Source organism: Hylobates moloch, unplaced genomic scaffold (assembly GCF_009828535.3).
Source record: "Hylobates moloch isolate HMO894 unplaced genomic scaffold, HMol_V3 SCAFFOLD_4, whole genome shotgun sequence".
Taxonomy (NCBI): Eukaryota; Metazoa; Chordata; class Mammalia; order Primates; family Hylobatidae; genus Hylobates; species Hylobates moloch.
In genome coordinates this window covers 101,384,265-101,672,622 of record NW_026652279.1, presented here as the reverse complement: position 1 = coordinate 101,672,622, position 288,358 = coordinate 101,384,265, and the positions used below count along the sequence as shown (strand labels likewise).

The window sequence follows — 288,358 nt, the reverse complement described above, 5'->3', positions numbered from 1 at the left end:
ACATCCCACCCTCCTTGACACTGATTGGTCAAGATGGCAGGACTGGCCCAATCAATGCATGGGCTTAGAGAATCTGGCTTAATTAGATGCTAGAGGAAGTTTGACGAGAGCTTCTGGGCAAGACATTTCCCTTCTCTTAAGAGTAAGTGTGGGAAGCGACAGCTATTTTCTCTTCCTGTGGACATTGCGGTATGTGGATGTGAAGTCAGAAACTACTGTAGCCACCCCCACACAGGGGGAAGCTGCATGGGATGAAGCTGACACACAAATATGACAGCAGCCAGGGCAACTGTAGAAATGGAGTTGGAACCACGGGATTAAACTGACTCTGAAGTCCACCTTTTGGTATTTGCAGTTACATATTCAGTAAATTTCCTATTGTTTAAGCAGCCTGTGCAGTGGTCTGTGACTTGTAGTAGGACTCTCCCTAGTGGAAACAAACATCAACACAAACCGAATTCCAGAAACTTCCCTGCATAATCTACAGCTCCTGATAGCAGGGGAGCAAGTGAAACTTCTTGGAATTATTTGTGTGCAAATGTGTGTATTTATTTAGAGCAGGGGCTAATATCTGATACCCCTAAAATTAGGATGGATGCGTTGGTTATGTACCAAACTGGGCGGCCCAAGGTGAGTAAAACAGAGCATCTGTTCACTTGCTGCAGGATGGAGACACAGATTCCGTTTGATATTTAATGAGAAACATTCTAAAAATGGAGAAATCCTAGCACCCTACAGACTGAGTTTTCCATTAGAAATGGAGGAAATAGTAACATTGAGATACATCTTTGGGAACCTTTCTGTCAAAAGAACTTTCTCGGGCCCCCTTGGTTCAGGGGATGTGGCCAATTTTGTTCTGCTGCTGATGACAAAGATGATGGGACAAAGCCACCATCTACCTGACAGTAGGCCAGTAGGCCTCCCAACTCCAGGGACACAGGCTCCATCCTTTCCTCCCTGCCAGCTGCTTCAAAACCTCGCATGTGCAAGGAGCGGAGCTGGGGCTCAGCACAGACTCACCTCTGTGACTTGCCATGCAGTCTGGCCCTGACCTTGTGAGAATGGTCTTCTCTCCCCGGGATTCATTTGGCTTAACAAAAGCTGGACCCATTGCAGCTCCCTTTATTTCTTGCTGGGTCCCTTTTTGCCTGTCCTAAGAGAATTGTTTTCTTTATTTCCTATGATCTGCAAGGCCTTAGCTTTAACCTCATTTTCTCACTGATCAGAGACCTCTCTTATTACATTTCGTAGGAGCATTTAAACCATCCAATGCTAATTAATGCCAGTCTGCACCTCTCACCTCTCCATCTGTGATCTTTTTTAATACCACTTTTAATTCAGAGGAAGGCTCTCATCTTTGCCAATATTGCCTCTTTCTAAATATCAATTTAATTGAATCTCTAGCCTGTGACATCTTCCTTTCCCAGCAGTTTGTCTAGGAAAGGCAGTATACCATAAAGGTTATGAATCTGGTACTCTTGGCCACAACCCTTGCCTTTGAATACTGGCTGTGCCACTTACTAGGAAGGGGATCTTGGGGATGTAAACCTAGTTAGTTTCCTTATCTAACCTATAGAGATAATATTTCTGACACCATGAGAATCAAAGTAATTGACACATGTAAAGTATTTAAAACAGTAAGTGCATTAAATATTAAAACATAATCTGTCACATAATCGGCACTCAATAAATGTGGTTTCTATGAAGCCTATCTCATAAAGAGCTTAATACGTTGCTTCTCATATCATAAAATCTCAATTACTATTAGCTGCTATTTTACTGTTATTACTGTGCCATTCCTCTTGACTACTTTTATCAAAGGTTAATGGGGGAGTTGGAAACAGAATAGAACAGATCAGTAACCACACAGATCTGGGTTCAAACATTATCTCTGTGACTTACAGGTGTGTGACTTTTGTGGCATCATTTACATACTCTCACTCACAATTCTCTCACACAGAGAATGAGATTAAGAACATCTAACTGGAAGATTTTGGTGAAATACTCATGGTAAAACACATGGCAGTTGGTAGGTGTTCAAAATGATTATCATCATTATGACCTTCCTGGCGAGCACTTCTGATAAAACAACTCAGTGGAGGAGTATGCTATGTTATTGACTAATACATAGTTTGAACTGTCAACTGATTTTATTTATCTGAGGCAATGCTATCAACAGATCGATGGAGGCAACTGCATAAATATCCATTTTTGTAGAATTTCTCTTGTAATAAAGGTATATCTTTTTATTTTTACTTCGTATCCAAAATTTCAACATTGGAAACCCGTTTGTAAAAAGAAAAAGACACACATATGTAGATGTAAGTATGTCTAACAATCAGCTGAAGATGTACAATGCCAAATACAAATGGTAATGACAGGATGAACACAGGGTCGATCAGCCACAAATTGACTCAATTTACTGATTAGTCACATATTTCCACTTGGAGCTACTGTTCAGTTATATAGGTATTATGGACAAGTCCCCATCACCCTCACCACCACACACACACAAACATACATAATGTGTTGAGTGTAGTCTGATTCTTCAGTTTGTGCATTCAAATTGTCTCCATTTGGCAGATGTGTCTTGAGCACCAACTGTGCTCACTAGCTGCAGAATGGCACCTCTTACAGATCACCTCTATGAAAGGATGGGGTGATTTATTGCACTTGCCCCCCCCCCCTTTTTTTTGAGATGGAGTCTTGTTCTGTTGCCAGGCTGGAGTGCAGTGGCACGATCTCAGCTTACTGCAACCTCTGCCTCCCGGGTTCAAGAGATTCTCCTGCCTCAGCCTCCCGAGTAGCTGGGACTACAGGCATGCACCACCACACCCTGCTAATTTTTGTATTTTTTGTAGAGATGGGGTTTCACCATGTTGGCCAGGATGGTCTCGATCTCTTGACCTCATGATCTGCCTGCCTTGGCCTCCCAAACTGTTGGGATTACAAGCATGAGCCACCACGCCCGGCCCACTTGCCCCCTCTTTGAACAAGAACCATGTAGTCACTGCAGAGAAATGGGGTGAGCTTAGAGACTTAGTGGACATAAAAGAATTCAAATAACTTTATCTTACATGTCAAAGTACTTTTTATTTTCAGAGCTTGTCTAGTCTTTGCAAAGCTATGCAAATTATAAAGCAATTCATTATGGTTAAGAAAAGAGTTTTTCCCAAAGAGCTGCAAATACCAGCAACACGAAGTAAACAAAGACCCAAAGGTGGAACCAAAAGATAGTTATCTTTAGAGGAGGAATATCCAAGTTGCATTGGACAGAACAAATAATATCCTAGTGTATTAAACCATTTGAGGGGGAGCTTGATAACTTTTTCCTCAAAGTTTTTTTGAGGAGGTCCTCTTAATTTAAAAGACCTTTATCACACAAGACAAGAATGAATGAGATATATTCTGCTTTCCTGGAACATTCTGTAGATTGACAGTGAGGGAGAAGCTGACCCAGTGGTATTTGTGGGCTAGACAAATGTTCCAATTGTTATTTTCCAATGTTTGAATTTTTCTAAACCAAAACCACGTTTTAGCCTAAGCTCTTTCCCCCTGGATTTTGGAGTCATGTGTATTTGCAGGGAAATTGAATCCATATGTGTTTAATCTATTTATACTTAAATCATTAACGTGCTGTTTTGTAAGATTATTTATGTGACCAAGAAACCCTCTGACCATCTTTAGAACTCTGCTTGTCACACCAAAGAAGTCCTCATTCTATAAAGAGGTCACATTTGCCCATAGGCCCTATAATCTGACCTTATTATAAATTCATAAACCAGATCCCTGGGACCATTCTTATTTAAGGGGTTGATACCACATGATTTCCCAATTTCAAAAAAGGAAATAAGCTTATAAATGTGCTACCCCAAAAAAGAAGAAAGAAAGAACAAAGACTCTAAAAACCACTTCTGTTTTTTTTTTTTACTATTTGGATGAGATAACAGCAGATTAAGAATAAAAATGTGCCCTACAGACACAAATTGGAAGGAAAATTGAAAGCATGAGATAGTTCCAAAATAGTGCTTGAGATTATCAGGAATCTGGAAGGATGGGAAGAAAAAAAATCCTACCTGGTGGGCCCCATAACAGACTATACACCTAAAAGACTTGTTCTTACAAGTTTTTTCAGTAATAGTTTTAAAAATCACATGGGTCATGCCTGTAATCCCAGCACTTTGGGAGGCCAAGGGGGGCAGATCACAAGGTCAGGAGATCGAGACCATCCTGGCTAAAACGGTGAAACCCCATCTCTACTAAAAATACAAAAAATTAGCCAGGCGTGGTGGCCGGTGCCTATAGTCCCAGCTACTCGGGAGGCTGAGGCAGGGGAATGGCTTGAACCCAGGAGGTGGAGCTTACAGTGAGCCGCGATCTCGCCACTGCACTCCAGCCTGGGCAACAGAGTGAGACTCCATCTCAAAAAAAAAAAAAAAAATCACAACTGAAGAGGGAGAGAAACCTAGGCAGGTTGTTATGCCACACTGGATGGTGTTTTATGCAGGGCTGTTGCAGGAACAAATAACAATCATTGAGTTAAGGTATCCTGCAAAGACTTGCTAGAGCTTCCCCTTGGAATCTCTAATGGACACAAACAATAGGAATCCATGGCCTTGACCATGGCAAGGCAAAAGAAGGTTTCAGGAGTAAGCTGATATTTTGAATATCCCAGTTCAATAGATTCTTCAAGCAAAACTAAGTCCAATTACAACTCTAACCTACCACAATATAAAAAATAAAGTCAACTCTAATGGTTGCACACTTTATGCCTAGAGAATTTTGTAACAGCTGTTGTAAAAAACACCAAGTTTAATTTTTTAAAAAAGCATAAAGGGAATTTTGTCTTCTAATGAGTGCTGGCAACCCAGCAGGATGTCCTGAGGTCTCTCTGTGAATGCATGCTGTGGATCTGACAAGTCATACGCATAGAGCTGAACTGGGGAAAGCTTGGCCAATGGCCAGATATTGAACAGAACCTAGACGATCTCTAGTTTTTACACAGATGCCTTTTTCTGATTATCAGAAAGACATTTAGTGCTAAACACATGTGAGTGAGAGATAAAAGGTTAATACAGACACACACACACATATACACACAATTGTATTATTTCCTGACCACACCAGAAACTGCATTTCAACTCACTGCAATTCTGCATACTGGCACAACATGCCAGTGTGTGCTGAAGTAGCACCTTAGCTCTCCTGAACGCAGTCAAGAGGCAGAGGGGTAAGCTCTAACATTTAATGGGTAACAACCACAAGCCAGGCTTGGTCTAGCCACTTTACATAAAACTAGCTTTCAAAGTAATCCTGTGTGGGAGGGAAAACTAATACACATTGAATGTCTTCTCCATCAAAAGCTTTATATAGATTAATTAAGTCCTTTAATTCACCCAAAGAGTCTGGACTGATGTTTTGAAACTTGCCTTTTTCACATTCTGAAGTATTACAAAGATTTTCCAATCAAGATGTGAAATATTCGACACCTTTTCAATGGTTACGTGGTATTGACTGAATGAATGTACTATAACTTAATAGTCTCTTATTACTGAACATTTATGAAATTTCTACTGTTTTTCTATTACAGATAATGCAACAATAAACTTCCTTTTAAATAAGTTTAGTTCACTTCTGTAACAATTTTATCAAACTTTATTAGTAGAAACAAGTTTCTGGTACATTTTCTGAAATTTTGATTCATATATCATATTCTTTCCTGGTACATAGAATTAATTTATTTCCCCTGCCCTGAGTGTGTAAATTTTCTTATAAGACTATGATCTCCTTTGGATTTGTGATTATACCCACCTCCTTATTACTACACATGACTACCTATTATTACCCCATTGTTATTCATTATGACATAAATTTTGTTAATTTGTGTCCTTTGTCTTTTTTTATTATAATTGCCAGTTTTGTCTAATTCATTAGTTCTTTTTATTTGTTGGCATTTTAATCACAAATATTCAACTCTTAGATTTATCAACATTTGCTTGTTTTTACTTTTATCTCTAAAATTCTTTTTTTCTGTAATTAAAAAAAATCCAAATAAGTAAAATCCTTTTTTTTAAAAAAAAAAAATTCTCATTTAATGATGGAAACATTTGAGGTTATGATTGTGTCCTTGAGCACTGTTTTGACCTCATCCTATAGGTTTTGATATGTAATGTTTTCATTTTCAAACAGCCTATAACTGTAGTTTGATTACCTATTTGAGTTTATAAGTTAGAAGAGTAGGCCGGGCGCGGTGGCTCACGCTTGTAATCCCAGCACTTTGGGAGGCCGAGGCGGGTGGATCACAAGGTCAGGAGATCGAGACCACGGTGAAACCCCGTCTCTACTAAAAATACAAAAAATTAGCCGGGCGTGGTGGCGGGCGCCTGTAGTCCCAGCTACTCGGAGAGGCTGAGGCAGGAGAATGGCGTGAACCCGGGAGGCGGAGCTTGCAGTGAGCCGAGATTGCGCCACTGCACTCCAGCCTGGGCGACAGAGCGAGACTCCGTCTCAAAAAAAAAAAAAAAAAAAAAAAAAGAAGAGTAATTTTAATGTCCAAGTAGACAGAGGGTTTTGTTTTGTTTTGAACATAAATTACTAATTTCTTGTATGGCTTCATGATGGTCTGAGAACTGGACCTATCTGGTGATGTCATCCAAAACCCAGGCCTCTTTTCTTTCTATTTCTCCATCCTTAGTGTATCTTTCGCTTTCATACATTCACGTCATGGCCAAAAGATGGCTGCTGCAGCCTACGTCAGTGTTTAAGGCAGAGATAGGAAAGAGGATCTGTGCCAGCCAGGGTGTCCCCTTTCATCAGGAAAGCAAATGCTCCCCCAGAAACCTCTTTGGCATACTTTAACTCGGGTATTATTAGAGAAAACCAGATCCACAGTCATCTCAAACTCCAAGGGAGGCTTGGAGAGGGAGACAAGGATTATAATGATTGGCTTAGACTAATCATGATTGATTTGTTGTCTAGGGCTGGGCACATGAATACCCTGAACAAAATCAAGACTCTATTATTAGGAAAAAAGAGGCAAATAAATTTTGCTGGGAAACAACTGATAATAACAAAGTAAGAATAATCCAGCATTTTAGAGCATTATCATCATTATTAATTGTTTAACATTATTTAGCTTCTTTCTAAATAATAGTTTGACATTTGCATAAGTTTTATATTTACCAACTATTATTTAGACTTAAATTTATGCAAAGTTTAATGTTTATCCTCAGATCTTTTAGATCACAATTTTCTTGTTCTTGAATTCTTTGCAATGATTCATTGATTCATCTCTCATGAGTTCAACCACATTATCAATTTTTTCAGGAAGAACACATGATTCTTGCATATGCAAGATTCTTGCAATTGAGCTGTGTATAAAATTATGATGTGTCAAGTTTTGTTCTGTTAAACTTTGAAGACATTATGTTTTTTCTCTCTGTTGTAAAAAAGAAATTTGATGTGCTTAATTATTAATTATTAGTAGATAAATTGTGCAAGTGTGACTGGTAGGATTTTTTTTTTTTTCTGCCTGGGATGATGCTTTATTTTTGCAATGTAATCTGAAAATGTCTCCAGGATAAGTCTATTGTGAATTACTTTACGTTGATCATACGCAGTAACAGATTAAGTCCATCCAATTTGAAGACCCAGGTCTTACTTCAAATTAAAAAAAAAATTCTATTATACTTTTGATCATTAGAATTGTTTCTTGTTTCCCTCAAAAATATAATGAAATGTTAGAATGCTATTATATGCCTTTTACTTTTATTTTATTTTATATTTTGAGATGGAGTTTTGCTCTTGTTGCCCAGGCTGGAGTGCAGCAGTTGTGTGATCTCAGCTCATTGAAACCACTGCCTCCTGGGTTCAAGCAATTCTCCTGCCTCAGCCTCCCAAGTAGCTGGGATTACAGGCATGTACCACCACACTCAGCTAATTTTTGTATTTTTAGTAGAGACAGGGTTTCACCATGTTGGCCAGGCTGGTCTCAAACTCGTGACCTCAGGTGATCCACCCTGCTTGGCCTCCCAAAGTGCTGGGATTACAGGTGTGAGCTACAGCGCTTGGCCACATTTACTTTATTTTTATATTATTTCTTATCTTTTTAAATTTTCATAGAAACTTTAGGAGAATTTCTCAAGTTTATTCTCTATGTTATCGATTATATTTTCTATGTTACTGTTTTTTTTTTTTTAACCATTTCCAGTGAAGATTTAATTCCATCGTTGCATTTTAGTTTGGTATGTGTCAGGCACTGTTGTAGTTACTTTAATTATCACAATAATTCATGGAAGTAGGTGCCAGTTTAATATCAATTTAATGGATGAGAAAACCACGGCTTGGCAAGGTTGTGTGACTTGCCCGAGGTTGCACGGCCAGTAAGACACAGAGCCAGGTTTTGAAGGATTGGATCCAGAGTCCTCATTATAAACTACACTTTCCATTTCTCTCTCAATCTCTGTCTCCTAGTTCATGTATACGTTACTCCTCCACATCTAGCAGCACAACCAGACCTAAGTTTTGGACCGGTGTTTGGGGTTCCTTTGCATAACAAGATTGAGTACATCATAGATCCAGTCCTGGAGCTTGCAGGCAGTTGACTCGGGTTCTGGCTGTGCAGTGATTTTTGTTTGCTCCCTCTTTGCACTCCATGTAAACAGATTTATTGAAGCCAAAGCTTCAGTAGTAGTTGTAACTTTTTCCATTTCCATCCAGAGTTTAGGGGTGGGGTGCCCTACCTCAACTTCATTTTTAGGTAAAGGGCCCAGCTCTGGGTTGCTGACATCTACGGCGTACTCTATATTTCCCATATCCTAAAGGAATCAGTCTTCCAGATACCTGAATGTATCCTAGTATCAGCACCTAGGAGACCTATGGCATCAGCCTATACCTACTTTCTAATTTCTGCTGCACTTCTGGTCCACAAATATGTGCATCTTTTTATGTGACAACAACTGTGTCTTTTTAAAAAATATTGTTTTCTCATTCCTACTATGTTTTTTTTAATTGTACTTTAAGTTCTAGGGTACATGTGCACAACATGCAGGTTTGATACATAGGTATACATGTGCTGTGTTGGTTTGTTGCACCCACCAACTCATCATTTACATTAGGTATTTCTCCTAATGCTATCCCTCCCCCAGTCCCCCACCCCCTGATAGGACCCAGTGTGTGATGTTCCCCACCTTGTGTCCAAGTGATCTCATTGTTCACTTCCCACCTATGAGTGAGAACATGTGGTGTTTGGTTTTCTGTTCCTGTATAGTTTGCTTAGGATGATGGTTTCCAGCTTCATCCATGTCCCTACAAAGGACATGAACTCATCCTTTTTTATGGCTGCATAGTATTCCATGGTGCATATGTGCCACATTTTCTTAATCCAGTCTACCATTGGTGGACATTTGGGTTGGTTCCAGGTCTTTGCTATTGTGAATAGTGCCTCAATAAACATATGTGTGCATGTATCTTTATAGTAGCATGATTTATAATCCTTTGGATATATACCCAGCAATGGGATTGCTGGGTCAAATGGTAATTCTAATTCTAGATCCTTGAGGAATCGCCACACTGTCTTCCACAATGGTTGAACTAATTTACTCTCCCACCAACCGAGTAAAAGCGTTCCTATTTCTCCACATCCTCTCCAGCACCTGTCGTTTCCTGACTTTTTAATGATCACCATTCTAACTGGTATGAGATAGAATCTCATTGTAGTTTTGATTTGCATTTCTCTGATGACCAGTGATGATGAGCATTTTTTCATGTGTCTGTTGGCTGCATAAATTTCTTCTTTTGAGAAGTGTCTGTTCATATCCTTTGCCCCCTTTTTGATGGGGTTGTTTTTTTTTCTTGTAAATTTGTTATTATAACAATGTATGTGAAACTTGAAATCATTATACCAACTTTACCAAAGTCTTGTAAATCATCTTGAGATGTTTCAAGAGACTCTGTCTCCATCGTATTATTCTATGACATTTTTTATACTCCGTGTATTGTTGCTATTTTTCCTATTTACTTATTTTTTAAAAATAATTTCAACTTTCGTTTTAGATTCGGGGGTACATGTGCAAGCGTGTTACATGAGTGTATTGTATGATGCTGAGGTTTGGGGTACTGATCTCAATAATCAATTACCCCAGGTTTGGGGATTCATCTCATCACCCAAGTAGTGAGCATAGTACCCCATGGGTAGTTTTTCAACTCTTTCCCCTCTCCCTCCTTCCTTCCTTTTGAAGTCCCCAGTGTCTATTGTTGCCATCTGGAAAATCAACATGAAGAAACTATTTACTTAACTTTGAACAAAAAGAGATTGATCAAGACTTCCTGTTTGCTAGCAGACAAAGTCTGTGACTTGCCTTTGGCCTTGTCTCCTGTTCATTTAGATGTGGTTACAAAATCCCTTTTGACTGACAATTGAGGGGAAAATGAGGTGCATAATTTTCGGCCTAATTCCCAGTGGGTGGCCTATATACATGTACTTAGACATTCTCTTACACTCAGTGCTGGTTCTTTGTCCTGAAAAATTAACCATGGCATGCCCTTCCCAAATCCACTCTCACCTCCAACCCTTTATTGCTGGGATTTAAGCTCCCAGAATGCAACATGCCGCTGCTAGGCCTCCCTTCCTTCTTCTCTTCTCACTTCCTTCCATACATGCTTCCTACTATGTGTTTTCTTAGAGGTTCGAATATCCAAATAAATGAAAAAGGGAAATTACCGACGGGGGAACGGGTTATATGGAGAGATGTCTTGTGAACCACAAAGAAGTCTCTAAACAACCGCAGGGTGGCCACATTGGTTTTTGCTTGGAATAGACTTTGTATCTCTGAACTAAGGTACAGCATTGAGAAGGGTACCACAAATCTCTCTACCTCATCTAAAACAATCTGTTAAATTCTATTTCACTGAGAAAAGGACATGCAGGTCAACAATTATGAGTTTATTTCCACCCCATATACTCTATAATTGATGGAATTTCTTCCAAGTTTCTGGCAATATGTTGGCTGTCACTTTTCATTTTGTTCAAATGTGCATTCCTTTTGCTGTCTTTATGGTTATTTGAATAGGAAGATAATAGATGGTTGCATCAGAATCTGTTCGCCAAATGACTTTAAACCAGAAATCTACTGCTGATTTTATCTTTAAATACAATTTTGTCTGCAACTATTACCAACTAGTAATATCCCATTTCACCATGTTGACAAGAAAAATTTTGATTATTTCTGTTACAGTAGACATTCTAAAACTATCCAATTATGCAAAGGCTACCTGTTGAAACTCCTTATTTGCTTGGCATTATGAAACTCTGCTTAGTTATTTTTGGAAATCAGTCTGGTCCAACTTAAACTGTGAGACTCAGAAACATCTTTGCAATCAGAAGTCTTAGTTCATATCCCTTGTTCAGAACTGCTATTTATGGCTTCTTCATGTATATTTAGAAAAAAGTTATCTTTTCATCAAGGAACTTTACTTCTCTCTGCTAAACAATTGCTATATTAGCCTGATTTTTGTTGAACAAGCCACTTTACCATCATTTTCCAGAGTTTGTCAAAATATAGAAATGTATAATACTTACGATGAAAATGGTTTCTCTTAGAGTTGTGTGCTACACACCTACACAACCATAAATGACAACCCTGCTCTTGCGTTCTTGAGAAAACTACTTTTAGAGATCATAAGAAGACTTATGGTCAAAGAGAGTATATTAAACACAATTCACTCTCCTGAAACCTGATTGAAATGAAGGCAAAACTTTTAAGGCATTTGTCTACAAGGACAAAGAGCAGGAGAGGAAGATATGGCAATATAACAGTGGAACCTGGAAAGCAAAAGGATGAATGGTCAATGACATAGCATAAATCAAAAATTCCAGTACTACACTGCCAGTGGAAAATGCTGAGGATAACATGATTTGCACTGTGGAACTCCCCTAAACTTTAGAGATTGGCAACGTTGGGTAACTATAAATTTGGAAATGACAGGGGAGCTGAAAACAGGATGGTTATTTGAGAGTCTGTGTAAGAAACATTTAGGCTCTCAGATTCCACCCTGAGTTTCCACTCAGTGAAGCATGACCTCAGCATCTCCCCACCTTGGTGGAAGGATGGAGGCTTATGCTTAGGACTGGGTGGAAAAGTGGGTCTCTGAGATAGGGGAACCAGGCACAGTTAAGGATGGGAATGCCAATTGAAAACAGATGGTTGAAGTCAAAGTCTGTCTAGCTATTGAATGTTGGGACCATAAATCACTATTATCACTCAGATCCCAGAACACAGACAGCCAGGCCAGTACCCTACAGGGGACAAGAAGTTCTTCATTTGAAATCTGAGCATCCCAAGAAAAAAAATCCATAGATATTGACATTGTGAGTTCCCAGATCACCCTCTTGTGTGTCTCAAAGGTGAAAAGTTCCAGCCCTGTACAGAACTGCCTTTCAACTTTTGAGGGCCTCTTTCTTAAATACAAGCAGACAGTCAAGGATCATCCAGTCTCTGATGAAACATGAAAAATAGAGACTAACACTCAGAAACAGCAAAATTCAATGTGGAGAAACAGAAGCTATGCAGTGAATTAAAGAAGAAAACTATCAATATCCTCTGAGAGATTAGAGAGATATTTGCTCCTCAAAACACACTAAAAGGATACTTTTCTTTAAAAATAAACATTCTAGGAAAAAAGTCCTATAGATTAAAAATATTGTAGGAGAAATTTAAAACTGGATAGAGACGTTGGACTGCAAAGCTGAGAAAATCTGAAAAAGAGACGGATAAAAGAAAACCGAACTAGAAAAGAAATTTAGAGGATCAGTCTATGATGACCAATATTTAAAAGGCAGAAGTTCTAGAACAAAGAATAGAGAAACTAAGGAAAAGCATGGGGGTGAATAGTGATAAGGACACAGAAGACAAAGGAAATAAAAACCAAGGCAATTATTCATTCCAAGGAGAAAAAACATTGTGCCAAAAAAGTTATATTTTTACATGACTCAGTTTTAAACAGCATTTACATGGTAATGGTTATGTAATCACTGATTGTATAGGACATGCATAGGGGTTGGTAGCTAGCCAGGGTAGAAGGTAGTAAATCCTTACTTAATGAGGGGGAGGGGGTCAAAAAGTGCCCAAATAGAAAAATCAAAAAGTATGTTATCTAGAGAAATGAAGATAAATACCATAAAAAATGAAAATGGTAACCTCTCAGAAATGAGAACAGTGGAGGGTGTAGAGGATGCACTAGTTTTTTGTTTGTTTGTTTTGTTTTGTCAACCAGCCTTGAAAAACTATTTGATGATTTGAATTATGTAAAAGCATCATCTTAATTTTTAACAAAAACATTTTTTAAAATCTATGTAAATAGAATCATGAAAGGAAAATCATGGATAGAAATCTAAGAGGGAGATAAATTAGAAGATATGAAGGAAAGAAAGATGATTGCATAAAGGAAAACATAAACAACTCTTATCCTACACCCTAAAATTATGCTAAATTTGGAGAAGCAGTGTAAATGGAGCACATTGAAAACCAAAATGCAGGAAGATGCTGCCAAATGCCATCTGGATGTCTAGTCCTGTTAAGGGTGAAGCCTCCAATAATGCATGATGTTAACTATTTTTAATGAGCTGGGGAAGGAGGAAGGGCAAACATCATTTAGAGATAGGCTGCACTCAAAGATTAAAGAAAGTTCTCATGCCCCCAGCTGCATCTGCCTAAGTTAATGCTGGCTTTCCCACTTTCTTTTTTCCACCATCCCCACCACCAGTGTGATTCTACTGGCTCTGCTCCCATTCTGGAGCTGATGGTACCTGCTATCACCTATCATCTGACGATAAATTATATAACTATTCTGACAGAGTGTGGGAGAATCTCTTTTTTTCTTAGTTTCGATATGGTCAAGGTTAGTGTTTCAAGAGTCTATATTGAGAAAGCAAATTAAAAATAACAAAACAAATTTGCAAAAGTATAAAGACATCTTTTTTTCCCCAAGACCCAAGACCCAGGCACCTTTTTCAACTATGTGGTCACAGACTGACATTTATTATTTTTTATTTTTTTGAATAACGTGTGTGTGTGTGTGTGTGTGTGTGTGTGTGTGTGTGTGTGTGTGTGTGTGTGTGTTTGACGGAGTCTTGCTCTGTCGCCCAGGCTGGATGAAGTGCAGTGGCGCGATCTCCATTCACTGCAAGCTCCGCCTCCCGGGTTCACACCATTCTCCCGCATTCACTCCATTCTCTGGCCTCAGCCTTCCAAATAGCTGGGACAACAGGCCCCTGCCACCACGCCGGGCTAATTTTGTTTTTGTGTTTTTAGTAGAGACAGGGTTTCACCATGTTAGCAAGGATGGTCTCTATCTCCTGACCTCGTGATCCACCCGCTTCAGCCTCCCAAAGTGCTGGGATTACAGGTGTGAGCCACTGCACACGGCCCCTACAGATTGACATTTATAAAGCACAATCTTCAATTCTCTTCTCTAGCTTTGACCCTATCTTGGAATATTTGCCCAGATCACACATTTACTGAGATGAAGAGAAAGACTATTGTGGAATTATACACTAGAAAGGGAGTTACTAGAAACCAAATTAAAATGAAAAAGAGAAGCACAATACAAAAATAAATAATTTTTAAAAACAGATTTGAATTGTTCAAGGCAAACTATATTAATTACTTTGAAAAGATCTGATTTCTTTTATCTTAAAGGACAAGAAGGGTATTTATTCTATCCAACTTGTTCTTCAATTCCAGTAGAAGATTAGTTCATGTAAAAAAATCAGACATTTAGTAAGTCACCTCTTGTTGGCAAAAGAAGTGGTCACAGTCAGGAAATGTATACCTTCTCACAGCAACTTTATGGGCAGAAAGACCACCTTATTAAATACTCTCTTTCCAATGATGCATTCTGGATTCTTTTCCCATAACAGAGTCTGTTGAGTCCCACAACAGTAGATGTGACTGAAACCTTCATTATACCAAGAAAAAGAATTGAGTAATTTTCACTTGACTATGTAAATGTAATAAATTATGTGTGCTATTTATAAAGATACAAGACCTGCCGTTTCAATTACCTGACAGAACACAGACTTTTAAAGATAAGTTCAAGACAAGATGGAATTGTGCTGAACGTAATAAGAAACAATGTGAGTTTATAACAGTAAAACTTATTAAATGTGAATTTCTGATAAAATTCAGGAGAAAAAATCAGCATTTTATTTACCTTTATTTGGATTATTTATACCTATTCTTTCTATCAGCATGGAAACATTTTATGTTAATTATATTTGTCTAAAAATCAGGGACATCATCAAGACAGATGACTATAGGTGTCCAATGCTTGCCTCCTCCAAGAAGAACAAAACAGAAAGTAAACAACTGCACTTTGAGTAGAGTTTCTAAGGGAGAACACTGGAATTCAGCAGGAATTGACAAAACTCTCTGAAGAATGTCAACTTGGGGTGAGAAAAAGCAAAGGACCTGGAAGGGATTGGCCTGGAGTCAGACGTGACTCCCCATTGTGGGGAAAAGATTCCCAGGATATCCCCAGAAGTGTCCATTACTACCATGGATGACTGCAATCCTAGCTACAGGAGAGTGTCATAGCTCTCACAAGCTCTGAGCCTATAAGGAGCTGCCTGGAGTCACACGGCTGCATTAATTCAGAGAAGAAACTAATGCTACATCATCCCCCAACTCCCTGGGACCCAAGCTGCTAGAGCACGGTATCACTTTGAGAACAAAGTCACTGCTACAGTGCATCCTTCCCTGGGACCCAAGAGTCTCTGCATCTCCATGTCCCTGGAACCCTTCCCTCTTCCCATCACACTCATACAATAGGCAGCAATGCCACAACCACAACTGGACCCAGTTGTACAGCTGTAACCCCAGCACCTGAGCCCACACAGTGCTCTATACCTCAAGGAACAAGCAGTACAGCACAGCAGGGAGGCCTCCCCAAGAGCAGGGGAGCCAGCAGGCACACTCCCAGGACCTGAGAACAAACTGACCAGGTGTCTCAACAGGCAGAGCTGCTGCATGTCATGCATGCCTCCCAGGGTCAGAGAACTAGCCTACCCAGCACCTACTGCTGGCAGTGCCACTCTCACAACCAGCAGAACTGCCATGCCTGGCATGCACCCCTCCAAGGACTGATAACTGCCCTACCTGGTTGCCTCTATCCCCACTAAAGCTGCACCACTGCCTCCACAAACACCCAAAGTCTAGACCACTAAGGGACTCACAGACATTGCTGAGATTAATTATAGCTGAAGAAACCACATAAAGATTATACAACTGCACTCACCTGGAACCAAAGCCAAAGCATCCTGCTTCACTGATTTCATAGGACATATCAAGAGGAAGAAGTCTTTTCTGACAAATACTACTACATAAAATTGGAAGGGGTGACTATTCTACCAGATGTGCAGATATCAATGTAGGGACACACAAAAACCATGAAAATGTAAAGAAACGTGAAACCTCCAAAAAAAAAAAAACACAAAATAATTCTCCAGTAACAGACTCCAAAGAAAAGGAAATCTATGAAATGCTTGAAAAGGAATTCAAAATAATGATCTTAAGAAAACTCAGCAAGATTCAAGAGAATACAGATAGACAATTTAATGAAATTAGATAAATCATTCATGACACATTATAGTAAAACTATCAAAAGTCAGACAGATAATTCTCAAAACAGCAAAAGAGAAGGATCAAGTTACATATAAAAGAGAATCCCTGATAGACTAACAGCCGATTTCTGAGTAGAAACCTTACAGACAAGAAGAGAATGGGATAATATACTCAAAGTGCTGAAAGAGAAAACTGCCAGTCAAGAATTCTCTACCCAGCAAAATCATCCTTCAGAAATGAAGTAGAAATAGTCCTTCCCAGACAAGCAGAAACTAAGGAAATTGGCCCGGTGTGGTGGCTCACGCTTGTAATCCCAGCACTTTGGGAGGCCGAGGCGGGCAGATCACGAGGTCAGGAGATCCAGACCACGGTGAAACCCCGTCTCTATTAAAAATACAAAAAAATTAGCCGGGTGTGGTGGCGGGCGCCTGTAGTCCCAGCTACTCGGGAGGTTGAGGCAGGAGAATGGTGTGAACCTGGGAAGCGGAGCTTGCAGTGAGCCAAGATTGCACCACTGCACTCCAGCCTGGGCCACAGAGTGAGACTCCGTCTCAAAAAAAAAAAAAAAAAAAAAGAAACTAAGGAATTTTATTACCACTAGGCCAGCCTTAGAAGAAATGCTTAAGGGAGTCCTATATCTGGAAGCAAAAGGACAGTAACTACCGTCATGAAAACATGTGAAAGAGTAAAACTTCCTGGTAGAGCATATATACAAATGAGAAAGAGAAAGGAATCAAACATTATCACTTCAGAAAATCATCAAACTGCAAACATAAACACCAAGAGAGGAAGAATGGAACAAAGAATATACAAATATACAAGAGAAAACAATTAACAAAGTGATTGAGTCTTCACCTATCAATAATAACCTTGAGTGTAAGTGGATTACATTATCCAATTAAAAGATACAGGCTGGCTGAATGAATAAAAATATAAGACTCAACTATATGTGGGCCTACAAGGAACTCACTTCACCTGTAAAGATATACACAGACTGAAAGTGGATGAGAAAGCATATTCCATGGAAACAGAAATGAAAATCAAGTAACTATGTTTATATCAGATAAAACAGTCTTTAAATCAAAGCTGTAAAAAAAAAAAAAGACGCATTAGGTCACAATATAATGATAAAGGGATCAACTTAGCAAGAGAATATAACAATTCTAAATATATATGTGCCCAACACTGGCGCACCCAGATATATACAGCAAGTATTATTAGATCTAAAAGGAGGGAGATAGACCCTAATACAGTAATAGCTGGGAATTTCAACACCCCACCTTCAGTATTAGACAGATCATCTAGACAGAAAAATCAACAAAAAAATTGGATTTAAACTGCACAGTGGACCAAATGGACCTAACAGACATTTATAGAACATTTTATCCAACAACCACAAAAAACACATTCTTCTCATCAGCACATGGAAAATTCTCCAAAATAGACCACATGTTAGCCACAAAACAAGTCTCAACCAATTTTTAAAAATCAACAGAATATCAAGTATCTTTCCTGACCACAATGGAATATAACTAGAAATCAATAGTAAGATGAACTTTGGAAACTGTGCAAATACACAGAAATTAAATAACATGCTGCTGAATGACCAATGGGTCAATGAAAAAATTAAGGAAACTTAAAAATGTCTTGAAACAAATGAAAATAGAAACACAACATCCAAAATCCATGTGATACAGCAAAAGCAATACTAAGAACAAAGTTTATAGCAGTTACCATCTACATTGAAAAGTGGAAAGACTTCAAATAAAAACTTAATGATGCACCTCAGAAAACTAAAAAAATAAGAACCAAACCCAAAATTAGTAGAAGAAAAGAAATAGTAGGCCAGATACAATGGTTCATGCCTGTAATCCCAGTTATTTTGGTGGCTGGGACAAGAGGATCGCTTGAGGCCAGGAGTTCAAGACCAGTCTGGGCAACACAGCAAGACCCCATATCTACAAAAAATAAAAAGAATTAGCCTGGCATGGTGGTGCACACCTGTACTCAGGAGGCTGAGGCAGGAGGATGGCTTGAATTGAGGCATTCCAGGTTACAGTGAGTTATGATCACACCACTGCACTCCAGACTGGGTGACAGAATGAGAATAAGTAAATAACAGAGAAATAATAGTGATCAGAACAGAAATAAATAAAATAGAGACTTTAAAAATACAAAAGATCAACAAAATCAAAAGCTAGTTTTTTGAAAAGATAACTAAAATCAACAAATTATTAGCTATAATAATTATGAAAAAGAGAGAAGACTCAAATAAAATCAGAAACAACTAAAGAGACATTACAACTGAGACCATAGAAATATAAAACACCACTGGTATGAACAACTATATGCCAACAAATTGGAGAAACTGAAGAAAACTGATAAATTTCTGGACCCATAAAATCTACCAAGATTGAACCATGAAAAAACAGAAAACCTGAACAGACCAATAAAAGGTACTGAAATGAATCAGCAATAAAAATTCTCCCAAAAAAGAAAAGCTCAGGCCTGGAAGGCTTTACAGCTGAATTCTACCAAACTTTTGAGGAAGAACTAACACCAGTCCTCTCAAACTATTCAAGAAAAAAAAAAATTGAAGGGAAGAGAATTCTTCCACATCAATCCTACCGATACTAAAACCAGATGAGGACACAATAACAACAGAAAAACATTAGGCCAATATTCCCGAAGTAGAGTAATTCAAAAATCCTCAACAAAATACTAGCAAACCAAATCCAACAGCATAGCAAAAAGATTATATGCCATGATCAAGTGGGATTTATCCTAGGGATTCAAATATGACTCAATATATGCAAATCAATAATTGTGATACATCACATCAACAGAATAAAGAACAAAAGTCATATGATTAGCTCAATAGACACAAATAAAATTCAATATCCCTTTATGATAAAAATTCTCAACAAATTAGGTATAGAAAGAAAATTCCTCAAAATAATAAAGCCCATATATGACAAACCACAACTGGCATCTTAGTGAACAGGGGAAAAAATAAAGCTTTTGGTTTTTCCTCTAAGAACTGAAACAAGACAAGGATTCCCACTTTTATTCAACATAGTGGTGGCAATCCTATCCAGAGCAATTAGGAGAGAGAAAGAAACAAAGAGCATCCAAATTGGAAAAGAAGAAGTCAAGTTGTCCCTGTTTGCAGATGACGTGATCTCATATATGGAAAAACTTAGACTCTACGAAAGACTCTTAGAACTGATAAATGAATTTAATAAAGTTGCAGAATACAAAATCAATATACAAAAATCAGTAGTGTTTCTATATACCAATAATGAAGTAACTAAAAAAAAATACTAAGAAAACAATGCTATTCACAATAGCTACCAATGGAAAAAAATATCTAGGAATAAATTTAGTCAAAGAAGTTAAAAATCTCTACAATGAAAACTATGAAACACTGATGAAAGAAATTGAAGGGAACACACAAAAATGGAAATATATCCCAAGCTGATGAATTGGAAGAATTAGTACTGTGAAAATGTCCATACTATTTAAAGTGATCTACAAATTCAATGTAATTGCTGTCAAAATAATGACATTTTTTACAGAAATTGAAAAAAAATCCTAAAATTCATATAGAACCACTAAAGATCTGGAATCACCAAATAAATACTGAGCAAAAAGAACAAAGCAAAAAGTCATCACACTACCTGACTTCAAATATACTACAGAGCTATAGCAACCAAAACAGCATGGCACTGGCATAAAAACAGACACATAGACCAATGGAAAAGAATAGAGAATCCAGAAATAAATCTATGCATTTATAACAAACTGATTTTTTTACAAAGGCACAATGAATACATAATGGGGAAAGTATAGCTTCTTTAATAAATGATGCTGGGAAGATTGGATATCCATATGCAGAAGAATGAAATGAATACCTGTCTCTCATCATATACAAAAATCAACTCAAAATGGATTAAATGTTTAAATGTAAGACCTGAAGCTATGAAACTACTAGAAGAAAATATAGGGAAAGTGCTTCAAGACATTGGTCTGGGTAAAGATTTTTTGGATAAGACCTCAAAAGCACAGAAAGCAAAAGCAAAAAGAAACAACAGCAATTTTATCAAACTAAAAGTCTTCTGCACAGCAAAGAAAGCAATCAACAGAGCAAAGGGACAACCTGCAGAATGGGGGAAAGCATTTGCATACTATTCATCCAACAAGGAATTAATGTCCAAAATATACAAGCTCGAACAGCAGCAGCAGCAACAACAACAACATTTTCCATTTAAAAATGGGCAAATGATCTGAATAGATATTTCTCAATAGAAGACACACAAATGGTTAAGGAGCATATGGAAAAAAAAGCTCAATACTACTAATCATCAGGGAAACGTAAATCAAAATCACAATGAGATATCATCTCACCCCAGTTAGAATGGGTATTATCAAAAAGACAGAAAATAACAAATGTTGGTGAGGATTTAGAGAAAAGGGAACTTTTATACACTGCTAGTGGAAATGTATTTTATACACTGCTAGTGGAAATTACTACAGGTATTATGGAAAGCAGTCTCAAAAAATTAAAACTAGAACTTCCATATGATCCAGGAATCCCATTATTGAAATATATCCAAAGGGCAGGAAACCACTATGTTAAAGAGATATTTGCGCTCTTACATTTATTGCAGCACTAGTCACAATAGCTAAGATATGGAATCAACTCATATGTCCATCAGCAGATGAGTGGATAAAGCAAATGTGATATATACATGAGGGAATACTACTCAGCAATAATAGAGAATGAAATTCTGCCATTTGTGGCAACATGGATGAGCCTGAAGGACATTATGTTAAATGAAATAAACCATGCACATAATTATGAATACCACATGGTTTCACTCATATGGGGAAGCTAAAAATTTTGGTCTCATAGAAGTAGAGAGTAGAATAGCGGTTACCAGAGGTGATGACAGTAGGAGGGCGAGGGAGATGGCCAGAGGATGGTTAATGTTTTATAGCACTTTAGGATGTCTATAATTAATTTATTGTATATTTTTAAATACCTAGAAGAGATGATTTTGAATATTCTCAACACAAAAAATGATAAAGGTTTGAGGTGATGGATATGATAATTATTCTGATTTGATTATTATACAGTCGTATATGCATATCAAAATATCACAATGTATTCCATAAATGCATACAATTACTATGTGTCAATTAAAGATAATAAATAATAAAAATGATGAGATACAAACAACTGTAAATAATGGACTGGCACTCACATTTTATTCCCCTTGTCTAATAATATATTGTGTATCAGATTTTGCTAAGGGAGGATCCAAGGTGCACAGTTAAGCAGGCATACTATAGTACAACAGATTTCCAGACTTTTTTTTAGAATCAGTTTAAAAATAGGAACCTTCATCTCAGAAAAATGCAGAGGAGGTTATGCTTAAATTTCAGGGGTTTATGTTTTCCCATGTGTCTATTTTTGCTTTTGTTACCTGTGCTTTCAGTGTCATAACCATAAAATCACTGCCAGGACCAATGTCATGGAGATTTTTCCCTATGCTTTCTTCTGGGAGTTTCATAGCTTTAGGTCTCACATTAAATGTAATCCATTTTGAGTTGATTTTTGCTTATGGTGTAAGATAAGGGTCCATTATGATTCTTTTGTATGAGGATATCTGGCTTTTCTAATACCATTTGTTGAAGAGACTATCCTTTCTCCATTGCGTATTTTTGACACCCTCGTCAAAGATCAGTTGTTCATATATACGTGGGTTGATTTCTGGGCTCTTTCCTCTGTTGCGTTGGTGTATATGTCTGTCTTTATGCCCATACCACAATATTTTCATTGCCATCATTTGGAATATATTTTGAAATTGGAAAGTGTGATGCTTCCAGCTTTGTTCTTCTTTCAAAGATTGATTTGGTTATTTGGGGTCCTTTGTGACTCCATATAAAATTTGGGATTTTTTTTTTATTTCTGTGAAAAAAAAGTCATAGAGAGTTTGATAGGAATCCACTAATCTGTAGATCACTTTGGGTAGTATAGACATTTTAACAACATTATATCTTCCAATCCATGGCCATAGATGTCTTTCCATTTATTTGTGGCTAATTTCTTTCATCAGTGTTTTGTAATCTTCAGTGTACAATCATGATTCTACTTATGTGAAGTATCTAAAATAGTCAAACTCACAATCAGGGAGTAGAATGGGTGGTTGCGAGGGGGTAGAAGGTAAGAGAAATAGGAAGCTGCTAATCCATGGACACAAAATCTCAATTATGCAAGATGAATAAGTTCTAGAGATCTTCTGGACAACAGTGTTCCTTTGGATAATAATAAGACATTATTGTACACTTAAAAATTTGTTAAGAGGGTGATTGTATGTTAGGTGTTCTTACCACAATAAAATGAAAGTTTAAAAAATTCTTCAGGGGTTTATGGACTTCCCAAGAGCCATTCATGACCCTGTAATCATCAGATACACATTTTTTTATTTTCATAATAAAGAGTGGACAACTTTGAATTGTTGCTAACGTAGTTCTCAAGCCCATACATGACTTGAAGAAATTTTTAGTGGCTGGCTACTATCTGCTCCTGGGTATGCTCTGGTTAAGGAGGAGCATGACATTTGCAATGGGGCCTCAAGGTTTCCTTGTAGCAGCCATTGCTCAATACCGAGATCTGACTCATTTACTCAGAAAACCCCTACGCCTCAAAGGGTTGGTTCAGAAGATTGTAAAATCAGGACAATGGGCAAAGAAAAATTATTCCAAAAAAAATAGGGAGGATGTCCATTTAATAGAAGAGTGTGGCTGTCACCTAATTTACAGTTTACAGCTGTTTGTGACCACAAACAGGATGTCAGGTTGTGTCCCTCTCAGAGGGTGTATAAATCAAGGGAAGTGTGCTATTGTTCCACTAAACAACACCAGAGAGGCCAGCTTCCAACACAATTCGCTGGACTAGATGACTACTATCCATGAGGCCTAGAACTTGCAAGATGATGTTCACCAAGGCCCAGAGGATTTGAATTCTTTATCCAATGACCAACATCAGGCAGTAATGGATGGTGGTCCCGGATGAGTTGTGACAGTTGACCATTTTTCCCAACCTTCTCACTCTTTGATATATCCCTTGGCTTAGTTCTATGTGCAATATAATTTGACCTGAGCATTTCCCATGCTTTTAGAATTCAAATTAGTTGGCTCCTCTTAATGTTATCGTTATTTGATTGGGATTCCTGCAGCTCCATTCTCTGGTATGTGATGGTCTTGAATCCAATTTTATAAGCACTTTCAATCTAGGACGTAAGATGACAGTCCCAGATAGCTGATGTTTATTAAGGAAGCCAGGATGCCTCAGTGTCATTACTTTTGTGCTGATTTGGAATAGTATATTTTAAAAGGCAAAAAGCCCTTTTCTAAACGAAGGACATCGTCTGATAATAAGTTTAAGAAATGAGTAATTAGCATTAAATGTTTTGTTCATCATAACACAAGAGAATAATCCCAGAAAAGGGCAGGCATTATCAGCTTTACACTTGTGCAGAAATTTGGTCTTCTGTGTCTTAGAAGAAAATTGTTTCTAAAAATCGTATCAGGCAAATTCAACCTTAATTATTAGTTAGCCAGAGGCAATACATTTGAAATGTAAAGTATCTGTCTTCTAATCACTGTCCGGCAAGTTGTTTGTGCTATGACTTTAGGCAAGTCATTTGACCTCTTAATTGTTCGCATTTTCTCATCTGCAAAATGTGTGCATTAGTGTTAGAAATCATGAAAAGAAGAACTTGCAAAGTACAGATGTAAAGTAATGCTGTCTTTATTTTCTAAGATATGATTACTGATCTGAAGTTTGGCACATACTAAGCAACTTCACAAATGCTTATTATATTTATGAGTGAATGAATGGGTGAACAGATTATTCAAATGTGCTTTGCCATATTTTCCATGCAAGCAGCCCTGGAATTTCATATTTTTATATATATAAAACAGTTTAATTTAAACAATTTATATATATATATATATACACACAATTTATACAATATAAACAATTTACTTATGTGTGTATATATACACACATATGTATGTGGGTGTGTGTATATACATGTGTTTATACATATGTGTATATACTTATGTGTGTATATATACATATGTGTATATATACACACATATATATGTGGGTGTGTGTATATACATGTGTTTAGACAATATATATGTTTATACACACACACACCCAGGGGCTTAAACCCCAGCGCACACACACATACAGACACGTGTATCTATACACACACTTACAATACTATGCAATCATCCCAGCCCAATAGCCATTGGATTAATCTTCCCTCTTGACTCCTTCGAATTTCCTTCTACTCTTCTCTTTCATTCCCATTTCTTTCTCCAAGACACCTATTTCTCATTCCATAAAGTAGCCTTGCCTACCAGTCTTCACTAATTTCAGTACAAATCCAAACTACTTCAGGGCTGGTCTAAAATGGCAAGACAGATAGCAATGGATGCTCATGTATGCAAAGGGCACAAAGAAAGAATACCAGATTAAAGCGGTGATTTTCCAACTGTCTACCTGTCTTAATAATACCTCAGTTACCAACAACCGAGTCAGTGAAAAAGAGGGGATAACATACATGTTCAAAACATACAGCATTCATGACCTTGGGGATGCTTCTGGAGGAGACGATCACGTGGACAATATAAAAAAGTTCTCCTGGCTCCAGGGGACCAGTAATTTGCTACATCATAAAGCTCAGCAAATATCCTGTCCATTCACGGTGCAGACTAGTCTACGGCAGTGTGTGGGCTCAGCCTCTGATTTTATGTAGGTTATGTAAGGTTTCCTTGAACCTCAAGTTTCCAAATCAAAATAATAGAATTATTGTTATCTTAAAATAATCAAAAATGTACTCTTTTTTGGACTAACTGGTTAATTCATAACTGCAAGTTCAAATATTCTCCGAGCCTCCTGGATGCAGTTACAGCTTCTAATCATTTTAGCTTAAATTTCAAACTTCTACAAACTTGGAATAAAGGATAAAAATACTAGGACAACAAAGGCCAAACAGAGGTGGCTTTATTGACAATATAATGTAACTAAGTTTTTAAAGCAACCATCAGACAGTTAAGCTTAAAAGCTACAGAGGCCCATCCACTTTGCTCTATGACTCCAATTCAAATTCATGACTCAAATATCTCACAGCTTCATAACCTTATCATTGCAAAAGTTTCAACAGGGTGACTAGATGATGGAGTCAGGAAGCTTGAAGAAAATCTTTTGTATGATGAAACCAAGGCCTTGAGAATTCAATTGACCAAGATCAAGTTGACTTTGCCAATGAGCAACAGCTCCCAGATCTGGAAAGTTAAGTTTTGATTCTTGGTATTCAGCTAATAGGTACATGGTTTGATAGGTCATTTAATTGTTATCACCATTAACCAGATTTGATTAGTTCTTTTAATTCTTTGAATTTAAGACCACAGGAGTCCTCTGAGTCCAGCCAACAAGAGGGCAAGGAAGGGTTGAGAAGGCGCATTCATTCCTTCATCTCTAAAGGGACTTCATTCCCACCATCATTTCATTTGCAAAAGCAAACCACATGTCTCCATATAGATGCCAGAGGCTGGGAAATCTAGTCTCTAATGAACAATCACTGCCACCCAGTGACAACTCTATACCATGGAAGGGGAGCATTAATTTTTGAAGAGCATCTAGCCATCTCTGTGGCATTCCACTCTGTCTTTCACATTACCCTGATTCTTTCATAGTTTGTGTCATGATCTAAGGATAGGGATAGCTCAAGATCAGGTTGAGGTACAGTCATTCCCAGATCCAGGTCGGATTAAAAAACATCAGCAAGATTTTTTTCTCTCTCTCCATTTCCTGGCTTGTTTTTTTCTTTGTTGGCTTCCTTCTCAGGCAGCTCTCCCCATATGCTGGCCATGATGGCCAAAAGCAGTTTACATTGCATCATCTTTACAGCAAGTAATCTCAGAAGAAAAAGAAAATAATAAAAGCACCTCTCTCTCATGATACCCATAGGAATCTCTGAAAATAAATCTGATTGATCTTACTTGAAACATGTGCTCGCCATTGAACAAATTATGTCCAGGAGCAAGGGTGCTCTGTTCAGCCTCCCCTGTGGCTGAAGAGGTAGAGTCATGGGATTGATTGCTCAACAGGTCTTTTGGGAGGAGAAGTTTCTGAAGGGAAAGATGCTGGACATAAAATAAAGGACCAAGTAATGGTAGTGAGTAAGAACGGGAAGTAAAAGGGCTGCAACTTGTGAATTTGCTTATTATTATTCTTATCATTGTTAGTTCTCCTCTAGTTTTGAACAGCACATGTCTGCTCATATATTTCTGATTATATGTTTATAAGAAAAGAGAAACTATTGTTCTCATTTTCTCTCATTATACTATAAATCTTTCTAGGTGAAAGACCATGTCACTCCTGTTTAACAACTTTAAACAATAAAGTGTTACATCAAAAATAAATGCTGACAAATGTTCTGATAAGAAGACCAGTTAGAATACATGTAAAACTAGATTACACTGTGTTTCTTTTCACTTTGGAGGATGTTGTTGATTTGGTGGGGGGGGGGCAGCTTTTCACATATCTTCCTATATATGTTCATTCTGTCTACTATGAAGACTGCAAGTTTCTTAAAGATACTAGGAAGGTCAGAACTATGGACTCTTCGCAGGTGCCAGACCTCTGATTCTTTTTTCATATCTGTACCATTTGGATAGTACCTAAAGTGAAACATTGATTGAATAATTAATTAATTTAGTTATTCAAGAAAAATTATCATTACCATTGTTAATATTAAATATAAGCACCTATGATATGCCATAGGCACTGGGTTAATCTTTGCAGATGCAGCCAGGAACAAGGCTTGTCCTGCCTTCCCAGCACTCATAGCTGCTGGGTCAGACCAAATCCCAAACAACAGAGAGTGATGACTCTTAGGAAAGAGGACTCACAGGGGCCTATGCACACATACAACCAGAGACTACACCTGGTATAAGAACACAAGCTCTGCTAGTTTCCTAGGGATGCCATAACAAATTACTACAAGTTTGGTGGCTTAACCAACAGAAATTTATTCTCTCATAGTTCTGGAGGCTTGAAATCAAGGAATTGGTAAGATTATACTGTCTCCAGAGGCTCTGGGGAGAATCTGGATTCCTTATCTCTTCTAGCCTCTGGTGGTTGCTGGTTTCTTTGGCTGTGGCCACATCGCTCCAATCTCTTCCTCTGTCTTCATGTGGCCTTCTCCTCTGTAGGCCTTCCCCTTTATGTACCTCTTATGAGGACATTTGTCATTGGATTTAAGGTCCACTTGGATAATCCAGAATTTCTTCATTCAAGATCCTTAGCTTAATTACATTTGCAGAGATCTTTTTTTCCCAAATAAGGTAACATTTACAAGTTCCAGAGGTAAAGATGTGGACACATCTTTTTTGGGGGTACCAGTCAGCCCACTGTAGAGGGCTGGCCTTCCAGAAGCTAGTCAACATGAAAGTTGAGACCTAAAATATGAGTAAGCGTCTGGGGAATCGAGTTTGGAGGAGTGTTCCAGACGGAGAACAGCATGTTCAAAGCCTAGAGGCAACAGCATGGTGTAATCAAGGAACTGAAAGAAGTTCCTGTCTGGCCTTAGCTCAGAGCTCTAGAGAAATAAAATAGAGACAAGGCTGGAGAGGGGGGCAGGAGCCAAATTGTGTGTAAGCCACATAAAGGAGTTTTGTGTTTATCCTTAGGCAATGGGAAGTCATTGAATTTTGTAAGAAGAGGAGAGATATAATCAAATATGAACTTTTGGAAGCTCTCTGGCTTGCATATGGAAAATGGATTAAGAGAGACCTAAAGTGGAGGCAGAGGCAGGGGACCAGTGAGGAAGTTACCACCTTAGTTCGGGAGAAAGAATGAAAATGGTCAGGGGAAGAATAGCGAGAAATACCAAGATCTAACGTGTATTTAAGGTAAAGCTGGCAGAATATGCTGATCAATCAGATGTGGAGAGGAGAGAAAGATGGGGAAGTATCAGGAATGATACTCAACTTTCTGAGTGTCACGGGTTGACTTGTGTCCCCCCCACAAAATGCATATGTTGAAATCCTAACCCATGGTTCCTCAGAAGCGACCTTATTTAGAGACAGGGTTTTTACAGAGGTAATCAAGTTAAAATGAGATCATTGTGGTGGGCTTTATTGCAATATGACTGTGTCCTTATAGAAAGGGAAAATCTGGAGACAGACGTGCACACAAGGAGAACACCATGTGAAGACGTGGGCAGACATCAGGGTGATGCTCAACATGCCAGGTAGCCCCAAAGATTCTAGCAAACCACCAGAAGCTACGGCAGAGGCACGAAACAGGTCCTCCCTTCCATTCCTCAGAAGGAATCAACCCCACTGAACCCTTCATCTCTGGCTTCTAGTCTCCGGGACTGTGAGACAATACATTTCTATCATTCAAGCCAGTTAGTTTGTGGTACTTAGTTATGGCAGCCCTAGCAAAGTAAGAACCCGGGGACACTGGGTGATGCCATCTGTGGAGTTCGGGAGCACTGGAGAAACAGCCAACTGGGGAGGACTGATGCCGTCACTTACCAACAGAGTAATTTTCCAGCTGCACATTTAAAAATTGTTTTTCTTCATCTGAAATTGAGGTAATATATAACTTAAAGCAAAATCAGTTCCCAAATGATCAAGCAGCTAGATCATTTGAACTAAATCAAGGTTATGTTGTTACTTGAATGCAAATTAGAGGCAAAGTTTTAAAGAGAAAAACCATAATGTTTTCACTACTTTTTACCCCGAAGCAAAGAAGACATTCTTGTCCCCCAGGTCATTATTTGGAGAAGGAGGCTGAAGGAATATTCTGATGTCTGCTCTTCAAGTAGGATACTAATTAGTCTGAATCACTTGAATTTATTTAATCTATGTGGTGTTTCAAATAAGTGAGATATGTGATTGCAATAAAATATCTGTTAATACAAATCAGCATTTTTATTAAATCTGTTTATACCAAGTAAAAGAACATGAGTGCCTAACCCAGTACTTGCCATAGAGTAGAAGAAATTCAATAACTATTTGTTGAATTAGTAAGGCAATTATATAGTCATTAAACATTAACATTGTAAATGTAAGTGAAAGATTATCTTCACTAGTAGTTTTCAGATAATTTTTAGCTTCAGAACTTCTTGTTCAAAGACATCTTGCATGAAGCTCATTACATGAAACTGATTTAACAAAACTATGCTGGTTAAAGCATCGTTGGAGATTCATTGTACTGAAACTCCACAATCTCCCTCCTCATCAATCTTCTATTGAAGTAGAAATTTTAGGGCCCTAATAGAGAACATTTTTGAAAAGTACTGATTAGAGTTCCAGCTATACATGGCAGACTGTCTCTTACTTTCGAAATCCCTTCTGAACCGCACTAACAGGATAACAAAGAACTTTGATTTTTTTAAAGTTATATTTCACAAGGGCCAAGAGAGAGGTAGAGTGCATGAAAGATTTCAGCAATTTTTTGGAACACAGAAAGTCAGTGAAGGAGCAGAAGGGAGGAGACTACCAGCTAAGTACCGGCAAAAGATGCACCAATTTGCCGGCAGAGGCCTGAAAGGCTCAGGACTGGAGGCCCCTGGTGCCACAGAAGGTAGGAGTGAAGTACAGGGCTGGAAATAGCATTAGTCAAAATCAGTGAACAGAGCCATAGAGCCTGGAAAAAATGAGGAAACTGGGTATAAGAGGCTAGGGCAATATCAACCCTTGAAATCTAGTTGCAAAACATTTGTCAAAGCTATGGCCTAAGTCTAGAACATAGAAAATATCCCTGATCTGAAGTAATGCAGGGGGACAATTTATCAAAGCGAAATGTTGAAAGCATGACTCTGGTCATACTGCAATTGATTAGTTACGGTAAGAAATTGATGAGTCTGGAAGAGAAGGAGTTCGTTTTTAAGTATAATGTACAACTTCTGGAATGTGCTATACACCTGCACCCAGGTGACCATAACTTTTCAGGAGACTAGAGGAGTTTACCCAGAAAATGTTAATAAAGCTCTGAGATGGAGACTCAAGGGCTCCACGTACGGCTACAGAAAAAAAAAGAATGAGAAAGAGGTAAATGAAAATCTGTAATCTGAATGGTGAAGCCCCTAATCTTTTTCTTTCCCTTCCCTGGTCTCAGAATATCAGCAGCCAGCCTGAACATTGAAGCCTTCCAGGTAAGAGATTAAAGAATTTGTCTCTTGAGAAACTGCATGACCCCGAACAAAGACCTCCACTGCATGCTGACATTTAGGAGCCCCTCAACTAAAGAGCATGCTCCATATCCACTCACCTTAAGGTGCATTTCATTAAAAATTATGCAAGAAAATAATTATACAAGAAAATTTCTCAAACTTAGAAATTCAAGCCTCTAGTTTGAAAAGCCTCTTCCAATCCTTAGCAAAAAAAAAACTTTTTAATTTTTTTGAATAAAGACCCACATCAGGACTCACCAATTAGAAATTTCAGAGCACTAAAGATAAAGAAAAATATCTAAAAGCTTCTGAAAATGTTTTTTAAACATGTCAAATACAACCAAGGGATATAGAAGCCAATGGAAAATGCCTTCAAAATAAGGTGAAAAAAAAAGATTTTTAGTTTAAATTCTAATACCAAGCCAAATAATAACATAAGTATAAAGGTGGAACACAAATGGTCTCAAAAGACTAAGGAGATCTTTTTAAATTTAATAATGAGATTGGCTTTTAAAACGATAGTGTAGGCATCCTGGCTTCCCCTCCAGCCCTGCTTTTCTCCTCACCTCTGGGCTTGGCCACATCCTTTCTCCTTCCTGGGCTGTGCTGTTTCTTCCCTTTAACACCACAGGCCAAATGGCTGCACAAAACTTGATTGCCCCAGAGGACCTCCACTGGAGGCCAAAAGCCAGCAGGATAATAAAAGTTGGCAAGAAGAAAAGAGGGAGATCTTGAAAAGATACTTTTAATTAGGTGATTCAAAACAGCTAGATCATTTATTGACTCAATTCCAGGGTGTTGTGGTTTCCAGTTATGACTTTCGGATAGGCATGGTTTTACTGTATTTGGTTAAGAAACTTAAAATAATTCAATATCAAACTTCATGAGACAATGATGGTAATTTATAGATTTTAAAAAGAAGGAAAGTAAACGAAAAGCAATGCGTATACAATAGTAAGTCCAGATCTTCCAGAGCAGCTGATGAAAATACCAAGTACCTTGTCATTAGACTATGATTTATGCTTAGGTTGTTTTACACACAGAGACACACACACCCACACATATACACACAGAGTTTTTAGTAAGACTTTCAAAAAAAGGGCATAACTCCTTTGGACAAATGTCTGTTCACAACAAAAGCATAAATTAGGAATCCTATGCAATAATCAGAAGCATTGAGTCTATTTCTCTTCAAATCAAAGTTACCCTCTCCTAGAATATGTAAACCTTGTGCAAAGACAAAATCTTGGTGGAAATGTCAAAATTAAAATTGTATTCCTTCAATGTGAGACTGTGATCCTTGGTAAAATGCAATTGCACCAAGAAATAGGAGTGCATTAAACTGTGAGAGGAGCCATCAAAGGTTTGCTGTGACCAAATTTGAGAACCTTTGAAAAAGCAGGTTTGTATATAGGGGGAAATGTGGGCACAGACCAGGAAATGAGCACAGCAATGAAGCATATCAGAGACAAATGTCTCAAGGTCTCAGGTGTCACAGCTGGCCTCACAGTTATCTGCATGGTGTTTGCTTATTCACTTAAGAGATATTAATTCCACACTTAAAATATGCCAGGTATTGTTTGAGGCTCTTAGGACATCAGTGAATCAAACAGATAAAGACCTCAGCCCTCATAGGGCTTACTTTTTAGCAGGAAGAGACAGAAAATGAACAATAAACAAAACATAAAATTAAATCCTATGGTATTTTAGAAGGTGATAAATTGCTATAGGAAAAAAGGAAGAAGAAAAGCAGAGCACAGTCTGGGGATTAGGGATACCAGGATAGTAGCAGCGGTTTCTGATTTTAAATAAGGTGGGTGGTTGGGATTTTCAAATAGGTAATTCAGCTAAGAGTCTGCTGAGTGTGTAATCAGATGCCAAGTTTAAAAACCATAAAGTGCATCTGTGACAACTGCCAGACACTGAAAATTCACCTAACACATGGGCTAAGAGGTAGTGAAGGCGTTTATTATCCTCTCTAGCTATTTATAGATGTTCAAATAACATCACATTATCTCCTTTATTGTTTCATGAATGCAAGAGTTTCACAATCAAAAGCAAAGGAAAATGTGTCTGTTTGAGCAATGACACACCTTCACCTCCTCTTCATCTGTAGACCTGCATGTGTACAAATCATGCTTAGTTTATTGGGTGTTTCCTTCATCAACATATGAGAATGTTTAAATATTTGAATTAAATATGCTTTTTAAAGATGACGATTATTGTAAGCGTTGAGAGTGTTGTGATCTGCCTCACACTGAAAGAATAAAAGACCAGAGAAAGCATTGTTTCAGTATGTTCTTCCTTTCTTATAGAAGGTAGGCCCTTAATCACCAGGTTCTGCTCTCTGTCATTAGCATTCAGGGAGTTGAAACAGCATTACTTGGTAATTGAAGCTCATTGAAAATTACAAGGGAGAAATAGTCATGAAAATCACACATAAGAGCAAGAATTCAAGTCAAGATTATTTTATCCTGGATTGATCAAACTATGTCTTGAGATTTGCTTTGTGTTGACTTTAACCTTCAAATCACACATTCATTAATCATGTCTGAACAAAACCTATGTGCTAGGACTGGAAAAGAAGAGAAAGAAGTCATCAAAACGTTAATTATCTGCCCAATGTAATTACTGAATAAGTTGAACAACTACTGCTAAAGTAAAACCTTGTTAAGCAAGATTATGTATCCTGAGTACATGCTGCAGATGTTTTAGACACAAATTTTCTGAGTAACAGATGGCATTTTGCTTTAAATATCTTGAGTTTGAGGTAGCTTTGAGACACCTGCAGTAAACATTTCTTATTGGGAGGGAGGATTTGCTATGCAACAGTCAATTCCCATCCCATCGGTGGAAATCCCTTTGAATGTCTGGGTCAGCTAGATCCTCTCTTCGCTGGCTTGTAGGGCACAGGCACATGATCCAGGATCAGCCATTTGGATAGTCCAACTGGAGACTCGGAATCTTGCATGTGATGCTAGGATGGTGGCCAGGGGGCATCCGTTCCTGACACCCAAGACACAGTCGTAGTGCTGGAGGCAGCAGTGGTGGCAGCAGAACCCATGGCTGTGGCAGTAGCGACTGCAGGTGCAGTATGTCCGCAGAGCCTAACTTTCCCTTTAGTGAGAGTTGTCTGTGATTCTAGCTTTGTAAACTCCTGGGGATGTCCTGTTCTTTGTGAGAGCTGAGAACTGAACCTTAAGGATAATTCACTTTTAAGAACTGAATTTAACAAAAGAGCATGCAAACTAAGGCAAACTAGGAAGAGGTTGATAAAATATCAAGAGAAGGAATAGGAATGTAAGGCCATTGAAACCAAGGGATAAGGGAGTGATTCAAAAGAGAATAATTGATTAGCAGGTGATGACATAGACGGTAAACTAAGAATTCAGAAGAGAATTAATTATGTGATTATGCATTCATTTGTAAGTTAAGATATATTTAAGATAGAAGTCCTTAGAGAGGCACTGAAGCCAAAGCCAGCTTGCAAAGTGTGCAGACTGAGTTAGGATATGAGGACAGGGAATGTTAACTTTTGTTTTAGAAAGTTTAGTGTAAGAAGAAAAGAAGAAATGAGATTGTGTGTCAAGCAGTGCAAGAGTGAGGGAGAGACTTTTGTGTAGGATGGCTGATTTCAACACCAAAAAGAAGGAACTAATGAAAAAGGACATGAGAAGTAAGGATAAGGACTGAGACACCTTCTGTTGAATATTTGGGTTCACACCTGCTTTCTCTTCAGTCAGTTGATGGCTGGCTGAATATTGTTCTTGCTTGGTTTCATGTAGTTCTGGTCATAGCCCGTTGTGTGGTTAATCACATTTTCTATATTTGGCTCAATTGCTGTCTTTTTTTATTTTGTACTACTGCACAATAAGAACTAGATGTTATTCATCTAATAGGCACAGACATATTCATCAACAGCAGGCCTGCACTACCCTCAGAAGGCAATTATCTCAATAAGTCAAGGCAGGAACAGTTAGTTGCCTGGTATACCTAAGTGTTCCGTGATGACGTATGGAGTTGGAATGGATTTTGAGGGAGTAGCACTATTGGTTTCAAATTGCATCTGTTATACAGGAGTCTCCCATGGTGAAAACCTAGCAGCCTCACCTGCCGTTCCCAGATAACATCACTGGAGGAACTGTGGTGTCACTGAGTGTCTGGAAGGAAAGATGTTTTTGAGAAACTCACAGATCTCAGAAAAGACATTCTTGCTGCTGCCATCTGCTTGAATGGAGATGAAGCATCCAATTCCAAGTTACTCTATCATAACTGTTGCGGTAGAGGTATTGGGTGGTAGTGGGTACAGGTACTGATAAAACACCTCTCCTATCTACACTCTGGCTGTATCTTGCATAAAACAGACTTTGGAGACTGATGAGGTTGAATTCTCAACCAGTCTCCAGATTATTGGCTCAAAGTATTTGTCTCAAAAAGATTCACCATCTGTTAGCTCTGGGATCTTGGACAAGTTACTTAACCTCTCAGAGGCCCAGTCTCCCCCTCTTTAAAATGATTGTGTAGACTTCTGGGGCTCCTGAGGTGATAAAATAAGATGTGCAAAGCACTGAGCCAAAGGCCTCAATAAATGGTGTGCTTTTGTTCACTCTCTTTGAACTTTGAGATGTATTTTTTTTTCATAATTAACAATTCCAGAACATTTGTGTGCATGATGGGTGACGGGAAACAGCAGCCAAGCTAGTGAACCTTGGGTTGATTCATAACCTTAGCATTCTTATACTAGAACATGATGTGGGCCTGTTAGTATTAAAATGAAAGTTTTTAATATAAAATAAACATTTGCACATTAGCTCTAATATATTGGTTAAAAAATAAATCAAACTAATGTGAGACTCGTAGGCATTCAAACCATGTTAGGTTATGATTGTTTAGGGTGTGTTATATTTGCACACGATGTTTATCTCTTGCTTCTCGTAAGATCTCATAAAGCCTCAATGATCTCCACTATGTATATATGTGTGTACACACACACACACACACACACACACACACGTATATCACCAAGCATAAACTTGTGGGAGCCATGTCGATGCAAAGACTACCTTATATCCTGTAGTGAATCTGTCATGCAAACGTAGTATGCTACTGAAATATGCAGAAAGATATAATATTTACACATTTAGAAGCTTTAGAAACTTTTATGGGCCAATCTTCTTTTATTTCTATGTGGCACATAAAGAACACTTTTAGTATAATAGAAAAAAAATCTTGGACTCATCCTTGACTCCTCTCTTTCTTTCACTCTCAACAACCTGTCTGCCAGGAAACACTGTGGGTTCCTCCTTCAAACTATATTCGGGATTCAATAATAAATATCTTCTTGCTAGGTCACCTCCATTCACTCTTGTCTCTTTACAGCCTGTTCTCCTCACAGCAGCCAGAGTAATAGAGTAAAAACTTAAGTCACTTGTCTGTTCAAAAATCTCAAATGACTTCAACTCTGGGTATACACTCAAAAGATGTGAAAGCAGGGACTCAGGCAGATATTTGTATACTAGTGATCATAGCATCATTATGAGCAATAGCCAGAAGATGGAAATAACCCAAGCATCCATGGATGAATGAATAGATAAATAAACTATATATATATGTATATATATACTCCATTGTGTGTATACATATACATATATATACACACACAATGGAATATTATGCAGCAATAAAAAGTAATCAAATTCTGATATACACTACAACATGGATGAATCTAGAAGACATTATGCTAAGTGAAATAAGCCAATCACAAAAGTAAAAATATTGTGTGATTCCACTTATATCAGGTACCTGAAATAGGCAGACAGATAGAGGCAGAAAGTAGAATAGTAGTTGCCAGAGTCTGGGGGTAGTGGACAATGGGGAGTTATTGTTTACAGGGTACAGAGTTTTAGTTGGAGAAGATAAAAAAGTTCTGGAGATGGATGGTGGTGATGGTTGCCCAACAATGTGAGTTTACTTCATGCCAATGAACTGTACATTTAAAAAGAGTTAAAATGGTCAATTTTATGTCATGTCTATGTTACCACATTGTGATGGTTAACAATGAGTGTCAACTTGATTGGATTGAAGGATGCAAAGTATTATTCCTGGGTATGTCTGTAAGGGTGTTGCCAAAAGGGATTAATATTTGAGTCAGTGGACTGGAAGAGGCAGCCCCACCCTCAATCTGGTGAGCACCACCTAATCAGCTGCCAGAGCATCTAGAATAAAGCAGGCAGAAGAAGGTGGAAAGAGCACACTTTCTGAGTCTTCTGGCCTTCCTCTTTCTTCCATGTTGCCCTCGAACATCAGACTCCAAGTTCTTCAGCTTTTGGACTCTTGGACTTACACCAGTGGTTTGCCAGGGACTCTTGGGCCTTCGGCCACAGACTGAAGGCTGCCATGTCAGCTTCCCTACTTTTGAGGTTTGGGGACTTGGACTGGCTTCCTTGCTCCTGAGCTTACAGATGCCCTATTGTGGGACTTTACCTTGTTATCGTGTGAGTCAATTTTCCTTAATAAACTCCCCTTCATATATACAAATATCCTATTAGTTCTGTCCCTTTGGAGAACCCTGACTAATACACATACACACACACACAAATACCGACAAAACTGGAATGGCCAACCATTTCAGATTAAAAGCTCAAATTCTGATATTGACCTAAAGATCCCATGCAATTGGATTCCATATTATCCTCTGCTCTAAGTTCTTTTGCCTTCACCCTTGTTCACTCCACTCCAGCCCATGGCAACTTCTTTGTAATCCTCAAACACCCAGAGCATGGAGCCTCTACAGGTGCTGTTGTTCACTCTACCTGAAATGCTGGGGTACGAGACCCCCAGATACTCCAAGGGTTTACATTCCTCCCTGCCCCCACTCTTCATCTCCATGAAATGTGTTAATTCATTGCTTGTAGTAGAATTTTAATAGAGTGAATATTAAATTTAGGCATCAATTTCAAAGCAACAAAAATAGGTGAGAAAATAGAGTTGATTTGTGACTGCTCTGAAATAAATTAAGAAAAAGACAAATGGCAAAGTCAAAACATTGGTCTGTTAATAACAGTCACTACTGAGATGTGTCTTCTCAGGGAGGCTTCCCTGACCACTGTTTCTAATGAAAACACATTCCCCCTTCCCTGTTGTACCTTTCTATGATATAACTTATTAGCATTTGACAGTCTATATAACATATATATGTTTACTTGTTTCCACCACTCCAACATAAGTTCCATGAGGATAGAATTTTACTTCTGTTTTGTTCACTTCTGCTTCCTTGATGCTTAGAATAGTGCCTGACACCTAGTAGTCACTCGATAAATATTTGCTGATAAATATCTAATATGTATGAACTAATAACACAAGCTAAAAGGCAAGAAAATATATTCAAAACATCATTTTAAAATCCAAAATCTTAGCCTGGGCAACATAGTGAAATCTCGTTTCTACAAGAAATACAAAAATTAGCTGGGTATGATGGTGCACACTTGTAGTTCCAGCTACTCGGGAGGCTGAGGTGGGAGCATGGCTTGAGCCTAGGAGGTGGAGGTTGCAGTGAGCTGAGATTACACCACTGCACTCCAGCCTGGGTGACAAAGTCAGACTCTGTCTCAAATAAATAAATAAATAAAATCCAAACTCTTTATATTAATTAATTAAATATTTCTCAGAAAATCTAATGAGATGAATCATTGATTAGGAATCCAATCACGTAAGATTTAGGTTTTTAGTTTTTCCTGAATGATACTAGGTTCTTATATTTTTGATATCTAATATTTCATGGTTTTTTATTTCCAAAATACCTCGCAATCATTCACATACAGATTTAATTCAACAAACATTTACCAAGGGCCTTCTATGTACTGGATAACATTTGTCCAATTTGATTTGGCTTCATTATTGTCACAGCTCTGTAATCATCCAGTAAATGTTTTTGGTTTTTAAAACTATGTACCCTTTCAAATTTTATCAGCTGGGATGATAAATTGGAGATTGAGATTGTTTTTTCCCCCATAACCATGATTCCTTCTCTTTATGCCCCTCGATGCCACCCGAAACTAGTGACATTACCAGATCCGGGGCAATCATAGACTTACAAAATCATAGAGCTGCATGCACCATGAGAATCCATCTCACCCACTGCTTGCTCCAGGCCAGAAGTGATTTTATCCCATTTTACTAAGTAGGGATATATCTTCTTTGGAGGTTATTCTTTCAGAAACACTTACTTCTGCCATAATTATATATAAAAATTAATCGTGTGTTATATGATGATCCTCATTTTATAGATGAAGAAATTAAGGTAGATAACTCAAGTTTCCTACCTTATCAAATCAAGTTTTTGATAGGATTAAAATTCACACAAACCTCAAATGATCAACTTCTGAGTGGCTTTCTGAAGATTATTGATTTTTTTTTTTTTTTTTTTTTTTTTTTTTAGATGGAGTCTCCCTCTGTCTCCCACAGTGGCACGATCTCGGCTAACTGCAACCTCCACCTCCCAGGTTCCAGTGATTCTCCCACCTCAGCCTCCTGAGTAGCTGGGATTACAGGCATGTGCCACCATGTCCAGCTAATTTATTGTATTTTTAGTAGAGATGGGGTTTCACCATGTTGGCCAGTCTGGTCTTGAACTCCTGACCTCAAGTGATCCACCTGCCTCGGCCTCCCAAAGTGCTGGGATTACAGGCATGAGCCACTGCACCCGGCCTTGAAGCTTATTAATTTTTATTAGGACACAATATCTTTTCTTCGACAAGTAACATTTTCCACAAACCAATGTCTTTGGAGTAAAAGTGTACAACTTTTGACTCTGTAAATTACTCCATTTTGAAACTCTCTCAAATCAGGTTTTTAACTTATAAATGGCAACATATAATTTTCAGAGATGTAGTTAAAATTCTATTATATCCAACTCCATGGGATGTGTCAATTAATTACTTGTAGTAGAATTTTGGTAGAGTGAATATTGAATTCAGCCATTAAATTCCAAAGCAGCAAAAATGGGAGAGAAAATAGAGCTGATATGTGGTGCTCTGAAATAAATTGACAGACAGACAAAGGACAAAGTCAAGATGTTGATCTGTTAATAACAGTTACCACTTACTGATGACAAAGATTCTCTCCTTGACCAAAGTTTAGTTAGGTCTCTCCGAGCCCTCTCCGGACTGGACTTCAGCCTCAGCTCTTGTTCTTGCCAAACCTGCAGAGGCCAGTCTTAGCAAGAATCCTGCTAAGTCACTTTAGAGAAAATTTATTACCCTTGATGTCTGATTACCCTTGATACCTGATCAGGTTCCTCCTCCCCTACTTTTGATATATAAGCCCTTGACCTGCCGTCAGCAAGAATCCTGTTAAGTCAGTTTAGCAAGAATCCCTCCTGCCCTTGAAGTCGCCCCTTCATAGTGTTCCATCCACTGAAGCCCTCACTCTGCTCATTGGCTACAAAGCCCCAGCCGTCTCTGCTGTATCTGGAGTTGAGCTCAGTCTCTCTCCTCTGTTGCAATTGTCTTAACACCTATTGCAAGAGTCCTGAACAAAGTCTTCCAGTCTTTCTTACCATTTTAACAAGTGTCAGAATAACTTTTTCTTTACCACTGAGCATCTTTCCATTTATTTATTCTGTCTGTATTCTCTTTCAAGGTCTTGCAATTTATTTATTAACTGATGGGAAATTCACACTTTGGGGTGGTTTGGGTGAATAATAAGGGAATTAAACTGTTTGGATTGATGCATTGTTTTGAAGTTAGTGATGAGAACAAAGAAGAGAAGGAAAAGATGGTAAGTTTCAGTTTATCACCCGGAAAATTGATTAGAAGGTCCTATTCTGCCATCTGGTTCCTAGATATCTCTAAACACATTTTTAATAGTTTTGGTAAATTGAGACAGTGTCTTCAGAGGCTGCTGCTCACGATTTAACAAGATTATAAGTTGAGAGGGACAAATAGTCCTTACTTGGACATTTGAATATTGGAAGTGAGCCAGCTCATTCTCCAGGGAGTATTTTTCTGCAATTCTGTAGCTAGTATAGGAAAGGATCATGTAAAAAGGAGAATAACCTGGGCTAAGAACTAATCTCTCCAAACCCTACTGATGGAATCTTATTTTATTTTATAAGACGGAAATGCTCATTAAGTTTTTGTGTAAGGTTTTTGTGAAGCAATGCAATTCATTTTTGTTATGGTGCATTTTACTTCGTATTTTCATATTTTTGTTTCAATTTCCAATTGAACTGCAAGACCACTTGTACCTATTTTATGATAAATAACTTATGTGGCCTTGCAAACAAATTTTTAAAAACTCATTAACCCACAGAGACACTCATAATCTTATCCCATCAAAAGCAATTTTGTTGGCTTTTTAACCTACAAGGCTGCATTTGTGATTCAAAGCCTTAATAGGCTAGCATCACAACCAGAAAGAATAATCACACCAGTTGTGAATTAAATCTAAGACAGTGATAAGGAGAAAATGGTCACAGTAATCATGTATCAAGAGATTAAAAATAACTCCCCCAAATAGGCTGCTGAAATTCACATCACAGAATATGATGTTGAGCATTTTAAAGCTCTCACTACCTAGTACTCAACAAACAAAGGCAAGGAAACTCGGCTGAATGAGAGGAAAATTCTCTTATCTTGCATGGAATGATAATGAGAAACTGATCTATTATGTTATGCTACCAACTCCAAGGTTGCTGTAAGTCAGTTATTTCATGGGATCTTGCCAATAGTATGTTTATATTTAAGTGCAAATCAAGCTATGTCAAGGTTACAATGTTTAGTTGGAGAGAACATTTCAAACACCAAAGAACTAAATATTTTTAACCACAGGATCAAAAGGAGATGCCTTTTGCTCCTTATTGTGTACAAATCAGGACCTGAAACATTTGGGGCAGGAGAACCTGACAGGGAGAAAAATTCCTTTTAAAGGACAATACTGTTCTCCAGGCCAAGTGTAAAGTTAGAGCATTTCAGAATAGGAAAGAACCCCAGGAGTCATCAGATTCAGGCCTCTCGTGTTCCAAAAGAGGAAACAGCAGCGAAGGAGAATAAGTTGGACTGGAATCCAGGTCTCCTGGCTTACTACTGTTTCTTTCTCCCAGAAAGATGCCTTCCTTTGTGTCGGAGGGGGCAGGATTCCCTTCCTCAGGTGGAACACAACGCTAGCCCAATGCCATACCATGTACAAGTCGTGTGCAAATGGTGTAGACCACCTCCGTCTATGTGGGGTGTCATCCTTGTGTGGCGCTACAAATTCCACAGCCCACTAAGGAATGGCAGCTGAATAAAGCCTACTTCTTTATTTCCATCTCTTTATTCTGTCTGTATTCTCTTTCAGTGGAATAAAGGCTTTGTAGGCTTTGTTTCTACATCAATTCATTAATAACTCAAGTACTTACTGTTTCCATATTTAATTGTTTCTCTTTTTAGTGCCATTCCAACTAAAGATTTGAATTCAAAAATTAGTACGTACAGGCCAGATACAGTGGCTCCTGCCTGTAATCCAAGCACTTTTGGAGGCTGAGGTGGGCAGATCACTAAGGCCCAGAAGTTCAAGATCAGCCTGGGCAACATGGTGAGACCCCGTCTCTATACAGGGGGAAAAAAAAGTATATAGAGAGCCCTTCATATTTAAGCAATAACCCTTTGCTTTTACTGTATTAGCTCTTTTCATTCTACTGAAGTTTCCAGAAGGATTGGAAAGTGTCTTCTTACACCAATATTTTCATAACTATGCAATGTATGGGACTCTTCCCTAAGGCTCTGCCTATAGTTAGTCAAGTTTTATAAAGAAAGTCACAAAAGCATGGAACCAGTTATTTAGATTTAAGATAACTAAAATCTGTATTTCAAATATTACTTGAAACTTTCTTCAACAACACTGCCATTTTCTGTCACCATTTCTCAATACCCAAAGCATTAATTTTTCTCCTCCAATCTAGGCTCAGAAGTAAGCTTCTAGGCAGGTAAACACAACACTTTTTATAAGTGAATTTTAAAATCCTGTAAATATTGACTGATGAAATTCATCCCAGTTCCCCCATTCACTCAGTGTCAAAGGAGATATAAAAAAGAGCTTTCTTCTTCCCATCCCTCTTTGTCTTTCTTTCCTTTCTTTCCTTGAAAAATAAGTCTCAGTCACCTGCTATCAAGTAGGCAGTCGATTAGTGGCTGTGGAACCAAAATAATTCATGGTTTCTGTCCTCAAGAGGGGAAAAACATGTTAATAGATAAACTCTTTTTTTAAAGTATTCTTTTAACATTTTTGTTGCTGCGGTGAGGACGGGAACAATTCGCATACCAAAAAAGACATTTGAGTCAAATGATCCCCATGGAAATACCCTAAGATCCTTAAGTGTTGATATTTTAATCTACGATTTTCCAAATGTAAGAATTTTCTCAAGCCATATGATCAATTTTTTTCCTGGAGTTTGAATGTCAGTCCCCATGCATTCTGGAGTCAGGCCATGAATACTGATAGACAAGAATTTCAGGAAACCTAACCAGTGAATGGGTTTTTGTAACAATCCAAAAAGCTGATAATACCAAAGGCTCCATCCTGGATTTAATTAAACTCCAAGTGTAGAGAATTTAAAGCCACAAATAAAGAAGAAAAAACATAAGAAAAATTACCTAAGAAATCCTCTGAAAGAAACCATTGCTTAGCTGTAAACTGACTACCTGTCACTCTGCCAAAGCACTGCACTAATTAAATATCCTGCATGAGAAATATCCTAGGGAAAACCAAGCCTAATTCAATTGATCATCTTACTCAATGTATTAGTTTCCTAATGTTGCTGTAAGAAATTACCACAAACTTAGCAGCTTAAAACAACACAAAGGTATTCTCTCTCAGTTCAGAAGGTCAGAAGCCTAAAATCAGATTCACTGGGGTGAAGTCAAGTTGTTCTCAGAGCTAGTTCCTTCTGGAGGATCTGGGAGAGAGTCTATTCCTTTAGCTTTTCTAGCTTCTGGAGGCAGTGTACTTTCCCTGGCTCCTGATCTGTTCCCCAGATCACTCTAAGTTCTGTGATTGCCACATCTGCTACTTCCTCCTTTGACCTTCTTGCCCCACTCTTACAAGGACCACTGTGATTACACTGGGCCCCCTGAACCTTTCCATCTCAAAAGCCTTAATTACATCTGCAAAGTCTCTTTTGCCTTATAGGATCGTATGCACAGGTTTTGAGGCTTACAATGTAGATATTTTTGTGGGGCCATTATTCAACCTATCACAGTCAGCCGGAAGTCAACTGGACTGACGGAAAACTTCTAATTCACTCACCAATGTGGGTTAGAAACAAGGCTGAAATGTAGATGTTTAGATGACCTATTGCTCATCCTTCTGAACTATTTCTTTTCACGTTCAGTGTGGGAGTTTTTGTTACTGGCTAGACAGAGACACAGATTCTGGTTATTTTTTACCATTGCTTGCTAAGTCATGTTCCCATCTCTGACGTAATTTGCTTTACACTCTAACCCCAACATTGCTTTTGGCACTTGGTCCTGACCAATTCCCTCCCACTCATGGTGTTTGTAATTGACTCCCAGTGATACTGACGTTCAACTTGAGAGATTTCCCCTATTTCCTCCCCTCTCCCGTTTTTAAACTTTCTAGGGTTTTCACAAAATGTTGTGTTTTTGAGCCAAATGCAAATTTAATGGTTGTACATTACTTCTTTGAAAATTTAATGAATCTGTTTAAGAAGATGACATCTAATTTTGATCTCCATCCAATGATTTCTATAAAATAGAGGACCCTCGGTTTATAATCTATACAAATTTCAGTCAATACAATAATTTTTCAACATTTTAAAATATGTTTAGGGGAAGAGAGAATCAAAATCAGACTCTAAGACACCATAAAGTCATACTATTTCACTCCTACTGTCACTTATATAGAGATAGAATTGAACAATGTAGTGTCGTGTGCTATTTATATATATATATATTTTTTGAGATAGAGTCTCTGTCTCCTAGGCTGTAGTCTGCTATTTATATTTGTTAGTCTTCTCTTCTCAGTTAGATTAGTTGTTCTTAATAGAAAAAAAAACCCTTTGCTTCTTTTATACACTCAATGATAAATAGTATTGAGTTGGCCACAAAATTAGCAATCAAATTATTTTTGGCTGATTGAATAGTCTTTTCTTATAAGTCACATATGGCTTTATGATTTTATTCCTTTCTCCATATTTGGAAACATTTTAATTTAAACAAATTATATCTTTGAAAACTTGGGTTGTAAAAAAGAAAAATTATAATATGATGATTTACTTTCAATTAGGATATAAATTCCTATCCATGAGAAATATCCACTGGAAAAAAAAAAATATATATATATATTTATACAGGAATATATTAATTGACAAGGTAGGATATGGTTGTACTCTGATTTATTGCTTTGTTTTTAATGTTCAGCTTTCTAGCAATCTTTTTTAATCTAGCAATTTTTAAAACATCTGTGTGCTGCTTTATAATTCCATTATTCTATACTTTTTAGAGAGAGAAAAACAGAGTGTTCTCTGTCACCCAGGCTGGAGTGCAGTGGCACAATCATAGCTCACTGCAGCCTCAAACTCCTGGGCTCAAGTGATCCTCCCACCTCAGCCCCCCAGAGCATGGGGATTACAGATGTGAGCCACTCACCATATTATTACTTATTCTTAATACTCCACCTTTGATTCTGGTTTATATATCATGATAGTTTCCATATTTACCATTTTTTAAACTTTCGTTATATTTTGTTTTGATTTTTACTTTTTACTAATGTGTAGCACATCTAAGAAAGCATATGGGTCACAGTGTCCAGCCCAACGTATCTTCATAAAGTACCACCCTCTCATAACCCCACAAGGGTGTGGAAACAACATTGCCAGTGTCCCAGAAGTCCCGGTCCCTCCTCCCCAAGCTAACCTTCCCTCAACCTCTAATACCATAGATAAATTTTGCTTGCTTTGGAACTCATTTTATTGTAAAATGTGCTTGTTTACTTGTGTCCAATGGTAAAAAGGTTCAGATTCTGCTCTCCCCGACCCCCTAAAAAAGAAAAGCTTCCGGGGGGGGATCCTGGGGATATATTTTCTTTCTTCTTTTTAATAGAGAAATTTAGTGATGCAGTTAATTATCTCGATAATGTTATTTTCATCATTAAATCCATCTTTCTTCTTACTTACTAATAGACCTCCTGTTTCTTTTCTCTCCATTCCTTTTGCAAAAGCCTTGGAAGTCCCTCTAATCCTTACACCTTCACATTCCTTCCAGGGACTGCTGTCCTTTCTTGTCACTTGTAGCTCTCAGGGATCCTCTGGTCAGAGCACACCTTCTTTCTCATTCTCAGAGGGAGATGCATTTTATATCTTTCAAGGTGAACTCTCCTATTTTCCTTTGTGTGTTCTCAGTACAATTGTACTTTTCTTGTCTTAAAAGAAAAAAAATCCCATATGTATTAATTATAGAGTGTGGTTTAAATTTCTGAAGATTCCTGGGGGCACTTATAAGCATTTAATAATGATCATTTCACTTGTCTGGGTTATTTTATTCTTAAAATTTCAAACGCAGGAATCGTGTGTTATACTGCTTTGGGCTATATGTTCTTCAGTTTTTACCATGCCAAATTCAAATGGCCACTGTGTCTTCTTTTCTGTGACTCTCATCCTCAATGACTTCCCTCTCCTGTGTTCAGAGGCAGATTGAAGCTTTGGCTGGGGCTCTATCCTCTGCTTCTAATATCAATTCTTCTCTCTCTGCTTAATGAACCATTTGGATGATGGATATACTATGTGCTTGTTTTCCAGAAGATGCTTCGAATAATTCTTTCCAAGGAAATATTTTGAGCACTCTAAAGAATTTGAAGAATTGAAAACTCTAAGCACATCTCACATTCTTGATACACTTGAACTGTAGGGACACAGAATATTATAGACGATAAAGCTCTTGACTGGAAGACAGGAAACATGTGTTCTTATCTTAGGCAGCCAGATAACCAGCTATAGGATTTGAGGCAGGCCATCTGTGGGCATTTTTCTTCATCTGCTACAGGGATTGTGCTACAGAGATTTTCCATGGATGTGGAGAGGAAAAGTACCTTGTACCTCTAGGGACGCAGAAGAATCTATAAGAGTGCATATTTTTATGTCCCAAACTGTAAGAAGTGAAATTACTGAAAATTATCTTGGGTTGTAGAGATGCATAGGAGCTTCATTGAAAAGGTGTTGTGTGAGAAAATCAGTTTTAAAATGTTGAAAATACTGAGCAAGAATATCTTTAGGATCTTTGATTTCTGATATTTATGAAGATCTTTAGGTTCCTTTCATTTCTTGAATTTTTGATCGCATCAGTCATTCTCTTTTCCTGTGCCCTGCCCTCCGTGGAGTTTGTTATAAATTATAAATTATACAATTCCCACTGAGGGTTTCTAGGCCTTTTACTCCTCCAGATTTCATAATGAAAATAAATAATTCTTTCTACTCAGTAAGAAATATAATAAAAAACCAAAGGACCAAGTCCTCTGAGCAGGAAGCTTGCCCAGCCCAACTCTCCCGTTTGTGTTCCCTGCCGCTCAGCGCTGCCAGAACTGGGTTGAATTTCAGATCTGAGTCTTTTTGGTCCTGTGTTTCCCACTGTTGATGGGGTTCAAGACACACTACTCCCAAAATATTTTAAGCTGAAAGAATTTTAGAAAACTAAAGAAGCAGGAAGGTCACTCTGATCTTCCCCTCACCTTTCTCACCTGCAGCAGGTCATAAAACCTAAAAAGCGTTTTTTCTGACCTTTCCCTGATGCAGGGCATGAGACCCTCATTCATGAGGTGCCCTCCCTATACCCACAGAAAAGGCATAGCCTTATCTGTGAAGACACAGGGTCACAGAGAAGAATCCAAACAAACGAGTCTTGCCAAGTTCCCCCCAGTTATTAGATCAAAGCATATTCTTCCACAACTGTCTACTCTTCATCAAACTTAGCATAAAAATACACAAGTTTACTATTTCTTTGTGTCTCTATTTCCTTATGAAGGCTCTCGTGCCACATAAAACTTATACTAAATACATTTGTATGCTTTTCTCTCGTTATCAGCCTTTTGTTATAGAGGCCTCAGCCACAAACCTAGCTTTGGTGAGAAAATGGTGCTTTTCTTCTCCTACACTAACTATGCAGATGACAGGAGCACTCTTTCACCTCCTGGGGCCCAATCCCTGAATGAGAAATTTCCATTTTTCTTCCTGTACTCTTAGAATTGGCCTAGAATCAGCTCTGGGGAGAGCTCCCTTATTGCAAGGAGACCAAAAGACTCTGAGGGCACTCAGTCTGCCAAAAAAAGCCTTCCAACTAGAGCTCTGTTTTTCACAAGAGTCGATTTGGGCTGGGGTGAGGGACAGGAGCCCTCAGAGAAAATCCCTCAAGAAAAGCCCCAGCAGAATGGCAGCTCCAGGGACAGGGATTTTAAATCAGGGGAGCCAGCTGCTCCTTCTCCCCATTCCCATCTCAGACCTGCAGAGACACCAAGAGGAAGATGGGTGACAGAAATCCTTAGCAGTTGTTTGGTGATGGTGGCACCTAGGAAACAAATTATGAGATATAGAACCAACAGCATAGGGACGACCAGGGTGAGAGGGATGCAGGAGAAGTAAAGACTCCTGCAAAAACATCTGGAGATGATCATAAACTAAACCTTTTTAAATACTATTTTAGAGTAAATTAAATGACACCATATAATTTATCTGTCTCTGCCACTTGGCCTCAGGAGAAGCTGGTCTTGGAATGAAACTCCAAAGAGTGGATCTCAATGGGCAGCCTCCCAATGATTTTTTCCTCTCCTAGGATGATGTATTGGAAAGAAACACTGTGAGTCTCTGCATCCCAGAATGCAAGGTAGAGCCCCTCTGAAGAGCGACTCTGGTAGCAGTGAAGAGGTGGGGTGAAAGTCGGTTCCAGTGGGTAGAAGACCTTTCCCTGCACCTGAAGACATACATTGTCTTGGGACAAGGGAACAGATCATGACAACCGTAAAGAATTAACTTGAATGAATAGTGAGGCATTGGAGTGCAGTGAGCCCAAAAAAGGTTAAGCTTTCTTATGCACACACACACACACGCACACACACAGGGGGGAAAGATACCTGAGAAATGGACACTGTTTTCCTAATGACTGCCAAAAGTTGACTGTGGACTCCTTCCATCAAATGGCCAGATAAGCAATGAGGCCCTTCCTAGCTAGGACTTGGAAGCATTTTGGTCAAAGGAATGGAAGGGCTGAGCCTGTTTTGCTGACTCCCACAGGAAGTGGTGGGCCGAGAGCACAGCTACAGGCTTTCCTGTGCAGCGTAAATTGGCCCAATGTGCGCAAAACATTCTTATCTGATAAAGAATGGAAGTGCGAGCGTGTGCTAAAATGTTGGAAATAATATGGGGTCTCTGCTTCACTCTTCCTTCATTTTTCTTTCTCTGTTGTCTTCATCTTTGGCAGTCATACTGGACTCTGGGTTCTTTTCTAGCTTCTCATATGGTTTTGATTAGGAAAGACAAATATAACAGAGAACAGAGCTGATCTGAGTTCTTCCCTCTTCTTCTGGATGAATATGCTTAATTGTTAATCTTCTTGTATGTTCACATCAGAAATACACACAAATACACACAGACACACACACACACATATATTCAACTTAAAAGCATCCCTTTTTAGCCTATCCCTTTTTAAAAGATGACAAGGAAAAAAAAAGTATTAATATAAAACCAACTACACTTTGCTAAAAACTATTTCTTTTCTAGGAGGAATAAACTAAACCTGTAATCAGACATTTGATTTCCAGTCCTGGCTCAGCATCTAACTAGCTGTGTGCCTTTAGACAGTTTTCTTGAAGCTTCTGGTGTTAATTTTCTCATCTCTAAAGATGACAGATTTGGATTAGGTAAACTCCCAAGTACCTCCCAGGAGGTGTTATGCTTTATCTTTGTAAGGTATATTGGTACCACATTTATGATAAAAGCTAAAATGGGTCTCTACATGCATAGGAAAATGAAGGCAAAAATAACAAAACAAAACAGGCATTTGTATTTATTTCTCTAAAGAAATTTTTTAAATAGACAAAAAGTAAAGTGTTTTGCAGTTTATTAGCACCATTTTACTAAGCACATAGGCAGAGCAGGAACACAGATTTCAGAGCCATGTACAGTATCTGACACTTAGAATTCATATAGTAAATGTCTGCTGGAGGGTGTACTGCTCTAGCTGCAGACAGGGTAGCACAGCCTAGTGACAAGAGCACAGAATTTGTAATAGTAAGACTCAAGTCTCAGCCCCACTACTTACAGCTCTGTAATTAAGAACTAGCATTTCTGAGCCTCAGTTTCCTCAACTGCACAATGGGATGAATACCTGCACTTCAAATCTTGGGGTAAAATCAAATGACAAAATATGTATGAAAATGTTTCACAAAATGTTGAGTACTTGCAAATGTTCAATTTGTTCTGTCACTGTCCTAAAGATACATGTCTGTTTCCTTAAACTCAGTATTCATTGGGCACCTTTGCACATTGTGATAAGCCAACAATTTTGCCCCAAATTATAGCTGACTCATTCAACTTTAAACTGCAGGAAGTATACCTGGCCACTAAGATGGATGAACGAGAGAAATGAACACACCCATATAATTTTTTAAAATTACCCAGTAAATCCATCTCACCAGATGAGTTGAGAAGTCTTTGCTTTCCAAATTCTACAGCCTCTAGTAGGGTGCTAGAAGCCTTTCCATCCTAAACAAGACCAACTCAAGGCAGAGGCCTGAAGGAGTTTGCCTCTTTTATCATCCTAAAATAGCTTTTGTGTGTGTGGCAAATTTTAAAAACTTTTTATTTGGAAATCATTTGAAACTTACAGACAGCTTGCTTAAAAATAAAACGTATAAACACAGTTGAAATCCTCTACCCAGATTTACCTAACATTTTACCCATCTGCTTTATCATTTGCTGTTCCATCTGTCATCTATCTATCTATCTATCTATCTATCTATCTATCATCTATCTATCATCATTTGTCATCAAATTTCTTTTCTGAGCCATTTGAAGTAAGTTACATATTTCATGGTCTTTTACCCTTAAATACTTCAGGGTTTATTTCCTAAGAATAGGGGCATTTTTATACATTACCAGAATACGGTTACCAACTTCTATAAATTTAGTATTGATACATCTTAAGATATCTTTTCCAGGAACTATGGCTTCCATGAAAGACAGTGGGATAGCTGGGTGTCAGAATTCTGTTTCCGTTCTTGTCCTTGCTCTCCCACTCAAGAGTACTAAACGTTGAACATTCAGGACTTAGAATGTACATCAAGGAAGTTGGCCTCTGTGACCTGTAAAGCGACTTCTGGATTTGAGCATTAATTGCTCTAAGACCAGGCTGCAGTTCTGTCCCTAGGCAAGTTCCCAGTTCCAGGCAACTTGGAGCAATACTTATTGGGTCTGGAGGTTTGGAGAGAGTGGCTAGGAGATTCATATAACCTCATTGTTGGCCCTACGTTGCATCACGTGGGCCCTTCTGCAAAGACATTTATGGGCATAGTGAACTCATCTTGCTCACCGTTATCTGCTAAGACATTCCACTCCAGAGCTCAGTGTGCTGTTATCATCAAAAACACTGTAGTCCTGGCCAGGCAAGGTGGCTCCCACCTGTATTCCCAGCACTTTGGGAGGCTGAGGCTGGTGGATCACCTGACGTTGGGAGTTTGAGACCAGACTGACCAAGATGGAGAAACCCCATCTCTACTAAATATACAAAAAATTAGCTGGGTGTGGTGGTGCATGCCTGTAATCCCAGCTACTCGGGAGGCTGAGGCAGGAGAATCACTTGAACCTGGGAGGCAGAGGTTGCAGTGAGCCAAGATCGTGCCATTGCACTCCAGCCTGGGCAACAAGAGTGAAACTCTGTCTCAAACAAAATAAAACAACAACAACAAAAAAAACACTGTGGTCCCAAAATATAAGACATTTTTTTCTAATATCAGTGTGCATACATGCAATCTAGTGGAGAAGGGGGAAGAACATTTGGTAGTAACTAGCAAAAGATCTCAAGTTATGTATCTTCTGTTTCACTCCAATTGAGTGTCTCTTACTTTTATTTTACCATTTATTGAAAATAAGCAAATTGCTGGTAAAGTATCCTAAACTCGCAATGGAAAAAATGACTGTTTACAGAGTCACCTGCCAATCTACATTACACAACGTGAAAGTTGGTTTACTATTGGAAAGTGTAGGGGAAGTGTCTTTACCTAAAGGATGTGGAGTCACAACTGTTCTATCTTCTGATGTCTCGAATGTACCAATGCACATCGTCCCCGGCCAGCCTGGCAGTCAGACCTCTCAAAGAGAATGCAGGGAGTGTGAGTGCCCCTGACATGGGGGAGGTGCCCTGTCCGCAATCTGGTAAATAAAAGGTTGTGAATGAGGGCAACTGCTTTGGCTTATAAAAATAAAAAAATTAAAAGGACAGACGAATTGAGCAAGGAACAAAAACTCCAGCTTACAATGAAAACATCTTTTGAAATTTGTGATATTCATTTTTATAATTTGGGATCAGTTTTTCCCCATTGTTCTCTATTGCTTACCCCAAAAATGACTGTCAATATGATTATTCATCTCCCATAAGTCTGTGTGTCACCAGTACAGTAAGGGATGTCTCTGCTATTTTTAGACACAAAGATTATCCAAGCAAAAGGGCACATTCCACTTCCATTCTGCTGAGGGCAGGCTACACCCTGGCACAGTTTTACTCCTAACCACACAAAGGCTTGTTTTGAGAGGGGAGTGAGCAGTGGGTTGAGGAAGGTTTCAGAGAATAAGAAGAAAAATATTTCTAGATTTAAACTTGAACAAAGTTAATGCTGATAGCAGAGTTAAATGACCTGCAAAATTCAAAAGTGCAGACAGGGCATTGCAATCCACACCCAGCGTTCCCTGCAGGCAAAGACTATGTCTCCCATGACCCCCCAAGGGTGAGATTGATTTGGAGAAACCCCAGAGGGCAGAATTGATCTTTGAGGATTAGCCAGTCTTTTGTTTAAGGGTTTAGTCAATATTTTAGTAGGGAAGTGGATGGTATCACAGGCTCTGATTAGCCTGAGTGGCATGTTTCCTCCCTGAGTTGCTCCTGATCAGGGATACCTGACCTCCAGGTAGACCATACCTGCTAACTTGCTGTCCCCACTCCTGTCCCCACTCCCCAGGTTTTCTTAAAAACCAAAACTACCTCCACCTGGAAAGGCAGGGCTATAAACAGGCCATCAATGCCTTTGCCTGAGACCTACCTGTACCCTCTACCTTCAGAGATGAAAGGCTGAAATGCCACCCACACCCAGTGACATGAAATTCACAAGTCTGTCATTTTGGCTGCAAGGTAGGGCAACTTCTGGCAAATTTAATAAGCAGATTCTCTCAGTGATAGGAAATTATTGCATAATGCAACTCTATTTCCCGTGGTTAAAGCATTTTGATAGCAGTAGTCACCTGACCCGGTGTGAAGTACAAATAGAAGTTTTGTTTCCTTTTTTCAATCTTTTCTCTTTTAAACTTCCATTTTTTAGGGGGGATGGGAGGTTAGGCTTTATCTGTAATAGGCCCGGTTCATATAAAACAATTTGGGTTTGAATTGTGAAGCTGGTATCATATTAAATCTGATTTACAGAGTGGCCAGCACTTGCTTAACATTAAGTGCTCCTCCTGTCATTGGCAGGTCTATGATCCCTATGCATGTGGCTAGTGATGGAGAGAGGCTGTTGCAAAGCTATGAAAGAGCAGAGGGTGGCCAGGCATGGTGGCTCACGCCTGTAATCCCAGCACTTTGGGAGGCTGAGGTAGGTGGATCATGAGGTTAGGAGTTCAAGACCATCCTGGCCAACATGGTGAAACCCTGTCTCTACTAGAAACACAAAAAGTTAGCCAGGCATGGTGGCACACGCCTGTAGTCCCAGCTACTCGGGAGGCTGAGGCAGGAGAATTGCTTGAACCTGGGAGGCAGAGGCTGCAGTGAGCTGAGATCATGCCACTGCACTCCAGTCCAGCCTGGGCAACAGGGTGACTCTCTCAAACGAAAGAAGAAAGAAAGAGAGAAAGAGAGAGAGCGAGAGCGAGCAGAGGGCAATAAATGGAACCTAAACTGAAGTGTGGAGTTACTTATTGTAGATAATACAGGCTAAAAGCCAGTTCACATGCCAGTTACTTCTCAGAAATCACAAGTCTCTACAGCTGATAGAAACCCAGACTTTTAGACTGAACTAACGTCCCTTCACCTCAGGCTGCATCACAAGAATTGAATCCTCATCTGCTCTTCCACTTCCTAGCCGGAAAAGATCACCTATAAAGTGGGAACACCTGGCCCAACAGGTAAACCACCTCCCCAGCTGCTGTGCTAAGGCACAGTAATAGATTTGAGAGTGGTTTTAAAAGTTTAACACGTACAAATTCAGAAGTCTGCAGAAGCACATTTTTGAGTTTCACTACAAAAAGGGTATAACCTCAAAAGATCTCTTTTATTCTAATAGTCCAAGTAAACAAATGCCACAGGCATTTATGTGACTTAGCAGGTCTGCATTTCATCAGTTTGTCAGGAAGCTAAACAATGTACCTATTAAAAACCCATAAAAAAATTGGACACTGTAATTCTGATTTTTATTTATAACTTAATTCCAGTGAGCTGGCACCAACATTTTAGAGAGGTTTTTTTTTCAAAACAGAGTACGACTGTGAGTCAAAACCAAATTGATTCCAGCTTTCTCAGTTTATTCATTTCCTTTTGATTTTCTGCATCTTTTAGTGGCCCTGCTGTTGCTGCTTCATTATTATGCTGCTGATTCCCTACACACCCTTTTTTCCCCGAAGAGATTGTAAGAAGTGAAGAGACAACATCCAGCAGTTCAAAGTCAGTGCTGGAGTGAGATGGACAGGACCCACATTTCAGCAAAAGAAGTTAATATATAAACAAAATAATAGTACTCTATTACCAGTGGGGAGGGGAGGGGGCTAAAGATACCAAAGACTGTTTTATGAAACCAGTCAGCTTTTATAAAATTTCTCAAATTTATGAAAATCGACTTTCTCAAGTTAGGGACCTTCCTTTTGACTCTCCTTGGATGCTGGAGCAAAAGACACTACATAGGATAAACAGCCTAGGCTTTGTAATCTCAAACCTGAAATATATGTACTGACTTTACTCCTTACTTATATGTATGATTTTGATAAATTACTTCAATACTCTGAACATCAGTTTCTTTATATGTAAGAGGAAGACATTAGTATAATATATGTTTTAGGGTATTGCCCCAAAACGTATAATAGAATTCAAAAGATTCTACATTAAACACCTATTGTAGTGCTTGGCACATAGGACAGTCCAAATAAAGATAAGTCACAATTGTTACTTTGTCAGATGCTTTTTTTTGCATCAGTTGAGATGATTATGTTTTGGGTTTGTTTCCCTTCGTTCTGTTAATGTGGTATATTTCTTTGATTTTCATTTATCAAACCATCTCTGCATTCTGAGAGTAAATCCCACTTGGTCATGATATATAAACCTTTTAATAACCAAATTTGGGTGCCAGTACTTTGTGGAGAATTTTTGTATCAATATTCATAAGGGATATTTATCTGTAGTGGTTTTTTGTTTGTTGTAGTATCTGCTGGTTTTGCTGTCAGGATAATGCTGGCTTCATAAAATGAGTTGGGAAATGTTCCTTCCTCTGCAATTTTTTGGAAACATTGAGGATTGTTGTTAATACCTTAAATGTTTGTAATTTACCAGTGAAGCCATCTGGCTCAGGACTTTTCTTTATTGGAAGATTTTTGATTACTCATTTAATCTACTTAATAGCTATAGGTCTATTCATATTTTCTAGTTCTTCATAATTTTAATTTTCGTAGCTATGTATTTCTAGAAATTTGTGTATTTTATTTAGGTTAGACAATTTTTTGGCTTACTAATGTTCATAGCATTGTCTTAATTTTTTATTTCTACAACATCAATAGTAATATCTCACTTTGCTTTCTGACTTTTGAGTCACTTTTTTTTATTAGTTTATTAGTCAGTCTGGTTACAGGTTTGTCAATTTTGTTAATCTTTTCAAAGAACCAACTTTTAGTTTCACTGGTTTTTCTCTGTTATTTTTCTATTCCCTATTTTGTTTATCTCTCCGCTAATCTATTATTTCCTTCATTCCTCAAACTTTAGGTTTAGTTTGTTTTTCTTTTTCTAGTTCCATAAGAGGAACTTCAGGTTATTTTTTTTTTAGATCTTTCTTCTTTTTTTAATATAAGAATTTATAGTTAGAAATTTCCCTCTTAACACTGCTTTTGCTGCATCCCATTTCTCGAGTTAATTTCTAATTTCCCTTGTAATTTCTTCTTTGATCCATTGATTGTTTAAGAGTATGTTATTTAATTTCCAAATATTTGTGTATTTTTCAGGTATTCTGTTATTGAGTACTAGCTTTATTCTATTGTAATCAGAAAAGTACTTTATATAATTTCAATGTTTGAAATTTATGAAGATTTGTTTTGTGGCATACTATATTGTCTATTCTGGATAATGTTCCATGTGTAGTTGAGAAAAATGTATTCTGCTGTTGTTAGATGGAGTGTTATCTACATGTCTGTCAGGTGTATTTAGTCCATAATGTTCTTCAAGTCCACCATTTCCTTATTGATCTTCTCTCTTGTTGTTCTATCCATTATTGAAATTGGAGCATTGAAATCTCAGTGTTGTCTTAGAGCTATCTATTTAATCCCTCTAATTTTATCAATGTTTGCCTGAAATATTTTGGATCATTCATGTTTGGTGCATACACATTTATAATTTTTACATCTTAGTCATAAATTGACCCTTTAATCAACACATAGTATCCTTCTTTGTCTTTATAATAGCTTTTTACTTAAAGTCTATGTTGTCTGATATTATTACCTCAGTTCTCTTTTGGTTGGTTACTTTTAGCTGGAATATCTTTTCATATCCTTTTACTTTTGATCTAATTCTATCTTTATATCTGAATTGAATCTCTTGTCAATGGCATATAGTTCTATTATTTTAAAATTCATTCTGCCAATCTATGCCTTTTTATTGGAGGGTTTAATCCATTAATATCTAACATAATTACTGATAAGAATGGACTTGCTTTTGCATTTTATTGTGTTTTCTACGTCTTGAAGCTTTTTTGTTCCTTATTTCCTCTATTACTGTGTCTACTGTGTTGATTTTTTGTAGTGACACCCTTCTCATTTATTTTTGTGTATACTTACATATATTTTCCTTGTTGTTACTATTTAAATTACATATAACATCCTAAAGTTATAACCATATAATTTAAATGGATATGAACCTAACCTCAATCATATTTAAAAACTACTCACATGAAGCTCCACCCCCACCTCATGTTATTAATGTTACAATATTAATCTTTATACATTGTATATCCACTAAGAGATTTATGATTACATATTATGCATTCATCTTACAAATCATGTAAAAACTAAAGAATGGAGTTAAAACCAAAATGACAACACTAGTGGCGTTTATATTTGCTCACATATTTACCTTTAACAGAGATCTTTATATCTTCATCTGACATTGAGTCACTGTCTAGCATCATTTCCGTTTCATTTGAACAACTCCCTTTAGCATTTCTTATAAGACAAGTCTAGTGGTAGTGAGCTCCCTCAGTTTTTATTTGTCCAGGAATGTCTTAATTTCTCCCTCATTTTTAAAGGACCATTTTGCTGGGTTGAGAATTCTCAGTTGACAGTTTTGTGTGTGTTTTGGGCTGGGGGTGTCATTCAGTATATTAAATGTATCATCTCACAGCCCTGTGACCTCCATGGCTTCTGTTGAGAAATTGGGAAATAATCTTATTAAGGGTCCCCTACATGTGATAAGTTGCTTCTCTCGTAATGATTTTAAGATTGTCTAAAGCTTTGCCTTTCAACAGTTTGACTATAATGTGTCTTTTGGTTTATCCTACTTGGAATTCATTGATCTTGGATTTTTAGGTTCACATATTTTATAAAATTAGGGACGTTTTGGTCATTATTTTAACAAATAAAGTCTTTGCCATTTTCTTTCTCTTTCTGTGATGTCCATAATGCACATATTGGTCTTCTTGATGGCATCCCATAAGTCCTTTAGTCTCTGTTCACTTTTCTTCCTTTTTCTTTCTGCTCTTCAGAGTCAATAATTTCAAATAACCTATCTTCAAATTCTCTGATTCTTTTTTGGGCTAGCTCAGATTTGCTTTCGAGCCCCACTAGTGAATTTTTCATTTCAGTTATTGTATTTTTTAGCTCCAGAATTTCTGTTTGGTTCTCTTTTATAATTCTAATCTCTTTTTTTGATATTCTCATTTTTTATACATCATTTTCAAGATTTTCTCTACTTCTTTTTTCATGTTTTCCCTTGGCATTTTGAGCATATATAAGAGAATTGTTTTAAAATAAGTCCAATGTCTGAGCTTTCTCAGGGATAGTTTTTGTCATTTCATTTTATCCATTTAAATGAGTCATATTTTTCTGTATGGATTTTTTTATATACTTAGTGACTTTTTGTTGTTGAATATTGGGCATTTGATAATAATAATGTTGTAATTCTGGAAATCAGATTATCCCCCTCCACAGAGTTTGCTGAAGTTTGATTTTGATTGCTGAAGGCTATAGTAGTCCATTTGTTCTGAGATTTTTTTTTTCAAACATTTTTTGCAAAGGCTATTTCTTGTCATGTGTGCTCACTGAAGCATATGTTCCTCTAGCTTATGTTCAGCTATGTTTTGATAGGTTTCCTTGAGTCCCAGGAGCTAAGATAAAATTTTAAAAGTACCAGAGAGACACGGTGGGGGTGGGGAGGAGAAACCACCTCTCAGCCTTTTCAGACCCAGCTGTATGCTTGGGGAACCCTTTAGCACTCAGGCTTGTTCTGAGCCTAGATATCAGTCTTGGGTGAACATCTCAGGTCTCCTTAGAATTTTTTTAAGCATGTATCTTACCTGGCCATGTGCCTGGCTTCCTAGATTCCCCCATATAAACAGCTGCTTTTGAATGTCCTAATTTCCCAAAGAGTCTCACCCCAGCTTCTCCTTCAAGCCTTATCTGTACTATCATATGTCTTCAGCAAGACTCTCTTGACTCAGCCAATCAGTGGGTTTGTAGCCCCCTTGTACCTTTTCTGAACAGTACTCATTGCTTCTGTTGCATGTTTTCTGAGTTATGTAAGACAGAGAAGAGCAAGTCAGTTTTTCAGGTATCCCCAGGCAGGTTGGAACAGACACACATAATAATCTGCAAAAGAGGTCTACTCTCTCCTTCTGGTTCAAAGAAGGAACTGGGAAATGGGTTGCTGCCGCTCAAGACCAAGACTCTTTCCACCAGGGGAAAGGAGTGGGGCAAAGGGGGGTAAAACACCACACAACTTCACTGACATTTAGAAGATGACCTTTTCTTGATTGGCTGTTTGCTTGGTTGCTGTAAGCCTTTGATTGTTTTCCAAAACTTCTACAAATTTGGTTCACACAGCCTCTGGTTGATTTGGGGTTTGTTTGTTTTAAATACTTTTTTGAGAGAACATGAGTTTGGAGCTTCCTAGTCCATAATTTTGCTAATGTCCCATCATTATTATTTTAAGTGGATTTACCACATACCAAAAACTGTACAGAGCTTAGTATTTCCCTTTTGCCCTGCAGACCCACTCTCACCCTCTATGTCCTACTGTGTCCCCTGTAGCCTGATCTGTACAGGCTGTACCAGTGGGCTCCCTGCTCTAGTGAAAGGAAAGGGCGTCTGTGCATTCCCTTCCTGCAGTGTGCACAGATTGGCTATGTTTACCATCAAATGCCACAGCTTCTCTCTGGTAACATTCTACCTATGGTTACCCTCTCTGAGATCTGGAACTAGCACACTTCCCTTCAGATTCAAGAGCAATAAAGAGCTCACGCATCATTATCAGTTTCTGCCATTTTAGCCCAGGGTCCTTCAACATCCCTTGTACATGCCCTTACATCTTCCCACACTGTTTTAAATTGCTCTTTTATTAACATTCATCCCTGAGTAACGGTTTGAGAATGCCATCTGTTTCCTGCTGGAACTCTGATGGACACACTGCACCATTGGCTGCTATTGCTCTTTCAGAGAAATGCATCTGATTCTGGAGAAATGTGGTTGGATACTAGCAGATTCTGGAGACTACTTTGTGTCAAGAGATAGGAATTCATTTCCCTGAATGAATTTATAGCATTCATCGGGGATGGTAGTCAGCTTGGGGCTCAGAAAATGTCTCTTATTGAACACATAGTCTTGGTCATATCCTGTAATCTAAAACATGAACCAATTTATGGCTTAAATACTACAGGGCAAGGTTGCTCTCCCTTCATGGGTGGGCAGTGCAGAGCAGCAATTTCTCACCACAGTGGCCTGTCCCAGCAGTGACCTGTCCTGCCTTCCCCCAAATTGAGAAAGCTAGTGCGTCCTGTGTCCAGATGAGCTGTCCATAAGGTGAAATCAAACACTAATTGTTCTCTCTTGAATTCATCCTTCTCACTATTGACATCCTTTTTTAAGCACAAATGAAGCCACTCCTTTGCCAGACAGCACCAGTGGCTGACTTTGACAAGACCAGGATGACAAATACTCAACATGTGAGCGGTCACTCCTGCTCTTACCTTCCATGGCATGCTCACCCTCTAAAGCTGCTTTCAGTCTTGGACATCTTCGCATTCCAGCTCTACAGATAGCCACTATTTATAGTGTTCTCCACTCAATATAAATGTCTTTCACCACCTTGTTCTTCAAAATATAATGTGCTTCAAATTCAAAAGCATAGCATTATACAATGTGGTCCCAAATCATCTAGGCAAGCATCTTAGCACTTCTCTCCTATTCTTTTGTGCCATATCTTTAACACTTTGCACTAGTCATAGCACATATTGGGTATTCAAATATATGTTAGACCAACATTTATACAATCTTATGAATTAAAGTTCTCTGTATTACACACATGCACATGAAACATTTAAATCTGGAGCTTACCATAGTTTGAATCAAATATGTTTGATGTATTGCAATAACACCAGATAATATTTGTAAATTAGCTTAGATAATATTTGCAAATTAGCTTAGAGCATTTGTTCATACACTTATTTGTACAATTTAAAGAGTAGAAAAGTTCTATTAGATGAAAGTTGAGAAATATTTTCCTTAGAGTAAAAGCTACCAATTCAGCTTGATGTGCCTTCAACTGGTCTTTTCAAGCAAAGGGCCTGATGACATTGGTTTTCTCACAAGTGAGGGGACATACTTTCACATGTGAGATTTCACTGTAGCTCAACTATCTGGACTGTAGCTTATTGTGTCTGAGACAAGGCCCAAAGCAAATCACAAATTATTGTCATTCTCCCAATTTTACCTCTCCTTGGAAAAACCAATTACATCATTTATCTGCTGACTCTTTTTAGGTGTGAGCTTATTAACACTAATTTACTGAATTTGCATTAGAATTTCAAATTTAGTTGCTTTAACAGAAGAGTAAAACAAAACCGCTATCTTTTAAAACAGCGTTAAAATTTTTAAGTGTGTTTCGAGAAAAGAAATTGAATTCCAAATATAGACAACTCCTACTTATCAATGTCAATAGGGAGCAGGGCAAGTTGATAGTCAGATGAATTTCTGTCCAGCAATATTTACTGAGAGACTGCTGTGTCAGGAGAGGCTGAAGACTGGAGAAGGTTGAAGGTCAAGGGAGGCCACTGCCCATCCTCCCACAGCATGCAGGCTCCTGGGGATAGAAGATGTACACAAATTGTTGTAAATGTCGTAACTCAATTATTGATTTTAAACTGAACTCTTTAGATAATATTTTCAAGCACTGTTTATGGAGCACTTATTGTGTGATGAGCAATCATTATTTTGCATGTCTTATGTCATTTAGTTCTCATGATAATTTTATGAAGTAGTTATTACTTATTCCACTTTAAAGATGGGGAAACTGAAGTTCAGAAAGTATGGATAATGCAAAGTTTAATTCACTAATAAGCCACTGCTCACAAAGAGCCAGAATTTTGGAGTTATATTTTTAGACGGACACACTTCGAAAACATTAAAACTTAAGAGTACAAATCATTCAAACACTTAACTAGTAGTTCCTGGATAACTCAAGATATTCCAAATACACAGTAGTTGGTAGTTGGCAACCTAAAAGCTGGTTTTGTTCTGAGTAATTTATTTACCAAAATCTTTTTTACACAAATAAACTCACTGGAAAATATTTTCAAAATCATTTCTAAAGCCGCAAAAACAAATTTAGACCTAGAAAAAATAGATTGTAGATTTTGATCTCAGCACAGGATTTATCTTTATAAATAACCCAGGGTGGTATGTGGATGTGTGGCTGAAAGTGATAAGATTATAGAATATCAACTAGAAACACAGTCACAATAGTGGAGTCTGGGGGAATTTGGCATAATTGAAACAGCTTTATTATTGTTGTTGTTTTAACATATTTTGAAAGTGGAAACAGTGGGCTAACACAGAAAAATACTTTTGCTATGAGAGACTTTGATTTCTCTGTAACTTCCAAAATAGGAAACAAACTGTGGAATCCAATTACTTCCACTAAGAAATTACAATTGCTAAAATTTGAGGAAACATACTTCTCTTTCAGTGCAGTGTTTCTAGGTGCCATAGAATGTGACCCTGAAAGCAGCTTTCACAATTTGAGGAAATGGATTTAGCTACGGAAGGGTTCCAGGACTTGAGTCTTATATCTACTCTTATTTGCAGAGAGTCCAGAAATGTGTCGACAGACACAGCTGAACAAAATCTGAATGTCCTTCCAAGAGCTCACTGCACAAATGTCCTGCACAAATACAAAAAAGCAGAGGGAACTTCTCTAAGAAGATGGCTCAAGAATCCCACAACCACAATTTCCTCAGTCAGGGAAACTGCTCTTTGGTTGGAAGCAGTGAGCCAGAAGGTATTTCAGAATCTTTGGAAAGAAAGAAAATCGAGGAAGTTGATTTGCGTATATAAAGTCTTGAGTTTTTAGTCCAGGGTTCTAGAACACCCAGGCAGTGTCTGTGCTTGTGCTTTGTGCATTGGGGGAGAAATAAGAGAGTCAGAGATTGCTTTAGTTTGGCAAGTGACATAGCTTGGTGTTTAAGCAAATCCACTTCAGAACTAGGCAATGCAAGTTCAAGTAGTGAAAACTCTTAAACCTAGAAAAAAAGCAATTGTGAATTTTAATCTTGGAACAGGATTTATTTAATAGGATTTACTCAGTTTGTGTGTGTGTGTATGTGTGTGTGTGTGTGTGTGTCCCACAGTACTAAGATAATAGAATACTAACCAGAAACACAAATTCAAAAGTTCAAGTTCTGCCATTTACCAGCTGCATAGCCTTGAAATTTTACTTCATTTTTGTCAGCCTTAGTTTCTTCATCCGTAAATCCAAGATAATGAAAGTACTTACTTCACAGGCTTCTTGTGAGGAGTAAGTGAGGTTAGTGTTTAACACTGTGCCTCACACTTAGTAAGCATTTCATCTGATTAGATATTACCATTATCAGCTGGGCATGGTGGCTCACGCCTGTAATCCCAGCACTTTGAGAGGCCGAGGTGGGTGGATCACCTGAGGTCGGGAGTTCAAAATTAGCCTGGGCAACATGGTGAAACCCTGTCTCTAACTAAAATACAAAAATTAGCCAGGCGTGATAGCTAGCACATGCTTGTAATCCCAGCTGCTCGTGGCTGAGGCAGGAGAATCGCCAAAACCCAGGAGGGTTGTAGTGAGCCAATATCACACCACTGCACTCCAGCCTGGGCAACAGAGTGAGACTCCATCTGAAAAAAAAAAAAGAAAGAAAAAAGAAAAAAAAAGATATTGCCGTTATCAGCACAGAGCTGCTTCGAATATTCATACAAATCAAACCTTTAACCAACCATGACTAGCCCAGTCTTTAAAAAATTAGTCCGTCTTTCCCTCCTTCTCCTCCCTAGCTATTTTCTTTTCTTTTTCTTTTGAGATGGAGTTTTGCTCTTGTCACCCAGGCTGAAATGCAATGGCACGATCTTGGCTCACTGCAACCTCTGCCTCCCGGGTTCAAGTGATTCCCCTGCCTCAGCCTCCCGAGTAGTTGGGATTACAGGCACGTGCCACCAAACCCAGCTAATTTTTGTATTTTTAGTAGAGACGGGGTTTCACCATGTTGGCCAGGCCGGTCTTGAACTCCTGGCCTCAAGCTATCCACCCGCCTTGGCCTCCCAAAATGCTGGCATTATGGGCATGAGCCACCACGCCCGGCCCCTAGCTATTTTCTAACACTGAAGAGCTCACCTGGGAGGTCAATAAAGTCTCAATTCAGAGAACAAAAATAAGCGTGTCCCCTCTACTAGGTTCCTTCTTGTGCATTCTCAGAAGACCCTCTCCTACAATCCCACTAGACTTCAGGGATGACCCAAACCCAGCTTGTCAGTTGGTACTACAGGTTCCAATCCAAGAAAAATATTGTAAAACCTCCTGGGGCAGTTTCCAGAGGGCAGGCAAATCTCTTTGTGTGATTCCCAGCTTTTCTTGTGAGGGTCAGTGAAGACGGCCATCGGGCATGGCAAAGAGGGGAAGGTGGGGAGAAACTTCTCCAAAAGCAGGGTCAGAGACTGGTTCGATGCTGGGCCTGGAACAATGTAATCTGTTCCCGATGTGAGAGAGGCAGGCTGGGTAAGCAAGAGAAAGTGTAAGGTACCATCTGATCTAGACTTCTGAAGGGTTTCATTCCATTCAGATCAACTTGATAAGACACCCTAATCTACACCAGCATTTTTCAAACAGGGTTTTCAAGAGCTTTCTGAGGACTGCAGAAAGCAGAGCTGTGGAACTTGGCAGGAGCTTTAGCACGACTTCCTGCTGGAGCCAGGTCAGCATCTTCAGTGCCGTTCCCCTGGCGCCTCAGCCCTATACACTATCTGACCTTTCTACACTTTCCTTCCTCCATGCCCTTCTGTCATCTTATCTCCACTGCACCTTCTTATTGGAAGAGGATTCTTACCTAGGTTGTTACAGGGGCCTACCCTTTAATCAGGATGTTCACAAGGGGTTTCAAAATCACCCTGATGGAACTGAACTATGCACCATGGCGGTTCCTCCCTCCCTTCTTTCTTCTCTACCTTTCTTTCTTCCTCCCTTCTTTCCTTTCTTCCTTCTTTTCTTCCTTTTTTCTCCCTCCTCCCCTTCCTCTTTCCTTCTTTTCCTCTCTCCCTCCCTCCTCCCCTCCCTCCATCCCTTCCTTCCCTCCTTGTATATTTACTGACTGTCTGCTATATCCCTGGCACTAAGACTCTGTTAATTACATACACTTAGGCCAGGCTCTTGAATTTGCAGACAACAGCAAATCCTGTTATGTTGCCAACACCTTGAAAGAGAAGAACATTTATAGACGTGTTGAATAAATGCACTAGAACTAATGAGAAAGCTTATAAAATTATTTGGACTCATGTAAGTTTAGATTTAAGGTAGCACAAGAGCAAACAGCAGACCACTGGGAGAGGTGAAATGAGATTGATAGGGCAAAATAGATCAGCAAATCAAATCAAATATATTTGTTAAGCACCTTCCATTCATCCTGACCTGTGCCAGTGACTGTGGGAGATGGGAGGAAAGTAGAAAAGATGCTTTGAGAAGGTGTCTTGAGACAGATGTCATTAGGAACCTCTGACCAATAACACTATGCATGGATTCCCCGGGGATTTACAGGCCTGTGGCTATGAAATGGCCACAACCACAGCAGAAGTTTAGCAGTTGCTTAGGAAGACGTAAATTCCCAGCTGTGAGTCACCGTGTGTCAAGGAGGATTTTTCTGACATCAATTTCCAAGCAGCTCACCCAGACTTTCTTACCCAAGAGGGTACCAGACCATGATGCCACCGGAGTTGCATTTTATTTATTTATTTATTTTATTTTCCAAAGGGCCATTTGAACCAAGAGTGACCTGTGGCCCCAGGAAACTCTAAGCAGTGGTTTGGCATCTTGAGAATCTGTCATGCTTTGTGGAAGGGTCTAGTCCTGTCTGGAAAACAAAACTGGTGTATTTAATGTGAAAGTGTAATCCTACTTTCTCTCTCCTAATAAATGCTCAAAACTCAAGTATAAAAGCAATGAATTCCCCTTGGATATCTAAATGTAGCACTTAAAATCAATTTTATTTTATCTGAATTCTGTTAACATTGGATTATAGATGCACGGTTGCAGGCTTTGAGTATTTTCAAGTTCTCAATATTTTAATTTTTTCCATACCCACATTGTTTTAAATGTGAGGCCTAATGTCTTCCAGCCCTAGGCTTGCAAACCCATGTTCATCTCTGTGACTGACCCCATAATATTTACTTATAACATTCATAAAAATACCCTGCATGCCAAAAGCTATTAGCTGCAGGAAGATGATAAAATATAAAAATATTTAATCAGCCAGTGGGAATTCCCTTACATGTTAAATCAAAGGCTCTCTCGGAGGGCCCACGGTGACCTCGGAAGGCCAGAGGGTTCAGCCGCACTGTGCAGCAGCAGGAGGGAATGTCGGCAGAAAACCCACCCTGTTCAGGGCCCCTTCATGTCCTCCAGAAAACACAGCCCTGAGGAGATGCTTGGCTTCACTGCCAAGAGACTCAGGGGTAGGCATGTCCAGGCTCTGTACGGCTTTTCCACTGAGGTTTGTGTAGCTTGTCCCATCTCTCTCAGGGCTGTCTCACCATGAAACATCTGCTCCGCTCCTCTTCCTCCCAATCCCCAGGACTCAGTGTTTCTCAAAAAGGAAAACCACAGAGGCTTTCTAAGGAAGAAGTTCTAGAGAAATCATACAGGGAGTGATGGGGAGGGAAAAATATCCCAGGGAAAGGAGTGCTGGATCCAGCCGTCTTTGCTGCCACATGTGTTGAGCGAGTCATTGCACATCTCTGGAAGTTGGATGGATCTGTGGTTTTCAGCCCTAATGGTTCCAAGAGGTATCCCTAGGTTACAGAGAGGATGACAAGGGGCCACTGGGTTTTTATACTCCTTCCCCCTCGCCCTACTCCTTATGTCAGTCAGCTCTGCAGTAATCAGTTTTTTGTTCTGGATTACACATAATATTTAACTCTCAAAAAGTGTTTTGCTGTTAAAAAGAAAAGTTTAAAAACCACTGGAACAATGAAAAAGTCCTATTTAATGTAAACATAATTTGAGGCTCAATAATATCCCAGACTCCAATTTCCTGCTCATTGGCAGTCCCTACTAAAAGCTAGTTGAAACTAGTTCTTTACATCCCAGTGCCCACTAAGGAGCCACCGGAGCATAAGCTAGGCCTAGCTGAGGGGTGGGGTTGAGTGGCATAGTTCAAGGATGCTACTCTGCTTTTGCAGAAGAGTATAAAATTACAAAGGCTGCAACTTGAGCCAGTTGGGAAAATGCTTTTCACCCCTTTTGCATTACTTTCTACTTGAATGGCACCAAAGCAGTGTGCTTGTGTTCCTACTTTCTGGTAACATTTTTAAAAACTAAATCCGGTCTTTGAATTTTGATATAACCATTTCCTTTCCCAGGACTCAGGAAATTCACCAGCATTGTATTGGGACACATGTGAGTGACAAACACGATGATAACTCAGAACCACTGAGCCTCTCACTGTGGTGCTTTGCTCTTAGGCCAAGTTTGTCCTGAGATGATCCTTCCCAGATGGCTGCTCAGAGCTTTATGCAAACTGACTCTTGAACTGTCCACCAAACGAACTCATCCAAACCCCAGTACTGGATGCCACCAGCTCAGCTACATTAATCATACCTTCCTTTTTTGTGCCAAAGTCCTCATTTTAAGCCAGATGATTTAAAATCATTCCATCACCCCCAAATCATTTTGTCATTCAATTTCCATCTATCATGCTAGATGTCCTAAGTTTTGTCCTTGATTCAATTTTGTGTCAACTCAGTAATACTGAATCAAAATTCTATTACTAATTCAAACCAAAAGTGACAAAAACAGAAAGTTTTACAGAGTAAAGCATAAGAACTTTTCCATTCAGCTGCTTAATATTACCTATACTCCTAACATCGAAAGATAGTTTTCACTAGCATTTTGTTGTATATTCTTTCATATCTTCTTGATATATACACAATATTTTTAATAGCAATAAGATCACCAATATATGCAGTTTTGCACTCTGCTGTTTTGACTTTAAACAAGAGCCTAAATTTATCCAATATTAACTAATATTCTTCTACAATATAATTTTTAAAGAATAAAAATTAATTCTACAATATAATTCACTATAAAATTAAAACTTTCAATGACTATGTAAGATGCATAATTTATTTAACTTAGTTCTGTACTGTTGGAATGCTTGCTTTTTCAATTTTTTAATATTAAAAATCCCGAGATGAATATACTTATACCATCATTGTAATTTTTATAGTTGAAATTCCAGTATCAAAAGGAATGCTTTTAATAAACATGAAGGAATTTTAATAAATATTGACAAGTTTTCCTGTGGAAAGATGAATACTTCTGCCATCACTTTTGGCTTGTTACTTAGCCAACACTAGGTATTACCATTTTTAACCTTTATATAACTGACAGAGGAGAAATGGTATCTTATTATTACTTTTAATTTGAACTTCTTTGCATTATATTAAGAATGAATATTGGCCAGGCATGGTGGCTTACGCCTGTAATTCCAGCACTATGGAAGGCCGAGGTGGGTGGACCACCTGAGGTCAGGAGTTTGAGACCAGCCTGGCCAACCTGGTGAAACCCCGTTTCTACTAAAAATACAAAAATTAGCTGGGCATGGTTGTGGGCACCTGTAATCCCAGCTACTCAGGAGGCTGAGGCAGGAGAATCACTTGAACCTGGGAGGCAGAGGTTGCAGTGAGCCGAGATCACGCCATTGCACTCCAGCCTGGACAACAGAGCAAGACTCTGTCTCAAAAAAAAAAAAAAAAGGAATGAATATGACGTCAAATGTGTATTGGCCATCCATATTTCTTTTTTGAGCAGAGCCTATTCATGTCCTTTACCATTTTCCTTTTGGTATATTCATCTATCATTGATTTCCAAGAGCTCATTATATATTAAAGATCTTAACCTTTTATCTGATATGTATACAACAAATATTTTTTCGAATGTTTTAAACCTAAAAATATTGTTTAGGCTGTTTATGTTCAAAATGATAAAAACAATTGATCTTTTCCTTAGTTGTATTTGATTTTAGTGTCATGGTTAGAAAATGCTTCCTTATTCCTAGGATCATATAAATATTGCTTTTCCCCCCTTTGTTTCCATTCCACATTGAAATTATTAATCAATTTGGAATTGATAACTGTAATAAGGTATGAGATAGGCTTCTGTCCTCTAATCCAAGTATACAGTCTATTGGCAAATCTTTTCGGTTCCTCTTTCGCAGCTCCTGCTGTATCTAGTTTTCTCTGCATAAAGTAACTTTAGTACAGATATTGGTCTGCTCTCTAAAAGTGGGCTCAACGGTGATCTGGCAAAACTGTTCAGAAACTCAGGGCAATTAGAAAAGTTGAGCCTTCTTATGCTCTTGCAATTAAAAAGTAAATAAATTTTTATTTATTTGACCCATTGTAACATAATAATAGTTCATAGTGTCTAAACTAAATTTTGATTCACTAAGTCCAAAATGTTGGTTCACGGTTGGTTATTAGGAGACAGCAATCCTTTGTGAGCGCTAACTTTTTAGGTCTATAAGTCATTTCTTCATAAACTCTGCAGAGCCTCCACTGTCCAGGCACCTCCCTGCTACCTGTGAGCCTCCCTGTGGTTCACACCATGTGGGTACAACTTCCTCCCTAACCAACCATCTCAGTTCCATCGTTCAAACTGCTATGAAATCCTGCTTTTCACCAGAAAGTGTTAAAAGATTGCTTATCTGAAAGCCCGAGGGCATTTCTGACTTCTTCATGAAGTTCTGTATTATTCACCATTGCCACCTCCACCAAATTTCAGTCACCTCCAACATACATGGAACCTAAAGGTTTTATTAGAAAAAAACTTATTTTTTATAAAAGTTTTGGATTAACAGAAAAATTAAGAAGATAGTCCAGAGAACTTCCATTAAAACTTTGTTTTTTAAGTGAGAATTTCCATAACCCTCTATGTGTTTTACTTTACCATTTTACTAAAGTAGACATCAGTATGGTTTTCACTTGCGTAGACATTTCAGGGTGGCCTTCTTTTACAATATTAGCTCCTAGAAAAGTACAAAATTCTCTTTTTACCGTGCCACATTTTTATTAACATACAAAGCTCTTAATGATTTTGATGATGAGGAGGATGAGGATGAGGATGACAGCTACAATATTTGTGGTCCTGAAAATCCTTTTTATGTAATGATACGAAATTGTATTTGCTCCTTATTTTGATGTCTTTTTTTCTATAATTCTATTCTTCCTTTAATATTAAGACACACTTGGCCCATTTATTTTTCTGTAAAATATCGATCTTTTAGATACTGTGTTTAAAAATGATTTCCTGGTGCTGAAACTGCACATATATTATCAATTTCCATAGTGGCATATTTTTCTAAGTAATTCTCTCTTCTTAACATAAGCTGGCATTTCATTTGAAAAACAAATGATTTATGAGTACTCTTTGCATGGAAACATTCATTTACATGTCCACCACGATGCCTACATATGTTCCCAAGTTTGAAAGGAATTCAGAAACAATCAGCATATTTGGGTAGCCTAAATTGTTTATTCAAAGAAGCATAATTTGAAAATTCTGAGAGGCATATTGAATTTAATTTTGCACCAGAATGTCTAACTTCCCTTATTTTGTTAGTTTTTTCCCTAGAATCTTTATTTTCCCTTCCAGGTTACATTTTACTATTTTTTTTAATTTTGTTTTTAGAGACAGGGTTTTACTTTGTCACCCAGGCTGGAGTGCAGTGGTGCTATCACAGCTCACTGCAGCCTTGAACTCCCGGGCTTAAGCAATTCTCCCACCTCATCCTCTGGGACTACAGGTGTATGCCATTTCACCTGGCTAATTTTTTATTTTTATTTTTGTAAAGATGGGGTCTTGCTGTGATGCCCATGTTGGTCTCAAACTCCTAGTTTCAAGGGATCCTTCTGCCTCAGTCTGCCAAAATGCTGGGATTACAGACATGAGCCATCATACCCAGACCCAGGTTACATGTTAAAGAAAAATACATAGAAGCTGTTTCACCACTTCTCTAGCCTCATAGCTTTTTGGATTAGTTAGAAAACGAATGATTTTAATAGTGATGCCAAAATAGCAGAACATGATAAAGAAGTAGCTTTCTTTTACTTTGGTGAATTTTTGTTAGTTATTGTTATTGCAGAAGTATGATTTAAAAAAAAAAAAACTCTACTAGCACTACAGCTGAAGCACTTGAGCAGCATACTTCCTTCCAGAATAAGATGTGACCAAAGGGATCACAGGTCATTCAAGAACCCAGGGAAGCAAGGAAGGAAATAACCTGGGTTGAGGAGCATTTGATTTCTCATTGAGATCAAGAGCTTCTCATCGCCCTCATTCTGCAAGGATGTGAGAACTGGAGGGACACTTCTGACAGGAAATAGTAATTTTGTGCATCCCAAAATGTATTCACTTACTTGGAAATGTGAAGCTACGATGAATCTGTGGCTGGTCATTGAATGAATTGATGTAATGTGGCCAGTTTCCAAAGAACAACAGCACTTGTCATCAAAGCCATATGGCTAGACACTGACTATTATAAGTAAAAGAATCCAGCTTTGCCTGCCAGCCGTAAGTCCCATTAAATTAAAGTTCCATGAGCTCAGGGATCAAGTGCATGTCCATGACTGCTTGTTCACTGCCATGTTATTCATTCATCCAATCAATCAATATTCATTAAGTATCTGCTGTGTGCCAGGGACTGTTCTAGGCACTGGACTGTGATAGTGAACATAATAGAAAAAGCCCTTGCTTCATAAAGCATAGATTCTAGTGACACGATAGACAATATTCCTGGCAGATAAGTGCTCAGTAAAATACAGAATGGTTTCATTGATTAGATAATGAGCCTTACTCAGACAGAAAATATTTACAAGAAAACTAAACAAGATGGAATAAAAGACCAGGAAAGAGCTTTGAGGGTCACAGAGTCACATGACGGGTAAAAGAATACATCTGTAAGGGGCATCCATAAAGACAATTATCTAAAGCTGGTTGCAGTGGCTCATGTCTGTTATCCCAGCACTTTGGGCAGCTGAGGCAGGAAGCTCACTTAAGCCTAGGAGTTCAAGACCAGCTTGGGCAAGATAGTAAGACCCCATGTCTACAAAAAGTTAAAAATTTAAAAAACTAGCCAGGTGTGCTGGCACACCCCTGTAGACGCGGCTACTTGGAAGGCTGAGGTGGAAAGATCATGCTTGAGCCTGGGAGGTCAAAGCTGCAATGAGCTGTGATCACACCACTGCACTCCAGCTGGGTGACAGAGCAAGATTCTGATTCAAAAAAAAAAAAAAAAGACAATTATCTGAGGTAAGTGGAAAGTATATTGTTACTCTAGGAAGCCAGGAACTCTCTCTCACACTCTCTCTCTCTCAGTATATACACATTTTGGTAGGCTGAATAATGCCTCCTTAAAAGATATTTACATCCTAATCCCTAGAACTTGTTAATGTAACCCGGTATGACAAAAGACAAGACTTTGCAGGTATGATTACGGATTTTGAGATGGAGCAATTTGACTCAGTGGACCCTAAATGCAATCACAAGTTTCCTTATAGGAAGGAGGTAGAGGAAGATGATACCACAGAAGAGGAGAAGGCAACGTGACCACAGATGCAGGGATTGATGTGTTTTCCAGAGTAATCAGCAGGAACTTTAAAAATATATAAATCAGATTAAATAACTCCCTGCTTAAACCTTGCAATGGCTTCCCACAGCCCTGTTGTTAAATCATTATTTTCCCATGATCACAGGCCATCATGATCTACCCTGTATACCTTGTTGGTCCTTCCCTCACTATATCCAAGCCCTACTGGCTTTCTTTCTGCCACTCCAACAAGCCCAGCTCATTCTGACTTCAGAACCCCTGCACTGTGCTTTCTCTGCCTGCATCAGCCCTCCCTGGCTTTGCATAGCTGGCTCCTTCTCATCCTTCATATGTGAGCTCCAAAGTCCTCTTAGAAACCCTGATGTGACCACTCTACCTAAAGTAACCCCTCACTCCTTCCACATCATCTTTTGCCATGCCACCTTGTTTATTTCCTTCAGAAGTTACCTTGGTTGTTTGTTTCCTTTTATTGTTTGTAACCCTACCCCACACCCTTCCTGCTAGAATGTACACTCCTTGAAAGCAGAGGCACCTTCTGTCATGTTCAATACTGTTTCCTTCTTAACTAGAACAATGGCTTGCTTGTAGGTGCTCAACAAATATTTATTGAATAAGTGAGCAAATAAATGACTCAAGAACACAAGGTTGCTTTAAAAGAAAAACTTATTCTGATGAAGGCTGAAAGAGATGAAAGATTGATTCACTATATTGGAGTGTCACAGTCAAAAGCTGTCCTTGGTTGGAAGTTGTTTAACATCTCTTTTCCATTCCACAGAGAGCTTTAGTAAGGAAAACACACTGAAATGAGTGCTCAAAATCTGTATCAGTCTCATGTGTGCTCTTAAATTAACAATGACAATGAAAGAAAAAGAATAAGGAGAAGTAGGAGAAAGAGAAGGATAGGAAGGAAGATAAGGAGGAGTAGGAAAAGGAGGAGGAGGAGGGAAAGGAAGAGTAGGAGGGGGGAAGGAAGAGGAAAATTCATATTTTTTTAACATTCTTATTCTATAAAGTTTCTTTGGAAAAATTCCAATCTTGTCTTTCAGCTGAATGGAGAAAGAGGATGTTCAATGCAATGGGCATTCAACTGGGGAAATCTAACAGTCAATTGTTCAGTGGCAGCTGAGATAAAAAGAACAGATGAGCAGAACAAAAAATGAGTAGAGAATCTGTGACCTTGACTATTCCAGTTAAACCTGAATAAGTATATTCAGATTTACCTCCCTGAAAACTTCCACACTATTGTTAGTTTTAATGGTTAAGCTTCAAGTAACAAAAACATCCCAACTCAACTGGATTAAACAATAAGGCAAATTTGTATCCTCAGAACAGGAAGTTTAGCGTAGAGCAGCTCCTGAGTTAGCTATTTCAAAGGCTCCTGATATCACCAGGCACTTGTTCTCTTCCTATCATTCCTCTTGGCTGTCCTCAGCATGGGGCTTGTCCTCAGGCTAGCACACACTGCATTGCTGGCTGGCTGTAATAGCTCCAGGCATCTCATCCAGAGCCCTCAATGTCCATCAAAAGAAAGTTGTCCATCTTTTTCTGTGCATCTCTTTTTGTCAATGAGGAAGCCTTTCTCAGAATCCCTCTATCAGATTTTTCTTCAATTCTTATTAGACAGAAATGACGTCTCCTATAACAAATGATTAGCATAAGTACCGCTTCATTGCTTAAGATTATACAAGATTTACCCTTGAGGCAGGTGATATAGTTTGGGTATTTGATCTCAAATCTCATCTTGAAATTTGATCCCCAGTGTTGAATATGGGGCCTGATGGTAGGTGCTTGGGTCATGGGGGTAGATCCCTCATGAATGGCTTGGTGGCATCCTCATGTTCCCTCTCTTGCCATGTGAAACGTCTACTCCCCTTTGCCTTCCACCATGATGGGAAGCTTCCTGAGTTACTTACCAAAAGGATGATGGCACCATGCTTCTTGTACAGGCTGCAGAACCATGAGCCAAATAAACCTCTTTTCATTATAAATTATGCAACCTCAGGTATTCCTTTATACAACACAAATGGACTAAGATAGTAGGTATGTGATTTCTCTCCTGAAATATGGATATGTGAACAAAATCAGAGTACTTCTTCCAAGAAACAGGTTGGGGAATGAATTTTGAGTTGGAAACTAACAGGGTCTGACACACATCCTTCCTGTGCTCTTTTTCAATTCTTACCTTTCCTCATTTTTGCCTAACACAGATGAAGCTGATATTCCTGCTCCTTGAGTTGGTACTTGATATATGAGTCTAATTCAGAAGAGTAGTAGGGGTTGGACCCATAGATCTTGGAGCTATCTGAATAAAGATGGAATTTAAAGTGAAGAGACTGAATTAGATGACCTGTAAGTGTGAAAGAGAAGAGGTCCAAGCATTGAGCCTTAAGACATTCCAATGTTTAGAGATCAGATGTTTAAATGAAACATCAAAGGAGACTGATAAAGAGAAACTAAAGAGATAGGAAACTAAGAGTGTGGTATCTTAGAAGTCAAATGAAGAAATAGCTTCCAGGAGGCAAGAGCAGTCAATTATGTCAATTATAGTTTAAATAGTATGACTAAATTTTAACTACTGGATTTAGCAATATTGAGGTCATTAAGTGGAGAGGCAAAAACAAAAGCATGACAAGAGTAAGCTTGAGAGAGAATGGACAGAGAGAATTAGGGGACATCAAGTGTAACCAACTGTATTGAAGAGTTTTGCTGTAAATGGTAGGAGAGAAATGGCACAGTATATGGGACAAATAACACCTGATGGGAATCATTCAAAAGGTGGAATTGGGGAGCTGACTCTTCAGGAAAGACAAGAGAGAATTTCTTGGCAATATCTTTAAGTAGAATCCAGGGAATGGAATTCCATTTTCATGTGCAAATACAGGGGTTGGCGTGTTTGAGAAGACAGGATAGTACATCCACATTTAAAAGGAGAGAAAGCAGAATGTATAGTCTCATATGCAGTCAGTCACACATGATAGGAGCACTTATGGAACCCTCCTTCTGATTGCTTCAATTTTCTCAATTAAATAGTAAGCAAGTTATTAAGTGAGAGGAAGGATGGAAGGGATAATGAACATTTGAGGAAAGTAACAAAATACAAAATAATTTTCAAGAAATGTAGAAAGTAGAATGGGCTAAGGAAATGTATAGTATGGTTAACTCATTTACTTGGATGTTGCTATATATAGAATTCCAAGCTACAGATAAAGAGTCTAAAATAAGCTTATCTGGGCTTATAATGTACAATGGTAATTAACCTGAGTTTATGAGTTTCCAGAAAAACAAGTTATACTATATCAGAAGTAGTTGGAAAACCCTCTGTGTAAGAGAGAGAAACTGCTGCAACCTTCATCCAAAGTAGCTTTCCAGCCCCAAAATTTATTTTAGTCTCAGACAATTGAAGATTTATGCTAACCAGATAGGTCATGTTAGCATGATCTCTTCCAAACTCACTTCCCAGGGAGCTCTGGGCATTAACATTGTCAGACACATGTCATACCTCTCTGGTAAAGCGAGAGCTCTGACCACAGCTCTGTATGAATTGGTTACCTGGATACATATCAGAATGATTAAAACCATGGGCTCCAATGCCACCTACACTAGAATCCTGACTCCCCTTCTTTCACTGTGTGGCTTGAGTTAGCCACCTAACTTCACTGTGCCTCTTTCTTCATCTATAAGTAGGGATAAAAATAAGGTCGTTATGAGTGTTGTTGAAGGAAGTAATCAAGTAAAGCATTCAGAACAGTGCCAGCACACAATAAGCGCTCATAAATATTAACTGCTTTTATGATTGTCAGCATTGTTAAACACTAAAAGGTACCTGGAATTGGGAACCTGAGAGAATAAATCAAGGACTGACCCTGCCTAGCTATGAAGATCGTGACTGGGGTGGAGGTCACATGGGCTCTGGTGCTTAAAGTCCAAAAGAAATTATTTTGCGTGGGGCTTTCAACACAAAGCTGTTAATTTAAAAATAACAATAGCACTGGGTTAATTATACATAAGTATACATAATAGTTTCATGTAGCTATATTTACACATGTTGATGTTATTTAATCGTCATGTGAGAGAATTTCAATTCCTGGATAGGAATTGGCATAATCTTGCTACTCCAGATGAGAAGCAACATCTCATCCTGGGGAGCTCTGTGTGCCTTGTTCTTTGGTTTCTCCAAGGTGCTAGCTGGATTGGCTAACTTCCCTTACTTGTCACACTGTCTCCAGAAGCTTGCTGGCTGCAGGGACTGCTAAGACTTCCTCTCCACTTCTCATGTTCAAGGCATTTTGTCTTTATTGATTCTAGTCTGCAACTATTTGTCTTTTATCTTTCTTGTATCTCTCTCTCTCTTTTTGCATTTCTGTAGATGTCCAGTGCATTTTGTCTTTTTCTAAGTGGGAAAGACCTCTCCTCTCTGTCTAGGTTCAGTCAGGAAAACACAATTCTCATTTAATCTCTTGCTCCTAGTTCTGCAACTTTAAGAGTAAAAGGCAATGCGACTGGGGCACCTGGAGCCTCAGTATCTGCTTGCTCTGTATTTAAGGTGCATCAATTTTATCAAATGTATATTTTCTGAACTATTTTATCCTAAAATAAACAGATATATTATGCTAAATGCTCATAATGTTTTTGAGTATGAAACCCAAGATACCAAGAAATTCCACTTCATAAAGTTAACTATGTCAAACAATATTCCAGGTATCTGTTCACTAGCTTCTGCCATTAAGCATACCTAGGTGAAAATCTGGGGGAAGGACTTTGTTATATTTAGTACCTAGAGTACTTCCCTGTCCAAAATTATTAAATGGCTACCATTGCCTTAAGATAAGCCCCAAACCTCTTGACACAGCTCGGAGAGCCCTCCATCATCTGGCCCCGTCTACTTCTCTAATCCCATTTCTTCCCACCTGCCAACCTCCTTTTCACACGCTACTCTCCAGCTCTATTGAATTCCTCCTTCCAAGTGCCCTATAAACTTCCTGTGTCCTGGATCGTGACTCCCTCACATTTCATGTGGTTAATTTCTTCTGGCCTTTAGCTTACTCATCTCCTTCTCAGGAAGTGTGTCTAGTTCCCCTGCCTAGATGTTCTCCGAGCAACTTGCTCCTTCCTCTGCCATATCACCTCCCATACTTTATTTGGTTTCATATACATTTATCTGCCTTCCACTCAACAGTCTTGTCTTCCGCTTGTTCAATACTGTATCTCTAGCTTACCACTATATCCTTAGCTTCTTACACAATTTTTGATACAGAAAACTAAATACCTGTGTATGGGTGAGCTCCTTTTTGCTGGACTCATTTTCCTTCTTGTCATGCTATCTGCTTGCTTTTCTTTCTTATGGAATTTCTCTCAGCATTCACTTCACAAGTCAAATGTTTTTTAGGATCACCTAACTCTAATTACAATTCCATCCATTTCAGTTTTCTAAAGGACTCCTCCTTAATCACTGGTTGTAGGGTCAGGTGATTACCACCTCTATTAATTCTTTGCATTCTGTCACGACTGTCTCAGGAATTCAACTCTCTCTGCAGTCTCTTAGGAGTCTACAGGTCAAAAGGAACCCTCAGGCCTCTTGTATCAACACACTGGGAGAGGTTATTCTCTCTAGAGTTTTTCAGATGGGAAGAGGCCACTTGAAAAGTTCTGCTCATAGGAAATAAGGAGCCCTTTTTCATTTTAATTTTTATGAACTTACCTGTAAGGAATCCTGAGCTAACTTTTCAAAATGTCCTGCCTTCACTTTTCTAAGCTCAGGTTCTGAAGCAAATACTTGCTGATTCAGACCTGCTCGGTTGTTCTCACTCTAAACAAATCCTTTAGGATCCTTATTTTTAAGAGCATAGAAGGTCTACAGTTAGTTTTGATCTCCCTGAGCAGCGTGTTCCTGGGACACACATACTGATGTATGTTAATGGTGGGTCATGGGGAGTAGCAAAGTGTGTATAACAAAGAGGAATTGAACAATGGTAACACTGTAATACAGGTGGTCCATAGACAATTTAGAGTGGTGAAGGAGAGTAGTGAACTTGGATCCAGTCTGGACTGATATTGAATTCAATAAACAAAATCTGGTGAATGCAAACTTAGAAATAGAATATTCTGGGAAGCGATCAGCCTCAAAGTCAAATGAATAACAAGCAGTTTTATTTTTCCAGAATGTAATGACATAGGTTGAAACAAGACCCCAACCAATTACTTAGGTGTAGGAAAATGGCCCATCTTTTTCAGAGTGCAAGATAGTTAGAATTAGATATATCATTAAAGAACTAGCAAGTGAGGCTGGGATTCAGGGAAGACTTCTCATCCCAGTAATATATTGTAATATGAGCCAGGATGTATTATTCAGAGCCTAGTCAGAACCTTCAGGAAATTGGTTCCACTGATATGAAAATGCTGAAAAAGTGAAAAGCAACCAGTAGGTACTGGGGGTGGGGGCGGGGGTTGACAGGGACAGTAACAAGCAATTTCCATCCCTTGATGAAGGAAGGCTGAAGGAGAAGTAGCCAGAACTAGGATCTCCTAGAATGGGCCTCCAGGAGCTATTCCCAGGGTTTCTGGTCACAAGATTGGACAGACATGGTAGAAAATGGTGTGAATGCATTTGGTAAGTATACCCTAGACATAATAGGAATGGTTAAGCACAGATTAAAAGTAAATCTAGGCTTCACTTGCTCTTGAAATGAGGATCCCAAGAGATTTTGTCAGTATTAGAACTAATGTACAGTCCTGAACCAGTGGAAGATGAAGCACCTTCAGAACCTCATCTTAGAAGAGTTGAGGCAGGGAATATCTTGAAAATTTGGCATTGGATGATGAAGAACATTATATGTTCATCTAAGATACATGAGATAACAAAAAGGCAGAACATAGAAAAGGGGCTAGGCAAGGTACCTGGAAAATGCTTTTATGTAGGCATTTAGAGCAATCAGAAAAAGAGAGAAAATATGGTCAGAAAGGTAACAATTGCTTCAAAAAACACAGGTTCTAGGAAGACAAAGGAGAAAAGAATTTAAGCAGTGGGGCAGGGTTAATAAGTTCCCTAGAAAAGTTAGAGGAGAATTGAGAAAATGCCATTGCATTTGGTATCCTTGTTTTGATTGTCAACCTTTGGATAGAAAGTTTGCATGGAGTAATGAGGACAAAATCTATTGCCCTGGTTTGACAAACAATTATGGTGTAGAAAATGTAAGCAGTTTATGTTGACTTCTTTTCTGAGGAACTAACTGTGATAGAAAGGAGAGAAGAGGGTAAGAATTTGAAAATAAGCAGTGTCAATGAAAGCCATGAGAAAGATTGATCACATGTGTAATCTGAGGAAAAGATATATTGGAAATGAAGAATATAAGCATTCAAAAAAAAAAAGGAAGGAATTAAGTATAGGATAGAAAGATGCCAAAAAACAACAATCCGTCAATGGCTCAAACCTAAATTTATTCTCCTAAGAAAACTGTGGAGCTGTGCCTTTGGTGGAGGTAATTAGGGATCCTTATTAAATATCCCAGCAAATCACTCTCTTTTTAACTGGAAAGAGCAGAAAGTTGACCTACCTTCAAGGGAGATCCCCAGGTGTTATCATGGAGGGAAACTGTTTCTCCCCACCTGGCAGAAAAGTTAAAATACATGCAGAGATGTAGAGAGAATAAATGTAATCATCTCATTCTTAAGCAACTTTTGTTAGCTGTTTTCTTCTCAAGTCATTCAAATCTAGCAACTGTCCTGACCAGCCTGGTGAAACTACTCTTGCAAAGTCATCAGTGATTTTCATGTTACTAAAGTCAACAGAGGGTTTTCTGTCTTCAGCTCATCGGAAGCACTGGTTTACCACTCTCTCCTACCTTCCATGACAACACTCTTCTTGTTCTCCTTCTACCTAGAGCTTTCCCTACCCTCCCTTCCCCTTCCCTCCTCTCCACTACCTGGTCTCATTCTTTGTCTTTTTAATAACTCATCACTTTCTACCCAAATCTTAAATGTTGGAATTCCTTGGTACATTGTCCTAGGCTCTATTCTAAGACATGGCTTTAAATACCATTATAAACCAATAAAGGTTATAAATATCTTTAGATGCCATTTATATATAACAACTCCAACCCAGGTTTTTCCTCTGAGTTCCAGCTATAAGACTTACTTAACATCTCCAGCTAGGTGTTCATATTAGCACCCTAATTTCCCATCCCCTCAAAACTGTTTCTCTCCAGCTTTTCCTATCTCAGTAAAGGGCATCATTATTCACCAGGTTGTTTAAGCCAGACACCTAGACGTCATGCTGGATTCTTTCTTAACAACTCCCAGATCCAATTCAACAGCAAATATTCATTTCTCCTCCAAAATGTATACAAATAAAAATATTTGACTTTTATTCTTTTTCTTTCCACTGCCATCACCATCTCACACTGTGACTATTGCAATGATGATCTAACTAGTCTAACTATGTCAGGTGTATTTTGGCTTCAACTTATAGGACACTCAATTCAAAAGGTTTAAATAATGAGGATATGTATTATCTTGCATAACAAAATATTCATAGATTGAGCATTCCCTGGGTTTTCAAATTAGTAGCTCAAATATGCCATTAAAGAGTGAATTTCCTTCTCTTTTACTGCTTTGCTCCTATGGGGCTTAGGGAATCAAGGGGAACCAATGCAAACCTGAAATTCATGCTGCTTGCTGTGTCATAAGAAAGTACCTTGTCTCTGACCTAGGATTCTTATGTCTTCTGTCAGCCTCCAAGAAACTGTGGCAGTCTAACTTGTGAGCTTGCAAGAAGGGCAAGATCTCAGATCCCTTCACAGGTTATGACCCCTAGAGTCCCTGTTACCATGCACTTGTAGTTATACTTCTGTTATTCCTTGTGGAATTATTCTCTGATGCTGGCAACTTGCTTAAACTACCTCTGCAACCATGCCCTGTCCACACCTGCTAAACAGGACTTTCTCCAGGTCCTGAATCTCATGACCAACTTCCAACACCTGACCAAAATTTTCAGGCAGGCAAAATTCCAGACAAGTCCTGCCCAATCTGCTCCACAATATCATTTTATTAACCAAATTACATCATAACTAAGTTATTAACATATTATTAATGAGGATACCCTGGCATCCAAATATAATCATTAAGTGGTCCAATGTCCACATTTGAAACTTCATTGCTGTGGGTGGTCTTGTTAAAGAAAAACAGAAAGCCAGTTACCTTCTCTGACCCACAGTCCTCTGGTTTTGTTAAACATTCATGAATTGTGATTGGACTAGAAGATGAATGTAAAGCCAGGGCCAGCCTCTGAGGCCACACAGAAAGCTTGGAAAACGCAACACAACCGTGTTAATTGAATTAAGAGGTGGGAATGTTGCCATCACCACTTTGCCATACATATTCCAGACACAGCGCAGAGCTTCCCAGATGTCCAGAACAGATGTCACACAAGCAATGGTGTCATAATCATGTGAAATCATTTGTGGGCAAACTGCTTAACAATTAACACTAGGGCAGTGATAGCTTGTGTAGTCATAAGGTTACAGGTCTAAATGAAATTGTCATCTTCTTAGAGTTTGCTTCATATCTAATAGCAATACTCATCAAAGAGATGAGAATATTAAATACAATTAGAAAAATGGCACCTCACACTTACCTTACTTTATAAGTTACAAAGCTCTTTTCACGTTAGCTGTTATACGTTATCCTCACAACAACTCTTTGAGATGAGTACTCTTAACCCCATTTTATAACAGAAAGAAGGAGGAGGCTCAACACTAGAACTTAGCAATTTGACAAAGCTCAGCAAAAACACACTTAATATCTATGCATTTTAAATATGCACATTTTCCATCAAAATAAAAAATGGTAAGCAAATATTCAACTCTAGTTAATGCTATATATGCTGAAGTATTTAGGGGAAGTATACTAATATCTGCAAATTTACTTTGAAATCCATCAAAAATGTAAGTGGATCAGTGGATGGATAGAGTGATGGATACATGAATAGATACGTGATAAAGAAAATGTTAATGATTAAGTTTAAATGGTGGGATTATGGGTATTCACTGTAAAAGTCTTTAAGCTTTGCCATTTGTTTGAACATTTTCATAAAATGTTTTGGAGAAAACTGGAGGCTTAAAGAAATTAAATGACTGTCTTCATGTTACAACCTGAGGCTGGACTGAGACCCAAATCCGGTTCATCTGATCCTAATTGCCATGCCTAACGTGAGCATTTTAGAAAAGTATTATTGTTCAGCGTTTAAGGGAAAGCAGTAGCGCAGGTAAGCACTAAATTCTGGTTAACTAAGAGCTCTGCAAAACCAGGGTGATCTTCCATAAAAGGGATGATATGTAAGTAAGGAGAATGCATTTTTAAATCCCATACTGATTCACCTCAGAGAGTTTTGTCCCCTTGATAGTAGTCCCTTTGGGGTGTTTGACATTTATGGTAATGATGCTGTCTTGCTCAGAGCATTGTTGCCCCTCTTAAGGGAGCACGTTCATAACTTAAAATGCCTCATGTATTGTCAGTGATGACAAACCTTTGTCCAAAGGTTTAAAAAGGTTAAAGGTTTAAAGATTAAAAGATCCAAATGTCAGCAGAAGCCTAGTCAGGTGAATGAAACTCAAGGTTTAAAATGTCATTTCTGTGCAAAGCTAACAAGTAACTACAGGGCATTGGATACTTTTTTGGTTGGTTGGTTAATTTTGTATGTTAAAATGAGGTAACCCTCTAAACTAACAAAACTATTTTTCTGGTATGACACAAAAATTATCTCTGAAACCTACTCTGTGCCAGGGCAGATCAACAGACCTGCAGCTGAGGGTCCTGACTGTTAGAAGGAAAACTAACAAACAGAAAGGACATCCACACCAAAACCCCATCTGTACGTCACCATCTTCAAAGACCAAAGGTAGATAAAACCACAAAGATGGGGAGAAATCAGAGCAGAAAAGCTGAAAATTCTAAAAATCAGAGCACCTCTTCTCCTCCAAAGGAATGCAGCTCCTTGCCAGCAACGGAACAAAGCTGGACGGAGAATGACTTTGACAAGTTGAGAGAAGACAGCGTCACATGATCGGTAATAAAAAACTTCTCTGAGCTAAAGGAGGATGTTCGAATCCATTGCAGGGAAGCTAAAAACCTTGAAAAAAGATTAGACCAATGGATAACTAGAATAAACAGTGTAGAGAAGACCTTAAATGGCCTGATGGAGCTGAAAACCATGGCACGAGAACTACGTGACACATGCACAAGCTTCAGTAGCTGATTCAATTAAGTAGCAGAAAGGGTATCAGTGATTGAAGATCAAATTAATGAAATGAAGCCAGAAGAGAAGTTTAGAGAAAAAAGAGTAAAAAGAAATGAACAAAGCCTCCAAGAAATATGGGATTATGTGAAAAGACCAAATCTACATCTGATTAGCACACCTGAAAGTGATGGGGAGAATGGAACCAAGTTGGAAAACATTCTTCAGAATATTATCCAGGAGAATTTCCCCAACCTAGCAAGGCAGGCCAACATTCAAATTCAGGAAATACAGAGAACACCACAAAGATACTCCTCAAGAAGAGCAACTCCAAGACACATAATTGTCAGATTCACCAAAGTTGAAATGAAGGAAAAAATGTTAAGGGCAGCCAGAGAGAAAGGTCTGGTTACCCACAAAGGGAAGCCCATCAGACTAACAGCGGATCTCTCCGGAGAAACTCTACAAGCCAGAAGAGAGTGGGGGCCAATATTCAACATTCTTAAAGAAAAGAATTTTCAACCCAGAATTTCATATCCAGCCAAACTAAGCTTCATAAGTGAAGGAGAAATAAAATCCTTTACAGACAAACAAATGCTGAGAGATTCTGTCACCACCAGGCCCGCCTTACAACAGCTCCTGAAGGAAGCACTAAACATGGAAAGGAACAACCGGTACCAGCCACTGCAAAAACATGCCAAATTGTAAAGAACATCAATGCTAGGAAGAAACTGCATGAACTAATGAGCAAAATAACCCACTAACATCGTAATGACAGGATCAAATTCATACATAACAATATTAACCTTAAATGTAAATGGGCTAAATGCTCCAATTAAAAGACACAGACTGGCAAATTGAATAAAGAGTCAAGACCCATCAGTGTGCTGTATTCAGGAGACCCATCTCACATGCAGAGACACACATAGGCTCAAAATAAAGGGATGGAGGAAGATCTACCAAGCAAATGGAAAACAAAAAAAGGCAGGCGTTGCAATCCTAGTCTCTGATAAAACAGACTTTAAACAAACAAAAATCAAAAGAGACAAAGAAGGCCATTACATAATGGTAAAGGGATCAATTCAACAAGAAGAGCTAACTATCCTAAATATATATGCACCCAATACAGGAGCACCCAGATTCATAAAGCAAGTCCTTAGAGACCTACAAAGAGACTTAGACTCCCACACAATAATAAGGGGAGATTTTAACACCGCACTGTCAACATTAGACAGATCAATGAGACAGAAAGTTAACAAGGATATCCAGGAATTGAAGTCAGCTCTGCACCAAGCAGACCTAATAGACATCTACAGAACTCTCCACCCCAAATCAACAGAATATAAATTCTTCTCAGGACCACATTGCATTTATTCCAAAATTGACTACATAGTTGGAAGTAAAGCACTCCTCAGCAAATGTAAAAGAACAGAAATCACAACAAACTGTCTCTCAGACCACAGTGCAATCAAACTACAACTCAGGATTAAGAAACTCACTCAAAACCACTCAACTACGTGGAAACTAAACAACCTGCTCATGATTGACCACTGGGTACATAACGAAATGAAGGAAGAAATAAAGATGTTCTTTGAAACCAATGAGAACAAAGACACAACATACTAGAATCTCTGGGACACATTCAAAGCAGTGTGTAGAGGGAAATTTATAGCACTAAATGCCCACAAGAGAAAGCAGGAATGATCTAAAATTGACAACCCAACATCACAATTAAAAGAACTAGAGAAGCAAGAACAAACACATTCAAAAGCTAGCAGAAGGCAAGAAATAACTAAGATCAGAGCAGAACTGAAGGAGATAGACACACAAAAAACCCTTCAAAAAATTAATGAATCCAGGAGCTGGTTTTTTGAAAAGATCAACAAAATTGATAGACCACTAGCAAGACTAATAAAGAAGAAAAGAGAGAAGAATCAAATAGACACAATAAAAAATGATAATGGGGATATCACTACCGATCCCACAGAAATACAAACTATGATCAGAGAATACTATAAACACCTCTATGCAAATAAACTAGAAAATCTAGAAGAAATGGATAAATTCCTCGACACATACACCCTCCCAAGACTAAACCAGGAAGAAGTTGAATTCCTGAATAGACCAATAACAGGCTCTGAAGCTGAGGCAATAATTAATAGCCTACCAACCAAAAAAAGTCCAGGACCAGATGGATTCACAGCCGAATTCTACCAGAGGTACCAAGAGGAGCTGGTAATATTCCTTCTGAAACTATTCCAATCAATAGAAAAAGAGGAAATCCTCCCTAACTCATGTTATGAGGCCAGCATCATTCTGATACCAAAGGCTGGCAGAGACACAACAAAAAAAGAGAATTTTAGACCAATATCCCTGATGAACATCGATGCAAAAATCCTCAATAAAATACTGGCAAACTGAATCCAGCAGCACATCAAAAAGCTTATCCACCATGATCAAGTTGGCTTCATCCCTGGAATGCAAGGCTGGTTCAACATACACAAATCAATAAATGTAATCCATCATATACACAGAACCAAAGACAAAAACCACATGAGTATCTTAATAGATGCAGAAAAGGCCTTCAACAAAATTCAACTGCCCTTCATGCTAAAAACTCTCAATAAATTAGGTATTGATGGGATGTATCTCAAAATAATGAGAGCTATTTATGCCAAACCCACAGCCAATATCATACTGAATGGACAGAAAACTGGAAGCATTCCCTTTGAAAACTGGCACAAGACAAGGATGCCCTCTGTCACCACTCCTATTTAACACAGTGTTGGAAGTTCTGGCCAGGGCAATCAGGCAGGAGAAAGAAATAAAGGGTATTCAATTAGGAAAAGAGAAGTCAAATTGTCCCTGTTTTTAGATGACATGACTGTATATTTAGAAAACCCCATTGTCTCAGCCTAAAATCTCCCTAAGCTCATAAGCAACTTCAGCAAATTCTCAGGATACAAAATCAATGTGCAAAAATCACAAGAATTCCTATACACCAATAACAGACCAAGAGCCAAATTGTGAGTGAACTCCCATTCACAATTGCTTCAAAGAGAATAAAATACCTAGGAATCCAATTTACAAGGGATGTGAAGGACCTCTTCAAGGAGAACTACAAACCACTGCTCAACGAAATAAAAGAGGACACAAACAAATGGAAGAACATTCCATGCTCATGGATAGGAAGAATCAATATCGTGAAAATGGCCATACTGCCTAAGGTAGTTTATAGATTCAATGCCATCCCCATCAAGCTACCAATGACTCTCTTCACAGAATTGGAAAAAACTACTTTAAAGTTCATATGGAAGCAAAAAAGAGCCCACATTGCCAAGACAATCCTAAGCCAGAAGAACAAAGCTGGAGGCATCATGCTACCTGACTTCAAACTATACTACAAGGCTACAGTAACCAAAACAGCGTGGTACCAAAACAGAGATATAGACCAATGGAACAGAACAGAGCCCTCAGAAATAATACCACACATCTACAACAATCTGATCTTTGACAAACCTGACAAAAACAAGCAATGGGGAAAGGATTCCCTATTTAATAAATGGTGCTGGGAAAACTGGCTAGCCATATGTAGAAAGCTGCAACTGGATCCCTTCCTTACACCTTATACAAAAATTAATTCAAGATGGATTAAAGACTTACATGTTAGACCTAAAACCATAAAAACCCTAGAAGAAAACCTAGGCAATACCATTCAGGACATAGGCATGGGCAAGGACTTCATGACGAAAACACCAAAAGCAATGGCAACAAAAGCCAAAATTGACAAATGGGATCTAATTAAACTAAAGAGCTTCTGCACAGCAAAATAAACTACCATCAGAGTGAACAGGCAATCTACAGAATGGGAAAAAATTGTTGCAATCTATCCATCTGACAAAGGGCTAATATCCAGAATCTACAAAGAACTTAAAAAAATTTACAGGAAAAAACAAAACCATCAAAAAGTGGGCAAAGGATATGAACAGATACTTCTCAAAAGAAGACATTTATGCAGCCAACAGACATGAAAAAATGCTCATCATCACTGGCCATCAGAGCAATGCAAATCAAATCCACAATGAGATACCATCTCACACCAGTTAAAATGGCAATCATTAAAAAGTCAGGAAACAACAGGTGCTGGAGAGGATGTAGAGAAATAGGAACACTTTTACACTGTTGGTGGGACTGTAAACTAGTTCAACCATTGTGGAAGACAGTGTGGTGAGTCCTCAAGGATCTAGAACAAGAAATACCATTTGACCCAGCCATCCCGTTACTGAGTATATAACCAAAGGACTATAAATCATGCTGCTATAAAGACACATGCATGCATATGTTTATTGCGGCACTATTCACAATAGCAAAGACTTGGAACCAACCCAAATGTCCATCAATGATCGACTGGATTAAGAAAATGTGGCACATATACACCAGGGAATACTATGCGGCCATAAAAAAGGATGAGTTCCTGTCCTTTGTAGGGACATGGATGAAGATGGAAACCATCATTCTGAGCAAACTATAGCAAGGACAGAAAACCAAACACTGCATGTTCTCACTCATAGGTGGCAATTGAACAATGAGAACACTTAGACACAGGATGGGAAACATCACACACCGGGGCCTGTCGTGGGGTGGGGGGAGTGGGAAGGGATAGCATTAGGACATATACCTAATGTAAATGACGGGTTAATGGGTGCAGCACACCAACATGGCACATGTATACATATGTAACAAACTTGCACGTTGTGCGCCATGTACCCTAGAACTTAAAGTATCATTTAAAAAAAACTGGGAAAAAATATATATATATTTTCTCATTATCCTAGTGTTTTCCAGAATTCACTCTTCTACTTTTACTTTTGTATTTGAGTTAAGACATATGTAATTTCTTATAGTATCAACTTTGCCCAAAAGGAAAACAGAAGGGAAGACTTTATCCTTTTCGAATTTAGTCCTTGTTCTTTCAGTTAATTGATTTGTAAGAAAGTTTTATGATGGGCAATATCTGAAACAGGGCAGTTTCCAGAATTTATGGTGGATCAAGACACAGGTAAGTAAGTAAGTTTAATTGTACCAAGTATATCAATAATGTACCCAAAAGATTATTGTGTGTAAAAGTTAGTCTTATCAGACTTCCTGTTACGCTTTGAGAGAAAAACCAAAAGTAGCAAAGAATACCAAGTGATGTCCCCTATGAACTCATCACTATTCGAGGTCTAGTCCAGAGCCCTGCAACCCAATCAATCAGAACATGAGGAGCAGACGCTTCCCTCCTGGCGGAACTCATGTTAATTGGACCCTCAGTTACTGATGTATAATAACCAGGATGGCAATGTATTTGTTTACAATGAAAGATGTAGAAAACAGCAGACTGAATCCTCTTGCTTGTTCATTTGCTACCCTGTAGACAAATCTACAAGGAAGGCCAAATTATTATCAGAAAGAAGTTTGAGGAGATGAAAGTCAAACAAGGAGAGCAAGTTGGGCAATCTTAACAGCTGCTGTCATCAAGCCAGACTTGGGAACGCCAGTCGAGTCCCCAGGGCTGTGTTGGAAACATTAGCCAGTGTTTATTTAAGTGCCCTTCTTTGCTATGCACTCACAGATCCTCATGAGTACGTCATACTTCCTAATGTATGACGTGAAGGTATTATTTCACTTATTTTATTTTACATTATTTTATTGTTTATTTTACATTACAATAAGTATTTCAATTATTTTATATTAGAAAGTAAAACAAATTTCAGCTCTGAGATACAATTGAAAGCATTGTGAATACCTAACAATTTTTTTTTTTAATATGCCACGACATATATTAGGGCATCCTGCTGCCACAGGATCCCAGTACCATGATGGGGCCAGAAGTCCTCTCACCTACTAGAGCCCACATGAGACAAAATTAGCATTACAACTTTGATAACTGGCTGGCCATCAGGTGTGTGGCATGTCTTTCTGACCCTGCCCTGGCTTCTGGGCATCTATGTCGTCTGATGTACTCATTGTCAGCTTGGACAAAATTTATTATAATCTTTGTTTCCCATGGGCACAAAACGACTTTTTCTTGTCCGGCTTCCCAGTGGCCCTGCTTACTGTGGATATCCATTTGACTTCTGTCCCTTCTCCATTTGTTTGACCAACCGTGTCCTTGAGCTATCTTTTATATTCAGGCTTCATCTTCATATCATCTGCCCTCTGAATGCCAACACCTTTTTTCTGCTTTGTCCATCTGAAGTTGTAGAATTTTACATAAACCTAATGACAGCAATATTTTTTGTTGAGCATCTTTATGTTTTACTGTTACTAAAGTAGTAAAATTTATAGTTGACCATACAATGAAATTTTTAATTAAATTACTAAAAGAATAGTTTTGGCTTGTTTTAAAACCTTAGCAATGTCTACTACAATGTTTTACAGGCTTAACACTTACAGTAAATGATAAACATAATAACAGAATATTTATGAAATATGACCTTTCCTGAAAGTGTATAGTTTTACATTTCTTATTTGTTAAAACCTATAGGATATAGGTTTTAATTACTATATAATTATTATATGGTAATTAATAATTACTACATGGGATATAATTACTAGTGAAACATAAGATAAAAGAGGCTGATAATTACTGTCCAAAGGCATACACATGTAGAACAATATATCTTTAATTACTTTATCAATAATTTTACTATAGAGGCAAAATAAAGGCAGAATCTGTATCATCCCCTCTGAAAAATATTAAATGTTAGCCATGTTCATTTATATGATATACTTAAAATGATTGTTATTAAGTAACCAAATATCCATGAGATTGTTTATATTCTTAATGAACTATATTTTTCAAAATGATATGTGACCATAATAATATTATCATAAAATGACTAAAAATCCCATAATTCTTAAGTGAAACTAAGTATACTCTAATCCATCAATGTTGGTATTTGGAATGGATCATTTGTCTGATACTTGTTGTGATTCAAAGCTAAGTAAGAATGGAGATTCAAGAGGAATTTGGAAAGAAAATCATTAATTTAATTAGAATGTAGTAGCTTCAACAGCTTCTTTCTGACCCACATCCTCATTCTTTGGGTATATGAGTATCTTAAATAATGCTACCTTCAGAGTAACTTTCACCTGACAGGCATCTATCTCTGAAAAGTATCATGTTAAATGGGATCCCTGCTTATATAATTTAAATTTTTTAAAAGCAATCCTATTTCTCTACGCCAGTTTTATGGGATAAGAAGAAGGGGAGAGGGCCAGGCGCAGTGACTCACGCCTGTAATCCCAGCACTTTTGGGAGGCTGAGGCGGGCGGATCACTTGAGGTCAGGAGTTTGAGACCATCCTGGCCAACGTGGTGAAACCCTGTCTCTACTAAAAATACACAAATTAGCTGGGCGTGGTGATGCGAGCCTGTAGTCCCAGCTACTTGGGAGGCTGAGGCAGGAGAATCGCTTGAACCTATGAGGCAGAGGTTGCAGTGAGCCAAGATCACGCCATTGCAGTCCAGCCTGGGCGACAGAGCGAGACTCCATCTGAAAAAAAAAAAAGAAAGAAAGAAAGGGAGAAAAAAAGAACACTTTTATCATTAGTCACATGTTTACTGCCCGTAACCTGTACTAGTTTTTGTTTCTATTTTGTTCTCCCCCCACACTCCCCCCCACCATTTTCCCTACAGATCCACACACCACCCTTTTTTATGTGCAATGAACACCGGAAAGTTGGAGAGGAAGTGAAAGATACCAACAGGCCCCATGTCCCCTGGCTTCTGGTTGGGTTCGGCCAGGGACAGTAAGGTTCTGGTGGTTATTCCCCCAGCTCCCTCCCTACAGGGTCACCACAGGCAGGCTGCCCTTCAATGCTGTGAGGCAGTGCTCTCTGCAGACCCTCTCTGTCTCCAGGATCATAACCGCTCGCCCCCTTCAGGTGTGTGTGGTAAAAGCTCAGGATGGTGCTAGCTCCAGGGTACCATTGGTAGACTACTTCCTGGCACCTTCGTCTGTACTGTGGTCCCAGTATGTCTGCTTAAATTACCCAATAGAAGTGTCCCATCCATTTCTTCCTGGGACCCTGCCACAAAGATTATCTTCATCATCAGACAAACTATCTTCATCGGACCCCTTCCAAAGCAATGAAACGAGGATTCCATTATGAGACTCTGCTGAACCCGTGTGTGCTACAATAGTGAGGTTAACACTTCAGTTTTTAAAGTGTAGGAATTTAGAAAGAAATTCCAATTGCCAAAAGACAATCACTCAACTTCTTCATCCAAACTGTAATTAAACTTTGAAATAATTCTCCTCTTTGACATATATAATCATACCTTTCTAACAGATAAGTCAGATTAAGTGTTTTAGACCTAATATCCTAACTAGAAGTGAAAAAGTTTCTAAATTAAGACATGAAGGCTTTAAAATAGATAAGAACACCCTGAATTGCCTTTCTCTTATCAATGTTTTGCATTATCACTCCTAATAATAATAATAATAAAAATAATAACAGGTAACAATTATTGAATGCTTAGTATGTGTGAGGACTGTTTCAGGTGCTTTTTGCATATTATGTCATTCAATGCCCTCAATAAATCTATGATGTAAGGACTGGTATTACCCTTGTTTTACAAATGCAGAAATAAAGTATGAAAGATTAAATAACTTGCCCAAAGTAGTCTTCTTTATGCTGCTGCCTTCATGGGTTTTAGAATATAATAAACAGTTATTTCTGCCCAGAAAAATCACATGTACAAATACTTATCTTTAATTAAAGACCATTTTTATTACTGCCTCCACATTGCTAACAGATTTCATCCATAGACCTAGATGATATAATCATTGAGTTTTCTATTTTTTCAAATTGAAAATTTGTTCTGAATCATAAATTTGTAATTCTGAGAACTTCAGCAAAGATGTTTATAATCCTGAACATTTATTTCAAGAAATGTCCACATGTATTTGCATGTTGGAGCTGTTGCTGGCAAAATAGGAAAATCATTGTGTTTAATTATCATGTTCTTAAACATCATTTCAAAGTTAAACTAATGAAAAGATTAGTATTATCTTAACTGATGTAAAAAATCATCTTGCTTAAAACTAATTTGGGCTACCAATGTACAAAAAGGCTTGACAGTGGCATCTTGTCAAGTATGTTACAGGACTACCAAAAAGGAATATATTGAGGGTGTGAATCTTTAAAAAACTGAACTGTGAATACATGTCTCTTTAATACATTTCTGTGTTTTAATCTAGTCTGTCATATTGCAGTTAGGGGTCCAAGGAGCATTTCTACTTCTACATAACTGTAGAAACACAATAAACCTGCTTTTCTGGCCCATTTCAGGCAAACTGTGAGCCACATATTGCAACCTGGAAGCCAGATCATGACCAATAGCTCAGCTGCCTGGTGATGAGATTAAAGGTGTACAATCGTATTTTATGTTTCTATGTCGTGTCTGTCACTGAAACAAAATCCTTCTGCCAAAAAGTTCTTGGTACTAAAAGAAAAAGAGTTAACTCTATATTCTGAGTTACAATTAAGTCTCAAATAGTATAAATAATAGTTTTTAAATCTCTGCTATGTCATCAAAATATTAAATAAAGGCAAAAAATCTGTTTTCAATAACAACTTTTTGGTCACAGTGTAAATCTGAAGACACTGTTTTGAACAAATTCATTTATCATGACTGTAGATGCAAAGGAATAACATGCTCAGAAAGAAGAAAGCTAGAGCACCAGAGAGGATCTTAAGGATTATCTACTTTAGAAGGTGAGGTCCATAAAGATGAAACAATTTGATCATTCATTAATGGAGTGATGTTGTTTCTCATATTGATAACTACAATCACTTCTGGTTTTCATTCAGCCTTCAAAATCTTCTGGCTCTTAGGGCATTTCACTAAACTGAGACACTGAAACCCCAGTGCTTAAAAACCCAAACCTACATTAGCATGTATATGTGGCCTTTTCAGTCTCTCTCAATATTTGACCTAATATATATTGGTTACAATTAATATGTAAAGCCTCATTCCCAGTTTTCAACACTCAAGTTCTCCAATTAATAATATGTTCTTTGTTCATCTCTATTTAACAACAATAGTCTCTATTCCATCTTTAGCCTGGAATATAATGAGCTTTTATTCAGAGGTTTCAAGGACGTGAACTTATTTATACTAATAATGCCTCTGTGTGAAGAAAATGTTTCATTGCCTCCATATTTCACCAATGATAGCTGTAGAGCCAGTGCTGCTGACTTCTTCAAGGTCATGCCAAGGATCATCAGCCAAATCTAAGGAGCCAGAATTCTCAGTCCCAGTTCTCAATTAATCTATGATTTGGATAATAATATCAAAACTGTGTTAGTATTAGATGAATCAGAGTTGCTCAACCCATCACCCGTTCTTTACCACTCATTATTGAAAAACTGTGAACTAGCACTTTATGGGTATTTGGTAAATCTGTTGAATGTACAATTAATTAATCTCTTAGTCACTAATCTCATTTCTGTGCTTTTGTTCTGTTCCTTAAATACCTTTCACATTTGTATCCAAAATAGATAGATGAACAGTAGGAGTTTAATCCGTTTTTGCAGTGAAAAAAAATGAATGCTTGATACAACTTAATGAAATGCCACTATAGAAAAAAAGTCTACGAAGCCACAAAGTGAATTCAACAAGTTAGCAGCTACCTCTAAAGTGGGAAGAAAAGAGAAAGGAAGCCTGCAGAGTGGCTTTAATTACATATGTAAGTTTTGTATTCCATTAAAAAAATTGGAGATCAGAAACAGTACAGTAAATCCTCCCAATTTGATTGATGGGCTCTCTTGATATCTGTTGCATTATTTTCTGAGATTTGAAATATTTCACATTTTAAGATTTTAGTAAAGCAATATTTCTAAATGTGAGTAATTGGAGAACAACTTTTAAAGAAAAAAAAATCACAAAGCTTCAAAATATATCTGCATACCCAGTTTGAGAAAAACTGAAATAAAGTGTTTACTGGAGGAAGAAAACGAAAAACAATTTTTTCTTCTCTATGTTTTGCTAATTTTTCCACGTGCTTGGAGTTCAGGAGAACAGAAAGTATGCCCCCATTGAATATCTGTACTTTGAGGGCTTGACTAGTACCTTATTTTCACTTAACTCTGTTCTTTCACTTACTCTTTTCAGGTCTTCTAGTCCTTTTGTGAGCTCATTACTAATCTGAATTTGTTCAACGTCTTTTAAAAATTATAAGTATAAACAAGAATAGGCTGGACACGGTGACTCACACCTGTAATCCCAGCACTTTGGGAGGCGGAGGGGGGCGGATCATGAGGTCAGGAGATCAAGACCATCCTGGCTAACACGGCAAAACGCTGTCTCCACTAAAAATACAAAAAAATAAAAATAAATTAGCCGGGCGTGGTGGCGGGCGCCTGTAGTCCCAGCTACTCGGGAGGCTGAGGCAGGAGAATGGCGTGAACTCGGGAGGCGGAGCTTGCAGTGAGCCGAGACTGCACCACTGCCCTCCAGCCTGGGCGACAGAACGAGACTCCGTCTCAAACAAAACAAAACAAAACAAAACAAAAAAACAAGAATAGGACATACAGGAACAATGAACCTAAGGTTTTATTGGGTTTAACATTTTAGTTGTGGTATTTTGGGATTTCTAACATACAGCCAAAAGGAAAAGAAAGAGAAAAACATACAGTGAGTGAGTTATGGTGAATTATATTGAAGATTGAATATTTCATTTACTTGAATGCTGAAAATGATTTTATAAACAAGTGAACTCAATGTACTCACGATAACCCTCAAACAATACTCTCACTGGTTAGACCTTCAGTTTAGAATAATTCACATAGCTGTAGTTGGCATCGTTCTCAAGATGAGGAAAATAAAGCCTAAAGAGGTTAAGTTCTGTACCTGGGAGGCCAGGAAATGGCATGAATACTACCATTCGTCTTTCTGATCCTGGGGCAGACATCAGTAATCAATCATCAGATTCTTTGACATATGAAATAAACCTAGTTAGTGGCCGGGCGCAGTGGCTCACGCCTTGTAATTCCAGCACTTTGGGAGACTCAGGTGGGCAGATCACTTGAGGTGAGGAGTTCAAGATCAGCCTGGCCAGCATGTTGAAACCCCGTCTCTACTAAAAATACAAAAACTAGCTAGGTGTGGTGGCTGGCGCCTGTAATCCCAGCTACTCAGGAGCTGAGGCAGGAGAATCACTTGAACCTGGGAGGTGGAGGGTGCAGTGAACCGAGATCATGCCACTGCACTCCAGCCTAGGCGACAGAGCGAGACTCCAGCCTGAGTGACAGACTGAGACTCCATCTCAAAAAAAATTTTTTTTAATTTAATTGAATTTAATTTGAAAAATAAATAAATAAACCTAGTTAGTAAGCCAGTTCTAGACCAAGAACACATAATAGTCAGGAGATAACAAGGAAGCCAGATTACCAGCCCATCACCACTTGGACCCAGCCAGATCTATCACTACTGCTTCTTATTTTGACACCCTTTTCCACATGACTTCATTCTCATAAATGCTCTTCTTCAAGAAAAATAAGCCATTTATCCAGTGGATGACTAAAGCCACTCTCCTTTCCTAGTGACACTTTGCGGTTGATGATGACTGAGAATCCTGTCTTCATACTTGATTCTCCCCATGACCTCACATGGCTGATGCAAACGTCTCTGCTTGCTCTCCTGGGGCCTGGTGCTCCAGGCAGGCTCTTGCTTTCTCTGGCTAGCCCCACTGCCTAAAGCCATCTGTCTAAACATGGAGTCCCTCAGCCCACATTCCCTCATTGCTCATGTTCTGCCCCTCTCATCTGTCTGCGGCTTTGGGCTTTGCAAACAACAGGGAAACTCCTCGTGGCTTTACCTGTATTCTAAATAGCATTTAACCACGGAAAACTAGATACAAATGGTGTTTTAATCTTCTTTGGGGAGTCTTCTCTTTCATCACCTGCTCTTAGAGCAACAGGCGAAAAAGACACAGAGAAAGAAATAGGTTATTTTGAAGGGGAGAACTAATGAAATAATAGTGATGGATGTGTAAGTTTGTCTTTTAGCTTAAAAAATGCTTATGGAAAGCACTTGGTATTGCAACATGGTGGATGGGGAGTGGAGATTCATCTTTCTCCGGCCTCCTTGAAGGTTTCTACAGCACAGAGCCAAGAGTTCGTCACCAGTGGGCTAGCTAGGGACACTTTCTGGAATGCTGTAAGCTTTTCTTTACACCTGTCAGCAATAATTTTGAGAAATACATTTTCCCCCATTTTAGTGGACTTAGGCTTAATATACAAAACGGTGGTTTCTAACTAACTCAATTGACTAATTAACCAACTCGAAAGTAGGCACTGAATGGCCAAAAGCCACTGCCATTTCATTCCGTTCCACCTGCCCACATGCTAACACTATATAACCACTGGAAAGTATTAGGAATTTGAGCGAGGAATGCTGGCTGGGGAAAAAGAAGAAAATATCTTCCAGGCAAACTCCTTCAAAGCAAAACCTGATGACTCCTTCTTCTCCCTCTATTCATCAGTTTATTCATTCAATATACATTTATTACACTCCTTACTTAGGGCAGATAGAGACTTAAGCATAAAAGATAAATAACACTAAAAATTAGGTGTAAACATTCTCATTTCCAGAGCACCTAACATATAGCAGGTAAGTTCATGTCCATTCCTTATTCAATCCTGTGATATAGGGAGGTATTATTAATCTATCTTTTTCTAAGCAAGTGATAAAATGGAAATTTGGGGAGGTTATATAGCTTAACCTCAATCTCAAAACTAAACCATGGCCTAGATTGGATTTAAACCCAACCCTGACATTCTACCATATTGCCCCCAACCCTCACAATTAAGTGAAAGAAACAAACATATAAGAATGCACTTCCCAGACCAAAGTCTTGGAGTGTTTCCCCACTGTTTTGTTCATATAGTTTCATAGTTTCAGGTCTTAGATTTAGGTCTTTAATCTATTTTGATTTGATTTACGAGTATGATGAGAGATAGGGGTTTAGTTTCATTCTTCTGCATATGGATATCCAGTTTTCCCAGCACCATTTATTGAAGACTATCTTTTCACTATTGTATGTTCCTGGCAACTTTGTTGAAGATGAGTTAGCTGTAAATACCTGTTTTCATATCTGGATTCTCTATTCTGTTCCATTGGTCTGATGCCTGTTTTTATGCCAGTATGGCTTTATAATGAATTTTGAACTCAGGTAGTGTGATGCTTCCAACTTTGTTCTTTTTGCTCAGGATTGCTTTGGCTATTTATGCAAGTAAATTCCATATAATTTTTTGGATTTTTTTCTATTTCTTTGAGGAAAGTCATTGGTATTTTGATAAGGATTGCATTGAATCTGTAAATTGCTTTGGATAGTATTGTCTTAACAATATTAATTTTTCTAGTCCATGAGCATGGACTATCTTTCCACTTACTGTGTCCTCTTCAATATTCCTCTCAGAAGGATTGTTTTATAGTTTTTCTTTTTTTTTTTTTGTTTTTTGAGACAGAGTCTCGCTGTCGCCTAGGCTGGAGTGCAGTGGCGTGATCTCGGCTCACTGCAGGCTCTGCCCCCTGGGGTTCATGCCATTCTCTTGCCTCAGCCTCCTGAGTAGCTGGGACTACAGGTGCCCGCCACCTCGCCCAGCTAATTTTTTGTATTTTTAGTAGAGATGGGGTTTCACTGTGTTAGCCAGGATGGTCTCGATCTCCTGACCTCGTGATCCGCCCACCTCGGCCACTCAAAGTGCTGGGATTACAGGCGTGAGCCACCGCGCCTGGCCAGTTTTATAGTTTTTCTTGTCTAGGTCTTTCACTTCTCTGATTAGACTGATTCCTACGTGTTTTATATTTTTGTATCTATAATAAGTGGAATTGCTTTATTGGTTTCTTTTTCAGATTGTTTGCTGTTGGTATAAATTCCAGGCAATCAAAGCAAAAATAAACAATTAAGATTACCTCAAGCCAAAAAACTGCTGCATAACAACGGAAACAATCAACAAAGTAAAGAGACAACCCGGAATGGGAGAAAATATTTACAAGCCATCCATTTGACAAGGGATTAATAATGAGAATATATAAGGAGCTCAAGCAACTCAATGGGAAAAAAACAAATAATCTGATTTTAAAATGGGCAAAAGATTTGAACAGACATTTCTCAAAAGAATACATACAAATGGCCAACAGGTATATGAAGAAATGCTCAACATTACTAATCATCAGAGAAATGCACACCAAAACCACAATGAGATATCATCTCACCCTGTTAAAATGGCTTATATCAAAAAGACAGGCAATAACAGATGCTGACAAGGATATGGAGAAAGAGAACCCTCATACACTGTTGGTCGGAATGCAAATTTATACAACCACTATGGAAAACAGTTTGGAGGTTCCTCAGAAAACTAAAAATAAAACTACTATATGATCCAGCAATTCCACTACTGGACATGTATCCAAAAGAAAGGAAATCAATATATCCAAAAGGTATCTACACTCTCATGTTTATTACAGCGCTATTCACAATAGCCAAGATATGGAATCAACCTAAATACCCATCAACAGATGAATAGATTAAGAAATTGAGGTACATGTATACAATGGAATATAATTCAGCCATAAAAATGAATGAAATCCTGTTATTTGCAGCAACATGGATGAAACTGGAGGCCATTATGTTAAGTGAAATAAACCAGGAACAGAAAGACAAATATCACATGTTCTCCCTCATATGTGGGAGCTACAAAAAGTGGATCTCATGAAGGTAGAGAGGAGAATGGTGGTTACCAGAGGCCAGGAAGGGAGGGGGAGGGAAGAAGGAAAGTGAGGGAAAAAGAATATAAATGTATTTGTTGCTATTGGACTGTACATTTAAACATGGTAAAGAGTAAATTTTATATGCGTATTTTACCTCACTAAAATCTATTTTTTAGAGAATGCATTTCCCTTGAAAGGGATTAATGCTGTCGTGCAGATGTGTCCATGATGCTATAGGAGCACATGGTGGAGAGCAACATTCTTTTCAGGGACTTCCAACCCTCACTGTTATGAGGGCTAACATGTGAGAGATCCCAACATGGGAAGAGGGAGTGCAAGCATTACTTTTATTCATTTTAAACTTTCAATCAATTTTATAAATATATTTTTAGGAGAAATGCATATGTGGCACACTTTATAAGTCCTTACATATATAAAATGTCTTGTTGCTAATAGAAGTTAACTGAAACATATGATTTAGGAAGAAAAGAAGCAAATTAATACAATTTCCATAGAGCACACTGCAGATTCGCTTTTGTTGTTGAGTATGAAACCACAATTTGGGAGGCTATGTTCCCTAAAAAACGTACAGATGTGGCTTCATGATCTATTCCTGACCTGTAAAGAATGTATGCATGTAGGCTGTATGCGGTGGCTCACAACTGTAATCCCAGCACTTTGGGAGGCCAAGGTGGGTGGATCGCCAGGTCAGGAGATCGAAACCATTCTGGCTAACATGGTGAAACCCCGTCTCTACTAAAAATACAAAAAATTAGCGGGCGTGATGGCAGGCGCCTGTAGTCCCAGCTACTCGGGGAAGCTGAGGCAGGAGAATGGCATGAACCCGGGAGGCAGAGGTTGCAGTGAGCCGAGATTAGGCCGCTGCACTCCAGCCTGGGAGACAGAGCAAGACTCCATCTCAAAAAAAAGAAAAAAGAAAAAAAAAGAATGTATGCATGTAGATAAAAGTCTTCACTATGTGGCAGGTACCATAAATAACGAATATAACTTGCCCTTGTGATGTTATCAAAATTATAGTTCAAAGAAACAACTGAGAGTAATCTAGACAGATAAAATCCAATATATCTAAAGAAAAAACATCAGATTGGCTTAACTTCCACCTCCACATTAAATAATATCATGGAATAGCATTTTTTAAGCTGTTAAAAAAAGCATTGTTTTCTTATTTTATAAAGGCGCACAATTTCCAAAGCAGCCATATCTGCCCAAGCTATAAGTTTTCAGTTGTGCACAACTTCTGACCAAATACCACCTTGATTCCATGGCTTTTGTGAGAAACATGAAAGGAACGTCAATTTGGGAAACTCACCTCGGCGGGAGAGTAACAGTTACTCAAACAGAAGCCCAGTCTGAGTCATCATCACACTCTCACCTTATGCAGAGGCCCTGGGGGAAGGCAAAAACATTTTCTTTTGAAACTTAAAATATATAGGTGATCAACATTTGGTTATTTTGTCAAGACAAACATAATTTTTAAAGCCTTCAAATTGAATAAAAAACTGATTATAGTGATACATTTTCTTGGTAGTGTTGGCTTTAAAAAAATTGCATCAACACTATAAGGAAAGGAACTCCACAAATAAATTGGTAAAAAAAAAAAAATTACTATTGTAATTGAGTGTTATTGTTATAAAACTCCTAACTCAGTAGAGTCTTCCTGAACACTTTGTTTTCTGTCCAAAATCGGAAGGGAAATAGCCAGTGTGCATGTCACTAGGGACGAGGTTGGACCTGTAGGCTGAGCACAGAACTGAATAAAGCAGTGTATTTCCAGGAGAAGGGGAGCAGGATTAACCCATATCATTGATAAATGAAAGCATCTAGATCCAAAATTTTGTTTTTCCAGGCTGTCATTGCTAGGCAATGATTCCTTGTTTGTTCCCCATTCCACGTTCTCAATTGATACCTTTCATCGGGCAATATTTATTTTCACTTTAGTATTTGAAAAGGGAAGGAGAGAATGCCTGTCCTGTGGGTAACCTGAACAAGGGCAGCACAGCGCAGTCACTGTTAATGGTTAAGCATTCGCCACTGCTGGATGAGTTGCAGAGACGACACTGTCTCAACTGTGTGGCTTACTCAAAGAGCTATGCCACAGCTAATTGGGTTCACAAAATTTTTTAGTCCGTTGATTCAGCTGCAGCGGTTTAGACACAGTCTTTCCTCACAGCAGGGGCCAGGCTGGAGCACTTTCTAAATGGCTGAAATGACCAGCAGTAAAGGCCTATCCTTCAGATCGCTCCTTCGGTGCAGACACAACCTGTGAGCACAGGCTATAATTATGGGTTGAAATGATGCAGTGTTTCTTTTTTTCCAACATGGAAAAACTGAGCAACCTGTGTTTGTTGTTTTGCTATTTTAGGTACAGCAGAATGTTTAACTACTAAGTTAATTCCACAACTTTTTGGACAATTGTATAATAGGAGCATTTATATAAAGACTGTCTTTTTCTTAATAAAAGATTTTCCCCCTGAATGTTGATGAGTAGCTTTCTTACATCTCTCCGGCTAAGTGTCTCATCTCATCTCCATCACCATGTTAGATGTGGTTCTTCCGAACCTTTCTGCTCAAACATCTCCAGAGCCAGGACTCATCTCTGTGGTACCTAACTCAGAACACACCCTAGCTGAGCCATTTACAAGTCCACCTATCATCTTTGGGCTCTCAGACCTCCATTATTGGTTAAGAAACCCATAAGTGTACATCTGACCTGAGATCTTCAGCTAAGTGATCTAAACCACAGATTTTTAGGGAACAAGCTTCCTTAGCTTCCTCCTTTAGCAGCTTACCTATCCCTTCCTTACCCTTCAACATTCAATAAGCAAGCTCAGATTCTTTTGTTTCTCTCACTGGCTGTGCAAATGAGCCTGACTGAAAACATTTGATCTGCTCAGGGTCCTCCTGCCAATTTGGCCGTTCACTCTAGACACCCATCCTCAGCTTAGCCTCAGCATTTCTCACCAATGCAAATCTGTCATTTACCCTCATGTCTGCAATCACGAGTAAGGGTCATGCCTGACGTCTGCCTAGAACCTTTGGAAATGCACCCAATATTAATATTACCCTAGACTATGAGCACATAACTAATCAGGAATAGAATACTAGATGAAATTAAAATTGTAAAGAGGAATTCTAATTGGTGCTTTCTTTTTGCCATTATGATCTAACTATCACAGAAAGAAACTATTGTCCTCCAAAAGCTATGTGGGCTGTTTCTTAGAATGGCAAATTGTATACTTTTAGTGTTTGTTGGTGATACATTCCAGTATCTTTAATTTGAAAAACAGTGGAAGATATGTCACATGACAGTATGTGAGTTACTGCCAAACAAGTGTTATATGGAATGTGCTGCTAAGTCTTCAAAGAAAACAGAAAAGGAACAGATGTTTTGATCTCTTATTGGGTGCCTTGCATGAGGCTGGGAAGAGGTAAGTAGAGGCTTTCAATTGGTTGGGAAGGCTTCATCCCCAACTTTCAAGACTGAAACCTGGGAATGATCCATCCTTGGCCCCTCCCTGTCCCTCACCCTTTATGTCCAATCCAACATCATCACTTCCCTTGATTTTCACTGCCACCATTCTCATCCATCCATCAATTCCCTCTGGACTACTTCCACAGCCCCCTGGTGGTGTCCACACTTCAATTCCTGTCTTCCTTCCATATGCACTCACCACATGCAGCCAGACCAAGTTTTTAAAGCTTGCGTCAAATCACATCACATGCTGTCCCTTCTGCCAGGTGCCCTGTCTCTATTCTCACTTGCAAAGCACACCTGACTTCTTATTTTTCAGGACTTAGCTTAAATCTCACCACCCTCTCTAAGTACATTCTCCCCATTATTCTCTTTGCTTATTCTTTCTTACTTACTTGTTTGCTCCCAGCTTATTTTCTGCCTCCCTCAATAGACTGTAAAGCTCCACAAAGCAGAGAGCGTGGTTGCTTATTCACCAGTGGGTACCCTGAACCTAGCACGTCAATTGGTAAGTACTAGGTACTCAATAAATGTTTGTTGGATGAATGAGGAAAAACAACTTGACTCTCGTGTTAATGTTGAAGAAGCTGGCATTCAGAGGGTAAAGCGTGGTAACTCACATTGCTAAATGAGCAAAGGGAAAGATGAAATAATATAAGAGAAAGACAGAAGTGGGAAAGTGCTGGGTGTATGAGGGTGTTGGGAGCAGAAGAGTCTGGGTGGATGTACAGAGATGTGGGCAAAGAGCAGTGTGAGGTAGTCTGGGAAAAGTGGGCCAGGTTTGATGGGACCTCATGCTGCCCAGGTGCCCACCCTCTGGTCTGGTACTGCATGTCTTACATTGCTGACATCAACTTAGACCTCAGCATGCAAACTAGAGTGAAAAGTCCCAGAGAAAATGCCGTAATCAGTTTTCAAAAGCATGAGTCCCCAGGTGCATAATATTACACATGTTGAGACATTTCACCACCATAGGATGATATTCCATACATTCCAAGGGGGTGTTCCTTACACCCCTCACAGGACTGTTCCATATCAAATAAGGCATTTACAAAGAAAAGCTGAAAGAAACATTGGGAAAGCTCTTCTGAATGTAAGAATGTACCTACGATCAGGAAACAACATGAAAAGAATAGTTCCCGGCAATGGCGGTGATACATAACCCAGCCATCTACTAGAAGTATGACATTGGAGATGAGAACTAGCTAAGGACTTGAGGTGTCACTGAGCACACATTTAATTCTCTACCTCCGTCATTGACATGGAATTAAACACCAGAGAAACAGAATACCCACTCTATTAAAAATTTCCATAATAAATATAGTGTTTATAGGAAATCTGATCTGTGTCACAGGGTCTTCAGTCATTTCAACACATTAATCCTATAGTGAAAAGGCTGGGTGGATGGGGCATGATTCTTGCACTGACTAGTGTTTCAAGTCACAGCCAAGTTTCTACTGATTTGATTAAACCTTATCTCACACCCAAAGGACACAGTGCAGATGTTGTTCAAGAAAGTGAGACTGGGGTGATGGTATTGAGTTGAGCTTCTTATGCCCAAAGAAAGCTCTTGACCTAGGAAAAGAAAAGGTAACAATAAACTGCGGAGGAGCAATCTTGGCCTTTATCCCTTTGATATGAAAGGGCAGGTATGGGAGAATAACGTTGGCTTAGTTCCTAAAATGTTTAGTAAGCTCCTGAGAAGAATGGTATTGGAATTTTACGTACAGTATTGTATGGATTGCTCACCTGCAGGAAACCGTAGGCATATCCAGCAATATCTAAATTCTTTACCTTTTTCAGCTAGCTGATTAATGGTTCACCATTCCACTCTAGTATGTTCTGACATGGGTGTGCCAAGGTGCCGTACACAATAAGGTTTATGCCCCCAAGATCTGGAGGATGTGATCGGAGAGTTATGTAAAGAGACACTAAAAAGCCGACATCCATTAAGGATTGAACTTCAGCGTTTGAGAAGCTGAGTGCTTGTAGTCTTTTAGGACCAGATTAGTGATTTGGTTTAAGTGAGGTTGTTAAGGGAAGGGCTTGGAATAGCATGAGGGCAGAGAATGAGATGTTCCTGGGCTGAATCAGCCCCATCTCTGTTCCTGCAGTTTGGATTCACTAACAGGGACTAGAACCAGGAGCTATCGTACTATTCTCCAGACTATTGCTCTCTACAATGTCCAGTTTCCAAGCCCAGTATCCTCTAAGAGAAACCCATTTTCCTCTGGGGAAAGTGACTCCTCCCTGACTTCCGAGGGCCAGGAAACAGAACTGAGACACTTCTCAGTCATCTGTGACCATTAAGTGAAACAGGATCTCCTCATAGGCTCTTGGTTGCTCACCTCCATCTATGAAACTCCCATTCCCTTAGATATGCACAACAGGCTTAAGGTTAGTTTTCCAAAAGCATGCACTTCTACTGGCTCCCCCAGATGTCTTCATAATTTTCCTCCCTGATAGCCCAATAAACTAGCAACAGCTCCCTTCTCAAGAACTCTAGCTACAACATTTTAAAAGCAAATTTTATTAATATAAAGAACATTAATAAGTATTAGATACCCTGAGGATGGCACATTATGGTAGATAAAGGACCCATTAATCCTCACAATCAGTATTATGTAGTATCACTTAATTGCCTGGGAGAATTCTTCATTCCTCTCTATATATGGCCAGTGATTGCACCTCTATTCCAGAGGCCATAGCTCTAAGAAAATGGTGCCAGTCCTGGGGGTGCCTTCACTACATGATAAGCATCGGACAGGCAGAGGAGAGCATCTTTTCTCTGCTCAATGAGGATTTGGGCAGGGATAGGTTGCCGTAGCAACCTTCCACCCTGGGAAAACGTTAGCAAATGCTACCCAAAATGAATAACAGGATTATAACCTCACCACACAGATTTTTCTGATGAAGTTTCAAATATTGGCTGTCTTACCTTCAACATTAAACCTTTCTGTTGCTAAGAGGAATGGGAAAACAAGCAGCAACCAGGAAAGCAGCGATTGGTGTATGGGCTGGTTCTTAGTGAATACGCAGGCTTTTTGCATAGGAACCTGTTGCATTGTTTCTTTCCATGACATATAATTTTAATTGCCTGTATATCTTAAATTATCCCAGTCAGGTTTTTTTCTTAATTAACTTTGTGGGATGGGACATAGGCTCTGCTTTTTGGGAACAGCTTCCAAATTAAAATTGTCCAATTAATTAAATTGAGCTAGTGTCGGCTCATAGATTGTAAGTTTCTTACCTTTATTCATCCAACACCTATTTATGTCAGAGATGCATAATAGACATATGTTATCTTTTAAGAGACATATGTTTCTACTGCCTCCCAAGTGTCTTCATATAAAACTCCACTCAGGAGAGTTTTTAAGTTACCTTCGCCTTTTGCATCACCATTTAATCTATTCTCCAGTCTCTGTGTCTGGACATTTTGGTTTTCCCATCTATTTGGCAAGTTAAAATGAAAGCTCTCGTCACACCAACTCTCAAAGGTATAATCAAAGCCTTCAAACCATCATGTACCGTGGCAGAAGGGTTATCAATTTTTAAAGTAAATTTCACTTCCAAAGCAGCACATTGAGTATCTTCAATCTATGTGGCCCCTCTTCATGTCCACACCTGTCAACCTTCCCTGCTAGGATCTCCTCCAAACAACAGCCTCCTCTCCTATTAGGGGGAACCTCAAAACAACAATCTTCTCTGTAGGTTAATTCAGACATGAATTGTCAACCCAATGTATTGTTTTAACTCAGTGTCCCAAGTTTCTCCTATAATTACTCAAATTTTCTTAATCAGAATCCCACCTAAAGAGTATATATGGAGGAATTATCTATTCTTTTATGATCAGCTTGGTAAGATGGAGCCATATGCTTCTTGACATTTTATGTAAACAGAAAGTACTACGTGCAAAGCTGTTTGCAGAAAAACGGTGCGTAATAGAATATTGTGGTTTCCAAACCTAACTGATAATAAGTAACTTGGGAAGTTTTTAAAGATGGAGATCCCTGGTCTCTATCTCATACAATTTTAATCAAATAGGTCTAAGATGGAGTCAGGAGTCTGTGTTCTTAGAATCATTCCCCCAAATAATTCTGACTACCAGCTGGAGTTGGGCTCCAACAATGCAACATATTATTACATTTCTATAATAATAACTATGGCTTTCTATTTTGTTTGATTTTTAAACATTCTGTTTTGAGATAACTGTAGATTAACTTGCAGTTTTGAGAAATAATACAAGGAGATCCCATGCACCCTTTACCTGGTTTTCCCTCTGTAATAACATCTATGGCTATACTCCATCTTGCAAAACCATACAGTATCACAATCAGGATATTAACATGGACTCAATGCACCCACCTTATTCAAATTTCTCACATTATGTTTATACTAATTTGTGTTTGTGCAAGTGTGTGTATTTAGTTCTATGCAATTTTATCTACTTGTAGGTTCGTGTATGCACCACCACAATCAAGACACAGAACAGTTTCAACATCACGAGGATTCTTTCTGTCGCCCTTTCATAACCACATCTACCCTCCTTCTCCCCGCACCCTGGCAACTTCTCATCTGTTCCCCATTTCTGGGATTTTTTCATTATAATAATGCTATGTAAGTGGAATCCAGCAGGATCATGATAGCTGAATAATGGCCTGTCCATATCTTAATCCCCAGAACCTGTGAATACATGATTCTATATTGTAAAAGATACTCTGTAGATGTGATTAAGTGAAGGACGTTAAGAGGTGGAGAGTATCCTGGGTTATCTTGGTGGTCCAATATAATCACAAATGTCCTGACAAAAAGGAGGCAGGAAGCTCAGAGATATAATAGTAGGAGATGTGGTGATGAAAGCAGAGGCTGGAGGGATACTAGGAGGGGGCCACAAACCAAGGAATGTAGGCATCCTCTAGAACCTCAGCAGGCAAGGAAATGGATTCTCCCCTAGAGCTTCCATAAAGAACCATCCTTACCAACATCTTGACTTTTCAAGACTTTAGAGACTGATTTTGGATTCCTGATTTTCAGAACTATAAGATAATAAATTTGTATTAGTTCAGCCAATAAGTTTGTGGTAATTTGGTACAGCATCAACAAGAAACAAATTTAGTATGTAGTCTTTTGGAATACTGGGTTTTTTTCTCTCCATTTAATTCTCTTGAGATTCATCCATGTCATGTGAATCAATAGTTCATTTCTTTTTATTGTTGTATAGTATTCCAAGGCATTGATGTACCACACTTTGTTTAAATATTCACCTATCAAAGAACACCTGGGTTGTTTCCATTTTGGGGCTATAATGAATAAAGATGCTATAAACATTCATATATGGGGTTTGGTGTGAGCATAAATTTCCATTTCTCTGGGATAAATATCAAGGACTGAAATTGTTGGATCACATGATAATTGAATGCTTCATTTTATAAGAAACTCCCAAACTGTTTTCCAGGGTGACTGTACATTCCCACTAGCAATGTATAAGTGATCCAATTTCACCTCCTTCATTTTGTATTGTCTCTATTTTTTTAAACATTCTGGTAAGTGTGTAGTAATATCTCATTTGGGTTTTAATTTTCACTTCCCTAGCTAATCATGCTGAGCGTCTTTTTATATTTACCTATAAACCCTCTTTAGTGAAATGTTTGTTTATGTTTTTTGCCTATTCTATAGTTGGGATAGTTTTGTTGTTGTTGTTGTTGTTGTTGTTGTTGTTTGAGACAGAGTCTCACTCTGTCACCCAGGCTAGAGTGCAGTGTCATGATCATAGCTCACTGCGGTCTCCACCGCCTGGGCTCAAGCAATCCTCCCACCTCAGACTCCCAAGTGGCTGGGACGACAGGCATGCGCCAGCACACCTAGCTAATTTTTGTACTTTTTGTAGAGACAGAGTTTCACTATGTTGCCCAGCCTGGTATTGAGCTCCTGGGCCCAAGCTATCTGCCTGCCTTGGCCTCCAAAAGTGCTAGGATTACAGGTGTGAGCCACCATACCCGGCCGTGTTTTTTTCACTTTAGAGTTTGGAGAGTATTCTATCTAGTCTAGATACAAGTCATTTGTCAAATACGCGATTTGCAAATATTTTTTTCCTAGCCTGTAGCTTGTCTTTTTATCCTGTTAATAAGGTATTTTGCAGAGCAAAAGGTTTTTTTTTTATTTTCGTGAAGTCTGATTTATCAGTTTTCCTTTTATGGATCATACTTTTAGCATCAAGTCTAAGAACTCTTTGCCTAATTTTAGATTTTGAAGATTTCTCCGAATTTTTTTTCTAAAAGTTTTGTAATTTTACATTCTATTTTTAAGTCAGTGTTTCACTTGAGTTAATTTTCGTGTAAGGTGTTAGGTTTAGGTTGAGGTCCACTTTTATAACTATAGCTATTCAGTTGCTCCAGCATCATTTGTTGAAAAGCTATCTTTCATCAAATTGCTTTTGCAGGCTGGGTGCAGTGGCTCACTCCTATTATCCCAGCACTTTGGGAGGCCAAGGTGGGCAGATCACTTGAAGTCAGGAGTTCGAGATCAGCCTAGTCAGCACGGCAAAACCCCATCTCCACCAACAATATAAAAATTAACCGGGCATGGTGGCAGGTGCCTGTAGTCCTGGATACTCGGGAGGCTGAGGTAGGAGAATCACTTGAACCTGGGAGGTGGAGGTTGCAGTGAGCCAAGATTGGGCCACTGCCCTCCAGCCTGGGTGACAGAGTGAGAATTCATCTCAAAAAGAAACAAACAAACAAACAAACGAAAAAGTTGCTTTTGCACTTTTCTCAAAAATCAAAGGAGGATATTTGTGTGGATATATTTCCGGGTTCTCTATCTGTGCCATTGATGTGTATGTCCATCCCTATGCCAATATCACACTGTTTTAACTACTACAGCTCCATAGTTAGCCTTAACATTGGGTAGAGTGATTCTTCGTCTTTATTCTTCTTTGTCAGGATTCTTTTAGCTATTTCAGGGTTTGTATCTTTAAATACAACTTTTAGAATAAGGTTGTGTATGCCTACAAAAAAACACTTTGCTAGAATTTTGATAGGAATTGCATTAAACCTAATGATCAATTTAGGGAGAATTAACATCTTTACTATATTAAATTTCCGATCTATGAACAGAATATGTCTCTCCATTTATTTAGATATTCTTAGATTTCATTTGTCAGCATTTTATAACTTTCATCAAACAGATCCTCTACATGTTTTGTTAATTTTTATCATTTCTGGGGGGCTTTTCTACATGATCATGTCATCTGTAAATAAGAGCTTCCCTGATTTTTTTTAACCAATAAGAAAATCCTAAAGTTTTCCTAACTAGAGGAGTCTGGACTACAGAGCACTGCCACATCATAGTTGCAGAAGACGAGGGATTGTTCTATAAAAGCAGAAGGAAAGAATTCAAAAGAAGGGTGCTAATCTCCATTCAAATACACAGAAAAAAATGTCAGCCCCGCAATATTTTTCCTCTGCGTTGCTTTCCTCCATGTTGAGTTTTCTGGTACTTTTCTCTGTGTTGAGCTGGTAACTACGTCACAAGATAAAAGGTAGGTTGATTTTTATTTTCATAATTGAAATTGGCCCCCAAAAGCATGACTTCTGCACTGTCCTCTGTTTTGCAGACAGGGAAGTATGGGCCAACTGTGAAATTCGCTTTGGCTCTGCATGGGATTATGACTTTTCCATTTTAAGGATATCCAGTACCATCAGAGGGGTCCCAGGGTATCAAAAGTGATGCTCCTTTGAGTAGGAGACAGATCTAGTCTCTTGAGCTCTAGAAATGGCAGCAGAGAGCCAAGAAGCAAGTGAGTCCCCAGAGTCAGCTGCCATGTCAAAAACAGAAACACAACTCCTGACATTGGGTCTGCCAATCTAACCACCAGACCGCATTTCCTCCTTTTAATTTTCACTCTGCCCTCCACATAATTACATCAATGCTTCACTGTGTTTATGACACACAGCATGGATTAAAGAGCTGAATGTAAAATTCTGTGCCTGAGAAGGCAATTACTTTGAACAATTGTTTCAGTTGGATAGAAAGGTAACCGTAAGCACGTTGAATCTATGATCCTACATTAATTAGTAAGACTTCAAGCTGTGTCCTGGAACCCAAGGGCAAAGATACCCCAAGTCCCCAGGAGGGCACTGGAGCCAGGATTTGGAAATCTGTAGGATTCCTGTTGGTTCTTCTCCCAAAGCTCTGCTTCAGAACTTCAGATCTCTTTCTCTCTCTCTCTCCCTCTGGTCACAGTCTTATTTCTATAGTTTCTGTGCTTTACAATCAGAATTTTTTTTTTACCTGCTTGCCTCAGGAAGTACAAATTGTGTGATCTGATATAACTAGCACCTAAGAGAAGTGAAAGACTATTGACGATTATCATAAATCACAGATTTTAAACCCCTCTCTTGGGATTGCACGATGTAAAATAAATCCTGTAACAATTTGTGGTCCTTCCTTTCATTATTTATGAAAAAAAAATCTACCTGGTTTATTTTCTAGAAATTTTGTAAATATTAAGTGTGTTAACATATGCAAAAAAATGCTGTGTAAACCCTAGGACACTACAAAAACAGAAGATACTGCAACTATGCTTGTCTTGGGATTCATGTTATTGGAAATAAAAATAATCCTATATAGGACCTTGCATTTATTTTCCCACAAAATAAGACACTTTTGAGGTTATTTGGGGCAAAAAATGTTTTTTATAAGACTCTTTTGAGGTTATAAGACTCCTTTGAGGTTATTTGGGGCAAAAAATATTGTCATTATTTTGTTGGAGGCAAAAATGAGGACCAAATAAAATAACTTACCAAATGTCACATAAACAGTCATGGAATAAGATCTTTTGGCTAGGATGTGATATTAAAGAAACAAGTTTCAAAACCTGAGCCCAGATCGTCATCCTATTTACACCGAAAAAGGAAGGTGTTTCTTAGTATATAAAATTCCCAGGAAATGACTGCCAAGCCAGCACTTCTGGAAGATGGAAACATGAAGTTCAAGACTAGCTCCCTAAATTTCATTGATGACCATGTCCTGTTTTCTCCTCATAAATGGAAAACACCACTATACCTAAAAATTTGAGCCCTCCCTTTACGGATTCCAAGACCACCTACTGCTCTCCAGCCCCCTGGGAACTATGCATAAGATTCTGCAGCTCCTGGGACGCAAGCGAGTACTCCTAAGTCAACAGATTGTCTTTGGTGCATTCTATGTTCCTCCCAATTGGCTCAGATGTTCCTAAGAGACAGAAAACAACAATGCCTAAATTTTATGGAGTGAAGAATTTTATTTCTGAGAGGACAAGAAGCCATTAAGTAAGAACATGTTTTTGCCCTTATTCACGTGAAAAAGATAAGCAGATTCATACAACAATTTTACAAATATTCTCAAGGGGAATCAGAATTCTGCTATTCTAACACACCTAAAAAGTGAGAGTAGCTTCAATTCTATGCTCTGGAAGCACAGCTGAAACTGAAGGATTTTCTGAAGGTTGGCTCCTTCATATTTGTCCTCAGTCATAGTGAGCAGCCCTTGTTTTTTCTTCTCCTTAATAAGTGAAATAGCTCTGAGAAGGTCTGAAACTGGAAAAAGCAAGCCATGTGATGGCAATGTCATCATTAAAAGCATCTGTTGTTATTTGTTTATTAGGTCACATCCTACAATGAAAATGTTCAAAGAATCAGCCTATGTCCATTTATTATCAACACAGGTATCCCAGATTTATTCTGCTGTATTAGTTTAATTGGAACATTATTGAGAAATACAGGTTTCCAATGAAAAAGGAATAAAAGTCTAGATAAATTACGCAAATAACATATGGCCTTTTCCTATGATGATCATAAGCAATTTGTATGTCATTTGTTTTCCAAGGGCAAGGTTTTTTGTGTGTTAAATTGAAATCTAAAGTAAGGTACATTGATTTACAGGAAATTGTACCTTTACCCACAAACTCATCATTTACAAATACTATTTTGGGGGCTAGATTGAAAGCAGGCTTATTTTTTGAGCCAAGAATGTCATCAACTGTGTCCATATCTGTTTAGAAGCAGTTTTTTCCTAATTCAAAGATTGAAGGCTCACAAAAATTTTTTTTTAAATCATTTGAAATAAGCAGCACAAAATTTAGTCTTAGGATTCACTTCCAGGGAAAACTGTATTCACTCATATTTCATAGAAAAAGAGTAGCGCAGGTGTGGGAGGGGCACCTGGGGAATAAAGGTTGTAGCCAATTGAAAGGTTAGTGCCATTTTTCTATGAAATGGCATTGGTTCTTTTTCAAACTAAAAAAGAATGATTGTGTGGCCCCCTCTCCTTTAATATGAGGATTTTTAAAAATCCCCCAGGGTTTTCCATTTGCCACTCTGAGCTTACAGGCAGTCTTTTTATTGCCCAGCATATTTATTTGCAGATCTTAAAATGTCCATATGTCATGGAAGATATGAGGCTTCGGTGACAGGTACTAAGATGTATCCAAAAACCACTTTTCCAGGGCCCAGTGCCTGAGTCCTTTATTTAAGGGTGTGCATCCCGTAAGGAGAATTAAACAGTGAGCACTACCGTAGGTTTAGACAGGGGTCCCTCCTCCTCCACCTACCCGGCTTCCTCCACTTTCTTTCAGTTTCAACTGCGATCACATTGCAATCAAGCCAGAATATTTTCCCATTTCTAATGCTTGTAATCCAAGGTCTTATTGCTAGGAAAATTTTCTTCTTTCTGGAAAAGGGCTCAAAGAAGAAAAATGTGTTGAGAATTCAAAGATGTGGGCGTATTTGCCCATCTGCCCAGGATGTGCCTACCTGCTGTGCCCACATAGGAATGTAGAATTATCAGTGGTGAAATGGCAAAAGTGGCAGGAAGTGGGGGTAAACCTATTTGACTCTCTGCTGTGTCTTACCTCTTGAGTTTCAAATAAAAATGTTCAATAACCAATGTGTGTGTAGTTTAAAGACGCCTGATGCTTTCCTGGAGGCCATACATTATTCAAATGTGACCAAGAAGCACCACAGTTTTGAAATCCCATGGACAATGATTGTGGCAGTAAAGGCATTTTCTGATATATTACCTGGATGCTGGTGACTTAGGTATCATTTGCTTTTGCCTTGACTACCTAATCATTTGCTAAAATGAAAAGAACGAAAGCATCAATCATTGGCCTCAATTCTGAAAGCTTATTTTTCATTCATATTGCCTTGAAAATAAGATTTGATCTTGGTTGGTTTCCAAATCAGTAATTTATTATGTTTTGCTCCCCCGTGCCATCTCTTGGCATTGAGGAATTAAGGTACTATCACAGGCAGAGGAAGGCAGTACTGTTCCCTTTGCTTTGTTTAGAATACAAAGAACACTGCCAGCTCTACCACAGAGAGGCAAGAACAAGGGAGGCATCTGCCACCCACCCACTATGCTTCCTTTCCCAAATACAACCATCGTGACTTTATACCAGTGGTTTCAAGCAACCAAGAGAAAATATCTGCTTTATCCTGCTTTCCACTGCAGACAGTTTGCATGGTTCTGACCTATGACTCATTTTGTTTTACTTGGTCCTCCCCAGAATCTCATCCTATGTATTCGAAGATCAAGCTAGAAACTGCTAATTAAGATTGTGTGTGCAAGAAGCAACCAGATAACCATTTTGGCTTAACTGTCTGTGTGATTTAAACAATCTATTTGCTTAGGAAAGAAAGAGAGGAGTTCTTTTTGTTTGCTTTAGGTTAACTTTCATTTTCTTACTCTAACTGGGTGGGGTTTTTTAAATGCATTTGCATATATTCCATAAATTCCACTTTTTTATTCCTTATTTGCTTCCCCTTTCCTTTTCTGTTTGTGTTGCCTTCTGTTACAAACCTACTGCCACCCTTTAATGTCTCAGTGCGTATCTGATATTGACGTACAGAGATATTTTCAGATGCTTCTCCTTGACCATACCATGCTCCTGAGGCATATCATGCCCCTTGGACTCTTCTTTCAGCTTCCAGTTTTCTTTCTTTCGTTTTCATTTCTTCTTTTGGGGTGGGGTATGTAGGTTTGGGATTTTGCATTCTTTCATTTCAAGCCTAATGTACTTTAATTCTCCACTGAACTGGCCTTAACTCTGGCCCAGAACATCCACACATTGCTCCATTTGCTCCTTCCAAGCCCGCTTTTATACATTATGCCCTGAAGACACCCTAGGAGGTAAATTAGTTTCTATCTCTTTCATTTCACAGATGGGGAATCTGAAAGCAGAAAGAGACTGTAGAGCACCAAACTAGAGGTGAGCTGTGATTCAAACTCCCAGTCCTCACTTCTAGCTGTGTCCCAGCACAGGCAGTCCACTGTTCAGCTGTTCCAAGATCTCCCTTTAGCCTCCACGAATAACAATTGAATAATGCTGCTAATGAGGTCTGACTTGTATTCCTGAAGGGAACATTCTCTTCATATACCAGATTCTTATAATTTCCTCACCTGAAGATTTCCATATTCCAAAGCCCTGGGCACCCGCAGCCTCTCCTTCAATGCACACTGTTATTTGGGGACCCCATTTGGCTGAGATAAACCTGCTATTTAATTGGTCTTAGGTGGTTACTATTTCATAATCCCTAGCCTCCTTCTTTCCATCCCAGATCCCTAAGAGTCAAGAAAGAACATGATCACTTCTGTATGGTATTTCTTTATTTAACCTTCCTGCCAATCAAACACATAGAATCCATTTCAGGTAATGACAGAGAATTTTAACTGTGGCGATTAGCCACAGCTCATCAACAGCACAAGAACCTGCTGAAATTTCTCTCAGAAATCATTGCACTCAACTGCGATGTGCTGATTGAGATAATGAGCTGCAAGATGAAAATTAAGGAGTAAGAGAATGAATATCTTTTTTCTTTTCCTCTCACTAAGAAGAGGAAGAAAAGCAAAAGAAAAAAAGGGAGAGGAAGCTAGGAGCTAAAGTTTATTTTCCAACACATTCCTTACTTAATTTTTCCCACCTAAATCTGATTAAGTCTACCACTTTCCAAGGCTTTTGTAGGTTTCCACCAGTTGTGGCTTTCGGGCTGAAGAATGTCTCTGCAAGAATGTAAGTTGGATTTGTCCTTGGTTATTTGAGTCTTAAAAGCTACAGTGCCAACAGCTTTTCTCTGAATCCCTTTTCCTTTTACCCCTCCTCTTCCAAAGGATGGATTTTAATATTGACTTTTGTTTAGCACCAGTGCCTTGTATTGGGTGTCTGAGTTTGAGTCGTTGGAAGGCAGATCCAAACCACAGTGTGCCTTTGCCATTGTTCCCCCTGGAATTCCAGAGGCATCCAGGCCACTTGGCTCTGCTGCCCTCATCAGGGGCAGCCCCTCTCTCCATACAGGGCATCCAGTGGATAGAAGAAAATTCCCACAGCTCTGCATCCCAGCCCGGCCTTCCCCTCCTCCTCCCAGAGCAGGATGGAGATGGGATGGAGAGATAAAGACTGCCCTGGAGATTTCATTCTCCGAAGTAACAGCCCATTAGGGAGAGCAACGTAAGTGCAAATCTTTATCTTTTTACTTTTCCGGTCACACAATGAACTTCAATTATGAGATTATAAGATTGAAAAGGAGGCTTAGGAAGGCGGTATGTGTGCACAGTTTGTGTGTTGTGCACCGTGTGTGTGTGTTGGTGAGGTGGATGAAATAATTACTGGTATATATCCTAAAAAAGTTCTTTTGCAATTCCAGCTTGCAAACTTACCTACTCTAACAGTTACCAACACTTACCTACTCTTGATTGACCCTGTGGCTTATTCACTGACTTGCCTTTCATCTTCATAGGCAACTTTATGTATAAGTCTATGTTAAACTTTTATGGTGTTTATTGCACAGAAATAACTATATCACTCACCCCCAAAATATAAAATGCATGTATATATGCACACATAAATCTACAGTAAATATACGAGATATATGTATTATCAACAGCTTGACACTAATGAGGTATAAATTGGTTAAATTTCACACGAAAGATATTGCTTCCCAAGTGTCATTTAAAATACACATACATGCTCTCAATGTACATATACTTAGATACATACACACATATATATCTGTGTGTATATATACATATACATTGAGTGAGAGAGAAACAGTAAAAGAAAACATTAACATTTGTGTGTACATTTTCCTTTTTCTCATAGAATGTTCATTTTCTCTTTCTTTACAATGGATCTTCTCTTTCCCAGTGAAAGACCCTGCTAAAGGGACAAGCTGCTTTGTAAGAGAAAAGAACCAGGCTCAGCGCCAGGGGTCCTGAGTTCAAATCTCACCACTCTACCTCCAACAGGACATGAGATCTTAGCGCATTTCTTTAACCCTCTCTGCCTCATTTCTATTAACAAAATAGCCTCTATAAAATTGTGTGGGAAGGAGATCACGGTAGCTAGCTCACAGTATTGTAAGACCTCTTGATTGAAATCCACAACAACATCATTTCTAAGATCTTTAACATTTTTCACATTTTAACGTCTCTGAATTTGCATTTCATCTTACGATGGATGACGCATTATATTTAATTGGCATATTTTCTTTCCTAATGGCACATGAAGCAATGATATTTCTTACAATTCATGATATATACGTTTAATAAGACACTATTTGAGTTAAAAATTGTCTTGCCAGTTTATGGTATTAGTCAAAAGTCATGTTGTCTTGTTACTAAACAATGAACCACGAAATCAATCTCCCTGGCCTGTTCTGAGCAACCAAAGACATTCGCTGAGTTACAAAGTACCCGGCTGGAACGGAAGATGAATTAGGTAAGAAGGAAAAATGTCTGTCTTGAAAAACATTACACATAAGAGCTGCTCACTTGGTTTAATGATCTGGTGTTATTGTCCTGAAATTCTTTATAATTTTTGCACAAGAGGCCTTGAATGTTTATTTTACACTGGTGTAGAAAAATGACGTAGCACATCCTGATGAGAAACTTACTTGGTTAAAAAATTAAAGTCTGTTGACTCTTCTTGCATTCACCTTCTGGCCCCTGGCATGCAAGACTGTGAGTGTCTCAAAAAGAGTCATGAACTTTGTGAGTACTCAGATCAGCATTTTCAAGCACACTTTGTTCCGTTTTCAGCCTTCGTATCCTCAGCCCACATAGGACAGAAGTTACAAACAGACCTTGGAATTCTGAAGGTTAGAAATAGATAACATATTTCAAAACCTTTAGCTTTTAAAATAAAGGCCCTTAAGGAAAGCACATGTACTTTTTTTTTTTTTTTTTTTTTTTACAATTTGAGGGAGAAACCCCTGAAATTTCATTTTACATAACTCGTGTTCTATAAAGCAGATCTCAAAGTTATTTTTAAAAGAATATTACTAAAATAAAGTTACAATAAGCATCTTTTCTGGTTATATTTTCTATCACCACCTTATATCTCCACTTTCTGTTTTGTTGGGGATGAATATGGTACAAGCAATTTTCTCTGCTAAAACCAAAGTATGCAAAGAAATTAAAACCTCTCCTTTGAAATGTATCACCTAGAGTCAGATTCCATCCAGAAATAAATTGTGAACATGATTCCATAAAACACATACTCTAGACTCAGAATTTCTGAGAGACTTAAGTGAAGAAAGTGAGGATGTTGATGGGATAAAATGAATAGGCTCACTTAAAATGACACATTGAGCTCGTGAAATTAAGCAGATTTTGCCCAAGTAGAAGACTAAAAGTTGTCTCTTTTCAAACATGCTTCAAAATCTAACATTTCTAAAGGCTTCACAGTTGTGATTGGCCTGTCTACAAGCTTTAGGAAGTTTTTGCTGCTACCTAAGCAACCAAGATTCAACAAGACAAAGGCAACAGTGTTGAAAGGAAAAATAATAGGTGAAATTTAAAGGGATCACTGCAGAGGACAAAGAACACCCAAACCTAGACACTTGTTTTTCTCCTGGCCTTAGGGAAATATATGCATGGAGGATAACAGCCAAAGAACATTCATTGTTACTATTAACTTTGGGGCCCAAACCGCAATGTAAAACTGGAATGACCTGTCCTTGAAGGCGGCGAGTGCAGGCACCGTGGTGGATGGCAAGGAGGCTGCTGCCGGGGAAGTGCTTGTTTCAGGAATACACAGGCAGCCAACTTCGCAGAGCAGCCTAGGCCCTAAGGTCTTCTTGGAGTTCATCCTGCACCACCTACCCATTGACCACAACCGGCTGCCTGAATGAGCTGCTGTCCCTCTCTGTGGTCTGTGCCCACCACCTCCTCCTGGGCTTCAGTTACAATAAAGGCCTTTCAGACAAAGTGATGGAACTGGCTGGTGGGGTTGAAGTGGAAGGCCTGCCACAGTTTACTACCAGAAGTGATTTAATGAATGAGTGGAGCTAAGGCAGAAGACCAATCACACTGTCGTCATCAGCTACAGGGGCTTAGAAAGGAGGCTGGGATGAATGGGACGCCAACCACAGCAGCTCTCTTAAAAACTCCTGCTACCAGCAACAAAGAAAGAGCAGGTGGAATGAAAAGGAATCTGTCTAGATTGGCTTTTTTTTTTTTAAGTTCTCATTCTTCCAGTAGCTATCACTGTAAAACTCTGCATGAATATTTATGTATTCATAAATCATGCACTCTAAGATGAGTTCATCAACATTGTAAAAGCTCTTCTTTTTTTATTTTAGTTTTTAAATGTCAAACTTTGTGTTTAAAATGCCCTTTTTTGTTGATGTGATAATAGCAAGTAATGAAATTTATTGTTTGGATTTTTTAGCAGTGGAGGGAAAAAAGTGTGGGGGCAAAAACTGAAATGACTTAGGCTGGAGTACTCCTTTTGAAGATTTCTGAAAACAGATTCAATAACATCTATCTAATCCCCCAAAACCTGGGCACAGTCTGTATTATATCAAGGGCTTAAATACAGTGTTTTCGATGAATCATATAAACAGCACAAAAGGTTAAGGATTATGTTGTCTGTTAAAGAGGAATTTAAAATCAGAGTTCTTGGGTTCCCATTTTTGCAATTTCACACTCATTCTTTGGATGCCTCCTCTCTTATTCCTTACTGGGAGTCATCTCATGATGGTGTAGATGTACTTGAATACCTGGAGAGAGGGAACTCTCTCCAAACCCACATTTCTTATGGGGGCTACACTCTATAACTACGTCTAGCTCTAAAATTGTAGATGACTGCTTAAGTAGTCTAAAGTCCAGGGTATATATCTAAGTTCTTGATATGGTTTGGCTGTGTCCCCACCCAAATCTTACCTTGAATTGTAATAATCCCCACATGTCAAGGGTGAGGCCAGGTGAAGATAACTGAATCATGGGGGCAGTTTCCCCACACTGTTCTCATGGTTGTGAATAAGTCTTACGAGATCTGATGGTTTTATAAATGGGAGTTCCCCTGCACAAGCTCTCTTGCCTGCTGCCATGTAAGACATGCCTTTATTCCTCATCTGCCTTCCATCATGATTGCAAGGCCTCCCCAGCCATGTGGAACTGTGAGTCAATTAAACCTCTTTCCTTTATAAATTACCCAATCTCAGGTATGTCTTTATTAGCAGCATGAGAACAGACTGTTCTATAATGCATTCTTCTCCAAAACAAATATGAAGAGGACGTGGCCACCTTCTTCTAAAATGTCTAATATTACTATATCACCAGCCTCCTTTTTCTGAGTTAGAATTTAGTCTAGCATCATAACTTCTCATATTGCTTTCTCTACTTTCTCTTATATCTAGCAAACTCACCAAAATGCAGTATCACATTTTTGACCCTATAGAGGCAATAGCCACTTCCATTCTTTTTACTTTTTAGGTAGGTTCTAGATAATTTGGGGGTCAAAGAGGAAGGAAGGTCAAGAGAAAAATAATGGCACAAGAATACTGCAATAATTTGCAAACAGTTCTTTTAAAATGAATTATCTTTATAATGTGGGCACTATTGTTATATAAAAACAATTCAACAGTTTTAAAATGTGTGATAAATATTAGGGAACATATAATTGTAAAACTTTATCACTTCCCTTATAAAGATAAGAGGAAAAACAGTGGTTGGAAGAAGTAATTTAGAAAAATTTGTCTTAGTGAATAAGCGTATCTAACATTTTCTTTCAGTGGTTCTCTGCCAAAAGTGATCTTGCCCTCCACCCCTACACCAGTGGATATCTGGCCATGTCTGGAGATATTTTTGATTTTCACAACTCCGGGGGGATGGGAGGGCATTTCTACTGACGTCAAGTGGGTAGAGGCCAGGGATGCTAAACACCCTCTAATGCACAGGGCAGGCCCTGCTGCAGAGAATGTTTTGGCCCCAAATATCTATAGTATCATAGCTGAGAAACCCTGCTCTATTTTATTAATGGAAGAACAACAAAAAGAGGGTGGACTGAGTTCTTCAGGAAACACTTTCACAATCCCTAAATGGGTCACCTCAACTCCAGGGCACTCATCTGCTCAGGTGTTAGTGTTATGGAGACAGATACCAAGAGTCCAGTGTTCCTAATCAATCCTCTCTTCATCCATTCTTTATATTTTTAACTCCACCGGCTCCAAATCGCTCAGTCTCCTCTAGCAATTGGACCAACTCTGCCCCCTGCCTATGATTTAAACAGCTGGAAGCTTGACTTTCACATGCAGACATCAGAAGTCTTGAAGCTCGAGAAAGCAAAAAATCTGTGCAGATGCTTAAAAATAGCCTGGCTCAAAGAGCGTCAAGAGGTAGACACTCTAATCATAAACATTAGGGAGCGTGTTCTAAAAATGTTCAGAGTAGAATCTGAAAATCTAGCAGAAAGTCCCTTGTCAGTTTGATTTTACATGAAAATCAGGCTTTGAAGCATTCAAGGTTATACTCCTGATTTGTAGGAACTCTCAGAAAACACTATCTTATGCAGCTTAACTTTCAGCTGCCACCCTCGTGGTGTTTTGCTTCTTATACCGATTTACTATTATCATACTTCTGTTTCTTTTTTTTTCTTCAGTATAATGTGGGGAAATGACTTTTGTGGACATTCCTACTGTGAATATTTGCATTTTTGAACATTATCTGAATGGCATCAGGAATTCACACCATCTGAAATCACAGAGCCTCGCAGGTAGCAATCAGAATAATTTTACACAGATAGAAATTTTATGCTGAGCAGAAAACCACGGCAGTCACACTCTGAAACACAAAAGAGAGCAGCCATAGAAATGCAGTAAAAAGTAAACATTTGCCTAAAACAGTAAAAATAAAAAAGCTTCAGTTTAGAATCATATCATTCTATTGGAGTCATTTGTATTTTTTGCATGCAAATGTATGTTTTAAAATAAATGCATGAATATATGTATACACAGGTATACATATACATCTACACACATGCGTATGTACTTCTCTGGAAAATTTTTATTTATTAGTCGATATTTATCTTCTTATCATCAACAATAACTTTAAAATGTATGTGTAATAGTGGGCATTAGAGAAATAAGTGCCAAATGCCTAGTCTCTGGGGGTGTCAGAACTGAACAATCGACTCCAGATATGTGCTCAGGTCAATCTGAAAAGGAACAAGCCCCTTTTCAGTGTATATTATATTTCCACACTAAAGCCTTGTTCTTTAAGGAATACATTTTTCTGTCATCCCAAAACCAAAAAAAGATAATACAAGTAATTGATTCTTAAATTACTGCTAAGTCTTCCATAATTAACATCAGTACAAAATGAGGGAACTCTGCCCAAAAGAAAGAGAAAATATGTAAGGTAAAAAGAAAAGAAATAGCTGTTAAGGGAGTAATGTCCAACGGGACCTGATATTAAAAAGAAGGCCACAATGTCATAGAGGATAGTTTTTAATATAGAGTTTAAAATATCTGCATTCTACTTCAGCCCCATTTTTTTTGAGGGGGGAAGAGTGGAGTTACTTCTTTAAGCTACAATTTCGTCACCTGTAAAATAGGATAAGCAAATATATGCAAAAGTACAATGAAAATGTCAAAGAGCTGCACACATATAATTTAAGATTTAATAGTACAGTTGCTGAAATGAAATTCTTCCAGCTGTGACACCCTCATGTTTAAAGGACGACAGAACATACCTGTGATGAAGAGTAGCCACTTGACCCCATTATTAAAACTATGGTCAGGTCCCCAAGACTTTGTGGCATGGAATGGTTTCCCCTCCTCTTCCCTCATGATTCTAAATCAATCAATCATCAGCTAAGAAAAAAAAAGTCATCCACGCCAATGAGTTCTACCATCTGAGCAGCTGCTCCAGCTTGTATAAAGTACCATGCATACTGCCATGAACTGTGGAACGGGAACTATTGACATCTCATCTATGGACAAATAAAATGATGAAGATGGCAATTCATAATATTTCTAATACACTAACAATAGCTAATACTTATCGGCTATTTGCCAAGTCAATAAATATTATTTATCAAGAATGAGGCGCTGCGCACGGTGGCTCACGCCTGTAATCCAGCATTTTGGGAGGCCAAGGGGGGTGGATCACCTGAGGTCAGGAGTTTGAGACCAGCCTGACCAACATGGTGAAACCCCGTCTCTACTAAAAATATTAAAATTAGCTGGGCATGGTGGTGGCCTATAATCCCAGCTACTTGGAATGCTGAGCCAGGAGAATCACTTGAACCTGGGAGGTGGAGGTTGCAGTGAGCCGAGATCACGCCATTGCACTCCAGCCTGGGCAACAAGAGTGAAACTCCATCTCAAAAAAAAAAAAAAGAGGCTAAGTTCTTCACGTTGATTTTCGAATTTATAAGAAAACATCTATTCCTTCCTCTTACATATGAAAAACTGACATGACAAAATTAAGTAACTTGCTGAAGGTCATACAGTGCATAAACTCTAGATTATGCAGTGGAATGTTAATATTAGATCTAGATTCAGGGTAAGAAAGTCAAGAGACAGAAGAACAAAAAAGGAGAGACTTTTGCAGTGACTACTACACTTAAGGTGTTAAAGACTTGTCAGTAAGAGATAGAAAGTATTAAGCATTGGTTTTTCTAACACTGTTGTTAGTTCTTTTTAACACCCATGTTTTCTTAGATGAGCCAGATTGCAAAGTCTCTGACATTAGGGAACATGTCTGATACTTTGAATCTACTATGGGACCAGGCACACAAATAAATGTACCTGTCTGTGAATTAAGCAGGCTTTTACAAAGTTAAAATGGGATCTGGTGGTGAATGAGGTGTATTTACAGCTTGAGTCCCACTTACTTTGTGCAGTGGAGGAGTTTTACCCAAGAACATTCAGGGTGTTTTGGCAGCCGCAGGAGAGGTGGGCATGTCTCTTGAGAGAGCAAAATTTAATTTTCTTTTTTTCAAGTGGTTCTACACAGATATTAGAGTCTGGGTGAAAAGTTAGTACAAACAACAACAACAAAGAAACCCTAAGAAAGGAGATGCATCACCCAGGATGCTGCAGGCCTTGATGAGCAGGTTTAAAGCAATGGTGACAATTGGAGCTAAAAATTGACACAGGAATCTGTTGGAAAAGCCCAGGGTTCAAGAGTCACATGATATAAGCTGAGCCTCCCCACAAAGCAGCAGAGGAGAGACCCCTGTGACAAACAGAGGTTCCACAAGATGCCCAGATGTGGGGCTGGAACAGGCAGTTGTGCAGTGTGGCTGCTCAGCAAAGCCCTAGGAGCCACAGAAAGCAAACAGCAAGGGGATGGGAAATGTGCAATTGTTGTATGATGTTTTTGGTGACTTGAGCTAGTGTTTGTCAACGGGAAAGCATCAGCACATCCAAAAGGATAAGTTTCACACGTGTCTGAATGGCTCAAACTCAAATACTCACTCAGATTGGAATCAGATCACCAGGAGGTCACCTGGACCCTTTCTGCCACAAACACAGACTCGTACAAGTAACAGGAATAATTTCTCATTTCTCCCAGTTAAATGATGGTGGAGATAAATTAGGTCAACATTTCTTTCTTACATTTCATAGTTTATAGCTATGTTTTTCAGAGATTCAAAGTGGCATCATATTAATATTAATATCACCTTGATTTTGCTGCTTTATGTTAACCCCTGTGTAGTTGAAGGAACCTCCCCATCTCCTTTAATTATAAATGGGAATCCGTGGGGTTCTCTCATTCTCACTGACATTCCTTTTGGCTCCCCTGTGTGACTCCCCACAGTTACATTTCCTCTCCCATCCAAGCCTCCATTAGGACCATCTATGTCCAGGTGTCAGTTCCCTAAAACTGCATGAAGCTCTCCACCTCCACCTCTGGTACCCACTGTTGTGCAGTTTCCCACTGTGCCTCTAGGGCGACTGCTGTCACCAGTACCACTCATCACTGCCTCAGGCAGGCCCTGCAGGGGCCCTCCAATGCCACTCCACCTGCTGTGTACTGAACCTTTGTGCCCCCCCAAATTCATATATTGAAACCCTAATTCCCAATGTGATATTTTTATATGCAAATATATATATTTGGAGGTGAGACCCTTGGGAATACATTACATTATGAGAGTGGAGCCCTCATGATGGGATTAGTGCCCTTATAAGAGACATAAGAGAGCTTGCTAGTTTGCTTCCTCTCTCTCCCTCTCATTCTCTCTCTCTCTCTCACTGCCTTGTGAGGACATACCAAAGAAGAGAGCCCTCACCAGGAACCAAATTGGCTGGCACCTTGATCTTGGACTTCCCAGACTCCAGAACGGTGAGAAACAAAATCTGCCATTTAAGCTACCCAGTCTATGGTATTTCTGTTATAGTAGCCACAGCTGACTGACACATCATCTTTCCTGCTTCTGTCCTAATGAGTTCAGCTGGCACACTGGAGCCACGTTCTCTGCAGTACTCAAAGGCTGAGGCCACCACATAGCCTTGTGGTGTCATTGCTGAAATGGGGAATGGCCTCTCTCCCGAGTGTGAACACAGAAGTCAGGATACAGGCACTTCCCTCTACCCCTGAATTGTTGTGACATAGTTCTTTCCACTTTCACTCACTGTGCTCAAGTAAATTCACTGCAGGGTGGTGGGCAGGGGGCTTCTCTGGCAGTCCACCAGACTCATCAGACTCCGACTGGTTTAGAATGGCGCCTCATGATGGCATAATGAATTCTGCCTTACAAGCATTACCAGGTTACATCCAGCACTTGAAGATTATTGGAAGGACATGAATACATGCCTCCTGAGGCTTCATAGCTATTGTGAAAACATTCTTTGCCAGTCAAGCTTCATTTCACAAAATCAGCATTTCCATTTCAACAAAAATGGCATGTCCAATCCAATTTTGAGTGCTCTTACTCAACGACTTGACAAGCCCCAAAGTCATTTGCTACTGGGGTTTGGTGTGGGGGAGGGAGGTGGGAAGTGGGAGTAGCACGGGAGACACGCACCTAAGTGTGGTGGAAGGAAAATGCTGTCCACTCGCTCCTGGCACCAGCCAGGACTGGAGAGGCCATGGGTGCTCCCTAGAGGAGGTTGTCGGCAACTTCTCTAGGAACAAGAGACACACATGCCCTTCCTCAGTGGTAGCCTTGGGGCAGCAGAGGCGTGCTGTGTAAGAGAGGAAATCAAAGTGCAGGTGATAGAGGACTCAGAGGGCTTCCAGTTGGGAGCCAGAAACTGCTAACCTTAGAACTTTGTTAGGCTCTGTAACTTGGGCCAGAGGGATATGGTGTGGTAAGAAAAATGTGGGCATTGAGGTGACAGGCGGAGAATTCCCTAACGTCATCGAGAGATAGTAATGCCTCAGATAGTAAATGGACAGTCATTCATAAGGGCCAGAGGCTTATGGTGTGGTAAGAAGGATGTGGGCATTGGGGTGACATGGGGAGAATTCTCTAACGTCACTGAGGGATAGAATTGCCTCAGATCGTAATGGACAGTCATTCAGAAGGGCCAGAGGCATACGGTGTGGTAAGAAGGATGTGGGCATTGAGGTGACATGGGGATAATTCCCTAACCTCACTGAGAGATAGTAATGCCCCAGATAGTAATGGACAGTCATTCAGAAGGATACGGTGTGACAGTGAACAGCCCTGGTGTCGTGCTTACTGCAAGGAAGGCACCCCACCACAGGCTGTGATTCTTCACGTGCCTCTGCCCTTTATGCGCTCAGCCCATTTTAACAGGACCTGTCTTCAAGAACAGCAAATAGCAGGGCAGCTGACATATTGGGTCCACTCTCCTTTCCACTAAGGCTTGAAGAGGGAGAAGGAGGAGGGTGTGAATATCCTGGGATAGAGAGAGTGGTGGAGGCAGCAACAAACAGGTGAATCTGCTGAGAGGGCTGCAAGGAACAGAGAAAAGGCTGAGAATGAGGAGTCGCCTGTTGCTGAGAAAGGCCCTGAGTTTGGAAGTGCATCCACCTGGAGAAAATCCAGCCTGTGTGGACACCATGCCTCTGACTCTGTTTATGTGCTATCTAATACTTTGTGTCATTTCCTATTCTTCCTCTGCCTTACCATGTAGCATTTCAGTATTTATCAAAGGACAAATTAGAAAAAAAATAAAGTGCTGTGAACTTCATATTAACCTATTGGTCTCACGGCTAGCTGCATTGCTGGAAAGGTTTATTCAGCCAGGAAAGCTGAGTATTGGCCAGTTTTGAAAAGTTATTTATAGACTTCCTTTATCGGTGTTTTCTAAAAACTCCATATTTACATGAAAAAAAAAAAAACTACAACAGCTAGTTTTATTTCTTTTCAGACAAACCATCTGTAACCAAGCAGAAGTAGGATTTTATTTATTTATTTTTTGAGACAGAGTCTCGTTCTGTCACCCAGACTGAGTGCAGTGGGGCGATTTTGGCTCACTGCAACCTCTGCCTCCCAGGTTCAAGCAATTCTCCTGCCTCAGCCTCCTGAGTAGCTGGGATTACAGGCATGCATCACCACACCTGGCTAATTTTTTTTTTTTTTTTTTTTTTTGCACTTTTAGCAGAGATGGGGTTTTGTCATATTTGCCAGGCTGGTCTCGAACTCCTGACCTCAAGTAATCCACCCATCTTGGCCTCCCAAAGTGCTGGGATTACAGGCATGAGCCACTGCACCCAGCTAGAAGTAGGATTTTAAATGATAGATTTACCCTGGGGATTTCTCCAGAATGTTTGGACAAAACCCACTGAAGGTGAAGCACATGAGTTAGATATATAAAAACTCTCAGCATCAAGAGAAAGGCTCAGGTTCATATTATCTTGCTTATTTGTGGTACTATATAATTTACTGTACATTTTATAAATATGCTGGCCTTGTGAATTGTCTTCATTTCACTACAGAAGCTGCACTAAGTCATTTGCTATCTTGATGCAGGATTTTCTTTTCTGTTTTCGTATTTATGAATTTGTCCTCTTGGAAAATATCAAGGTCAGTTTCTGCCATTTGTCACAAAATGCGGAAGGTTTAACTGAAGGTGATGTTGATTATGCATGCATCCAAACATAGATATGGGTCTTAAATATTTATTTAAAAACTGAAAACACTTGGGAACACAAAGCCACAAAATAAAACAGAAAACAAAAGAAAAGTGAAATAAAATATGAAATATGTTTTCTTAACCCTCAGTGTTACACCTTAGGAGATGGCAGGATCTAGTCTCTGCAATGACTGGTCTTCAGGTGATAATAACAATCTAAAATGAAAACATGAAGGTGGGCCAGGCACAGTGGCTCACACCTGTATCCTAGCACTTTGGGAGGACAAGGTGGGAGGATCACTTGAGCCCAGGAGTTCGAGACCAGCCTGGGCAACATGGTAAAACCCCATCACTACAAAACACACAAAAATTAGCTGAGCATGGTGGCATGTGCCTGTAGTCTCAGGCACGTGGGAGGCTGAGGCAGGATAACCTGAGCCCAGGTAATCCTGGGATCACAGCACTGCACTTCCAGCCTAGGTGATAAAGACTCTGGAAGGAGGGGAGGGGAGGAGAGGGGAGGAGAGGAGAGGAGAGGAGAGGAGAGGAGAGGAGAGGAGAGGAGAGGAGAGGAGAGGGGAGGAGAAGGAAGGAAAGCAAGAAAGGAAGAAAAGATGAAGGTAACACCTAATAGTTTACAAATTAAGTTTTTAAACAAATTGGAGTTTTTACTAAGTTGATGTTTTCTTCACCTGGGGATGCACTTTTTTTATTTTTAAAGAAAATAAATAGCATTTCCAACCCCAAAACTATTTTGGAATGAAACACAAAATCAGGGAAGATGTATGACCATGGACAATTTATGAAGTCCTTTTTTATACAGTCAGCTTACATAGCTCTGAAATTCTAACAACTTCCTGGGCACAGCAAGGAGCAAAATAGCAAACACAATAGGTAAACATGGAGAGAAAATATCAGTGACTGATTCTCACCAATTGCTTTCCTAACTTTACAAACACAAGTACAGAAAGACAGTCTTCAAATTAGAAATCAGAGTAAACAAATCTTAAAAGATAGGAATCATCTGTAGGGGTGGAAATACACTAACAAAAGCGTGACAGGAAGGTGGAAAACATTCACTTGGGTGCCAGAAGTCAGTGGAGAAATGCCTTAAGTGTTCTGAGGAAAACCGACCTGCAATTTGACTAAGGGCAAAATAAAGACATTGTGGACATGCAGGGACTCAGATGTAGTACTCACACGCCCCTTCTTTTTTTTAAATTTTTTATTTCCGCAGATTTTTGGGGAACAGGTGGTATTTGGTTGCATGAGTAAGTTCTTTAGTGGTGATTTGTGAGATTTTGCTACACCTGAGCAGTATACGGTGAACCCAGTTAATATTCTTCTATCCCTCACCCTATTCCAACCCTTTCCTCCTGAGTCCCCAAAGTCCACTGTGTCATTTTTATGCCTTTGCATCCTCATAACTTAGCTCTCACTTATGAGTGGGAAAATACAATGTCTGGTTTTCCATTGCTGAGTTACTTAGAATAATAGTCTCCAGTCCCATCCAGGTTGCTGTGAATGCCATTAATTCATTCCTTTTTATGGCTGAGTAGTATTCCATCATACACACACACGCGTGCGCACACACACACACTCACACACACACACCACAGTTTCTTTATCCACTCGGTCACTGATGGGCATTTGGGTTAGTTCCACAAATGCACAAAAGTGCAGTGGCATTCTTGCAATTGCAAATTGTGCTGCTATAAACATGTCACACACCCTTTCATAGAGAGTATTATCCACCAAAACCAGGGAATAAATCAAGCAATAAATTAAGGAAGCTGTGGCTCCAACAATGGAGCTGGGTAGGGAGGGTCCTGGATGGCCACTGGGTTGCTGGAGATGAGTGCATCCGGATTAGAGAGAGAGAAGGTGGGCCCCAGGCAGGAGATTTCCAGGAAAAAAAGAAAGTTAGTGAGCCATCTGACTTTTTTATGTGATTTTTTCTGGTATTACTATTTTTTTATTGTGGTTAAGTGTATAGCATAAAATGTACCATTTTAACTATTTTTAAGTGTACAGTTTAGTGGCATTAAGTACTTTCATATTGTTAGGCAACCATTAATGCCATTGTCAGAACTATTCCATCTCCTTTAACAGAAACTTTCTGTCTGTTAAAGACTAACTTTTCATTCCACCTCCTCCCAGCCCAGGGCAACCACTATTCTACTTTCTGTCTTGATAATTTTGAATACTCTAGGTATCAGATATCAGAAGTATAATCATATGATATTTGTCTTTTTATGACTGGCTTATTTCACTTAGCATAATGTCCTTGAAGTTCATCCATGTTTTTTTTTTTAGGCTAATATTTCATTGTATGTAAATACCACATTTTGCTTATCCATTCATCCATTGATGGACATTTGGGTTGTTTCCAGCTTTTAGCTATTGTGAATAATGCTGCAATGAACATCGGTGAAGAAATATCTGTTCCAGTCCCCAGTTTCAATTCTTTTGGGTATACACTAGAAGTAGAATTGCTGGGTCATACGGTAATTCCATGTTTAATTTTTTTGAGAAATCACCATGCTATTATCTACAACAGCTCCACCATTTTACATTCCCACCAGCAATGTACAAGGGTTCCAATTTCTCCACATGCTTGCCAACACTTCTTATTTTCTGTTTTCTTGATAATAACCAACCTAATCGGTGTGAAGTGGTATCTTATTGTACTTTTCATTTGTGTTTCCCTAATGATTCATGATATTGAGCATTTTTTTCATATGCTGATGGGCCATTTGTATATCTTATTTGGAGAGATGTCTATCCAGGTCAGGTCCTATGCCCATTTTTCAATTGGGTTGTTTGTTTTGTTGTTGTTGAGTTGTATGAATTCCTTACATATTCTGGATAATAATCCCTTATCAGATATAAAATTTGCTAATATTTTCTCCCATTCTGTGGGTTACTTTTTCACTCTGTTGATAATGTCCTTTTTTCAGAGACATGTGAACCAGAGCAACTCCATGTTGAATAGGAGCTGGGTAAAATGAGGCTGAGACATACTGGGCTGCATTTCCAGATGGTTAAGGCATTCTAACTAACAGGATGAGATAAAAGGTCAGCACAAGATACAGGTCATAGAGACCTGGCTGATACAATGGGTTGCAGTAAAGAAGCTGGCCAAAACCCACCAAAACAAAGATGGCAATGAGAGTGACCTGTGATTGTCCTCACTATGACACTCCCACCAGAGCCACAGCAGTTTACAAATGCCATGGCAACATCAGGAAGTTACCCTATATGGTCTAGAAAGGGGAGGCATGAATAATCCACCCCCTTGTTTAGCATATAATCAAGAAATAACCATAAAAATGGGCTGCTCTGTCTACGGAGTAGCCATTTTTTAAATTCCTTTACTTTCTTTTTTTTTTTTTTTTTTTTTTGAGACAGAGTCTCGCTCTGTGGCCCAGGCTGGAGTGCAGTGGCGCGATCTCGGCTCACTGCAAGTTCCGCCTCCCGGGTTCACGCCATTCTCCTGCCTCAGCCTCTCCGAGTAGCTGGGACTACAGGCGCCCGCCACCACGCCCGGCTAATTTTTTTGTATTTTTAGTAGAGACAGGGTTTCACCGTGGTCTTGATCTCCTGACCTCGTGATCCGCCCGCCTCGGCCTCCCAAAGTGCTGGGATTATAAGCGTGAGCCACCACGCCCAGCCCTTTACTTTCTTAATAACCTTGTTTTCACTTTACTCTATGGACTTACCCTGAATTCTTTCTTTTGTGAGATCCAAGAACCCTCCCTTGGGCTCTGGATTAGGACCCTTTTCCTGCGACACCAGTCTTTCACCTCTGTGGTTAACTTTATTCCAGCATTTTATTCTTTTGATGCTATAATAAATAGAATTGTTTTTAAATTTCTTATTTGGATTATTCATTGTTAGTGCATAAAAATGCAACTTATTTTTGTGTGTTGATTTTGTATCCTACAACTTTGCTGAATGTATCAGTTATAATCATTGTGTGTGTGTGTGTGTGTGACATGTGAGATCATATCTTCTGTGAACAGAGCTACTTTTACTTCTTCCTTCCAAAGTGAAAATGCATTTTTGATTTCCTTTTGTTGCCTAATTGTTCTGGCTAGGACATTCAGGACTATATTGAAAGTGATGAAAGTGGTGAATGGAGGCATGCTTGCCTTGTTCCTGACCTTGGAGGAAAAGCTTTCAGTCTTTCACAGTTGAGTATGATGTTAGCTGTGAGTTTTTCACATATAGCCTTTATTATGTTGAGGTAGTTTTCTTCTGTTCTTCACTTCTTGAGTGTTTTTATCATGAAAGAATATTGAATTTTGTCACGTGCTTCTTATGCATCGAGAGGATCATATGGTGTTGTTTTTCATTCTATTAATATGATGTGTTACATTGACTGATTTTCATATGCTGAATGAAAGGTCACAATTGATAGACCTTTAGCTAGAATGACTAAGAAAAAAGGAGAGAAGTCTCAAATAACTAAAATCAGAAATGAAAGAGGGGACATTATGACTGATTTTACAAAAATAAAAAAAATTATACGGAAGTAACAATTATATGTCAGCAAATTAGAAAACCTAGTGAAATGAACAAATTCCTAGAAACACAGAACCTACCAAGACTGAATCATAAAGAAATGAAAAATCTGAATAGACCTAAACTAAAAGGTGATTGCATCAGTAATCAAAAACCTCTAAACAATGAAAACTCAGGAGCAGATGGCTTCACTGGCAAATTCTACCAAACATTTAGAGAATAATTTATACCAATCCTTCTCAAACTCTTTCAAAAAATTAAAGAGGAGGGTACACTTCCTAATTCATTCTATGAGTCCAGCATTACCATGAAACCAAAACCAGACAAAGGAAGGAGAACTACAGACCAATATCCCTGATGAATATTCATGCAAAAATTCTCAATAAAATACTAGCAAACTGAATTCAACAGCATATAAAAAGGATTATACACCCTGAACAAGTGGGATTTATTCCTGGAATGCAAGGCTGTGCCAACTAGACTGCACCGCTGAGTGCCCAGATTAAACCCTATTTCTGGGTGTGTCTGTGAGGGTGTTTCTCGGTGAGATTAGCATTTGAATCAGTGGACTCAGTAAAGTAGATGGCCTTCCCAGTGTGGGTGGGCCTCATCCAATCCACTGAAGATCTGAATAGAACAAAAGGGGAAGGAAAGATGAATTTGCACCTTTTTTTTCTTGTCTGCCTGCTTGAGCTGAGACGTTGTTACCAGAAAGGGGTCCCAATCCAGACCCCAAGAGAGGGTTCTTGGATCTCGCACAATAAAGAATTCAGGGCGAGTTCGTAAAGTGAAAGCAAGTTTATTAGGAAAGTAAAGGAATAAAAGAATGGCTACTCCATAGACAGAGCAGCCCCAAGGGCTGCTAGTTGCCTATTTTTATGGTTATTTCTTTGTTATATGCTAAACAAGGAGTGGATTATTTATGCCTCCCCTTTTTAGACCATATAGGGTAACTTCCTGATGCTGCCATGGCATTTGTAAACTGTCATGGCGCTGGTGGGAGTGTAGTAGCCAAGACAACCAGAGGTCACTCCTGTCTCCATCTTGGTTTTGGTGGGTTTTGGCCAGCTTCTTTACTGCAATCTCTTTTATCAGCAAGATCCATCTGACCTGCATCTCATGCTGACCTTTTATCTCATCCTGTGACTAAGAATGCCTTAACTGTCTGAATGCAGTCCAGCAGGTCTCAGCCTCATTTTACCCAGCCCCTGCTCAAGATACAGTTGCTCTTGTTTATACATCTTCTGACTATGTCAGTCTCCTGCCATTGGTTTAGGATTTACACCATCAGCTCCCCTGATTTTTAGGCCTTTAGACTTGGGCTGGAATTACACTACAAGGTTTCCTGAGTTTCCAACTTGCAGACAGCAGGTCTGCAGTTCTCAGCTTTCATAATCATGGGTGCCAACTTCTGATAAGAAATCTCCTTTTATAAATATTTACCCTCTGTCTCTCTCTCTCTGTGTCTGTCTCTATCTGTCTATCTTACCTGTCTATAATTTCCTTTTGGTTCTGTTTCTCTGAAGATTCCCAACTAATGAAATTTTAATCAAATACAAAAACAGTACTCAAGAGCAACCATTTTCTGCCTCAGACTCCCTAGTATTGAAATGCCCCACCACCATCCGATAATTTTTTTCATATTAGAAGGATTCGCTAATCTCCTGACCTCGTGATCCGCCCGCCTCGGCCTCCCAAAGTGCTGGGATTACAGGCGTGAGCCACCGTGCCCAGCCATATTTATCTCTTAAATTCTGTATAAAATAAAAAAATGAGTTATAAACAAAAATTACAATAATACTGTTGTTTTCTATTTATCCATGTATTTACTTTTACTGAAGAAAGTCATATTTTTGTATGGCTTCAAGTTTCTTTCTAGTGTTTTTTCATTTCAACTTAACCCATTTTTGGCATTTCTGGTTGGACAAGTCTATGGTAATGAATGCATTCAGCTTTTGTTTGGGAACATATTAATTCTTCCTTCTTTTTTTTTTTTTCTGAGACAGATTCTCTCTGTGTCACCCAGGCTGGAGTGCAGTGGCATGATCTTGGCTCACTGCAACCTCCTCTCCCTGGGTTCAAGTGATTATCATGCCTCAGCCTCCCAAGTAGCTGGGACTATGGGTGTGGCTGCCATACCTGGCTAATTTTTTTTGTAATTTTAGTAGAGACGGGGTTTCACCATGTGTGCCAGGCTGGTCTCGAACTCCTAACCTCAAGTTATCCACCTGCCTGGGCCTCCCAAAGTGCTGGGATTACAGGTGTGAGCAACCATGCCCGGCCTTCCTTCATTTTTGAAAGACAGTTTTGCCATACATAAAATCCTTGGTTGATTTTTTTTTTTCACTCTAGGAGTTTAAATATATAACGTCATTCCTTCTGGCCTTTAAGGTTTCTGCTGAGAAATCGACTGATAATCTTACTGAGGCTTCCTTGTACATGGTGAACATCACTTTTCTCCTGCTGCTTTCAAACTTCTCTGTTGTTTGCTTTTGACAATTTGATTATAGTGTGTCTCATTGTGGGTCTCTTTGGGTTTATCCTACTTAGTGTTCATTGAGCTTCTTGGATAACATAGCCATGCCTTTTTCCTAATTTGGGACGTTTTCAGCCATTATTTCCTCAAATAGTCTATCTGCCCCTTTCCCTCTCTTTCTTCTCCTTCTGCAATTTTTACAATCCTATGTTGGTCTGTTTGTTGGTGTCTCATAAGTCTCATAGGCCCTGTTCACTTGTCTTCATTGTTTTTGCTCCTCAGACTTGATAATTTCAAAAGATTTGACTTCGTGTTTGCTGATTCCTTCTTCTGCTTGTTTGAGTCAGCTGTTGAACCTCTCTAGTGAGTTTTTCAATTCAGTTCTTACATGCTTTACTTCCAGAATTTCCTTATTGTTGTTACTGTTTATAATTTCTGTCTGTGGAGGTTTTTATTTTGTTCCTACACTGTTTTTCTAATTTCCTTTAGCTCTTTGAGCATACTTAAGAGAGTTGTTTTAAAGTAAGTTTGAGATGTGTGTTACTGAAGGGATTGTTTCTGCGGTTGTATTGTGTCCTTTCGAATGGGTTATGTTTTTCTGTTTCCTTGTATCCCTTGTGATTTAAGTTGGGTATTTAAAAAAACAGCCACCTTCTCCAATCTTGCAAACTGGCATGGAAAGCCTTCAGTAATTTACGAGCCCCTGAGCCTAAAGATCAGACTGGGGTTATGGTTTAAAGTCTTCTCAGGTCTTTTCTGAACATGTGTCCTGACTTGGTCTATGTGTGCGTTTCCCCCACCATCCACCCTAATTATCTCTGGCTGCATTGAAAAGTCTTGATTCCCCAGAGTCTCATCCTAGCTTCCTATGGCCTTAGATGTCCTACTGTAATACTCTGTCCATACTGTCTTGCCCCCAAGTGCCCATGGATCTGCATTCCCTTTGCAGTTTTCATGTGCACACCCACCACTGCCTTCTACAGTTTCTAGCCTGAGATCCAAAATATGCCAGTGTCCCCTGTCTGAGCTCTGAGTCAGGCAAGGCAAGACTAGACCCTCAGGTGATCCACAGAAAGGTCAGAATGTTGCAAACAATTCTACCCTGCTCTTTCCATCCCAAAGGGAAAACCAGGAATTAGGCTACTTCCTCCAGATTTCACCATGCTGGGAAGGTGAGACAAGGTAAGTAAAAATGCTATGAAATTTCCTACCATATTGAAGGTAGATTTTTCTTGGTTGAGCTTTTGTTTGGTTGCTGTAGATCTTTGACTTGTTTTCAGAGTTCCTATAAAGTTATTTTTGTCACCCTAGCTGTTTATTTGGTGTTTCCATGAGGGAACAAGGGCCTGAAGCTTCCTCATCCACTAACCTGCTGATGTCACTCTTAATAAAACATTTTGAAAGAAAATTGGTAATAGGTGAATAGCACATGAGAAGGTACAGTTATGTGTGTGGCTTCATTCCATTTAATTCCTCTGTCAAGAAGGAATCAACTAAAACCCAGAAGACAGTCCAGTTAATTCAACTTGTTTAGTGAGAAAAAAATACTGTATTAGTATGTGTATATCTATTTCATTCAATTCAATCTAATTTAACAAGTTTGTTTTAGCCCCTATAATTAGCAAAGGAAATAAAATATTTGGGTAGTTGTATAAAAAAGCAATGCATAGATAAAAGAAAAATAATAAAGAATAAATTTATGAAAAAAACCAAAAGGAACATTTGGGGAAATTTTATGAAAGGTTAGCTAACCCTCATAACAATAGTTTATTTCATAAGTGTTGAAATGGAATATGAATAAGCAGAAAAAATATAAGTACAATTTAGGAGCTATTGATGAACTCTAAAAGTGTGAAAAGCAAAGGTAATATAAAACATATACTTCCGTTGGTCCCAGTGACTCATGCCTGTAATCCTAGCACTTTGGGAGGCCAAGGCGGGGTGGGGGAATAACTTGACAGCAGTTCAAGACCAGCCTGGGCAACATGATGAAACCCCATCTCCACTAAAAAATTTAAAAATTAGGGCCAGGCGTGGTGGCTCACGCCTGTAATCACAGCAGTTTGAGAGGCTGAGGTGGGTGGATTGCTTGAGGCCAAGAGTTCAAGACCAGCCTGGCCAACATAGTGAAACCCTCTCTCTACTAAAAATACAAAAAATTAGCCCTGCATGGTGGCGGGTGCCTGTAATCCCAGCTACTTGGGAGGCTGAGGCAGGAGAATCACTTGAACCTAGGAAGTGGAGGTTGCAGTGAGCCGAGATCGCACCATTGCACTCCAGCCTGGGAAACGAGCAAAACTCTGTCTCAAAAAAAAAAAAAAATTTAAAAAGTTAGTTGGGTGTGGTGGCACATGCCTGTGTTTCCAGCCTCCAGGGAGGCTGAGGTGGGAGTATTACTTGAGCCTGGGAGGCGGAGGTTGCAGGAAGCCAAGATCACGCCACTGCATTCCAGTCTGGGTGACAGAATGAGACCCTGTCTCAGGAAAAAAACCCAAAAATCCCACAAACAAACAAAAACCTTCCATATTATTTCTTTCTTCTATACTCTTTTCATTACTACTTCTGCTGTTTTCCATGTACCCCCATTTCCAAAAAAAAGATTCCCTAAGTAAAAGTAAAATTACTTGGGATAAGTTATATCCCAAATAAAACATGGCTGTTTACTAAATATAATAAACCACTTAGGAAAACCATTTTGGTAAACCATTGATTTTTGAAATTTAAATATTGGAATCAAGAAGGAAACAAACCTCCAAGAGGCTACATTCAGGTGAGCCTCTCCAGCTTATCTGAGCTCAAACCAAAGTGATAGATTAGCTTAACAACAATCTTTCCAGAAAGTTGTATAGTTTCCCAATTACATTTTATTAGTTTGATTGAAATCTACTCTCTTTTTAACTACTTTTCTTCATTTGTTGAATGTGCATTTGTTATGAACTGAATGTTTATATTCTCCTAAATTCATATGTTGAATTCCCAATGTGATGATATTTGAAGATGGGACCTTTGGGAGACAATTAGGTTTAGATAATATCATGAGGGTGGGGCTTTCGTGATGGAATTAATGCCCTTCTAAGAAGAAATATGAGAGCTTGCTCTCTCTCCAAGGCCACCACCTCACCTGCCATGTAAGGACACCGCAATAAGGTGGCCATTTACAAGCTAGGAACAGAGCCATTCTGGTACCTTGGGCTTAGATTTCTAGCCTCCAGGAATGTGAGAAAGTAAATTTCTGTTGTTTAAGCTGCCTAATCCATGGTATTTTGTTATGGCAGCCTGACCAAATTGAGAAGTATTTACTGAGCACTTTCTATGTGCCCAGTATTGGGGTAAATGCTGAGTGTGAAATAAAAGTAAGACACAGTCATTGATCTTAAGAATCAGAGTCTGTCTTGGGCAACTGACATATAAACCAATAATTTAATACCAAATGATCGGTGCTGCAGTAGGCCAAAACATAGAGCCCTGTGTAAGTACAGAGGAGAAAGCCTTCATATCTGCTATCATCCAGTGGCTCTATTTCATGTTTGAAAATGTCCTTAAGCCTCTTATAATTCAAAAATTCTGAGGTCCTGCCTGCATGATGGTGAGTTTTCATGTTGTGTGTTTGGGACTCATCTCCTATCTTTTAGTGCAAGATGCATCAGTGCATGAGTTGATGTCTCTGTATGTTCTTCCCAGTTTGGCATTTGACCAGACTTTGGGATAGTCACACCTCTCCAGCTTTTTGTTTCTCAGTTTTTCCATCTGTAAATTGAGATGTTAATATTTATCATAAACTTCTGTACATGGATAAATTAAACAATAGGCTAGTGCTCAAAGTGGGAAGGGTAAAAACAAGCAAGAAGATTCGTGTTCCATTAAGGTGATAAAAGTGATGTAGGGCAATAAATAAATAAAATTGATAAGGCTAATTCTCTTAAGCCAGTGTTTGTTAGATTACAATGGGCACACAAAGCACATGCAGCTCTTGTTAAAATGCAGGTTTCGATTCAGAAAATCTAGGATGGTCTCAATATTCTGTGTTTCTAACAGGCTCCCAGGTAGGCCGATGCTTCTGCCAGATGGACTACAGTATGAGCAGCAAGATTTTAATGATTTCAGGCCGTACTGTAAGTGCAGGTATAATTTTCACAATTTCTAAATGTTTATTTACTTACCAGAGCCACTAAGGCATCACTTAAGATGGTGGTTCTCAAACTTTTTGGTTTCAGAACCCCTTTTACGATTTTAAAAACTACTGTGGAGCGCTTATGTCTATCTGTACTTACCACATTTGAAATTAAAATTGAGAAAATTTTAGAACACAAGAGTATATCACCATATATCCTATTATTTCTCAGACTCATCATGTTATTCCATATCCTGTAGCCTCAAGAAAACACTACTCTACACTCATGAGAGACTGAGAATGAAAAAGCAAATGGTGTTTATTACTATTATGAAAATTCTTTTGACCTCCCTGGTCCCTTGAAAGAAATGGCTGATTAAGACATTTTCCTTCCTTCCTTCTTTCCTCCCTTCCTCCCATCCTCCCTTCCTCCCTTCATCCGTCCCTCCCTCCCTCCATTCCCTCCCTTTCTCCCTCCCTCCCTCTCTGCCCCCCTCTCTCTTTGTTTGTTTTTTGTTTCTTTCTACATAAGATCTCACTCTGTCACCTAGGCTGCATTGTAGAGGTGCAATCGCAGCTCACTGTAGCCTAGAACTCCTAAACGCAAGTGATTCTCCTGCCTCAACCTCCTAAGTAGCTGGGACTACAGATGTGTGCCACCATGCCCAGCTACTTTAAAAAAAAAAAACTTTTTTTTTTATAGATAGGATCTCACTATATTGCTCAGGCTGGTCTCAAACTCCTGGCCTCAAGTGATTCACCTGCCTGGGCCTCCCAAAATGCTGGGTTTACAGGTGTGAGCCACTGCACCTGGCCAGGACATTGTTCTTTCAGTATACATAGCTGTACCACAAACACTACTAAATAAATCAGAAAACAATCTATGGTCATTTAATTAACTTAAAGATGCCTTTCTTGAGAACCTAATATATACAAATCAAGGTATCCAAGTTTTCCCATTAAAAATGTATGATTAAAACTGTAGTTCTTATCTCTGGGAACTTTTAAAAAAATATCAATCTGATCTCCATCCAAATCGATTAAATTAATATCCCTGGAAATTAATACTGTTTAAAAAACTAAGAGGTGATTCTAATTTGCAGCCAGAATTAAAAATCACCACTAGGTTAAGGAAGCAGGATATAAAGTACAGAGGCCCAAAGTAGAAGAAAGTGTGCACATGGGATCAACATTTCTTAGGGGGTCAGATGGACCAGGTTGGAGTCTAGGTACTATTGTTATCTAGCTGTGTGATCTTACACAATATGCTTATCATCTCTCACTTTCAATTTCTTTAACTATAACTTGGGATAGTAATGGTTCAAACTTATATAGGGTTGTTCTGAGGATTAAATGAGGAAAAGCATGGAAAGCACATGGTAAATATTCATCAAATATTAGCATTATTAATAGAGACATTAAGCACTGCAAAATCTAACCAGACAAACTATGAATTAAACACGTTATGCTGGGATGGAAGGTAGGTTGCAAACATTTGATATGGACCTGGAAGGAAGATAAAATTAATCTGAAGGCAATCGCCACTCTTACTATCACCCCTGGCACAAATTGGCTTAACACAGCTTGGGGTATGATTGAATAGTGTGTTTTTGTTTTTGCTTCTTTAATCCTTGATGGAGAAAAGGAGCCAAAGTAGTAGATTTAGCAGAAAGGATTTTTGGCTACCGTTGATGGATTCTGAAAGGGTTTATTGATCTCAAACACTAGATCTTTCACGTCCTGAGAAAGGAGCTCCCCTGAAACCATAATAAACCAGCCAGGCTACACTGCATAAACAGTCCCATTTACTGTTAGTATATAAACATTGCTTTGGCATTAATATACAAAATATGAATCAGAGGGTCCTATTCATAAATACAATATTTGGATAAGAAGAAAAGCCACCATAGAGTTAATTTGCCTGTAAAGTCAAAGGGAAAAAAGAGGTGGAAGTAGAAATTCTGCTGTCAGCTTCAAGTAATACTTTGGATACATAGCAATTACCTGGTTAATCTGGTCAGTGTGGAAAAATTCAAGAACTCTTTCAAATTGGCTAGCCACACTGACAAAAGTATTCAAACAAGTGACAAATCTCTACTTTGTATTGGGGAGAGGGGTAATGTTAAAAATATGTAACAAAATGGTACAATATGAAAAAATGGTACAGTATAGGAACTAACAATCAGAGCAGATAATTGCTCAAGCAGACCCAATGTCAACTGTAAATATATGGTTCATCTGTACTTAGGTACCCACTGACTATCAGCTTTAGGGTGGGTGTCATCTCGTCTCTTTTCTCTTAGCATTCTTTCATGAAAATTAACTCTTCAAGATATGTTACCTAAATATTCAATGATCCCAGTTGGTTTTATGTACTCATCATTTTAACCACTTAACAACAACAAACAGTCTTTATTTTTTATTGCAGAGACATCTGAAGAAAAATAAAGAATTTTAATGCTCTGTGTCCTTTCAAAATAGATCATGTAGAATACTGTTAAGATTGTTTTGCTGGGCATGGTGGCTCTCACCTGTAATCCTAACACTTTGGGAGGCTGAGGCAGGTGGATCATGAGGTCAGGCGTTCAAGACCAGCCTGGCCAAGATGGTGAAACCCCGTCTCTACTAAAAATACAAAAAACTAGCTGGGCATGGTGGCAGGCTCCTGTAATCTCAGCTAGTTGGGAGGCTGAGGCAGGAGAATCGCGTGAACTCGGAGGGCGGAGGTTGCAGTGAGCCAAGATTGCACCACTGCACTCCAGCCTGGGCAAAAGAGACTCTGTCTCAAATTGTTTTTTAAAATGTCAGAGTAAAACAACAAGGAAAGGTAATAGAAATGCAAGCGCCATCCATGGCAACACTAGGAAGTATATATATAACAATATATAAGAAGAGCTGGCAAAATCAGTGGAGATCAAGATACCAAGAAAAAGTGCTCAAGCTGCAGATCTCAGAGAAACAACAGAATACAGTTTTCCAAGGTTTGTCCCTTAAAGGGATAAAACCAACAATCTCTTGTTTGAAACAACATACATAAGTACTCTTGATAGCTTCAGGAAGCCTGGAAGGTGTGGTTGAATGAGGAATCACAGAGACAAGCCACCTTTGCAGGAAATGACCCATCAATTAGATTAGAAGGCAAAATACTGAGTTTAGTTAAAGAGATATAATGTTTTAGTAACTCATCACATACACACACAACCCTGAATATTAAGAATAATATTTGCTAGCTTGAAACATGGCACTGATCCCTTTTCCCCACAAACTTCTAACAAATAGCTGGTCCAGAAATAATTTACGTCCTTCAAAGATACTGCAAAGAGGAACAGGGGTGAAACAAAAATTTTAAATACCACAGAAAGCACTTAACGTCAGAAAAAAATAAGTTGCATTTAACAAATGAACATTTTGACCAAGTATATATAACTGTAAATTTTACATCTTTAAGAAGCAACCAGTTCTCTAAATCAAGAGCATAAAGCAGAAATGCAAGAGCTCAGAGAAGTTATAGTAGGACAATAGAAATAGATGAAACATGAATTGATAACATAGGAAAAAGTGAAATGTAAAACTATAATAATTCTACAAACAAAGGTCAAACTGAAGCAAGTGAGAAATACAGTAAGGATTATAGAGAAGAGAAGTGAAAAAAGCAAGTAAAAGTATATGAAAATAGAAAATACTGTACCTATAGTTAACAATACTGTATTGTACACTTAAAAATTTGTTAACAGGGTAGATCTCATATTAAGTGTTCTTACAACAATAAAATAAAGTTTGAAAAGCAAACAAAAATTAAAATAAGGCTTATAAGAGTTATAAGAAAAATATAAATGGCAGAGAGAATAAAAAGGCATAATTGCTATCTGAAGAAGAGGACAATATAATGAAAGTGGCAAATATTTTTTAATATAATTGTTTTTAACTTTCAAGAATTGAGTGAAGATTTGATTCTACAAATAAAGGTGACATGCAATGCTGCAGGAAAAATTGATGCAGAAGAATCATTGTTAAGATGGTCTAGTAAAGTCACTGAACTTCAAAGATAAAACATCAAATCAATTAGAGTGGAGGAAAAATACTCATGCTGTTCTCAGACAACTTTAATGCTATATTCACTACTAAAAATGACAGTCTGTAAAACCTACAAAGTTCTCAATGAAAAAAAGTAGCCTGAGAATTTTATTCTTAGATAGGGTGAACAACTTGTCCTGGTTTACTCGAGACTGTCTCAGTTTTAGCACTGAAAGTTCTACATCCTAGGAGCCCCCTTAATTCCCATGCAAACCTTCATTTCAAGTGTCCATACAATGCTTATTACAATGTCATGTATTAGGCTACAGTGAAGAGCTCAGTGAATTTCTACCTGTATAAATAATACACATAACGTTCTCTGGTTACTTGAAGTAAACCTAGAAATTAATATAAAAGCTAAAAAGTAGAAAAATCTCTACCATTGCCAATTTTCTTCCACCTCTGCCACCTTTGAGACAGCAAGACCAATACCCCCTCTTTATCCTCCTCCTCAGCCTACTCAGTGTGAAGACAATGAAGATGAAAACCTTTATGATGATCCACTTCCACTTAACGAACAGTAAATATATTTTCTCTTCTTATGACTTTCTTAATAACATTTTCTTTTCCCTAGCTTACTTTATTGTAGGAGTACAGTATATAATACATATAACATACAAAATATCTGTTAATGATGTTTATGTTATCATAAGGCCACCAGTCAACAGTAGGCTATTAGTAGTTAAGTCTTGGGGGATTCAAGAGTTATGCACATATGTTCAATTGCACAGGGGTTGACACCTCTAACCCCTGCATTGTTCCGGAATCTACTGTATAATGAAATAGTTGGGGGAAGAAAACTGATTTCTTAAACTACTTTGAAATAAGTCAACACAGTAAGATGGATTGCTGGATGAACAGAGATAAATGCTACAAATGATCATAAAGAAAATGTTATTGGTAGAATCTATGAAATCAATAAATCTATGTGTTCCCTGTATAATTTTTTTCAACTTTGTTGTATGTTTAGAATTTTTCATAGCAAAATATTGACAAAAAAATTATCTCAAGAAATTAGAAAGCAAATGGCAAAAGGAAATTTTGGTAAGTATGAAAACTGAAATTGATAATGTCAAAACAGAAAAATAATAGAGTTAATAATTCCAAAAACTACTTTTAAAAATAATGAAGTGGATAAACAATTACCAAATTTAATAAAATAAATATTGAGCAGAAATATGCAACATTTACAAAGATAATAGGAAATGATCATAGACACACAGACTTTGAGTTATTCACAGAAGAGTACCTCAAGTCTGCAAATAAATTTGGGAACAGAGAGATAATGTATAATTGTTTATGACAATAGAAAATTTCCAAAAAATGACACCCAAACAGATATAAAACCTTATTAGCCATATATTAAAAATTGTGGTTGCCTCATTTTATTCAGCAGTTTTGTATATGTTCTGTAATGAGAATGTTTTCTTCAGATATATAATCTACCATATTGTCATAAATAGAAGTTTGCAAAAATCTCTTGTAAAGTTAAACTACAAATACTCTGCAAACATAGCACACAAAAAAGCAAACCCATAGACCATGGTCATTTATTAATATTGATGCAAAATCTTAAATAAAATACCAGTAGACATGATCTGCTAGAATCAATGCCTAGATCATTCAATATTAGGAAATCTATTACTAAAATACTATGGATCACATATTAATTAGTCAAAAGAGAAGAATTATGCTTCCATTTCCATAGATGCTTAAGAGCTTCAATACAATATAATAATATCCACTCTAGATTTTGAAAATCTTAAATACCAAAAATAGATTCATCTTAACATGAATCACACATATATGTTTATCTATCTAGATATACATATAGAAAGTGGGTGTCTGTCTGTTTGTATGTGTGTATGTAAGTATACCAGCTTCTTGCTAATGAGATTATTATTGAAAACCTTGTTTTTAAAATCTGGAACAAGAAAGCAGGCCTTTGTAAGCAATCTTATACTGTTTCTGAGGCAACAGTCCATGCAATTAGACAATAGAAAAACATTTTCTTAATTTAAGGTGGCAACATTATTTTTTTAGGTGATGTAATTGTTTACCTGAAAAACTCAAGAGAATCAACTTAAAAATATATCACAAATGATATGAGAATTCAGAAAAAAGACTGAGAAAAAATTCATAGCCATTATATATACAAAGAACAAGTTAGATGATATATTAACAAAAAGAATCTAGAAATAAGCCTAATATAAAAACGTTAAAATTATACTTAGGGGCATAAACAAAGACTTCAAAATATAGACATAAAGTCCAATCTTAAACAGGAAGATTCAATATTATAAAGATGTCAGTTCTCCTTAAGTCACTATATTTTAATTTACTGTACTCCCAAAAAGAATACAAACAATATTTTTTAACTACATGAGATGATCCTTAGTTTATGAGAATACAAAATTTATGAAATAGATAAAACAGAAATTTATAAAATAGAAAAGTAATGAGGAAGAACAGTATCTATGAGATATTAAAACATATTGAAAAGTTACATTAATTAGTTTATAAATCTACAGATACTAGACTCATGCTTTGTGAATAGTAGAAAGATCAATGGGAAAAAGACTACAAAAGCCAGAAATAATAATAAGTAGAAAAGCAATAATAGCTTATGTTATTTAGAGCCTCTTGCATACCAGGCTACACAATTTTAAGCCTTACACAATTTTTACCTTGCATTTTGTTATCAACAATCTCGTGGTGTTATTACTATTTTTATCCTCACTTAGTGCATGAGGGAATTGAGAAAAACAAATTACATAATTTGTTCAAGTTTGTACCACTCGCAAATAAAGGAGATAAGCTTTAAACCCAGATAGCTGGACTGCAGAGCCCACACTCTCAAGTATTATGCCTTACTGCCTAAACGCAAGGGAGAATTTAATAAATGAAAAGTGTATTTCAAATAACTTTCAAAGTGTAGGTTAGTGAATATAACCTACCTGGTTAAAAAATAGCAATGGAACCCTACCTCACATTTATTTAAACAAATTAATACCAGGTGGATAATATATTTAATATTTAAATAAACAAAAATTTAAAATAAAGGTCAGGTATGTTATAAATAGTTTGGTGCCGCAAAAGAAATAGCACTCAAATATACAATTTTCTTTTTTTCTTCTCAGCAAGGCAATTTACTTCTGTAGAAGGGTGTGCCCTCACAGATGGAGCAGTGGTGAGTACACACCTGGACAAGGGAGAGGAAGGGGTTCTTATCTCTGACGAACGTGGCCCCTGCTGCTGTGTCACTCATCTATTGGCTAGGGTTAGACCACACAAGCTGAACTAATTCCAACTGGCTAATTTAAAGAGGGTGATGGGGTGAGTGGTTTGGTGGGAAAAATGGCTATGGAATGAGACAGGGTGGAGAATGAGACAGGGTGGAGCAGGTAATGGGAATGAGTCAGGGTGGAGCAGGTGATCAGAATGAGTCTGGGCGGAGCAGGTAATCAAAATGAGTCAGGGTGGAGCAGGTGATTTGAATGTGTCAGGGTGGAGCATGTGATTGCAAAAGGTTGCTTTATGAGGAAGTGAAGTTTAAAAGTAGAAGGCAAAGAATTGAACATACTAATGTATTGATTCTTTGAAGAGAAATTTAGAACTCATATCTAACAGGTATATAATTGCTGCATGATTTTTAACAACAAAATCAAAATATCCATTAATAAGGATTGGATTATAAATTGGAGTAAATTCATACTGTGTATTACTGTTCAGTTATTTTAAAAATCGAGGCAGCATTATTTATACAGCAGGGAAATGTGATGCAAAACTTATCATTGAGCATAAAAAGGAACAGAATATTGTGTGTAGTGTGCTATCATTCGTTTTAGACGTGTGAGTGGTCTGAGTGCAGATGCACAGATGATCTTTAAAGTATGCACGGGAATTGGAAATTAGAAAACAGGGATTGCCTCTGGGGAAGAGAACTTGATGGCTAAGGTCCAGGGTAAGAGGAACTTAATGTTTACTGTGTATCCTTTTGTGCCTTTTGAGATTTTTACAGTGTACATGCTATTACCTATTCATAAATAATAAAATTTAAAACCAACAAGTACAAGTGAGGATATTTTAATCATCCCCTGCATAATGCTATCTCTGCCAGGTGAAGTAAGCAACTTTTGTGAAAACACAAAAAATAGTGAAGTTTAGAAGAAAAGAGTGGTGGACAAAAAAATTAATAATGGATTTTTAGGGCTTACTTTTCTTCATGTCATCTTGTCTTTTAACAATCTATGAACATTAAAGTTACTTAGAAAGTAACACATATTTGAGATAAGAACAACAATAGTGATAAAGCCAACACAATTGGTGTTTACACTTAGACGGACACCATTTTAGTGCTTTGCATACATTTACTTATTTAAGCCACACAGCAACTCTACATGCTGTGTGTGTCATATTATTATCCACATTATTCTGAAGAGTAAATCTGAGTTTCCATTTGGTTCATCCCTCACAGCATTTCCACCAAATGAAGAGTCACAGAATAGACACGGGAAGATGACAAAGCCATCTGGCCACATTTCTATACCTAGTCCCCAAGGCAGAGTTTTCTGAGACATCACCTCCCACAGCTGGAATGGCTCCAGAAGCACAAGGTCCTGCACTGGTTACAAGATGATGATGGGCCTTGGAGTGGATGCCTGTGAGCAAATGTCAACATTCAAAGACAATGTTGCTGATGGTGCAGTTTCCTGCTTTGAATACCTCACATTCCTGCATATTCACAGGGAGGGCTGAAATAAAGATTCATCCAGGACCATACACTGATTACCATGTGGTGGAGGACGTGTGAAGATGGAAAGGGCAATTAAGCACTCTGCTTACCGTTGATTATTTTATAGTGGTAACAGTTGTCACACAGGAAAAGCTCTAAGCATGGCATTTTGAGAAAATTCCATGCCAAAATATAATTGCTCCACACCTCTATCCTAAGTGGCTGAAATTCCATAGGAAGGAAGCACAGTTGCCTTCTGCCTGCCAACTGCAACTTTTTAAAATGAAAATAAAATGAAATATATACAGTTTTCCCTCACTATCCATGGGGGATTTGTTCCAGGATCCCCACAGATACCAAAATCCACAGATGCCCAAGTCACTGATATAAAATGGTGTAGTATTTGTATATAACCTACAAACATCTTCCCAAATACTTTAAATAATCTCTAGATTACTTACAATACCTAATACAATGTGCTTAGTTGTTATGCTGTATTTTAAAAAATGTTTTAATGTTGTATTGTTGTTTTTTTCCCAAATATTTTCAACTAGCTGTTGGTTGAATCTGTGAATGCAGAACCTGCACAAATAGAGAACAGACTGTGTGTGTGTGTTGTATGTGTGTATGTGCATAAATACATATATATAGTTAACACTTAACAAATAAGGTGAATCATATTAAAACAGCAAACACATAGGATTCAGTCATTTATTTGTTCTAAGCCTTACTATGCCTCTTAGTAACTCTATGCAGCCAGGCAAGATTAGTTAATCTGTTTCTCATCTGTAAAATGGTGAAACTAATTCTCATTTCTTAGGGTTGTAGGGTGAGTTAATACACACACACACCACACACACCACACACACACACACACATCACTTGATACAGAATCCAGTTAAATGCTAAAGCATGCAGTTAAATGTTCCACTAACATCAGTTTCCTCCCACACTTTCCTACCAATTAACCCCATCTTCTTGGCAGGCAGTGCAAGAATACTTTGCTGAAACTAAATTTGACCATCTTGCCTGGAACTGGCTTTTTGTGCAGTGACCACCCACACTCTCTTTTTTCACTCCACTCCCCTGACCCTTGACCCAGTCTGTTCATTATAGTTCACAGCATGATGAGCCAATCTCACAATGAAGAGGGACATTTCCTACCTTTGAGAAAAAAAATGGGCAGAGAACCAGCAGACTTGTGGTGCCTTCCATTTCCCATCTGTAAATTTCTCAAAATCCCTTCCAGTAAGCAATCTCTTAGGGCTCATAATGTGATTAATAGTATTAAGTGTCTCAGTTGTCTTGAGCATTTCAGATGCAAATCTTTCTTAATAATGTACAGTTATTGCATTATGGATGGGAGACAGTTTGATCAGGTTCTTTCTCTTCTCATGCATGCTAGAATCTGAGGGGGCTTACACGAATCAATCAGTCAATCAACAAGTAAAAGTTTTGCTTCATTTCAGCAATGAATTAATAGGGTTGCCATGGGTTAAATCCAAGTGTCCCCCCTGGAATCCAGAGACCTCAAATCAGCAAGGCTAGATAGAATTCACATCACAGAGTGGCTCTTCCTGGGAGCCCTATAAAAAATGATTATCAATTTCATATTTGTCTGAAATGCCACCGTTGTAAAGTTGAATCTTAAAAGTGCAAATATAAGTGAGTACCATTTTCTCTCTGCAAAACTTGTTTCAATATCACTTACCCTACTGGGGTTGTCATTTTCTTGAAATGTGATTTCCAAACTGTCCAGTCCTAACAACTGTGCCTCTCCTCTCCACTCCCTGCCCATTGATAACAAACTCTGCAGGATCCCACAATCACCTAGAACCACATGCCCTTGTCTGGGCATCCACTATTCTCCTTCCACTCACTGTCAGCTGGATTAAAACGGGCCGAGCCAGTGTTCAGCCACCTTCTTTATCTGCCTCCCCATTCCTTCCTCTGCCTATTCACGCTGCTGCAGAGGTCTGGACCAGCTTCCTGAAATCTCCTGGAGAGGGAAATTTCTCCCTTTAGCCTGGCCTCCCAAGCCTGGTTGTTTTGGGTAACTGATTTCCTCCTCTCTTCTCACTAGGGTTCATATAGCTTCCTTTGCTAGCCTGCTAACCCTTCTCCACCAGTGAGGAGTTTCTTCTAAGCCCTAGGATTTCAGAGTGCTCCTATGTTTCCTGCTGTTGGAGTGCAGGATTTCCTGAGCCAGGGATGTATACGGTTGAGGCACTGCTGGGCTCTATCCTGACTGCACCTCATAGAGATCATCCTACTCTCTGTACAATACATCACATTTGTATCTCAGGGCATTGAGTTCTGTCCCTACTTTGATATATCATTTCCTTCACTCCCCAAAGCTGAGCAAAGTGGAAAATCTTCCATCCTCCAAGGACACTTAACCCCTACTCTCTCCGTTTTGATTTGGGAGTGGTCCTTCTGCTTCAATTCCTCATCGAAGGATTTAGTTTAAATACAAGATAAATAACTAGAAAAGCAAAATGTTGTATGAGGTGTAGTCTTCCAGCTGAGATCTCTTCTGAGTGCCCTATCAAAAATATTAAATAATTCAAAAATAAAAGGATTAGCAGAAATACCTGTTAGGGTAAATTCTCTGATCCTTTTTGTTTCTGATGGAGGAGGGTAAGTAGACACTCTTAACAATTTAAAGGATCAATTGTGTATATGAGAGAACTCCTGAATAGTAACTAGAAAATGACCATAGACGTAAGTTAATTTTCAATCTGAGAAGGGCTGGTCTGATGGTAGTGGGTTATCATCATTTATTAACATTAGTGTCACTAAAGTTGGTATAAAACCCCCGACTGCTAAATTTGACTGGCTAGAAAAACTAAATAAATCTGAGAAAATAATATTTACCAGCGAAGACCCAAAGTAAAATACTTAATTTCTCACATGGCCAGATAACAAGAAATCCAACCCCTTTAATCCCTGCCTTACTAGCTTCAGTTTTCTGACATCCTCACTATATACCCTGATATAGCCCAGAATGCCAAGGAGTTTACTAGAATTTCAAGGAATTCTCAGGTTTCCAGCTTTATTTCTGGAGCAGGGACTTAGACGCACCTCTTTTGATGACGTTCATTGCTGTTTCAAAGCAAGTATCCTTCTTCCAAAGGTAGAGCTAGCTGAATTCCAGGCATTCGAAAAGGTTCTCTGTTGACTATGCCATAGCCACAAGGCTGAAGCATATTGTGGTTGGTCATGATCAAGGCCAAGGACCTGAGACTGGGCCTTCACTCCAATTCCTGCCTAGTCCCTGGTAGTTCATTGTTAGACTTGCTCTTCCCTAATACATTGCTCATTTAGGAGTTCTCACAACCAAATGACACTGAGTTGAACATGTTAGCCCTCAGACACATTTTTTTCAGGCTACCAGACTGTCCCCAGGATGCATGCTCATCTCAGCACCCATACTCTGGGAGCTCCTGAACCACCAGCCTTCAGAGTGGGAGCCCAGAGGTTCCTCTTTCTGTTCTCTTGAAAAATTTATTTGAAGGATTTCACTGTTCTCCCCTGTTCCTGGGCCTTAGTTAAGGATATTATCTTCATCAAAACAGGTTTCCTTAACTTTGAATCTAAGAGAACAGGAGCTGGAAATCTCCTTGTAGACATCTGGACAATTGCCACATGAATTATTCACTCCTTTACAGTAAACTAAAAGCTCTGGTTATTTACAGTTTCTACAAATTCCAACTCAGCGAACTGTCTACTGTGTTCTAAACTATGAACTCCTGTGAACTTCAGGTCTCTTTGACTTCTATATCCAATGCTTACTGCCCCTGGTGCAGAACAGTGTTCGGCAAATACTAGTTGGATGGATCTGAAGCCCAGAGGCCTCCTGCCTCTTCTAGGTAGTGGTGGTCTCCTCCAAGTCTCTGCTGGAGTTTCCCAACTAATCTGGATTCCACCACTCATTGCTCACAGCTATTCTAGGCCGTGCCATTACCCTCATAGGATGTTCTCCTGACGGGTCCTGCACCTGAGCTATTCTTTGCAGGTGAGGTCAGGTGTGCTGTACTCTGACAAATAGGTATATTCTAAGTGTTCCATGAATAGAAGCTCTTGGCTCATCAATGAAGGTGATGACAGCTTTTCCAGGCACAGCCTTCTCATTACCCCTTCTTAATGTATTAAATGGGCTGTGTGGAGTGGACCGTGTTATGTGACCAGATGGAGCCGGCCCTGTGTCAAACTTTGCAGCAACCAGCTGGCTTCCCTTCTCACCACACTTTCTCTCCCCAGAATTCATGCTGTTTGGGGCCACTTCCAGCCCAGCTTCCACTTCCTGTAGGCTAGAATGAAAAATGATCTCGCTTGCCTTCAGGTTATATGTTTATCAGAAGACCTCCAACAAAAGAGGAATGGAAAATGCCCTCGGTAAACTCTAGTTGGACTTCTATATGAAAATTGTGTTACAGTTGTATTTGGATGACCACTTAGCTTGAGGAGCCGCCTATAGATAAATGATGTTCAGGTGTGCTGAGATAAACTGAGACAGATTCTGGGTCATTTGTTGGTTTGGGGTCAGAGTCCAAATTAGTGACTGTATTTTATAATATTGAATATCTGGTCACTTAAGGTTAGTTTGGATTGGTGTGTAGTCTAACAGGCCTCTGGGAAGTACTGTCCTTTTCAATCTCACAAGCACATTAGTAATACTGCCAACTGTACCATCATTTTAAAACAAAAAAGATACAGTGCTTGACTCTAAGAATTTAACATCAAACAGAAGAGAATAGAACAATTTTAAAATAAGGCATTGTGTTTATTTATGACATTAGGAATGGAAAAAAGAAAAGAAAACAAAACAGAACAAAAATGAACAAACAAATATTAGTCATCTGGTAACTAAAAATTCCAGGCTTTTGTGTTGTTGAGCATCGTAAGTTTCTAAATAATACCATCCTACTTGCCCAATGGCTGCCACACTCTTGTCAATGACAATATTTATTTCCATTTAAAAAGTAAATATTTCCTAACAAAGGGCATAGGATTGAATGATATAGCTTTGTCTCCACCTACAGGAATAAAGAGAATGAATTCTTATTTGTTATTTGAAAATATGTAAGACCTCTAAGATCATCATTAAAAATATGAGGTGAAATCAATACTTGAGCTTTACTAACACATTCTTCTATAATGAAGTAATTGGATCAAAACACGGTCAGTTTAAAAAAGACATAATTAGGCTGGGTGCGGTGGCTCACGCTTGTAATCCCAGCACTTTGGGAGGCTGAGGTAGGCGGATCACGAGGTCAGATGATCGAGACCATGGTGAAACCCCGTCTCTACTAAAAATACAAAAAAAATTAGCCGGCCGTGGTGGCGGGCGCCTGTAGTCCCAGCTACTCAGAGAGGCTGAGGCAGGAGAATGGCGTGAACCTGGGAGGCGGAGCTTGCAGTGAGCCGAGATTGCGCCACTGCACTCCAGCCTGGGCGACAGAGCGAGACTTCATCTCAAAAAAAAAAAAAAAAAAGACATAATTAATGTGAACCATTATGCTTGTTTAACTTTTTGCTGAACTATAATATATGTATAGAAAAGTTCACAGTCATCAATATACACCTTGATGAATGATCACAAAATAAACATACTTGTCTAACCATCATCCAGATCAAGGAACAGGACATTCGCAGCACCCTAGAAGCTCCCTCAAGAATCACACTTACTTTTCAAATCAGGATTCAAAGTCCTAGTTTTTAACCTATCCACCAGTCACATCCCATGGGAAAAAGGCATCTTATGGGCAGGTGAGCCACAGACTCCAGACATGCTATTCCCCCCTGAGCACTGTGGTCTAGGTGCTGCCCCTAAGAAGGCCATTGCTAGCCCCTGTTGTGATGGGGGGAGGCAGCCCCTGACTTCCTACGGCTCCTGTGTTCTACTGTGGCTCCAAACACAATCAGCTTGTGCTCATGTTCAAGGACAGGTGTAGCCCTCATTTTCACTTCATCCTCACTCTGGATGAAAATGAGGAGAGACTGAGGTTTTCTACTCATCAAAACCCATTTCTGGTGCACTTCTTGAAGATCCATGGCACACAGTATTTAGGGAGGACTCCTGTCTGACCTGGACAAGAGTGGGGCCACCCACAGGTTACTACAAGCAGCATGTCCAACATTCTACACCTCCACCAAGGAAGAAATTAAACTCTTTTGCTTATTGCCCAAACTACAACTTCTAACTAAAACAGATCTGCATCTGCTTTAGGTTATCTTAAGCTTCCTGTTGTCCAGTGCCTTGAAATGATTATTTCACAGTTTTTTCAGATTTTTGGTTGTTTCAGACAGAAGGGTACCTCTAGTCCGTTACTTCATATTGGCTGGAAGTAGAAAGCTGAAGAGTTATGCTCTGACAGCCCTCTGGCCTCTTGAAAAGAGCAAGGTTTCTAGAAATACAAAGCATCTGATGATTCCTAGGCTTTTCTGTACAATGGGTAATGTTTTCCCCTTTACCCAATATGTGTGGTTGCTTGTTCTGTGACCAGAGTCTGTAGATATTTTCAGATTTAGATTTTAAATCAATGAACGATATCATCTCCCACTGATTCAGCTGGGAAAGAACAAGTTTACATTGTAAATTAAGAACCCAAGGGAAAAGGGTTTGAGAAGAGAGGAAATTAGAAAGAAAATTATAAAACAACCAAATATAACAGGTTTAATTTTCTTCCCATAAAGTATTAATTAAAATCATTTGTTAGATTATTTCTAATATTTGTTAAAATTATTTGAAAAATATATTTGGATGTTTGTCACTCAAAGAGTTAAGCCAGGCTCCATGGGGAGACTTGGGACTGGTGACCCTGCCAGGTGCTTTTGGTAAAAGGGAGGTAACAATGTGTCTAGTGCATACATATTGTGGGCACACTTCAGCTATTCAAACCCAGACAGAGGAAATGGGGGAATTGGGGTGGGAGAGGGATGGGGCTTAGAAAATGAATAAAAAGAGAAAATGGCCCAAAACTCTTTGCTGTGGCTCTTCATGCAATGAAAGCCTGCATTGTGTCAAGCTGTGAGTCAAAATAAGAAGGGTTATTCAGCTATCACAGCCTGCATCTAAAATATGAAATAGTTCTATCCCAGCCATTTAGTTTCTCACACTAAAAAAAAAAAAAAAAAAAAAAACCTCCGCATTTGCTCCTACTTTTTTCTGCAGCCCACAGTCATTTCATATTTTCAGGGGAAAAACAAATGTTAACTTTTAAAAACCTGTCTTGTCTAACCTGTCAACTGATTTTGCACGTTCCAGTGAATTGGGATGAATGCTTGGCCCTAATTTGATGTTTGCCAAAAAAGAGTCCTCCAGCCCTCTAATAAGCACCCATGTATTATGTGGGTAGCAGCTCTCACCTCCCCTTCTCTTCTCTGAAACAGCTCCCCTCTGCATCCTTGTCCCCACCCCCAGGCCCTTCACCTCCATTTATTTTCCGTGGATGAGAGTCTCACAGTGAATAGGAAACATCTTTAAGAAGGGGAGAGGAGTTGTGAAAGAGATTTAGAGGCCAAATGGGGCTCTTGGAGAAAAAAGAATTCAGAATCGTTGATATAACTCAATGGCATTCACTGTTGCAGAGTAATGAACTTTTTACTTAGTTAGCAACAGTTCATCCAATGTCCTAGACTAATTTGAGGCCATTTTCCAAGAAGAAAAGAAAGCTATGCGGTTCACAGCCATGCATCTGTGCACAGTAACAAGAGCCATTGCCTTTCCTCGTGCAGATTTTTGTGCAAGGAAAAGACTAGCTCTTATCTTTGTTTCTCTGCCCGGTTCCTTGTGCGGCATTTTTTCATATGACTAAACACAAGGGGAAATTAAATGGCTCATATTCCATTCTGAAGGGTAAGTTTTGCCTGAAAAATTATGTGCTATAACTTGAAAATATTCTATGTCCAGATGCCCTCAGACCTCCCTAAATAATAGAGTGTTTATAAAACATCCAAGCATTTATCCTAAAGCCAAGTCTTCTATTAAGTTAGCTGAAAGTGTAATACATTGAGAACCCATGGCGTTTCTTTTCTCGTTTCTTCCATATTAATATGGATATTGGGCCAAAAATAGTATTTTTTACTTCTTGTATTAGTAAATTAATAAATTACTTCACCCCAGACATTGCCTTTGAATAGAAGGGACATTTCTTTCAGGGAAGAGTCAGCTGCCAGGGCATGCATGCCTGAGGGTAACATTTAGACTACTGGTGGTCTTGCCTTCCTTGGTGCCAGCCATCATGTTGCTTTATATATTCAAAAGCAAAGTTCTGAACATTTAAATTTAATTTGGTCGGATATCAGGAGTTGGGATATTCTGATCCTATCAAACATCTTCTTTTCTCTTTTTGAAAGCAAGCTTGTTGGTGTGATGGCTGTACTTGAGAAAAGTAGGCAAAAAAGTAGATTTTGGTTTCTAGTTTGAACTCAACGCATTTGTAAGTCAAAAATTCAAAACTCTCTTCTCAATCAATTTCCTGACACATGTTCTTGGAATGTCACTGTGGACTTTGACTGGAGCAGATAGCAATTATTTTCTTTAAGTCCTGCATGGGTTAAAATTCTATTCATTCTTCATCCATCAGCAAGTTTCTTCCAATTTAAGAAATACTGTGACTTGCCTAGAGTAGGTACCTAATAAATGTTTCTTAATTTTATTTAATCTAGGATAATATCTCTATGGACTATTTGGTAGCCAGATTCTTGAGCATTCTTGTAATGTTTGTTCACGATAGCTCAATTCTCAGAGGTGAAATTGAGGTGAATGATTCTGAAGTGATTTCTGGCCCTGAGTCCCCTTCCTGTGATGTCAGAGACACAGCTTTCTGAGGTGACTTTAGGACAGAACTCTGGAGAGGTCTTTGTTCAATGAAGCCACACTAAGAATCTGAAAGGATCTATTCAAGGGTTCCTGAATTGCTCCTCATGGCTCCAGCTGAGATTTATGCCTCTGATTTCAGCAGGACCCTGGGTGCCATTTGGTCTTTCTCATCTCCATGATGTTGAACCTGAGAAGTCACATAGCCTGGCTGGCACTTTTCCAGACCACTTCCTCTGATGAGAAAAGAAAAACAAGGCTTTGTGACACAGAAGAATGCATGCTGCCTGTCCTGGATCCGCAGCCTACCCAAAACAGTATCCAGGTTCTGCAAAGCCCAATAGGATGATGTGGAGATAACACCGTTGCTTATAGGAATGATCGATTTAAGGGACACATATGACTGATGCCAGCATCTTTTGTTCTTGTCTCTGGATTAGCTCTATCACAGGTCAAACAGACTCAGAATAGAATTAGTAATCAGCATCATTGCTAATACTTACTGAAAGCACTTACCATATACCCTGCACTGTTTTAAGCTCTTTACATTGATTTATTTTATTCTTACAACTCTATAAAGCAGATACTAATGTCATTTCTATTTTACTGGTGAAAAAATTGGAGCATAAAGCTTTTAAATAGATTGCTCAAGGTCACACAGTGTGACAGTTTACAGTAGCATGCAATTTTTTTGACACTCCTCTCTTCAAAAAGTGGAGTATAATTTTCCTTCTCCCTTGATTTGAACCAGACTTAGAGACTCAATTCTAATAAAAAGCATATGGTGGAAGTGAGGGCATGTGCTTCTTAGGCTAGGATGTAAGACACTACCCCTTCTACCTGGCATTCTCATGGATTTCTCACTTTCAAGGAAGCCAGGCATCATGTGATGAAGACTCTCAGGCAGCCTGTCTGGAGGCCCACAAGGGGAGGACCAAAACCAGACCAACGTGTCAGCCATGTGGATGAGCCACCCTGGCAGTGGCTCCCCTCCTGCCCCAGTCAAGCCTTCAGATGACAACAACCATGATAGCCCCTGAGGCAAAACTGCCCAACTATGCCACTTCTGAATCTCTGACCTAGAGAAACTGTGAAATAATATTGTTTTAAATAACTAAGTTTTAATAATTTGTTCTGTATTCATAGATAACTAGTACAGCTTCTAAGTGGCAAAGTCAAGATACCAATCCAGGGGGGTCTGAAGGCAGAGTCTACACTTTACTGCTATATCCTCTCCTGATACTAAGGAGATTATCAATAAGCTCAGATTCTGGCAATACATGTTCAGTAAATGTTTTATCTAAGCTGCAGCAAATTCTGATGTGTTTTTAGACACTTAGAAATCAATAATGCACATGAGCTACATAGTCACTTCTTTCATTGGTTGTTATGAATTAATGCTGGTCAAGGCCTTTTGCCCTACGCTGCCTTTTCTAGGCTCTAGGCAGACACTATCTTTCCACTACACATTACTTCAGAGACGCCTGTTACAAGTATAATTAGTCAGATTATAGCATCCTTTAGGGTCCTTCCTGTCCTGAGAATACACCACAGTCACCTTACCCAAATTGGATATGTATTAAATCTATCAACCTCAACTATTAACTAATTTTTTATAAACTATTCCTTTTAGGCTGGGAGGAAAATAGAAGCAACTCATCTCTTAGGATAACTTCTGCACATAGTTATTTCCTATAATGTGTTGATTAGGACTGCTTAACTCTCAGAAGATTGACTCTTTGCTGCCACCTTGCTGATACTATGAATGTTAATGCCCATGGCACTGGGCTTTGCACAGAGTGGATATTCAGTAAAAGGGTAGTTCTTGTTTCTCTCCCACATATGCAGTTGGGAGCACATTAGTCTTCCCAGAAATTGTTAGACTTCTGTCAGTAAGTAACCATTATTTGACATAACCCCACTGGCTCCAGCAAACGTACATTCCCTACTACCCTTTTTTCAGTATCAAGGAAATGGAAATATCTGCTCAGAGAGTTTGAAGGCACATGATGAGTAATCTCCTAGTCACTTAGAGCCAGACCAGATGGCCTTAAAGATACTCCAACCAAGAAGAGCTAACCTGACTCTGGGATTGCAACACTGGTGATCCCTCACCAGGACAGATGCCAGTCTCTCTGCTGCCCCTCCTGTGTGTTCTTCACACAGCAGCCTTATTTCTGTTCTTAAAATCCAAAGCAAAGTTCAAGTTTTCCACCAGGTAATACAAACCTGGCCGGTTTCTGCTCCTGGCCTACCTCATCTTCCAACAATTCTCATATTTTTCAACCTAATAACATTAAACTTTATGTAGTTTCCCAAGTAGCTACCCTCTCCAGCTCCAGACCCCCTTCTAACCTAATTAACTCTTATTCTTACAGGAATCAGATTATGGGTCAACTCACCTGGGGTATCTCTCTCCCACACCACCTGACCTCTGCCCTCGTTCCTTGCTCTTCACTGCTGGAGTGGACCCCCACCCTCTGTGCTCCAGGATTACTCCGAAAATAGCCCCACACACTGAATATGCTGTGTTGACACTATCTGTTTGAATGCTTATCTCCCCTACTACATTATAAGCCCCTGCCAACAGTGGCAGGGTCATATTTAACTTTGCCTTCTCAGTGTCTGGCAAAAAGAAGGTGCTTAATAAATTAGATAACGTATGCAAAGTAGTTAGCCTAACACTTGATGCAGCAAGTGTTGTTGTTAATTTGGTGATGGAAACAATTGTTACTTCTCACCTATCTACAAGCCAAAAAGCTGTTTTGGTTTCTTCCTGGTAACAACTAAAGAGAGAAAAGCTGAATGAACAAAAAAGAAAGAAATAGAAAAGACACGTAGAAATCAATTAAGAATCTAAAGACACTAAAAAGAAGCAATTAAATAAACAAAATCAAATGAGACTAATGAGAAAACTAAACAAAAGCAAGGGGAATTTGACAAACTTTCCTAGCAGCTAGATAGAACCCACTACGAAAGCAGCTTCGACAGAAGTGGTAAATTCCCTATAACCTGAGTCACTAAAGACCAGACCAGACAAACCGCTTGAAAGAATACAGCAGTAGACACGAGGGTACTGGCTGAATTAGTGGGCATTTTTCATCTTCAATTTCTCTGATTCATTCATAAAATATTTATAACAGGGCTGCAAAACATTTGTTACATATTTTCCCATTTGTTCTCCTTCATTTTCCAAAGGAAAAGTGTACAGTATTAATATTTACCTAGTTAACGTTACCAGGCAAGGGGACTGTGCAAGATCAGAAGGGCTAATATCTAACAATAACAATGGAGAAGACAGAGACAGCCATTTTCCTGGAAACTTTTTTGACAAAACCTGATTATTCTGATTAGGTCTATATTGGAAATAAAAAACTTAGGGCAGATTGCTTCTGGGTGTTTGTTGATTTATTCTTTGGATAAAATTGGTCAGAATAAGCTTCCTTAAAATAACAACCACACATAGCACACAAGCTGTAGTTTCTCTTGGTCCCCTTCTGCCTATTCTTCCTCCCTCCTCTGCCTCTTTTTTTTCACCTCAGAGTTCCTAGAAACAAAGCCAAACACTGGAAGGAAAGTGCTGATACGACTATTCTTTTGTAGTTGTTTTCTTTATCTTTTAAAATATAGTTATGTTTTTCCGGCTTTTTGTTGATCTGAATTTTGCCTCAAACAAAACTTTCGACCGGGTGTGGTGGCTCACACCTATAATCCCAGCACTTTAGGAGACCAAGGCGGGCGGATTACCTGAGGTGGGGAGTTTGAGACCAGCCTGACCAAGATGGAGAAACCCTGTCTCTACTAAAAATATGAAATTAGCCAGGCGTGGTGGCGCATGCCTGTAATCCCAGCTACTTGGGAGGCTGAGGCAGGAGAATCACTTGAACCCGGGAGGCAGAGGTCGCTGTGAGCCGAGGTCGCACCACTGCACTCCAGCCTAGGCAACAAGAGCAAAACTCCGTCTCAAAAAAAAAAAAATTCAGATTTATCTCTGAAAGATTATTTTAGGATATTTCCAGCTTTTACTGTAGCTGGATTCCGGATGCTTTAATTTGTTTTGGTATTGTATTAAAATGTAAAACTACATGAAAAAGAACTACATTATTAGGGCTTTGTGAGCCACTCAAGCAAGGTCACAGGATGTGAGGGGTGAATGGGAGCAGGGAGCCTCCTGTACAACCCCCCTCAGTTTCAGTGATGAGGAAACCAAAACCCAGGATGTATAGTAAGGTCAAAGGCTAGTGAAAGTCAAAGTCAGGACTGGATCCCAGATGTCCTCATTCTTCACCTAGAACTTTTCCCATTATACCAAGTGGGTAGAGTGTGTGGAGAAAACTGAGCTGTTGTATACTTTTTCTTTTTCTCAAATCTAATCCTAGAAGCATAACTATAATGCAAGTAAGAACAGCTAACATCCAGTGAATGCTGATTTTGTGCCCTCCACTGTTCTACACTTTTTACCTGTCTTAACTTATTTGAGTCACAACATCATTACCCTCATCTGACCAATGAAGAAACTGAGACAAAATAGGTTATGTTACTTTCCCAGAGTAACTCACCTTGGGTAACAGATGACAAACGAAATGGAACCTCCAGGCCAGGCCTGGCTCCAGAGCAGACACACCCACCCACGATGCCTGATGGCCTCCCAGCAAAAGCAGAACTTCCTCCAAGGCTGGGAGAGCAATGAGCAATGGAAATGCCCATTCCCCTGCCTCAGTGTTGATATTTCATTGTCATTTTTGTAGCTTTGCATTTTTATAGCCTCTTTTAATGTAACTATTAATAATAAATTTGCAATCTCTCAGAATTTTCTGAATACAATCACACTGATTTTGCAATGGTGTGAAAATATAAACTTTGAAATTTTTTTCCGGCCAGGCATGGTGGCTCACACCTGTAATCCCAGCACTTTGGAAGGCTGAGGTGGGCAGATCATGAGGTCAGGATTTTGAGACCTGCCTGGCCAATATGGTGAAACCCTGTCTCTACTAAAAATACAAAAATTACCTGGGCGTGGTGGCATGCACCTGCAGTCCCGGCTACTCGGGAGGCTGAGGGAGAAGAATTGCTTGAACCCGGGAGGTGGAGGTTGCAGTGAACCGAGATGGCACCACTGCACTCCAGCCTGGGTGACAGAGCGAGACTCGGTCTCAAAAAAAAAAAAAAAGAAAAAAGAAATTTTTTTGCATCTTTGTGAACTTCACAGATGTAAAAATATTTAAAATTCTGCTCCAAACCACTGATAAAATTATAAACAAAAAGACTTACAAAAGAACTAGCATAAAAGTCTATAGAAGTGAAAAGAAATTTTTAAATATCCAACACCACCAAAGAGTTTTTGAGCATCAGTTCTACCAAATACTAAATATAGTTCTCAAATTTGTTTTTCAAAACAACGTTTAATAAATATCTTATATTCTTCTGTAAATACCAGAAACAACTGGCCTAACAATTTGGGGAAAAATGATTTTTCACTGGCAAAAAGAAGCCTTCAAAATGTATATTACCTTCATAAAGTTTTAAAATCATATGCGGTTTGGGAAAGAATAATGTGGAAGACTTTGAAAGTCAAGACTAAGGTTTCCTTTGGCAGCTATGAACTTGGAGCTTATTGATGAGCATCCTATAAATAGCATGCTCTCATTTGCCCCTTAAACTTAGTGAGGGAAGCAGTCAGCCGGTCACTTCCTGCAATTTGACCATCCTGATCTGTGACTGTGGGGCAGTATCAAAGCCTGTACAGTCAGCCCACACCACATACTCCTATGGATTTCTAACCAAACGTCTGCCAACCTTCACATTCCCTTCTATGATTAATTTCTAGGTTTATTTCAGTCAGTATTTAGACATGATTGGGTAAAAAAAAAAAAAAGCAAAAATGTCAATAGGTTTGTAATTTCCATTTCCATCTGGACCAATTAGAGTACACCATGATAGGTTTTACATGTGCTATCCAAAACATTTCTTATTCTAAGGAATGCATTCACTTTTAAGCAATAAGTAGCTGATTATGAGGTGGACAGAACTTAAGTCATAAAAAATAATTAACCTATTTCCTCAAAACTACTAGCTTTAAAAGAATCCTGATTGGAATCAGGCCGGAACAGAGTTTCTACATTCCGGTGATTATTCTCTCTAAATAGAGTAACTCCTAAGTGATAGTGGCCAAGCTCTTTTACTAAATGGGTGCTGCCAATCTAAAATCATTCACTCTTCAGTTGAGGGCTTTTGTTTTCCTCTTGTTCTAACCGAAGCAGAGGTAAAACATAATCAGCTTCTAATAATTGAGAATTATGGTGTCCCTGCCTGTTTGGTTGTTAGTGGAAAAATGTAAAAATGGCATAAATTATCTCTTTGTCAAGAGTCTCAGAAATAGACAATCTCCAGTGCTTAAGATCATGTAAAGATCTTTCCCCTCACACTGCCATGGAAATTGATTTGGAAAGTGCCTATTGTGGCTTCCATTTAGGCCTAAGCCTCTTCCTAAGAAATAAGTGTTTGTAAATATCCCAAATGACCTGCACCCTTGGAAGTCATCTCCTCCCTCTGGCTGCCTTGAAGACAGATGGGCTATTTTTCCCTTCCTGGTATTAGGATGGAGGGAAGGTGGAGAGGTAAGAGGAGCAGGGGGTGGATAGAAATGGCTTTGATCTTGCTGTGCCACTGGGGCAAGTCCTTCCATCTCTAAGGCCCTTCTGATTCTCAACTAATAAACAGACAGACCCAGGTCTACCTTGTCAGTTTGATGTTAGGAGGAGACATAAAATACACAAAGCTCCTGGCCCCAAATTGGTGATCCAAAATAGCAAATGTTCCGAAAGAAGATAGTCCCCAGAGACAGTGGCAGGAGGGCAGGTCTTCACCAGCTAGCAACAGCTTTGCAACTGGAGCCTCTGGCTGGAACATTTGGAGGCTCTGTAAAAGCCTTCAGTTCCTCAATGGGGACAAGAGAGCCCAAGGTAATTGGAAGAAGGATGTCTGTTTCCTAAAGAGACCATAAGGAAAGTCAAGTACTTGGCTACCTGGACCATCCTTAAGAGGTTCTCAGGCCAGCACAGTGAGTCTGAGAAGAGCCCCTAGGCCAGGAAACAGATGATAAGTGATGTGACTCCATGGTGCCAGGCAACTTTAGGAAAGCCTATGTCAGGTGTTTATTGACAGCTCCTCTAATTTTAAAAGACCAATTCAACTGATGTTCAGAGGCTGGTGTCCTATAAAGAACACGAAGATGAGAAAGATCCAGCCCTCAACCCTCAAACAATGGAGAGCTGAAGAAATAGAGACTACAAGCTCCCTGAGGGCAGGAATCATGTCTGTTTGGCTTAAAACAGAATGCTTAGTGCTGAGCCAAATGCCTGGCACATGATAGGACTCAAGAGATGTTTACTGAGTAAAATATGCAAAAAATTATGATGTGAAGCAGGTACAATATATTCTGGAGGCTCAGAGGTAGGAGAGGCATCAGTGAGTCCGGAGAGGAAATCAGGAAAAGTTTGACAAACTACTGTAAGACGTTAAGCAAAATTGGAGCAAGGGAAGACATTTCAGGAAACAAATGTGAGCAGAGGTGAAACAAGATGTGTTCAGAGAACACATATCTTCCGATACATGCTCTGGGTTCTAATCACACCAAGCTTGCTGTGAAGACCAGCACCAGAACTGGACCAGCAGGACAGGGCCTTGCTGGGGAAGACCTGGAAAGGAGGCCAAGGCCTTTGTACTTAATTTGGGAGGCAGTTTTTGAATGAGACAGCGGTAGTTTTATTTCTACTCTGTGCCAGGCTTCGGCCTTCTCACCCCTACCTTGCACCCTTGGAAGGTATGTATCTTGCTCAGTGCTTTTTCCCCCAGCACCAAGTATAGTGCCAGGAACCTGGCAGGCATTAGAAAAAGGTGTTGAATGGATAAATGAAAAAGTGAATCAGGCAGGGGGATGAGATGAGAAGGGTCCGTGGCTATTTTTAATAACCATAAGATCATATGTGCTTTTCAGTTGCTTTTTACGATTAAGCCTTCAAGTTATTACTTTCAGGGATGCTCAAAACAATTTGGTGAGGTGGGTAGACTATATATTTGTATTATCTTCCTCAGGCAAGTAAGAAAAGGCCAGTGGAGTTAAATGTACTTTGCCAAGGCAGCAGCCCAAATGAGAGATGGAACCAAGGCTGTCCTCCTGCACAGGACCGTCCTCCTGTGCCAGTGCACTTCCTTGACTCTGACTCCAGGGTCCAGTCACAAAGCTTACTGTGAAGACCAAGTGGCAGGACTGAGCAGCAGGGCCGGGTCTCCCTGGGGAGCCCTGGGCAGCGGGTGAGCCACCAGTTACCCCTCACTATAACTCCATCCAGGTGTCTCTGGGACACACACCTGGCTATTCTTGTCCAGTGTGGAGATGATGGACAAAGAAGTGCTTGGAAATCTTACAGGATGACTTAAACACAGCAAATGCCTTTCAGTACCTGCAGGAAACAAGCCAGAAAGATGGTTGGATCTGTTACCTGCTGAGTGATACGCAGAGGACAGGCCCTAAGTTGTTGGGAATTGGTGGCCCTGCCCATCAACCTTGTGTGGAATGACCCTAAGCAGTGGCAGGTTTTCTTCCTGCTGATGTGGGAGGGGGTGGCAGTGCTCAGCAGTGCCACACGTGTCTGCATGGACCTGACCTGCAGCTACTTATATGACATGATGAGCAGCTAATGAGGAGCAGCTAATGCTTGAGCCCCAGAGAATGTAGGATTTTCTTTAATGAAAGTGAACTAAAAAGACAATTAATGTTATCAAGTGAGGTCTTGTAGAAACAAGAAGAGAAGGTAATGAGGCGGTGGAAGTTCTTTTGAAAAAACCTCTTGGCAATAAAGAGTGCGGTAACTACACGCTTCAGCTGTTACTAAACTTTTCAGTAATTAAAACTTGATTGGGAGAAATGAAAGCCCGTGATCTTAGGCCTTTTTCATTTCAAACGAGCCTTTCACAATTAATTCTTGCACCATTCCTCTTTAAGCAAATTTGACAGTGAACTTTGTTCAGTATTCTGACTAATGGCTATAGCCACCTCTGGAGACACAAATGGATTTCTTTCTCTTTTTAATCAAATGGATTAAATTAAATAGCATTGAAAGGAAAAATGAATAAACACGATAAACACGTACTATGGAGCATAATACAGGAGGCAGGGTGAGGCAGTGGAAAAAAATATTGGACTCAGTGACAGAAGACCTGGGCTTCAGTCAAGCTTCTGTCACATAAGACAAATCACTTAATTGTCTCTTACTGTTGCTGCTTTATCTGTAAAAATTGAATGAAAAATAACATGTAACTTTGAGGACTTCAGTGAGGAGGCTAATGAGAGGCCATACATGAATGTGCTTTGTGAAAGCCCTGTGGAAATGTTGGCTGCTCTTAGCATCCCTGTTAGCTGTCTCTAAAGACACCTCTGTCAATGTGAGGGAGTCTTTGTGTGGCAAGTGTTGTCTTCTGGAGTGCTGAGGTCAGTGGCATTCCACTGCAGCCCAAAAAGAAAACCCAACTAATATGTGTAAGACAATAGTAGTAGTCGTGGGTGTTAATTAGATAAATTACCAAACTGCCTGCCACTTGTGATATGAACCAGAGAATATTTTTACTTTCCGATATTGATTGCTAATTTTCTTTGCAGGACAGATTTAAATTGTGTGTGGTACTATAAGGTAAAGAGTTCAACAGCATGACTGCTAGATGTTAGCTACTTGTTTTAGTTAGCTCAGGCTGCTTAACAAAATATCTTAGACTGGGTAATTTATAAACAGAAATGTACTGCTCACAGTTCTAGGAGCTGGGAAATCCAAGATCAAAGGCATCAGCAGATTCAGAGTCTGGTGAGGGCTTGTTCTCTGCTTCAAAGACGGGACCTTCCACATGGTGGAAGAGGCAAACAAGCTCTCTCATGCCTATTTTATAAGGGCACAAAACCCTTTCATGAGGGATCCAGCCACATGACCTAATCACCAACCGAAGGCCTTGCTCTCTTAATACCATTACCTTGGGGGTTAGGTTTCAACATATGAATTTCAGGGGGGACAGAAACTTTCAGACTATAGCAGTACTGCATTCAACTATTTCCCGCTACTCTTAACTTCAGTTTTAACATAAAATAATAATTTCCAATAATTGTTGGACACTATTGTGTATCTAGCTCTGTACTAGATTACCTGGCTTTGCACAGATTATTTTAGTTCTCACAATAAACCTATACCTTAATGCAATTTATAATTCCTACTTTGCAGATGAGAAAACAGGCTTAGAGAGGGCAAGTAATCTTTCCAAGGTCCCACAGCCAACAGCTGGAATTCATTTCTAAATGTACTCTTAATATCGCATTGGACACAGAACATGGTGGTAATCTGGAAAATTGCAACTGCCTGGCTGGAGAAAGTATAAGTTGGTTCAACCACTCTGAAAAACAATTTGGCACTCTCATAATTTTGAACATTCTCATATTCTGTAACCTAGAAATTTCACTCCAAGGTAGGGAAATTCTCATGCATAATACTAGTATGTGTACACAGGAATGTTATGGAAGCATTGTTCACAATGCTAAAGAAACAAAAGACTTTAGAAAAGCTCAGACATTCTGTTGACAGGAGGGTGACTAACTTGTCACGGTGGATTATACAGCAATGAAGATAAATGAACTACAACTCCATAGAGGTGCAGAGATGAATCTTAACATTAAGTTAAGTGGGGAAAAAACATTACAGAAGGCTACCTACAGAATAATTTTACCTTAATATGCAAAACTAAAAAATAATGAATAGGGATACATACATATGTGATAAAACCTTAAAAAAATCAAGTGAAAGGTCCGGGAAAAATTCAAGCAAATGCTTCCCTCTGATGGTAGGCGGGGGGTGGGATACATATGCACAGGTAGATGCAAGAGTATTTGAAACATTCCAGTTATTAAGTTGAGTAGAGAAGTCTATAGGTGCCTGCTTTGTGACTAAAATATAATAGTATCATATATTATTTTAAATGAAGCAGATATCACATAATTACAACTTTCTTATTAAAAGTTACCACTGAGCCTTGACTGCAAAGGTAGTATGAAGATGAGTGTATTAGGAGTCTCTGCTTCTCACTCCCACCCCCAGGAACCTAGAGCCTAGATGATTAAAAAGAAAAAACATCAGATTAAGGGCATGGCTATGATTATCCAGGTTTGTTTTTCTGGCCCCTCCAAGCTAGAGGACTACCTGGGGCTCTGAGCCCTGGATAAACAATCCTGCCGGTACAGCAAAGCAGATGAGAAAGATCTAGGCCACCCACACAACAATCAAGAGCTCCACTGGGTGGGCCAGGAAATTGCAATTGTCCCGCCCTGTGGCAGTGCTAAGCCACCTGTGGAGTGGCAGTAGGGGCCAGGAGGAGTGGCAGTGTTGGGGGCTCAGCTGCCCAGCTGGTCCCCAGGGACCAGCAAGTAAGTGCCAGTGAGATATCAACACCAGGGCACTCCAGCTGAGGCAATTTAAAAGAGTGCATAATTGCACATAATAGAGTTAAAATATAATTGCCTCATTAAAATGGGTTACTAAATCTCATTGTGTGTGAGTGTGAAAGAGATAGACAGACATGTGTGTTAAACTGCAAGAAAGAGAAGTTACATAAATGAATGTGAGCGGATAAGATCTGAGAGTGCCTGGCAGTGCCACCTAGATAGAAGAGACCCTGGTTCCTAATGGACAGCGTGTGGAAATCCCCGGCTTATGGCTGCTCTTGTGCAATAACAGCTCAGAGTTGGGACCAACTAAATGTAACCAAGTCTCAACTTTTGCCAGCAGGTCTCCATTTTTAAAATCAAAGCTCCAGTTTAGGAATGCTTTTCTATCCCTTTGCTGTCTCTAGTTCACCTTGGCATGGCTACCAGAGCAAGCTGTAAAATTGGGACTTTTCATGTCTAGTTGCCTTCATGGCAGATTCAGAGCTGGAGTTGAGGCTGTTGGCCTGAGTGACAGGAACATGACTGCAGGGGTGAAATACTTCCAAGCAGCCACACAAGTCTTTATCACCCTGTAAAGGAGCCCATACAAGTAACATCTTCTGCTCCTTCCCTGAAAGTTTGTACACAATCAGGCTTTGGTTAGATTTAGTAAATGCTCCCACCACTAACACACACAAAGAGAACGCCCTTCTTTGCTAACATGTGGTACATAAACTACAATGTTTCCTGCCATTGCCACCTCCACTTCCACTCTGAAAATCATCAATGCCCCCAATAAGAACTCCTGAAGGGGGAAAAATGTCACCTACTCACCTCCTTTAAAATATTTTCAAGAAAAAATCAGTAATTTCTGACAATAACCTAAAACTCTCATTATCCCAAGAGCCTCAAGTGGTCATGCTTCACTTTGTTCTCAATTTCCTAACATGAGTACAATCTGGCAATTAGCACAACTTAGTCCGGAAGGAGCAAAATTAATTTTTGTCTCAAAACCCTCACACATTAAAATGTCAAGACTAATGAGTTATTTTCTGTTGTAGAAAGCAGATAAACGTTAACAATCTGGTGTCAGTAAGTGTCACTAACAAGACCCAAAATATGCAGAGTGCTTACTGTAGGCACTTCTTAGGCAAGGAGATGAAGGAAGCAAATAGAGAAGGAAGGGGGTAGAGTTCCGTACCCCAGCCCTAACCTGTACACAAAACACTGATCATACCCCACCACCCTTTAAAACAAGAAATGTCAAGTCAACATGAGAGGGCTTAACTTCACCCTAACCAGCTTATGTGACTCATCTCTGCTGGTAAGCACCTGCCTTTAAATGCAGATTTTCACTTATATGCACAGATTTGTTTCTATGCATGATTAAATACTCTGTTGATTCTTCAGATAAGTTCAGAAGTGCAAAAAAGTAGGAGGATGAGCTTTTTAATTACAAGCAATTCAGCCTGGCAAATAGAACTCTCAACCTGTCCAAGTCCTGGACTTCCAAACCTTGCCAAGATCCCCATCTGCTTCTTCTGTGGGAGCTTGGGGAGGGGGTGCTGATTCAAGTTCCCACAGAAAGAATTAGAAAATCTTGGACCAAATGCTTAGTTCTAACAAATAAAGAGCCTCAGTTCTGGATAAAAGTCAAATTGTTAAGATATTCCACTGCTCTGGTTTTGGGATGGGGTTAAGAGGGAGTAGTATGGGATGGGGTAGGATGGGGAAATGACAGAACCAGATTTCAGCTCATCTTCATGAAATTTGGAGTTACAAAGGCTACTCTTGTTCCCCCAGGTTTTTTTGGGAATGGGCCAGGGGTGACTGGATGCCCAGAATCCTCTGAGTGGCTCTCCCTACTCCACCTCCATGCCCAGTTTCCTTAGTGCCAGGATACTCCAGAAGCCTCTGAATGGAAGCCCCTCAAATGTTGTGAAACAGAAATTGGCAACCCTTTCCTTTCAAGTTGCCAAGTGGGAGAAGTGTTGGTAGGTGGTGGAGGAACAGGGAAGGTTAATGCAATGTGTTAGCTGGGAGTCATGACTCAACATGTAAGGTGTCCCCAGCTGTGTAGCCACTGCTCAACTGACAGGCAGATGGAGGGCAGATGGGCAAGAAGGGTGGAGACAGAGGCAGTATTGGGGAGAGGGTCCAGAAGCCAGAAGTGGCTGGGTGGCAGCTGCTGAGTCTCAGCCAGGCTGGCACAGTTATCAGGAAGCCTGGAGTGCCACCCTCTGGTAAGTGAGCCAAGGGTTGGTTGCTAAATCCTGTAACAGAACCCTCCCTACAGGCACTTGGCATTTGAGCCTTAATGGTTTTGGCACTTGGCCTAATTGCTCAGAATATGTGCTCGGTTAGAGAGTAATTCCTTCATCACACTCAGTAGTATCTGCACACAGCACAGAAGCTGTGATATTTTTATTCCAGTAATTCCTTTGCCGACCACCAAAATTCTATGAAACCTTAGGCTGTTGGATATAAACCAAACTCAGAGTTTTACATTAAGTTTAGACTCCAGATTATGAATAATTTTTAAAGCAGGATGTCTACCCAGTAAGAAAACTGCTTTATTTTTTTCAAGAAACCACCTAGAAGGAAAGTTGCAACATACAGTTAAAAAAAGGATTCACATTTTATCTTCAAACACCGAGAGCTGGAAATCAATCTGACATACTTGCTTATACTTGTTAATGTGATTGAGTACCATAACACATTTTGGGATTAAGGTCATTTCAGTGAGTGAAATAAGATTATTTCTAGTATATGAGATATCTAGATCTTTCAGAAATTAAAGTCATATGCTAGTATTCAAAAATCAGCCAGAACCAACAGAATCCGACTCACCCAATCCAGGGTTTGGGAGAGAAGGATAAGTGAACAATATGAATAGGGTCTCAATATGCTGTGAGGATTTGCTTAGTTTATCACGGGATCAAAGCAATTGGAACTGCCAGTAATTCATATATCCGTGATTGGCTTAATTGGTAAGTCTACAGTTTATTTTTATAAACTGTGGAATAGGAGACAGAAAGAGAGAGATATCAGAGGGCATGGCAGAAGGAAGTCTCTTAGCGATTCTTTTTTAAGGAACAAATTTGATTGCCTTATTTCCTTGCTAAAAACTTTAATTTGCAAAAATGCAAATAACATACTTCTAAGTAACACATAGTTCAAAGAAGAAATCATAATAGATAGAATTTATATATCTAGAAATAGCATAAAAACATATAAAGCAAAAACTGACAAAACTAAAAATACAGAAAAATCCACAATCATAGTTAAAGTATTTAACAAGTATCTCTCAGTAGCTGATACACTATGCAGATTAAAAGTCAGAAAGGCTACAGATGATTTAAACAAGATTAACAAAATTTATCCTTTTACCATATGCAGAGCACTGCACCCAATACTACAGAAAACATTTCTAAATCTAGAAAGATTTACTAAAACAAATCATATGTTGGACCATAAAGTACGTACGAATAAATATAAAAAGGTTGATACACAGAATATATTTTCTGGTTATAGTGGAATTGAACTTGAAATTAGTAATATAAAAATAACCAGAAAATATTCATATGTTTGAAAATATATTTCTAAGTAATCTATGAGTCAAACAATAAATCACAATGGAAATTAGCAAATACTTCTGAAGTAAAAGGTAACGAAAATATGACATATAAAAGCTTATGGATATAGCTAAACCTGTGCTTAGATGGAAACACAGATGAACACATTAAATACATTTAAATGAATACATTACAACAGAAAAAGGTCTGAAAATCAATAATATAAGCTTCCATTTCAAGAAAAGAAAAAGAGGAGAAAATAAAATACCAAGAAAGTAAAACGAAGGAAAAATATAGATCAAAAATAAATGAAATAGAAAACAAATATACAATAAAAAAAATCAACCAAGTCAAAAATAGGTTCTTTGAAAGGATAAATAAAATCCGTAATTCTTCCAAGACTAACCAAGGAAAAAAAGAAAACACAAATTACCAATATTAGGTCTACAGACCTTAAAAAAGTAAAATGATAGAACATTATGACAAAAACGTTTAGACGAAATGGACATATACCTTGCAAAATAAAATTTACCAAAACTGACACAAGAAGAAATAGAACAACCAAAGTTTTACATCTATTTAGAAAATGGGATTTTTAATTAAAAACCTTCCCACAAAGGCATCTCCAGGTTTAGTTGGCTCTACTTGAAACTCTTCTAAACATTTAAGAAAGAATAACAATCTTACATTCTTCCAGATAACAGAAAGAGAGAATATGTACCAATTTGTTTTATGAGGCCAGTATTATCCCGTTATCAAAACCTGACAAAGACCTTTAAATAAAGGAAAATTACAGGGCAATCTTTCTCATGAACAAAGATGCAAAAATCCTAAATGCAGTGTTATCATATAAAATAAAAAGGTACATAAAAAGGATAGTACATTATGACCACTGGGTTTATTTCAGAAATGCAAGGCTGATGTTTGAAATTCTCCATATTAAGTAAATAAAAGGGGGGAGGCACAGATATCAATTCTCCCCAAATTGATACATAGAGTCAAAGTAATCCCAACCATATTCCCAACAGTTGTTGAAGAAATATAAGTGGATTCTCTATTATTTTTCTGTATTGATCTCTAAATAGATACAGAAAAAAAAACTGATAAAATTCAATACTTGTTATTTAAAACAATCATGACACACCAGGAACAGAAAGGAACTTTCTTAATTTGATAAAGCTTATCTACAAAATACCTAACAAACAATTGAAAGCTTCCTCTCCTTCCCCACATTTTGGAAAACGACAAGGGTGACCACAATTACCATTTCTATTCAACTTTGTAACATTATAAATGGTTAAACATTATGTAGTGCCACACAGCAAGAAACGGATAAAAACGTAGAAAGAAAACTGTCACTAATTATAGATTGTGTGCTTGTCAATTTAGAAAATACAAAATAATACACAAATAACGTTTACAATTAATAAGTAAATTTAGCAAGGTCGCTACTAAATATACAAAAACATACAAAACTAAATCCAGTGAATTTATACAGAAAGGGAAAATAATATGATCAACTTAGGCTTATTTTGGGAATGCAAGAGTGATTTAACGCCAGGAAAATTATAAATATATCACATTAACAAATAAAAGAGAAAAGCCAAATGATCATCTCAATAGATTCTGAAAGTCATTTAATAAAATTCAACATCCATTCATAATTAATAACAGCATGTAAGAATACAAAATAACTTCCTCTCTGATAAAGATTATCTGCTGAAAAATTACAGCAAGTATAATTCTTTATGGTGAGATACTGAAATCTGAATTAAGAAAAGTAACCATTATCATTGCTATTAGTTAACATTCTGCTGGAGGGTCTAGCCAGCATAAAAGAAAAGAAAAATAAAATAAAGGGTACATAGGCTTCAAAGAAAAAAAAAGAAACCCTTATTTTATCTCAAATAGATCTATGTAGAGAAAACTCAAAGAAAAATCACTGAAAATAATATTACGAAGGTGCCTGGATCTATTATAATCAACATATAAAATCAATTCCACTTATTTTTTAATTGTACATATTTATGGGGTACAGTGTGATATTTTGATACATGTATCCATGTGTAATGATCTAACAGGGTAATCAGCATATCCATCACCTCAAATGTTTATCATTTCTGTAAGACACATTCAAAATCTTCTCTTCTAGCTATTTGAAAATATACAATAGATTGTTGTTCATTATAGTCACCCTTCAGTGCTATAGAACACTAGAACTTATTTCTACTATTTAGCTGTACTTTTGTGTCCATTAACCAACCTCTGACTATCCCCACTTCCATCTCCTTACATGTCCTTGCCTCTAGTATCAACTATTCTACTTTCTACTTCTATGAAATCAACGTTTTTATCTTCCACCTGAGTGAGAACATGCAGTATTTATATTTCTATGCCTGGCTTATTTCACTAATTATACAATGTCCTCCAAGCTTATCCATGTTGGCACAAATTAGATAATTTTGTTATTTTTTATGGCTAAATAGTATTCCACTGTGTATATATGCCACATTTTCTTTATCTACTCATCTGTTGAAGGACACAAGTTGATTCCATATCTTGGCTACTGTGAATAGTGCTGCAATAAACATGGGAGTAAAAATAAAATATCTCTTCAACATATCCATAATTTCCTTTAGATATATACCCAGTAGTGAGATTGCTGGATCATATGGTAGTTCTATTTTTAGTTTTTAGAGGAATCTCTACACTGTTTTCCATAGTGGCTGGACTAATTTACAACAGCATATGCATTCCCATTTCTGTGCATTCTTGTCAACATTTGTTATTTTTTCTCTTTTTGATAATAGCCAAAATGAGATAATCTCTCATTGTGGTATTGGTTTGCATTTCCCTGATGATTAGTGGTGTTCAGCATTTTTTTTTTTTTCATATACCTGCTGGATACTTGCGTCTGGTTTTCAGAGATGTTTATTTGGCTCTTTTGCCCATTTTTAAAATTGGATATTTTTGTTGTTGTTGCTCAATTGTTTGAGGTCCTTGTATGTTCTAAATATTAATCCCTTGCCAGATGAATAGTTTGCAAATATCTTCTGAAGGTTGTCTCTTCACTCTATTGATTATTTCTTTTACTGTGCTAAATCTTTTTAGTTTGATATAATCCTATTTGTCCATTTTTGCTTTTGTTGCCTATGCTTTTGAGGTTTTCTCCATAAAATCTTCACCCAGGCCAGGGTACTGAAGTGTTTCCCATATGTTTTCTTCTAGTAGTTTCATACTTTGAGGTCTTACATTTAAGTCTTTTATCCATTAGGCATCTAGTTTCACTTTCTGCATATGAATATCAGTTTGCAACTGCTGTACACAGAAGTCAATTCCATTTCTATATACAGCAACAAATAAGTTTAAGTGTAACTTTAGATATCATTTACATTCTTAACAAGAACTGTAAGTTTCTTAGGAATAAACACCAAAGTTTTCTTAGATCTATATGAAGAAAATTACAGTGTTTTTGAAGGACATTAAAACTACCCTAATAAGGAAATTTTGACATGCTGTGATTTGGATTAATCTTACAAAGATATCAATTCTCCTCAAATTGATACATAGAGTTGAAGTAATCCCAACCATATTCCCAATAGCTGTTGAAGAAATATAAGTGGATTCTCTATTATACTGACAAATTTACATTGCTATTTGTGGAACGGCAGAAAGCCAAGAATGGCTAAGGCACTCTAGATGAAGAAAAGAAAATGAAGCACTGTGCCATATATTGAGACTTTCTATAAAGTTATAATAATGACATTCGTTGTTGGTGCAGGAATGAATAAACCTATAAAAAGAGTGCAGTAAAAATACATAAATTTATTCACATATGGGAATTTGATGTATGACAGAGATGGTACTAGCCTTCCCCTACCATTATCACACACAGAAAGAAGGAAGCAATACTAATTCTGCACCATTCCCCAAAGACCTGAGGTTACAAAGAGCAACACCAGAGCTAATGATTTACTACTTGCAGAGAGTCTTTTGGTAAATCATAGTAGTGTGTTTGCACATTTTTTGGTTAATGCAAATTCTATTACGGTTTGTTATTACATGATTCATTATATTAACCTATTAATACTCAGCTCAGTGGAGAAATTATTTTCTTTTTTGTAAGATTTAGAATAAAGGCAGGGTACATTGAGATGTTCTTTCTGTTTTTGTGGTTTCTTTTCTTTTTTAGCAGCACCTTTTTGGCTTTTTAATGCTTGGCTTGCTTATATCTTTGTCTGTAAAAGAATCTAATAGTTTAAAGCAAGAAAAATTCCTAGTCTGCAATGAAATATGTATGGCAACTATGTGGAATACTAATCAAATCTTTGGTGTCCTTTCTAAGGTAAATTCATTTTTCTACCTCAGTTCAGTCTTCATTATCATTTTACATTCCACTGGAGGCCCAGCTAGCATGACAGTGGCCAGCTCTTGCCTTAATCCTGAAAATTAGACTTATGTAAATGATACCCCCAGAAAGACTCAGGGCAGTCTCAAAACAGGAGACTCAACTTTTGATGCTGGCTTGCATTCTTGCTTCTTGTCATTTTGCTTTTAGTAGGCCAAAGCTAATACTTCTCCAGTGGAATTTCAGATGTTGACATTGATGGAAACAAAGAACATATTTAAGTAAATTAATTTCCTGGTAGTAAAGTTATAAACTTTGAAATCCTAGACTGGCTTAAACTTTCACCGTTAAATTCACAATAATGTAACACTTTGCCAAAAGATGCTACATACCCTCAAAGCAAGCAAGTATAACATATTAATACTTGTGGCCTTATCAACAATTTCCCCAATTCAGCTATATTTGCAATTTACGAAAAAGTTCATATAACATAAAATTTACCATTTTAAAAAGAGCACAATCCAGCGGCTTTTAGTATATTCAATGCTGTGCAATCATCATCACTGTGTAATTCCAGGGTGTTTCTATCACTCCAAAAAGTACCTGTTAGCTGTCTCTTCCTGATAGTTCCTTTCCCTGTCCCCTGGAAACTGCTAATCTACTTATATGTCTCTGTGGATTTGCCTATTCTGGAGATTTCATTAAAATCGAATCAAATGATACATAGCCTTTTGTGCTTGGCTTCTAATTAGAATAATGTTTTCAAGATTCATCCATGTTGTAGCATGTTTCAGTAGTCCATTCCTTTTTATAAATGAATAATATTTCATTGTATGGATATATCACATTTTGTTTATCCATTCATTAGCTGATGGATATTTCAGTTGTTTCTAATTTTCAGTTATTATAAATGCTGCCACGAATATTCATGTAAAAGTCTTGGTAGACATAAATTTTCAATTATCTTGGGTAAAAGCCTAGGCATAGAATTGCTAGGTCATATCATAACTCTTTTGAGAAGTTGTTAAACTGTTTTCCACATCAGCTGTACCACTTTATATCCCCACCAGCAACATATGGGAGTTCCAATTTCTCCACATCATACCAGCTTCTAAAATTACTAACATTATAGCCACCTTAGTATGTGCAAAGTAGAATCTCATTGTGATTCTGACTTGCATTTCCCTAATGACTAATGATGTTGATCATTTTTTCATGTTAGGGTTAGGGTTAACTATCTTTGTATCTTCTTTACCTATTCAAATACTTCGCACACTTTAAAATTTAGTTGTCTTTTGTTTTTCAAGGAAGAACTTGATGCCCCAAAATTATTATTATTATTATTTTGTAGAGATGGGGTCTTGCTATGTTTCTCAGGCTGCTCTTGAATTCCTGGCCTCCAGCAATCTTCTCACCTAGTGCTGGGATCACAGGCATGAGCCACCGCGTCCAGCTCGTCTTATTTTTTATTTTTATTTTTTGAGAAGGCATCTCACTCTGTCGCCAGGCTGAAGTGCAGTGGCACAATCTCGACTCACCAAAACCTCCACCTCCCGGGTTCAAGTGATTCTCCTGCCTCAGCCTCCCGAGTAGCTGGGACTACAAGTGCCCACCACCACACCTGGCTAATTTTTGTATTTTTAGTAGAGACAGGGTTTCACCATGTTGGACAGGATGGTCTCGATCTCTTTTTTTTTTTTTTTTTTTTTTTGCTTTCCAAGATATTTTAATGTATTCTCATTTCCAAATCTATGACTGAATACACTATATAGATATTCCATGCATTTCATTTGTGCTAGCAGGAACAATTGTATGTGCTTTATTTCTAACATATTTTTCTCAAATTTCACTAGTTCAGGGTAACATGCACCCTCATCATCATCTTCATTATCAATATCATATTCACTGCCATATTTACAGTAGCTAAATTTTAAGCATATTCTCATTTTTATGCACAGATTTCCACATTTATATTCTATATTTTACAAATAGAAGCTCAGTTTTAAATGTCCAATGGTTAAATGACTTGCTCAATAAAACACAGCCAATAAGTATAAATGCTGAATAGATTCAGGTCATGCTTATAAGTAATATGTTTTCCCTGTAATACCTATATCTTTTTTTTTTATTATTATACTTTAGGTTTTAGGGTACATGTGCACAATGTGCAGGTTTGTTACATATGTATCCATGTGCCATGTTGATTTCCTGCACCCATTAACTCATCATTTAGCATTAGGTATATCCCCTAATGCTGTCCCTCCCCCCTCCCCCAACCCCACAACAGTCCCCGGAGTGTGATGTTCCCCTTCCTGTGTCCATGAGTTCTCATTGTTCAATTCCCACCTATGAGTGAGAACATGCGGTGTTTGGTTTTTTGTCCTTGCGATAGTTTACTGAGAATGATGTTTTCCGATTTCATCCATGTCCCTACAAAGGACATGAACTCATCATTTTTTATGGCTGCATAGTATTCCATGGTGTATATGTGGTCTCGATCTCTTGACCTCATGATCCGCCTGCCTCAGCCTCCCAATGTGCTGGGATTACAGGCGTGAGCCACTGTGCCAGCCCTTGGTTGTCTTTGTATTGTTGAATTGCAAGAGTTTATTTTGGATACACAGCCGATCCTTGAGCAATACGGGTTTGAACTGTGTGGGTCCACTTATACATGGATGTGAAACCACCAGTGAATTCACCAGGGAAGCAGTTCAGTGGGCTTTGTTCTTGTTGGGAGTTTTTTGATTACTGACTCCATCTTGTTGCCATAGGTCTATTCAGATTTTATATTTATTCTTGAGTTGATTTTGGTACTTTGTGTTTTTCATTTGTCCACTTTCACTTGTTTGCATATAATTATTAATAGAATTCTGTTATCCTTATTTCTGTAAGTTCAGTAATGTCCCGTTTCATACCTTAGTAATTTGAGTCTTCTTTTTTTATTGTTCAGTCAGCTAAAGATTAGTTAATGTTTCTATCCTTTCAAATAATTAACTTTTGGTTTTATTAATCTTCTATATAATTTTTCTAGTCTCTATTTTGTCTCTTATAATCTTTATTATTTCCTTTTCTCTTGCATTAGGTTTAGTTTGCTCTTCTTTTATGTTTCTTAAGGTTATTGATTAATTTATTTCTTTTTCTTTAAGATAGGCTATAAATTTCTCTCAGAACTATTTTTGCTGCATCTCGTAAGATTTGATATGGTGTTTCATTACAAACTTTCATCTCAGAGTATTTTCTAGTTTCCTTTGTGATTTCTTCCTTGGTCCACTGGGTTAAGAGCATCTTGTTTAATTTCCACATTAGTATATTTAAAAAATTTCCTTTTGTTATTAATTTACAACGTCATTGTGGTTGAAAACATACTTAGTATAATTTCAACATTTTAAAATTTATTGAGACGTGTATTGTGGCCTAACATATGGTCTATCTTGGAGAGTGTTCCCTGTGTATTTGAGAGGAATGTGTATTCTGTTGTTGTTGGGTGGATTGTTCCACTGATGTCTATTGGATCTAGCTGATTTAGAATAGTTACTGAGTGTTCGATTTTCTTGTTATTCTTTAAGTCTTTTGTTGATTTTTTTTGTCTAGCGTCCTTTCATTTCAGCTCCAAGTACTCCGCTGAGCAATCACTTAGGGCAGGTTGGCCAACAATGAATTCTCAGTTTTTGTTCATCTGAGAATGTCTTAATTTCTCCTATGTTTTCACAGTTTTGCCAGATACAGATATGTTCCCCCACCACTGCTGCCCCCCGCCCCACCCAGAGCTCTTTGAATATACCAGCTAATGCCTTTTGGTTTCTACAGTTTCTGATGAGAAATTACGTATTAATCTTATGGCGGATCACTTGTACATGATGAATTACCTCTCTCTTGGTGTTTTCAAGATTCCCTCTTAGCATTTGGCTTATAACAGTTTGATTGTGACGTGTCCCAGTGTACATATTTTTAGTTCATCTGACTTGGAGCTCAGTGAACTTCTTGGATGTGTAATGTTTTACACCAAATTTCTAGTATCCTGACAATATTTCTTCAAATATTCTTTCAGACTCTTTCTCTTTTTCTCTGAGACTCCTATTGTCTGTATATTGTTGATGGTGCTCCACAGGCCTCTGAGGCTATTTTCTTTCATTCATTTTTTTTTTCTTCCTTTTCCTCAAACTGGAACATCTCAGTTGACCCAACTTCAAGTTTTCTGAGTTTCTTCTTCTGCCTGCTCAAAATTGCTTTTATCCCCTATAATGTATTGTTTATTTTGTGTACTAATTCTCATGTCCAAATAAGTTTTTCATAATTTTTGTAAAGTATAACTTTAAATTATAACTTTTAAAATTATAAATTTATTAAAAACTTCCTTTTTGTAATTGTATCTCTTTATCATATTCTGTATTTGGTGAGACACTCTTCTCATACTTTAGTTCTTCAGACTTGGCTTCCTTAAATCCTTGAGCATATTTAAAATAGTTAAAATCTTTGTCTAGTAAGTTCAATATCTGGGCTATCTGTTGGAAATCTGATTCTCTTGCCCCACCCCATTTGTTGTTGCTGACTTTTATAGCTGTGATTATATTTTAGTGACTTTCATGAACTCATTCTGTAAAATCTATATTCTTTGTCATGTGTGACCACTTATGTGTCTGATTCATTAGCTTAATTGTCAGCTAATAAAATTAGATGAAGAGTTCCTTGAATGCCTAAAACCAAAAAATTGCTCAGTCTTTGCTGAAGGACTCTGTGCGTCTGTTGGGACATGTCTTGGACACTCAGCTAGGCAGCTTCTAACTTTGCTTCTGCCTTCATTCCCTGCTTGCTCAGGTCCTCAACATCAGGCGGAGGTGAGAGATTAGGGTCTCTCTGTTCGTTCGTGAACATGCACACAGTCCTAAACGTGCACAGAGCCTTCTAGATTCCCAGAAATACGTAAGAGTTTTTCAAAGTCCTTATGAATATCTCATTCCCAATCTTTCTTCCGAAGCTTTCTGGTTAGTTTATTGTTTGCTCCAACTCTTACCCATTGCTTGATGTGGCAATAACAGGTAAATATTTTAAATAAATTCCCCACCCCCACCCCAGTAGAGGGTGAGTTCCATAACAGGCAAGATAAAGGCCGGTTTTTTAAATGGGTTTTCCTGGGAGCTATCAGACAGATGAAATAAGGACAATCTGCAAATAACGTCCATTCTGCTCTTTCCCATACCATGAATATGGCATGTTCTTTTCAAGACTACTGCTGAACTAGGGAGCAAAGTATGGAAATAGCATAAGTTAAAGCACCAAAATGCTTGCTGTTATTACTAACATCTGGCTTTTTTTTAAAAAATTTTTTTAAGTAACTCAGGTTACTGTGATTTTCTGATTTGTTTCTAGAGTCCTGAAAAAGTTGACTTTGATCATTTTTTGAAGGCCAGTTTTATTGCTACCTTTATGAAGGGACAAAATTTTAAAATTCCTTAATCCGCCATTTTTGCTCTTACCACACTATTACATAATTTTACATCTTAACTAAATAGTTAATAGAACCCAATCATTATGATAATCTCAGACTGAACAATGTACAGTTGTGATTTGAAACTTTGTTTTCTGTGCTCTCAACCTCTTATACCAAGGACATCCGGCTGAATTATAAAGGATGATATTAGTTCATTTTTTCTTCTTGCCAACATGCACAAGCACTCTACCAAATTTCATGATGTTTGTTTACAATACATGTAACTATCTCTGTTCAAGAAAGGGAATTCCTCAATGGGAAACACATAATTCGGTTATATTTTTAAACGCTTATCACAAAGCCTACTACCTAGTAGGTACTTAAGAAATGCGTTTAATAACAAGACTAATGAAAAAAATAGCTCTCATATATTGAGTTCTAATTTTAGCCCAGGCCCTATGCCAAGCACATTTCTAAACTATTTTTTAAAATTGTAAAATTTATGAACAAAAGTTTATGTAACATATATGAAAAATTTTAAAGAATATTTAACAGTACTAACAACCTAGCATAAGAACAAAGCATTATCAGTAACTTCAACACATCCTGTGTTTCCCTCTCCATAATCTTAAATTGTACTAATCATTTCCTATATTTTCCTTACACCTTTACCACATGTATATCTATGTATATTTTTTATACTTTATTAAACGTTCTATAAAATGAGTATTATATTATTCTGATTTCTTTCTCAACATTATGTACTTGAAAACCATTCATTTTCTCACTGCTGTACTCCATCATATGGATATATCTAAAGACATTTAAGCTAACATTATTCTGGATAGAATAGGTTGAAGTAACAAATCCCTAAAGGAAGGATTAAAAAAAAAAGTATCCAGGATCAAGCCCTACAGTATGCCAACTTTTAGAAATCATATAGAGGCAAAAGAGCCAGGGAAGAAGGTCAAAAGGGGTTGTGCTAATGAAATGGGAGGAAAATTAGGAGAAGGCGGTGCCATGGAAGACTGGAAAGGATAGAATTTCAAACAGAAATGTGTAGAGTAAAACTGAGAGTTCAACAAACAGAGATACAGAAGAATCTGCTAGATCTGACAACATATAGCACTGATGAAAAGCTTATCAGGTTAGTTTCGTTGTAGTGGTGAGAGACTGAAACTATATTGGGATACTTTAAAGACAGATGAGAAATAAGGAAGTAGACGACAGCATGTCTAAACCAGGAAAGGAAGTAGAGAAATGGTGTTAGGATCTGAGTAGAGAGTTTTTAAAAATATTATGAACATTACAACATTATGTATGACATTGAGAATAATCCTACAGAGAGGCCAGTTGTTGCTGAAGCAAAATAAAGGGATAACCCAGAGAGAGAAGGATCTAATAAGAAGACGAGAGATGCGAGCCAGAGCATAAGGGAGGGAATATCCTGTCATAGAAAGAGAGATAACATCTCAAGTGCAAAACGAGGAAGGAGAGGAGATGGGTGTGATGTTTGAGAATAGGAAAATGAGGAAGATTAATCTAATAGTTTCTATTCTTGGTGAATTATGAAGGATATTAACTGAGAATGTGGGTGAAAAAGTCCTCTGGAAACATGGAAAGTTAAGAGTAGAATTACAAAGCAATATTGAATGTCTGTCTTAGTTCATTTAGACTGCTATACCAAAATACCATAAACTAGGTGGCTTATAAAAACAACAGACATTTATTTCTCCCAGTTCTGGAGGCTGCAAAGCCCAAAATCAAGGCACCAAAAGATGTGTCTAGTAAGGGCCCGCTTCCTCATTGATGGCTGTCTTCTCACTGTAACGTCACATGGTAGAAGGGACAGGGATCTCTTGAGCCTCTTGAGTAAGGGTACTAATTCCATTAATGAGGACTTCATCCTGACAACCTAATCACCTCTCAAAGGACCCACCTCCTAATACCATCCCCTGAGGGGTGAGGATTTCAACATGAATTTGGGGAAACATAAACATTCCAACTACAGCAGTGCCCATTTGAACACTGTAATCATGAATTTCGAGTAAAGTCAATTAGTCCATTTGTGTCATTTTTTCCTCAGGTAATATCCACCTGCTCAAATGAAGGCACAGAGAAAGAAATGGAAAAGTTCAACCCCATAAGGGTTTTGCCATTCAAACACCTTTCCTTTCTGAAAGAAGAGCAGACATGCCTTTTCTAGGTTATACGTATGCCAAATGAAAATAGTTCAAAATGCAAACTATGGAGTAATAGCAAATTTAGGTGTTATATTAATGGATTATTACTTACAATGTTTTATTTTGCCTTAGCACTCAAGATCATATATACCACATTTTGCCTGTGAGTCTTTCACTGATTACCTCAGTTTTTCCCTATGTTGTATTTCCTTTTCCATTAGTGCATTTTCTAAAAACACATCAATAGGATATATATCTACAGGACAGCTGCAATAATTGCTGCTCTAGAAATATTTTAATATTTTATTTGAAAAAACCAGGTAAAAAGCACAATAAATTTTTCCCTATAAAACAAAGGAATTCATTCATAGCAAGGTATCAATCTTCTTTCACTGTAGAAATAAATCATACAAAATTTAAGCTCTTGATTTATACTTTATTTTTTGTCTTTTATATATAACACATACTAATCGAAGGGAAAAAACTAAAAATACAGATTTATACCCAAATGGATAATGATTATATAATCATTCTTACTCCAAAAAGAATTGTATTAGGTATAAACAATTACAAACTTCAGATAAATAGGTCATATTCTATAAATACTAATTGGTTATATACAACACACAATCTTCTACAAATACTAGTTTTATGTTATTACTTTTCAAAATATTTCAAACTAGTTATTTTTTTCCTTGTGCTTCAATTTTCTCATTTGTAATTTAGGGACTTACCTGTTTTTATAGATTTACTAGAAATTAAGTTTTTTTTGCTGACAAGAATGTAAAATCAGGCACACTGGGATTTATTCCTTTAAAAATACAGTCATTTTGAATCTTCCTAATAGGTAATGGTCTAAAATCAGAGTCCAGTTACAACATGGAGATAAGACACACTGCCAATTGGCAACTCCTCCTCTGGCAGTTTTTTTCTCCAATGTTTGAGTAGATCATTGTTTCTTTGGTTTGAACACCAGATAAAATGTGTAGTTGGTTGGATTTAGGACCCATATTGTATGACAAATACCCATCTTTAAACACCAGACTTAGACACAGCTCAGGCTATCTACATGCTTACAGCTCATTGGAAAGGCTGAGCTCCACCTTGAGTTCCATCAAAGGCTCCCACAGAGTGGAATCTACCCTGTTTAAATCACTTTTCTCTTCCCTTTTTTTCTAATTATTGCTGAGTGTATATTTAAAATTGCATAAAAATGTACACAGTCAAATACATATAGTATGCCAAAGTAGAACAGAAAGGAGATTCACTGCCATATACACCAGGAGCACAATTCACTGTTATTTTTCTCTCTTCTAACAACTCTTTAAGGGCAGCTATTTTGGGGACAGAGACATAGGCTAGGTTCAAAAAAACTAAGTATGCCTACTCATATTAATAAGAAAGCAAATGAATCTTTAGGTAAGGAGACATTTATTAGGTCATATCCTTATACTAATTCTTAAATTTTGACAAATTTTTTATATGCTGTTAATTTAGAACTAGTCTTGTAAAAAAAAATTCTTCAAACCTTTCATACTACTTTATGCTTCCTGAATACAGTGAAAACTGCAGAGCTGGAGAGACGGCTAGCAAAAAAATATATCATCTCATTTAGAATAGATACACAGCAATACTAGCTCAGGTCAACATGTTACTTACTTCCCTGTTACTGAGACCAAAAAAAAAAAAAATTATCGGGACTTACAATCTTATGATACAAAGAAAACTGTAACTATCAAATTATAAAGTAAAAATTCAAAGAATAAAAAATAACCTTATGTGTTTTAGGCAGGTCATATTTTGCTAACACAATGAAATAAGATAATCAGGAAAGAAGCGTCTGCACTTGCTGCGGAGATCGGTGAAGAATGTTCTCTGGATCTTTGTATTCATTGATTGGATTCATCACAGCCGCATACACTTCTCGATAGGCTCTGCAAACTAATTCTGTAGATTGTTTTACGATCTGCTCTCTATTGATAAGCAAACAAAATGTAAACACATCATTTGAAAAAAATATATTTACTAAGAATTGTAAGACAGCTTGACACTTCAATCAATACATTTCATTTTCATTATCATCACACATACATTATTTAAGAATCACTATATGGCTACACGGTTAATCCTGATTTTGGGATAAAATATAATTTTGTATTTATTATTTATTAAATCTTTCTCCATTACTATATAGGTTGCAGAGGGCATGGACTTTGTTTTGTTCCTGATATATATTGGACTGCTATATATTTGTGCCTGATATACAGGACTGTTAAATAAGAAACAAAAACTGTGACCCAGTGTCAGTGTATTGACTTTGCAAAAGTGGTAACACATTAAAGATGCTTACAATTGTTCCAACTTATCAACACTTTTATCTCTCAGAAAACTTAAACTGCTCTTTCACCTATAGCTTTTACACTAACAACCACATCTCCTAGCTTTCTCTTCATCTCTCTATATCACCCCAAGCTAAAATGTGACACTTGCTTGCAGCAAATCACAGCTTTCTCACAAATAGACATTTCTACAAAAGCACATAAAGAATGAGTCCTGCAAATGTTTACAAAATTATCCAGCTAGAAAAAACAGTATTGGTTCATTAAATGTGCAACAACTCTCCGCATAGTTCCATGACATTAACTTCCTGTCATCCCCAGCTACTCATACTATTCATGCATCACCATGAGAAGATGGTACTAATGGTACTCATGGTACTAATTTTCTGATTTTTACAAAAACTAAAATAAAAATGTGTGTTTAAAGCTTTGCTTCCAAACCTCCTTTTCTTGTAGTTTCCTACTTCTGTTAATGGCATAACAATGTTGTATCACTTCAGCTCAGGTTCTAAAATGACCTCTTGCCTGGAGTACACACAAACTCCTATCTATTCTTCCCTCTTTCAGTCTCTTCAATATTCAATCCATCCTGGGCACTGTTGTTAGATTAATCTTGCTGAGGCATACTTTCTATCACATCTCTCTCTTACCTGGGGCTTTCAAAGAGCTTCAATGGCCTCTTTTGGTTTCAGAGAAGCCCAAATTCCTTCTACCATTCAAAAATTATCTAACGCTTTCCCTATCACTACTCTAATTCCAGTGCAACCCTTGACTGTCCTCTGGGCTCTGGTTTGCTGATCTCAGTTCCTTTGCTCCTACTTCATTTTCCTAGAATGCCTCTTTCACCACTTTTAAATGCTCTTAATGTTCAGCAAAAATGTTCTCTCTTATCCATGAAGTCTTGTCTGATCTTTAGAGCTAGAAATAATTACTTCCTTTGTGGAATGTCCATGGCACTTTTTCTGTTCCTTTCATTAAGCTTTTACCACTCCTAACTTACAATAAAGCTTCTACATTTTCTTGATGTCCAGATCCCAAAAGCTTTGTATTAGGAAGGGGTTAGTTCTGCATCAAATGGATATGACAGGAATATAACCCAATTTCCAAAATGTACTTTAAAAATTGTTTAGAATTACAGAAATACATGTTGTTCATGTCTTACCTGTCCTACAAAATTTCAACTAACTTGACACTGTTTATGTTCACATGTCCCTTAAAACCCAGTATGTTTTGAATATGATGGATGCTCAATAAATACATGTTCACTGAATGCTTGATGGAGAAAAATAACTTTTTCCTTATTTACAGAGTCCTTTTCTGGGCTCTTGAGCCACCACTGTTTTCCATAAATGCTGAATCAGTGGCTATTTCAGGAAAACTGTTTCTTCACATAGTCAGGAGTACATGATTGTGACTAGCTAGATTAACGTAATAGTTATAGCAGTAATAGTAATATTGTGTTGAGTTGTCACACAGGTCAATGTCATGAAGTCACCATCAACAGAACACATTCTTTTTCTAGGAATTATGTTTTTTTTTAGATAATAATGGATAGAATAATACATTTCTAAGACTATCTGTGGAAATATATGCATCTGTGGTCTAGAAAAGAAAATAGTTGGATGGAATAAGGAAAGAAGTCCACTTAAGATCTTGGAACATCTGTACACTGTTCTAATGGGGTCCAAACTCTTGGTGAGTTGGAGTAACTTGACATTTTCCAAAAATTGCTAAAGCTTGCAAAATGACAGTGAGTAGAAGAAAGACATGCTGAGTAAATTTTCTGAGCAGAGTAGACTGGTGCTTACTGGTTGTACTACCTTTCTGCTGAAAGGAAAGGGATGATGGTAGAAACTGGTTTAGAAAACTGCTTAACTAAATGAGGCTTGGAGATTTTTTTTTTTTTTTTTTTTTTTTTTTTTTGAGACAGTCTCACTTTGTCACCCAGGCTGGAGTGCAGTGGCATGATCTTGGCTCACTGCAACCTCTGCCTCCCCGGTTCAAGTGATTCTCCTGCCTCAGCCTCCCGAGTAGCTGGGATTACAGGCATGCACCACCATGCCTGCCTAATTTTTGTATTTTTAGTAGAGACGGGGTTTCATCATGTTGATCAGGCTGGTCTCAAAATCCTGACCTCAGGTGATCCGCCCACTTTGGACTCCCAAAGTGCTGGGATTACAGGCATGAGCCATTGTGCCCAGCCTGGAGATATCTGTTGATCTATTGATTGGTGATCTTTCCTGTAATTAAATTTGCTTGACAATGAATGTAACGAAATAATGCAAAAATTATTTTTCATTAAAAACTACTAGAAACTAGTATTTTAAAACTTTGTTAGATATACATTTGATATCCACTTTTGCAACAAGTCAGATACTGGATTTTAGAAATAGTGTTCTTAGTTCTTTTCTAAGCGCAATAACATAGATTTCTGAGAAGTGTGTAAAGCATTCATTACTCATGCCTCATACTCAAGTCTATACTCAATCTCAATACAGCATATATTTGATCGTATATAAGGAGTACGCAAAAATAAGGCTATTCCTTCTCATAAAAAGTATAAAATAAGAATAATGTACAATTATAAATATTGAATATGATTTTTAAAAGTTCAGAGTAACTTGTAAATGTAGTATTGTTGAAACTTCTGAAGTAGTGAAATTTAAATTTCATTTTCAAGTAACAGTCATAAAAAATTTAAAATTTGCTGAAATTTAGTTGTAACTTGACACGTTTCTAAGCTATATAAATTAGCTCACAAATGTCTGTAACAATACAGCTGAAAATCCATTGTAAGTTTGCAGTAGATAAAATAAAGCAGTACCACATAAACACAGATAATTAAATAAAATCAAGCCAGTTAAAACTAAACAAGTGTTCAAAATTCATTTTAAATTTTGGTGTTAGATGGTATAATATGTCTTCAATCTGCTCCTCAGCTTAAAAAGCCACCGAGATATGGAAGGGGGTTAAAAAAAGAATATGCATAAGGTGGAGAGGATGAAGAAAGCAAAGCCGGTGGATAAAAAGAAATCTTCATGTATTACATGAAGGAAGGAGGAAGGAAAAAAAGCAAAGAACAAGGAACTGCTCCTCCTGGCCTGCTAACTGCCTGCTAAAGCCAACAGGATAGAAATAAAATGAAAAGGGAGACTCTCTAAAGTGAGTCTGAGTCAAAAAAATTATAAAGACCACGAACTCTGGCTGACAGTGTGATTCCACATTTCTGAACAAATATGAGGTCATTTATCACTACCAAAGCAACAGTTTCCTACACTCACTTTTATTAAGTATTTTCTAATCAGTTCTATATGGTACAGTAGAGATAAAATGGTATAGAGGAGTAAATTACTGTTAGAAGGCTTACATTCTAATTGAAGCTCTGCCACTTATTGTTGCCTTGAACAAGTAATTTAACCTCTCCAAGACTTCTTTCTCCACTATAAACCAAATATTGAACTAGTTAATCTTTATAAGGTACTTTGAGCTTTTAAGCTATATTATTCCACTGAGAGGTAAGAGTATTTTAATGAGTTATTGTTTTAAAAGAACTACCTACATGAATAAATACATCACATATACATACACATACATTATTTTAGAGAACTGTTTCCCAAAATATGATTTGTAAAAGCATATCAGTTATTTGTATATAAATGAATGTTTCTATAGTGCTAAAACCATTTTATTCTCTTGCCAGTTTACTATATTTTTATTTACAGTAATAATTACTATGTAAATTCATCCTTTATCTTAAAAAGCATATTAAGTATCTATCAATCAACTGATCTATCTATCTATACTCTGCCAGCCTGCCCAGTCTTAGCCCAAATTATTCACTAATTACTAATATCACATATGAAATACACAGTCTCAAACAATAATGAATCATTATAGTAACAAATAATCAATGTCCAAAGTTTCAAGGATTCTATGACTAAATCCAAAATGACCAACAAATCATCTCAGTTCAGTCGTATGCTTCTGAAAGTTGGGAATGTCCTTATCAACTAAACACCCTATGTACAGGCAGAGAAAACAGTGAATTTTTTGTTGTTGTTGTTGTTGTTAGCAGTGCATGCTGAATACTGGTTCTAGCATGGGCATGCACTTGATTTTACTTACTTACTATTTTGATCAATCACAGCCTAGCCCATAGCTGACAGGGAGTACTTTCAGGACTGTTTCTGTCCTCTTGCTTTTCACAACACCAAAAGATATGCAAAAAGACCAGTTGAAAGGGGGAAGTAACTTTATTTATTTTTTTAATTATACTTTAAGTTCTAGGGTACATGTGCACAACATGCAGGTTTGTTACATAGGTATACACGTGCCATGTTGGTTTGCTGCACCCCATTTACTCATCATTTACATTAGGTATTTCTCCTAATGCTATCCCTCCGCTACCCCCCATCCCATGACAGGCCCCGGGGTGTGATGTTCCCCGCCCTGTGTTCAAGTATTCTCATTGTTCAATTCCCACCTATGAGTGAGACCATGCGGTGTTTGGTTTTCTGTCATTGGGATAGTGTGCTTAGAATGATGGTTTCCAGCTGTATCCATGTCCCTACAAAGGACACGAACTCATCCTTTTTTATGGCTGCATAGTATTCTATTGTGTATATGTGCCCCATTTTCTTAATCCAGTCTATCATTGATGGACATTTGGGTTGGTTCCAAGTCTTTGTTATTGTGAATAGTGCCTCAATAAACATACGTGTGCATGTATCTTTACAGTAGCATGATTTATAATTCTTTGGGTATATACCCAGTAATGGGATCACTAGGTCAAAAAACTAGTTCTAGATCCTTGAGGACTTGCCACACTGTCTTCCACAATGCTTGAAATAGTTTACACTCCCACCAACAGTGTAAAAGCATTCCTATTTCTCCACATCCTCTCAAGCATCCGTTGTTTCCTGACTTCTTAATGATCACTATTCTAACTGGCGTGAGATAGTATCTCATTGTGGTTTTGATTTGCATTTCTCTGACGACCAGTGAGTGATGATGAGCATTTTTTCATGTGTCTGTTGGCTGCATAAATGTCTTCTTTTGAGAAGTGTCTGTTCATATCCTTTGCCCACTTTTTGATGGTTTTTTTTCTTATAAATTTAAGTTCTTTGAAGATTCTGCATATTAGCCCTTTGTCAGATGGATAGATTGCAAAAATTTTTTCCCATTCTGTAGTTTGCCTGTTCACTCTGATGGTAGTTTCTTTTGCTGTGCAGAAGCTCTTTAGTTTAATTAGATCCCATTTTCCTACTTTGGCTTTTGTTGCCATTGCTTTTGGTGTTTTCGTCATGAAGTCCTTGCCCATGCCTATGCCCTGAATAGTACTGCCTAGGTTTTCTTCTAGAGTTTTTATGGTTTTAGGTCTACCATATAAGTCTTTAATCCATCTTGAATTAATTTTTGTATAAGGTGTAAGGAAGGGATCCAGTTTCAGCTTTCTACATTTGGCTAGCCAGTTTTCCCAGTACCATTTATTAAATAGGGAATCCTTACCCCTTGTCAGGTTTGTCAAAGATCAGATGGTTGTAGATGTGTGGTGTTATTTCTGAGGACTCTGTTCTGTTCCATTGGTCTATATCTCTGTTTTGGTACCAGTACCATGATGTTTTGGTTACTGTAGTCTTGTAGTATATATAGTTTGAAGTCAGGTAGCGTGATGCCTCCAGCTTTGCTCTTTTGGCTTAGGATTGTCTTGGCAATGTGGGCTCTTTTGTGGTTCCATATGAACTTTAAAGTAGTTTTTTCCAATTCTGTGAAGAAAGTCATTGTTACCTTGATGGGGATGGCATTGAATCTCCAAATTATCTTGGGCAGTATGGCCGTTTTCACAATATTGATTCTTCCTATCTATGAGCATGAAATGTTCTTCCATTTGTTTGTGTCCTCTTTTATTTTGTTGAGCAGTGGTTTGTAGTTCTCCTTGAAGAGGTCCTTCATATCCCTTGTAAGTTGGATTCCTAGGTTATTTTATTCTCTTTGTAGCAATTGTGAATGGGAGTTCACTCATGATTTGGCTCTCTGTTTGTCTGTTATTGGTGTATAGGAATGCTTGTGATTTTTGCACATTGATTTTGTATCCTGAGACTTTGCTGAAGTTGCTTGTTAGCGTAAGGAGATTTTGGGCTGAGACAATGGGGTTTTCTAAATATACAATCATGTCATCTGCAAACAGGGACGATTTGACTTCCTCTTTTCCTAACTGAATATCCTTTATTTCTTTCTCTTGCCTGATTGCCCTGGCCAGAACTTCCAACACTATGTTGAATAGGAGTGGTGAGAGACGGCATCACTCTCTTGCACCAGTTTTCAAAGGGAATGCTTCCAGTTTTTGCCCGTTCAGTATGATATTGGCTGTGGGTTTGTCATAAATAACTCTTATTATTTTAAGATACGTTCCATCAATACCTAGTTTATTGAGAGTTTTTAGCATGAAGGGCTGTTGAATTTTGTCAAAGGCCCTTTCTGCATCTATTGAGATAATCATATGGTTTTTGTCATTGGTTCTGCCTATGTGATAGGTTATGTTTATTGATTTGCGTAGGTTGAACCAGCCTTGCATCCCAGGGATGAAGCCAACTTCATCTTGGTGGGTAAGCTTTTTGATGTGCTGCTGGATTCGGTTTGCCAGTATTTTATTGAGGATTTTCGCATCGATATTCATCAGGGATATTGGTCTAAAATTCTCTTTTTTTGTTGTGTCTCTGCCAGGCTTTGGTATCAGGATGATGCTGGCCTTATAAAACGAGTTAGGGAGGATTCCTTCTTTTTCTATTGATTGGAATAGTTTCAGAAAGGATGGTACCAGCTCCTCTTTGTACCTCTGGTAGAATTCAGCTGTGAATCCATCTGATCCTGGACTTTTTTTTGGTTGGTAGGCTATTAATTATTGCCTTGATTTCAGAGTCTGTTATTGGTCTATTCAGAGATTCAACTCCTTCTTGGTTTAGTCTCCGGAGGGTTTATGTGTCGAGGAATTTATCCATTTCTTCTAGGTTTTCTAGATTGTTTGCATAGAGGTGTTTATAGTATTCTCTGATGGTAGTTTGTATTTCTGTGGGATCACTGGTGATATTCCCTTTATCATTTTTTATTGCATCTATTTGATTCTTCTCTCTTTTCTTCTTTATTAGTCTTGCTAGCGGTCTATCAATTTTGTTGATCTTTTCAAAAAACCAGCTGCTGGATTCATTGATTTTTTGAGGGGTTTTTTGTGTCTCTATTTCCTTCAGTTCTGCTCTGATCTTAGGTACTTCTTGCCTTCTGCTAGCTTTTCAATTTGTTTGCTCTTGCTTCTCTAGTTCTTTTAATTGTGATGTTAAGGTGTCGATTTTAGATCTTTCCTGCTTTCTCTTTTGGGCATTTAGTGCTATAAATTTCCCTCACACACTGCTTTAAATGTGTCCCAGAGATTCTGGTATGTTGTGTCTTTGTTCTCATTAGTTTCAAAGAACATCTTTATTTCTGCCTTCATTTCGTTATGTACCCAGTAGTCATTCAGGAGCAGGTTGTTCAGTTTCCATGTAGTTGTGCGTTTTGAGTGAGTTTCTTAATCCTGAGTTCTAGTTTGATTGCACTGTGGTCTGAGAGACAGTTTGTTGTGATTTCTGTTCTATTTGCTGAGGAGTGCTTTACTTCCAACTATGTGGTCAATTTTGGAATAAGTGTGATGTGGTGCTGAGAAGAATGTATATTCTGTTGATTTGGGGTGGAGAGTTCTGTAGATGTCTATTAGGTCTGCTTGCTGCAGAGCTGAGTTCAAGTCCTGGATATCCTTGTTAACTTTCTGTCTCATTGATCTGTCTAATGTTGACAGTGCGGTGTTAAAATCTCCCATTACTATTGTGTGGGAGTCTAAGTCTCTTTGTAGGTCTCTAAGGACTTGCTTTATGAATCTGGGTGCTCCTGTATTGGCTGCATATATATTTAGGATAGTTAGCTCTTCTTGTTGAATTGATCACTTTACCATTATGTAATGGCCTTCTTTGTCTCTTTTGATCTTTGTTGGTTTAAAGTCTGTTTTATGAGAGACTAGGATTGCAATCCCTGCCTTTTTTTGTTTTCCATTTGTTTGGTAGATCTTCCTCCATCCCTTTATTTTGAGCCTATGTGTGTCTCTGCATGTGAGATGGGTCTCCTGAATACAGCACACTGATGTGTCTTGACTCTTTATTCAATTTACCAGTCTGTGTCTTTTAATTGGGGCATTTAGCCCATTTACATTTAAGGTTAATATTGTTATGTTTGAATTTGATCCTGTCATTATGATGTTAGCTGGTTATTTTGCCCATTAGTTGATGTGGTTTCTTCTCAGCATCAATGGTCTTTACAATTTGGTATGTTTTTGCAGTGGCTGGTACCAGTTGTTCCTTTCCATGTTTAGTGCTTCCTTCAGGAGCTCTTATAAGGCAGGCCTGGTAGTAACAAAATCTCTCAGCATTTGCTTGTCTGTAAAGGATTTTATTTCTCCTTCACTTATGAAGCTTAGTTTGTCTGGATATGAAATTCGAGGTTGAAAATTCTTTTCTTTAAGAATGTTGAATATTGGCCCCACTCTCTTCTGGCTTGTAGAGTTTCTGCTGAGAGATATGCTGTTAGTCTGATGGGCTTCCCTTTGTGGGTAACCTGACCTTTCTCTCTGGCTGCTCTTAACATTTTTTCCTTCATTTCAACCTTGGTGAATCTGACAATTATATGTCTTGGGGTTGCTTTTCTCAAGGAGTATCTTGGTGGTGTTCTTTGCATTTCCTGAATTTGAATGTTGGCCTGCCTTGCTAGGTTGGGGAAGTTCTCCTGGATAACATCCTGAAGAGCGTTTTCCAACTTGGTTCAATTCTCCCTGTCACTTTCAGGTACACCAATCAAACGTAGATTTGGTCTTTTCACATAGTCCCATATTTCTTGGAGGCTTTCTTTTTACCCCTTTTTCTCTAAACTTCTCTTCTTGCTTTATTTCATTAATTTGATATTCAATCACTGATACCCTTTCTTCCACTTGATCAAATTGACTATTGAAGCTTGTGCATGCATCACATAGTTCTCATGCCGTGGTTTTCAGCTCCATCAGGTCATTTAAGGTCTTCTCTACACTGTTTATTCTAGTTAGCCATTCATCTAATCTTTTTTCAAGGTTTTTAGCTTCCTTGCAATGGGTTTGAACATCCTCCTTTAGCTCAGAGAAGTTTGTTATTATCGACTTTCTGAAGCCTACTTCTGTCAGCTTGTCAAAGTCATTCTCTATCCAGCTTTGTTCCGTTGCTGGCGAAGAGCTGCGATCCTTTGGAGGAGAAGAGGCTCTCTAGATATATAACTAAATGGAGATATTATTCTCATTTTAAAATATGTTCAAAGAAATTTACCGTATTCTAAATAATTATTTAAAACTGAACTGAGATAAGAAATGAACTGCTTACTTCCAAAAATCAGTGAGCTTGTCATTAATCTGTACTTTAGGATTTTGGTTTCCATAACAACATGATACAACTTTCATCATTACCATAAACCCAGCATTTCCAGAAATAGATTATTTCAACATCAGGTTCTGTGATCACTAAAATTGAGTTTTATTTTAGCACCACAGTTAAGAGTGCAATCAAATGTGCCACAGGAGAAAAAAAGGCGTTAAGCCTAAAAGCCCAAGAAGAAAAGACGATAATATTCTTATGAATAACAGATTAGTTAAAATTTTGATTTTTCTTCATCACCATATAAATATAAGAAATGTCACAATGGATCAAGACAATTTTTCATCCTAGGTCAGCTATCTGTCTATAAATGAAATTAAAGCATATTTTTTATGAGGCCAAGCTACATATTTCACATAAGTGTCATCTATTATCATATATGCCAGACGTCTATGAGCATTCTTTAAAAATAATAAAATAACCTCAACACAGAAAGAGCTAATAAAATACAGTATAGTCTAGTGTTGAAGAGAATAGGGTCTAGAATCAGAAATGTTGGATTCAAATCATGGCTCTACTTCTTACAAATTTTTTGACCTTGATACAATTATTTAATCTTTCTAAACAATATCCTCTTTTAAATTGATCGAAGGAATTGAACTAAGTAATCTATTAAAGGATCACTCTCAGTGTTCAGTTCAGGCTGCGGGCTTGGGTGGATGGTGGTGGAGAGGGCAAGTGTGAAAATGGAAAAGTTCAGAGGTTAATGTGATAAACCAGGCACAGATGATGCCACCTTGGGCCAGAGTGCTAATTGTGGAGATGTTCAGAAGTATGAGTCCTCTCTCATATACTTCTTAGATAAATATTCAATGAAATGATTCCATGAGAATTTTGATTAAAGTTGGAGTTATTTACAGATTAACCTGTTACACTAGTGAATTTTTCAGTCTATGAAGAGAGTATGTCTATTTAGTCAGATCTTTTAGAATTGTCAATAAACTTTTATAAGTTTCATTATATAATTTTCCATGTATATTATCAAATTTATTCCTAGGAAAGAATCCTGTGACTATTACAATAAAGTCTTTTACTTTTCGTTGTTATAATTAGATATTGCTGGTATACAGAAAAGGTACTAATTTTTGTATGTTAATTTTGAATCTGGCCAAGTAACAACTCTATTTTAGTTCTATTAGTTTGTTAATTGTTTGCCTTTTTTGTTTTTGGTACAGACATTTAAAATTAATAAGTTTTATTAATTCTTTTCAATATTTATGACTCAATTCATTACAATGGGTAGAAGCTCCAAGGTAAACAGATGTGACAGTAAGTATGCATATCTTGTTTTGAACTTTAATGAAAAGGTTTCTAATGTTTCATCAAGTATTATGTTTGCTGTAGATTTTCAATATTCCAACATAGTGTCATGGTACTCTTCTCTAACTGGTTTATGTAGTAAATTCAAGTAAGATTTTTCTTTGTATGCTTTGGCTATGGTGTTTCCTCTCTTGATGCAATGGAATGTTTGATTTTTTTAAATGATTTTTTATATCTTGCAGGCTTTTTATCTAAGACCTACTTAAGCATGACTTTTATCAATATAAAACATTCCCCTTTGACCTTTTATTGACTTACACCCTGAATTCAATTTTGCCTGTTAATATTGCAACTCCTTCTTTCTTTGTATGCCACTTTGTTGTAAATGGTCTCTTGTAAAGGGCATATAGGTGAACTGTGTTGTTTTTTTTTTTAAATCTAAACTGACACTCTTGTATGTTAAAATAGGGTAACTTAAGTTATCCACATTCATTGTAAAAACTGATTTAGCGTGGAATTTATAAAGAAAAACTTGCTATGACTTTTCTAGTTCTTGCTATGAACTTTCTAGAACTAGAAACATCTAGTTTTTCTTATGTTCATCTACTTAGGATTTCTTATTTCCTTTTTTGCTCATTCTTACATTAGTTTCATGAATGTTTTATCCGTACTTAAAAAGAATGTGTATTTTCTATAGTTTGTGTGTAGTATTTTAAATATTTCTACTAGGTAAAGATTGGTAGTACTGTTCAACTATGAAGCATCGTGTTAATTTCCTATTTTTTTGTATCAATTACTGAGAGGAGTATGTAGAAATATCTAACTGTATTTCTTGATACAGCTATTCCTCATCAATTCTGCAAGCTTATATTTCATGTTATTTGCAGCTCTGCTATTAAATGAACATATATACTACTATATTTTCTTCATGTATTAATCCTATTATATTATAAAATGTCGCTCTTTATCTCTGGTATTATTATCTGTCTGTAATCTAATTTTTCTTATAGTAATATAGCTACTCCAGCTTTATGATTAGTGCTTACATGGTATATCTTTTGTCATCCTTTTAAACTATCTCCACCTTTATATTTAAAATGGACTTTTTTATAGATAGCAGATAGTTGTACCAAGCTTCTTCATCCAGTCTAACAATTTTCGTCTTTTCGAATGTGTAGTACTTTCACATTTAGTACAGTTACTTATTAGGCTGCAGTTAAGTCTATCTTCCTGCTACTTGTTTCATACTTGTCTCATTTGTTCTTTTACCCTCCTTTTTCACCTTCTTTTGATACAATTACTTTTTAAAAATTCTATTTGTTCTTATCTATTGGTATGATAAATAACTTTGTTTGTTTCAATGGTTGTGGGAAGGTTTACAATCTACCTCCAATCAATATTATATATTTCATGGATAACTTAATATCCTTACAATATTACAACACCAAACTTCCACTTCCCTCCCACTGCATCTTTTGCACTTTTGTTGTCATACATTTTATGTGTTTAAAATTCCACAATTAGGAGAAAGATGAGCAAATAGAAGCCTCCAGCGATCGTCCCCCAAGCAGGAACGCCAAATTGAACAACTATCCACACAAAAAATCACTTTCCTAAGAACCAAAAATCAGGTGAGCAATCATAGTACTTGGTTTTAACATCATATTAAGGAAAGAGGCACTAAAGAGGATAAGAAAGATAGTCTTGAATTGCCTACACCATCCTTCCCCTAATCCCTGGCACTGGCAGCATGGCGCGGGAGAGAATTTATGTGCTTGTGGAAGGCAGAGAAAAGAGTGATTGTGGGACTTAGCACTGGAATTTAGTGCTGCCCTGTCACAGCAGAAAGCAACACCAGGCAGAACTCAGCCAGCATCCACAGAGGGAGCATTCAGACCAGCACTAGTCAGAAGGGAAGCCTCCATCCCAGTGGTCAGAACCAGAGTTCTGGCAAGCCCCACCACCATGGGATAAGGTGCTCTGGGATCTGAAATAAACTGAAGGGCAAGTTTTGCGCCATAAGGGCTCTAATTTCTAGGCAAGCTTCTGTGCTTTGCTGGGCTTAGAGCCAGTGGACTTGGGGTGCACGTGACCTAATGAGACACCAGCTAGGGCAGCCAAGGGAGTACTTGCATCACTCCTCCCACAACCCCAAGTGATGCAGCTCGTAGCTCCGGGTAAGACTCCTTCCTTCTGCTTGAGAGAAAAGCATGGGAAGGACTTTGTTTTGTATCTTGGATGCCAGCTCAGCCATCTCAGAACAGAACACCACATATAATAGATTCCTAAGGTTCCTGACTCAAGGCCCTGCATACCAGACAGCTTCTCTGGACCCACTCGGAGACAAGGGAAACTCACTGCCCTGAAGGGAAGGACATAAGCCTCACTGATTCATCACCTGCGGACTGCACAGCCCTTGGACCTTGAGGGAACATAGGCAGTAGTCATGCAGTGATCCCTGTGGGCCTTGGGCAAGACCCAGTGCTATGCTTGCTTTGGATCTCACCCAGCACAGTACCAGTGGTGGTGCCACAAAGAGGCATGTATCACCACTCCCCCAGCTCCAAGGCAGCTCAGTACAGAGAGGAAGACTATTTGCTTGGGGGAAAGTAAGGGAAGAGAACAAGAGTCTACCCCTGGTAATCCAGGAAGTTCTCCTGGATCTCACCCAAGACCACCAATATAGTACCCTCATTGAGTCTGCAAGAGCCACAGGGCTTGAGGTGCTCCCTAATGTAGATATGGCTGCAGTGACCAAAGACTTAATTCACAAGTCCCCTTGAATACTTGGAAAGCCTTCATAAGAAGGGCAGGTATAAGGCCCAGACTATGAAGACTATAACACCCACCTCTTCAATGCCCAGACACTGATGAACATCTACAAACATCAACACCATCCAGGAAAACATGACTTCCCCAAACAAATTAAACAAGGCACCAGTGACCAACCCCAGAGTGACAGACATATGTGACCTTTCAGACAGAGAAATCATAATAGTTGTGCCGAGGAAGTGCAAACAAATTCAAGATAACACAAGGAAGAAATTCAGAATCTTGTTTTTTGTTTTTTTGAAATGGAGTTTTGCTCTTGTTGCCCAAGCTGGAGTGCAATGGCATGATCGTGGCTCACCGTAACCTCTGCCTCCCAGGTTCAAGCGATTCTCCTGCCTCAGTCTCCCAAGTAGCTGGGATTACAGGCATGCACCACCACGCCTGGCTAATTTTGTATTTTTAGTAGACACAAGGTTTCTCCATGTTGGTTAGGCTGGTCTTGAACTCCTGACCTCAGGTGATCCAACTGTCTCGGCCTCCCAAAGTGCTGGGATTACAGGCATGAGCCACTGCGCCCGGCCAAAATTCAGAACCTTATCAGATAACTTTAACAAAGAGCTTGAAATAATCAAAAAGAATCAAGCAGAAAGTCCAAAGCTGAAAAATACAAGTGACATGCTAAAGAATGCATCAGTCTCTTAGCTGCAGAATTAACCAAACAGAAGAAAGAACTACTGAGCTTGAAGACAGGATATTTGAAAATACACAGTGAGAGGAGACAAAAGAAAAAGGAATAAAAAAAAATGAAGCACATATACAAGATCTAGAAAATAGCCTCCAGGAAGCAAATCCAAGAGTTGCTGGCCTTAAAGAGGAGGCAGAGAGAGATTAGTGTAGAAAGTCTATTTGATGGGATAACAGAGAACTTCCTGAACCTAGAGAAAGATATCAATATTCAAGTACAAGAAGGTTACAGACCACCAAGCAGATGTAATCCAAATAAGGCTACCTCAAGACCTTTAATAATTAAACTCCCAAAGGCCAAGAAAAAGAATGTAAAAGCAGCAAGAGAAAAGAAACAACTTACAAAGGAGCTCCAATACTTCTGGCAGCAGACTTTTCAGTGGAAACCTTACAGGCCAAGAGAGAGTGGCATGACACATTTAAAGTGCTGAAGGAAAAAAAAAACTTTTATCTTAGAATACCAAATCCAGTGAAAAGATCTTATAAACATGAAGGACAAATAAAGGCTTTCCCAGACCAAAAAAAAAAAAAAAAGGACTTCATCAACACCACATCTATCCTACAAGAAATGCTAAAGAGAGCTCTTCAATCTGAAAGAAAAGGACATTAATGAGCAATAAGAAATCATCTGAAGGAACTAAACACACTGGTAATACTAGGTACACAGAAAAACACAGAATATTGTAAACTGTAACCATGGTGTGTAAACTACTCATATCTTGAGTAGATAGAATAAAAAGATGAACCTATCAAAAATAACTACAGTAACATTTCAAGTGACAGACAGTATAATAAATATAAAGTAGAAAAAACAAATATTTGAAAGCAGGGCGATGAAGTTGAAGGGTAAAGAGTTTTTATTAGTTTTCTCTTGGCTTGTTTGTTTACACAATCAATGTTAAGTTGTTGTCAGTTTAAAATAATGCAGTATAAGATATTATTTGGAAGCTTCATGGTAACCTCAAGTCAAAAAAACATACAACAGATATACAAAAAATAAAAAGAAATTAAAATATACCACCAGAGAAAATCACCTTCACTAAAAAAGAGACAGGAAAGAAGGAAAGAAGGAAGTGAAAATCACAGAACAACAAGAAAGCAAATTTTTAAATGGCAGTGTAAGTCCTTATCAGTAATAACACAATGTAAATGGACTATGGTCTCCAATCAAAAGTCACAGAGTGGTTGAATGGATTAAAAAAACAAGACCCAAAGATCTGTTGCCTACAAAAAAAATACTTCATTACAAAAGCAGACATAGACTGAAAAAAAGAGAGATAGAAAAAGATACTCTATGCCAGTGGAAACAAACAAAAAAATAGGAGTAGCTATACTTATTTATATCAGAAAAAATATATTTGAAGGCAAACATAAAAAGAGACAAGTTCAGTATATAATGATAAAGGGGTAAATTCAGCAAGAGGATATAACAATTGTAAATATATATGCACCCAACATTGGAGCACCCAGATATACAAAGCAAGCATTATTAGAGATAATGAGAGAGACAGACCCCAAAACAATAATAGCTGGAGGCTTCAACCCTCTACTTTCAGCACTGGACAGACTTCCCAGAGAGAAAATTAAAAAAGAAATGTTGGACTTAATCTACACTACAGACCAAATGCACCTAATCAATATTTGTAGAGTATTTCATCCAGTGGCTGCAGAATAAACATTTTCACTTCAGCACATAGATCATTCTCAAGGACAGACCATATGTTAGGACACAATAAAAGTCCATAAAATTTTTTTAAAACGAAATTATATCAAGTATCTTCTCTGACCACAATGGAATAAAACTACAAATCAATAACAAGAATAATTTTAGAAACTATACAAACACATGGAAATTTAACAATATGTTCCTGAATAACCAGTGGGCCAATGAAGAAATTAAGAAGGAAATTTAAAAATTTATTGAAACAACTGAAAATGGAAACAACATACCAAAACCAATGGGATACAGCAAAAGCAGTACTAAAAGGAAAGTTTGTAGCTGTAAGTGCCTACAAAAAAAGTAGAAAAGCTTCAAATAAACAACCTAATGATATATTTTAAAGAACTAGAAAAGCAAGAAGAAACCAAACCCAAAATTAGTAGAAGAAAATAAAGATCAGAGCGGAAATATACGAAATTGAAACAAAAGTACAAAAGAGTGATGAAACAAAAGGTGATTTTTTGAATAGACAAAATTGACAAACCTTTAGCCAGACTAAGAAAAGAACCAGAAGATCCAAATAAATAAAATCAGAGATGAAAAAGGAGACATCACAGCCAATACCCCAGAAATTCAAAGGCTCATTACAGGCTACTAAGAGCAACTATAAGCTTAGAAGAAATGAATAAATTCCTAGACACATGTAATCTGCCAAGACTGAACCATGAAGAAACTCAAAACCTGAAGAGACCAATTAACAAGTAATGAGATCAAAGCCATAATAAAAAGTCTCTCAGCAAACAAAAAGCCAGGAACTGATGGCTTCACTTCTGAATTTTACCAAATGGTTAAAGAAGAACTAATGCTAATTCTACTTAAACTATTCCAAGAAATAGAGGAGAGGGGAATACTTTCACGTTCATTCTATGAGGCCAGTATTTAAATTAACCCTGATATCAAAACCAAAGACAGATTAAGAAAAAAAAAAAGTACAACAAAAATACAGGCCAATATCCCTGATGAGCATTGATGTAAAAATTCTCAAAATAATAGAGAAAAGCATAGAAAATGATTTTAAAGAATTCTTCCTTTTTGGCCAGGCACAGTGGCTCACACCTGTAATCCCAGCACTTTGGTAGGACGAGGTGGGTGGATCACAAGGTCAGGAGTTTGAGATCAGTCGGGCCAACATGGTGAAACCCCGTCTCTACTAAAAATACAAAAATTAGCCGGGCACATTGGCAGGTGTCCATATTCCCACCTACTCAGGAGGCTGAGGCAGAAGAGTTGCTTGAACCCAGGGTGCAGAGGTTGCAGTGAGCCAAGATCGTGCCACTCCACTCCAGCCTGGGTGACACAGCAAGATTCCGTCTCAAAAAAAAAAAAAAAAAAGAATTCTTTCTTTTTGTACACATTTCTTATGTGCATTATGCTGGGGATAAACCTTCTCTACTTTCGTTTATTTCAAAACATTTATTTCACTTTCAGTTTGAAAGACACTTTTTTTTTTTTGATCGATCATTTAAAGTTGACGTTTCTATACTTAGCTTTTTAAAGGTGATGATATTCTACTGTGTTCTGGTCTGCGCTGTTTCTAACAAGAAGTCAGTAATGCCATTGTTCCCTGCAAATGTCTTTAAAAATTTTTCTCTTTATCACTGGTTTTCAATAATTTGATTATGGTATGCTTTGGTATTTAATTTCTTGGGTCTGAGGGTCCTTATTTGCCATAACATTTAGAAAAAATTCCCCTTTTATTCAAATTTTTCTGCTTCAATTACACTGTGATATCTAATTATACAGGTTAGACTGCTTAGTATTATCACACAATCCTCTAAGACTCCATCTATTTTCCAGCCTTTTAATTTTTTTTCTATCTGTGCTTCAGTTTCTATTGTCCTCTCTTCAAGTTAACTGATCTTTCCCTCTGAAGTGTTCAACTGGCCTATAAGCCAATCCAGTGAATTTTTCATTTTATATACCGCATCTCTGAGTTCTAAAATTCTAATTTTGTAAAGTCCCCTATCCTCTCAGGGTCATGTTTTCCTTTAAATTCTTGAACATATTTTTAACAGCTTTTTAAAACACCTTATCTGCTAATTCTGTAAACTTTACCATTTGTAAGTATGTTTCTACTGACTGATTTTTTTCTCTAGGTTTGGCTCATATTTTCCTGCTTCCTCACTGCAATAGCATTTTATCACATGCTTAGCATTATAGATGTTAACACTGTTGATTGTCTGTAACTGTCATCTTTAAGTATGTTATGTTTTGTTCCGGAAGGCAGTTAATTTAATTACAGATCAAGTTGATAATTTAGAGGCTTGATTTTAAGCTTAATTAGTATGAATCTAAAGTAGCTCTGATAGTTAATTTTAAGGGTTAACTTGACTGGATAAGGGATACCTAGTTAGTTGATAAAGCATAATTTCCGGGTGTGTCTGTGAGGGTGTTTCCACAGGAGATTGGCATGCAAGTTGGAAGACTGAGTGAAGAATATTCACCATCAATGGGGCGGGCTCCATCCAATCAGCTGAAGGCCTGAATGGAACAAAAAGGCAGAGGAACAGCAAATTGCTCTTTTTCTCTCCTGCAGCTAAAGATACTCTTTCTTTTCTTTCCCTTGACATAAGAATTCCAGGTTCTCCAGCCTTTGGAGATTAACCCTGCTTTTAAGGTTTGGACTTTCTGAGGTCTCTAAAGCATTCAGTTCACAGCTGTCCAGTAGTTCTTTTCCTGGTAGAATTTTTTAAAAATTTTACCCCAAACTTGCTTTATTTTTGTCTATATGGATATTCCTGATAGTACAGGTGAATAAAAGAAGGTAGTTAAAAGAAAAAAATATATTCAATTTCTTTAAAAAAAATTACTCCATTATAGGTACATGCTTTATTTCTAGCATATTATTTCTATAATGGAGGAAAAACCTTGAATAAAAGAGTTATCAAAACTTACTCATTTTCCCATATGTTCACTTTAGGAAGCATCTGCATTCTCTTTATTTCTTAAGTTATTATGGAAGTAACTGTGACTCAATAAGCAAAGATTTGTTGAGAACATTTTATATATGCACAACTGTGGTTTCTGTAGTCCAAACTCTATTTTTGTATTGCTATAAGGTGAATATTGGAGATTTTGCATTGAAAATAGAACAAGAAGCTTCAAATTCACTCCAAAGGGAAGAATTCTTTAAAACCATTTTCTTTCTCTATTCTTTTCCCTATTTCCTATACCACCTTGTTTCCTAGCTATTTAAATATATTCAATAGCTTATTCCAAGGCTGACGTGCTAAATCAAAATCTCCTTTGAAAGTCAATCAAACTAAGACAAGACAAGAAAAAGGGAGACATGGGTTATAGGTGTCCCAAAGGTATTGCAACTATGAAGATAAAGTTCAGGAGAAGAGAATATGAAAAAACCAAAAACAGATAGTAGGCGCGCAATTTAAAAATTTGCTTTAGGCCGGGAGTACTATCGAGCCTGTAACCCCAGCACTTTGGGAGGTCAAGGCAGGCGGATAATTTGACGTCAGGAGTTCGAGACCAGCCTGGCCAACATGGTGAGGCCCCATCTCTACTAAAATTACAAAAATCAGCCAGGCGTAGTGGCATGCACCTGTAGTCCCAACTACTCAGGAAGCTAAAGCAGGAGAATCACTTGAACCCAGGAGATGGAGGCTGTAGTGAGCCAAGATCACGCCACTGCACTCCAACCTGGGTGACAGTGCCAGACTCTGTCTCAAAAAAATAAAAATAAGAAAATCTCCTTTAATGTTAAAATCTTTTGTTTTTTTGAGATGGATTCTTGCTCTGTCACCCAGGCTGGAGTGCAGTGGCGCGATCTTGGCTCACTGCAACCTCCACCTCCTGGGTTCAAGTGATTCTCCTGCCTCAGCCTCCTAAGTAGCTGGGACTACAGGCATGCACCACCACACCAAGCTAATTTTTGTATTTTTAGTAGAGACAGAGTTTCACCATATTGGCCAGGCTGGTCTTGAACTCCTGACCTCATGATCTGCCTGCCTCGACCTCCCAAAGTGCTGGGATTACAGGCGTTCAGTGAACCACCACACCCGGCCTGATGTTAAATCTTAAATGTGTAAAATGCCCTATATTTTCAAAGCAATCCTGATTTGAAAATAAGTAGCTAAATTTATACCATAATTTCTGTTCATCTAAACAAATACTGAAAATCATGTTGCAGATCACATTTAATTTTCGAATACTTTGCAAATAACATTTAAAAACATTTCTGAATGAAAACAGAGGTAAATAGGTACTAAGAAATTTCAAATTCTTGTTTGTAGTATTAATACTTATATAAATAATATGCATATCTCAATTTTAAATGTCATTATAAATAGTAAGAATTCATAATAGGATGTTAGGCACATATCAAAAAATAATTTAAAAAACTAAATTAAAAATTCACATTTAAAAAAAAAGTACCAAAACTTGTTCATTTGTCTGATAATAAAATAAAGTTTGCATTGTTACCGTTGGACAATAGGACAATAAAAGTAAATGAGAAACTAAAATATTCTCTTCAATAATGGAAGACAAACATTTAATTTCAAAAATGATTTAAGCTTAGGAAATTTGACAAGTTTCTGAGGCAAAGGACTCAAACAGATCTATGTACAATACTCAATCCCACTGCTGGTTCAACAGCTTTTTTAAACTATTACCAAGACTAAGAAAGAAAAATAAAATTTTAGAAGAGCCTAAGAATGTATAATTTTGAAATTTTGTGGAATGCTGCCAAACTCCTCTTTGAAAAGATTGTACTAATTTATACTCTCATTCAAAAAAGTGTGAAAATGCCCATTTTCTCAGACCTGTTCCATTAATATGTAATCAATGTTTTATTGTCAGCAGTCTGATAGATAAAAGTTCTCATTGTTGTTTCAGTTTGCATTATTTGATAATTACTATTTCCTCACATATTTACTTGCCATTTCCATTACTTCCGTGAGTTGTTCAAATATTCAGTGCCTGTTTTTCTACAATTTGTATGAATTTATAGGATCTTACTATATATTAAGGATAATATATTAAGAATAATTTATGTTACATATTTTGCAAATATTTTTCCATATTATTGTTTATATTTTAACTTATATTATCTTTTTCTGTAAAAACCTTAAAATGTTACAGAGCCAAATCTGTCCATCTGTTTCCTTTACAGCAGCAGTTCCCAGTGTTTTTGGCAGCAGGGACTGGTTTTGGGGAAGACAATTTTTCCGTGGACAAGAAGTTGGGGGATGGTTGTGGGATGAAACTCTTCCATCTCATAAGGAGCACACAACCTAGATCCTTCCAGGCACAGTTCACAGTAGGGTTCGTGCTCCCAACAGGCCACAGACTGGGGTCCCTGGCCCGGGGTTGGGGACCCCTGCTTCACAGCATCTGAGCTACATGTCATCTTTTAAAGTACATTAAAATCTCTCTTCAATCATTATATTATGAAAAAAATAACAGTATATTTCACATGTAGTGACACGGCTAACAACATTCAAATATTATGTACTGAGACACGGTTAAGTTAAAAAGAATTACAGGTATTCAGTTAAAAATTTAATAATTTAAGAAGCACATTGGCCAGGCACAGTGGCTCACGCCTGTAATCCCCGCACTTTGGGAGGCTGAGGCGGGTGGATCACGAGGTCAGGAGTTCAAGAACAGCCTGGCCAATATGGTGACACCCCCATCTCTACTAAAAATACAAAAATTAGCCAGGTGTGGAGGTGGGCACCTGTACTCCCAGTTACTCGGGAGGTTGAGGCAGGAGAATCGCTTGAACCCGGGAGGCAGAGATTGCACTGAGCCAAGATCACTGCACTCTAGCCTGGGCGACAGAGCAAGACTCCATCTCAAAAAAAAAAAAAAAAAAAAAAAGAAGCACATACAAACAACCTGAGTCACAGCATAACAGTTTCTTTGGTAATCTCTTAAGTCTTTGGAATTCTGGTTATGTAAATAGTATAATATCTTTTAGGATAATACAACATAAAGGTCACAAAAAAACATTAAATTCATTTACTCTAGTCACTCACCTAAAAAGGAACTTCCCTAACTCTGTGTCTGAGAAAAAGAAAAAAAAAAAATGGTCCATCGATTTCCAGCCAATTCTAACTGATACCAAATTCTGCATGGTGAATTAAAAAGCTGCTTCTTTGCTCTATTTTCTGCTGTAGTTCTATGCTCAAGAACAGAAAATAAGTATATCACCTCTATAACGTTACATTCTTTTAGATATCTGAAATGTTTTCTTCAATAGTTCTCTCCTTACTGTACATTTCAATGTAAATATTTGTTTGCATGTTTAACTGACCTGTTAGGTTATAAGCTCCATGAAAACAGTGCAAATGTCTTTTAAGCCTTAACTCCTAGTGCCTGTTATGTAGAAAACACTTACTGCACTGCTGTTTGAATAGAAAGAAAAAAAAATGTGTAGATAATGTTGCCTAATTTCTTACCTATAGACAATTTTGCCAATATTTTTCTTAAAATCAAGAAAGATCATATAATCTCTCTGTTTCTTCTAATTGTTATATTCTAATATTTTAATGTAGGATTTGGTGTCCTGAATACATTCCTGATAAATGATATTGAGTAATTTTATATCTACAGAAAACTACCTTAGATTCAAAATAGTCTATAAATCAGTTCATCTGCATTGCATAATGAATATATTATTGATTTTCCATAACGTATTCAACATTATTCTGACATGTTTGTTAACATAAGGGAATTTGGTATTACAGCTAATATAGCTTCAATTATATTCAAAGTAATTTTAACAATCATGTGCTAATTATTTTGGAGTGACATATAGACATGGAATAAGTACAGACATGTTCAGATCTCATCCTTTGGCATGCCAAGGCAGAAGAAAGGTTGAGAACTATAGATTTTCAATGGTAACTTGTCTATTCTTGAAAATAATTTTTTTCCAAAAAATGTACTTGATATTTAAAAATATGTGAATCTTTACCAACTACTTGGGACCAAAAATACTTACTTCACTGTGGCACTTAGAAGAAAGTTCAGCTGTGGTATTAATAGGTTGTCTGGGGCTGACAGATAACGATCAAACTGAACCTAAATGAAACAGAGAAATACAAAATATAAAGTACATATATGTGCTAACAAACATCTCAAATATAAACATCTCTTTTAAGAATTAAATACTTGAGAAAAATTCCATACTCTAAATAACTAGAGTGTTCAAATTGTGTATTTCCTAAACATTCTAACTAAAACTCCCTAAAACTGTCAAATCTGTAATATAGTCAATATTAGCAATACTTACTTTTAAAATCCTGAATCCAAACCATTCATTTTAGTCTTCCTCACAAAGCTTTTAAGTAATAATATTAACAAGAAATAAAGTCATCAGGTTTCAGGTCTACCTGTTTCTTGATTTTACTATATTTGTTCATTAATGCATTCATTAGTGCAACTAATACCTACCATTGAAAAGGTACTATATTAAGTAATGGAAGTATAAAAATGAGCGAAAAAAGGATAGTCCCTAGCTTCACAGAGCTTATGGCCTAGCAAGAGAGGTGTTAAACAGATAATAATATAAATAAATATATAATTACAAACTTTGTTAAATGCTATTAAGGAACAAAACAAGGTACTATAAAGCATAAATCAAGGACCAAGTCTGTGGATTTGGCAAAAGCATCTCTCAGGGAAGGACATTTAAAGTGAAACCTTAAAGATGAATATACATTAAGTAAGTGGATTGATGGGTGGGGAGTTGAGGGAGAGGAGACAGCATGAAGACTTGAGGTGGGAAGGACAACAGTTAAGTAGAGATCATGTAGGACTGGTATGCTTATTTAAGGATTTTAATTATTTTAAAAGCACTAGTAAACCATTGAATTTAAGTAAGGGAGAAATCTGATTTAAGTTTTAAGTAGCTAAATCTGGGCATAGGAAGACAGAATGGAAGACTGCAATAATAGATGCAAAGACACCAATTAGGTACCTTAGGTACCTACTGCAGCATTTTTAGACTATAGGGGCAATCAAGGTGAAAGAAGTAAAGATATTTGAGAACCATCAGGACTTGGTTACTGATAGAATAAAGGGATGGACTCCCAGATTTTGGATATGTATAAATTAATTCACCATATTATCATAACACATAACTGTAATCTTCATTCATTTATTTGCGTAGTAGCTGCACCCCTTACTAGATCATATCTGTTTTCATCCCAATTCTTAGTATGATGCCTAGAAAACAGCAGAAACTCGGTTAATAACTATTTAAATGATAAATGGATAGAAGGTCTTACAATTTTCTGAGTTAATAATGCCTGGAAGAGGACTTAGGTTTAGGGTGGAATGCACAGAGTTAGTTTTGGACATGCTGAATTGAAGTGCCCTAGGAACCCCTAAACGGAGACAACAAATGGTTGTATATAATCACGTATTAAATACAAAACTCAAGCAAGATTTGTTTCTTTAGAGACATCGTATATTCATATTCACTTTAATTGTTTTGAAAATTAACACCAGGAACATGAAGAATTTTTAATGGCATTTCAAATATTTTATGAGTTGTATTACAGACTGGATATGTGTCAAGAGAGAAGGAGAAACAGAGGAAGGGAACACACATTTGGTACTAACTAATGTTACAGATCTAAGTGTGAGCATAGATCTTCATTTTTGGGGGGTTAATACCTTGAAGTGGAATTGTACTGGATAGTATGGTGAGTGTATATATAACTTCCTAAAAAACTTATATCTTTTAATGAATCTAAAATTCACTTTCATCTATTTTTATTTAAACTTTTTAATATCGAATTTTCTTTGCATTTCTAATTTTTGCTATGTTTTTGTTTTATATATAGAAGTTATAACTGTTGCTTCTATATAGTGTCTTTTATCACGACATAATGTTTCTTATTTGTCGCATTCAGTCTTTTTAAATTCTACTTTATCTAATAATCATATAGATAGCTCTACCTTCTTCTTTGCATTTGTTAGGTATCTTATGGGCCTATCCTTTTGTTTTCAGTTAAATTGAGTTCTGGAAGATAATATATAGGAAAGCCTTGGCATCAAAAATTGTTGGAAAATTTATAAACCTTCCTAGAGGACTATCTATGAAAGTCAGGCCATTGTGGTAGTGAGTATATGTGAGTATTTTAAATACTTAGGATCACTAGTTTAGTACAGTAGTTAAACCCACAAGCTCTGTAGGCCAACTTCCTGGATTGAATGGGGATGTCATGAGGATTAAAGAGTTAATACATGAAAAGCACTTGCTATGCTAATGTTAATGGCTGTTGTTGTTCTTTGTTATTATTATTACTATTACTAGTAGTACTATCATAAAACTTCCAAAAGGGATCATTCCTATGAGGGATAGAGCTATATGACTTAAATATCATACAATGAATGGCTATGCATATGAATACTATGCATATGAGGAAAGTATATATATTTAAGACACAGAAACACACTACAACAAGTAGTGATCATGCAAAAAGGAAGGTACAAGATCTTCACCTGAAAAGAAGGAAGGTAATAAAGTGGAAATTCAGTGAGTCTCAAACTAAAGAGTAACATACTGTTTTAAGAGTGGAATCTAATTTCGATTTTCATGTCAGGAACTTAAAACGAAGGATCAAGGTAGTAACAAGTTTATAATGATATACAGCCTAATTTCTTCATATCTGTCATTCCTGTTTCTCACTTAAATTAGGAATAAAACTCTAAAAATAAAGAGTAAACAGTAATCCTAAACAGTAACGATGAGACTATCAGAGCATAGTGGAACACTACTATGAATGTAAGACTTGGCCAGAACTGCTCAATTAAAGGAATACAGGCCCAGTCATTATTATTGGACCCAATGTTAATACAGCATATCAAGAGATAAAAAGTGTCACCCAGAATGAAATTATCACACAGCAAAAAATGAAGACTATTGATCCATAAGGAAATCTAAATTAAAATGTTTTATTATACACTTACCATTGCAGCCTTCAGTGTCACAGAATCTAGGTTGGGCATATTAGCTAAACAGCCCTATTTAAAAAAAAAAAAAAAAAGCAGATCCAATACGTAAAAAAGGAGATATACACTTCATTTCACTTACTGAATATAGTCCATTAGTGCACTGCCCAAATTTGGAAAATCATTTAGCTTATTTCCAAAGAACTCAAGTGTAATTTCTTCAATCTCAATAAGATCAGGGACTATGATTTGTTGGAGGGAGCAAGAGGTGCTCAAGTTTATTAACAACAGAAATATCATGATACTTTAAGTTCACTCATATGCAAGAAAATGAAGGCAATGAAGCACTGGAAGATGCCAGTGACACATGGAGGCTTAAACAGTTTCACTTTGATACTTTTAGAAAGTACAGAAAGGCAGCAAAAATGGTTCCTACTGGTAGAATTTGCTTACTACTTCGGCAAAGAAAAAATTGAAAAGTTGTGTTTTAAGAGCTTCATTTAAGAGTTTCTGGGCCATAACATAGTCTTCATGTTAATGCCATTTGAATGAGTTCTTTGCTTTCTTAAGAAAGATGGTTTACATGGTTTTCTGAGGTTCCCACCACTCCTTTATTTCTACTAGGGTTCTATAATTTAACAAGATCATATGCTGGCCCCAGAAGTGACTACCTTCTCAAAGTAATGGGCAACAATTTGCTAAATTAAAAAGAAGATGACTGCTATTTATACAGTAATCTGCGCATTCAATTAACTAATAGTGATATAGGAATCTGAAAAATTTACTAGTATGAATATTCTTTAGACATTTTATAATACTAATTTTTGTATATTTTCATTACTTTTAACAAAAACTATTTTTAATAAAAAGGATTGTTAATACTGTGGGGCACTCTACCATATTTTAGGAAGTCATCTAAGAACTATGCGTGTATTATGTCTTAAGAACAGCCCTATGACACAGATACTATTATTACCCCCAATCCACAGGTAAGGAAACAGATACAGAAAAATAAGTCACTTTCCCAGGAAAACATAGCTAATAGGTGGTAGAGCCAAGAATCCAGAGCGCAGCTCTAGAAGCCATACTCTAAACTGGCATGTTCTTAGAATTAGGAAGGAACATCTATGCACTTACCTGTTCAGGTTTATGTTGCTGTACAGTGTTATAGATGTAACTCAAGCCTACCCTAGTTAAAACATAAGAGGCTTGCTCATTTATAAGTGTGTCCAAATGTGCTTCGATCTAAAATAAAACACAAAGAAAACATTTTACAAGAAGAATGACACTGACGAGAGTAGATGCAGTGCCTTGCATTGGCACTGATGATGAGGCACAGGGATCACCTCTGTAACAAAGCCTCTTTCTTCCCCCAAACAGTAAGTCTTTCTATGAAAGGGGGAAAAAATCTTACTTTAAAAATTATAAACAAGGAAGATTCTAGGACTATCCTCCAGTCACAAAATTTGGGTCGTTTCTCAGCTCTTTAAAAAGCTGGTAATAAACAAAACACAAACAAAAAACACTAGTAAACAACAACAGTATAAAATAAAATAGGAAGAATTGCGAGATGAGGGCCTGATGTTCCTGACCTCCTGTCCTCCTCATGCTCCCAACTTTCTAGACTGACTTAACAAATCAAATATACCATCTAGAGAAGCCTAGAGGAAATCCCATTACAGCTCAGGTAGTAAATTCTCCTGAGGATAAGGCAGGTCTGTGACAAGCAGGGAAGAGCTGAGGGCCCAGTAGAAACTTAACTAAAGATTTCAGGTTCAGGAACTGCCTAAGAAGATGCAGCTAACAGATGTGAGTAGTATGGGCTCCCTAGCTTTGTGCTATTTTGGGGGACTCCAACTAATGCTAATGGAGATAAAAACCACAGAAGAGAACTACCTTGATGGGTTGAAACATTCCCTGGTGAGAAAACGCTTGCTCTTCTTTTTTTTTTTGCCAGTACAATCCTGAGTCTAGAGGTCTTCCTTCTATTCCTCACCAGAATGTTCCCCCAGATTTTACCAGTTTGCTTGCTAATGACACAGTACACTGTCAACTACGATATCTGTTACCATCTAAATGATTGCCATTTTCAAAGCAACTCCAGTAGCTCTGCTCTTCCCCCTAAAAAACTTAGAAGTGATTTAAAAGAGGTGAGGAAGCTAAAAGAAAGCCCTTGTGAATAATCAGAACAAGTATGGTTTCTTTCCTGAGGCAACACTACTGAAAGACATAAAGTACAAATGCTCAAGGAAGTACAATTAGAGCCCTTACTTGCGGGATTTACTAGAAACCAAAGAAAAACAAAGTGTGCAAAGGTAAACACTTAATGAAGGTGAAAAAGAGTTACTGCTAAGCATCAAATCAGCGATCTGAAAGAAAAATGGAAGGAAAGTAATACAGAGCAAATATCAAAGAAATAGATCAAAGTAAAGAGATTTAAAAAGAAATTAGAGGGCAGATCCATAAGATAAAACCAACCAAGGACAGGGGCTTGAAAATATAAAAAGTAACACATAGAAAAGTGACGATTAAAGAAATAGAACTCTTTACTAAGCAAAAGAAAGGTTTGAATCTTTACATTGAAATGGTTCTCCAAAGTCCAAGATGCAAATAATTTTTAAAAAGAGACATACCAAAAATACTCTGGGAAAACATATCAACTCAAAGGAAAATCCCTGTAAGTTTCCAGATGAAGGGACTAGATTACTAAAAACAAAAGAATTGGACTAGCCTGGACTCCTTGCTTGAAACACTGGAAGAAGCTATATAAGAGTGGGAAAAAAATAATAGGTTATTGGTAGTAAACGTCCTAAAATCAAGAATCCTTTACCCAACGAGGTAAAATTGTTTTTGTTTTTTTTTTTGTAAAATTGTTACTTTGGAGAAATGTGATAAACCACACCTCCACACATCCACACCCTTGTATTGTCCTCTATCACACTGAATCCAGGCTGTTCTATGTGGCCAGTCTTGGCTGACAGCAGACTGACAAGCATAATGCAAGAATAGGCCAATAAGCACTTCCACACTGTGATTTGTCCACTTAGAATACCCACTCAAGGGGTCTGCCAGTGGGGTCTGAAAGGGCACTGGGAAAATTGCTAGTGGAGTCTGGAGAAAGGGGAACCTGAATTATCTGCTGACAGAACAATTACTGAAAATGCTGCCAGGACTAACAAAGATCTGGCTCAAGAGATTTCTGGAGGATGTTGAAACACATGTAAAAGTCCAGTTGACACATCCAAAGGTGGCAAAAATAAACAAGGACATAGATAACGTGAATAAACTAATAAGCTCAATTTAGCACACAGACCAAGAAGAATTTTACCATGCATAAAATGGCTATGGAACACATAAGAAACATAGATAATTGGTGATAAAGCAAATTGATAAACACCTGACATATCTTAACATCTTAAGATTTAGATAAATGTCAGGGATTTGGGCTTGACTTAGTGACAAATACAGAAAAATGTGACATTTCTTAAGTAAAAATGTTATTAATTCCACAGAAAATGAAAAAGTTATCCAAGAAAGGTAAATTAACCATTCTTCATTACATGGCTCACTCACCAATAATGTTTACATAGTAATAATAATTTAACAAAGCATTGATCTAACCAAAATTTATAATATAGCTACATTGGGAGGATGGGAAAACTCTAAGTATGACCATATTCTTATCCAGGGGAGTTGGGGGAGTAGCAGTAGATAACTAAATTTTCATTGTTCATTTCATTTCACAATGTATTAGATTATATCTAATTTAATACATTAGATATAAAACTAAAAAAATCTATAAGTAGAAATACACATAACTGTTTAGAATTACAAATATAAATACCAAAAGAAGCAACTATAAAAACTGAAAGAAATTGTGCTTTTGAGGGAGAAATGAGAAAGAGATGTTCAGGGTGGAGAGGATGGTACACTGGTGGCTTTTCATAAGAAGTTCTGTAGAATTATTTGAACTTAAACCACGAATATGGAAAATTCTGATATATTTATTTTAAAATAAAAAACTAAAAATTAGAAAATATAAATTTAGATATATCAAAACTTATTCCTATACCCACTGTCAAACTATTGATATATGTGTGATAGCACAGAACATTCAGAGTTGTTTTTTCAAAAAACAGTATATTTACCAATAATCACTGCTTAAAATTGGAATCCAACTATCTACTAAATTTTACAACTGGCTTTGTTTTAGTCATCATATACACTCTTAAGTGATAACCATTTGCTTTATAGGACTCAAGAACTCAAGTGATTGGTATAGCAATTTGTAATGTTTTGCCTAACACTGGTTTACACATAGATAAAAATATATCTGTCCTCTGTAACACATTTTGCATTAACTATGCAGCTTGAAAAATATAGCATATTATTCGCAGTTCAGAAACTAAAATCCGCATACAGAATAACTGTTTAAATTAATCAGAAAAGCTTCAATCTACTATCACATACTATGCTATGATCAAGTATTTTAAACACTACACATTCTGGTTCCTCTAAAGCTGAAAACTGAAATACTGAATTTGTGTGTGTGTGTGTGTGTTGCGTATGTGCGTGTGTGTCCTTTCATCAGATGATATCAAGGGATCTATAGGAATTAGGTCATTAAAATTAGTTAAACCAATAACTTAAAGCTATCACATAGAGAAAAAGATTCAATCATAGTAAATAGTTATTTTATAGAAAAATTTACCTGAAACTGTAGCATTTCCAGACGTCTGTCAGTGAATTCAAATAGAGCTAATGTTGTCTTCATCATATATAGTGAATTGACCATGAAAGTGGCCATGTCAGCTGTGCCTAAATTGCTGGCTGATACAGTACACATCTGTAGGAGAGGATCCAAGACACATGATAAAACCTACAAATGAAAAATAAAATGAATTCTTTATTTCTCATTCACTGATATGGTTTTGGGTTAATGATACTTAATGCCAAACTAATTGGAAGGAAGCCAATTTATAGAAGCACATAGGAAAAGATTAAACATAAATCAATGCTTTTTAAGTTATGAGAACTGGTTTAATATTTGATGGAAAATAAACAGTAAGAAAGGGACTGTCAAAGTATATGAATTACAAAATTCCAGAACTGAAACAGAGTGTACAATAGAAGAGCAAAAAACAATCATTAAAAATGAATTTATAACATACCTGCACAAAGTCAGCTTGACGAGCATCTAATGGTACAACTGAAGAATCGTGAGATGCTAAAACTTCACGCAGCAACATGAGTGTCTGATTTAGTGCAGAACTTGGTCCAAGATCAGGTGGTGGGAGTTCAACCTAAAATAAGAGATGATTTACCCACTCCTTATACTTTTTCCACTAAATTTTAATGTATAAATATAAGTTCACAGTAAAAAAAAAAATAAAAGTTATAAAGCACAGACTCACACATTAGAAACCTATAATTTATCAATAGCTTACTGTGAACTATATTAACAGCACACAAAGTGAGAGAAAAGTTTTTTGTCAGCTTATCTCAGAATATGTCACCTTGTACTCTAAAATTCAAAAAATTAATTTGAAAAGTTAGTGTTCAATTGAATTGTAGAATTGTATTTTAATATGGATTTAAAATGGCCTACTGTTTTATTTTTTAGCCCAAATCATAAGAAAAAAGCAGTCCATAGACCCGCACTATCCCAACTATAATATAATTGAGAAACGTCATAGGTTAGGGGTTCAGGAATTGACAGTTCAACAAGCACCCTAGGAGTCTCTCAAGAAGGTAACCCATGGGTCCCACATTTTGAAAATCACTTCACAGAAACAGTATAACATTACCATTAATATCTTGGGCTCTAGAGTTAAACACATTAAGTTCAAATCTTGGATCTATCACTTACTAGTTGTGTAATCTTCAGCAAGTTACTTAACTTTTCAGAGGTTCAGAGGGACTCTGTAAATATTAAATGAGATTGTTGCATGGCTGAGTAACATGCCTTGCACTTACTAAATAGAACGTATGCCAAGTTCACTATCCTTATTTGGTGGCACCATGATACATAAAAAGAAGTGCCTATGAATTTCTTTAAAAATGTTTCAGAATACTTACAATGTTAATAAAGTAACATTTTGTAAATTTTTAAAAAATAGCACTTAGAAGACAATGTAAGAGACTATATCCTAGTGGCAGGTAGGCAGAAAGGTGTAAGAATTTTCAAATATCGGCGTTTATTATAAGATTGTTTCATGTAGAAAGTTAATACATAAGTGACATCACCAGGAATAGCAAAGTAAGCACGTCCAAAAATACTCTCTCCTTCATAAAAACAAGAACAAAAAAATCATATAACATGCAAACAAACAAGAAAATATAGTCCATGCACAGCATGCACAGCAAAACACCTCAATAGAAACATTCTCTGAAGTCCAGATGTTAGATTTACTAGACAAAGACTTTAAACAAGCTATTTTAGATATGTTCAAAGACTGAAGAAAATCGTGTCTGAAGAACTAAAGTATGAAAACAATGTCTCACCAAATGGAGAATATCAATAAAGAGACAGGAATGATAAAATATAACCAAAGAGAAATTCTGGAGTCAAAAAGTACATAACTGAAATGAAAAATTCACTATAGGGTTTTTTTGTTTGTTTTTGTTTTTTGTTTTTTGACAGGGTCTTTCTCTGTCACTCAGGATAAAGTGCAGTGGTGCAATCACAGCTCACTGCAGCCTTGACCTCCCATGCTCGAGTGATCATCCCACCTCAGTCTCCCAAGTATTAACAGCTAGGACTGCAGGCACATGCCACCAAGCCTGGCTAATTTTCTTTTTTGTAGAGATGGTAGTCTTGCTATGTTGCCCAGGCTGGTCTCAAACTCCAGGGCTCAAGTGATCCTCTTGCCTTGGCCTCCCAAAATGCTATGATTACAGGTGTGAACTGCTGTGCTTGGCCTTACAGCAGATTTGAGCAGGTGGAATAAATAATCAGTGAACTTAAAGACAGGAACTAAAAGATTATTAGTCTGAGAAACAGAAAGAAAAAGAATTAAAAAAAATGAACAGAACATCAGAGATAAGACACCATTTAACAATGTAAGTATAAAGGGGAATCTCAGAAGGAAAGAACAAAGAAAAAAAGGCAGTGAAGAAACAATGACAGAAAGCTTACCCATTTTGATTTTAAAAAACACTAATCAACATCCAAGAAGCGAACTGACCCCCCAGAAGGATAAACTCAAGAGACCTACAGTAACACACGTCATAATCAAACTGTCAAAAGACAGATAATCCTGAAAGCAACTAGAAAGAAATAACTCACTATGAACAAGGATTTATGACAAGATCAATAGCTGATTTCTTATCAGAAAACATGCAGGCCAGAAGCCTGCATATTGGATGACATATTCACAGGCTGAAATAAACTGTCAACCAAGTATTTCAAATTCAGCAAAACTATTCTTCAAGAATAAAGGAGAAATTAAGACATTCCAAATAAAGGCAAAAATTCTTCACTAGCATACCTGTCCTACAAGAATACTAAGGAAAACTGGACACTAGAAAGTAACTTGATCCACATAAAGAAATAGAGCACTGGTCAAGGCTCCAACAAAGATAACTATAAAAGACAGTTTTAATGTATTTTTTGTTCATAACTCTAATTTAAAAGAAAACTGTATAAGGCAATAATTATAAGTCTATGTTGATGGGCATACAATGTAATAAGATTTAACTGTATTAATAATGGCATAAAGGAAGAGGAGAATGGAGCTATACAGGAGCAAAGTTTTTGTATACTATTCAAAGTATGTTGTTATAAATTAAGATGCTAATTGTAATTCCCAGGACACCACTCAGGAAATATAACTAACCCTATACCCACATACATATATGTTTAAATAAGGGAATTAAATTAGTAGACTAGAAAATATCTACTCAATGTAAAAGAAGTAACAGGGACACAGAGAAAAAAAATCATTTAAGACATACAGAAAACAAAAGGGCAAATTGCAGACATAAATCCTACTCTACCCTCAATTAAATTAAGTGTAAATGGATTAAACATGACAATCAAAAAGCAGAGACTAGCAGATTAATTTGAAAAATCACACCATGTACCAACTATATGCCAACTTCAAGAGACATAGTTTTAAGACAAAAATAAATTAGATGTAAAAGGACATAAAAAGATACACCTTGCAAACAATAACTGAAAGAAAGCTAGATTAAATTAGCTACACTAATATACTAATTATCAGACACAACAGACTTTAAAACAAAAATTATTACTAGAAATAAAGGATATCTGATAATGATAAAAAGGTCAATCCATCAAGAAAATAAAATAATTATGAACATATATGCACCCAACAAAAAAGCCCCAAAACACATAAAGCCAAAACTTACAAAATTGAAGGAAAATATTTCTTGGGTGAAGAGACACATATTTCAAGTTCCACAGTTTCTTCAGTTTTGTCTCCTTTTCTTTCATTAAATTCAAATAAATGTGAACTTAAAAAAACCCTCCAGAATATGATCTTATCTTCACAAAAGTATTCTATTTATCGTTCCTACTTAAAATGATATCTAGACTGTTGTTAAACTGATTATAATAAAGTTAACTAATGTTATTTCCAAGGGGGTTTTAAAAAAATTTTCATCTTTGTGCTCTTCTCCATGGTTTAAACTATGTATAAATATATGCATATCAGTTTTACAAAATTAATAGAGTGATCTCTGCCCCCTAAAAGAAACTACCAACTACCAAGCAGTTAATAACAGTTAATTCAGGGTGACAGGATGTAGATGAGTGTTATTTTCTTCTTTGTGCTTCCATTTGTTTTTAAAATAAATATACATTTAATAGAAATCAACACTCATAATTCCAAAAATTTAAATATAAAGCTATTCTATATACGTGCATGCAATACATAATATAAACTGAACAGAAGATACTCAAAAATTTTTTCAGTGGAATCTTTGGCTTAGTACAAATCAGAAAGATCTGCTAGCATTCTAATAGCTATAATATAGAAATAGACAGCTATAGAAACCAGAGCAAACACGTTATGTTTCAGTTCCCAATACCTTTCATAAACAGAAAAAAAAAAAATTTAACAAATCATCCAGAGAACCTAGATGAGGAGTACAGCTCTAGTAGAACTACAAACCTTGTATGATTAAGAACCTAAATGTTTAATGTGTAATTTTCTCTTCTGAGTTATAAACTATAATATATAGTATGTGTGTGTGTGTGTACATATATATATATATAGAGAGAGAGAGAGAGAGAGAGTATATATAGTGTCTTTTGGAAGCAACAAATCTTAAAAAAAATTTTTTTTAATTTTAATAGCTTTTGGTGTACAAGTGGTTTCTGGTTACATGGATGATTGTACTGTGGGAAAGTCTGAGATTTTAGTGCACCCATCATCCAAGTAGTGTATATCGTGCCCAATATGTAATTTTTTATCCCTCACTCCTCATCCTCTCCCCCTTCTGAGTCTCCATAGTACATTATATCACTCTGTGTGCCTTTGTGTACCCATAGCTTAGCTCCCACTTATAAGTAAGAACATACAGTTTTTCGTTTCCTATTCCTGAGTTGTTTCACTTAGAATAATGGCCTCCTGCTCCATTCAAGTTGTTGCAATTTCTTTATCGACTGATTGGTTGATGGGCACTTAGGTTGGTTCCATATCTTTACAACTGCAACTGTGCTGCAATAAACACATGTGTGCAAGTGTCTTTTTGATATAATGACTTCTATTCCTTTGGGTAGATACCCAGCAGTGGGATTGCTGGATTGAATGGTAGATCTTTTAGTTATTTAAGAAATCTTCCTACTGTTTTCCATAGAGGTTGTACTAATTTACATTCCCACCAGCAGTATATAAGCATTCCCTTTCACCATGTCCACACCAATATGTTTTTTTTTTGTTTCACTTTTTAGTAATGGCCATTCTTACAGGAGTAAGGTAGTGTCTCACTGTGGTTTTAATTTGCATTTCCTTGATTAGTGATGTTGAGCATTTTTTCGTATGTTTGTTAGCCATCTGTATATCTTCTTTTGAGAAATGGCTGTTCATCTCATTTGCCCACTTTTTGATGGGATTATTTGCTTTTTTCTTGCTGATTTGTTTGTGGTCCTTGTATTCTGGATATCAGTCCTTTTTCAGATACGTAGTTTGCGAGTATTTTCTCTGTGGGTTGTGTGTTTCCTCTGATGGTTATTTCTTTGGCTATACAGAAGCATTTTAGTTTAATTAGGTCCCTTTTATTTATTTTTATTTTTGTTGCACTTGGAAGCAATAAATCTTAAAAAAAAAAAACTTTCAAAAATTAACACAAGAGATTTTTAATTGCCAAACAAAACAGAAGACCAATGATGTAAAACTTACACACTGATGGGAGAAAGCTGAAAGGAAATTTTTTTCTCCCTTGAAATAAGGTCTTTAAGGAGTTTAAATTTAAGGCTAAAGTCACACTTTGCCATAGTTAGAGTTGATGGTAAATCATTGCAAGTGAGTGCTACTTGAACTCAAGTCATTCAGCAAACTGCCATTCTATGAGGTGCTTTTACACACATCCATTAGATCGGCAACAAGGTAAGAACCACACTTCTAAGGCTAAGTGAAAATTATGGCAGTTTTTTAGATAAACAAACTTTGTGACTATAAAATCCTGTAGCAGAATAACAGAAAGAAAATCTAAGGAGGAGAAATAGCTCACTTTTGTCACTTTAATTTTGTAAAATTCATTCCTAATGGTTAAATTTTGTAAGAGACAAGTCTATATTTCTTTTTTTTTTGAGATGGAGTCTCACTCTGTTGCCTAGGCTGGAGTGCAGTGGCACGATCTTGGCTCACTGCAAGCTCCGCCTCCCGGGTTCATGCCATTCTCCTGCCTCGGCCTCCTGAGTAGCTGGGACTACAGGCGCCTGCCACCATGCCCAGCTAATTTTTTTGTATTTTTAGTAGAGACGGGGTTTCACCTTGTTAGCCAGGATGGTCTTGATCTCCTGACCTCGTGATCCACCCGCCTCGGCCTCCCAAAGTGCTGGGATTACAGGCATGAGCCACCGCACCCTGCCAAGTCTATATTTCTTTTGAAGTCCCTCCAGTGCATTCTTGCACTTACTTTATACTAACCATAATCTCCCTTAGGGAAGAGACCCTCTTTACTATGTCTTTCATATCTCCATATAAGGCTGTGGGGGCCAAACACTAGAATTAAGTGGGCTTTGTTATTTAGAGAGCCTAAAACAAGTAGTAGCAACCATTAGAAAAAAACAATTTATGAACTTCATGTAAAACAATAATAGTAATACAGAAATTCCTATAAGCTTTAAGCTGTGTAGAAAATCCAAGTTTATTCACACTCCACTTCCTTGGAAACCAGTCAGCACCAGTAAGTGAGTGGCAGATGCATCCTCAGAGTGATATGACTGGGAGAAAGAGGTGTTAATATTATCACTGCTACTTATGCCAGGACTTGAGCTATTCATAGAAATCTTACATACTGACAGAAAGTTGAAGAAAATGTGAACTTTTGCCTTACAAATAAAGATTTCCCTCTTTCTTATTCTGTATGTTTGACTTTTGCCTCTATTTCTGTCATGATCTTAAACTCTCAAAAATCTTAACTAGAGTTGTAACCTGACATTGGCCACATGACACTTTGCTGAGTATCTACAGCAGGCATGCAAGTACTTGCTCAGGCAGGTAAGCTTTGTTGTAAACATGGCCACATTACTTCCAAATACCTATATCATGGATATGTACCACTAACCTAAGCACGCTCATGTGAATGAATGGATACAAAATAACTGGTTATATTCAAAGCATACTCCCTTAGGGACAATAAGCAAACACCTTTGCTTGTTTTTAAATCCAAAGTACAAGACTACTAAAATGACATGTGAGAATGTCTACTTCAAATAGATTAGATTCCTTATTTCAGGCACATATCTTCTTAACTGCTCTATCTTTCACAATGTTTTAAGCATAATGGATATCAATAAAAACTGTTGACTATGGTCACTTACATTCAATTTATGTTCCTGCAGCATAGTTACAACATAAAACATATACATATACTACTATATATTTAATCAATTGTTTTGAAATACCAAGGGACTAAACAGTAAGTCATTTCTTAGTAAGCCTCTGGACAATAAACATGTTCCAACAGTACTATGAGGGAATGTTTTGGCATTATAAATGCTATTTAATACGGAAAATGAACCAAAATAATTCATCTAAAACTGGCTTCTGCGTGGAAGAATGGGATCCATAAGTACAGCATTAAAGATGTTTCCAAAAAAAAGAATTAACATTTTATTAAGCCCCAATATGTTAAATGAAAAATGCAAGATACACATCAGGGCTGGGCATGGTGGCTCATGCCTGTAGTCTCAGCACTTTGGGAGGCCGAGGCGGGCAGATCACCTGAGGTCAGGAGTTCGAGGCCAACCTGGCCAATATGGCGAAACCCCGTCTCTACTAAAAATACAAAAATTAGCTGGGCATGGTGGCACATACCTGTAATTGCAGCTACTCGGGAGGCTGAGGCAGGAGAATTGCTTGAACCCAAGAGGTGGAGGTTGTCGTGAGGTGAGATTGCACCACTGCACTCCAGCCTGGGCCACAGAGCGAGACTTCTTGAGGCCTTCTTCAAGTTTACATAAAGCATCCTTTCTTCCTAAATGTTTTGCTACATTGAAATTTTGCTAGCTAATTTTATATGCTTGTGACTCATATGCTTTAAACTTTTCAAACTGGTGATTCTTACATGTTACAGGTGGAGAAGGAAGGCAGACATCTTTAAGAATATCATTGAGTTTACCATTTGTTTTTCAAAAAAAAAAAGATAAACATGGAAAATTACAGAAACAATTATAGATTAATAGAAGCCCACTCATGGGCTCCAATGTAATCTCAAACACAAGTAAAATTAGATATATTGTTTTATAAGTTAAGATTTTTTAAAACACAGAAATTAGCATTATATGGTAAGGTTAAAATTTTTCTTTTGTCAAAAACAAAAGCTAATGTCAAAAACAAAAACAAAAAAAAGAAAGAACCAGCTAATGTCTTCACTGCCCTATTTAAAAAAGAAAAACCTTCTAAAGAACTTAGAGTTTGTATGAAATACAAAAGGGAGTGGGAACAATAGTTATCACTTTTTGTTTTACAAACATTAAATGGGGGTATTTAAGCATTAATGCTATCCAGTTAATCAGATCAACAACCAAAAAGTATTTGTTGATTTTTCCTTTTCTTCATTTCCCTCATTTAATTTACTGAATTATCTCTATACCATTAAAATATATTCCAAATGCAAATGCTCCAAACCATCCTATGCTACTACTCTATAGCAGGCCACTTTTGCCAGGTTTACTCTAAGAGTCTCCTAAGTGGTCTCCTTTCTTCCAAATTTGCTCCTCCATACCCACTTTCCATTCTCCATACAGCAGTCCCAATGATATTTTTAAAATGCTTTCAAAAATGAAGATGTGAGAGCAAATCTTCAATGGCTTACTCTTGCACTCAAAAACAAACTGCCTTAAAGGTATGTGGAAACAGAATCAATGATCAAAATCAACTCTATACTAGAAACACATATGTGGAAAATAAAATTTAAAAAGAAAAGTAAATTTCAAAAGCATCAAAAAAACCATTCAATATCTGGGAATAAATCTAACAAAAGATGTGCAAGGCCTGAACACTACAGAAGGTGAGAGAAACTAAAGACCTAAGTAAATGGAGAGATATATGATATTCATAAATTGGAAATCTTGGTATCATTAAGATATTAATTTCTCCTCAACTGATCTATAGATTTAATCAAAGCCTCAGAAAGCTTTTTTATTTTAAAAATGCACAAGTTGATTCTAAATAAAATAAAATCAATGGAATAAATAATCTAAAATAAATCAATGGAATACACAATTACCAAACAAATCCACATACATGGTCATGTGATTTATGACCATTTCCACCTCACTGCATGTGGGAATGAATGGCCTTTACAATAAATGGTGCTGGATCAAGTGTACATCCATATGAAAATATGCACAATAGCGAACATATGGAATCAACCTAAGTGCCCATCAACAGATGACTGGATAAAGAAAATGTGGTGTGTGTGTACATATAACACATATATGTTATATTTATGGACACACACACATATGTGTTACATATCATATATACACACACACCACACATATACACACATACATATACACATACATAAACATACACATACACCCACACCATGGAATACTATTCAGTCATGAAAAAGAATGAAATCATTTCTCTTGCAACAACATGAGTGGAACTTGAGGCCATTATCTTAGGTGAAATAAACAAAGTCAAATATTGCATGTTCTTATAAGTGGGAGCTAAATAATGTGTACACATGGACACAGAGTAGAATAACAGACCCTGGAGACTCAGATAGGTTGGAAGGGTGGGAGGGGAATGGGGGATGAGAAATTACCTACTGGGTGCAATATAGAGTACTCAGGTGATGGTTACACTAAAAGCCCAGACTTCACCACTACATAATATATAAATGTAACATGACTGCATTAGTATCTCATAAATTTATAAAAATTAAAAATAAATAAAAGGAAAATGTTAAAAGGAACTATTATGTATGGAACATCCACCAGGAAGTAGGCACAGGCTTAGCAATTAGGCAGACCTGGATATATATTCACCCTTAGTGACTATGTGACCTAGGGCAGGTTAAGCTACGTTGACTGTGCCGTAATTCTTTGTTTTACATTTAGTAAAAACTCAATTACATAGTGACAACTTATTGAAAGTCATAATGATTGGAAAAGTTAGAATTTGAGTACAGCTCTATCAGACTCCAAAGCCCAGGATTTCTCCTTGAGCCATATATTCCCTTTCTAATGTGGAGCCCCATCAATTGCTCACCTGAGATAAGTATCCCCAACAAACTCAGACTGAATCTTTAATGTAAGAAAGGCTATACCTGTATCGCAGCACAAAAACCACCTGCAACTACACTACTGGTACTAAGACAATCAATTATTAAATATCAACTTAACTGGAAAAAAACATAAAAGTCTCAGGTAACCTAAGAAATACATATGTAGCTAAGGACAAAGATGACTGAGAAGATTAGCTTCTAAGGCTCTTCTAGTTTTTCAATCTATCAAACATCTGTTGAAGACCTACTATGAGAACATGGTATTAGGTATCTGGTTATATTTTAGCAGACATTATGACATGGATCAAGGCCAAAGGCAAGAAAAATTGAAAGCAAGGAAAATAAAGTAATTTAAAAAACACACACACACACAAATTAAACTTGACCCCTACCTTTATACCACACTCAAAAATTTGAGATGGATTGAAGGCCTAAATGTGGAAGCTAAAATAATCAAGCTTCTTAGAGAAAAATACAGAAGAATGTCCTCATGACCTTGGGATAGCCAAAGATTTCTTAAACAGGACACAGAAGGAACTAATCATGAAATAACAGCTTGTTGTACAAGACTGAATTAAAAATTGAGAATTTCTGTTGATCTAATACACAACTAAGAGAGTGAGAAGACAGTTCAAAAAGTGATAGAAAATATCTGTGATGCTTATTATTCCATAAAGGACTTGTATCCAAACACATGTTTGAATACTCGTTTACAAGTCAATAAGAAAAAGGTAACAACCCAGTAAGGACTCTCTGCAACAGTCTTTAAAAGAAAACTTCACAAGAAAGTACATCCAGCAGCCAATAAACACGAAAAATTGTTCAACGCCATTCATCTTGAGAAAAATGCAAACTACAAACAAATGAAATACCACCACACACTTTTTAACAATGGCTAAAATTAAAAAGACTAACAACATCACATACTGGAGAGAATGTGGAACAACTGAAACTTCCACACTTCTGGTGAAGTGATCTAGGACAATTACTTTGGAAAAATACTTAGCAATATCTAGTAAAGCTAATCAATCTTATAATCCAGATATTCCATTTCTGGGCATACATACGAGAGAAATAAAAACTTATGTCCACCAATACTTAGCAATATCTAGTAAAGCTAATCAATCTTATAATCCAGATATTCCATTTCTGGGCATACATACAAGAGAAATAAAAACTTATGTCCACCAACACATGTATAAGACTATTAATAATAGCTTTATTTACAATATCCAAGAACTAGAAACATCCCAAATGTCCATCAGTAACAGAATGAGTAAATTGTGGTGAATATATATAACAAAATTACTACACAACAATTTAAAAATGAACTACTGAACATGCAAAATATACGAATCTTACAGATACGTTAAGTCAGGGCCAAAAAAGTATACACTGTATGAATCTATTTACACGAAGTTAATAGCAGGGAAAACGAGACAGTAGTCAGACAGCAGTTTACACTGGGGTTAGATATTGACTGGGAAGGGGAAAAGGGATGCCTTCTGAGGTGCTAGAAATGTTTTATATCTTATCTGGGTGATAGTTAATGAGCATATGCAAATACAAACATTCAACTAACTGTATACTTTAGACTTGGGTACTATATCTGCAGTTAAAAATAAAGCTCGGCTGGGTGCAGTGGCTCATGCCTGTAATCCCAGCACTTTGGGAGGCTGAGGCGGGCAGATCACGAGGTCAAGAGATGGAGACCATTCTGGCCAACATGGTGAAACCCCGTCTCTACTACAAATACAAAAATTAGCTGGGTGTGGTGATGCATGTCTGTAGTCCCAGCTACTCAGGAGGCTGAGGCAGGATAATCGCTTGAACCTGGGAGGGAGAGTTTGCAGTGAGCAGAGACTGTGCATTGCACTCCAGCCTGGTGACAGAGCGAGACTGTCTCAAAAAAAAAAAAAAAAAAAAGTGAGCTCATTTGTTCTTCTTCTTCTTTATATTATTCTACATACTAAACATCAAGTCTTATTATTATGAAATACTTATTTCAAAATTTGAATATTTTCTAAGTCACAAAGTTGAAGTATACAGAAAAATTTCACATTTAATAGCATTTAAAGGCCAGGCATGGTGGCTCGTGCCTTTAATACCAGCACTTTGGGAGGCTGAGGTGGGTGGATTGCTTGAGGCCAGGAATTCAAGGCCAGTCTGGCCAACATGGTGAAACCCTGTCTCTACTAAAAACACAAAAATTAGTTGGACATGGTGGTGGATGCCTGTAATCCCAGCTACTTGGGAGGCTGAGGCAGGAGAATCGCTTGAACCCAGGAGGAGGAGGTTGCAGTGAGCCGAGATCACACCACTGAACTCCAGCCTGGACGACAGAAACAGACTCTGACTCAACCAATTAATCAATCAATAAATTTTTAAAAAAAGCATTTAAGCTACTGAAAACTTCATATTCCATATATTAGAACCTCTCTTTTTTTAAATATGTAGAGCTATACACAAAAGTCCTCGTTCTTCTTGTGACTATTTACTTTTTATCCCTTCTGTAGTTTAGGTGCTCTGACTTTTACTAGAGAAAAATAAAAAGGTTGCACCATAAAAATTCCAAGAGCTGTTCCTACAACTTCATCCCACTACCAACTTTAGTTTTATTCTTTCAGCTATCTTCCATTTAAGGTCCTATAATTTTCTATTGTGTAGCTTCTTAGAAGGCCCTTCGCCCATTTGCTTTCAAAAAATAAAGACTAGCCAACCAAACACAAAGTCTTCATATTTTTAAACTAATTTCCTCATTCTCTCTCTATATCCATTTAAAAATATATATATATATAAAAGAGTGTGTATATATATATATATATATATATATAAAAGAAGTGGGTGTGTGTATATATATATATAAATATATACATTCCTTTTGCTCTAAATGCATACATTCTAGTAATTGACAATATGTGGAATTTAAGTTTTTAAGTCAATAAAATTGTCTAAGATAAATTTAAGACTACAAACTAACATGTTTGAAATAATTTCAAATTGCAACTTATTTTACACACTTTTATTTTTTTAAATGTTAAAGCATTTCAGAAAAAAAAAAATCTGGTTTTTTGTTTGTTTTTCCTGGCAGAATCATCTGTAAGGAATGATGTAAAACTCAAACTATTCAACCAGAACAGCACCTCTCAAACTTTAATGAGCACACGAACCTCCTGGGAATCTTATTAAAATGCATAATTCGATTCAGTAGCTCTGGAGCAGGACCTGAGATATTTGCATGTCTGGTAAGTTCCCATATGATGCCCAAGCTGCTAATCCACATACTATGCTATGAGTAGTAAAAAGAGATTCAAAGCAGTAACCACATCCTAGAATTTAAATGACAATTTATTTAAAGAATCATTTGGGGTTTGTTCTTTTTATTTCTCCAGAGGACTGGGCAAATCAATCCTGACTACTATTAATTTGATATGGGTTTCATTTAAGACAGGCTATATCCTTGCAATTAGAACTGTACTATTACTATAGTGAGAAATAATTTTAGAAAATGTCAGTCTAGCCTAAATTGATACAACATTGTGTCTTTTGCAGTATAGATACATATTCTCTTTAAACTTCACTAGATTTGCAGTTATGAATATTTCAGGAGAGCTTCATAAGGAAGGGAGTATGCCTACTTGAATACTCAAGTGCTTCAACTGCTTTGTTAGGGAAAAGGTACATCTTTCAATAAAATTATGTCCTCGAATTTTCTTTTTTTCATGCTGGATAAAGAATTAGCTCCCAAGTATGTCTTTTTAAAAGCACAAAAGCAATCATATTTTTAAAAATTCCTCTCTGGCTATACCTTTATTTTAAAAGCTATTCTTTCTAACAATTATACTATCCACTTAAAATTCTATTAACAAAAATTTCCACTTGGGTGGTTTGCTAATGAAGAACATTCTACAATAAATATTGTTTTCTTCATAAAGCTAGTGTTTTTAGAGGAAGTGAAATCATTTTCAAGAAGCAGAATAAGTAAAAGATATAACTAATATAAAATTGTGGAACATTAAAATTTGATGAAAGGAAGATATTCTTGCAAAAAACCTGAAATGGTTGTAGATAAAAGCAACATATGAGTTGTAAAGAGAATCATAATACAGTCACAATCTAATGTAAAACTAACTCTAAATATGGCCCAGTTCATATCTGAGAAAAACATCCAGGGTTCAATTAGTAATAATGACAACAAAAACAACAACAATAATGATCAGAGCCCATTCACTGCTATAAACTCACATAAGTTGCAATATTGATTGGTAATTAATATATTCAGATTACAATTACTTTCTTCCCTCATTTTCATTTTATTCTGTTCAAAGTTTTAATTGGAAGATGTCATCCTTCAGTTGCCTTTTACTATCCATTACAGATGATGCTTAAACAACACATGTTTAAACCACAAAGGTCCACATTTACATAGATTGTCTTCTCCCTCTGCTACTCTCTGAGACAGCAAGACCAATCTCTCTTCTTCCTCCTCCTCAGCCTACTCAATGTGAAGACAATGAGGATAAAGACCTTTATGATGATTCACTTCCATTTAATGAATAGTAGATATATTTTCTCTCCCTTATGATTTTCTTAATAACATTTTCTTTTCACTAGCTTACTTTATTATAAGAATACAGTATATAATACATCCAACAAAAAATATGTTGACTGCTTATGTTATTAGCAAGGCTTCCATTCAATAGTAAGCTAATTAGCAGTTACATTTTGAGAGTCAAAAGTCACATGCAGATTTTTTCAACTTCACAGGGGTCAGCATCATAACTCTCATGTTGTTCAAGAGTCAACTGTATGTTTTCCTGTTTTGTTGCAACTTTCATTTTAACTTTTACATGACTAATAAAATATATAGAAATTTACTATTGGGAATAAAACAAAATAAATGGATAACCACTTGGGAAAGAATAAGATACTAACTTTTCAGTCTGAACAATAATAATCTTCAGTAGATTAAAAATTTGTTGCAAAAGTGAAACCAGGGCTAGGGCCAGGTGTGGTGGCTCAGACCTGTAATTCCTGCACTTTGGGAGGCTGAGGCAGGAGGATCACCTGAGGCCAGTAGTTTGAGACAAGCCTGGGCAACATAGTGAGACCATGTCTCTACAAAAAAAAAAAAAAAAAAATTAAACTAGCTGGGCATGGTGGCATGCACCTATAGTCCCAGCTACTTGGAAGGCTGAGGCAGAAGGATGGCTTGGGCCCAGGAGTTCAAGGCTGCAGTGAACTATGATCCTGGGCAACAACAGTAAGATCCTGTCGCTTAAAAAAATAAAGTGAAAACATAGAAACACCTAAGAAAATACATCTAAATAAATGTATTAAACAATCTATCATTTCCCCACTAATAGATGCTAACTTTATTATATACTAAATTCTAAATGTTTTTTCTTGTGGGAATACTTTCAAGCATGGAATGCTCCCAAGGGAAAAAAACTATAAAAAAAGTTCTATTGAACTATAAAAAAATTAAAAGTTGATGTGTCAGAAAATACTACAGGCAAATTTTAAAGGCAAATGATAACGTGGACAAAATGTCTGTAATACATATGATGGAGTTAATATTCTTAATGCATAAAGAATATCAGAAACGAACAAGACAACCCAATAGGAAAATGGCAAAGGACTTGAACAAGCAATTCACAAACAGCCAAAAACATATCTTAAAATGTTCATTCTCACTAGAATCACAGAAATCCAAATGAGAAAAACAACAAAATGTCACTTTTGCTCATCATGTTGGTAAAGATTTTTTTTTTAATGTCCATTATCCAGTTTTAGCAAGAGTTGGCACTTTTTCAGTAGGAGGTAGTATGGTAGATTTGAGGAAATGGGTGAAAATAAGTAAGGTAAATGTGAGTGGCTGCCAAAGGACAATCAGCATTTGCTGGACCTCCTGGAGGGCTTTCCTGACATTGGAGACAATTTTTTAGTGACTCCTGTCTGTATGATGTAATTTTCTTTAGCAGAGCTCAGGAAAAATTGAAAAATAGAATTAATTCAAGGTGGTTTTGCAAAGTGAATGTGGTAAAATGGCAAGGGTGCAAGAGATTTAAAGCTAATGGCAACATAGTGATGGAATATAGGCCAGCAGAAAATGAACTGAACCATTCATGTTACCAGTATTTATTGAGCACCTCATGAGCTGGTATATAAGAAAATTAATTACATTTGTACATTGATCTTTTCACCAACGACTTCACTAGAATTCATTTTCTGGTTGTACAGCTTTTTAGTTGATTCTCCTAGGTCTTCAAAATAGACTATCATAACATCCATAAATAATCTAATGTCTCCTCCTTTAAAATATTTACAATTCATTTCTTTATCTGGTCTTTCTACCGTGGTTATTATTTAAAAGTGTTGGCAAGCATTCTTGTTCTTCACTTAAATAGAAGAACCACTAGTATGTCAATATTAATTATGATGTTGGCTGTTTGTTTTATCTCTCTTTATATGCTTAAGGAAGTATTCATCAATGACTTATTTATTAAGATTTTCCCCAACGTGATCAAATAGAATATAAAATTTATTTTATATACTCATTTAGTATATTTCCTAACACTGAAACATTCTTATATTCATGTAATAAACCATTCTTGGTTTTAATATATAAATGCTGAATTTTGAAGTTTTAAAACTTAAAAAGTGACTGATCTATGGTTTTCACTACTGACTATCTTTAAAAGGTTTTATGTCGGTGTTATACTACCTAAAACAAACTGGGAAGCTTTCCATGAAGTTCTCCATATAATCTGAACTAGGCCTGGCAACACGTTCTTTAATAACTTTTCTTCCTTCCTTAGGTATATTCACACTTTCCACTTCCTTTTGACTCACATTTTACCAATTTATGTCACCTTAAAAAGCATTCATCTTATTCTGATTTTCAGATGATTAGCACAAAACTGCACATGGTACTCTCTAAGTTTTAATTCTCATTTGTGGATTGTCTCTAATTTCTAAAAACAATTTTCTTTTTTTCTTGATTAGACTTGTTAGAAGTTTGTCAATTTTGTTTATCTTTTCAACAAATACTCAATTCTGCTTTTGTTTTCTAATTGGTCACGGAAATTTAATTCCATCCTTCCCATATATCTTTATTTTATTGCTCTGTTTCAAATTTCTTAATACAAATGCCTAATGCATCTATTTTCAGTCTTGAGGCCCATATGTTTTCTAATTGGTAAAGCTTTGGGTAATATGCTTACCCATGAACTTTTCTACGTACTACAATCTGGCTCCTATCTCCACCACAGGACTAAAATTGTCCATTTAGGTCACCTATCACATATATATTGCCAAAGATAACAAGCCTCCTACTAGAACTCTTTAGAAGCATCTGTCATGATTAACCATGCCCTCCTTCTAGAAACTGTCTTCTCTTGGCTTTTCTGATAAAATCTTATCCTAATTTTTGTCCTGCCTCTCTGGCCATCCTCTCTCAGCATCATACTGTTGACTCTTTTTCCTTCTCTTAAACGTCAGAGTTTCCCAAGACTGTCCTGGTAACTCTACTCTTATAAAAAAAATTATTCCTAGTGACTTCATCCAAACCCATGAATTCAACTATCTCTTATATGTAAAACTCTCTAAATCCACATGTATCCCTCCCTTTCAGATTAGACCAATTCCAGAGGGATCTCTCATAGGCACCTCAAACTCAACTTATCTAATTTAGACAATACCATCTTTATCTCCCAAATTGTACCCTCTTTCTGCATTCTAGATATTTGTGATTAGCCTAGGAATTATTCTAGATGACTCCCTCTCACTAACCCACATTCAGTCATCAAGTTTTGAAGATTTTACCTTTACCCTTCATGAATCTGTCCCCTCTCGCCTATTCCCAGAGTCCTTCCCTTAGATCATGTATGAATAAAAACAGTTTCAATACTCCTTTAATTTTCCTATTTCTACCCTAGCCTCCCCATTTATATATATAAAACACATCACTTTACAAGTGATATTTTTTAATAAATGAAAAATTTGTTTATAGGTAACTCATACTCATGTTCTAGCATATTCTATTTGTTTCTTCTATTTAAGATGACCTCTATGCACTCCTTTCTTCACCTATCTAAAGCCTACCTGTCCTTCAAAGTTCAACTCCATTACATCTCTCTATGGAAAGCTTCCTCTCTGTAAAGGAGTACAGATAGTTTGCTAAATATACTCCTCCTTTGGTGCTAGCATATAACCTAGGCACATGTCTTTCATAAATCACAGGATTCTATAATAACCAGACTTATTTGGTCATTTTCCACTAAACGAGAAGCAACCTTAATGAGGCCAACAGATGTTGAGTGTTCATCCTTGTACTCTCAACAGCTAGCACATATTTGTTCATGTTTAATGTTTGTGTATCATGTATAAATTATTTTAGAAGAGTTCTGTCTAAATAAGAACTCATAAAAACAAATATAACCAGAAATGATTGTTAGTAAACTGTTGATGCAAACAGAAATAACATAAGGCAAGAAAAATTAAGGTAGATATTCCAGCTCCACAAATTCATGTTGCTTTTCCAAATGAATCTGAGTCATGCATGTGGGTCAGGAAGGAGACTCCTATTAAGGCTCAGGAAAGTGAAGACTGAACTTAGGAAAGTGAAGATTGACCAGGTATTCTGGACTAAATTGCTACTGACTATTTTATACCATATTACAAAACCTGGGCCTAATATAGCTAGCCTATTAGATAGAGTAGTACAATTAAAAAGCCAGTATGGTGATTGTGACACATCCTTGAAAAACTCATGTTCTCAATAATGAAACAAAAATAAAGAAGGATTTGATCATTGTAAATCTATTCCTTAAGGTCCTGCCAAAATACCCTGCTCAATTTAAGATATTAAGATCTTACAGGACTCTTTGAGGTTTTTGTTGTTTGTTTTTTTGTGGGATGTTTTTCCTTGCTTGTTTTCATAGATAATTATATAACTCAGAGGAGCATACATTTGGACAAAACTGCAACATCGGGGTAAAAATATAAGCTGTTTGGAAAAAATATTTTGTAAGAGTTCTGGTTTTCCAATCTGTATGTCATCTTAGCCCCTAGCTAAATACAGTGTTTGCTTTAATTATACAACTTCTGTGATAGAAAAAAATGGTAGTAAAATTGGAGCCTGAGACCCTATCTCCAATTATAACTCAATGTTATACTGTTTCAGGAACAAAGACTATAAACTTAGGTCCAGTGAGCCATCTCAAAATGAAAGTTGTTGGTGACAGGAAGAACTCAAAAGAACACAGAATGTAATGGGAAAAGTTATCAATCAATTCAAAAATCATTAAAACATCTTTAATGTGAAACATTCACATAATTTAATAATTACATTTTTCAAACATACCTTGTCCATTAATTTACTTGCATGAAGACTCAAGCTATTGAAGAATATTTTTTTGCTTAGCAAATGCATTTCTTCAATGGTAGTCAATAATGTAGTTGCACTATTTCCAACAATACCACTAAAAGCAAAGAATATTTCAGGTTGCAAAACAGAAACTGAAACAAAACAGTTCCTTAACTGAGTAGAATGCTTTAAAAAGATCTAGATTTAAATAAAAGTTTTTAGGTAAAATATAGCCTGTGAATTAAAAATACTCTAGTTTTATATTTTAAAAATCAGGATTTTTGTTTTTCTTTTGAGTTAGGTGATGAAAAAATAAAAACAAACTACTATGTTTTCAATATTTCACAATCTCTTTTAGCAAAACTGTGGGTCAGAACAGATATTTGTAATATATAAAACCCTACCTCTATTTTTCCTCTATTAGAGTAAATATATTTTTCAATTATCTAAGACAGTTAATTTTAATTTTAAGAAGAGTACTGAATCAACAGCTCTATTGATAAAATATTTAAATTGTATAAATACTGAGTTATTCTTTCAATTAAAACTGTTATACTATATCAATAACACAGCTATAAATTAGAGTTTCTCAATTTTTATACAGCTGCCTACAGAGCAGTATATTTAGACTAATTGAAAAGTCTGATAATATTTTGAAATAACTAATTACATTAGTACATTCCATAATCCTCAATTTGCTATTGTATAAGGCTATTTCTTAGACCCATTCAAGGAGGTTTCTCATTTTTGCCAAGATCTAAGACAAGTATGTATATAAAACAATTCCCATTTTTTTCCTCCTAATTCACACACTGAAAGTGATTTTAACAACCTTCTAGGGGAAAAGTTTCTTGTGGTTATGAAAATATGCTGTAATCCAGTAGGGAATTATAATTTCTAAAGGCATAACAACATCTTCCATGCCTAAAAAATTTTAGACTGTTAAAGATGAATATAATGGCATTAAATACTACTAAACAGTAAGCTAAAACAGCAAATTTACTGATAAACCATATACCACATACGATATATTATAAAAGCAAATACTAATATTTGCAAATGTAATATTTCAGTACAATTCTGAAACCAAAATAAATTAGGTAAATTTTTACACAGTTCATGAAAACAATGCAAATTATTAGTAAAGTGCATATATATATAGCAAATAGCAAAATATCAGCAAATTACTAAACCAGTAGCCATAATACTTATATCTTAAAGAAACAATAAGTATTTCAGTTAAAAATATTGTAAGCCAAATACTAAAATAAACTGGATGGAATTCCCACACATGCCTGCACATGCAATAAAAACAAGTATTTCTCTGAATAAAAGTGTACATCAAGCAACAGAGGAAGCAAATTAAATGAAAACAAATAGAAACAATTTAATGAAAAATTTGGAGAGAACTCAGCATATATTTACATTCATTTTTTTTTAATTTGGAGTTATCAGCTGTACTTTGCAGTTATTCAGATCTAGAATTTACTAACGTTTATTGAACACTCATTATGTTCCAGTAACCGGTACAGGTAACTGTAGATGTTTCTTCTGACATTTCATTCCATATTTCTATCCAACATGCTTATACTATTACTTGATTTTTCAGTTTTAGGTATTATCTACAAATTCCCTGATGTAGAAGATGAGAGTTAAACTGTCTTATACAATTCTCCTCCTCCACCACAACACACCCAAACTTCACCTTCCCCAGGCTACCTAATATAGCCATGGGCACAGAGTTCTGGTAAATAACTATTCAATGTTTACATCATTACACTCATGTAAATACTATTCAGAGCTGACCAAAGAATCAGGAATACCCAAAACAAGCCAATGAACAGGCTAGTGAAGAAGATAAATCCCAGTGTGACAGCCAAGCAGCTTGCAGTAGGCCTAAAGGGCAACACATCTAGACTGGAGGGGAATGAGGGCTCCAAGAAGGGTATAAGACAGGGGCAGGAGAGAGGCAGATTACTTGTTGGACTATATGGTGAGACAATGCAATGTTGAGTTCTCTTAAATAGCTTGGATCCAAAATAGCGATAAGGGCATAGGAAAGTAAACAAGTACAAAAGCCAAGTGCTTATTAATTCCAGGGAGAAAAGTTTTACAGGAAAGGATATATAATCCAAGCATGCTCGAGTCCCTGTTTCCTGGATTCTATATCTTCCTTTTGTTGGGAGTTTTAATGTATGAGAGGTAAATTTTTTGAGATCTTGCATGCTTCCTGTTTCTTCCCCAACTTCACTGCTATTCCTTCCCAGTTTTCTTTGTGGTTTCTCCTCTTCTTGACTTCAAAATATTGGAGCTTCCCAGGACTAAGTCCTTAGCAACCATTCTTTATCTATACTCATTTCTTAAGTGATCTTACCTACTCCCATGGAATCGCATGTCATCTATTTTCTGAAAACTAAGACATTTTTAGCTTCAGCCCTGATTTCTCTCTGTATTATTTGCTCACTCAAAATCTCCTGTATGTTCACAGATACATCAAATCTGACAAGGCCGAAACTGAACGGAACTCTTCATTACCCACCACTCCCATCAATCAGCTCCTTTCCAGCATTCCCCATCTCAGCAAACAATACCATTCACCCAGCTGTTCAAACCAAAAGCCAAGAATTCATCCTTGACCCCTCACACCTCACTCTATCTAGTACGTATACATGTCCTATTGGCTGTGACATAAATTATCTCCAAAATCAACTACTGTTTACCATTTCTAAGACCATCACCCTAGTCTAAACTCATCATCATCTCTTCTCAGAACCACAAACTGCTTTCTAAATATCTTCCTTATTTTCCCTTTTGTCTCACTACACTACATGATTCACACAGTATCCACCAGAGTAACCTTATAACACAAATCTGCTCAGGTCACTCAAAACCCTCACATTTTCCCCAATCTTATCCACTCAGTATAAAATCGAAATATCCACTATTGCCTTCAAAATCCTGTGTGAGCTGGCCTCTCTCTACCTTTCTGATTTCATCTCCCCCTACTCCTTCCAATTCACTACACTCCAATTCCTGGTCTTCTTTCTAGTCCTCCAAAATGCAAGCTTTTCCTAGCTTCAGTACCAGAGTGTATTTTTGTCATGGACACTCTTCTCCATGATCTTTTCATGCCCAACTCCTTCATATTATTCACATCTGTATTCAAATATCACCTCTATCGAATGGCCTCAAAAATAGTCACACACACATACATCTACTCATATATGATCACTGCCTATACTTTCTACTTCCTTTTTCCTGCTTTATATTCAGTACCCTTATCACTATCTAAAATTATTATTTTATACTTGTTTGTCTCCCCTACTAGAATGTAAGTTTAAGCTCTGTTTTGTTAATTACTGTTTCCTTACCACCTAGAAGAAAGACAAGTATACAGTCAACTTTTTAATTGACTAAATGAGGAAATGTGTGAACAAGTAGAAAAAGTACATGCAAAAAATCAATAAAAAAAGACTGTCATCTTCAATATCATTTTCAAAGATAGAAAAATTGTAATTCTCAGAGCCTAAAAAAACCTATTATCATCTTCAGAATCTGAATTATTTTATTTCTAGCATTTTCTACATTAGAAACTAAGAAATCAATATCTTTAAATAATAAATTTCATGTAGTCCCATCATGGACATTATTAAATAAACATTTTAAAAATTATTTTACCGGCATCTTTTTATAACACAGCATTTGCTATGTCTAGCTTTCAGGTGCCCTTGTGTTTTCTAAGTATTTATCATTCTCTTATTATAGGATGCTACAATATTACAACTGAAACTAATTCATTGCTTTTGAATTATGGGAATGATGACAATAAATTTATATCTAAAATATTAAGGAACTAATCCAAATCCTATCTCTGATCAGTTTTGTAGACTACGACTTGTTAGTTTTGTTTGAAAATCTACTAGTAAGATGTGAAATCCATTTCTTAGCTGTTAAGTTCTGGGTGGCTACTCTCTGTAACTAAAGGGTAGGTGATAACCTTACCACAGTTTTTTGGTACTCTGTAAACTAGGGCTCCCTGAACCTTTCCTGGTAATGTTAGTTATATTCTTCTTAGATTTTTAACAGTTGGCCTACTATTCCTGATACTGGCATAATGTATAACAAATAACTTTTAAATAATTATTTAATGGAAAACTATAAAAACTATCAAAAATATGGCTTGGAAAGACATTGTTTTAACATAACTACACATATAACAGTCTTACAGTGACAGTTATAATAAAACTCAAGGGTATACCACCAAAACACATAAGTAAAGCAAAAATGAGTGCATATTTTGGAGTCAAAGATCACATTTTATATAAGACAAGTGGTTCCTTATCAGATAAAGTTGCTGTTATGTAGAGAAGATAAAGCTATGGTTCTATTTTATCACTTATAGTAAACTAAATGCTAAAGAATTTAGGTTATTTACATCCAGAATAGAACATTTCATTCACTATGCTCTATTGTGAGTATATGGTATAGTTGCTTTAGTTGCCTTGGATGTCTTTTACTAATGCAGGAAGACTCAATAAAGACTTACATTATAGACTTATATTGTTATATAAGGGGTGTGTGTGTGTGTGTGTGTGTGTGTGTGTGTGTGTGTGTGTGTAGAAAGGAAATAATAGACCTTAAGGCATAGCATGTATAATATGCATATAATGATTTACATGGTGTGGAAATCCTACTAGTTATGGTTAGTCTATACTTGGTGTATAATTACCATACACAATATAAAAAGAACCTTATACTGTGCTCTAACTGAAAGAAATATCACACTGGATTTAGAAGCACATTTTGCCATTCTACTTACCTGATTGTATGGTGATAAAATTTGAGGAGATTAGAAATTTTATATAATAAAACTGCCCCAGGTTCAGCAACTATTACTTGCTCAATTCGAACCTATTAAAATATGTGAGAGGAAAGTAAACATTTCTTAAAGTAAAACTTTTTTTCATTAATAACCTATGGTATGAATAGCATAACAAAGATAAAATTTTATTATCGCAGAGATCACAAAATGTCTCCTAAATAATTTCTGAATAGTAAGTCATAGAAGATGGTAAAGTAACAAACATTTTAACAGAGATATACTCTACAAAAAAACTGACCCATTATTTGCAGAATTTGGTTCAAGGCAGTTGTTACCAGAAATATCAATACATTGAGATCATTTGAGATTTATCACCAGTATATAACGGAGTTTGGTTCAATACTAAATTGCAAAGGCAACTGCTACATCCCTAAAACAGATTATCAATGAAAACATACTGCTTTATTGCCAAATATTCAAGAAAAAAATAAAATAAATTCCAGTCTATAAATTATTATATCAAGTTTGTCTATTAATCAAAGAATAGGAAACTAGGCAAATCTTGAATTAGCACCAACGTATTTGCCAAATTATACGACTACCAGGGAAAAATCAGATCTAGTTCAAGATTAACTTGATCTGCCTCAAGATTTAGCAAATATGAATCTTTTCTAATTAAATTCCATCCCTCACTGATCCTTCTTTTGTATTCTCTCATTAATGAATACAATCTAAACTACACTGATAAATGCTTACTTAATATTGTATCTGTCCTTAAGCTACTGCTTATATTCTATCTTCTTGCTTTCCTAACTAGTCTCTAAATACAAATACAGTATAGACATTATGTCTTCTGCCTATTTTACATCTCTGTAGCATCTGGTAGAACAGTATACGCACAACAGATGTTTAATAAATGCTTTTAAAAATTGAACTTTCTCTGTATTTAGATTTTGGCATATGTCATAAAACAAATGTGATTTGCTAAAATGAGATTTTATATCTGCATACAAAAACCTCTTAGATTACAGAAATCAATTTACCTTTACAAAAATATGTTTATGAAATTGATTGATCTGTTGGTATAGGTGATAGACTATCTAATTACCACAATACCATGGATCATGAATGGCATTTGAACTTAAAAAATATTTTTCCATAATTTATTTTTAAATCAAGGCCTTAACAGTGACTTAAATTATACGTTACATCAATAAAAGTGATATTTTCTTAATTTTAATATAATTATTACAGCAAAATATAAAAAATGTTAATTGTAGGCAAACAGCTCTTCACTAGCAGATTTTAAACACCATCTCAGCTATCTGGCCACCTGCCTTCCAGAATTTTGAGGCATCAAGAAAATATTCTTAGTTCTGACTCCCTTAAGAAAGAGAGAAAAGAGGGGAGAGAGAGAAAGAAAGAAAGGAAAAGCAAAGAGGGAAGGGAGGGAGGAAGGAAGAAAAAACAAAAACAATTTCCAACTCTCTCCATGAATATAAAGGTTTTGAGGGAAAGTGGCAATAAAGAATACAACAGCTACAATACAAAATACAACAGAGAAAGGCTGGAAAATCAGGAGACTGGCAAATAATACACCAAGAATGCTTTGTTTGCCACACAGAAATAAACACTCTGTCTTATGAGAGCTATATAAGAGGGTAACCATTTTCAGCAAAACCCAACAGTCACAGGACAAACAACAAAAGACAAGAGAAACAAAAAGTAAAAAGTAAAAAAAGGTCAAAGAGACTTAAAGAATTGGTGGTAGCAGCAACTGGCTGGAAATTATCACTGTGATGACAGTGGAGGGAAAAATCATTAGCAGAGCTGGAAAGCAGCAATGGGAATAATGGCTCAGATATAAAGTATGTTGGAACAGACCCTGGCACATCATAAGCACTCAATAAATCCTAACTGCATTACGAGAAGCAGCATCGACCATAAAGGCAGATATTAAAAGTAGCAAAATGAGCTTCAGGCACCCTGACAGCAGAGAAGGTAGGGAAGAGCTAAAAGACAGAACAGTGGCTCTCCTCTCCAAGGCCAGAGACAGAGCTAGAGCACAAGTGAGAGCAAGAGAAAGAGAGTGGGTTTGTGTTCATAAAGAGGACACGGATAGAAGGGAGGACTAAAAAAGATGATGACGAACCTACTTTACCTTAATATCACAGACAGCTGCTCAGGGTAGACATCTGTTCCTATGTATACCTCAATCTGAGGGCCCAATGACTATATTGTATACAATATTCAGCTTTATTTTCCATGTCATTGATCTTTTACACATACCTGCTTTCATAGAACCCACCATAATCTAAGGTCTGTAGCGTACACTACACTAAAGTTTTTATTAAAAGAGAAAATTCAAATGATAGCTGGTAATCTCTCAGCAATCTAAAACATTCACAGAAAAGAAGGATTTTATACCCATGGGCTTGAAAAAAAAATTAATATATTAGTTCTGATCTTTCTAGCTACAGTTTTGGAATAAAGATATGTACAAAGTAACAGGGTTGATGCTGATGAGCCACGGTACCCCCTACACAACATACGCAATCTTAAACTTAGAGCACCGATTCTTTAAACTGGCAATAGGTTTACAGATCTTATCTTAATGCACACAGTTACAAATATTTAATCTACTACCTATAATGTTTCACTTTACTAAGACAAAGAAAAGATTAAACAAGGTAGAATAAGTCAAATATATAGTTTCTCAAGGATTATCTCCCATTACCACTATAACCTTTTCTTTATGTTTCTAAAAATCAAAATCTCTTATTCTAAAAAAAATTCATTTCTACAAAGAAGAATGATGGACAGAAAAGTAGCCATAACATCCAATATTATATGTCATTAGAAAAAGTTTAGCTGCTTATCAATTAGGAAGAAGAAATTTCGTATGAGTGGGATTACAAAAGCAGATTGATCACTAGAAAAATTTAGAATTATAATTGCAAAAGAAAATATTAAAGTCGAAATTTTTTTCCTCAACTAACAACTATCTCACTATCTCATACAGATAGTGAGATAACAACTATTTCACTATCTCATACAGAAGAAAAATTCTTAAAATAGTGTAACACTATCAGTATATAAGGAAAGGAAGGTATGAGAGTTGCTGGATTATATATCACTATCAAGCTAATTTGATATGTACCTATTGTGAACACCTGCTAAATATTCTCCGGATGCAATATATATTATCATCATATGGAAAGATTTGAAGTTTCTGCCATTTCAGAAAAGGAATTTTTCTTCATTTTACAACAAAAAGATACTTGTCTGCTTACTAGTGTCTTCTTTACTTTTGGCATCTTACATTTAAATTTGCCAGCAGATCACAATAATGTCCTACAATTGTCATAAAGATCTTTCCGGGTATGTACATTAAAGGAAGATGAAGTGAGAATTTCTAAGTACATTTTAAAACAAAGGCAGACTTCAGTATATAATGTATTTATACAAGTGGCTGGTATTAGTTTAAACATTTTTAATATAATAATTCTTACTCAAACCAGGACAGGAAACTGAAAAGTCCACTATAACCCTTAGATTCTAAAATTATAATATTTACAAAATTACTTTTTAAAAAGAAAAGGAAAAGCATACACCTACTATACACCCATGAAAATTATAAATTAAAAACTTCTTTAAAAAAGAAAGAAAAGTTGTAAAAAGAAACAATTACATAAGCAAGGAAGGGGGGAAGGTAAGGCAGATAAAGTAAAATTTACTTATCAAAGTGACCAGGAGTTTAATTTAACTATATGAAGTTATAAAAAGGTATAAAAGCATAGCAAAATAAATTTCATTTTATTCTTCCTCTTCTTCTATCTTTCCAGTAACTGCCAGTATACAAAATAAACAACATTTATATAAGTTATATATGTCTACATCAAACTATGACAAGTAAATATTTCATTTGGGAGAAATAAGTAAAATAATTTCAAGATACTCTGCCATTTATTTACTGAATATACAGTTAGGTCCTATGAGATCAAGTTAGAGTAACAGTTAAATTTGTCAATATAATCAGTTGTCACAAAGTGTGTCATCTGAGATTTCCTTGCCTGAAACATACACCAAAAAAAAAAAAAAAACCTTAGAAATAAAATAAAATTAATTTTAAAGTTCATTTCTTGAAAAATTAATTATTAAACTTCTGGATTTCAATTTCTATGTACGAAATTGAAGTCAATCAAGGAAGTTGGTTTACAAGGAAAAGTAAACCAACAATTGCCAAGTATTCTCTAAATATTAATAAAGGAAAATAAAGGTATTTACCATCTGCTAAATACTTAGTGTCATAAACTATGTACTTCATCTACACAGTCATCCTCACAGCAACCCTGGATGATAGGTGTTTTAATATACAGGTTCCACGGGAGCATAATTCAGGTGCAGAAGAGTTAAGCGGATGGAATAAGTAAACACAATTAAGTGGCAATATGGGAATTCTGACTCAAATTTGATTCCAAATTCTGTTCCTTGTACTATAAACAGTATTGATGATAATACCAATACATATTATTTTATCCTTGGATTAATCATTACTTATTGCTATGACAAGCAAAAACTCTTCTATGCTTGAAGCAATCAAGTAAACAAAATATTCTTAGTAAATCTCTCTGTTAAGAGTTTATAGATTTGCTGTTTAAATTTAATAGATTTTTTTCTCAATTGAACAAGAAAAATTACTACAGGAAATATAATCTGTAAAAAATAGGTCAATATATGCAAACTACAAATATTTCCAATTTTCTTTCTCAGGAAACTGGCAATTATTATTTTAAAATGTTTCTTACTAGTCTACATTAGTGTGCTAATTTGAAAAAATTATAGATTGTATTTGAGCTGGTATCAGTTTCTTAAGTTCCTACAAATAAGGTAATAATTTAACCAGGTACCATATAGCATATGTAAAAACAAAATATTTTACCTTTAGAGGCCTGCACACACCTTCAGTGATATGCCCAACAACTTCTTGAATATTTTCTTCAACACCTAAAATTAATTACTACATAATTAATATTTGTTTCCATATTATATCTTGCTTCATATAAGTTCAAAAAACTAACAAATAATATATAATACATATAATTAATGGCACTAATGACTTTTAAAATAACCATAACAATATTTTAGTAAGTTTGATATCTCTTGGGACATTACTGTGTTAACATATTATTAATTGTGATAATACCTAATGTGTGTCTAGAAAGCCTTGTTAATTCATTTGTCTTTGAGTTAATAAAATGAATATTTCTTTGTGAAAAAGATTAAAGTTATAAGACGGAAGAAAAAAAGAGTGTGAAATGTATTAATTGAATGAAGTGATGCCAAGATGTATTAGCATTTGTTTTACAAACATCTTGTTCCAGGCAGTGCTGCTTAGCACATACACTGAGGGTATAAAGATGAAAAATATACCTTGAAATCTTATAGAAAAACTGGTATTTTTGAAACACCAACTATTTATCAAGCTCTGTACTGGGTATTTGACATTTACTGCTTGTAACCACCTTCATTTTTACCGATGGAAAAACTGAGGCTCAGAAGATTGAAGTCATTCCTGTAGAATAACCTACTTCAACTAACTACAATCTATTTTCTTCCTTAATACTGCCTTATATATACTGTTCTAAAACATCTTTAAGGAAACACATTTATTTAAACTGGGTAAGGAGAATAATAACAGAAAGAGAACCTAACGGTGCACACTTTGTGCCAATCTAACATATATGCTAAGTCTAATCTTGATACTGAAGAGTTAGAAGCTATGAGGTTAGTATTACCACCAATTTGTAACACTGACTCACCTTGCAGATAATGTGAACCACAGAGATGTGTGGCTGAGCTACGTAAAATAGTCAAGTGATACCAAGCCACAGTGTCTCTCTTAACTGCCTACCAAAAATAGAACATTTTAAAATCATACACTAAACCCTCAAACTCTAAAACAGGCCTCTTTAGGTAATCACAACTAAGAAGACTTGGAATTCTGTAAACAAGACATCAGCAACTCTCAGCTACAGTTATTTTTCTTCCTTGACATCAAGACAAAAATTTTAAGTACATTTAGTACATATGGTGATGTAGTTTGGATGTTTGTCCCCTCTAAATTCAAGCTGAAATGTGATCCCCAATGTCGGAGGTGGGGCCTCTGGGAGATGTTTGGGTTATGGGAGTGCATGTCTCATGAATGGCTTGGTGCTGTCCTCACAATAGTCAGTGTTGCTTAAAAGTGTGTGGCACCTCCCCATCTCTCTGTCTTGCTCCCTCAATCACCATGTGACATGCTGGCTCTTCCCCTTTCGCCTTCCACCATGACTCTATGCTTCCTGAGGCCTTCACCAGAAGCAGATGTTGGCATCATGCTTCCTCTACTGCCTGCGGAACCGTGAGTCAAATTAAACCTCTTTATAGATTACCAATCTTCAGGTATTCCTTTATAGCAATGCAGAAACATACTAACAGATATGATAATTGTCTTAAAATTTTAGAACAGTGCCATGAGAATGAAAAAAGAGGCTGGGTAGCAGAAATGAAAGAATTAGTAGCTTAAAGACCTTAAACAAGTCACTCAGCCTGTTTACACACAGATAAAGTTAAGATAATATCACCTTGTACCTTTGAAGTGTCATGCAGAGGATTTGAGAAAATGTATGCTAAATATTCCAGAAATTTCTTAAAAGTGCCACAGAGGAGTCTAGGTTTGATATGAAAGGTCATTAGGATGCACTATAAAACTGAACAGTTGAGTGACAGGACAAAGGTGATGGAAGAGAAAGTCTATTAGCAGAATGAGGGGGAATCTAGAGAAGAGAAAGAGTAATCAGGATGCTTATTGTACCATCAAGGTGTTTATCTAAGTGAAGAAGATAGCAACAAGAATAGAAACAGAGATGCTTGTGTTATTTTCTATATTTAGGCATTAGCAATACAATTGGTAGACCCACCTTGTGTAGTTACATGCTTTAAGAGAGCTTCAAGGTGTTCCTTTTCAGAAGCAGTAGCTTGATGGAGCCAAGCCAACATATCTCCCACATACCTAATGAAAACTAAATGTTAATAAAGATTTCCTTTGGAAAAACATCAACTCCTCTTCTGCTGTCTGATTACTATACCTCAAAGGGTCATGAGAATGCATTTCAATTGGTCTAGGTGTACCTCCGGGGCCCCCTCTTGTGAGCGCATCAATAAATCCACGAACAACTGTACTTCTTCTGGCTGTTCCAAATTCATCTAAGGTATATCTAGAAGAAACAAGTTGTATAAAAAATGGTTGGGGTTGTTTCTAATGGCTATATCAGACTATTCATGCAATTTCTGAGACAAGCAAGTACTTAAAAAGCACTTAAAGCTCCTTTGCTTTCAAACAAGAAAAAAATATTTAAGAGATAACTTCAGCAACATTGCTTTCAAACAAGAAAAAAATATTTAAGAGATAACTTCAGCACATTGAAAATTCAATCAAAAAGTAAAAACTTTTACCCCTCCTAAGAATAATGCTGGGATTGGAACTAAAGCAGAGGCAGCAGTAATAAGGGATAAAGCAACGGACTTAGTAAAACTAGGAAAATCAAGCCAAGGTGGGAAGACTTAACTTTTTAGGTTTCAGTATATTCAGTATACTAGGTTTCGGTATATTTCAGTATATATATTTGCAGTCTAAAACGTGATGCTCTACTGTTTTACATAAAGCCATAACAGTTCTCAAAAACCGATTATAATTAGAACTCTGCAATCCAAGGCTGGGTGCAGTGGTTTCACACCCGCAATCCTAGCACTTTGGGAGGCCGAGGAAGGTGGTCATTGGAGCCCAGGAGTTTGAGACCAGCCTGGGCAAAATAATGAGACCCTTTCTCATTATTAAAAAAAAAATAGCCAGGCATGGTGGTGCATGCCTATAGTCCCAGCTACTCGGGAGGCTGAGGTAGGGGGATCACTTGAGTCTATGAGGTTCAGGCTGCAGTTGGCAGTGACTGCTCCACTATACTCCAGGCTGAGCCACACAGCGAGACCTTGTCTCAGAAAAAACAAAAGAATTCTGCAATCCTAAAATTGAGATTTTTCTCTTCTACATTAAAAAAGTCTTCTTTACACATACTATCACAATTTATCACCAAAATTTGCTCCAAAAATTGCTATCCATTTTTAAAAGCTTATTTTGACTCCGATATTAGACATAATAGATGTTCCTTAAATTTACTGACCAATCACATATACAAGCAAATACCTTTTTAAAAAACATGTATTAAGAAGTCACCTATTATAATTGAAAACGCATGGAAAGGCTTTCTAAGGTGAAGGAACTGGTAGGGAAGGAAAGCTTTTAACTGGGGAATAGGACAATTTGGGATTCAAATCATAAAAATGGCCTGGAGATCTCTGGAGTGCCAATTTCTTTGACTCAACTCAGCCTTGTTTCCTATTATCGCCACCATTCCTGACATCCATCCCTCAACTGAAAGTTCTTTCCATTTTAAAAGTACAAAGAAAAAATATATTTTAGCAGTCTTGATGTCAGCAGATTCTAGACTAACTTTTAAATCTCTAAACAGTATTCTACCATACTAAATTTTAAGAATTATGTCAATAACCTACATATAAACAAAAATTACCAAAACTTCCCAAGATACCCAAAATAATTAATATCTTAGGCTACATAGCTTTCTTTCATATGCTGTTAATTGGATGAAAAATCCACATTTTGGTAAACATGTGAAAGATGTTTCACATGTTTCCAAATCAAAGAGAAAGTCTGTAGAACGGGCAAATAGCTATAAATATTTAGGAATATGAACCTTTGTTGAGGACTGTTTATTATTAACTAGACTACGGTTCTTTGTGGGTTTGTTTTCCGTTAAAAAGAAATGGTTTTGAGATTCCCTGTGGTGACATACTAGTACAGAAAAGGGAAAGTGCAATATCCAGCTAAGTTTTGCTAAATTGCATAATTGCCTTGCATTTACTTTCTATTTTTTAAACAAATTAGAACCAAAATGCTCATTGCTATTTTTTCCCTCATGCTCTTAAATTATTAATCCATTTAGTGTGAAGAATGCCTTCTTTTAAATGATCACCTGATTCTCTGAAATAATGAACTTATGACTGCTTATCACACAACAAAATTCACAAGCGTTTAACTTTTTAAGTATATAAAGCTAATCCTCATTCCCAATACCCTACTAACTATAGTAAAAATAAACAGCATAATTTGTTTCTAGGACTGTCCACTGGGACCACAGTTGTAACAGAATCCAGTGAATCTACTGGTATTTTAAATAGGGGGTAAATTACCAAGCCTGGCAAACACTGGAATTTCATCTGTTCAATACTATAAAATATCAATAAACATTAATATTAATGTCAATCCTCCTACAGAACAAATATAATTTAAAGCAAAAACAGCATAAGCCACGTGAACCTTCAATATCTTTAGACATGAAACATCCTTCCCAGAGACAGAGGAAAAGGCTTTGACCAAAATCAGACATTCTTCCAACAATAATCAAAATTCAAAATGGAGCTTTTTCAGAGTGAATGTTCAAATTATGTAAATACTCTCAAATATCTCCAGTTAAAATTAAAAGTCTCATTTTAAAAACTGTGTTTAGCTACAGTAAAAGAAATTCTGGTCAAAAAGCAAATTAAAAGAAGAAAAATTTTTATCAAAAAGCAAATTAAAAGATAATAGTATAGAAGTGCCTCTTTGAAATACAACAAATACATAAAGAAGGAAGAAAAGTCAGCATTGTATGTATTACTACATTTTAAAATAACTTATATTCTAAAGGCTTACCAGAGAAAAGAAATTATCAAATTTTTTCACTTCCATTTATAATTGTACATGATTTATTATTATTAAAAGTCAATAATGCATTAGTATTCTAGTTATATACTACATAAGAAACACTGAGTATGGCAACTTTCCCCAGGGATTTCAATAATTGACATTTTTCTTGCATATAATACTTCCATTATTTGAGACACAATAATGGACAGTGAAGCTTTTATACGTTACTTATTAAGTTCATATAGTGCCATCTGGTGGTTAACATGATACATTATTAAGTTTTCCCTAAATGTAAGGAAACTACCACTTCGAAAATAATTACTTAATGAAAGGTCAATTTTCTCTTTTTTAGCATTCATCTTGTTCTAATCATCTGGTCCTAAAAACTTACTTTCCATCGTCTGGGAAGTGAGGAGCGCCTCTGCCCGGCCACCCATCCTCTGGGAAGTGAGGAGCGCCTCTGCCCGGCCGCCCCGTCTGGGAAGTGAGGAGCGCCTCTGCCCGGCCGCCCCATCTGGGAAGAAGTGAGGAGCGTCTCTGCCTGGCCGCCTGGTCTGGGAAGTGAGGAGCGCCTCTGCCCGGCCGCCCCGTCTGGGAAGAAGTGAGGAGCGCCTCTGCCCGGCCGCCCCGTCTGGGATGTGGGGTGCGCCTCTGCCCGACCGCCCCGTCTGGGAGGTCTACCATGGAGGCCAGAAGCAATGTGGGGGCTGGACGTGGTGGCTCACGCCTGTGGTCCCGGCACTCTGGGGGGCCGAGGCGGGTTGATCACTTCAGGCTAGGAGTTCGAGACCAGTCTGGCCAACATGGCGAAACATATGAAAAATACAACTGACCAACCAACCAACCCAGTGACAACAAAACAGGTCTACCCTGGAGTCATACTCTAATTTTTTCTATTTTCCTCCCTTTCTGATCCTTTATCCCACTTTCTTTTTCTTCCTCTTCCTTCTCCTTCTTCTTTGTCAAATAGAGGATTGAGTTATTATCACTGATCCATATAAAGTCCCTCTCTCATTTATTTTAATTCCCACCCCCCATTTCTATTCCCCGACTTCCCATGTGCAACCTTCCTAATATGATTGATACGTATCTTTTTGTTTGTATTTTTAGAAAATGTTGTTTTTGTGTGCAAAAAAAAATTAATAATAAAAAAAGAAAAATAAAAACTTACTTTCCCACTAAGCTTCTAAATGTCTCTTAAAATCTTCCAAATTGCCATTACTGCCCCCTGCTTCTTAGCATATGCCCTTCACAGATAAACCTTCTTTGCCTCTCTATTATAGTTCCATTCTTTATCTTTCAAGCTTTTTCCCAGATTGCCACGTAGCCCTCAAATACATCCCTCCTTAGTTGACAGCTTTCTAGTCATCTCCTCTCAAAATAAAAATAATATCTAAAATTTAGTGATGTACCAAGCATTACACTAAGTACCTTAAGTGAACAATCTAACTTAATCTTCACATCAACCCTGTAAAATAGGCACTATTATTATCCTCATTTTACAGCTAAGGAAACTGAAGCTTACAAAGGTACAAGGACTTCTCAAAGAAATTTGACTCAAGAGCCCACCTTATAGCCATTTAATATTGCTCCTTTCCAAGTTTTGATAAAGAACTATATCAGTGAAACTTTATTTGCATGGCAGAAGTCAGCTGTTGTTTTCAGGTGCCCAAAACACACAAAGGCTTTTTTTTTTTAATAAAAGATTAACCTTGTGAATAAATATTAATCTGTAGACAATGCAACAGTTGTTAAAATCAAATACCAAATGTTTTAAGTGCTAAAAGACTCATAATCAATGCCAATATGTTAAAGTGAAAAAGTTGGGAAAGAAATTTTAAAGCAGGAATAAACTGCTAAGCTGCTGACCAATGGTCAACATTATTTTATGTATATGCACAACATTCAGAGCTATTATGATCCAGCTGTTGCTCCTAATTCAATAGCCAGTGCAAGCCTTTACAATTAATTTCCCAAAGGTGCATGATCTCTCAATGTATATCTTTGCATTACTGTTCCCTCAACCTGCAAACTATTCTTCCTTTACTTCTAGGAAAACGCCTATTTAGCCTTCAGAACTCACTTTATACCTAATTCCTTAGGAAACTTTCACTGATGCTCATCTCTTTCTCCTACACCAGAATACTTGAGCCACACAGCATCTGGCACATGACTTCTAGACTAGCAATTAGTGTATTCAATTAAAATGCATTTGTTTATCTCTGGTTCCATAAAATAAAGCAGTTTGAGGGCAGTGCTTTACTGACATTGTGTTTCTAGAATTTAAAATGGTGCTTAACACATAGTACTCAGTAAGTAACACTAGGGTGTTATTATTTTACACAGCTGTTCAGCATTTGTGTTCTGTGACATTATAATAGGATAAGTAGTGTTCCAATCAGAAAGTAATGGGGAGGTCCTCTAAAAATAGTATAAGCAGCATCTGAAAGGGATGATTCAAAGCAGGATGCACTACCTTGGTAAGAGTCCCCTCGTTTCCTGTTTTCAGAATTATTAATATCGTCAACCCCTACATCTACCTAAAGCTTATGCTCATACTACTCCAGGCATTAAAGTATTTACTTTTTATTTTATAAAAATTAAGAGAATAAAATTAAAATATAAAATAATAAAAAATATATCAACAAATATAAAATGCATTAAATTCTTATCCAAAACATTACCACATAGCTCTTGTTTGGCATCAATTACAGGATCAAAGACCTAGGCCCTCTCCTCCTAAATCCTATTAACAGAACCTTGATATTAAATATTCTTTTTTTCATCTCTGCATACCATATTTCTCAGTCCTGATATGACTTCAGTCTCTGTAGGGAAGTATTCATACAGGAGTTTTAGTTACTTACAATTCTAAGGGAGTTAATGAGACAACAGGGGAAAAGTCACTGAACCTCTATATAAGTAAGAGGTAGTCTAGATACAGAGACACTTTGGTTTCTCTTTCCATATTGTATTCTGTAGTATGTAAAATTCAAATAAGCTGATACCTCATGAAACAAATTCAAGTTAAGGTGAACAATATTGTTGTAAATTATTATAAATTTTACTCAAACTATTATATACGCTTTTGATAATATTAAAATTTAAAGTAAATTATCAAAAGAAAAGTAGGCTTTCATTTTTAATTAAGAAAAAGTCACCAACTTATATAAGACAGGTCTGTCCTGCAGGGCTTCCATTGCCTGTGTCAATACTGGAGATACGTCACATGATTCTTGTGTCAATGTTCTGCATTCACCTGAAAAATAATTAACATTATAACTTTTGTTAAATTCAGCTTAGATGTTTATTATGTCTGTTGCATTCCAGGAGTCTAAATTCCATGGCGAACACCCCATAAAAAAAATCCTCAGAAAAACCTAGAGAATACACGAATCAAAAATAAATTTATGCTGTCAACCAAACTAAAAAGTTAAGCTTAAGTAGTTATATAACTTTAAATGACCACATATGCTATCAGGTATGCCCCAAAGCTGTATTTTATTATTATAAAACACTAGAGTCCCGAAGAAACCAACCAGTGAACAAGTATTTCCTAATAACTGCCATATACATGACAGTATTAGGGAAGCAGGGAGGAGTACTAAAAAGATATGATCAGTTCCTTCGCTGGGAAGCAATCTTTAAACGGTTTGCTAAAATTGTTAATGTGGTTAACTAATATATAGTGATACAATTATAATTTCAAAAGAGTTTGAATTTTAAACTCTTAAAAATTTCTACACCAACTTTTATTATTCTAATTTTATCTATAAAATGCTCACAAGTGCCTAGAACGTTCAAAGAATTTAGAACTTCTCAGAAATTCCCAACCTTTGGTACACAAAGACTTCACACTAGCAGTATACTTTCTAGCATGCACTGACTGAAAACAAAATATGCATAGAGAATTGAAGACATCTTAAAATGACTTCATAGTCTCCACAAGACCGAGCCCACGGTTGGGAACCACTATGTAAGATGTTGTGGGAGCACAAAGAAATTTGAGTCAATGTCCATGCCTTTGAGGAAGTAGAAAACTAGTGAGATAAGACATGCATGAAAAAAATACATTGAGATGCAATGAGAGAAAGGCAGACAACACTCCAGATGGAAGCAAACAATGTAAAGAAGGAGAGAGGTAGAAAAACAAATATGTTTTAGAGATAAAGACTTAACCAACCAGACCAGAGAATTCCATTTGCACAGCATAGTACAGGAGTAGCTGGTTAACCAAATTTAATTCCAACCCCTTCCAATAGACGGTTGGTAACACCTATTAAAATATGTGCTCCTGTTCCATGCTTGCTTGTTTTAAATATCTTCTCTGGTTTTAACAGGCTATTTTGCAAAATATCTATTGAAACATTTTCAAACAAAACTGAAGCAAATAAAGCATTCCTGGTAGGCAAAATAATGGCCCTCCAAAGATGTCCACATCCTAATCCCTGGAATCTGTGAATATGTTACCTTACATGGCAAAAGGGACTTTGTAAATGAAATTAAGGTAGTAGACCTTAAAATGGAGAGATTTTCTCAGATTACCCAAGTGGGTCCAAGGTAATCACAGAGGCCTCACAACGGAAGTGGCTGGCAGAAAAGTTAGAGATATGAGATGGAAGATGAGGCAGGGGAGAATCAACACGAGAAAATGACCTGACATTGCTGGCTTGGAAGATTGAGGAAGGGGCTGCAAGCCAAAGAATGCAGGCAGCCTCTAGAAACTGGGAAAAACCCTCAGTGACAGCCAGCAAGGAAACACAGACCTCAGTCCTGCAAACACAAGGAACTGAATTCTGCCAACTAACTGAATGAGCAAGGAAACAGATTATCCCTTAGAGCCTACAGAAACAAATGCAGGTCTACCAACATTTAGATTTTAGCATAGTGAGAACCACGTCTGATTTCTGACCCACAGAGGTGTAAGGCAACAAATATGTGTTGTTTTAAGGCACTCAGTTTGTAATAATTTGTTACAGCAACAGCAGAAAATCAGTTTACCACTTACAACTTTACAGTTATGTAAACAACAAGAGACACCTAATCTGCTTTAAGATAATCTAGGGCAGAAACTGTCTTCATTGTTTTATTCTCATATTTAAGCATACTGCTTGGCTGATAGCCGGTGCTCATGATACAAACACAAAAACAGTGTGCTCAAATGTGAAGTTTGTTTTTCTTTTTTAAAATATTTTTGATTACTAAATCAAAATGCATCAATGACCAAGTAAAAATTTAAAAATCAAATACAAATACTATTTTTATTTTTAAAAAAGTTTGATTACTAAAATCAAAATATATCAAATAAAGACCAAGTAAACTTTTAAAAAACAACTACAAATGTTCATGAATCTAGACAACATAAAAGAAATCACTTACTTTGAGCCCATCGGTAAAGTCTTTCATAAGCTGTTTCTTGAAGTAAGGCCATCTGTTCCATAATTTCTAAACTAAAAAAGAAATTAATGATTATAATTTAAATTTTAGTCAACAGATACATCTAAGCACCTAATTATTTTGTTTGCATATTAAATATTATAGCATATTAACTTTTTATCATTTTATGGGATGATTTTTCAATAATTTTCTACAATTAAATAAATGTCACATTTTAACCATCACTTATTTATCAACTGCTGTTTTAGCCTAAACCTGTCAGGGTATAACTTCACCATTCTCTAAAGATAAATAAAGGTTAAACTTCTATTTCACAAAATGCTATATAGTTTCACAAACAATCTAGAATATCTTTAAAATTTTGGAAACATAAGCAGCAATGCAATTAGTTCAATGAGCAGTTACTCACCCTGCCGTTTGTTGATTTGTACGCAAGAGAACTTTGACATCATTATGAATCTGTTTTACTCTTCCCAGTGCCTTGAAAAAATCCTTTAAAATTAAGAATGTGACTTTATGTCCATGCTTGAGGCAAAATTACATTATTTAAAACTGAAAGGTCACTACCAAGGGCAAACAAACTCTTTCACCTATTTTAATGAAGCCTTCCTATACTGATCTCAACTGTCTCTAAGTTTTCATAGACGGTGTAACTGTTATTTATTCACATTTTAAGACATATTAATATATTAATTCAGTTCCTACTATGTGCCAAGTAGTGTTGACAGTTGCCGGGAATACAAAATTTATAAAGACAAAAATCCCTGTCCTCAAGAAGTGTACGTAGTCTAGTGAGAAATGCAAAACTAAAAATTACATTAAAAAAAGTACTGTGTATTACACATCTTATTACTTAAGCCTGGCATTCTTATTGCTGAAGATGATGTTTTATGTATCTGTTGTATACGCATTCTTGCTCCCTCGTCCAAGAGTAGAATGCAAAGTTAAATAAATAGGAGGCGACAGATGCCAAACTGTTGATTGATATTTAAATGTACTGGAGGCTCAGGTTTCAGAGTGCCACAAATAGTGTTCCACCCATGAAAAATAATGGATGTGTTATTTTTCTTTGATGAATAAAACTTAAAATAATAATAATAATAACCTTCATTTTCTAATTTCTACCAAGGGGAGAAAAAATGATATGTCAAATATTTCAAATGCGCAAAGTTCCTCAAAACATGAGGGCAGTACATACTAATACATAATATCTCTATTAATTCTCTCCCCTGTTTACCTCTCTACACCCAAATGACTGGTTCGATTTTAGCCAAGCCAGTAAAAGTGATAACTACTCAGAGACACTCAGCGAGAATCCTTCCCCACCTCAAGAACCCTTCTTGCCCTCTGATTCCACAATGATGACGATAGGCTTAAGTTTACAGTTCTTCCCAGCTAGAAGACCAAAAGATTCCTTTCTGGAAAAATTCAATGTCTTTAAGGAAAAAAAAAGAAATGAAACTTTTTCTTGTTATTTAACATTTTGAGAGGTTTTATAATTCTGTCAGCCAGTTTGGAAAGAATGGAATAGCTTAAAAAATTAATTAGATGAAAAAACAAGTGATTTCTAACCCAAGGAAAGACACAAAGTTATAAAAGAAAGAACATGCAATCACTGTAATGTCACTGTAATGAAAATGAAAAATGTGTGGGTAGGTACTATGGCTCAGACCTGTAGTCCCAGCACTTTGGGAGGCCGAGGTAGGCACACCGCTTGAGCTCAGGAGTTTAAGACCAGCCTGGGCAACACAGTGAGACACTATCTCTACTAAAAATTAAAATTAAAAAATCAGCCAGGAGTGGTGGTGCATGCTTGGATACCCTAGCTACCTGGGAGGCTGAGATGGGAGGATCACTTGAGCCTGGGAGGTTGAGGCTGCAGTGAGCTGTGTTCGTGCTACTGCACTCCAGCCAGGGCGACAGAGCAAGACCCTGTCTCAAAAACAAAAGTAAAAGAAAATAGAAAATGTGGTCTAACTGTACTATGATATATGAAGGAGATAAAGAGAACATATGTGTGTACTATCTGTATTGGGAGAGGAGACAGAGTGGGTAGAAGGCTAAATCCTCACATTTCACAATAGAGAATCAATAGAAAATAGTTAACATAGATAATCAAAGCATATTCTTTTTAACTATAGATCTAGAATATAGAATTTACAAAAGAAGCAATTAATAACATTGAAAATGGTTGACAAAAGACCTAGAGGTGAGGAAGAGTAAAATAGGTGACATAGATTTTCTTTTTATAACTTTATTGACTCTGACTTTTTAAAAAGTACATGTATTACTTTGAAAAATATAATTAAAATACACATCTTAAATTTCCAAACATAAAAGTATTCTCAGATGAAACTTTTTTTAATGGGAAAATAAAGCTTCAAAAAAGCAATTTCTCTCTAATATCTCTAACTACTAAACTTTAAATGATTATAACAGAAAGCCAGGATACCTCAGTAATGGGTCCTTCTCTTGTACCTCGGAGAAGATTCATTTCACCAGAAGTTAGTTGGAACTTGGATAAGAAGGCATCTGCAACTTGTGCTCTTATCTCTAATTTTTGGCTGTAATTTTCAAAACAAGCAATAAAAATCAAGCATCTTATACAGTTGCATAGCTTTAAAACAAGTTCCATCTCAGACATAATAAATTTTTAAAACAAAGGTATGAAAAGTTCTCAACATTTTCAAAGGTCTTGTTTCTGCCTCAAATATTAGAATTTTATCAGACATGTAGGTGATAAAATTAGCTAATATTGTTCTATTTCAGATACTTGCACACAATAAATGGAGTTGATCATTACACAAAAGAAAAAATAAGTCCATGCATGGTCCCTGCATTACAAATTTGCAGCCACTTACAAGTACTTAAATAGTTCACCTTGCAGTTTGCTAGATGCTTTTATAAGAGAGAAATATGTACCTGTTTTCAACCAATTTCTTTTCAGTCACTAAAACAATCCTAAGCCTTTTAAGTTTTCACATGACATACCTATCAAAAATCAAATTTATTAGTTTATTTTATGTTAGAGGAGAACTCCTTTATTAATTCTCCATAAATTGCTAGTCACTTATCCACTTTGGTCTTCCCCACTTTTTCTACAAAATATAGTAATAAAAACAACCTTTTAAATTATATTATATGAATGCAACCTATCTAAACTAGCTGATGGAAAAAGGCACACTCAAGGACCTATGGGACTGAGTAGAATCAATACCCACAGGCAAGTTAGGAACACAAACTACTTGAACAGACACTCAACATTCCTGGTTTCTGTATCTCAGAACTGAAAATATATAAATAAAGTTATAAAAGTATTTCACTAGCAATATTCAGAGAATAGTAATATTCCACAATTAAACAAAATTCAAATAAGAATGAACAAAGATAAACATAAACACTATTTGTATAGATGGTACAATGCGTCTGCCATCTCTGTTTTATTTGGACCTTTGGGATGGAGGTTTTAAATTCAAAGTTGAATGCTAATACTCCTACTGAATAAAGAAATTTACAAGCAAAAATCCTCCAGGTGGCAGCAAAGATCTGTTTATTTCAAATGATAAATCACCTAATTGAGTATACACAGATTTAAATGTCATGTTCTTAATCATCTTATTATTGATATCTAAAAGTTATCTTAATATTTATCTTATTTTTGCTTTGTTGCCTGTGCTTTTGAGGTCTTATTCAAAAAATCCTTGCCCAGTCCAATTTCATGAAACAATTCTATTTTTTTTCTGGTAGTTATATAACTTGGGGTCGTATAGTTTACTCTTTAATCCATTTAAAGTTTATTTTTATATATGGTGAGAGATAAGGGTCTAGTTTCATTCTTCTGTATGTAGCTACCTAATTTTTCCAACACCACTTACTGAAGACACTGTCTCTTCCCCAACGTGTGTTCTTGGTGCCTTTGTTGAAAATCAGTTGGCTGAAAATGCATGAATTTATTTCTGGGTTCTCTAGTCTGTTTCATTGGTCTATGTGTTTTTACACCAGAACCATGCTGTTTTGTAGTATATTTTGAAGTCAGGTAGTATATAATGCCTCCAGCTTTCTTCTTTTTGCTTTGACTATCCAGGTTCTTTTTCATTTCCATATGAATTTTAAGATTTTTTTTCTATTTCTGTGAAGACTGTCACTAATATTTTAATAGGGATTGCATAGAATCTGTAGATTGCTTTGGGTACTAAGGACATTTTAACCACATTAATTCTTCTAATCCATGAACACAGGATTATCTGCCGATTTATTTGTGTCCTTTTCAATTTCTTTCATCACTCTCATAATTTTCATGGTAGAGATCTTTCACCCCCTAAATTTATTCCTAAGTATTTTATTATTTTTTGTAGTTATTATAAATGGAATTGCTTTCTTCATTTCTTTTTCAGATAATTTGCCGTTGGTGTATGAAAACACTACTTGCTTTTGTATGTCGATATTGTTTCCTGCAACTTTACTAAATTCCTTTAATATTTATACAGTTGCAGAAATTTTCGGTGGAGTCTTTAGGATTTTAAATATATGAAACAACCTACAAAACGGGAAGTACTTGCAAACTATGCATCTGGCAAGAAGCTAATATCCAGAATATATAAGAAACTCAACTCAATAACAACAAAAAAAATCTGATTTAAAAATGGGCAAAAGACCTAAATAAACATTTCTCAAAAGAAGACATACAATTGACAATGGTTATGTGAAAAAAATCTCAACATCACTAATCACCAGGGAAATGCAAATCAAACCACAGTATCACCTCTCCCCAATTAGAATGGCTATTACTAGAAAGACAAAAAAACAACAAATGCTGGCAAAAATGCAGAGAAAAAAGAAATCTTATACACTGTTGGTGGGAATATAAATTAGTACGGCCGTTATGGAAAACAGTGTGGGGGTTCCTTAAAAAACTAAAACCTATCATATGATCCAGCAATACCATTATTAGGTATATATGCAAGGGAATAATATCAGTATGTCGAAGAAACATCTGCACTTCCATGTTTATAGCAGTGCTATTCACAATAGCCAAGATATGAAATCAACCTAAATGCCCATGTACAGAAGAATGGATAAAGAACGTGTGTGTGTGTGTGTGTGTGTGTGCGCGCGCGCGCGTGTGTGGGTACACATACAATTGAATACTATTTTACTGCCATAAAACAGAATGAAATCCTGTCATCTGTGGCAACATGGATGAATCTGGAGGACATCATGTTAAGTGAAGTAAGCCAGGCACAGAAAGACAAAGTTACTCATACCACATGTGGAACCTAAAAAAGTTGACTTCGTAGAAGTAGAGAGTACAATCATGGTTATCAGGGGTTGGGGAAGATAGTGGGGAGAAGGGGATAGGAAGAGATTGGTCAATGAGTACAAAGTTACAGTTAGGAAGAGTAAGTTCTACTGCTCTATTACAAACTAGGGTGACTACAGCAAATAACAATGCAGTGGTATTTCAAGATAGCGAAGAGTTTGAATATTGTCACCACAAAGAAATGATAAATGTTTAAAGTGATAGATATGGTAATTACCTTGAAACATTACATTGTACCCCATAAATATATATAATCATTATATGTCAATTATAAATTAAAAATGAATTTTTAAAAGCTTAAAGAGTTACCTTAACAGGTTTTGTTTTATACTTTTAAAAGTTCCAGTCATTGCCATTAAGAATTTAAAGTAATTATAAAATTTCATCAAATTCCTTGAGACTATGCAAATTAACCATGTGAAATAAAATGTTTTTGGGAGCTTTTTTGGATCTATCTTTAGAATCAATTTATTAGGCACAAAGTAAAATTTGTCTCTTTAGTTTATAGTTTCATTTTGTTGTAACCAAAACAAGTGTTACCCACCTTGATCATACCCCTTAATCATTACAATTCATTCCAAATAATGTGGATCTAAAAATCGATCATGAGATAAAGACTGAAACACAGGCTCTATATATAGCTACAAAAGAGATGGTGCAAAAAATATTTTTATAATGGGCACAGTACTAAAACAAGAGTTTAATATATCAAGATGGCAACCTTAAAAGTAGTGACAATAAGGCCGGGCGCGGTGGCTCACGCCTGTAATCCCAGCACTCTGGGAGGCCGAGGTGGGCGGATCACGAGGTCAGAAGATCGAGACCATCCTGGCTAACATGGTGAAACCCTGTCTCTACTAAAAATACAAAAAATTAGCCAGGTGTGGTGGCAGGCGCCTGTAGTCCCAGCTACTTGGGAGGCTGAGGCAGGAGAATGGCGTGAACCCAGGAGGCGGAGCTTGCAGTGAGCCGAGATCAAGCCACTGCACTCCAGCCTGGGTGACAAAGCGAGACTCTCTCAAAAACAAAAGTAGTGACAATAAATTCTAATATATTTTTTATTATCATATTACTCTAGTTTTACCACATGTATTCTTTCCAGGTAAATTTTCACAACCATTCTGACAGGAAGTTATTGTTAGATGGTCCAGTGATTTGGTTTGGGAATATTCACTCATTCAAATAACATTATTGGAGACTTACAGTGTATAAGGCCTATGCCAGAGACAAGTATGACAAAAGGCACTTATGACACAGACCTTGTCCTTACTTTACATCAACATATGGAACTTTTAGAGGGCTTTTAATATCTAAGTAAAAAGTACAGGAGATAAATATTAACATAAAACATATAAATTATAACTTCTAGAGTATAGGATTATGTTTGTACAATCACTGTATATTATATAAATAAGTTAAATAATATGTGAAATATATACTATGGAAAAATACTGAGGTAGATCTATACGTACTAACATAAAATGATCCATAAGGCATTACATAGGTATAAAAAATTGCGAGAAAGTATTTATAGGAATCCCCATTTATTTTTAAGAAGTAATTACATTTGTCCCCCCTTATCCTCGGGGGATATAGTCCAAGACCCTCCAGTGGATGCCTGAAACTGCTGATGGTACCAAACCCTACACGTACTGTTTTTCAATCTGATAACTGAGACGGCTACTAAGTGACTACTGAGTGGTGGTGTATACAGCATCACACACTAGAAAAAGGGATGATTCATGTCTCACCAAAGTGGGAGCCAACCACTTGAGATTTCATCATGTTCTCAAAATGGTACATAATTTAAAGTTTATAAATTGTTTATTTCTGAAATTTTCCATTTATTACTTTCAGACTGCAGTTGACTATGAGTAATGGAAACCACACAAAGCAAAACCATAGACAAGGTTGGGAATTATTGTATATAAACACATGTACATCAATTTTCAGTATGTCCAGTCATATATTGCCTAAGTATTTAAAATAAACAGACTACTTAATTTTCATGATTCCTTCAAATCAGCCCAGAACATGATTTATGAATCTTGGGGTACTTTTCTTTTTCTTGAAAACTTCTCTCTCTCATATCTTAATTCTACTTCTAGGTTCACTTACACCAAATAATTTCAAAATAATTTTTTAAATGGACATAAGATATAAACAAAATAAAAAAAGTAAAGAAATATAAATGGCAAAACAAAATGAGAAATATGTCCATTCATCACTATTTGATGACATGTAAATTAAAATGGTGTGATACCGGGGCCTGTCGTGGGGTAGGGGGAGGGGGGAGGGATAGCATTTGGAGATATACCTAATGTAAATGACGAGTTAATGGGTGCAGCACACCAACATGGCACATGTATACATATGTAACAAACCTGCACGTTGTACACATGTAGCCTAGAACTTAAAGTATAATTTAAAAAATAAATTAAAAATAAAAATAAAAAATAAAACGGTGTGATAATATTTTTCATCTATATTGGCAAAGTTTTTAAAGATGATATCTAATGCTGATAAGGGTTTAACAAAATAGACAGAATGGAAGTAGAAATTGTTATAACCTTTTTCGAGAAAAATTTAGGCATTATATTTCAGGACACTTCCAAAAATGATCCTCTTGAAATAAAAAATCATAGGAAAATGAACATAAAATATTAAGCGAAAAAAGTAAAATATTAACAACATACACACGCACTCACTCTGGAAGGAAATATTTCAAAACATTAATTGTGGTTCTATCTGAGTGGTAGAGTTATATCTGATTTTAGTTTTCCTTAAATTTTATACAATAGATTTATATTAACATTATGTCAAAAAAATTTAAGAAAGAAAAGGCAGTTTTTTACACTTAAAAGATTCCTTTTACCTAATTCATATGATGGAAAGATAAGTGAAATAACCTGTTTGACAGGATCTTAAAGAATCTGGTCATCAATTACAATCCTTAAGAAAAAGTATTTCTACAATATTTTTCTTGGTTCTAAAATAGAAAAAAAGAAGAAACTTTTCACTTTAAGTTTTTATAAAGTATCAAACTGAAAGTTAAACATTTTTGAAAGACTGGTTAAAACTCAATAGAGATAAAATCCTGTAATGAAGTTGTTTTCCTGTCAGCATTTCCAGTATCATGCCATGATTTTAAAACCTGATAAATTTCTAAATTTTTATCTTAGTATTTTAAAACAAATAGATAAAATAACTTCAATACAAAAATATATTGAAAAATAAAGCACATACAAATGACAAAAAAGATAAAACTGAGCTACATCAAAATTTAAAATGTGCTATAAATGATATCATGAAAGTGAAGATAACCCACAAAATGAGAGAAAATGGTTGCAAATAATGTATCTGCTAACAAACCTATATCTAGAACATATAAAGAACTTTTACAACCAATAAATAAAAACACAAATAACCTAAATAAAAAATGGGTAAAGGACGTAAATAGACATTTCTCCAAAGAAAATACGCAAATACCAATAAGCAATAAAAAGATGCTTGACATCATTAGTCATTAGGAAAATGCAAACCTAAACCACAATGAGTAGTACTTCACACCCAGTAGCATGGCTATCATCAAAATGACAGATTAAAAACAAAGATGTACAGAAATTGGAATCTTCATATGTTGCTTTTGGAAATGTAAAACTGTGCAGCTTCTTTGGAAAACAGTGTGGCAGTTCCTCAAACACTTAAAGAGTTATCATATATGATTCAGCAATTCTACCTCTAAATATATACCTCTCTAGGAATAAAACATGCCCACAGAAAAACTTGTAAACAAATATTTACAGCCAGCATTATTCGCAATAGTCAAATAGTGGAAATAACCCAAATGTCTATCAACTCGTGAGCGGGTGAACAAAATGTGGTGTTGCTATACAATGGAATACTATTCAGCCATAAAAAAAAGTTAAAGTAACATGGATGAATCTTAAAAGCATTTATGCTACGTGGAAAAAGCTAGTCAAAAAGGGCCACATATTGTATGATCTTATTTGCATGAAAGATTCAGAATAGGCAAATCTAGAGAGGCAGAAAGTAGATTAATGGTTCACTAAGGCTAGATGACTACTAATAGTCACGAGTTTTTCTGGGATGGTGAAAATGTTGTAACTCAGATCATAATGATGATTGCACAACTCTGAATATACTAAAACCAATAAACTATATACTTTAATTTTATGATATGTGAATTATATCTCAACAAAGATGTTTTTACAACAAAAAAGATTCTACCTTTTGAATTACAATTACATGTATTATTATAACTGTACAAAATACAGCTTAAAAGGCATCTAATACATTCTTCCAGCTTGATACTTTCCACTCCTTAATAACATTTAGTTAAGTATATATGCACAATTGCTATTACTCTTATAAAATAAGAGTCTCAAATATTAACAGGCAATGTCAGCAGTAACTATTTAAAATGTTAAAGTAACCATGTAGATATATTCAGTTGATAAGTTTTCTGTGTAGAAAGGAGTGGGTACAAAGAGCATTAATACACTGCCTTTGCTATCTGGTTACAATAGTCAAAGACCATAACGTCCAGCAACTGTTTAGAAATTATAAGGCAGAAAATAAGTGCTAGAAGAATAATGTGTTGTGGGAATACAAAGAAGGAACTAATTAATTTTTTTTCTGGTGACTGAGTAAAGGTTCCTGGCTGAACATGGAAAATATATAATAAAACTGTAAAGTACAAAGGTGAAATAAATTTCCTATAAGCTGAAGAGTTTTTTAAAGTAAGCAAGACTTTCTTTGAAACATATATATGTACATACATATATACATTCTCAAGGAACATGTACATGCATGTGTGACACACACATACACACGATAGCCTAAAATTCTTAAGTTTTGTAAAATATTTTGAAATATATGATGGGCATAAACAACAGGGAACCTCAAAGGACAAATGAGTTTTCGACAAATTAATTTTGGGAAATGGAATTCCAGGTAGAATGAATAAGAATGTAGAAAAAGTCTACCTGGTTGATAAATGTAGTTAAATCAGGAAATAAACAGCAATAGCCACTTTAAATGAAGCATGCCCACAAAAAAAAAAAGGAAGGAAAAAAAAAGCTCTTTTGTATTGGTGGGGAAAAATGTTAGGGAAAAAAGCTCTTTTTTATTGGTCGGGAAAATTTGATCAGACAAAATTTTCATTTAAAAAAATCCACACCATCTCCAAACCCAACTTTTAAAATACTTAAACCAAAGATTAGTTCCAAATTTTTCCTCATACTATTTCCCTTAGAGCATATCACAAGAAATGGATAAGCCATACTGTGCCTTACTCCCAAATTTTCATTTCCAGTCCAATATGTGTGACTGAAATAAAGTTGTTATAGCTTATCTGAGTCAGGCCCCTGCATGTCACTGGCAATATTTTCTTTTGGATAGTTGCTACTATGTACAAATGAGACAGGAAGAAAGAAGAAAGGAGATGTGATGCTCCCCTGCTTTCCCCTAACCTTTTATTAGGTAATGAAAGAAAATGTGCCACATATGCTTCTGTAATATATTTTTACATGCAATATAAAACCATTTATGCAAGATAAAGTTTTATATTTTTATGCTACCAATTTCAAAACCTGAGTTAAAGTAGTTTACAATGCAATAAAAATAAATTAAAACTATTAAAAACTAAAATAGTAAGAAATAAAGGGAAAGGCTGAGAAAGTAAATAATACATCTGAGGAAAGCTATTGCAATTAAGCACAAAATAGCTCTAAGCTTCCTAGATGCCAGAGCAAAAATAGAAATAAGATGCGTGACATAGATTTCTTTGTCCAATAAAAGGCGAGGAGTAGGGAGGGGCTACAGTCTTTAATGTATGTCATGCAGTGTGTTCAGCAACTTACGTAAATCATTTAGTTATCTCAAATACCCCATGACACAGATATTATTCCCTTCCTTCTTTCAGACATAGAAACTTAGGTTAAGGGAGGTTAAGAAATAACTGTACAAAATCAAAAATCTAATAATCTCTCACCCAAGGTTTCGATTAAAATTCAGGTTTTTGTCTTAAATCCTATATTCTTTCCATTTTAACACACTGAACTTAAAAAAATACACACACATAAACATTCTTCAGAGATTATTTTTCTGAGTCCAGAGAGAAATCTGGCTGGTGGGCCTTTAAAGAGATAATACAAATATAATAGTGATTTCAGTAGTATTTAAAAAATACAAAGGTATGTTCATGTACATATAGTCTTTCCTGATTACCAGTGAAGCCCATCGTCTGACTACCAATGAATTATTAAGGGGAAATGCTAACCTGCAGTCCTGTGAAGAAAATTCTACGTTAAGCTTTATCTATTAGAGCATCTCAGCTGTCCTGATGACTGACTTCCTTCTCACTCACTTGGAAAAATATTCAAATCATTTATACATTTGTCTGAATAAGAGTATCATATTATTCAAATAATCCCAGATTATTTCTATTTCTAAAGCTAACTGCTTATTTAATGAAGTTTCTTGTTAAAAAGATATTTTAAAATGAAAAAACAACTCCCTGCCAGCCCCCAGAGACCTGTTATCATAATTTCTGCCTTGCAATTTTCCTAAAATATATTCACACAAATGTTCACTTGGCACATCATACCTATAGCTCTTGGGATACCAGAATGTCATGAATTTTCACTTCCCAAAAGCATATCAGGCCAAAACACTTCCATAGGCTTACTAAAATAATAAACATAAACCTTGCTTAAATAGTTTTGAGAATACATGAACAGAAGCACAATGTTCTAATATTGTCTCCTATATACATTATTTAGAGCCCCATATTACAAGCTCCAATACAATGCTTATTTTTCAGTTTTCACTTTATGTTCCTTTCCTAACATTACAGTTGCTTTCCATATTCATTTACTCAAAAATTATTTATTGAATCTGTAAAATACCAGGCACTGCAAATACAAAAATGAGAATAAGAAACTGTCATTGTTCTCAAGGAGCTCATAGTTTAGGAGAAAAAGAGACAATCAAATCAACAATTAATTGCAAACAACTGTAATACATATTACACTAAAAATTAAAACAAAAAGATTTAACTGAGAACAGGAAAAGTTTAAATAGGCTTTGCATACAGGATTACCGATCTGTTATCCTCTTAGTTTTAGTCACAATTTTCAATTAAAGTAATGCTTGTTTTTGTGTTCAGCATTAACTTAGAGAAAAATTAACGTCAAGGTCTCTAACAGGGAATGTGTTTTTCTAGGAAACTTTTCTTTCAAAAGAACTGTTATAAAATGCAATCTAATTTTATGGTGAAGGCACAGGCTTAATTCTGATAAAGAAATTTAACACTGCCTTTCCTCACAGAGCTGGCTGCTTTGCAGAGTCAACCATCTCTCACATGGGCTTAGTCTGCAACTTTTCTCACCACTGTCCACTCACCAATAGGACACTATTTGTGGTGATGGAACTGTACTATATCATGACTATGGTGGCGCATTCAGGAATCTACAAATGATAAAATGTATAAAAATAAATACGCCAATGAGTAAAACTGCAAAATCTGAATAAGACAGGTAGATAGTACCAAGGTCATTATCCTAGTTGTGGTACCATACTATAGTTCTGTAAAATGTTACCTTTGGCAGAGACAAGGTAAAGGTCTACCTTGGATCACTGTATTGTTTCTTTTCCTTTTTTTTTTTTTTTTTTTTTTTGAGATGGAGTCTCGCTCTGTCACCCAGGCTGGAGTGCAGTGGCACGATCTCAGCTCACTGCAACCTCTGCCTCCCGGGTTCACGCCATTCTCCTGCCTCAGCCTCCCGAGTAGCTGGGACTACAGGCACCCGCCACCACGCCTGGCTAATTTTTTTGTATTTTTAGTAGAGACGGGGTTTTACCGCATTAGCCAGGATGGTCTCGATCTCCTGATCTTGTGATCCGCCCGCCTCAGCCTCCCAAAGTGCTGGGATTACAGGCGTGAACCACCGCGCCCGGCCTTGTTTCTTACAACTGCATGTGAATCTGTAATTATCTCAAAATATAAAGTTTAACATTTAAAAAGTTAAAATGTTTTTTCAAAGTTTACCAGTTAGGAGATGAGAGAATTAAGGTAGGGAAGAGGGACATTCCACAAAAAATTAAAAATATGAGTAATATTTTGTCTAAGGCCAAGTCTTTCAAATTATAGTCTTTGGACCACTCCATAAAAATACCTCGGATATTGTTAAAAGGGCCGAATCCTGAGCCCAAATCAAGATTGACTGAGTCATTAATAAAAAAAAAAAAACAGTTGTTTACTTTTTTCAGTCAGATTCTCTGAGGATGGAGGCCTAAACTTGCCATTTTATCAAGCTCCTTGGTGGTTCTTATGTTTACTGTGATAAGGTGTGGATACATGAATCATAATGTAAAAGACCAGAAAGGAAAACTGAAATAAAAGACGGCTCCAATGACACCTAACATCAAACTAAATATTCCCAGTGATTTAAAAAAAAAGCTTTGAAGAACTCATTGTTCAAACTGTAAGGGATAGAAAATTCTTGCTTATCATAAGTCAAAATTTGCCTAAATTTCTCCTTTAAAACTCAGTTCCAAACTCAGCAGCAATACATAATAAAATTTAGCCTTTTTTAAAACAGAAAAGATCATCAAATATTTGAAGACAGCCATCGTGTCCCTCTTAGTCTTATATTTCTAAATAAACAATTCTGTTTTTTTCAACCCTCCATCATTTTTTGAGACCCTTTATCATCCTATTCACCTCTTGTCCAGCCTCACTTTTTCTTAAAAGCTTGATTCTGTTGATACCTTACACTTAACATTCCATACTTTGTGTCATTCACAATTTTCCAAGTAAATTGTCTATACATATACTAAAGTCTTTGATTAAATGTTAAACACAAAAGGATTGGATTGAAGGTGCTCTGAAAAGTACTAGAAACTGACTTATAGGTCAACATCAAGTAATTAACCACCACTGCGGGGGGGTATGACCATTTATCCAGCTATAAAATACAGAATGACAATATCAACAAGATAAAAGGGAATTTAAGGCCAGACTTCCTAAATTTAATTTCTATACAGGCAATTTGCAATTCTATAAATCTGAGGACAACATCAACTTGCTCTCATTTTGGCTTGTAGAAATCACAAAATGGGTAAAAGTGGATTTTAGTGAAAGAGAAGGTAGTTAGTAAACAAAATGGGGATTAAATGCATGAAATTATGATTAAGCTTTTATAAAGCTGTGATACTTAGTATTTTTTAAGATTTTTCTCTGGCATGAGGAATAAAATCAAGAGACTATTTTATATAGTATTCTACCTTTCAACTAGTCTTAAAATTGTGCAATATTTTTATATTTTCCTGCTGTCAAACTCTTTTTTCAAATAAAATCTTACATGGAATCCTAATATATTAAACAAGTAAAAGTGAAATTGCTCTCACTAAAATTATGGTGAGAGAATCTGACCTCTAAAACTCCATTATCCTTCTACATCTTGCAAAGAAACCCTGAGGTTCAATGAACTATGGTTTGAAAGCCACAGGTCTAAGATAAGGTACATGTTCCAATATCCAATAATGTACTTCCTACATGCGTAAAGAAAATGTTTTGTTTTGTGCTATTAAAGATAGTATTTTTTAGATGATATTGGTACATATATTTTATTTTGCTAATTTTGTCACATTTTCTCCACATTTTTGTAAGACAGAAAAGTTACATTGGTTACCGTTTTAACTGCAACGGATCATTCCAGTTGATCTGAGTCCTTTGTAGCCCTAAGACCCATGATATCCTTTTACACAAGTAACTTTACACCTCTGCACTCTTTATAATTTCCCATTCATCAATCTTAGTCTGAAGAGAATCGTGTTAAGAAGGATTAAGGGCTCAAGATAAAAGAATATCAAGATCAGTGGATGTAAAACTAAGGAGTTGGGGGTCATGTACTTGCCATTTTTGGTCTAGGGCAGTGTTTTTCAAACTCTTGACTATGACTCATAATATTAAACCACTTAAAACCATTACCGAAACTGAAAGAAAGGCTTCACAAAATAATATTCACTCAAACTATTTTTACTTATTTATTTTTTAGAGACAGGGTCTCCTTCTGTCCACTCAGGCTGGAGTGCAGTGGCACTATCATAGCTCACTGCAACCTTTAACTCCTGGGCTCAAATGATCTTCCCATCTCAACCTCCAGAATAGCTGGGACTTCAGGTGTGCAACACCATGCCCAGCTACCCAAACTATTTTCTATTTTATTTTATTCTAATTTATTTTTAAGGCTAGCTATGATCAACTTAAATAGTAGTAATGATTGATAAATCATAATTTACAACCCATTGATCTTGACCTGAGCTACAAAAAAATACTAGTTGGATCAGGAGTCACAGACTTTTTCTGTAAAAATCTTGATAGTACATATTTTAGGCTTTGTAGGCCACACATGGTCTCTGTTGTAACCACACAACACTATTGCAGTAGCGTAAAAGCAGCCATAGACAGTATGTAAACACAACCATAGCTGTGTTCCAATAAAGCTGCATTTACAAAAGCAGGTGGTGAGCTGGATTTGGCCTGTGGCCGTAGTTTGATGACCTGTGGTCTATAGTATAGTACACCGACCTACCCCAAAATCAGCAGTTAAAGTGGTAATATCTCCATATTACTGATGAAATACCTAGAATACTAAAAGGTTTAAGTGTGTACCCAACTACTGAGCAGGAGACAAGTATACTGCATCATAATATAATGCTTCTCCCCCTCTATACTACTCCACACATGAGCAATGCATTGTTAATGAGTTTTAGCATAATTGCTATGAGTTTTAGCAATACTGAACACAACACATTACACAAATCCATACTGTATTCACCTTTATTCACTCACTCACTCACTCACTCATTCATTCAATCAACCAATAGTGTACCTATTGTATAAACTACAAGGAGAATTTATACAATTAACTCTTAATTATACCAGAGAGGATATATCATAGCTTAAAAATAAAAGACAATGATTGTGAAAAAAAAAGTAATAAAACTATTAAAAATCTGAAAACATTTACATTTTAAAAAGCAATCATTCCTGAACTTCACAGCAAACAATAATGATACATCATCACCTCTCTTCCAAAGAAGGAATAATCTCTCAACCTCAATATCAAGTTTAATGCTCCTAAACTACTGTCTTTATGCTTAAGTTACTATTGGGTAATATAATAGTTTAGGACCTTATGAACCATGTTTTTTATTATTCTGCTTTAATTTTGATTTGGAGTTATATTTAATTTTCTTTGACTCCAATCTCCAAATTATTGAAAAGGTGGTTGTATGAAGAAAAACTTACCTTTCAGATTGAAGCTTAGTGGTTTTTACTATTAAATCTTGAGTCTGTTCCTTTGCTGCCTAAAATTACAAACATATCTAACATAAGTAAATTCCACTTTTATTATATTTCAGAAAACAAATACTACCACTTACTGAAATTTAGACTTAAAACAAATGAGATCACTCTATGGAACTCAAATAAATGAAATACGTAGATGTTTCAAGGCTCATCCACTGGAGGAACACATTCAGTTCTTAATATACACATAATGCTAAGGCTTACAAGAAAGAAAAAGGTATCCAGATACTGACTAAGGAACTTAATAGTTCATGATGCTTTTCAGTACAACAGAAGCACTGGAAGAACAAGTTAAGAACGAAGAACACGACTTCAGGTATGGACATGTTGAAGTGAGATACCATGTGACCTTTACATGGGGTTATTAACTAAGTCACTGAAATGCTAGTGTGGAGCTCAATAGAAATGTGTAAGATGGAAGTAAAAGTTTGAAAGTTGCAATATACAAACTACCTGCCATATAAGTTTTTGGTGAGGATCAGAGCTAGCCCCATCTAAATGACACAAGGCTGTTCCTAACCAACTTTCATTCTAAGCAATTCTCCCTTCCCTAAGCCAGAGTTGAAAGGATCAAGAGTGAAAAGTCAATTAAAAAAGCATTTTATCCAAGATTAGAAAACATTCATGAAGTGGCTTTAAACAAAAGACAATGAGATTCTCTCTCAAATATCTGAACTAGGGAATATTTACAAAAATAAGGCAATAAACAATAAGAAGAGAAGCAAGTAGTCATGAGGCACGTAAAGAAATAGGCTCTGTGCCTTGAAGAAATATTAAATGAGCCAGAAAGATGCATAAATTAAGTCATTAGTAAACTAGAGAAAAACACATAAAATAGAAGGTGAGTCAGTCTGTTAAAGACAAAATACCAGAGCAAACACCTGAAGACACTGGGTCATTTTCATGTTGGAATACCACAATAAAGAGTCAAGCTTCTGCTGCTGAGGTTTCTTTCTAGAGCTGCCTTAGACCTAGACACCTCCAGTTCTGGGTTCTTAGAGGCCTAATCCTCTACAAACTCAGTTTTCAGACTGTGAGGGAAATTCTCTGTCTTACTGCTTTCCAAGTATGCTGTCAATAACAGAGCCTGATTGCCACCTCAAATGAAGCTATTTTGAGTGTATGTTACCAGGAAATAGATTTTTTTTTGACATTGTTCACATTGTTTATTAATGGTGAAAGAGTTTTAGAACAGATAAATGACTAACTCAAGATTACATAGCTAATAATGTCTAAGCTAGATTTCTGAATTCACCTAATAAGTTTCTGCGACATAATGGAGGACAAATAATTTTAATGCATTTAACTACATTTAATCAAGTTTGTAATCGCAGTTAAATAATATCTGAGGGTCCTCTGAGATTTATCAGTTTAAGATTTGAACATTATTGTCGTCCTGCCTCACTTAGTAGTTTTTATTTTTTATTTTATTTTTTATTATTGTACTTTAAGTTTTAGGGTACATGTGCACAATGTGCAGGTTTGTTTACATGTATCCATGTGCCAGGTTGTTGTGCTGCACCCATTAACTCGCCATTTAGCATTAGATGTATCTCCTAATGCTATCCCTCCCCCCTCCCCACACCCCACAACAGTCCCTGGAGGGTGATGTTCCCCTTCCTGTGTCCATGTGTTCTCATTGTTCAATTCCCACCTATGAGTGAGAACATGCGGTGTCTGGTTTTTTGACCTTGCGATAGTTTACTGAGAATGATGATTTCCAGTTTCATCCATGTCCCTACAAAGGACATGAACTCATCATTTTTTATGGCTGCATAGTATTCCATGGTGTATATGTGCCACATTTTCTTAATCCAGTCTATCGTTGTCTGACATTTGGGTTGGTTCCAAGTCTTTGCTATTGTGAATAGTGCCGCCAATAAACATATGTGTGCATGTGTCTTTATAGCAGCATGATTCATAGTCCTTTGGGTATATACCCAGTAATGAGATGGCTGGGTCAAATGGTATTTCTAGTTCTAGATCCCTGAGGAATCGCCACACTGACTTCCACAATGGTTGAACTAGTTTACAGTCCCACCAACAGTGTAAAAGTGTTCCTATTTCTCCACATCCTCTCCAGCACCTGTTGTTTCCTGACTTTTTAATGATGGCCATTCTAACTGGTGTAAGATGGTATCTCATTGTGGTTTTGATTTGCAGGAAATAGATTTTTTAAGAAAACGATTTGAACCTAGATAATTCTGCATATCCCTTATTTATTTATTTATTTTTTTAAAGACACAGGGTCTCACTCTGTCACCCAGCCTGGAGTATGGTGGTGCAATCCTGAGTCACTGCAGCCTTGACCTCCTAGGCCCAAGCAATCCTCCCATCTAAGCCTCTAGAATAGCTGGGACTATAGGCATGTGCCACCACGCCTGGCTAACTTATTAAAAGTTTTTGGTAGACATGGGATCTTGCTATGTTGCCCAGGCTGGTCACAAAGGATCCTTCTGCCTCAGCCTCCCAAAATGCTGAGATTACAGGTGTGAGCCACCACGCCCAGCCATTTCACTGACTTTTAAGGAATGGAGCTCAACATGATAGCTCCCAAGGTACTCTTTTAGAATTATTAGACTGCCAATAAGTTCTTCAAATGCTCATACTTCTTAAATGCTAAAGTTCCATTTCCACCCTTGTACAGTCTTGCCTTATGCAATTTTTAAAATATAGTGTCCCCTCAAGTCAAAGATATATTTACATTTTAATATTTCTGAAAAAAAGAATGCTTCACAAAATCAACATCAAAAAACATTTACTAGCTTTTTAGTCTAGTCATTATTGAGGGTGCACCTTAAAATCAACACCATTTATTAATCAATGAAATATGATACTTTAGCACAATGTTATAGAATAAGAATTTGCAAATTTTTTTGCATATTTCCTGATTTTTTCATTTATAAACTATGATAAGAATTCCAAAGTAATATTTAATAATATTAATGAAGACTAACCTCAATCTCCATTTCTCTTAAATGTTAAAGATGACTATTTTTGAATTAATAATACACATATGCATCTAAATGTAATTTATCCAAGGAAAACCACAAAGGAATAAACATTAACATATATAAAATGACTGATTACATTTTTAAATGTTTTCTAATAATTTCTAAAAGGTAACATAGTCAAAGCATTTCAGAAAATATTAAATAATTAAATGAATCATTATAACAACATTCTATAAGAAAACGGGAGAGTGAGGATACTCTAAGAAACACTTTTCTTTATGAATAACTTAAAAGCATTAGAGTTGATATTATGAATGTATACTATTAGAATTCCAATAGCGATATATCCAAATAAATTAGCTTTAAGCAAAATTTTAAGGAATAAACAAAACTTTCAAAATCATGGACCTCCTACTATTAGAAATGATATGTGGATCAAAAACAAATGTAAACAACAGGCAGTATCAAATATTTTTAAATATTCAATCACAAAGCTATGAGGGAATCTTTTATATGTGATAAAAATGTTCTGTATCTTGATTATAGTTGTTGTTTCATAGGCATATAAAACTGTCAAGCCTATCAATTTGAACACTTTGAATGAATGCAGTTTATTACCGTTCATAAATTATTCCTCAATAAAGTTGATCTGAATAAAGAAAGAAAATAGGCCCATGCCACTGTAGAAGAAAAAATAGGATGTGAGGTGGGTACAAAGAAAATATAAAGGACTGGCCGGGCATGGTGGCTCATGTCTGTAATCCCAGCACTTCGGAAGGCCCAGGCAGGCGGATCACTTGAGGTCAGGAGTTCCAGACCACCCTGGACAACATGGCGAAATCCTATCTCTACTAAAAACACAAAAATTAGCCAGCACAGTGTCAGGCGCCTGTAATCCCAGCTACTTGGGAGGCTGAGGCATAACTGCTTGAACTCAGAAGGTGGAAGTTGCTGTGAGCCGAGATCACGCCGCTGAGGTTAGAGCGAGACTCTGTCTCAAAAAAAAAAAAAAAAAAAAAAAAAATACAAAGGACAAAACAGAAAGAGACCCTTTGGTTGTAATTTAAAACATTTACAAACTGCTTGAAAAATAGCACAAATAGAAATACTATGATCTTTTTATATTTAAAACTCTCTATGATGAAAAGTATAAAAACATAATTAAGGATACAAATTAAAAAATAAGAGATACTACCACTAAAAATCAGAAACTGAGTAGTCCGATATAACAAAGCATAATGTTACTGAAAAAACACAAAAGTACAATATAGAAAACCTTATAAAGTATAATTTGAGAAAAGCCCTTACGTCATGGAAGTTAAAAGAGGAGAAAAGGAAATAAAGTTAAAGAAAAAGAAGGGTCAAACAAAATCAACCACTAAGGAATAAAGTAAATATATGCCAAAAATGTGAAATGGCCATTAATAATTAGTATATATTATATAATTATTTAAATATTGTCAAATTAACAAATATCTAAATATTGGACTAAGAGACAATAAACATGCCAATAATATCTGATAGATTAGTAAGAATATCAAAATTTAGACAAGACCAGAAAAGATAAAATTTTAGAGAAACAAGAAATTAACTAGTCCTGCAAACTGACGATGCAAGTAGCCTGTGATTAATCTGTAGAATATGCATTAATGATTCTTCCTAGAATCACTGTTGATGTCAATCGTTCCAAGAGACACTTAGAGATACAAGCTCGCTGTTAAAATGTGAAGGTAGTAGACATAATCATGATTGGCCCTTAGGAGGAAACTGTTCTATGTACTATTCCAAAATTAGATGAATGAGGGTAATTAAGTCAAATGCTGATTCTGCTGCCAAATTATAAGTTTAGGATTGCTGTCATTCAAAGACCTAAAAGTATACATATTTTCCCAGAATTTTTTTAAGGTTATGCATAAATCAGAATTAAGCTGGGTCTTTATCAGGCACAGCTTTAGTGTGAAATTATTCCTAAGGCTTCTTACTAAAAAAAATCATTACTCCTAGATTTCTAGAATATTACGGAATTGAAAGATTTATCAAAATTCTACGTAGTTAGCTCTGTATTGGCTAGACCAAAATATAAATGCTCTGAAGTTAATTGAACAATATTAATAAATCATATCCAAAGAAACACAAAGATAGCTACAATTTTTAAAAATAAGGATTATATTTATACCCAAATTTCCTACAGGGCATTATGGATTAGATATCTACACATTTTGTTGACCTAATAATTTTTGAAAGTTTATAGCAGGAACTATGCCAAAATCTAGCCATTATATAATACCTGTAGGCGACTTGTCATATCTTGACAACAGTTGCTCATTGCTTGAACATCTTCGCTTATGCTTTCAAGTTCCTGAAAAGGAGAAAAGTAACATCAAACATCATATATACAGTAAGAAGAAGATTCTCTTCTCTTAGCTAAATCCTTATTTTAGTTACATAATTTTTTATTTTTTTGGTCAAGGCATGAGAAGAGATCCCATATTTAAAATTGGAAATGATTAAAAAGAATAATATCTAGTGTTAGAAAAAATGTAAAGAAAATAGTCCATTCCTTTTAGAGAATATGACCGCAGGAAAACGGCAAATGCTTTATAAAACTGAGTATCCCTTTATTGCTAGTGTTATTCAATTGCAGTTATTCTTATTGATGTTCAAATAGTCCTATGTTTGGCCAGTAGAAGAATCCTCTTCACATTAGCTCCAAAGTCCTTTTGACATGTATCCAATAGTCTCAGATAGCATCTTTGCTTTCTGATACTGGTAAGACTGTTCCTTTTAGTACGAAATGTTGTTTAAAAGAGCCAGGCATGGTGGCACGCACCTGTAGTCCCAGTTACTTGGGAGACTGAGGTGGGAGAATTGCATGAGCCCAGGAGTTCGATGCTGTAGTGTACTATGATCAAGCCTGGGAACAGCCACTACACTCCAGCCTAGGCAACATAGCAAGATTCCGTCCGTAATGTAACTTTTTTTTTTTAATTCCTTTCCAAATTATTAGTCTTCAGTCAATAAAAACCTATCAAGGTGTTAAAAACAACCTATTTTTATTGAACATTCATTGAAACCATGTACAACACTTCCATAACTCACATAGAAATATATTAATATTACAATGTATTAAAACAGTTAATAAAATATTACATAATAAAGATATAATATAAATAAAATTTATTTTCACTCTATGGTGAGTGGACTACACTCTCAAGTATGATGAATCATTATTAATACATTGAAGTTACTGATCTTAATCTGAAATTTTCATATTTTAGGATATAGTAAAAGTAACTCAATTCTAATTAATCTCCAGTAGAGAAGTTGCTATCCAAGAGAGGTTTATGCAATGAGGGGATATTTCTATTGGAAAGCCATTCAGGGAAATGTTAATTTTTTTGTTAAAAAAGCTAAAATTCCTAAGATAATCTTCTAGAACAATGTTAACTTTCTAAGAATTAATATTTGTGGAAGTCACAGATTCATAAATCACATTAATACAAATAAAGACCCAGATGCAGCAAGAGAAATTAGCTAAGTTTTCTATTTGGGCATAGTATACAAATAGCAAATATATCAACCTAATTCAAAAAAATACTTAGCACAGAGCCAGGCATAATAGTAAGTTTTCAATATATGCTAAATGAAAAGAGTTTACATACCTCCTTCACTTCCTTGAAAATGCTTACAAATTCTTCATTGATGGCTAAACTTCTACGTTCAATATCTCCACGTAAATTTCTTCGAGTCCGCAGACTATTTTCAACAAAAAAGGTTGAAAGTGCCTTGAGAGCTTCTAACATCTCCTATACAATTGGTAACAGAAGACAGTTACTGGAACTAATTTTTAAATGGTTTCCTAATCTCAAGACAAAATGTAATGAAATCATTTTCAAATTATTTTTTATTAAACAATCCAAAAAATATTGAATGACCTTCAAATTACTGAAGCATGCTTATTTCCAGAACACAATAAGGGTATACTTACTTGTGTACAGTGTTATATATACAAGATTATTCACTGCAGAATTGTTTGGAATTGCAAAGACTAGAAATAATATAAATGTCCATCTAAAAGGGATTGCTTAAATAAATTATGATATACCTATTTACAAAAAAAAATCTTTGTGCACTTACGTAGTATAAGCTTTGAGATATGTTAAGTGAAACATCAAGGCATAGAAACAGTTATAATACCAACAGTTAAAAATTTAAAAGGAATATATACATGCATACTTACTTGTGTATACCTAGTTGACACATATATAATGTACACATTAATTATCTCTGGGACAATCTATTTAAGAATAAGTACTGGAATCCTCCAGGCTAGAAACTGAATAACTGGAAGTAGAACTTGGAGAAACTTAAAGGGGAAGGCCTCTCTGAGGTGACTTTGAACTGAGGCCTCAGTGGTAGGCAACAGCCAGTCATGGGGACAAAGCCTTCCACAGACAGAGCAAACAATGAGTACAAAGACCCTAAAGTGGTAGAAGGAAGGCCACTATGACTGAAGTTATGAGAAATCATTACGATTTTAGGCAGGGGAGTAATGTAATACGATTTATATTTATAAAAGTTTATTCCAACTTTGTAAGGAAAATGAATGGTAGAGGGATACAAGAAAGGAGGTAGGTAAGAGAAAAAACTAAAATAATCCAAGTATGGTTTGATAGTGGCTTAGATCAAGATGGCAGTAGCAAAAATGAAAAAGAGATATTCCAAAACATGGCACGGTGGCTTACACCTGTAATCCCAGCAGTTTGGGAGGTCAAGTTGGGAGGATAGTTTGATGCCAGTTCAAGACCAACCTGGGTAACATAGTGAGACCCCTATCTCTACAAAAAAATTAAAAAATTAGCCAGGTATGGTGTCATGTGCCTGCGGACCCAGCTACCTGGGAGGCTGTGGCAGAAGGATCGCTTAAGCCAGCAAGATCAAGGCTACAGTAAGGCCGTGTTCTCTCCATTGGACTCTAGCCTGGGCGACAGAGTGAGACTTGGTCTCAAAAAAAAAAAAAAAAAGATATTCCAAAAATATTTTTCAAAGTAGAACCTATAGGATATGTTTGTGGATTTGATAGGAGATGCAAAAAAAAAAAAAGTTGACAAGAATCCAAAATTATTCATATGCTTCTTGCTTGACTGGGTAAATGATGATGTTCTTTAGTGAGAGTGGAACCAGTTTAGGGAAAAATCAAGAGTTCCGCCCATGTTAAGTTCTATGACATCAATCAGTATCCAACTGGAGGTATAGTATAGACAACTAAAATCTGGAGCTCACTAGATGTCAGAAACAGAGTTATAAATTTGAGAGTAATCACGCTTTTTGCTACTTAAAACCATGAAAGTACATGATTTTTCTTACAGAGAGAACATGAATGGAAGACAGAGCAGAGAACCAAGCCCAGGACATCCCCATAGTACCCTAAATTCTGCAGACATACATTTCTATACCTCCACTACTGTATATTCTAGTAGGCTTACCCTTTCATGTTTCTGTTTGTTATTTTGAAATATTGGCTGGACTGACAAAAATAGTAAAGCTATTTATATAAATTCAATTTAGTATTTCGGAGGAAGCAAAAATATGTTTACAACTGTAAATACTTACTTACCGTACAGAAAAAAAAAAAAAAACCCATAAAGTGAAGCAGTTTCTTTTGACTATAGCCTTGAAATGTCCTAAGGTCTGGTTCAAAGAAGTAATCAGTAATGCTGAATAAACAAAATCACAGACTCAGATGCAAATTACAGTTCCACCAGTTACTAGTTATATGACAACCTAGCTGCACTCTCTCCATGCTTTATTTTCCTCACGGTAAAAAGAAGGTCATGTGGCCGGGCGCAGTGGCTCACGCCTTGTAACCCCAACACTTTGGGAGGCTGAGGTGTGCAGATCACCTGAGGTCAGGAGTTCGAGACCAGCCTGACCAACATGGAGAAACCCCGTCTCTACTAAACATACAAAATTAGCCGGGCGTGGTGACACATGCCTGTAATCCCAGCTACTCGGGAGGCTGAGGCAGGCGAATCGCTTGAACCCGGGAGGCAGAGGTTGCGGTGAGCCGAGATTGCGCCATTGCACTCCAGCCTGGGCAACAAGAGCAAAACTCTGTCAAAAAAAAAAAAAAAAAAAAAGGCCATGTTATCTATATCAGAGCAAGTAGCAGTCTTAAATGATACAATAAATATCAATATGAGACACATTAAACACTACATAAATTTTATGATAAAATTAATATTTGTTAAGAAACAGTAAGTGCCAGGCTCTTTGCAAAGGACTTTACCTGGAGTCTCTCACTGAGTCCTCAAATAACAACCATGAGAAAGTTACTAGCAGTATTCCTAATTCCTAAACAGAAGCTGAGATTAGTGAAGGGACTTAAATAATAATGCACACATTTAGTGGTTCTATCTAATAAGTGGTAGCCCCCAGAGCCCTAATTTCTTATTCATTACATTGCAATGTTATTTTTTTACATATCGGAGTCAAATTGTTATCGACAGCTTATTTTCAATTACCTACATATTCACCTATAAAACTCTCTAACTTTGACATATGTTCTTCTTTATGTTACACTGCCATGACCAATTTACCTAGCGACTCACAGAGACAGAAGAGATGGCTGGGTATGTGAGGAGCTGTAAAGTCCAACTTAAGTTTCAGGAGGTACTTGGGAGAGCATGCGGTCAGTTTATCTTCTAAAGAAATACAGCCTGAGCCCACAAATCTTAGCGCTTGGCTCATAACAAAAACTAGTAGATATGAGTTCATTTCAGCCACGGGCAAAGGTAGTTCTTTCGCGCTGCAAATTATTGCAATTGTTGTCACTTGTCGGTGGAAACGCATCCTTATCCCTACCACTGCTCTCTTGGTCTCCCGACCCCCATTCGCGCTGCCTTATCTTGGAATCTGCTCTTCTGCATCTATTTCCTATCCAGTCTTATGCTCTCCTCCTCTCTCCCAGCTCACACAGCCAAATGCCTCCGGGGGTGTTTGGAGGACACTTCTCGAGGCGCCACCGTTCACCAATCCCATCCAGAGAGCCTTCAGGGCACCTTTTCAGGTGGAGAGAACGCCCTGGAAACCCCTTTGCTTTTCCGGAGGTTGCTGGGGCTCCCCCTTCTCACCCTCGCCGGCGCCCGCAGAGCAGCGGAGCCCGCAGGTCTGGGGTCACTCGCGGTCCTTCTGCTGCCGGGACGAGGGAGACCGCGGTGGGTCCCTGACAGACGCCGCCCCTGGCCCGGCTCTGCCCCGCGGGAACCTGTGACTCCGGCCCCACCAGCCCCGGTTACCTTATCGTTGTCCAGTTGCGTCTCCAGGATCTTATGCAGCTTGCGCGACAGCGGGTTGCTGGTCGTCGCCGAGATCCCGCCTGCCCCATTGTTGAGGCCGTTGGCAGCCCCGGCCGCAGACACTGCGACCACTTCCCCGCTGCCCTCGGCCATAGCGCTGCGCGTCCTGCCCCCTGCTGCCACCTCAGCCTGGCAGCGACGGCGGCGGCAGCGCGAGTATTGCGCATGTGCAGATCGGCCGCGCATGCGTATCGGCCCCGGAAGTCTCCGCCGGGTAACCCTGCTTGGGCTTCCAGAAGCGTGAGGGGTGGAGAAGATGTGGGGGGCGGGACAAGACCCTCAGGTAGGAGGAGAAAATTTATAGGATTAGAGAGGACTTTGGAATTATGAATCTGCGACCTTCTGAGCTAATTAGATGACAATCAAATGTAATATGTAAAATATACCAAGACTTATGCCTGGCATATACATTCAATGTAAGTTAAATGAAAGTTTAAATTAAATTTGCCTTATCTGAATTCATTTTTTTGAAAAGTATTTATTGAAGGCATAGTATGTGCCAGGTACTCTGATAGGCACTGGAGAATCTACACTGTGTGTCTGAAACAGACAAAGCTGTTAACAGATGTTATTAGGTTGCGATGAGTGCTCAGGGCTTGAAGTAGCACAGTGAAAGAAAATGGAGGAAAAGGCCCACTTCACTCAGGGAGGTTTGGAGAGGAGTTGACACTTAAACTGAGATTTGAAGGAGAATCAGAATGTGAGGAGAAATCATTCCCAGGCAGAAGAAAGTGTGTAAGTGTACAGGCCTCAAAACAAGATGAACTTGGCCCTAACACAAAGGGACCAGAGCCCATGTAGCTGTAAAGTAATGGATAAGAAATTAACAAGTTGAGAAAACTTCCCAGGAAACTCTGGAAAACAAACATCATTGGCTTTTTTTCTTTCTTTTCTCAGTTTTTTATTTTATTTTATTTTTATTTTTTTATTTTTTTTGAGACGAAGTCTCGCTCTGTCGCCCAGGCTGGAGTGCAGTGGCGCAATCTCGGCTCACTGCAAGCTCTGCCTCCCGGGTTCACGCCATTCTCCTGCCTCAGCCTCTCCGAGTAGCTGGGACTACAGGCGCCCGCCACCATGCCCGGCTAATTTTTTGTATTTTTAGTAGAGACGGGGTTTCACCGTGGTCTCGATCTCCTGACCTCGTAATCCGCCCACCTCAGCCTCCCAAAGTGCTGGGATTACAAGCGTGAGCCACCGCGCCCGGCCCTTTTCTCAGTTTTTAAAATTTGGATCAAAATAAAATCGCTGGGCTTCTGTGAATTATTTGTCAGGAACACTATTTGGCTCTTGTCATAAATTTTCCTTGTTTCATATATGTCTATGTACATAGTTATATTGTATATCAGACTTAAGGGAAAATTACCTGTTACACAGGTCACATAAAGAAAGCACTGACAAAACCACTCATCTCTACTGTAATGAAGAAGAGAAGGCTCAACTATCCAAAAGAAAAAAATATACAAAAGCAACAATATCTAGGGATGAATTCAACAAAAAATACAGAGAACCTAGATGAAGAAACTTTAAAGTGCTACTGGGAGAACATAAAAGTTAAATCAATGAAAAAATATATTGTTCTCTTCAACAGGAAGACTCAATATTGTAAGATGTCTTTTCTCTCTCACAGATAAATTTAAGTTCAGTGTAACCAAAATTAAAATATCAAAGGTTTACCTAAGGTGTATATATCCAAATGAATTTGTATATATACAAAGCAATAATATAATGTAGAGTTTGCAAATATGTGCAATTAAAAGGAATGACAATGATAACATGCCAAGTAAGGAGCGGTCATGAAATACCACATATATGACTTCTTTATGTGAAATCTCTCAAATAGGTAAATCAATAGAGATAGAAAGTAGATGAGTGGTTCTGGGAAGAGGAGTGTTGGGAAGAGGGAATGGGGAGTATCAGTTTATGGTACAGGTTAGTTTTTGGGGAGATGAAAATACTCTAAAGCTAAATTGTGGTGATGGTTGCACAACTCTGTAAACATACTAAAAACCACTGAACTGTACACCTTAAATGAATGAATTGGATGGCATGCAAGTTTCATCTCAAAGCTGTTTTTTAGGCCAGGTGTGGTGGCTCACACCTGTATTCCCAGCACTTTGGGAGGCTTAGGCAGGGGGATCGCTTGAGTTCAGGAGTTAAAGACCAGCCTGGGCAACATAGCGAGACCCTGTCTCTACAAAAAAAAAAAATAATAATACGAAAACTAGTCGAGTGTGGTGGCATGCCTGTCGTCCCAGCTACTTGGAAGGTTGAGGTGGGAGTATCACTTGAGCTCAAGCTTGTGGTAAGTCATAATCATGCCACTGCCCTCTACTCTAGCCTGGGTGACAGAGCAAGGCCCTATCTTAAAATTGAAAAAAAAAAAATAAAGCTGTTTATTTTAAAAAGTAAATTGGAGGTAAATAGACCAAATGTTTAAGTAATAAAAAATACAAATTTATATTAGTTTTTAAAAACTTTATTGAGATATAATTTACAGGCCATAAACTTCACCTGTTAAAAGTATAAAATATGACAGCTTTTAGTTCATTTACAGAGTTGGCAAATATCACCATCATCTAATTTTAAGACATTTTCATTACTTTAAAAAGAAAACTGTACCCACTAGCACTCCCCATTTTCCCCTCTCTACCACCCTAGGAAACCACAAATCTGCTCTCTGTCTCTATAGATATGCCAGTTTGGGACATTTCATATAAACAGAATTGTACAATATGTAACATTTCATGCCTGACTTCTTTCACTTAGCATAATTTTTCAAGGTTCATCTATTTTGTAGCTTGTATCAGTGTTTCATTCCCTATTATTGCCAAATAATAATCCATTATATGGATCTCCCATATTTTATTCATTCATTTGTCAGATGGCTATTTAGATAGTTTCAAATTTTTGGCTTTTATGAAAAATGCCTCTATGAATTTTCATGTGAGAGTTTTTGTGTGGATGTATTTTTTCACTTTCCTTAGGAAGATACCTAGGAGTAGATTGTTCTTATGGTTAACTCTACGTTTAATGTTTTGTGAAACTGTCAAATAGTTTTCCGAAGTGACTGCCCCATTTTTCATTCCCACCAGCACTGTATGAGGGGCTCCAGTATTCTCCACAACCTGAATAGCACTTGTTATGGTCTGTCTTTTTTATCTTATCCATCCTACTCAGTGTGATGTGATATCTCATTGAGATTTGGCTTTCCATTTCCTAGTGACTAATGATACTGAGTTGTAAGAATTCTTTATATATTCTGGATACTAGTCCTAACAATTTATTGCAAAATATTTTTTCCTAATTTGCTTGTCTTTTCACTTTCTCAATGGCATCCTTTGAAGCACAATTGATCTTAATTTGATGAGATACAGCTTACCAATTTCCTTTTTTATTATTCGTGCTTTTGGTGCCTTATTCAAGAAATTATTACCCAACCTAGATCACAAAAATTTATTCCTGTGTTTTCTTCTATTACGTTGGCACAAAAGTAATTGCAGTTTTTGCCATTGAAAGTAATGGCAAAAATTGCAATTACTTTTGCACAGGCCTAATAAAATTTTATAGTTTCAGCACTTATTTTATTAAAGCCTATCTTGTACCTTGAGCTAATTTTTGTGTATGGATGTTAGGTAGGGATCCAGTTTTATTGTCTTAAACATGGATATTCAGTTGTCTCCCACACCATTTGCTGCAACTATTCTTTCTCCCATGTGAGCTTTTCTATAGATTGAGAAAAAGCAGATGATAAAATCCAATTTCCATTCATGATTAAAGAAACAAGCAAACTCTTAGCAATTTGAATAGAAGGGGATTTCCTTAATTGGATTAAGAGTATATACAAAAAAAAAAAACCCTATGACAAACATCACACCTAAGGAAATATTTAAAACTTTCTTCTTGACATCAAGAATAAGATAAAAACTATCCACTATCAGTGCTATTCAGTATTTCACTAGAGGCTCAAACCAGAATAATAAACTAAGAAAAAAGTCATAAAGATTAGAGAGAATTTTAAAAATTTACACTTTTTAATAGGTGATGCAATTGTGTCCCTATATAATCCAGAAGGCTCTATAGAAAAAGTGTTAGAATTAAAATAATAACCTATTTCACATATTGTTTTCCAAAACTCCAAAAAGGACAGAATCTTGGAATTCAACTAGCTTGCAAAAGAGGTTGTGTGACTCTTTAGCACCTCATTGCAAAAATATGTTTTTACATTGGTCAGGACTTGCTTCATCAGTTACCATTGAAGTGCCTGTAAAGGTGATTAAAAATCCAAAATTAAAAAAGATATGGAGCCAGGTGCAGTGGCTCATGCCTGTAATCCCAGCTACTCAGGAGGCTGAGGCAGGAGAATCGCTTGAACCCGGGAGGCAGAGGTTGCAGTGAGCCAAGATTGCACCACCGCACTCCAGCCTGGATGGTAGAGCAAGACCCCTTCTTTAAAAAAAAAAAAAAAGAGAAGAAGAAAAGATAAAGATATAGAGGCTGGGCACAGTGGTTTATA

General features: G+C 37.1%; 1 protein-coding gene across 4 annotated transcripts; it reads right to left on the bottom strand.

The window, feature by feature from the left end:
- Window positions 1–145,042: 145,042 nt before the first annotated feature.
- COG6 (component of oligomeric golgi complex 6) lies at window positions 145,043–284,003 on the bottom strand. 4 transcript variants are annotated; one of them, XM_032150734.2, is made up of 20 exons: window positions 283,786–283,973; window positions 280,150–280,293; window positions 278,775–278,846; window positions 273,474–273,532; window positions 259,265–259,376; window positions 257,222–257,304; window positions 256,795–256,865; window positions 254,581–254,674; window positions 248,744–248,872; window positions 248,576–248,667; window positions 246,556–246,620; window positions 241,611–241,702; window positions 236,789–236,906; window positions 217,659–217,790; window positions 217,199–217,366; window positions 213,625–213,732; window positions 212,506–212,559; window positions 209,528–209,607; window positions 204,910–205,044; window positions 184,542–186,225 (listed from the first exon to the last, which is right to left on the bottom strand). In XM_032150734.2, the coding sequence occupies exons 1-20, from the start codon at window positions 283,936–283,938 to the stop codon at window positions 186,078–186,080; spliced, it is 2,109 nt and encodes a 702-aa protein (XP_032006625.2). In that variant the 5' UTR covers window positions 283,939–283,973; the 3' UTR covers window positions 184,542–186,077. The 4 variants fall into 4 exon arrangements, with proteins under 4 accessions (XP_032006627.2, XP_032006625.2, XP_032006628.1 ...); XM_032150737.1 differs by lacking the exon at window positions 283,786–283,973 and adding an exon at window positions 279,318–279,512 and having other exon boundaries at window positions 280,150–280,229; XM_032150736.2 differs by lacking the exons at window positions 184,542–186,225; window positions 204,910–205,044 and adding an exon at window positions 145,043–148,362 and having other exon boundaries at window positions 283,786–284,003.
- Between the last annotated feature and the right edge of the window lie 4,355 nt (window positions 284,004–288,358).

Coding starts and splice junctions, on each gene's coding strand:
- COG6 (XM_032150734.2), bottom strand. CDS start 283,938: ATGGCCGAGGGCAGCGGGGAAGTGGTCGCAGTGTCTGCGGCCGGGGCT. Junction 273,533..278,774: donor ATATGACAAGTCGCCTACAG/GTATTATATAAT, acceptor TTGTAATTTTAG/GCAGCAAAGGAACAGACTCA. Junction 209,608..212,505: donor TGACACTGAAGGCTGCAATG/GTAAGTGTATAA, acceptor TGTTTCATTTAG/GTTCAGTTTGATCGTTATCT.